At 34.7% G+C, this 288,358-nt stretch overlaps 4 protein-coding genes across 4 annotated transcripts; all 4 read left to right on the forward strand.

The window, feature by feature from the left end:
* The first annotated feature begins 20,260 nt into the window (after nucleotides 1-20,260).
* On the forward strand, nucleotides 20,261-119,295 carry LOC149537321 (BAT2 domain protein). The gene is made up of 9 exons (XM_089802832.1): nucleotides 20,261-20,499; nucleotides 60,946-61,140; nucleotides 61,503-61,600; nucleotides 80,138-80,228; nucleotides 80,317-80,520; nucleotides 80,603-80,859; nucleotides 80,947-81,037; nucleotides 81,189-81,405; nucleotides 118,768-119,295. Exons 1-9 carry the CDS (start codon nucleotides 20,368-20,370, stop codon nucleotides 118,986-118,988), a joined length of 1,506 nt encoding a protein of 501 aa, XP_089658958.1. The 5' UTR covers nucleotides 20,261-20,367; the 3' UTR covers nucleotides 118,989-119,295.
* A 112,624-nt stretch (nucleotides 119,296-231,919) lies between these two features.
* LOC149537322 (uncharacterized) lies at nucleotides 231,920-232,369 on the forward strand. Its single transcript, XM_089800351.1, has one exon. It carries the CDS (start codon nucleotides 231,920-231,922, stop codon nucleotides 232,367-232,369), a length of 450 nt encoding a protein of 149 aa, XP_089656477.1.
* Nucleotides 232,370-250,782: 18,413 nt separating this feature from the next.
* Nucleotides 250,783-261,981, forward strand: LOC149537323 (thylakoidal processing peptidase 1, chloroplastic-like). Its single transcript, XM_089802833.1, has 6 exons — nucleotides 250,783-251,851; nucleotides 252,776-252,844; nucleotides 252,957-253,025; nucleotides 257,556-257,642; nucleotides 260,664-260,731; nucleotides 260,992-261,981. Exons 1-6 carry the CDS (start codon nucleotides 251,105-251,107, stop codon nucleotides 261,161-261,163), a joined length of 1,212 nt encoding a protein of 403 aa, XP_089658959.1. The 5' UTR covers nucleotides 250,783-251,104; the 3' UTR covers nucleotides 261,164-261,981.
* Nucleotides 261,982-275,462: 13,481 nt separating this feature from the next.
* Nucleotides 275,463-275,999, forward strand: LOC149537324 (uncharacterized). The gene has a single exon (XM_089800355.1). It carries the CDS (start codon nucleotides 275,463-275,465, stop codon nucleotides 275,997-275,999), a length of 537 nt encoding a protein of 178 aa, XP_089656481.1.
* Nucleotides 276,000-288,358: the final 12,359 nt, after the last annotated feature.

Consider the following 288,358-nt stretch of genomic DNA (forward strand, 5'->3'; position numbering starts at 1 on the left):
AATACAACTCACATATACGAAATAAAAGACATTACAATGAGGTTTGAATTTTTTCCACTGATTCAACCTTGGCTATGTCATGTTTGTAGTAGTTTGAGCCTTAATTCCCCTTTAAACCCATGGTCAAATTCCTGCACACTAAATTCAAGCATCAGTGGTCCAAGAAAATCATGTAAACAATAAGTACCTAAGTGAAATAATCTTTATCTCATTCAACATTAGACTTGCATATATTTCATCATCTCAAATTAACTTTCCCTTTCTTAATCATTTCAAATATAACCTTCAAAATATTAAAATATCAAACTTACATATCACATTCGACATTTGAGTTCCATACTTCATTCTTTTTAATTAAATTACTTTTTCTAATAATTTCCATGTAAAATGCTCAAAATACTATATCATCAAACTTTACTTATCATAACATGGTCAATTTAATATTATGAATAGCTTCATAGTCTATTTTTATCATTGTGACAAGATGTTGAATCCACAAGTATTGAATTCCTAGGTATGCGGGTTAGGTCTCAATGCATAACAAAATTTATTTATTTTTTAACTCTAATTTCCACTTAAACATTACATTCTTACATTACAAGCATTTCTACCATTCAATTTCTATTAAAGAAATGCCAATAGCTTAAAACATGAATAGAATCATTAAATGCATCCATTAGGTCATAATATGTAGAAGTAATTGTGGATCATCAAAATGCAGATAACATAACCCTACAGTCTTAGAAGTGTATCAATACATAGGATTAAAAATCACCGTAATACAATTATCTCATTGGTACTATGACGGATTGGGCGAGGCCTCACAAACTTGATAATTCTAAGCACAACAACAATCAAATAGCAAAAAAAAATTTAAAATGAAAAATTGTTGCAATCAAATAGAAAGATAACAATTTCAAATGAAAACTTACGCTTGATCTAGTGAAGTAAAAACAATGCAACCCAAAAGAAAGGGGATCAGTGCTGGCTATTTGCCTTCTTTAGCACAAAGAGAAAGAGCTTCCCTAATCACATCCATTAGTGTTTCTTTTAGAGAGATGAATATACAAAGAGGCCCAATGTTATGCACAACAATCACTAACTAGCAATTTAGAAGAATTTGTTTTAATGGAAACATATAAATATTTTTGGTCAAATGTGGAGGAATTTCTAGATAAGAACAACAATTTCTATGAACTTATATGAAACTAACAATTTCTATGTTCAGTGTTTACATAAATTATATGTAACTATCTCTTAAAAATTAGAAAGTTTCTATCACAAGATTAAAGATTGTTTTTTAGAAATTTCTTAAAATTTATGTGTCAAAAAATCCACCAAAAATTTCTAAAACCCTTGGGGCTGACAATAGTAGAAATTTGTAAACTATGGGAGCAAAGCTCCCATGTATAAACCTATCGACTTAAAAAATAAATAAATTTTTCAACATTAGAAAGTTTCTAATTGTAGTTATAAAAAGTAATTGTGATTACAACTGAAAACATTAATTCCCTTCCTATGTATAAACATAGACTAATAATACTTTAACAATAATCTTATAGAAATTATTAAGTATAGAAAGTATTAAATAATACTTAAAAAATAATCTTATAGAAAGTATTAAGTATAAAAAGTATTAAATAAGGTAATATCTTGACGCCATCCAAAAATGATATCTTCATTCTTCCCTTCGAGAATGAGTTTGATTATGCCCTTTATTAGTTCCCATTGGAAGGCAGGAATACTTATGGAATTGTTCAATTCCATATTTTCTTGTTTGACTAGATTGACCAACCAATAATAATAAAGTATTAAATTATTTTGAACGAAAATTGTATCATTAAAATAAATATTCATTTTCAATAATTTAAAAATTTGACTTTTCTTATTTTTAATTGGCTAGACCAATGAAAAAAAATCATATTTCCTAAAACAAAATAGGAAAATCTCAACATCATACAAGGAAAAAAAAACTTTATAAATAAGACTCTAGAAATTACAAAAATTTATGGAAGTTTCTCCCTGGTTCTTTCTGTAAGATAAGCTTACACAGGAAATGTTGCCCCTTAATATCAGCAAAATATTGCTTAGAACACTGAGAAACACAAGCATACATATCTGGATATGTCTGGAGTTTCCAATATAACTAGAAATAGTGGATTTTTTTAATTTTAATTTTCAATTGGGAGAGAAGCTATCAAAGCCAACTTTAATTCTCTGGTAACTTGAGAACAATGTACAAAATTTATGTAAAGAGAAAAACCCAACATTAATGTAGATGCATTGCATGCCAAATATAATCAGAGTACAATGTTAGAGCTATAGAGGGCCATTCGAGAAGCTATTTCCTATTGCATGTAGTCCAATCAAACTGAGGGCCCGTTTGTTTGCTGGAATTAACCTGGAATAGGAAAACGGGAATAGGAAAATTGGAATAAATCTATTCCAATTTTGGCCCAAAATGAGAATAAATCGAATTCCAATTTTTTTAGGAATTAGATTTATTCTTGCATTGGACCAAAATTGGAATAGATTTATTCCAATTTTCCTATTCCCGTTTCCCTATTCCAGGTTAATTCGAGCAAACAAACAGGCCCTGATGGTATGTATGTTGTGACAGAACATGCTATTTCCTACTTGATTGCCTACCTTGCCAATCTCCACTCAAACTGCTATCACCAACTGTGTTAAATCTCCCAGCTAAATTGGGCTGCTTCTTTTTGGGGATTCCTAATTTTCCTAATACCTACACTAAACACCCCTTCTCACCATCTTCTCAACGTCAACAATACATCTTACATCATCGAAATGGAGGGCATTAAGGTCGAAAACAAGCTGCTACCCTCTTAGACAAGAAACTGTGCAGCAGAATAGAGCACATGCCATTTTTGTTCTTCAATCTCCACAATCTATTCTTTCATTTGATCAAAGGTGGTCATATTTTGTGCTTGAAGATCCACAATCAATTCTTGTTAGTAGCCCTAAAAATGGTAACACAAGTGAACCAAGCAACCAAAGAAGACTGGGAATTCCACAAGGTTGTACCTTGACACCATCAAAATAGACATTACTAACTAGGGTTTTTTGAAAAAAATCTATCTGGGTAAATGGTTGCAAAGGTTTGTATTTTGGTTGTGAAGATATTAAGTATACAAATCATTGTTACACTTTGATGATGATTCCATTTAGCAGCTTGTTAAAAGAAAATTACAATTATGTCCTACTGTGGAGTATTATGTTTTTGATATCTAAGGGTTGAGCTACTTGAAGACCTAATTTGTTGAAAAAGCTCCTACTAAACCCTCATTTCCCAAGATTTTATTTGTGAGGCCTTATTAAGTTCAGATTTATTTGCTCTGTCTATGGCTTAACACACTCTATTGATCTTTTATTCCTCCTATCTATCCTTGTATAAATAGGTTTCATCATGTAAGAAAATCATCATAGATTAAGTTAAACTCTATTGACCTATATTCCTCTATTCACCTCTACCGAGGGCTTTCTATCTCTTCACCAATCAATACCATCAATTTTCATGACAATTTGACTATTTCACTTCTCAATGGGTATTTCAGTTTCTCCATTTTAAAACTCTTTTTCCCCTACGTACTTGATATTTCTATTAAAACCTTAATAAAAAAACATATAAGTGCAAGAGTAAAAGATGATTCAAAGAGCCTAAAAACATATCACTCCATGGAATTGCAGAAGATGTATCCTCATAGACAAAATAGCTCATCTCCTACTCATCCACATTTTCTCCATCAAAATTAAGGCGTCCCCAAAGTTTTTGGTAGATGTAAAAATGTTTTGGCATACCAAGAGCATCATGACCTTTTTGTAGCTAAGATCAATTTTTTTAGTTGTAGAAAGGAAATACGATAATCTAGCTTAACTTCTATAGATTTGGCAAAGTTAAATTTACACCACTAACCAAAGAAATTGTACCTGGAGGACTTCCTAAAACATATCTTATCTTGAGTTGAAGAAAAATGGATTGACAAAATAAATAATAAACATCAATTATGTAGGTTCCAATTTATTATACAAAAAGGAGAATATAAAAAGAGAGCACTCCTATTAAAAACATAAAGAAAGAATATTTATTCCAACAGAATTGGATTCCATCGCTGTAATGGATTGAAGGTTAAGTATGCAAGTTAAAGCAACAAATTAATTGGGCATAAACAAGTATTACAATCGTAGAGCCAAATAATATGAAGATGGCATAATTAGAGCATGAATCGTATCAATGACATGTGGATGCGTGGGAGAGTAACCACAATTAATTTATACTTTATAATGGGGCTTCTTTATTAAAAAAGTTAACTGAATTGTTTGTGGGCTACTCAAATGTCTACAACAAATTTAAAGATCCATTAATATAAAGTTGAAATTAGTCAGAGTAAAATTTTAGTTAAATAATACAATGTTTGAATGGTAAAAATTAAATTGGAATTCATGTCTACTATAATATTTATTCATTTTTAAAATTTAATTAATTTATATTTATTTCATTTTTATATTATCTAAAATATATAACAGATTTTCAATGTTTATGTTATGTTGTTTGTCTACACTTGTGAGAAAAATATTTGATTAAAACATTTTTTAAAAAGGATTTTTTTATTTACCTTTTTTTAAATATATATATATATATATATATATATATATATATATATATATATATATATATAAATATATATATAAAATAGAGAGTTCAAAAAGAGATAAGTACAAAGATCAAAAATACCCCAGAAGGCGAGGCCTCACACTAGGTGTATCGATTGACCATCAAGTATTTAAATACATCAAGAATAAAACAAAATCACAGTCCATCATAAACAACTAAGGAATATACAGAGACGAAGAAAGAGGAAAGCAAAGTAAAACTAGTGCAATAGATGAGCATAAGGTTGAGCCCAAGTAGTCCACCATTTTAGGCCTTCTATCTAAATTATATTCATTCTATCCTAAATCTAATCTAACAAAAGAATCCTCTCATCTGAAGTGTTTTTGTCTTCTTGATCTCTTGGTTCAGCAAAGCCACTGCATAATCAAAGGCGGAGAGGTTGTCCATGGTTCTCCTCCAATCATAGTCATTCTTCATCTTGAACATTGTGGCATGCCCAACTCTGAGGAATCTTTTCATTTTAGTCTTTCCATTATTGTATCCATTTACAATAGCACAAGTATGCATTTTTTACTTCTAACTTACTAAAATGTTGATTTGTTTCTTTTTAATTGTTGGAGGGGATTTGGATTTGTATATGGAGTACATAAAATTGAAAAGAATGTTGTTAAAAGGTTTGATTTTTAAAAAATTAAAAAATTATATAAAATATATTTTAATAATTATAAAAAATGTCATTTATAAAGTCCTATTAGCTTATAGCACAAAAAAATCATTTGAATTTTTTTTTTGTACAACTCATTAACTATTGTACATCGTACATTAATAACTATTATGCATCATGTATATCATCACATACATGAAAAAATAAAATATTCAAAAGTACACATTGATAATAATTAAAATGTGTTCCATACAAAGTAGCTATATTAAATAGTTATAGACATATGTTTTAAAAATCACAAATTATAAGAAATTCATACGCTTTTTATTTCGTTAGGCTTTAATTTTAATTATGTTAACTAAATTTTTTTATGATATAATTTTTTTGTAAATAAAATTTTATTTGTCATTTTAATTTTATAATTTCATGTTAATGTGTACTTATGCAATATATATATATATATATATATATATATATATATATATATATAACATTATTTTATTAAGAAAAAAATTGTTTAATTTAATTTTTTTTAGTAGAAGTTAGAATTATTCTATTTGTATTTTTAAATTTAGCTTGACTATCAAATGACATTTCTATAAATAATATTTTTTTGAAAATACAATAATAAAATTTTTAAGTATTACACACTTTATAATAATAACTAAGTTACAATTTAATTTCTCATCACTATAATAATAAGAAATTTCAAAAAATCAAGATTTATCATTTATACATTTAATTCTAATTTGAAAAATAATTTATATAAGAAATTATCATTTAGAATGTTATTATAATGTTTATATGAAATGTTATTCTTATTTAAGAAAAATATTTTGCATTTGATTATTCATATATTTTATTTTAAGAATATTGTTTAGAAATTAAGGTAAAAGAGATTGTAAAGGCTCTCCCTTGTTCCATAGTAGGGAATAATTGTAATAGAATAGTGGGGGGTCAAGTTCCCATACAACTATAATAGTTAGTTAAGCATGCTTGCTATCACGTCTATAATCTGACCCTCCTGCTCCTATTATTCTATAGCCAATTATGAGTTTTAATTTCTTCTGTACCTTTGTAATTTTTAATAATTTTTATAACTATTTGTCTAATTTCTAACTATCCTTATTAATGGTTGATGACATAGTTAAGTATGCGGTTCTCTTACACAATATGCTGAAATATGACAATATTTTCTTATAGTCAAAATGACCTTCAAAGTATATTGTTAGCATCATCACCATAACATATTGCCTACTCCAAACCATGACACTAAAGGCAGAAACTTTAACACTTACACCCCTTGTTAATATCATGACCTAAAGATCCAACCTCTTAGGCTTGTAAATGAAGTAAATAAAATTCATCATCAGATGTTGCTACATGGTTTCATAAAATAAAACAAGGGGCACATGCGCCAAAGTTCCTGCCTTCATATTTTTATGGTTGACTGAAGTAGCTTTTGCAATGATCTCTATCTTGTCAATGCCTCTGTGTTTTACTGATAGAAACTTATAGCTCAAGATTAGTTTTTTGTGTTTAGTGAAGAACTAATGGAAAATGTTGAAGTGTCTTTTAAAATGGAAACGTTCATAACATTTTTCTGTATATATACAACTAAGCTAGTGTTGATATCAAGGATGCCTATGGCCCATAGGATATAATGTTATATAAAGAGAGAGCTAAAAGAGAGAATGATATGTTATTATAAGAACAAGTAAAGGTAGAATAATAGAGAGAGTTGAAGAGAATTTGAAAAATATTAATAATTTTATTATTTTAAGAAATATATAAATAACAATAAAAATTATATTACGTGAATGAACTACTCATTTCTACCAATTCAATTATAAGTTGAAATATTTAATTAAAAAAAAATGTTTATTACTTAAATCAAAGTACCCAAATATGTGGTAAGTTTGAGGGGTAGTATTAATGGTATAAAAAAATTGAACAAAATTGTAAAATAGTAGAAGATAATAAATGTGTTTAAAATAAGAAATATATTTAACTCTATATTTGATTAAAATATCTATATTTGAATAACATTTTTAAAATTACAAAAATAAACATTAATGTAAAACTAGTAATAAATATATTTAAAATAAGAAATATAAAACATTAAAATCTATATTTGAACTTGGTAAGGAAGATAGATATGAATAAGTAATATTGATTAGACATATTTGTGAGGTGGAAGATAAAAATGATTGTTTTTTTTTAAGTTTATCCACTTATCACAAATGTGGAAAAGATAAAATTGCAATTAATGCATTCATTAATAGAGGTGTTAGAAAAATGATTGTTTTCTTTTAAAGTTTATCCACTTGTTACAAATGTGGAAAGGATAAAGTTGCAATTAGTGCATTCATTAATAGAGGTGTTACAAAAAATATTTGTATGTTTGTTGAAGAAAATTAAAAATTTTCATTGCCTTTTTCATCATGAGCTAATACAATTTTTTAAAAACTGTATTTTTCAATTCCAAAAAAACATGCAAATTAATATAGCTTTTCCAAACATTAGTATAACTTGAAAATTTTTAATTATGTAACTAATATGGAACCTCATGATTCTATTAGTTTCCTGTCTTTTGTCTAATTTCTAACTATCCTTATTAATGGTTGATGACATAGTTAAGTATGTGATTCTCTTACACACAACTATTATTTCTCTTACACAATTTGCTGAAATATGACAATATTTTCTTACAGTCAAAATGAACTTCAAAGCATATTGTTAGCATCATCACCATAACATAATGCCTACTCCAAACCACCACACTAAAGGCAAGAACTTTAACGCTTATGCCCCTTGTTAATATCACGACCTAAAGATCCAACCTCTTAGGCTTGTAAATGAAGTAAATAAAATTCATCCTCAGATGTTGCCACATGGTTTCATAAAATAAAACAAGGGGTGCATGCGCAAAAGTTCCTGCCTTCATGTTTTTATGGTTGACTGAAGTAACTTTTGCAATGATCTCTATCTTCTCAACGCCTTTGTGTTTTACTGATGGAAACTTATGGTTCAAGATTAGTTTTTTGTGTTTAGTGAGGAACTAATGAAAAATGTTGAAGTGTCTTTTAAAATGGAAACATTCATAACATTTTTATGTATATATACAACTAAGCTAGTGTTGATATCAAGGATGCCTATGACCCATAGGATATAATGTTATACAAAGAGAGCTAAAAGAGAGAATGATATGTTATTATAAGGACAAGTAAATGTAGAATAATAGAGAGAGTTGAAGAGAATTTGAAAAATATTAATAATTTTATTATTTTAATAAATATATAAATAACAAAAAAATATATATTATATGAATGAACTACACATTTTTACCAATTCAATTATAAGTTGAAATATTTAATTTAAAAAAATTTATTTATTACTTAAATCAAAGTACCAAAATATGTAGTAAGTTTGAGGGATAGTATTAATAGTATTAAAAAAATTGAGCAAAATTGTAAAATAGTATAAGATAATAAATGTGTTTAAAATAAGAAATATATTTAACTCTATATTTTATTAAAATATCTATATTTGAATAACATTTTACAAATTACAAAAATAAATATCAATGTAAAACTAGTAATAAATATATTTAAAATAAATATTTAATATAATAACTACTTTGAGCTCGCAAAAAATGGTAGGAAAAGAGCAAAATGTGAATGTGGCAAAAAAGCAGAGATATCAAATCAAATTAAATCCTGCGGATTTGAAATAGCATTACAAAGCACGAAATACAGGACAACAATTGGCAGTTGCAAATAATTCAAACCTTAACAATAGAGCAGAAAACCATAGAGACTAAGTAAACACTAATCATATTAATCATAGAAATATGCAAGGGCACGATGAAATAAGAGTTAATGGGAATCGCATCAATACATTCAATCAATTTGAAATTTTATTAGACAATAAGGCTCGTCGAATTAACTCTTTCAAGGAGATTGTGGAAGCATATGAAAACAGAAGGCTTGAGATCTTAAACAAGGAAAAAGATAAAGAATATCCATCGAAGGCAGAGGAAGGATGGAAAATTGTTCAAAGAGAGAAGAAGATATCAAAACAATGCCTGAACCACCAATCGATGCAGAAAAAGCAAAATTGGCGAAATCAGAAAAAAGACCTAAGATTTGAGATCCAAAACAGACAAGATGGAGACTGCACAAAATGTAAAAAGCAAAAGGAGGGTAATACAATATCACCATCACTTTATATATCTAAAGCTAACCGTATGGTAATAGGGCCGCGACAAATTTTGAAGGAAAAAATGGATCATGGACCTTTGACAAACAAAAAATTGTATATCCCTCCACATAAGAGAAATATGGAATCTTCGAAACAAACAAACACAGAGGAAAATCAGTTGTCAGATAATAGCTTTGCTGATACACTGATTATTAGTGACATGTTCACAGAAGAACACAGGAAAGAATGCAAAGAAAGGGGGCTTTACGCAGTATAGAATGGCCCTAGCAAATATATCCCAAATCTAAAAAGGAGAATTGAAAAATACTGTCAGGACCAAGTAAGTATAAGTTTCTTTGCAAAAAGCTCATTATTTATTCTCTGTAAATCAATGCAAACTAGGAATTTATTAGCCAAAATGGCAAACTATTTTTATAAAGGATTTTTAGTTAAATTTTTACTATGGGAACCTAATTGGTTTGAAGGTAAACCTAACAAAACTGCCTACTGGTTAAAATGTAAAAATTTCCCTCCAAAAATTAAACATTTTAAAACCCTCACAAGAATTGGAAATTTTTTAGGTAAGTTAATTGGTATAGAATCTGATTATTACAAAGAAAGCACTATCAAATTGTTGATAGAATCAGATTGTAAACCAACAAAACCTAGAATTAAAAAATTAATTACAAATAGATCAATTTATAACCTAGAATTTAAAGACATGCTCAGCTTCGTCGATCAGAGAAAAGGATCTAATAATGAAGTAATAGATGAGAAATTATATAAAAAATCAAAAATAGAAGAACATTGCATAGAGGAGCCAAGGAACTCTCAGGAAAGGATAACTAATGACAATCTCGAAGAACACGAGGTAATAGATTGAGATATTTTACCAGCTATAAATCAATGCACTAAATGCAGAAATAATGTTGAGGAATTGGAGACTAATAAGAATAAACTCAAGGCACTAAATTATGAAATTGCAATCACTCAAAGCAATATTCAAGACTTGTTAGTCATCTCAGAAAAAATGCACAAAGAACATTGCACTACTGGGGAGGATACTCAGAGTTTAAACCCCTTAAATCAAAAAGAGGACAGTCAGGAACCATTGGATATTGAGGACATGCAAGCAGAAATAGAAGAATATAGAGAATCTCTAAAAAGTACAGATACCCCTATTCAGAATTCAACTAAAATCCCAACAGCGGATGATGAACAATGGGACAATATAACAATTTGCAAAAAGAACAAGAAAAAGAGTTATAAATTCTGGCAAACTCCAATGGATGGCTCAGATATATTTGAAGAATTGGGGAAAAGTCAGACAACGGGCATTGAAATGCAAACGACAATGCAATTACCTAAAATAACTGAGATTTTAAAAGAAGCAGGCCTATTAGAAAGAGAGGTAAATGAAATAAAAAAGGGACTTAAACCCAATACACCAGTGAAGGAAGGAATGGATAATACAGAAACAAATCATACTCCTATTCTGGTAGGAAAAGAAGAAATAGAAGAAGGATATTGGAACACTGAAAAAAAGGAGGATGATTTAACTAATTTTCTCATTAATGACCTACTAATGGATGAACCAGAAAGCAATGAAGATGAAAACAAACAGATAACTTCAGAGTTTCTGGGAATAGCTACCAATGAAGAAGGTTGTAAACACCCTAAATGTGGCAAAATTAAAACCAGAAGGGGGAGGAAGTCTCTTAAAGAATTAAGAGAAGTAGTAGGACAAGCTAGAGAATAGCAAAAAATCAATGATTTATTAAATGCAGGGAAGGGGAAGAGCCTTCCCAATGAGCAATGAAGATCACTTCCTGGAATGCTAGAGGGCTAAATGCCCCTAGCAAAAAAAGGCTATTAAAATAGAATTTAATAGCTTTTGAGTCAAAAATTATAATCATTCAGGAAACTAAATTAGATATTGCAGAAAGCATTAAACTGGGGAAAAGATTAAAACAATGGCAGTCAGACCTCAAAGAATCTATGGGAGCATCAGGAGGCCTAGGAATAATTTGGAATCCTCGGAAGGTCAATCTCACTATAATAAATAAAAATTCTAATTGGATGAGTAGCAGAGTGACAAGCCTCAAAAACAATGTTAAATTTATACTAATTAATATCTATGGTCCCATTCCCTCTAGGGACAAAGTTACAGTATGGCAAGAGATCGGTGGCTTTCTCTCTAATCATCAAGATATGATAATATTTCTAGGAGGAGACTTCAATGCAATCATGGAAAAGGAAGAAAAGTATGGTGGAAAGCAAATGTTATCATAGATAAACAGGGACTTTAAAAGCTGGGCAGGAAAAAATTTGCTGACAGATATACCAACAAAAAATGGAATATTCACATGGAATAACAGAAGAAAAGATTTCAATTACATTGCAGAGAGATTAGACAGATTCCTAGTTAAAGGAGATTTAAGCAGCTTTGGAATGGATATTATGGTAGAAATTCTCCCAATATCAAGATCTGATCATTTTCCTATTACTCTTAATATCTTAGAACCCAACAAACCAATAAGAAATGCCTTTAAATGTGAAAAAAAGTGGTTCCTAGATCCAACATTTATGATTCAAATTAAGAAATGGTGGAAAACAGATAAGCCGCAAGGATAAAAAAAAGTTCTGCTTGATAACAAAAATGAAAAACCTAAAAAATAAAATAAAAGAATGGAATAAAGAGCACTTCAAAAATATTTTATTAACAAAACTTGAAATAGAAGAAGAACTAAAAAACCTCAATAATGAAGTAATTAGGGAAGGCATGGATAATAACAAATACATAAAAGAAAAAGAATTAATGTTTAAACAAGAAGAAATATTAGCAAAAGAAGAAATCTTCTGGTGCCAGAAATCAAGAGAAAAATGGCTAGAAGAAGGAGATAGAAATACAAAATACTTTCATAGCAGTACTCTCCATAACCGTAATCTTAGACTCATAACTCATATAAAAAACTCTGAAGGAAACCTAACCTCGGAACCTCTTAAGATCTCTAAGGAAATAATCAAGTATTTTCAAGACTGTCTCAATAATTATGAAACATCTCACATTACTCCCCAGCAGGAAATGCTCAGTAATATCCCCAAAATTATCTCAGATAATGACAACAAGTTCCTAAATAAACCATTCACTTTGGAGGAAATTAGGACAACCCTCTTCAGCATGAACCCGGATAAATCTCTTGACCCGGATGGTTTCCAAGCCTTTTTTTATCAAAAATGTTGGGATATTATTGGGGAAGAGCTACGGGCTACCATAGAAGCTACTAGAAATGGGGGACACATACTCAAAGAAATTAATCATACTTTCTTGACACTAATACCAAAAAATAGTAATACTGAAACCCTTAGAGACTACAGATCTATATCTCTCTGTAATACTATATACAAAATCCTATCAAAAGCCCTTGCCGCCTGGCTCAAGACTCTTTTATCTAAAATTATATCGAAAGAAAAAATCGGCTTTATGCCTGGAAAATCCATAATTGATGGAATATCTATTATACAGGAAATAATTCACTTAGCAAAGACAAACAGAGAAACATGCATGTTCCTCAAACTAGATATTCAAAAAGCATACGATAAAGTAGACTGGCGATTCTTATGTAAGACTATGGAGAAATTTGGATTCTCAAAAAGATGGATAAACCTCATCTACCAATGTATAGCTACACCAAAATTTTCAATACTCATCAATGGAACCCCTGAAGGTTTCTTCAGTGCTTCAAGAGACATACGACAGGGTGACCCAATTTCACCCTTTCTTTTTATTATAATGGCTGAAACCTTGGGTAGAACAATCAAACAAGCTTAAATCCAATCCAAAATTCAAGGTATCCCAGTAACATAAAATGTTGAAAACATAACTCATGAGCAATTTGCAGACGATATTATTATGGCTGGTCTTAGCACTATCAGTGAAGCAAGAAATTACAAAACCATCATAGATAATTACACCAAAGCATCAGGACAAAAAATTAATGCAGAAAAATCAGAAATTTTCTTTCTGAACACAGGAAATAATCAGGAAGATCAAATATGCAATTTACTAGGGTATAAAAAAGGAAAATTTCCATGTAAATACCTTGGGATATACATAGGAGATGAACAAAAACAAAATTTGGGTTGGCAAGACGTCCTCTCCAAAATTAACAAACACACAGACAGCTGGAATGGGAGAATGTTAACAAAAGTCGGTAGAACTACCAAAATTAAAGCAGTCTATCAACACTTCCAATATATCAGCTATCATGTCTACAAATCCCTAAAAATACCATCAGAAAAATTGAAGCCAAACTTAGAAACTTCTTTTGGAACGGGACTGAAAATAAAAAGAAAACAACCTTAATTAAATGGGAAAATATATGTCGACCAAAGAAGATGGGAGGATTAGGTATAAAAAACCTAGAATGGGAAAACGAAGCATTAGGGGCTAAATTGGCATGGCGCATGTTTCAGGACAAGGATAGTAAGTGGTCTAGAATCCTATACAATAAATACCTAAATCCTAATGATCCAACCTCCTTATTTAGAATTAAAAACCCTCCCCGAGGATCAATTCTTTGGAATTTTCTGACAAAATGGCGTCATATCATTTCAAAACATGCAACTTGGGACATTGGAAATGGCAATAAAGTCCTCTTTTGGGAAGATTCGTGGAATGGGCTTCCTCGTATTGAAATGTATAACATTTCCAATCAAATTGTAAACCTCCTCAAAGAGAGATGGGGGACCAAAGTAAGAGACTATGTGGAGCATGATCCATCAAATGAGGATACTCCATGGAAATGGAAACCCCTATCCAAAACTAACATATCTTTAATTGACCAATCCAAGCTAGAAGGTATCCTCCAAGATCGAAAAATCCATCTTTCTAATAGAGAAGACAACTTAAGATGGGCTCTATCTAATGACGGAACATATAAAGTTAAAGAAGGATACAATGCAATCCTCAACTCTCAAAGATGGGAGGAAATCAATATCCCTATGAATCTCTGTTGGGATCTTGCCATTTTGCCCAAAGTAGGAATCTTCCTGTGGGCAGCTTTCCAAAATCGTATTCTCGCTACTGATAGAATAATCAAAATGGGATTCCAAGGTCCCTCTAGATGCTCTCTATGCAACAACAACAATGAACCAGTTAATCATATACTTTACCAATGCAGCTTCTCCAATGAATGCTGGCATAGGATCAAGAGAAAACTTAGCTGAACATCGCCCCTACCTGAGAATTGGAAGGATCGTATCAATGGATGGCCTAAAAGCAAAGAGATAAACATTTATGATAAAATTTGGAATGTCACTCCTGCAATTGTAACATGGGAATTATGGAAAGAGAGAAATATAAGAATATTCAATAATACTGAAATAACAATCTCTCAATTAGTCAATAAAATGGAAATAGCCATAACTGAAGTCTTAAATAATTACCTCAGAATTACTCCTAAACAGGAAGGCATTTTTACAACTTGGGATGCAGAAATTTAAAAACATTGGCCTCAGCTAATCAATCCTTCGTTATATTACAATTCTAAGAACACCTTAGCACGCACAAAATGAAAATGGGAACCACCCCCTCAAGGGTGGAAAAAACTTAATTTTGATGGAGCATCCTGCGAAAATCGAGGGGTATCTGGAATAGGGTTGATCCTAAGAGATCACCTGGGACAATGGCTTGTCAAAAAAGAAAAACCCCTAGGTATTACAACCAATAATTTGGCAAAGCTAGAAGCAGTAAATGAAGGAATTTCATACTGTAATAAACATAAAATCAAAAAATTAATAATTGAAGGAGATTCACAAATCATTCTAAATGCCCTAAGGAAAAAATTTACTCTGAATTGGAAAATCAACTCTAAATTAGAAGAAGTAAATAAAAAATTAGACAAAATAGAAGAAGTTATTATTCAACATATTTACCGTGAAGGAAATTATGAGGCTGATAAGTTGGCTAATGAAGGAGTGAATGGCAATGACATCTATTTACTTAATCAAATTATAAACTAACAAATTAATATTTTAAAGAACCCTAATAGAAATACTCAAGTTCCATGTACTTCAGGACATATAAGCATAGATTCATATAAGGTAATTATATATAGATAAATTATGATTTTTATGTATAGCAGGCTATATAAAAATATAAATATGGTCTGAAGTACATAGAACCTCACGCCCCTTACGTTAAAGCACTTAAACCATAGAGTAGTCCTTACTCGCTAAAATAATAACTTTAAATGGAAGGGATGGCGTATTGTATTCAGAACAAATAAATTCAAGAATAAATATTCGTATAAGGTTATTTGATTTTAACCCTTCAAATAACATTGAACATTTGGAACTTCTTAAATAGAGCAAAACTAGGCATTCGAATTCTTAGGAAGCTTGAATGGAACCTTCTAGAACTTCTAAAAGCTCCTCAAATTTTCTAGAACCATCGGCCCTCTATACTTAGCTGAATCTTCATCCCCTATTTTTTTCCACCTCACCTCAACCGAAATAATGGAAGCATTCATCAACTTGTATCATGCAAATGAAAATCGAACTATGGCTTTCAGGGGGAATATAAATCCAGAACGAAGGACTTGGATCCTTAATCCAGTTGATGACATGACAAGAGTTGCAATTAGTGGGGCAATTGGAGAAGGCATTTTCAGGTATGAATATACATGGAGAACAAATAGTGATATTATAGGATCGTTCATAGGCTGCATGATAAGGGCCAAAATTGATAAATGGGACACTATTCATCTCTGTTACAATATTTTCAATCCTGTATGGCTAATAGGGTTGGAAGAGGCAATAATGAGTATTGATAACAAAAATCGCATTCCTCTCCCTAAACTTTACATGGCCCTACCCCCAGGAATTCTTGACACCACTTTACATCCCACTCGCCCTGTTATCCTTATCTGTGACCCTCCCACCTTCAACAAGGAGTGGGCAAACATGGAGGCAAGCATCCACTTTCTGTTGCGATGGAGAGGAATCCTTGAAGACAATAGCTAGGAATGGCTTCTTAATTATCTCACGTCCACCAGAGCTTACATAGAACCAGGTTCAGATTTTGATAATCTTCCTTCACTCTCCTTTTGCACTCCCAATTTGGACAAATCTAGTAAAGCCAAAACAACATATGTGTTCCCCCCCAACTTCCAGCTAGAGGATCCAATGGATATTTTAGAAGTTATCATGGTGTTCACAGAGAAAACTGTAGAAACAGAGTAATTTTGTTTGCTCTCGTAATTTGAGTCTCTTAGAACAGGTTAGATAAGAGCAAATTTTGATTAAATGCAGTAGGTTTTCCATAAGTAACAACTCTTTAAAACTCTGTAGAACAAAGGCTGATGGAAATAGGGTTTAAATATATGAATATGGATAAATATGTACAGGTTAATAGTATATGCAGGAGCTGGTAAACTCATAGAAAACTTCTCTTTGTGGCAACTTTCTCTACTCCATATTATAGAAAAACTATCTTATGGGATAAATATAACACAATATGTTTAATTGACTCTAATATTATGTCTTTATCAGAACCAATGAGGCATATGATGACTAAGTTGCTAATCCTCTTGTTTCCTGCATAAGTTTTTTTCACTCCCTATTTTACTTTCATGCTGTTAGTAATTGCAGGAAGATTTCTATGTAGACATAATGCTATGTCTGTGAAAAATCACTCTTAGCTTATATTAGCCCTTCCTTGTCTTTATTTGTTATTACCATCTAGCCTTTCTCTCAGTACTTAGTCGTTATTTGATATGGTTTTCAATGTATAACATATTGGTAAGGATTTGGTAATAACTTTGCAGTCTATAAAAGAGGAACATATGTAATTATATGCGGGGCATTGATATATACATGTCAGTATGAGTAAGCATGTATATATGAGTGTCAACATAGATAAACAGATGTTCTGCTAAATATAGGATGTGAAGTAATTACAAATTTCCAATATAAATTGGTACCTCTTTCTCTGATACAATAACATCTAATGGATCTCAATTTGAAGCCTGGATGATTAATTAATTCATACAAAAATAATAAACATAAAATGTCCCAAAATCGAATGATTGTGATATTATCATGAGGAATTAACCAAAACATTATATTGAGTACTAACAATACTAATTCCCTCTCTTTGGAAGCATCTCTTGTTTGGTTTTGTGTTGAAGCAAACAGGTAAAAGGCAAGTTAAGCAGCAATTGTCAAAGATAATCTTCTTGGTACTCGCCCTTTTATAACAACGACTTATGAAATCCCTTGGAAACTACCACATTTGTAAATTATATGATAAATGGTTTAAATTGACAATTGTAAAAGGAACAATATCCTGAGAAGGATTAAAGCATGATGTAATTGTTGGGGTATGCCCCTAAGAAACATGTAAAATAAAGGACATTGTCCCGGGCAAGACTAGAAGTTTTCTTCCTCGTTCTTTCCTACCAGTGCCCGTTTGAACGGTGGATATGTAAAAAACTTATATTAATAAATAAAATCAAGGCTTTTGCCGTTTATTGATTAAAAAAAAAAATTAAAAAAAAAAAATTAAAAATAAGAAATATAAAACATTGAAGTCTATATTTGAACTTGGTAAGGAAAATAGATAGGAATAATTAATATTGATTAGACATATTTGTGAGGTGGAACATAAAAATGATTTTTTTATTTTAAAGTTTGTCCACTTGTCACAAATGTGGAAAAGATAAAATTGCAATTAATGCATTCATTAATAGAGGTGTTAGAAAAATGATTGTTTTCTTTTAAAGTTTGTCCACTTGTTACAAATGTGAAAAGGGTAAATTAATGCATTCATTAATAGAGGTGTTACAAAAAATATTTGTATTTTTGTTGAAGAAAATTAAAATTTTCATTGCCTTTTTCATCATGAGCCAATACAATTTTTTAAAAACTGTATTTTTCAATTCCAAAAAAAATGCAAATTAATATAGCTTTTGCAAACATTAGTATATCTTGAAGTTTTTAGATTATGTAACTAATATGGAACCTCATGGTTCTATTAGTTTCCTGTCTTTTGTCTAATTTCTAACTATCCTTATTAATTGTTGATGACATAGTTAAGTATGCGGTTCTCTTACACACAACTACTGTTTCTCTTACACAATTTGCTGAAATATGACAATATTTTCTTATAGTCAAAATGACCTCCAAAGTATATTGTTAGCATCATCAACATAACATAATGCCTACTCCAAACCACCACACTAAAGGCAAGAACTTTAGCGCTTATGCCCCTTGTTAATAGCACGACCTAAAGATCCAACCTCTCAAGCTTGTAAATGAAGTAAATAAAATTCATCCTCAACTATTGCCACATGGTTTCATAAAATAAAACAAGAGGCGCATGAGCCAAAGCTCCTACCTTCATATTTTTATGGTTGACTGAAGTAGCTTTTGCAATGATCTCTATCTTGTCAACGCCTCTATGTTTTACTGATGGAAACTTATGGCTCAAGATTAGTTTTTTGTGTTTAGTGAGGAACTAATGGAAAATGTTGAAGTGTCTTTTAAAATGGAAACGTTCATAACATTTATCTGTATATATACAACTAAGTTAGTGTTGATATCAAGGATGCCTATGACCCATAGGATATAATGTTATACAAAGAGAGAGCTAAAAGAGAGAATGATATGTTATTATAAGGAGAAGTAAAAGTAGAATAATAGAGAGAGTTGAAGAGAATTTAAAAAATATTAATAATTTTGTTATTTTAAGAAATATAAAAATAAAAATAAAAATAATATTATATGAATGAAATACTCATTTCTACCAATTCAATTATTAGTTGAAATATTTAATTTAAAAAAAAAATTATTACTTAAATCAAAGTATCAAAATATGTAGTAAGTTTGAGGGGTTGTATTAATGGTATAAAAAAAATTGGGCAAAATTGTAAAATAGTCAAAGATAATAAATGTGTTTAAAATAAGAAATATATTTAACTCTATATTTTATTAAAATATCTATATTTGAATAACATTTTACAAATTACAAAAATAAACATCAATGTAAAACTAGTAATAAATATATTTAAAATAAGAAATATAAAACATTGAAGTCTATATTTGAACTTGGTAAGGAAAATAGATAGGAATAATTAATATTGATTAGACATTTGTGAGGTGGAAGATATAAATGATTGTTTTTAAAAAAATTTATCCATTTGTCACAAATGTGGAAAAATACAATTGCCATTAATGCATTTATTAATAGAGGTGTTACAAAAAATATTTGTATTTTTGTATTTTTGTGGAAGAAAATTGAATTTTTCCATTATCTTTTTCATCATGAGCCAATACAATTTTTAAAAAATTGTATTTTTTAATTCTAAGAAAACATACAAATTAATATAGATTTTGCAAACATTAGCATATTTTGAATTTTTTAGATTATGTAACTAATATGAACCTCATGATTCCATTAGTTTAGTTTAGGAACTAATAATAATAACATAACATTAAGCAGCTCCTTTTTCACGCTACCATGTCTAAAGTTAATATTTTTCTTTTTCAATTTTAGTCGAGGTGGATGATAAATTGCACGCCATCACGTCTTCCTCTAAACCAGAGGTTTTCGAGACTGCGGCTCACACTGACTAAATTGTGCAATTGCCAACCGTTACTTGTCACTCCACGGTCGCGGCAAATATCTTTTAATGAGTCCAAGAAATAAACCAAACAACACGACATTATATGCCACCTGAAAAATGATACATCCGCCCATAGAGCGATGATATGATAACCCTCTTGTTTCTAGGGATCGGATAGCTAGCAGATTAATTACAAGATAGTATCGGATTGTGGCGTACAAGGGACTCGATCCAGCGACATGGCAGATTCATCTTCAGCCAACGAGGGACCTGCACCTGCCCCGTCCAAAGGATGGGGAGGATGGGGTTTCTCCGTTCTGTCAGAGCTCCAAAAGGCTGCAGCCCAAGCAGCCGACGAAATCTCTCGTAATGTAATTCTCCCTCTGCCTTTTATTTTTCCCTTAAATTTATCAAATGGTTTTAGCTGCCTGCAAAAGCTTAGAATCAGGGTATTGGAATCAAGCTAGCATTGTATACAACTTTCCCTAAGTTTTAGTTACTTTGAAATTTCAACCAAATCGTGCATGTAAGTTTCCATGAGCTACACTTAGTTTAAATCTGGTGAACTTCAATGTTGAGTTCGCATTTGTGTTGAATTTCCTCTAGCTTTAAATACTGTGATACATATAATCAAATCGCGCTTTAATGAAACTGTCTCTAGCTTTAAATCTGGTGAATCTTGTAGTCTGAGATGATATCTTGTGCATCAGGCAATGGACTCACAGTCTGTGCCGTGTAATGACTGCAAGTCTTGAGACAGATAAATATTTAGTTAGGGCTGACCCTTGGTCTAACTTTGCTCCTACTAGAAACGATAAGAATGAAACTGCGACGAACATTTTCGGGATTTTGTGTTTTCGTTTTCTAAGGTAAACATCATCTCTTTGGCTTTTTTCCTGGATTCCATCAGAATACCTTTGAAGCAGTGCCGGGATTGTTTGCAGACTGGGATTGCGCAAATTGAAAATGAGTGCTACTGCCTGCTAATTACTAAACCGATGATTGTATGGGCTCTTTTTTTTCCCTATTAGCTCATTCGTGTAAAATTCCAGTGGAAGTAGTCCAAAGTAGAATGTCAATAAAAGAACAAACATTTTCGGGATTTTGTGTTTTCGTTTTCTAAGGTAAACATCATCTCTTTGGCTTTTTTCCTGAATTCCATCAGAATACCTTTGAAGCAGTGCCGGGATTGTTTGCAGACTGGGATTGCGCAAATTGAAAATGAGTGCTACTGCCTGCTAATTACTAAACCGATGATTGTATGGGCTCTTTTTTTTCCCTATTAGCTCATTCGTGTAAAATTCCAGTGGAAGTAGTCCAAAGTAGAATGTCAATAAATTCTTCCGTCGTTTAATAATAAAAGAACAAAATATTCTGGAAATTTTGTGTTTTTATTGTTCCTCTTAGTATTCCAATAAATATTGTTTACCCTTGGTTCTAAAAATTGCATAGAGTTACAAAACTTGTGAGTAATTTTTAAGCCAGAAGTGGCTAGTAGTTATACGCGGGCACTAGCTTTTACCAAAAACACGTCACCAAGCATAAATTGTTGTCTTCTCTCCTTTTATTCTGGATTCCTTTTTTTAATTTATTTGTCCTTCCTACGAATTTGGACAAGTTTTCAACAATTTTCCTCTTTAGTTTATAATCTTTGAGCCAAACCTCTCTTGTGTGTTAAATATTAATTTATGGTAGTTTCCCCCCCTTTTCAAGGTTTTTGTTCAGTCCTCTGTTGGATTTGAACAATTTATTTGACAGTCAAACATTTCGGAGTCTTGAGCCAGATGTAATTATTGGTGTACCAGAGTTTTTTCTTAGTCCAAGTTTTAAAGTTTTCCAAGTAGTTTCATTTATGTCAAACTGTTCATCTTTGGTATTACTATGAACTGAAACCACTTGAGCTAGAGTAACAGGTCGACTGAGAGTTATAGAGATATCAATTGGGATTTCAATGCATTCTGTTCACAGAAGAGGTATTTTTCAAATGACATATAAATTTATAATAATTCAATCTAGGTAAGGTGTCCGATGAAAGACTGCTTAACCTGGTGGCCTAAACATTTCTCAGACAACTTTCAGACACCAAACAGAAACAATAACAAATCACGTGTGTTTAAATGGCAGTCTGCCTTCAAATGCTTATAGATATTCCTAGAGAACCCCAAGTATAACAGAATACAGGCAAATGGCATAGAGCTGTTCTTCATGCAAAATGGATGATATTTGCCAGGCTCCTCCATTTGGCTGTAAACTGTTTTTTTTTTCAACGTATCCTGATATTTTATCTTTTTCTTGCCTGAATATTCCCCACTGCTTTAAATTCAGATTTAGGGCATGTTTCAGATCAAGACTGACTTGCCTGTGTTTCTTATTACACATGCTTGAATCCGCTGGTGTTTTTGGTCTTAATTCATTGGCCCTAAATGTCACATCACAATTTGGGACAATAAAGGCAGGCTTTAACTCTGCTTGGCGAACTCATAGTCTATATAACACCTCTCTGTTCTTGTTGGACCATTTTATCTAAGATGTACTGCTGTCTAAAGTTTTCCATCCGCTATGCCTAATTATGGGCAAAATCATGATAAAGCTTTAACAATTGCCATGTATTTGATAAAGTTCTTGTGGGAAAATACTTTCAAGAAAATTTTGTGACACTTTTTGATAGTTACAGAGTTAAAAGAAGTCGAGTTGGATAGAAGGCAATGCTAGGTGTCCTCTAGGATCCTTATTACTGCTCCGTGCTTTGTCATGCTTCAGATCTTTTGTGTGTTTCGGTCAAGTAACACTCTTCATCTACTTGAGCAATATGATTCTCAGAACCACTTTTCTGCTGTTGTTCAACGGTGTCTGTGAGCACTCAAATGCTCAATGAGCTGCTTCTTCTTATCTATAATGTGTGCAAATGAATCCTCCATGTCCTCCTCTTAGCATTGAAATCTCTTCTTATCTAAGTTTCCATTCTTGGTACTAGTTCAGGTTTGGGCTCACTGGTTTGGTTTGTGGATTTATTTATTTATTTTTTGGTTTGGTTTGTGTTGGGTTCATTCATATATTTATTGATATAATATTAAATAATGTTAAAACAATCTATATAAGTTCTATTAGTGTATAAATAATATATATGTCAATATTTATAATTTAATATGATTATTATCTACATATTTATATAAATGTAGTATATGTTAACATTAACATAATTATAGGCAAGAGCTTACAACACAATGGTAAATTGTGAGCCTCTTATGTGGGAGGTCTTGGGTTCAACTCTACGTGCACTTAATAAATAATAATAATTAATCACAACACATAATAAATAAACTTGCCATTGGCCTCTTACCGATAAGAAAAAAAACATTAACATAATTATAACTTGTATTAATATTTATAATTGTATCAATATATCTTAAAACTAGTTATCTTTAATTATAAATGACTTGAATTCATATCCTTGCCCTAATTCATTTTAAGTTTCTAGTGATTCTTTAGCAGTATCATTAAACTTGCCATGTTAAACTTACTATATGACTAAAATAAAATATATAACTGCTCCATTAGGCCATTTCACATGAGCTATATTAAATTAAAATCTGGTGAACTTCAATGTTGAGTTAGCATTGTTATTGAATTTTGTTAAGCTTTAATCGCTGTGATACATACAATCGAATCGTGCCTTATTGAACTGTCTCTAGCTTTCAATCTGGTGAATCTTGTAGCCTGAGATAACATTCTTGTGTATCAGGTAATGGAGTCATGATCTATGCCATGTAATGACTGCAACTCTTGAAATAATTATAGGTTTTACTTAGGGTTGAACCCTGATCTAACTTCGTCCGAACTAGAAAAAATAGGAAGGAAACTGCAACAATCATTTTAGGGATTTCCGTCAGAGTGACATTGAAGCAGCGCTGGGATCATTTGCTGGACTGGGAATGTGCAACTTGGAAAAGAGTGCTACTGCCTGCTGATTACTAAATCTATAGTTTTATTGGCTGTTTTTTTATTAGCTAATTTATGAAAGATTTCAGTGGAAGTAGTCCAAAGTATAATTTTCTAATGAATACTTTCTACTGTTGTTTAAAAAATAAAAGAACAAAATATTTTCGATTTATTTTTAGGGGCGGTAATCGCTTTTGACTAGAACTACGAACCAATGAGGCCACATTTTATAGGGACCTTATCCTCAGAAATTGTTGGTCATTAACACCCTTATATTGCCTACCAAGCACAGGTGACCAGAATTGAGCCTGATCTCTCTAAAGCCCTTATAGCTTCCTGAATCTGCTTATCACTTCATTGTCATCACCAAACACCACCTTATCGCTCCATGGTGCTGCTGGTCAATCGCTGGTCCTACCATGTACTGGCATCCTTATATCCTGGTAGCATTCTTTCCTCTGCTAGCATGGACAGTCCTCAGTGTGCATGTGCAGGCTTGGTCAACAAGTCCTCAGCGGTCAGCATGCGGTATATGATGTGGGTGAGAATTGAAACATCAATCACCATATCAACACGGTGTTGCAGCAACCACTGCTCTGCGGGGGAATCTGTAATATTTTCAAGTCTGTTTGGAACAAAAAGAGTAAATATTGCATAGTATTAAAATATCTTCAAAAGTCTGTTTGGAACAAGAGGAGTAATTATGGCATAGTAGTTTTTATACTACCTATTAGTATTCTTTTTTAGTATTTTTCCGCTTGGTTCTAAATATTGCATAAAGTTGCAAAAGTTGTAACTAATCATGAGCCAGAAGTGGCCAGTAGGTTTACATGAGCACTAGTTTGTACCAAAAACGTGTCAGCCAGCGAAAATTGCTTTTCCCTTTTACTTTGTATTTCTTTCTTTTTTAATTTATTTTTCCTTCCTATAAATTTGGGTGAGTTTTCAACAATTTTCTTATTTAGTTTATAATCTTTTTGATAAACTCATTTATTTGAATTAAATTTTAATTTATGAATTTACATGTATTTTTAGTTTCCTCCTTTTTGAAGGTTTTTGCTCAGACCTCAGTTGGATTTGAACAAAAATTTGATAGTTAAATTTTTTTCTGACTCTTCGGTCGGATTTAGTTTTTTCCGAATCCAAGTTTTAAAGTTATTTTTTAAAAGTAATTTTATTCATGCAAAACTGTTCATCCGTGGTTTTGCCATGAACTGAGACTACTTGAGCTCGAGTAACAGGTAAACAGAGAAATGTGGAGATGTCATTAGGAATTTCATTGCATTCTGTTCACAGAAGAGTATTTTTTTAACGACATATAATGATTCAATCTAGGCAAGGTGTCCAACAAAAGTCTACTTAACCTAGCGACCTAATAATTTCTCAGACAACATTCAAACACCAAACAGAAACAATAACAAATCACTTAATTTGTGTTTATTTTGGTAATCTGCCTTCAAATGCTTATAGACATGCTGAGAAAACCCTAAGTATAACAGAATACAGGAAAATGACATATAAGAGTTCATGCAAATTTGGATGATATTCCCATCCATTTGGTTGTACACTGTTTTTCCCCAGTTTTCCTATCTCTTTGCTCCAGATGATCAGCTTTTTCTTTTTCTCAGCATACCCTGATTTTTGACCTTTTTCTTGCCTGAATATTCCCTTCTGCTTCTGATTCGGAATTAGGGCATGTTACTGGTAAGGAATGACTTGCCTGTGTTTCTTATTCCGCATCCTTAAATCTGCAGGTATTTTTGGTTTCAATTAATTGGCCCTGAATGCCACATCACAGTTTGGGATGATAAACTCAATCTTTAACTCTGCTTGGCAACTACTGTAACGCCTCTCTATTCTGGTTGGAGCATTTTATCTAAGTGCTGTTGTCTAAAGCTCTCCATCTGCTTTGCCTAATTGTGGGCAAAATCATGATAAATCTTTAACAATTGCCATGTATTTGACAATGTTATTGTGGGAAAATAATTTTAAGAAAATTGTGTGACACATTTAAATAATTAGAGGCTTAAAAAAAGTCAAATTGGATCAAAGACGATACTAGGTGTCCCCTTGGATCCACATCACTACTATGTGCTTTTCCATGCTTCAAATCTTTTGCGTGTTTTGGTGAAGTAACACTTGTTATCCACTTGAGCAATATGATTCCCAGAGCCACTTTATTTGCTACTGTTTAACTTTGCTTGTGAGCACTCAAATGCTCAATGAGCTGCTTCTTCCCATCTATAACATGTGCAAATGAATCGTCTACCTCTTCTTCTAACATTGAAGTCTCTTCTTATCAAAGTTTCTGTTCTTGGTACTATTTGGGGTTTGGGCTCACTGATTCGGTTTGTGGGTTTGTTCAAATGTTTCTTTTGAGTTGGGTTTGTCCATATATATATTTATAAAATATTAATATATATAAGTTATATTAGTATGTAAATATTGCATATGTCAATATTAATAATTCTATATGATTATTATATATATAATTGTAATATATGTTAGCATTAATATAGTCACAACTTTTATTTAATATTTATTATTGTTTCAAGATATTTAGAAACTAATAAACATTAATTACTAATAACTTCAATTAATATTCATTATATTCTTGCCCTAGTTTGTTTTATTAAAGTTAGTAGTGATTCTTTAGCATAATCTTTTTTGATCAACAATTTATATAATTTTATTGATAATCAAAAGCTGGTACATCTGATCATGCATGTCCTCCATCTAGAAACTGAAATACTACATCTACCTTCGAGCTATACATCCTATAATCAGTACTGTCTAATTCAATATTGCATTTTCTGATATACAAAATCGTCCATGATCAAAATGGACCCACCTTCCTTCAGGTCTGACATCACATAATTTTTTTATTAACATACAAAATTAAGGAACGCTTTAACACTAGGGATGCAACCTAGACATAACCTGCATCCTCTTTCCCTTGCCCGCACCTCTTCTCTGCTCTCCTTGTTTCAGCTGCTAATGTCAACTCCTCATGTACGAGAATCCTCCCCACAGCTTGCTTCTTGGCTGTCTGAAGTGGTGTGGGCATAGAGCCCATTGCCTTCCCCATCACTTGTCTTCGATCTCTTTCTGCCTCCTCTGCCTCCTTCTTCCTTTTAAATTCCTGCAGCAGGTTCCATCCACCCTTGGCCCTTAGGGTTCTCTGGGAAAAAAATCTAAGTTACCATGGTACCTATTCCCCCCCGGACTAGAGAAAGTTCGAACTGGTCCGTGGTTTTGGTAAGGTTTGAACTTGGTTTGGGTAAGGTTTTTTTTTTGCCCTGCGGGTACAATTGGGTTTGAACTCAGGCAAACTAACACCAAAAAGTTTGGACCTGCAGCGAGCTGGGCCCCGCAGACGGCTGGAAAGTGCTTTTTTGGGCAAAATTGAAATATTTTTTGGCGTCCACAACCCTAAAAGTTGTTATGAATTGCTTTTGGTGGCCTCTCATTGTTATTTTATGTTTCCAAACAGGTTATTTTGTCTTAAGGAAGAGCACATAACTTAGAATATTAATAGTTTTTCTGATTTTCATTCTGTTAGTTGAATGTGAAACAATAATACTTGAACTTGATATTTGTAATGTTTTGAACCTTTGATGTTGAAGTTGATTGAACTACATGATGGTATGATCACTATGATTTCAAGTTTAACTGTTTATGGTGTTTTTGTTATTTAAATGTGTTTATGCGATTATGCTACTTTCTAATTTCAACTCATGCTTCATATATATATATATATACACATTTTATAATTTCTACATGTTTTTGTACTAATGAACCTAAAGGAACCCAAACCCCTTTCCAAAATTTTGACGAACTTGTGAAATGGTTTTCGAACTTCGAACCAGACCCGAACCAGCAACTTAGAAAAAAAAAGAATATGGATTGAAGCTAGCAGTGTTGTTGATATTTAAATGCAATGAGGGCACTTAATTTGTACTTAAGCAAAACAATCATAGATAAAGCCCAATTGATTTTCAACCTATTTAGGCATAGCATTAGAAGGGCACACAATTCACATTCATAGGATGTTATTAGAACCAAAGACCTATACAATTCTTAAATTTTTTTTGTAGGTTTTGGGAAAGGCTTGCAATTTTCTTGTTACGTTCATTATAGGTTTGTTTGGGTTCTTACAAGATGAACTGACAGTCATTTAGGTGCATCACAAGAAAATCCCTTGCAAATTGGTACTTATTTTGAACTGGCTATGAAGTGGACTTGAATGTGGGAATGGTAGTGGGTGAATCAGTAACATAACTTCTTATTGATGGTTACTCCTTGTGTTTGGACAAGAATTGTTGCTTTGAGAAGTGCTTACTTCTCCATCATACGTGTCTTACCCTCTAATGATGCTTGCTTACTCTCTTCCTTCCGAGAAACTTCCTCTTTCTCTTGAGTTATTTTGTTGTCTACTAGACAATTTCTCTTATGCTTTCAAAGTCTATTGGAATGACTCCATGAAATCAACTCTTAGTGTGCTCTTCTTGTCTTTGAATAATTTGAGTCTCAACCCACTCATATATTATGCCTAACTTTTGATTATCCATTTTACATTGTCTTGATATAATCACAACCTTGTAAAATTTCTTAATGTAGTTCATCACACTCCTTTCCTTTTGTCTTAGGCTTTAGAGCTTCTTTATTGGCCCTTGTTATCTCCAAGATGAAAATTTTTCTTACTTGTGCAACTCTCTAGTTCTACCAAGTGATTCTCACTATTACGAAAGTAATTGGAAAATATTTGCTTGTTATTAACAGAGACCAAGAGATCAATTTATACAAAAGAATGAAATGATGTTTCCTTAGGAAACGATCGTAAAGAATAGAAACTTTCTATTCTAGCTAGGAGAAAACTAACAATTATCTACAACTAACTAAAGAATAGAAACATTCTATTCTAGAAACATAAAACTAAATATTAGAAACATTCTAATATTTATAGAAGATTCCAATAGATAACCATTAGATACTAAATAGAGATAATAAAGACCATGTATTATCATAATACCCTCCCTTAATGGTTAATCTATCCAGAGCACGAAGTTGTCAAAAAGTGTAAAAGGTAGATTTTGTCTGCTCAAGGTGCTCTGCACTGTTCACGGTGGGCTGCTAACCAAATTGCTTAGATAGGGCAGCTAAGCGCTTTCAACATTCAACCTTCATGTGACCAAACTTGTGACAATATTTGCATTGAATGTTCTTCTATGAGCCTTTTGAATCTGGAGCAGAGGATGTCTGCTAAGAAGACTGCTGATGGTACTTTGGATAATGCGCCAAAACAAACTGCAAAAAGTCATGATTTTTAGGAGAAAATCGAAAAAATCAAACACAATTTAGGGGTGAAAAAGCAATCAAAATCCAACATGATTTTGGTGAAAAAAATCAAAACTTGACATTACAAAGCTTCGTTTTTTAGGAAAAACGGTAAAACCCAATAGATAATTTTTGAGGGAAAAATTACAAACCCACAAAAGAATCTTACACAACTTTGCAAATTACAGAATCAGAAATTTTTAAGCGAAACTTTATAGAAACCCATAATAAATGTTTTTAGGGAAAAAAATATGAAAACCCATAAGAAATTTTTTTTGAGGGAAAAAATAATGAAAACCCACAAGAATTTTTAAGGGAGGCAAAAACACTAGCCTTTGCATGGTCATGCAAGTACATGCAACAAACATGCAAGTACATGCAACCCTAAAAAAGTAGAGACTTTTGCTGCGAAAAACCACAAAAATGGCAAAAATGTGCATAAAAAACAAATGGATTTGGACAAAAATGAGTTGCAGAACCGAACCAGAAGTTGGCAGATTTAGATCTCTCAGAACGGAAACCCTTGTTAGAATATAGAGAGAGTTGGAAGCAAATATGCATGTAAATAATTTCAAAAATAAAAGACAGATAATTTCAACCAAAAAATTATAGTTATTTTCAAAAAAATTTAGGGTATTGGCTTTGATACCATATTACGGAAGTAATTGGAATTTTTTTGCTTGTTATTAATAGAAATCAAGAGATCAATTTATACAAAAGAATGGAACAATGTTTCCTTAGGAAACGATCGTAAAGAATAGAAACTTTATATTATAGCTATAAGAGAAAACTAACAGTTATCTATAACTAACTAAAGAATAGAAACATTCTATTCTAGAAACAAAAAACTAAATATTAGAAACATTCTAATATTTACAGAAGATTACAATAGATAACCATTAGATACTAAACAGAGATAATAGAAATTATCTATTATTGTAATACTCACTTGGTCATCACTTTGTCTCTCTTCAACACTTTTCTTGAAAGGGTTGCTTGAGTTTGATCTAGGCCATCTTCACCCTTTGTGGATCTTGGATATTCTCAGACTTGAAAATATTTTTCTCACTCACTAATTAGTCATTTAGTTCTAAATTCAATGCATTTGAAATTTTAGGCCTTCCATATTGCTTCCTCTACTAATCTTCATTTGATCCCTTTGGAATTGGTCTACATCATCTAGAGGTTCCTTTTCTTTATTCCTTTCTTCCATTTTGTCTTCACAACTATTGTATCTTATTTTTTAAAAGTTTTTGTTTGGTGGTCAATTACTAGAGCAGCCATCTCATTTTGAAGTTGCTCAAACATCTTCTCAACTCTATCTAGAGACCTAGACAAGATACCACACCTAAATATTTCCTTAGAAAACTAAGCTTTCTATAATACTAGTGTATGCCTTATCCCATCTTTTTGTAAGTATAGGAATCTCACACTTGCAATAACTTAGTTGGGATCTTACAATACACATCCCTGTAAGAAAGCCTTTCTTTGATACCATTTGATACAATCTAGGCAAAGGGGTCCAATGAAAGATTACCCAATCCAATGGCCTAAACACTTCTTAGACCACATTCAAGAACCAATGGGGAATAACACCAAAATCACTAGTGTTAGGTAATCTACCTTCAAGTCTTACAAACATGCCTAAAAACCCTAAACTATAATAGAATCAAGAAAAGTGGTATAGGATTGTCCTACACTTAAGATGGACAATATTTTTATCCACTAGTTATTTGTTTTTCTCTTATTTGGCATTCCCTCTTTTCTAGATGGTCCACCTCTCTCTTTCTTGATCTACCTTGTTTTGGCCTTTTTTGCTAGAATTCTCTCTTTTGCTCACAATTTAGGACACACTTAATGCAAAAAATTACTATCTTGGGATTCTCTTTCTATGTCATCAATTATGTTAGGATTTTGCTGTCGATTCATTGGCTCTAAATGCCAATTTGGGAGAATATTCAGTTATGAACTTTGGTTAGCTGCTTACTTTAATGGCTTTGTATTGTTGCTTGACTATTTTATTTGAAATATGCTACTTTTTAAAACTCTACTTTAGATTTCGCCCAATTTCATGTAAAAGCATGATGTTAAAATTTGTGTTAAATGTTTAATGAAATGCCTGCAATAACACAATACCCAACCAAGAAAATCGTGCAACCTTTTTTGACCATTGGAAGTTAATTTGGATTGAAGACAATGTCAAGTACCTTTTGGGATCCACTTATCACCAAAATTATCTTTGCTGAAATCTATGATGCTTTGCTATTAAAGTTGCTCCAGTTGCTACTTGTGTTAAACTGTTGCTGCATATGCTTCCATTGAAGATGATAATGTCGGTGAAGATGCTACAAGTTCTTGCCAAAGATGCACCATGTTTTTGTTGCAACCAATGTTAGTTTTCAGTGTTCCTTTGACCTCATTGAATCATCCAAAATGTTGTTACTATAGCTGCATACGCTACCATTGAAGATGATAGTGCTGTTGAAGATTTTATAAATTGTTAGTGAAGCTAGACGAGGTGTTGCCAAAGATGCACCTTGTATTTGTTACAACCCAAGTTAGTTTGAATGTTCCTTTGATCTCATTGATCCATGCAAACATGCCATTTTTTCAAAAACCTACACATAAAAACCAAATCATTTCATAGCCTTCCTTTGTTTTGTTTTTGGGTAGTGCAAAATTGCTTGTAGATCAAGACACTTTTACATCAAATAGATTTTAAAATGATGATACTAGATGGAAATGATTTCCTCGAGTTTATGTTGAGCATGTTGTGTGGTAGGGTGGGTTGAGTGGTATAATGATTAGTGACTTGGGTTTGATCCTCTCTAGCTGCAACTCACAAACAAATTTGAACAATGCTAGGGTGCGTCACAAGAAAACCTATTGTAATAGAAATCTTGTTGCTGTAATAAGGTGATGTAGTACCTTATTAGAGTTAAATTTCTCTATTTGTGTATCTCTTCCGTAGATTTACTTCTATTTCTAATGGTCATTCCTCTTCTATGTTAACATATTCTCTCTGTTCAATATGGAAACTTTCTCTTCTCTTTTCAGAATGTTTTTCTTTTTCTTTCTTTGTTCATTATAGAAACATTCTTGTGTATGCTTATATATAATATATATAGATCATTTATGATCTCTATTTAATAACACATTCATTATTTTACCATAATATAGTATCAAATCTAATTTTTTGAAAAATAATAATTCCATTATTCAAATTTTCAGAGTTAGTTGAAATAGATTTTGAAAATCTTTAATTTCTTCATAAAATTTTAGACTCAAGATTTTCAACATCCTTTGCCTAGGTGTGTTCAAAAATTTGTTTGCAGGGATATTTTCTAAAATCCATTTAGGGTTTTTGTAAATATATTTTTCTCTGGGTGGCTTTTCTCCTGCAACTCATGTGTCATCTGCCTTTCCCATGCTTGCACGACCAACTTCCTTTGAAAAACAACTAGCCTTTTGGCGCTTTTAGGCCTGTATTTGACATTTTTTTGTGAGCCTATTTTTCTTTAAATTCTCGGCCTTTTTTTGGGCATTTTTGACCTATCTTTTTTTCGCACATTTTTTTGCAAATGGTGACATCTAGGGTGTTTTAGACCCTTTGTCTTTGATTTTTGTCCAACAGTGTTTGTTTTTCCACCACTTTTACAATCAAACCTGCACTTTCTTGTTTTTTCCAAAAACGGCTAGGGTTTCCTGCGAAACTCTCAGATTATTTATTGTTTTGAACAAAAATTGTAGATTCTTGGTGGGTTTTTGTAGATCTCAACTAGGTTGGTCTTCGTTTTTTTGGGTGCATCTTTGTTTGTGCCTTAATTTTCAAGCTAGCGGATTCAAAATCTAATTTCCAATTCTTTCTAGGTTTTTTGACCTCTCTTTTGGGTGTCCTTTCACTTTATTTGGGTCTTCTATCAATCTGCCCGGAAGTTCATGCTTTTTTTTAGATATTCATGTTTTTTGCATTAAAAACGTGTCATTGCATCTCTCACCAATCTTCTCTTGGAAGTTAGTCAACGATTCAACAAAAACAACTACTACACCTGGAAGCAGAGAATGATGACGATTTTCAAGTACCGTCGACTTGAGGCGCTTGTTCTGGGTATTGATACTCATCCTACCACAGTCAATGCTACCATAGACCAATATTGCATAACATACAGAGCGGATTCCCTTGGAATTTTTTGTTTTTGAAGTTAAATTGACCGTTAAGGGAGGGTATTAGAAGTAAATCTCTCTATTTTTGTCTCTCTTCCTTAGATTTGCTTCTATTTGTAATGGTCACTCTTCTTCTATGTTTCCATATTCTCTCTCTGTTCAATATGAAAACTTTCTTTGTCTCTCTTCAGAATGTTTCTATTTCTCTCTCTCTCTCTTTGTTTGTTATAGAAACATTCTTGTGTATACTTGTATATATAGATCATTTATGATCTCTGTTTAATAACACATTCATTATTTTACCGTAATATATCTCAACAACCATTTAGCAAGGTAGTGTTGTAATGATCATGTGTACAATGTCCCATGTTTAGTAGTGTACGTTCTAGCGTGAGACAAGATTGAAATCTTAAAAGTGTAGCCCGAGTTTATACAATATTTCCTCAATGCTTAAAAGCTAATCATAAGACCAATGTAGGATCCATGACTAAGAGATACAAATGTACAATCTATTCAGCACTGGATAATAGTAGATATTTTCATGTGCAAAACTTTTCCACCATATATGGAAGTACATTTACCGTGAATAAACTTAGTATGCTAGGCATTAATAAAAAACCACAAAAGGAAAGTGGTCTAGTAATGGACACATTCACACCAATGCACTAGTACGAAGTAATTGGAAAATATTTGCTTGTTATTAATAGAGATCGAGAGGTCAATTTATACAAGAGGCTGAATGATGTTTTTGTTGGAATTGTAAGAGAGTCATGAGAAGGGAGGGGTGAATCAGTTACCACAAAAACAAATCCTTGTCCCTTAGATGTCAATACAAATTTTCACTGATTATGCAATCTGAATAGCTTGGTTAACACTATAATATTACTGATGCTCGTTTAACAAAGCAATCTTAAGATTTATTAATCTATTTTATCCTTTAGTAACTTAATTGCAGAAATATAAAGCATAAGCAAATAGCATGAACACATATGATACCAAGATTTAATGTGGAAACCCAATTTGGGAAAAACCTCCTTGCAACTAGTTACAATAATTTTCACTCTTCTAAAGTGAGCCCTGTTAAGGAGCCAACCCTGTTAAAGGTTACAAAACATACTGTTAAGTATGACCTTGTCAGAGGATTTGGATCACCTTGTTAGGAGTGGCCTGGTTAGAGGTTTTCAAACACTTCAATCTTGAAATGACACCTTGTTAGAGGATTTACAAAATGACTGTTAAGGCAACTCTGTTGAGAGATTTCTTTACTGCTACAATGGTTAGAAAGCAACAACAATTTTGACTTAATTTATGAAGCAACTTTCTTTGTAGATTCAGATCTGTGTTCTGGCTTCACCTTTAGATCCTTCCGGATCAAATGTTCTTTGTAGTTTATCTTCCACACTTTCTTGCTCTGCCTTTTGTCTTCGCTCACATATCCATCTTTTTCTTATTCCACTTCTTGCTTTTTGTCTTTTCAACTTGACCTTTCTTATATATCATAAGCTGGGAAAAGTCAGCTTGAATACCCTTCCAAAACATCAATAAACATCCAAATAGTTGGCCTCAATTAATAAAATATTTGATAATACATTCTACTGCCACTCGGTCAATACTAGGACTGAACACTTGGTTGACACTATGACTCCTTCAATGCCCGACCACTTGGTCAATATTGCACACCTTTGATGCCCGACCACTCGGTCAATACTGCAAGTAGGAATCCATTTATTAACCAACTGCTTGGTTAATATTGGAAAGTCTTTATTACTCGATTGCTCGGTTAATACCTTGAGATATACAAGGTTAATATTGCAAACTCTACATTGCTCGATTAATACTAACATTTGTGTAAACATCAATGACAATATTTAATTGAAGAATTGTTTCCAACAATTTCCTTAGGAAACAATCATAAAGAATAAAAATATTATATTTTAGAAACAAAAAACTAAATATTAGAAACATTCTAATATTTACAAAAGATTACAATAGATAACCATTAGATACTAAATAGAGATAATAGAAACTATCTCGTAATACCCTTCCTTAATGGTTAATCTATCCAGAGCATGAAGTTGTCAAAAAGCGTAAAAGGCAGATTTTGTCTGCTCAAGGGGCTTCACGTTGTTCGCTGTGAGCTACAAACTGGATTGCTTAGATAGGGCAGCTAAGTGCCTTTGACACTCAACCTTCATGTGCCCATACTTGTGGCAATAGTTGCATTTAATGTTCTTTTTCTAAGAGCCTTTTGAATATGGAGCAGAGGATGTCTGCTGAGAAGACTATTAATGGTACTTTGGATAATGCTTTAAAACTTTGTAGATGAGCATAATGCTCCAAAGAAAACGACAAAAAGCCATGACTTTTAGGAGAAAGTCGAAAAAACCTAATACGATCTTTGGGGTGAAAAATCAATCAAAACCCAACATGATCTTTGAGGTGAAAAATCAATCAAAACCCAACTTGATTTTTGTGGTGAAAAATCAATCAAAACCCAACATGATTTTTGAGGTGAAAAAACAATTAAAACCTGACAATACAAAGCTTCATTTTTTAAAGAAAAACGGTAAAACTCAATAGATAATATTTGAGGAAAAATTTACAAACCCACAAAGGAATCCCACACAACTTTGTAAATTACATAAACATAAATTTTTAAGAGAAAATTTATAGAAACCCATTAGAATTTTTTTTTTTGGGAAAAAATTGAAAACCCGTTATATTTTTTTGTTTTTTGAGGAAAGAATTTATGAAAACCCCCTAGAATTTTTAAGGGAGGCAAAACAGGAGACTTTGCATGGTAAAGCAACACATGCAAACAACATGCAAATACATGCAACCCTCAAAAAGTAGAGACCTAAAAAAATTGATGGGTGACCTAAAAGAGAGCTCGAATAACCCAGAAAGAATATGTTGTTGGTTTCTAGATCAACTGGCTTGAAAATGGAGGCACGAAAATTGAGGCACCCAGAAAAAAAACACAACCCAGTTGAGATCTCAAAAAACCCACCAAGAATCTATATGTATTTTTTTGATCAAGTACAAAAAAATAAGGGATTTGAACAAAAGTGACCTTGATGCAAAAAAAACCCAAAAAAAATGGCAGAAAATGTGCAGAAAAACAGACGGATCTTGACAAAAAAGGGTTGTAGAATAGAACCACAAGTCGGCTGGTTCAGATCTCTCATAATAGAAACCCTAGTCAATTTATAGAGAGAGTTGGAAGCAAATATGCATGTAAATAATTTCGAAAATAAAAGGCAGATAATTTCAACCAAGAAATTATAATTATTTTCGAAATTTTTTATAGTATTGGCTCTGATACCAGATTATGAAGTAATTGGAAAATATTTGCTTGTTATTAACAAAGACTGAGAGGTCAATTTATACAAGAGGCTAAACGATGTTTCTGTAGGAAACAATCGTAAAGAATAGAAACATTCTATTCTAGAAACAAAAAACTAAATATTAGAAACATTCTAATATTTACAAAAGATTACAATAGATAACCATTAGATACTAAACAGAGATAATAGAAACTATCTATTATCGTAATATGCACACCCCCACCCCCTTAAGGTCCAACTTAGGGATGTGAGAAAAGAGAGGAGAAAAAGATTAAAAGATGATTTCTAGCAATTGGACTTGATGAAGTACTCATGTGCAAAATGATCTCTTATAAATAGAGAAAAGAAAAGAAAAGTCATAGGGAAGATTTCTTTGTAAAAGAGAGGAAACGATAACTCTTTTTATGGAGGAGGGATTTAAGATGACCTCCTATAACATCTTAATTCACCCAAGCATTGATCGTTACTAAGGATGACAAGGCGATGATGAAGATTTAGTGAAGATTTGCTTCGTTGTAGGAAGATACTCCTACCTCAAAAACACCAACTTGAAGGAGCTGCAAAAGAAAGTACATGTAAATCTCGACGCATTTTTGTTTGTCAATGTTCCATTGGTTCGTGAGAAATGTGTATTGCACGTTGATTGTCATGCCAAAGTACACTGCAATGATCACATGGAAAATTGAACCTTGTCATCAATTTTCCCAAATAGCCTCCCAGCTAGCTAGAACCATGCTTGGATTCTTGACCTTTGTGGATGATAAAGTTATAATAGATTGCTTCTTGCAAGACCATGCAATAGGACCAAAACCAAGACATAAAAAAATTGGAGGTAGACTTTTGATTATCAACATCACTAGCCCAATTTGAGTTAATGAAGCCCACAATTATAGCTTTGAGGTTGCTTTCTAGTGATTATATGGACGGGCCTAATTGCAAGGGAAATTTTAGGATATTGATTGGTCAATTACAAAAGGATGCCAACCAAATGTCAATACAATGTAGCTTCAAACTTGGGTGTATTATAGTTGGAAAACAATGCGACACTTGGTTAAAATTGAATTCGGACAGCTTCATAGTTAGGCATGCCAAAATGATGAAGCAAATAAGCATGCTTTTGTTGTTAAATAGAGATTCCCTCCAAAGATTGGAGAGCTTGAAGATTGAGGAGATATTGTAGGAGCTTGATATTGGTCATATCAAATAGCTTTATTGTTGCTCTAGAAAAGCTCTTGATCTTGGATGAGTAATTACTCCTGAGAATCAAATCATCAACATTAAAAATAAGTATCGAGAGATAATTTCCATACTTGAGTGTAAATTGAGGAGTCCAAATGGCAGTGAGTGAAACCAAAAGGAAACAAATGTTGTGTACTTGTCAATGGAACCATCAACTATATATTTGGTCCGCAGACTCACAATGAATGAACTCTTCTTTTTTTAATAAGAGGTACAGGCTTTCATGTGTAATTGTGGTTCTTCATTAAAGAATAATATTCCTCACACACAATAGTGCCCCACTTTGGTATGTTTGCCACATTTGCAAACATTCAGATAAAGACTACACCATATATCCATGAAAAAGTATGCCAAGAATTGGTGGGGTTACTCACCAAAATTCCAAACTCCTCAAGAGTATTTAGAGCACAAGGAAAGTAAGGCAGAAGCTATTGATATACAATCCATTAGAGTGTAGTGCTTATCAAATTAGACATTCCATCGAAACAAGACAACATGAGAAACATTACTAAATAAACTTTAGATCTTTGCATCCTTACAATTGCTAACAAAAATTAGTGGTTGATTTTTTTCTCCATAGCATTACATTGACCTTGCATGTTGAATGCCCAAGCCTTCCTACCATAGACTTTAAATGAAGAAATGTAGGACTTGACATGGGTCCAAGCATCCTTGAGATTCATGTTTTGCATGGTCTTGCAGAATGCAGGGTTTTGAATGTAGTTGGAATAATTGATTGACTTAGCCCCCAAAACAGGTGCCATATTCTAAGATTGAATTTTGCAATTGTCCTCCTCTTAAGGCCCTGTTCTTTCTCTCAACAATATTTTGTTGAGGTTTGTAGAGAATTGAATGCTGATGCTAAATGCCATGATCTTTGCATAAATGGATGGATGCCTAATTCACATATTCATTCTCATTGATTGTTTGTTTCTTCTTGATGGATAGACCAGATTGCTTCTCAACCAAGGTTGCCAATAGATCGGTACTCATATGGCAGATTGGTTTGTAGATGCCAATTTTTGTAATATAATTTGATAATTAATTAAATTTCCTTTAAACCTGAAAATGTCAAGTGCTTGAACTTTCAAAACAAAAGTACTGGTGAAGTTTATGAATGAATTAGTATGTTTTTATTTTATTAACAAACAATTTTTTATTTATTTAAAAAAAATGCTAATTGTTTTTTAACTTGATTTTTTTAACACAATTGATAAATATTGATTTTGGTCTCTAAAAGCGATAAAGGAACAAATTCCTGTTGTAATGTTTCTTTACCAATGGAGACGTCGTATTGATATGATAAAGCAGTTTCGAGTGAAATATAAAAAGTATTTAGGATAATGATTCAATTATTATTATATACTTACTCTCATAGGTCAAGCTGTCTTGCAAGGTTGTTGGTTTTGTATTTTTTGAAGGCGAAAGTAATTGTTGCAAATTTCTTTTAGAATGTGTGGATTGTGTAGGAGTTACCCATTTATTGTAAGGCAGTTTTAATGTCTTCTCATTCCAATGTAAATTAGAATTATAAGGATACGTGAAACAGGAAAGAAAGATTTATGTAAGCGGCTAGGTTGCCTACAAGAATGAAGATAAAAGTGAGAGGAAAGGTGAAAGCTCATATATGTTGGAGAAAACTATTGGATATCCTTGTTTTCTTGGAAAAATGCAACTGCCAGATGAAAATAGACTTCCATGACAGAAATTGTGGGAAATAAGCTCACATGATTTGGTAAATAAGGGCAAAAATGATACCATGTGCTGCAATTTAGGGGTTTTCCTATTTTTTTTTGTTTTATATGCCTCACATGCTAGCTTTAGGTTTTTTTTCGACTAGAGACTTAAGGAAGCATGAAAAGAATGTTTCTTAGCTTTTGAGACATCTGCATACCTGCTTTTGGTATGGTAAATGTTTCCAAGTGTGTTGGAGGTGCATCTCCAAACAATGCTAGGAAAGTTTACAAGTGGAAAAAAGTTCACTCATGTACTTAAGAAAGTAAACCAATGTGTATTGTGAGAGGCTAAGTTACAAGGTTTGATTTCGAGTTTGAGTTTGGCAACTATAAAATTCGGATGAAGTTCAACATGAATAAAAAGTAAAAAAGAAGTCAGATTAAATTCGCCTTATATAATTATTTTTATTTTTAAATGTAATTAATATATCCAATAAATTTTCAAAATATTTTATCACACTTAAATAGATTTTTTTAATATTAAGTATAGGTAGATCAAAAACAAAAAAGATCCTCCGAGAGTATAAAAAAAAAAGAGGCCCAGCCTCACTACGAACTCAAAGCATCATATAAACAACAAGACAGCAGAAGAGGAGGAGGCAAGGATCATCTAATGTAAGACATCATAATATGTATCAACCCAAGCAATCCACCCAAGAGGGCCCTCCATCCAAACTATGTTCTTACGCTTTTGGATCTGAGTCAGCATAAAAAGCTCTTCTTCTTGGGCTTAACGTTCTTCCTGATTTCTTGGTTCAGCATTTTGCAAGTTTGTTCAAATATTTGGAGGTCATCAATGGTTCTCCTCCACTCATACCCATGTTTCAGCTCATAGAAGAAAAAAGTGGCATGCCCATCCTTAAGGAATCTTCTTAGCTTATCTTTTTCTATCATCATAGTCGTATGGACCTTTAGAAGGATTTTAAAATGTGTGAGTTTTCGAAAAAACTCAGTAAGCACTCTAGGGTTACCTTGATACCTTTCCTCATTCCTGCACTTCTAGATCTGCCAAAGGATGTTAGAAGACAACATATTCCAAAATAAATTTGCATCTTTGTGAAGACCATCAATATGCCCAGTAACAATTTCTAACATATTCACCTTAATAGGGTAAAAGATACCAAACATGTTCCATATTTCTTTAGCAAAAATGCAATAAAAAAGAATGTCTTCCAGTTTTAGGAAGCCTGCAGAGATTACAAATATCAGTCCTATGACCATCTTTTTTAATAGGGAGTCTATCCAGCAGAGTTAACCATTTAAAACATTTGATTTTGGGTTCAACAAGGCCTTTCCAGAGAACATCGAAATACTTCTTCCAAGAGCCAGCATCAAGAATACCAAACAGAATCAATGTGATTAGTAATATCTTCATTATGATTAATGATTCTATAAATGTTCTTGGCTTTGAGGCTAGCCATAATGACCCCATTCGGCCACTTGCACTTTAAGTGTCTATGGGAGTCCACATCACAAAGAGAGGGAAGGTCTTTAGTAGCTTGGACGATCATATGACAAGTTTTTTTTTGAGAGGCAGGAATATTATACTTGTCCTTGAGCTCATCCCACTGAATGAGTTTATTATGTTCAAACAGGTCAATAAGTTGGGATATCCTCAACTTAGCCCATAACCTGGCAGAGCATCCTTGGGAGAGGGCTAGGGGTTTACCATTCAGGTGCAAATTCCACCAAATGGATCTTTCAATATGGAGCTGTTTATCATCATAAAAATCCTTATTAGTGATGTTATTCCTGACATGGTCCCAGGCTCTCCAAATGGATTTAAAAATAGTTGAGCCTTGGACAATGACCGGGAATTTGCCAACAATAAGATCACAAAAGGGGAGATTTTTCCAAGTTCTGGCTTTTTTAGGAAAGTCTCTTTCAATATTGTGCCTAACCAACACTTTCCAAGGATTTTTGCCCTCCAAGGAATGAAAGATCCATTTGGCGGATAAAGCAATACCTTGAGTTTTAAGGTCTTTAAGCTCAAGTCACCCAAGGAGTTTTTTAGTATGACACTAGTCCCATTTGACTGCATGCATTTTCCTGTTGCCTTTACCATCAGACCAAAGGAAATTCCTTATAGCCTTTTGAATTTGTAAAATTTGTTAGTTATTAAACATCCAGGCAGAGGAATAGTATATGCTATAAGAGGATAACATCTTCTGACAGACCTGAATTCTGCCAGCAAGAGATAAGGATCAGTTATGCCATTTATTAAGCTTCTTATCAATTTTAACCTTAATCAAAGACCACATATCTTTAAGAGAGGGCTCAATAGAAAATGGAATACCAAGATATTTGACAATCTTACTAGGCCCAACCCACTAAAAATTATATTGAGAGAACCAGCAAGGAGGCTGCTCTTCCCACCCCAGGCAAATGGATTTGGTTTGGGAAATATGAGCACCAAAAATAGAGTAGAATAGCTCAAGTTTGGCTTGCTGGGTTTTAAAATTCTTATCGGAAAGCTCAAAAAATAAAGCAGTATCATCAGCAAATTGACAATTAATAAGCTCATCATTATTAGGAAGATAGAGGCCTCTAACGTCTGGGGACAACGAGTTGTCTCTAAGGATATAATAATGGGCTTCTGAAGCTATAACAAATTTTCATTCAACCCTATTGTAGGCTTTCTCGAAATCCAAGAGTAACATAGCAGAGTTCTGATGGGAGCACTTAGCCCAATCCATGGCTTCCCAACTAGTAATATACTAATATGTAATTAATTAAATATAACATTTTAAATTTTTGATATACAAGCATTATAATATAATGCACTTTTTAGTTTATGAATTCTATAAAATATATTAATAAATAAAATATGAAAAGTTCTAAAGTATAAACTAATAAAAAATATAAAATTTAATGTGACTTTTTGTTTATAAATTTTATAAAGAACAGTAATAAATAAGAACTACGAAGTATAAATAAAAATTATTAAGTATAAATAGAAACTACATTGTAAACTATACTGAGTTTTTAAAAAACCCCCAAAAAACCAAATAAAAATTAATTGAACATGAGAAAATAATCTTCACAGGAATTCTGTAGCGGTAGCAGAAGGATCACCAGCCTCAGTGGCAGTTCGCTTAGTTCTGCTATAATTCTCAGCAGCCCAATTTTGCCCTACTTTCTTTGCAAACAGTAGAATACTTTTTTGCAGACTAATTGTGAGTGTATGTTTACAGGCCAGAGAGCCACGTTAAAAAAAACATTTATTGGAAAACTCAGAAAATATCTGGAACCCTGAAAACATTATTTATTAAGTTTCCAAGGCAATGGAAAAATGTGCAATGTTATTTCATACAAATATTATGCTGAACTTCAATGAATTTCAAACAAATATTTTATATTTTTCAAAATTTGAATTTTGTATGATATGTTTCTGGATTCGATTGTGTTAAGATTTTTACCATCAATGTTTCGAATCACACTATGTGATTCATCATCAGAATGAAGAGCAAGAGATGCAAAACGAACTACTTCGTTTTGCATCTCTCGCTCTTCATTCTGATGATCGTTCGTTTTGCATCTCTTGCTCTTTATTTTGATGATGAATCACGTAGTGTCATTCGAAACGTTGATGGTTAACTTCGTTTTGCATCTCTTGCTCTTCATTCTGATGATGAATCACATAGTGTGATTCGAAACACTGATGGTAAAAATCTTAACACAATCGAATCCAGAAACATATCAGTACAATACAATGGATTGTGGAAATTTGATCTCTTTAAAATTTGAATTTCACAAATGAAATTCGTCAAATATTGTAGCTTACATGAGAAGTCATTAATAAAGTTGAGCATGTACTTGGCACTTGAAAAAGGAGAGTTTAAAATTACATGAGATCCTTGGGTATCAACTCAATGGGTGCCATGACACATGAGACCTTATCCTTGGAAAAGCACCCTAATGATTTGCCAAAATCATTATATTGGAGTATATTTGATTCTATAGTACAAATGACATTTTAACTTGCACCAAATACAAGGTGGTGAAATCATTTGGTGTTGGGGAGTATTTGATTCTAGAATAATACCAAAAGAACCTTCAAACCTGAATTTGATGTCTTTCTCAATTATTATAATTATCTAGATCATCTTAGAATGCAAGAGAAGAGCATATTTATTTCAAAGCATGAACTTTCTGTCTCAGATCTTATAACATGCTAAATTTTGAAATTGATAAAATGACAAAATAACATTTCCTTTCAAAGTTCCACGAAATACAATTATAACGACCTTATTATCATCTTTGCATGATTATTGTTTCATTTCAATTTATACATAGTCAAGTAAAGAAATAACCGATTTAACTAGCTTCTTAATCCAATGAAAGAGAAACTAATCTTAACCATAATATCCATCTACAGTACATAATTGAAAATGCAGGTAAATAAATATAAAGTACCTGACTTTCAGATGTCTTGCATATATATCTTATCCTTGAGTTGTTTAAGCCTTGGCTTCTCGAGGAGAGGAGAAGAATTGCCAAGGGCTTAACCTCCCAACTGTGGACCCTTAAGTATCCCCACAAAACCTCTATTGAGAAGGGCCCTCTCTAACATGGGATTAGGCTTGGGACACCACTGTCCAACCACTAAGCATCCTAGAGTGTTGGCTAAACAACCAACTAGGCTTAGGATACCTTACATACACCTATCTGCCAACTACTAACTACCCTGACCTCTAGTGATCACAACAAGAAGCATGCAATTAACTTATCTTGGCCAAGGATTTGTGAGGGTACTAAGTGCTCGATCACCCACCGCTCGACTTGACAACAATACAATGGACTACCATGAGCTGACACGGATTGTAAACATCTTTTATTACTTTCTTACAGTACCGATTGTTCTTTTCTTTATCTTGTAGGAATAAACCATAGTTCAATGATTTCCATTTCACACCCTTCATCTCGACCGTGCTGATCTTCTTGGATGAATCACTTGGTGGATGTATAAGCATCTATAATTGCAGCCATTGCATTGAGATGAACCTCCTTATAGCAATATCGTGAGAATGCTCGAAATAACAGAATACAAAGTGATAGCAGAACTCAGAATGAATCTACTGATCGCAGGCCACTTCGAGGGGGTAACCTCCTTTGAGCAAGCTCAATACAATAAATTCGTTCGTGCCCATCAAGGGCCTCAACCTATTCTTATATACTGGGTACGATCTAGAAAAGTAATACTACCTATGCATGTGGGATAATAAAATATACTCGCGGGACGACTTACAAAGCATATGCGTCCAACAACACTACTCTAACAAAATAAACAGAAGGAACACACAGGTTCCTAACATCCCCTCTCCCTTAGAAAAAAGCTTTGTCCTCAAAGCTTAAGGTGTGGAAATTGTTGTTGAATCTGAAGAAGGGGTTCCCAGGTAGCATCCTCTGGTTGCATGCCATGCCACTGAATCAAGACCTCAGAGATGGAGCGAGAGCGAAGCTGGCGAGTGCGCTGGTCAATGATTGCCACCGGCTCCAGGATAATGGATCCTTCCGTATCCATTTCAGGGAGAGTAGTTTGTGCTCTGACAGTGGTACCCAGAACTTTCTTTAGACAAGAAACATGAAAGACTGGATGAATGCGGGAAGAAGGAGGAAGTTCCAGTTTATAAGCAACTGAACCAATCTTCTGCAGAACCTTATAAGGCCCATAAAATTTTGGGGCCAGCTTATGACGCCCTTTCAGCTTTAGGGAGGATTGTTTGTATGGTTGTAGACGAAGAAAAACCATATCCCCAACTTGAAATGAGCGCTCAGAACGGTGTTGATCTGCTTGCTGTTTCATCCGATTACGGGCCATGTGAAGATTATCCTGTAAGGTACGAAGAATCTGATCCCTGCTGCGGAGAACTATGTCAACTGCCTGGACTGGTGAGCTGTTGGGAGTGTAGGGAAGGAGCACTGGAGGTGCCTGACCATAGACTGCTTCATATGGAGTCATTTTAGAGGTAGTGTGGTAAGAGGTATTGTACCACCATTCAGCTAAAGGGAGCCACTTGGCCCACTGATGTTGCTGTTCGGAAGTGAAGCAACGAAGATAAGTTTCCAAGCATTTATTGACAATTTCAGTTTGACCATCAGTTTGTGGGTGATAGCCCGAACTCATCTTCAGTTTGGTGCCAGTTTTCTGAAACAGTTCAGTCCAAAAATGACTGGTAAAAGTTGCATCACGATCAGAGACAATGGAAGAAGGGAGTCCATGAAGACGAAATATCTGGTCCATGAAGATTTGTGCAACAGAGGAGGCAGTATAGGGGTGGCTGAGGGCACAAAAATGACTATATTTCGAGAGACTATCAACCACAACCAAGATCACTGTCTTGCCACCGGATTTAGGAAGCCCTTCAATGAAATCCATAGAAATATCAGTCCAAATCCGTGTAGGGATGGGCAATGGTTCGAGCAAGCCAGGAAGGAGGGTCGTTTCACCCTTGTGGCGTTGGCAAGTATCACATTCAGCCACCATCTGTTGAATCGTCTGTTTCATCCCTTTCCAAAAGAAGTTTCTCCTTGCTCGCTCATAAGTTTTGAGGAAGCCTGAGTGCCCTGCTGAAGGAGAAGCATGGAGTTCATAAAAAATAGCCTGATGTAGAGCTGGGTTCTGAGGAAGCACTAGCCGACCCTTGTATCGAAGAGAAGCACCATCCCAAGAGTAATGTGGTATAGCAGAAGGATTATTGGCTAGCTGGTGAATGATTTGAGATAAAGAAGAGTCACTGTCATAGCCCTGCTGAACAGACGCTAACCAATTGGGAATGGGCATAGAAATAGCGGAAAGGGAAGCTTGATTATCAAATGTGCGAGAAAGAGCATCTGCCACAATATTCTCCTTACCCTTCTTGTAGGTGATCTCATAATCATACCCCATGAGTTTGCTGACCCATTTCTGTTGTGTAGGAGAGGATACCCGTTGTTCCAGGAAGTATTTCAGACTTTGGTGATCGGTTCTGATGCAAAAATGACTCCCTAAGAGGTATGGCCGCCACTTCTGTACAGCATGCAAAATAGCCATCATTTCTTTTTCATAAGTAGAGAGGGCTAGATTCTTACCAGAGAGGGCTTTGCTAGTGAACGCAATAGGATGGTCATCTTGCAGGAGAACAGCACCCAATCCATTGCCGCAAGCATCACTCTCAATAGTGAAGGGTTTGGAAAAATCTGGCATCGCGAGAACAGGTGTACTGCACATAGCCTGTTTCAGTTGTTCAAATGCAGTCTCAGCAACAGGGGTCCAGGAGAAGGCATCCTTTTTTAACAGAGCTGTCAATGGTGCTGCAATTTTCTCGTAATCTTTGACAAACTTGCGGTAGTAGCCAGTCAACCCCAAAAAACCCCGAAGGCTCTTGAGAGTTTTAGGATGCGGCCAAGTTTTCATGGCATCTATTTTTGTAGGATCCACCCGCACTCCATGGTGTGCAACAATATGCCCGAGATACTCCACTTCCTCCTGGCCAAACACACATTTAGATAGTTTTGCACAGAGTTGATGATCAGAGAGAAGTTGCAAGACAAGCTCCAGATGATGGAGATGCTCAGCCCAAGTTTTGCTATATATGAGGATATCATCAAAGAAGACCAGAATGAATTTCCGGAGGTATGGTCGAAATATGTTATTCATCACTGCCTGAAATGTTGAAGGAGCATTCGTGAGGCCAAAGGGCATGACTAAAAATTCATAGTGACCATCATGTGTGCGGAAGGCAGTTTTAGGTATATCCTCCTCATTAACCCGAATTTGATGATACCCAGAACGAAGATCTAACTTGGAGAAAAAATGAGCCCCATGAAGTTCATCAAGAAGTTCATCAACAACTGGAATGGGAAACTTGTCCTTTATAGTGAGATGATTAAGTGCGCGGAAATCAATGCAGAGTCGCCATGACCCATCTTTTTTGCGAACAAGCAGAACTGGAGAAGAAAAAGAACTGGTACTAGGGCGAATAATACCTTGCTTCAGTAAGTCACGGACAAGTATCTCGATTTCGGTCTTCTGATGAAATGGGTAGCGGTAGGGCCTGATGTTGGGCGGAACACTGCCAGGAAGGAGCTGAATACGGTGGTCCTCTGGACGAGAAGGAGGTAATCCCACAGGTTCAGCAAATATACCAGAATACTTGTCCAAAATGTGTTGGAGATCGGCAGGAGTGCTAGAGACTGCTGATGGCTGCATCTGAATGGAATGGAGCTGAGCGATGACACCATGTGAATTCTTCTTAAGAAGTTTTTCCATACGGTGTGAACTGATGATGCTGAGAGACCCTGGTTGTAAGCCTTTCAAAGTGTGTTGGTGCCCCTCGGCTGAAAACTGCATCCAAAGTTCAGCAAAATCCCAGAGAATGGGGCCAAGAGTGCGTAACCATTGGGCACCCAAAACCACATCACAGCCCCCTAAGGGTAAGGCAAACATGTCAGAGCGCATGTTATAATCTCCAATAGAGAGACGCACATTGCGACATTTCCCTTTACAAGGTAAAGTGCCCCCATTGGCAATCATGACTTCAAAGCTAGAGCAGGGATGGATAAAGCAATCAGCCTGTTTGGCTATTCGTGGATCAATGAAGTTATGAGTGCTACCAGAATCAATGAGTATAGTAAGAGGGATCTTCTTGAAGAAACCCTGGACCCGCATGGTTTGTGGAGTAGTGACTCCTGCCAAAGCATGGACAGATATCTCTGGTGGAGCTTCTGGTGAAGGAGGTTCAGGCTGGTGAGGCTCAACCTCATCATCCACTGTTTCCTGAGCATCTACATATTCTTCCAGTTCCGGTGGAGAATCCACATCCAAGAGATAGAGCTTTTGCTGAACACATCTATGGCCCCGAGACCATTTCTCATCACAATTATAACAAAGCCCTTTGTCTCGCCTGACTCGCATCTCTGTTTCAGACAAGTGCTTGATCGGAGTAGTTCTGGGAGCTGGTATGACTGGAGGGTTGTGAGAACCTGTATTTCTGAATGGAACAAAATTAGATCTGGAGCGTTGTAGAGCACTAATCTTGTCTTCCGCTAACTTAGCCAACCCAAGGGCTTCCATCATTGTAGTAGGTCGAAACATTTTGACTTCTGAGCGAAGTGCATCCTTCAGACCACTGACAAAACAACTACGGAAGAATTCATCAGACAAGCCCTCTGTGTGATTAGCTAATTTTTCAAACTCTGTCTGGTATTCTCTTACAGTGCCTGTTTGACGCAGTTTAGTGAGTGCTCCTGTGAAATCATCAAAGGAACTAGGGCCAAAGCGCGCCAAAATGAGGGTGCACAATTCTCCCCACGTTGGGCCTACATTAGCCTTGATGTACCAACGGAACCATTGAAGAGCTTCATGTTCCAAATGAAAAGATGCAAGGGGGACTTTGTGGTTATCCAAAGTATTATGCAAGCTGAAATACTGCTCTGCCCTATAGATCCATCCAGTCGGATCAGAACCATCGAAGCGCGGAAAATCAAGCTTTGGTCCACGGAAATTGCCAGAAGAGGACCCAGTATCTCCTGAATGGTTTCGGCTCATGGCTGACTGCTGAAAGTTAAGACCCAGAATTTTGTCATCCAGATCTTGAAGTTTGGTTTTGATTGTCATCCAGATCTTGAAGTTTGGTTTTGAGGGATGCAATTTCCTCTTCCATGATTTTTGCTCCTGTACGCGTAACAACCATAAAACAAGGTTTGTTTTTTTTTTTTTTTTTGGGAATGGGTAGAAGATGAGAAACAAAAACTTTTTTAGTTACGGCAAACTTGGATTTGGGTAAAACTCATATAGGAAATGGGTGTTCGACGGGTGGTGGGAGACTATCTGGGGACAAGGGAAAAAGAAAAATGAGGGTTTCAAGGGTAGGGAGGCGAAATGAGGCGAACAGTCCAAGAGGGATAAGGGAGCAAAATGAGGAATTGAATCTTGTGGCTCAGTTTGGTGGCGATTGGATGAGAGGTGAAAAAGATAGGGCAAACCCTAAAATTAGATAAATGAGGGATTTAGGGCTTTGATATGGAAAATTTGGGGTTGGGTCGCCAAGGAAGGAAGTATGCGAAATGATATTGCAAACGTTCTGCGGAAGTATGAGCAGAAACAGAAAGCAAACAAGGAAGCGACGACTAAAAAACAGAAAAATTTTTACTCTTTTTTTTTTTTTTTTTGTGGAACAGTCGACTTAGAAAAATTCACTCACAGACAAAACAACTGAAAAGAGTTATTGCAATAACAAGAGATATTAGAAGTGAGAGGAACCTGAAGGCCACGACAGAAAAAAAATTTGATGTAATTTCCACCCAGTGAGCCCAAGAGAGTGCTCTGATACCATATGAGATGAACCTCCTTATAGCAATATCGTGAGAATGCTCGAAATAACAGAATACAAAGTGATAGCAGAACTCAGAATGAATCTACTGATCGCAGGCCACTTCGAGGGGGTAACCTCCTTTGAGCAAGCTCAATACAATAAATTCGTCTGTGCCCATCAAGGGCCTCAACCTATTCTTATATACTGGGTACGATCTAGAAAAGTAATACTACCTATGCATGTGGGATAATAAAATATACTCGCGGGACGACTTACAAAGCATATGCGTCCAACAACACTACTCTAACAAAATAAACAGAAGGAACACACAGGTTCCTAACATGCATCTGCTCGACCTGGGCAATGTCATTGTAAAAGATAAATAATTCTCGAAATCTATGCTTGATTCATAATTGTGCAATCTCTTATCTCAAAGAATATAGTTCAGATATCTCTATATAAGTTCACACTTCAGTTATCTATGATTCTAAAAGGTAATTACTTATATGAAGAATGCCATAGTCCTACTCGATTTGGAGCAATCTTACTATATTTTATATAAAGAAAGAAGACATTAGATCATATCTTGATCAAGCTCCAACAACATTCATATTGCTTTCAATCTAGGCTTTAACTATGGCCTTACTATATCAAATTAAAAACATAAAGTTCAGCAGAGGTATTTTCATGACTTGATCATGGTCACTAGTTGCTATGTGAAATGCAAGGATAGTAATAATCGACTGCTTCCGCCTGGTGTAGGAAGCTCAACACCAAAATAATAAATATGAGCAAAAGCAACGCTTGAATAAGGCGGAAGCACTATCCAATGCAAAGTGGAAATGGCAAATGGTATGCATTTATTGAAGAATCGTCTAGAACTTGCACAGAAAGAATGTGAAGCAAGAATAGAATGAATATATTTCAGATCGTAGGTGATGGTATTCACTCTGCCAAAGATAAGAATGTTGTTTCAAAATGAGCTATTGCTCCATAAATCTTTGCCTTCTTGGTTGCGTGCTCAGTTACAAGCAAGAAATGTGAAGGTGGTGAGGAGATACAATACAAAAGGCCATCGTCACAAGTATTTGGTAATATTATTAAATTGGCCACAGATCATCATAAGGGTCAATGAAAAAATATAATAGAGATATGGCCGCCCAAACAAAATAATGAAACTATGGCCAAGGAGTAAAAATAACTCAATTAATGTCTCAATATAATATTATCATCCACCCAAACTTGTGTATGTACATGCACATTATATACATATGCATGATAATCCAACGTATCAAAGTATAGACCATATATATAATAAGTGGGCATATATGTACATCTCATTCAGATATATATGTATATATGTACATATATATATATATGTATATATGTACATATATATATGTATATATGTACATATCTATATATATATGTACATATATACATATCTACATACATACATACATACATACATATATATGTAGGTATTATGGTATTATTATGTTAAGACAATTATTACAATAATAGATAAGTCGTCTATTATTAGTTAATGGTTATCTATTGTAAATATCTAGTTAGCTTTTACTTTTTTAGCTTTATCTGTTAAAATAGAATATTTCTATTCTTTTTGATAGTTTCCTAAGGAAACATTGCTTTATTCTTTTGTATAAATTGACCTCTTGGTCTCTGTTAATAACAAGCAAGTATTTTACCAATTACTTTCGTAATATGGTATTAGAGCTAATACTTGAAGTTTTTTCAAAAATTCTATAATTTCTTTTTTGAAATTATTTGCTTCAAAATTTTCGGAATTTTTTTTGCAATTTCTCAAAAACCCGTCTAGGGTTTTCCATTTTTTGAAGAATTTGTGTGTTCACTGTCATTTTTCAGCTGCTGAAAATCACAGATCTGGAGGTTGTTTTTCTGCAACTTGGATCCTCATCATATTTGAAAATCGTGAGCTAGGGTTTCAATTTTGGCATCTGCTTTTCTGCAGTCAAGGAACAACGTTTTTGAGGGTGAAATCACAGTTTTTTATGCTAAAATCTCTTTGCCTATGCTGTCTCAGGCAAAAACGCCCCTGTTTTGATCAAAATCGTCTTTTTTAGACTTGCAAACACCATTTTCCTGTTAATTTGACCTTCAAATCCGCTGACTAGTTTTTTGGCTCGAAACCCTAATTTTTGGGGTAAGAAACTTTTTTTGTTTGCAGATTCTTGGTGGGTTTTTCGAGAGCTCAATTGGGTTGTCGTCCATTTTTTTTTTGGTGCCTCGTTTTTCATGCCTCAATTTTCGAGCCAGTGGATTCAGAAAACAACATATTCCTTTTGGGTTTTTCGAGCTCTCTTCTGGGTCACTCTTTGATTCTTCTGGGTCTTCCATATTTTTGCCTCGAACAACATGCCTTCGCAAATTTTCATTGAAAGACGTACGATGGCATCGCTGACAAATATTTTGCTCAAGCATAACTCCAAATTCAATGGTCGCAATTATGGAACTTGGAAGCGGCACATCATCACAATCTTTGAATACCGAAACACTGATCAACTTGTTTTGGGTGTTACAAAGCGTCTGACTTCTTCGGGTCCTGATCAAGATACATGGGATCTGAATAACCGAGAGGCAGTAATACTTTTCAAGTTATCCATGGCTGATGATCAGTTTTTTCAGATTCCATTCGACAAGACAGCTGCCAAAATTTGGACACACCTCAAAGGTCTTCATGAGACTTTTGACAAGAGCAGAGCCTTCTTTCTGAAAAACACTCTGTTTTCTATTGTCATGGATGAGCGGACCACGCTCCAAGCACACCTAAATCGGATTTAGGAAATCCGTGATCAGCTACTTGCCATTGGTCGCAAGATGGAGGAAGAGGATATTGTGGTAATCACTCTTCGAAGTTTACCAAAATCCTATGAGCATTTTATCGAGACTCTCAACATCACATCTACTGGTGTTGATCTAAAGTTCACTGATCTCTGCACCTTGCTGCTTGAGCAAGATCGATGGAAACAACAGTTCGGTAGCAGCTCCAATTCCACCTCCACTGAGCAAGCCTTTGCTGTGAAATCCTTTCAGAAGGATAAGGGCAAGTTTCAGCAACCATCTCAGCAAAAGTCTTTTGCTCCAGCATCCGATGGTACCAAAAAGAAGAACATTCAATGCAACTATTGTCACAAGTTTGGTCACATGAAGGTTGAATGTCGGAAACATTAGCTGCCCAGTCTAAGCAATCCGGTTCGCAACCCAAAGTGAACAGCGCAGAGCACACTGAGCAGGCATAATTTGTCTTTTACGCCTTTATGGCTAAGAGACCTGCAGATCATGTGAAGTCGTCTACTTGGTACATTGATTCAGGTGCCTCTCGACATTTCACTCACTGTAGAGACTGGTTTACTGACTACCAGCCTTATTCAGATTTTGTTATTTTTGGTGGCGGAGAAGAGTACACAGTTGTCAGTAAAGGCAACATTCAGATTCAGTCTATTGGGAGGAATCTCATATTCCTTGATGTGTACTAAGTTCCAGGGATGGAACTAAATCTACTCTCAGTCAGTTAGTTGCTGCGACGTTCTCCACACTTGGCAGTCACCTTCAGTTCACATTAGTGCACCATCACTGATCGGGCGACTAAGTTTACTGTTGCAGTTGGTCTTGAGGATCATGGTCTTTTCAGACTTATTGATTCTGGTGATTCTCAGGACTTAGCTATGGCTGCTCGGCGATCTTCCATAAGCACACTTTGGCATCAGCGATATGGGCACTTAAATGTGCATTATCTCTCACAACTTGCTCGGGATGAGCTTGTTCTTGGTTTGCCAGAGATTCAAACTCAACACCTTGGAGTTTGTGACGCATGTCAGGCTAGGAAGCAACATTGCACACCTTTCCCCAGTGGCGATTCTTGGCAAGCTTCTCAGGTAGTTCAGCTTGTTCATGCTGATATCTGCGGCCCGATGGCCACTCCTTCTGTTCTTGGGTACAAGTATTTTCTGTTGTTTGTAGATGATTTCAGTAGCAAAATGTGGGTGTATTTCCTTAAAAAGAAATCCGATGCATTTACTGTATTTCAGAAGTTTAAACCCTTAGTTGAAAAAGAGTTTGGGAAATCTATTATTACTCTTAGATCAGACAATGGGGGGGAATTTTGTTCTAATGTTTTCTCCAGCTTCTTGGATACACATGGCATCCAACGCCAGTTCACCACACCCCACATGCCACAACATAACAGTGTAGTTGAACGTCGAAACAGGACAATCATTGAGATGGCTCGTTCCATGCTCGAACACAGACATGTTTTGAAGCAGTTTTGGGCAGAAGCAATTAACATTGTAGTTTATTTGTTGAATCGGTCACCCACAGTGGCGGTCAAAGGTAAAACTCTGGAAGAGGCCTGGTCAGGTCGCAAGCCCAGAATCAGTCTCCAGAAGGTTTTTGGCTCTCTTTCTTTTGTTTGGATCCTTGATGCTTCAAGCACCAAGTTGGATGCCAAGAGTCAGAAATTGATGCTTGCTGGATATAGTAGTCTTCACAAAGCTTACCACCTGATTGATGTTGAGACATCTCATCTTATATACAGCCGTGATGTAGTCTTTGATGAGCAGTGAGGACCATTCATGCCTATTTCTCCTGTTCCTGATCCAACAAACCAGCCTATGCAGCTCATGATTTGGGAGTTCGGCTTCCATTAGGTTCACCTGATGGGAGGGCTCCAGTAGCTCCTGCAGCTCCAGTTATTCCAGTGATACCTGTACAGACTCCTCCGGCTTCTCCTACAAGATCACCTCATTTTGAAGATGCTTCACCTGAGTTTGATCCAGCTTCTTCTGATGTGGATCCTGCTGATCAAGCATCTCCTAGTACTACTGTTGGTCCTTCTCCTATCCGGCCTAAGTGGTGGGCTAAGACACTTGCTAATCTTCATGATGATGAGCTCGTAGATGGGAGAACTGCTCAGAAAAAGAGCAATACTACAGATTCTGTTAACTTTGCTCTTATGGCCAACATTCACAGTGTGTTTGAACCTCAAACATATTCTGAGGCTAAAGGAATTCCAGAGTGGGAACAGGCCATGACATCTGAACACCAAAGCCTGCTGAAGAACAACACTTGGGTCCTTTCTGATCTTCCACCAGGGAAGAAAACCATTGGCTGCAAATGGGTCTACAAAATCAAATATAAATCAGATGGTACTTTGGATAAGTACAAAGCTCGTTTAGTGGCAAAGGACTTTTCTCAGCGTTAAGGCATTGATTATGAGGAGACCTTTGCTCCTACTGCAAAGATGAGCACCATCAGATTAGTCCTAGCCATGGCAGCACAGTTTGGTTGGAAGGTCCATCAGATGGACGTAAAGAGTGCTTTCCTGAATGGTGATCTCCATGAAGAGGTCCACATGATGTAGCCTCTTGGTTTCAAGGTTGCTGGTAAAGACCATCAGGTTCTCAAATTAGTAAAAGCTCTCTATGGTTTGAAGCAGGCCCCTCGGGCATGGTACATCAAGATTGATAAGTACCTCAGTGATCAAGGCTTCAAGAGGAGTTCTTCAGACTCAAATCTGTACATCAAGACTACCGATAGTGACATCATCCTTCTGGTTATCTATGTGGATGATCTGATCATCACTGGCAGTTCGGCATCTTTGATTCAGGGAATCCAACAGAACTTATGCCATTCTTTTGATATGACTGACCTTGGGCTCATGCATTATTGCCTAGGTGTTGAAGTTTGGCAACAATCTTCTGGTATATTCATCTCTCAGTCCAAATATGCCAGGGCCTTGTTAGACAAATTCCGAATGCAGGATTGCAAACCTGCATCTACACCTATGGAGAAAGGTCTCAAGTTATCAGCAAAGTCTGATTCTCCTTCCGTTGATGATACTACATACAGGCAACTAGTAGGTAGCCTTATCTACCTCTCTGCTACTAGGCCTGATATTAGCTTCGCAGTCAGCTATATTTCACGCTTTATGACAGCTCGTAAGGCTGATCATTGGATGGCAGCAAAGCGTGTGCTTCGTTATGTGAAGGGCACTTCAGATTATGGACTTCTGTACTTTCGAAGTTCTAATCCTAAACTCAATGGGTTCACAGATTTAGATTGGGCAGGCTTTGTTGATGATAAAAAGTCAACATCTGGTTATGTGTTCAGTTTGGGATCCGGTGTAGTCACATGGACCAGCAAGAAGCAACAAGCAGTTTCTCTCTCTTCTACAGATGTTGAATACAGAGGGACTGTTAAGGCAGGATGTGAAGTTTGTTTGGCTTCGTCGGATGCTTGGGGATATGTAGATGTCACCAGCAGGACCGACTACTCTGTTTGTTGATAACGAAGGCGTTATCAAGTTAGCACAGAATCCAGTCTTCCATGAATGAACCAAGCGTGTGGATGTTCATTGTCATTACATACGACAGTTGGTTGAAGACGGGACTATTGATCTGTAGTATGTTCCTACAACAAATCAGACTGCAGACATTCTCACCAAGCCTGTTGGTCCTGATAAGTTTGTCAAATTCAGAGGACAATTTGGTGTTCTAGATAGATTAACCATTAAGGGAGGGTATTACAATAATAGATCAATCGTCTATTATTAGTTAATGGTTATCTATTGTAAATATCTAGTTAGCTCTAGTTAGCTTTCATTTTTTTAGCTTTATCTGTTAGAATAGAATATTTCTATTCTTTTTGATAGTTTCTTAAAGAAACATCGCTTTATTCTTTTGTATAAATTGACCTCTTGGTCTCTGTTAATAACAAGCACGTATTTTACCAATTACTTCCGTAATAATAACAACATCACAGAAGCTTTGAGATCGTTCAATTATATAAGGTAACACATTTTAATTCAATGCATAGTGATCTTTTTAACAATGCATATTTATTTACTGGGTAGCTCATGGTAATTCGTAGTATACTCTTGCTTGCCTAGCCGTTTACCCCTTAGCCTTGGTGGTTAGAATTCATACTTGTCAACCTATAGGCAGATTGGTATCCCTTACCCAGTTCCTCTCTGGCAATGCTTCCCCTTTTTGATGTGCTTCTACAAAAAGGAAATTGTCCACGATAATAACATATTCCTCAAAATAAATCAAAATTACTATAACAAGTTATTATTCATTAAACATCATAACGGCTAACCACCATTTCACATCCCATTAATTTATAATGAATAACCAACTTTCCATGATTTCAAGATAACAATAATTATAATTGCATCACAATGATTCACATGTCATCTTCACATGAAATTATAACGAATAACTATCTTACTATTTCACATGATGATAACTAATTTTACCTTTCAACTGACTTCACATGAAACCTCAACGACTGTATGAACATTTTTAAATTAGGCAAAATTTGGGATGCAACACTAAAGATGAAGTTATTGTAGTCAATCTTTTATCTAATACCATGTATAAATAAAAGTTAGCTACCCAAGATCAAAATCATAGTAGACCAATATTCTATACAATGACAGAAGACCAATACTCCATACAATGAATGCAAAATGCAATACAAGGGATACACAAGAGATGCTGAAATGAGATCTAGAGGTTGGTATGTATAGGATATATATCATCATGACACAAATGTACAATCAACATTGGGATAAGAGGAGATGCGATCACTTGTGTAGTACGTCTCCATCAAACAAGGTACGTAGAAAGACCCTAAGTAATTGTGTCAGGTGTGAATAGGACACAACAAGAAATCAGTCTGGTAAAATAAATGCTCATGTCAACAAAGGTTATGTGTCGAGCTTTCCTCAATTTGTGTGAAAGGCAAGTCTTAGTCTTACCATGAAAAATATTCTCTGTGTTTCCTAAGATTTTGAAGGCAGCATGTTTTAAAGCTCACCATTTTGGGAACTTCACTTGTTTCCTCATATGTGACATATTGCTGAAACCATTTAGATTGATCTCTGTTAAGAATTGTAATATGGAGATGATATATCTGAATTATTTACTGCATGCAAATCAGTTTGTAATATATGGTATTTGACACGTTGCTATTCCTAATTTTTCATTTTCTTGACACTTACATGTTTTTCTCTTCTGGCATTCTTAAAGTTTTGTGCCTAATCATCATGAGAAGAATGCATTTGCCAACCTCAATGCCATGGCATCTTGTACTTCCTGAAATTAGTTACATTGATGGTGTAGGCTTATTGTAATTTTTTCAATTCTTTCATTGGCATTATGTTATATTCAACTACGAGTTTTTAGAAGTGCGTGGGTTTCTGTATCTATAAAGTGGTCATCTTAATTAGTTACAGGCTATAATAAATAGATACTAGGAGATGAAGTACAGTTTCTCAGCATTGCTTTTTTAGGTTCTTGGCTAGGTTTGCAATTGTCATCATAATTAGTTATAGGCTGTAATAAATAGATATTAATACTCCCTGCAGTTTGAAATGCCTAATCTAAAGACATATCCCTTGTTGAGGTTGCAACTTCTTTACCAGTGCTCGGAAGTTGAAACCTAATATATGTCAACAAGTTGAATTTCACTAAATTTTTCATAACTTTCGGAAATTAGATTTTCTGTGTAATAACCCCAGCTGGCTATATCCTTAACAATCATCAATATTCCTTTGCTAATCAATAGTCTTAACATTTCCTCAAACAGTTGGCAGTCTTTATTGTTATTGTTGCAAATTTGATAATGTGATTTTCAAAATTGCACTAGAGAATGCAATTGGGCACTTACAATTTCAGATCAATTTAATACTAAGAAGTTTGTATGAATGCCAACATTAATCATAATTCTGCCCTACAAATTGTGCAATTATATAATTATGAAAGACAAAGGATCATTACAATAATGTTTCAAACAAACAGTTGCAGCAGTAATATATTAAAATGCCAAGAACTTGGAAATATAGATTGACTTTGACTTTTAATTTGCAGCCCCAATAATATATATTGCAGGCCATATAGATTGAACGTAGCTCTTAAAAATTGTAACATGGCCCCTTAGAAATGTCACACAAACTCTCCTTATGTGAACATGACTCTGCAATTGATAAACTGCTGCCCTATAGTGAAACAACAGCCCTCTAACACTCAGATTGAACTCCCAGCCAAGACGTATAAGCATAAAATTAATAATTAAGCCTTCAATTCGTTCTCCAGAATCCAGTCTTCAGCTCTTATTCAATCAACATCTCAATAACAATAGATACAGTAGAGAAGCAATTACAATTTGCTTTACTTCAGCAGCAGATTGCAAGATAAACTTAAAGTCTAACCCTTATACTTCAGCAAGGGCACAAACTACAGACTCAGAATTGTCACAAAGACAATAAGCAAAGAGATAAACAAACAATTGGATGCTTTACTCAACAAATGGGCTCAAATTTATAATCTCCAAATGGCACAAAGTTTCCCAAACAAACTTCACTTAAGAAGCTTCCCACACAACATTAAAATATAATAACGTGCTATTATAATCAAATTTATTTATTGTTTTTGGCTCCAAAAATGACCTTTTCCACCATAACTTAATATTATGACACGTAAGGCCATTGTTTCTTGTTCCCACGATATAAAACTTTTTGTCTTGGTTCCAACGAGCTATGATATTGAGGTGACCAACAAACAACATCTACAAAAATAACAACCTCAATGTATCTAGATGAATAATTATAATAATTCACCCGTCTTGCGAAAACAGTTGAAGAAGCATCATAATCGAAATTTGACAACACCAAAGTGATCTTGATGATGAAAGACGATGAATGAACTTGATGGAGTGACTTACTATAAATAGACGCTCCCTCCAAGATTCTTAGAGCCCAAACTAGAAGCCTGAAATAAAAACTAAGAGCATCAGTCAACTCTTCTAACTCAATTGAGCTCATTAGAACCAACAGATGACTCACTATAAATAGTAAGTCCCTCAAATGGAGCCAAAACACACCATAGGCTGTTGGAAAGTCTATAACCACACAACAAAGATCCTCAAATCCCACTGTCAGCCCATGAGGGTCGCGATGGTGAACTGACCTAGCCAAGTGTAGGAACCTGCTAAAAATGGGGACATTACATTTTGAATAATGATCTAAAGGGCTCTGAAAATGCAAAATACCAAAATAGTATCAAGAATCGTGGCCTATTGATGTACTTGTAAGTTATACCCCAGCTGCCTGTTTTTGTCTAGGGAACCATTATAAATTTATAATAACTCCTTTTTTATTATTTTGAAGAATGGAGGCTAATGTATATGGTTTGGAGTTTATCTTCTTTAGTATCACCCTCTCTTGTTTTTTACTTTTCTTTATTACTTTGTATTAGTAATTATTTATTTATTTTTCATAATCTGGGACACTTGAACTGTATTCAGTGCCAATAACCTTTATGCACACTTGTGGATGTTAGAATAGTTATACTTCATACCTCATAGATTTAGTTTTCAGTAGCACAAGCTTTAATTACATTGGTTACATATATATTTAGCATTATGTTATGTTGGAGCAGTTGCATTTGAGATTAATTGTGTTAGGGTAACAGCTATTCATTCAAAACAGGACATGTAGTCATACAAGAACATTAGAGGACCTTTCTCCTGTACCTTTTTAAACGGTTGATTGCTTGGTCACTGTCTTGGGCTGAAGAAATATTATAGCATTGATGAATTTTGTTGGCTTATATGATTTGCTACTGTTTTATTTATGCATCTCCATTCTTCCTTTGGGTGTAGGTGAACTTACTGAGTGATCTCTAATAGTTTGAAAATCATTTTTACATCTTATACAGGCCTCTGTAGTTGCTAGAAATGTTGTTTCAGATTTACAAACTGGAGCTGAGCCATCATCAGAGTCTGTTAGTGAAGATGGAATGGCTGCAGAAGATGTAGATAGTCAACTTGAACCTGAAAATGAAGAGGAAAAGCGCAAGAAAGCTGCATTGGACCGACTGGAGAAGGCTAGCCAAGAATCTTTACTGGGGCAGGTATGTTTCATTCATTTGTTGGCACCGTCTTTACACATCTATTACAATATAGGGAACTGTCAAATCATAATTCTTTGCGGCTAACCATGGTAGATATTACCATCAAATTGGAAAAGTAAAATAGTGAAGTACATTATATTATTTTAATAATGCTTTAAGTCGTAGGAATAACGTAAATTTTGGAGAGAGTCAGCCAATGTCTTTCCCTCTCTAACCTTATCAATGTATTTTCTGCTTTTAAAGCTAGCAAATATTTTATTTGAAGTTATTCTTAGATTATATGTTATTGATGTTAGCTTGAAAAAAGTTCAATATATGTCTATTATGCTTGTAAGCATTACTGTATTCTTATCTCATTACAGGGCCTCAAGGCTTTTGACACCTCAGTGGAGAATATTGCTTCTGGGGCCTGGCAAGCTTTTGGCAGTGCCTGGAAAGGAGGCAGCAAATGGGTTGAGAAGTGAGTCAAACTGAGACAAATTTTTGCCCTGGCTGCTTTTTCTTTTCGATATCAAGTTCTTAATGTCTTGGTTAGTCTGTCTTCTCTGTATTATGTCTAATTAAGTATACTTATGAAGAAGAGGAAATTCTGTTAGTACCCGTAATCTTTCTAGTGGCTGCTGTTAAAATATCTCGAATGCATAAATATATTTAAGTAGAATGATTGCCACTAGAATACCTAACATACAAATATAAACGATGTGCACATCTTTTCGTTTGCATTGTAGCCTATAGATTACATTGCTTCAAATAGGTAGCCTATTTGGGATAATTACTTCTTAGACATGTAGTGTACTACTAGGTACACACAGTAAATATGGACAATATTAATGTACTGAAATATAAAATAGAATGTACAATCTGATAGTTCTGAATGAATGGATGGTTGATTAATATGTTTATATGCCTGATCAAATGGCATGCTTGATAGGGCATCTTCTTGTTAAGCTCACAGGTCTCATCTCTTGATAATTACAATTAATAACTAGTCAGGATGAATTCAGAATTATGTTTACTGTTAGTCACATACCCTCGTGTTGGGAAAGCATAGAGCTAGAAGCACCATGGAAATATAAGAAACACCAGGACTTGGATAAATTTTGAGAGTATCAACAAATAGAATCAATCTTGACTGATCCTAGAACAATCTTTGAAGCATAATGCATCTTTCTGAACCAACAATTGTTAATTCTGTAACTTCGAAATCATCCTGGTCTGATGGTACAGATCATACAGGTCTGATCATGCATAAAATACCTTTGTAATAAAGGGCCTAAATATAATTGTTAGTCTTCAGTTATGATCGGTGTCTCACTTGGTAATGATGTTTAAGATTAATCTTGAACAACTTACTTAGTATAATCACTAAGTCTATTCCTTTATAGGTGCCGAATTTGGAGAAACAATTAATGGCCGACCTAGAAGAGTCATGTCCTTTATAAGGGCATGTCTCTTGGGTGCAGTATAAACATAAGGTAAGTGTGAGGATAGAGAACACACAAAAGATACATTAAAAGTCTGCTTCTCTATAACACTGCCTTATGCAATTTATTGCAGGAAACAAAACATTGGAAATTCAGAATAGTTATCATACTTCTAGTTACACTTCATATACAGATCGGTATATTAAAGATCATCTTCAGCAACACAAACAAGCAATATCTCACTCTGATTTATTACAGATTTGTAGAAAACTTTACATGGTATCAGAGCTTTGGTAGTCAAACCTAGGCTCTGCAAATTGACAATCAGACTTTAATATCCAGCAACATCCTTCTATCTTCAATGGCAAGCACAATCAGACCCGAGGACAGGTTTGATGGAAAAAAACACTTCGTTGCTTGGAAATTCAGAATTATGATGATTCTTGAAGACAATGATGTCAAACAATTTGTTGATTCAGCATCCAAGCAACCTGATGTTGAACCTAATAAAACTATCTCAAGTAAAGGAAATAGGAAAGCCATGCAGATCGTATTAGATGGAGTGAAAAATGAAATAGTACCTATGCTAATGAATCATCAAATAGTATTTCATATGATGAATACATTATTAAATGCATATGAGGTTAACAATGCAACTAAAACCCTTGCACTAAAAAGACAACTAAATCATATACAGATAAAGAAGGGAGAATCTATGAACTCTTACTTCCTAAGGGTGGCTAGTCCAAGAGACGAACTGGCAAGTATAGGGACCATAATTGAAGACAAGGAACTATACAGATAAAGAAGGGAGAATCTATGAACTCTTACTTCCTAAGGGTGGCTAGTCCAAGAGATGAACTTGCAAGTATAGGGACCATAATTGAAGACAAGGAACTAACACGTATGGCTATAGATGGGTTACCAGATTCATGGGAAACATTCTCACAAGGAGTAAGCCCTAGAGACAATCTTCCATGCTTTAATAGACTTAAAGGAGATTGCCTACAAGAAGAATCTAGGAAACTTTAAAAAGGAGGAAGATTGAAAATTGAAAATGAAGAACTTCATGTTCTCAATACAAATTCTTATAAAGGTAAGAAAAAACACTTAAAGAAGAAGAAGGGTAATCAAATAAATGACAAACCTAAGAAAAATCTATCCAAAATAAAATGTTTCAAATGTGAAAAATTTGGACACTATAGATTTAATTGCCCTAAGAATACAAAGCAGCAAGTAAACTATACAAACATTACTAGGAAAGAAGACAACTATGGTCCTGAGAATCGTGTATTGTATTCTGCACTATCAAATGAAGTATAAGAAAAACATGGGTAATCGATAGTGGATCATCTTGACACATTACAGGATACAAAGAAGCATTGAATTCTATATCTGAAGAAGTTGACGACGAAGTTACCATCGATGATAATTCTGCCCATTCAGTTAAAGGAATTGGGAATTGCACCTTGAAACTGAAGTCGGGTAGTTCTCTTTATCTCAAAGGAGTACTCTATGTACCAGGAATAAAAAGGAATCAAATCTCTGTTACAACACTTGAAGATGATGGACATAATTTTGCATTCATGGACTATAAAGTAATGACCTGGTCTAAGAACTCTTCATTTAAGAAATCAAATTTGATTGGTCAAAGAGAGGGATACTTGTATGAATTTAAAACAAAACCTTTTCAACCTATTCAAGCCTTAATTCATGAAGTTGCTGATATTAGTGAAATATGGCACAAAAGGTTAGGACATCTAAATTTCAAAACTACTTTATTGACTATGGAAAAGATGGTAGTTGGTTTACCTAAGTTGAATAAAGATCATTCAAACATATGCAAAGGATGCACTCTGGGTAAGAATACCAAAAGTCCATTTCATGATAGCACTAGAAAAACTAACAATGTTTTGGAATTGGTCCAGTCAGATTTGTGTGGACCTATGTCTGTTCCTTCTTTTGGAGGATTTTGGTACCATATACTTTTTATACATGACTTCTCTAGGAAAACTAGGATTTACTTCTTAAAATCTAAAGAATCAGAAGAAATCCTTAAGAGATTTAAAAAATTCAAAACCTTAATTGAAAACTTATCAGGACACAAAATTAAAACTCTTAGGACTGATAATGGAGGGGAATATACTTCAGATTTGTTTAAAGAGTTTTGTAAAGAAGAAGGAATTAAGAGGGAGTATACTGTTCCTTATAACCCGCAGCAAAACGAGGTAGTAGAAAGGAAGAATAGAACAATTATAGAAGCAACAAGAGCTATGATATTTAATCAAAATTTAGAATATTATCTTTGGGCAGAAGCCTCTTGTACTGCTGTATATATTCAAAACTGAAGTCTTTACTCCCATCTTCGAGATAAAACTCTTGAGGAAGTCTTTACTAAGGTTACACCTAATATAAGCCATCTTAGGATATTTGGGTGCGTAGTATATATACATCTTCCAAAAGAAAAGAGAACTAAGTTAGAACCCTTCGGGAGGAAAGGTATTTTTGTCAGGTATAGTGAAACATCTAAAGCATTTAGAATTTTCATACCTGTTTAGAAAAACATTGAACTTACTAGCGATGTAATATTTGAAGAAGATTTAGCATTCAAAAGAGCCCTAAGTTTTGAAGATACCTCTCCTTTACTTGGTTTTGAGGAAAATACTGAATTTGAGTTTCAGAGGGAGAACATTGAAGAAATTGAAGATAAAATTCAAAATCTTAATATTGAGGAAACTCAAAATTATAAGAAAAGACCACTTTGGGCTATTACGACTGTAGAGGAAGCACAAGACTTTGCTGAAGTATTTAGAATCTTCAGAGAAAGCAAAAGACTCAAAAGATTTTATAGTTATGCAACAAACATGAGTGATTTATCTAAATCAGAACCAAACAATGTTTCAGATGCTATTAAACATACAACTTGGAAGGATGCTATGACAGAAGAATATCAATCCATTATTAAGAATGATGTTTAGGAAATTGCCCCTAGACCTGAAGGAAAATTTGTTGTTTCCTCAAAGTGGATATTCAAAATCAAGCATGTTGCTGATGGTAGCATTGAAAAATATAAAGCCAAATTCATAGCCAGAGTATTCTCTCAAAAAGAGGGAATTGATTATAAAGCAACTTTTGCTCCAGTTGCTAGATACACCTTTGTAAGAGTAGTTCTAGTCATTGCAGCATCAAAGGGATGGAAAGTACATCAAATGCATGTCAAAACAACATTTCTGAATGGAAAGATTATAGAAGAGGTATATTTGGAGCAATCTGAAGGATTTGAAACTCATAACCCTAAGATTTTTGTTTGCAAGCTCAATAAAGTGCTTTGTGGGCTTAAACAAGCTCCAAGGGCATGGTATGAAAGAATTGATAAGTATCTCACCAGTTTAGGTTTCTCAAAGAATGAAGTTGATCCAAATCTCTATTTTAAAAGAGATAAAGATGATATGATAATTTTGATACTATATGTTGATGATTTACTAATAACAAGTGATGATCGTCTTATAGATCAATGCGAGAAAGATCTAATCAGAGAATTTGAAATGAAATATTTATGACTCCTTCATTACTTCTTAGGACAGGAAGTATGGTAGAATTCTGACAGCATCATACTTAATCAAGGAAAGTATACACTAGACATCTTGAAGAGATTTGGAATGTGGAATTGTAGGCCTAATTCTTTTGCTATGGAGACTAATCCACACAATTTTAAGGAGGTAGCAACAGAATCACCCTCCATAGATTCTACTCTTTACAGACAGATGACTGGTCCCTTATGTACTTGGTAAATACAAGACCTAATATTTGCTATGCTGTTAATGCCTTAAGTCAATTTATGTGTGAGCCCAAGGAGATTCACCTAGTTGTAGTTAAACACATTATGAGATACTTACAAGGCACTCTTAACCTTGGGCTCAAATATGAGAAAGTTGACTTGGACTTGCACGGATTCACAGACTCAGATTGGGGTGGAAGTGTTAATGATAGAAAAAACACTACAGGATGCTGTTTCGGTTTAGGATTAGCAATGATATCATAGATATGCAGAAAGCAGTCATCAATAGCACAGAGTTCCACAAAAGCTGAATTCATTGCAGCAACAATGGCCTCTAGGGAAGTAGTTTGGCTTAGAAAGTTACTTGTGGAATTATTTGGTCAACCCATGAATCCTACTATTATTTATTGTGATAATTAGAGTTCCATCAAGCTTTCTATGAATCCAGTTTTTCATGACAGGTCCAAGCATATTGAAATTCCTTACCATTATGTAAGAGATATGGTAGACAGGAATACTGTAAAGTTAGAATACATTTGCATTGCAGATCAGACAACAGATATTCTTACCGAACTTCTCTCACGAGTGAAGATAGATCGCTTCAGGAAAATACTTGGTATGGTTGAATTATAATACATTTGTATTCTTTAAATTATTAATAAAAATATTTTTATTGTCAGGCTATTGACTTTTATGGGCTCCACCATTTGTATTCATTATTTAAGAGGTGACGATTTCTGAGATAATGAACACTTGTATAAAAGACATTATGAGAGATGACAATCTCTTAGATAATGTGCTGAACAATAGAGAACTACTGTTAGATCTGGATGAGTTCAAGATCACATTGTGATATAGACATTTCTATGCCTATAAGTCACAACTTGGATAAAAGGAAGAATTTAATCATTCTCCAGATTTTATCCTGTGAATTGGTAGATCATAACTCAGGATCATATTGTGATATAGGCCTGCTAGTACCTATGAGTCACAACTTGGATAAAGGAAGAATTTTTCCAGATTTTATCCTGTATATTGCATTCCATGCAATATAAAATTATAACTAGTATGAGTGATAAGTCATATCATAGGTATAGTAATATGACATAGTATCATGTGTTCAAATAATATATCATGCTTAAAAGATTCAGATAGATATAGAGTATCAATCTATGGTAACCATCTTTCATTGATGATGCTAGATATCTTATCTCTCAGTATGATTATCAAGTTAAGAGGGAGTACTAATTCTGTAACTTCGAAATCATCCTGGTCTGATGATACAGATCATACAGATCTGATCATGCATAAAATACCTTTGTAATAAAGGGCCTAAATATAATTGATAGTCTTCAGTTATGATCAACGTCTCACTTGGTAATGATGTTTAAGTTTAATCTTGAACACCTTAGTTTATCACTAACTAAGTCTATTCCTTATTAGGCACCGATTTTGGAGAAACAATTAAGGGCCGACCTAGAAGAGTCATGTCCTTTGTAAGGACATGTCTCTTGGGTGCAGTATAAACATAAGGTAAGTGTGAGGATAGAGAACACACAAAACATACATTAAAAGTTTGCTTCTCTATACATTGCCTTATACGATTTATTGTAGGAAACAAAACATTGGAAATTCAGAATAGTTATCATACTTCTAGTTACACTTCATATACAGATCGGTATATTAAGGATCATCTTCAGCAACACAAAGAAGTAGTATCTCAGTCTGATTTATTACAGATCTTTAGAAAACTTTACAACGATTGACATGTTTAAAATCTTTTACGTGAGGGCTGTTGGCACAAACTCCAAGAGTGTCTTTAGAATTTGGATTATACAAAGGTAAATTTATTAATGTCCAACAAGTGACTATTATGGTAAAATAATGAATGTGTTATTAAATAGAGATCATAAATGATTTATATATACAAGTATACGTAAGAATGTTTCTAGAACGAACAAAGAGAGAGAAACAGAAACATTCTTACGACTGGAAGAGAAAGTTTCCATATTGAAGAGAGAGAGAATATGGAAACATAAAAGAGGAGTGACCATTAGAAATATAAGTAAATCTATGGAAGAGAGAGAAACAAAAATAGAGAAATTTAACTCTAGTACCCTCCCGTAATGGTCAATCTGACTTCACAAACAAAGAAAACTAACAAAAATTTCCTTAGCTGTTTTTAAAAAATATGATTCATACAAGATAGAAACGTTGGAGCATTTGTCAGTCCAAAAGGCATGACTAAAAATTCATAGTGACCATAATGACAACGGAAAGTAGTTTTATGAATATCTTGTTCCCTTATCTTAATCTGATGATATGTTGACCTCAAATCAATTTTAGGAAAATACACAACACCATGTAATTCATCTAACAATTTACTGATTTGGGGAATCAAATACCTATTTTTTATGGCTTTTTAATTGAGGGCATGGTAATCTATACACATGTGTTGGGTTCCATCTTTCTTTTTGGCCATTACTATTGATGAAGCAAAGGTACTTGAACTAGGTTTGATATGTCCCATATCTAGCAACTCCTTAATAGCCTTTTCTATCTCATCTCTGAATGCCTTAGGGTGTCTGTATGGAGTAGTGATGATTGGTTTTGCTCCTTCCAATTCAATCGTATGTTCAAAACATCTATTCGGAGGTACTCTTGGGGGTATATTATTAAAAACCACAATACGTGAATCTAAAATCTGCAACAATTCATCTTTGATAATATTTAGATTCAAAACCGGTTACCTTGGTGGAAATAAAACATTGTGCTGACTAGGCAATATCACCATGACGGAAGATAGCCTCCATCTTGTTAGCAGAGATGACCCTGGGTCCACCATTTGACATTCCCCAAAGAATTACCTTTTTCCCATCAATTTTGAAAGAAAACTCCATGCACTTGAAACTCTGTGAGTATTAATCCAAGGTAACCAACCACTGAATGCCCAACATAACATTAGAGTTAGCCAAATCAACCACATAAAAATCATCTATTACTGTATAATTACCAAGAGTAATACTTAGTTGAGGAACCTTATGTGTGCTTACTAAAGTAGTACCACCTATTACTCGGGCACCAAATCCTTCATTTTTTTTGTATGTAAGTCAATTTTTTTAACAAGAGAACTATCAATGAAATTATGCATAGCACCACTATCTATCATAACAATAACTCGTTGTCCTTGTAAAACCCCTCTTACTTTGAAAATATCGTAGTGCAGAGTTCTTGTCATAGATGCTATTTCACCTTTCCCTGGTGTATTTTCCTGAGCTTGTTTTGCAGTTTTATAACCTTGTTCCCTATTTGGATCTATGTTTTCCTCATCTTCACTATTTGATACTACCTCGATGTAATGAATTTTCCCTTTTCCCAAACATCTATGACCTGGTGCCCATCCCTCTTTACAATTGAAACACAACTTTTTCCTTCTGCGTTCATCACATTATTCTTTATCTATCCTGGCTCTAGGACGCATGTCTTTATTAAAAGGTTTCTTGTTGTTATCAGGTTTTGGTGGTGGTCCTTTAAAGGTTTTCCCTTTTGAAGATGGTTCCAATGGCTGTCTGTAAAGGAGGATTTAGGGATTTGACCCAACCTTTGAGAGCATCAGATAACCGATCTATGAATATCACAATTTTTTGTCTCCTTGTAATCTTACTTACTAGGACTGCAATTATTTCAAACTCAGAAATATATTGTTCCACTGTCCCTGTTTGTTTAAGCTGGGTTAAATCCTTAAGATGAAGTTCAAGATCTTTAGAATCAAACCTGTCTACGTGTCTCTCAGTGAAGGTAGCATTTGTGCCGATCTGATCATGACCCAATTTTATTTTCCCATGGTGCCACCACTCATGTGACACCCCCTCTAAATGTAAGGCTGCATATTTGATTGCTTCATCTTCCATCATGGGGTCTAGTTGGAAATATGTGTTAAGTTTTTGTACCCAACCTCTCGTTGTTGTTTTTCCCAATCCATCAAAATAAGGGATAGACATCTTAACCAATTTTTTCTGCAATTCATTGTTGTAACCCGCTGCCCCTTAGGCCTAGGTTTCATCTTGACATCCAAGTATTCCCTGAAAGTCATTGATGCTCTAAATTCATCCCTTGACTGTAAGCAATTGTGATATATTTCTTCTTGTAATTCTATAATGGAAGACTCTCTTTCAGGCTGAGGATTCCTAGGGTTCAATCTAGGCATGGATAGCCTTGAGGTTGTAGAACCCTCAGGCTGGTTATTTACTGAATTATCCTCCCTTCCACCATTTCTCCCTGCATTATTCTGATTTTGATTAAGATTGAGTCATAAATTGAGTCACCATATTAGTCATATGATTAATATTGTTCTACATATCTTGTTGGCTCCTAAGTAAGGCTGCAATGAGATTCCTAGTATCATCTGCTTCCCCCATGTTATTGTTTTGTTCAAAGATCATTTTTTCCTCTGTCTCAGTATGACTATCTTCAATGTCAGCATGTATGGAAGAACTAGATGACTCCATTGAGGTGTTAGGCTCCCTATTTTGTCTGACTTGGGTATTACGGAAATTAGAATTTTCTTTTTGCATATGTCTGTATTATGTGATTGTTCCCATAGGCTGGCAGGACTGATTGCTCTGATACCAATGTAAGATTCCAGGTTCCTGGAATTTTTTTCTGAATACAAATCTAAATTTTAAACAAGAAAGGATACCAGATTTCTGGTGAATTTAGAATACAAGCTCTCAATATTATTTGAATTACATTCTCTGTATTACAGGATGTAAATTCATGTAATGTACTGAATAGTAAATTACATTCTGTTCTGGATTGCAAATTCATATAAATATACTGAATAGCAAATTACATTCTGATCTATCCAGGTTCTGAGAATGGTAAGTTTTAGAACAGCACCTGATATAGATTTCAAAATATGGAAATCACGTCTATGTTCAACTTACGAATTTTTTGTCTCTATTTGTATTTACAGCAATCTCTGCCTGCATAAAAGGATGGACAAGTCTGACAAAATCCAAAGAGTTTGAATGAATAGGAATTGCGGACACAGATTGTTCCTTGTCACGATTACCTGTGGCACCCCGCTGTCAGTCAGAGACGACAAAGCTTTTCTATCTTTCCAAGTATACTTGCTGCTGAGTGTAGATGGTTGTTTTCCACCAATCACGAACTGTCTCCGCTACAGATAGAATAATCCTTGCCAACACACAAACTACGTGATAATTATTCAGCCCAAATACCGCTTCCCAATCTTTGAACAATTAATAATATCTGTTTGCTAATCTTTCCAATCTCTCCATTCCTGACAAAATTTTGTCTTCATTTGATCTACTGTCATAACCATGTGAATACTGTGTAACATTCGCTGCCATGAAATTAATCACTGATCCTCACTACCGATTCCACTAAGAACAGTCTGATGAAAGGAATTATATTATTGTTCTTCCTGCAATTCACAGTTTGTCTTCTATTGCCCCCTTCAGACGGCACATATTTAGTATGGAGTAATCGGGTAGCATTCCCGTGAACGATTGAAACTGTCTCCAAGTTTATTATTTTAACTATTGTTTGTTTCCCTTATTAATTAATTTATATTAGTTCAAAAATATGAAAAGTGAAACCAATATAAAGTAATTAATATATTATATATGCTTTAATTTATCTTCATTCATATAGTCTTGGAGGGACATTACAGCAGACTTGGTTGATTATTATTATTTTTTTAACAAAAGGCCCGGAGCCTATACGAAATATATTAAAATAAAGATTTTTAAACAAAGGCATGGAAGCCTGGAACAGAGAAATGAAACAAAGAAAAAGGAGGTCTTTAGTAGAAGAAGAATGACTGCCCTGTGGGTATATTTCACCAGAGATTATAGCTGATTATGCAAAACTTGTGCGATCTTCATTTATGGTTTGCATGATATCTGGGAAGTTGAAAATCTGTGGCATTGGCCCTTCAAAATGTACTGTTCTACCATCACAGCCGTGGTTTGAGTTTGTCAGCCAATTTATTTCTGTCACGGTATGTGTGAGTGATGCGAATAGATGGGAAGATTAGCCTAATACTCCAGATTTGGCTCATGATATATTTGATGCGCCAGTTGGAGCACTTCTGGTATTTGATGCCCTCCACAATAAGTGTAGAGTCTCCCTCAATGTGAATCTTTGTGCAGCCTGTCCTTAGGGTGTGTTGAAAGCAAGTTAACAATGCCATTGCTTCAACTTGGTTATTGGTCACTTGGGGAATTGGCATTTCATGCATCATAATGGGATCACCAAAGTGATTTTAGATTACAAATCCAATACCTGACTGTCCTGGGTTGCCTCTCGAGGCTCCATCAAAATTTAGCTTAACATATGGAGGTAGAGGCAATCTCCATCTAATCTCCTTCTTGTTCACCTTTTGCTTATTGGTGGTAAATTGTGACCCTGGAAATGGAAGCTTTATACCTGACCAATCTTTTAATATCTTGCTGTCCCAGGATGAAAACATTGAGGATTGGTTTTTGCTTATGTAGACATATGTCGAGATGGCTTCCTCAATAGAATTGTCTAACTTGTTCAAGAACTTCACAGTTGTGGAGGATGTGTGTTTGAAGATTCTCAGATTTCCTTCCCACCATATTGACCATACTTTTATTGCAGGAATAAGGATCCAGATGCATAAAAAGAATGAACCTTTAAACAAGATAGGCCATACCAGAAACAAATCCGCAAGTGTGTTAGGAAGAGGCATTTGATAACTCAGTTTTGAAAGGACATGTGACCAGCAATCCAGGGCAAACTCACATGATAGAAAGAGATGATCTGTTGTTGTTTCTGCTGTCTTGTTGCACATTGTACATTGGAATTGATTTGCAATATCCAATCTCGCCAATCTGTCACTCGTAAGGGCTCTATAACTAATAGGCAACCATGCAAAGCAACCAGCTTTAGGGGGAACCAATATTTGACCAACATAATATGTATGGTTTGATAAGTTTTTTGACATTCTTGTATTTTTTTGATTGTAGAATAGCCAGCTCTTACCAAGTAGATACCATTGGAAGCAGGAGCCCATATGATTCTATCATTGTTACCATTTAGGAATACTACACTCCTGTGTAATGCATTTTCTATCAATTGCTGATAAAGAATTGGGATAGGCAAAGTTGATGGATCTTTCCCAATCACCCGACTGGAGCCCATTTCCACGGCATCAACATAATTTATAAGTGCTACACCCCAGAGCTGTGAAATCAAGGGATAGATGAAGTTGAGATCAGGATTGCTTATCAAAGGTGGATTTCTTCCCCAAGAATCAGTCCAAAACTTTACTTGTTCCCCATTGTTAACTTCCCAAGTAACAAATTTTGTGATAATTTCTCTAGATTGAATCAGAAAGTTCCACATTGCAGATCCCACTGGAGGATTGGCTGCTGTAAAAATTCTAGTGTTGAGATGAGAGTCAAGATATTTTGCTTGCATAATTTGTACCCAATATGCATGAGGCTTTGCATACATGTTCCATGCTAGTTTGGCTCCAAATGCTAGATTGCTTATATGAATGTCATGTAAACCGACTCCTCCTTCAACTTTCTGTCTGGACATATTTTTGATGGAAACTAGTGGGACCTTTTTTTAGTCAGTCATATTTTCTCTCCAAATGAAGTTAGCTATAATTTGCTCCATCTTTTTAATGACTGTAGCAGGGGCTTTGAGGACAGCAATAAAATAATTTGGGATAGCAGCAAGGCACAATTGATTATTGATATTTAATAACTTCATATTTGGGATTGGTTTGATGTAATCGACCTTTTGATACCTTACCATCCATTTGAGTTTCTTTAGTATTATTAAACTCTTTACAAGAATGAAGGTTTGTTTACAATCATATTGCTTTTCTTTGTGCAGCAACATCTTTTTCTTCTTCTTCTTTCCAACTCCTAAATTTGTCAAGAGTTTGATTATGGTTATGAAGGTTCAAAAGCTCTCTATCTTTTTTCAGTCTTTTAATTTACTTTTTAGTAGTGCAATTTCATTTGTAAGTTTTTGTTGAAGTCACCATAAGGATTCAAAGGAGCAAGGATCATTTGCAACAGCAAATAATCTTTTCACATGAGAGAAGCAGTGAAAGTGCTATAATGCCAATATAACACAATATGCACAATGCAATGGAGTGAAATTTGCATGTCCCTTGTATATACAAGCAAGGGTGAGACATAGGCAACATGCATTTGTTATGATCACATGACTTGAGATACAATGTAAAAGCCCTACCTAAATTTTACTAATTAGGTGTACAAAATACCCGAAAGAGAAATTGTTTAGGGAGTAGATCCGGTAACAGCACCATCCCTCTTAAGTGCAACTTCGGAAGGAAAAGAAAGGAGAAAAAAATGTGTAGATATACAAAAGATCTCTTATAAATGGAGGAAAGGACAAAGATTGTAACAAAAAAATTCCTCCATAAGAAAGAAAATGAGAAAAGTAAACACGAACAATTGAAGAAAGGAGAACTCAAGGTGACCTCCCAAGTACAATTTCCTTCACCCAAGCATGGCAACAAGGTTTGTGTAGTTACTAATGCACAAAAGATCTCACAAATGGAGAAAAGCTTGAATAAAAGTTTCCTTCCTTAAAAAGAGAAGATGAGAAGAAAACATGTATAATTGGAGGATGGAGGACAAAAGATGAGTTTCCAAGGACAATTTGTGCACTTAAACAATCAATTTCTAGTGAAAATAACAAGTTCATGCCAAAGGCTTAGTGAAATATCCATAACCTTTTCTGACTCCTTATTAGGCAAATGCTTCAAGTTGAGAATGCCATATGGATGAGTTGTTGAATTAAGTGCACATGGATCTCTTGATTTTTTGTGAGGTTGTGTGAAATGTGTATAGTCCCTTGATTGACATGCCAATGAGCAGGGATTTGATCATGAGAAAAGTCAAACTTTTATCAATTGGCAAAGCCAAAGAACCTCCTAGCTAGCAAGAATTGACACCTCAATATTTACCCTTCATAGATGAAAGTGTATTTGCTTCTTACAAGACAGTGCAATTGAACTAGAACCAAGTTAGTATACAAAACTAGATGCAGGCTTTCAATCATTAACATCATCAATCTAATTGGTGTTAGTGAAGCCCACAATCCAGAAAGCTATTGATGTATAGCAAATGCTAAAATGTGAAGTGCCCTAGATATGTCTGAAGACATGTTTGGGCTGCTTCCCAATGGCTCTCATAAGGATCCTAAGAGAAATGACAGACAAGACAAACCACAAAGGAAATATCATGACGACTACATGTCAATTACAAAAGATTATCAGCCAATGTGAATACATGTAGAATAAACTTTGGGCAAAGTGCATTTGGGAGATAATGTGACACCTGACTTGGACTTGTGCTAGTGTATGATGCCTTGTGTTGGCTGGTTCAAAATTGATAGTTGCAAAAAAAACCCTGCCATACCAACAGGTGAAATAATCTCTTTTTACCATTGTTAGTGAAGATTTGACATAAGATGATGCAAAATATTTTGTGATGGTACAATGACTTCCTAGGGACTGTACAAAATAGTTAAAAGTGAAGATGCCCTTCAAAAAAATTGAAGTAACCAATAGGACTTTAGCAAGTATCATTTGGAAATGCAAGTAACCTCCAATGCATAAGAGTAGTGAAAATGCTATAATGTCAACGTTAGTAAAATGGTATGCATTTCGATCAAATGGAATGCACATAGATAAGCCTTGAATAAACAGGCAATGGTGAGATATGGGACAATATGTGATTATGGCAGCTACCATGATTATATGACTTAAAGCACAAAAAGTATATGCTATTAGTAAACTAACTAGCCTTGTTTTCGGGACCTGAAAGGGAATTCAGTTAGGAAATAGACCTGTTGAAACGAAGAATTATCTCTTAATTCGACCAGAGTTCTAAAAATATATTATCAATTTTATTCCATTTTGTTTTTGATAGATTAAAGATGGAGCCTATGGGGAACCAATGAACGTGAACATAATATACATAACAAGGAAAGTTGGCATACCAGCCAAACACTTATTGGCAGAAACAGGGAAGGCCATCTATTTGGCCGCCAAAAAACTTTGAGAACTTACCTAGCAACATAGAACCAACAAAATGTCAGGCAAGAGAAAAACACACCCATTTGCAATGAAAATATCAAGAAAAACATGCTAGAGTCCTCAAATCCTGGTTAAGCTTGGAATCTCCCTAGCTGACACTTGCGGAATCCTCAACTCTGAAAGAAAATTTTTCTCAGTCACATTCATGACTACCTGACCCTTAGTTGAAGGATAGGGACTTTTAAGATGCTTAGCAAATGGCTGAAACTTGACACTGAATAACCTCCATTCTTTGAGTTGCCTTGCAGAATCTTACAAATGACTTGTTTGAATTCATGCCAACTACGTACTATGGGTTGCTTTAGTTTTTTCACAGTTTACAATATAATTCTTAAATTATACAGGAGCTTACCATTCCATTGGAGTCATGCAAATGAAATTATTTATGCTTCTTGTAATTTATGAACAATAAATAGTTCTCTTACTCTACAAGAGCATATACTGTTCTATTTGAGGCATGCAAATGAAATTAATTGTGCTTTATCTACTTTATGAAAAGTAGAATAACTGTAGTTGTTTAATCCATGAACCTAATGATCCTATATTACCTGCCTTCCTAAATTCTTTATTTCTGTTAAATTCTAGTTTCTATTTTGAAACGACTATCATCTTTTTCTCTCAATTTCATATGGCTCTGCCAAGAATCCATCTGTACTTCTAGCTTCTTCCTCTTCTTCCCCAATACCAACTTTCTGGGTAAGGGCTTTTAACAAGTCTCCTGGGGAACATTGATCATGACATTTTTTGGTTATTTCTGTTAAAGTGTAGCTTCAGTTGAAGTGAAGTACACATTATATTTGGTATATGAATTCATGGTTATCACACACATGCACACACACACATCTACATAGTTACTGATTATGCATTTCAGTATTATTTCATATACTTAATTGATTGTCTCAGAACTTATTATGCATTTCAGTATTATTTCATATACTTAAGTGATTGTCTTGGAACTTATACACACACACACACAATAAAAAGGGCTATTGACACTCCCGATTTGGTTTTAGTTAAACTAAATTATAATTACTAATGATATGTCCCCGAAGGGACATGACCTCTCTCTCTCTCTATATATATAGACACACACACACACACACACACACACACACACACACACACACACACACACATAATAAAAAGGGCTATCGAGACCCCAATTTGGTCTGAGTTAAACTAAATTATAATTACTAAAGATATGTTCCCGAAGGGACATGACCTCTCTGGCACTTATATATAAATGCCGATCACTGACTGAAAGAGATATCAATTACAAAGGCAATATCTTCTCTTGAGCAGTCATCTGTGTTCAAACTTTGAACTATAATTTAAGACTTCAGAATATTCATTGATATTAGAGTACATACAAAATACAGAAGAAAAGATATATCAGAATAATATATAAATAGATATATTCAGAAATCTATATCAACTTCTATATCAGAACTATTTTAAGTACAGGTCTGTATAGTTATAAATAAAATCAGTATTACCTATCTCTATAAGGGATCCTCTTACAATTTTACAATTTTACAATTTTGCTTGGCATGTGCACTTCTTGTTGGTCCAAACATTGTCGGTTCTCCATCATTTGCTTCATGTAGCTTTCTAAAGCTTCATTTAATCCTTCTGTAGTCCTATGGTCACCGTTGCATACAAAACCTTAATAAACACGCGAGGATTATCCTGCTCTGATACCAAAATGATGTGTGAACTCTTGAACTCTTAGAATTCAAGATTCATATAAGTTAACTCTGCTTCTACTTGATCGAATCAAATGGAGGTCATTGAGAGGTAGCAATATTGTGAGCACTAACAATTTAATGTTGCAAAAGTAGTTTTTGAAACTTACAGGTTTTTATCCTGGAAACCATATGATGGGAAAAAATAGAATGAGTGGAAGTGCCAAATGCCTTGCTACCTTGTTTTATTACTTTGGAAGAAACAAAAGTAGTGTGTGTAGCCAGAACTGCTCTCTAATTTCTGTAAATCTCCTTTTAATTACTGAATATTGAATAATAGAATTTCCTCACTTTTTACTATATTTTTGAAATACTCAATGATCTGAGCACTTACTTCAACCTCCTTTAATGGATTTTTTTCAAGTTGCTGGAAGGTTCTCTAGCTGTAGAAGAAATCTTGGTATTGTTTGAGATCATAGTTATGAAACTGGGACTTGCCTTGCACTTGGAAATCTCAGTGTAGAGTTTGAAAATTGAGAAATTCAAGAAATTCAGAGATTTTTAAGGATTTAACACTTGTTACATTAAACCTTTAGTAAATGAACCCTAAATACACGATAACCTCATCAAATAGAAGCTACTTTGATTGCATACACAAGTATACATCGATTACATGATGATAACTATACATGCAAATTTTAGCTAAAGGAAATAACACATATAGATATATACATATTATAAAATGTATAGAAGTTTCATGGGATTTGAAATTCTTGTGATCAAAATAAATGTCAGAACTGAACATATTAATGCATGGCATAGAGGAGCCTGCATTTGTTATCCCAACATTATGGCAAATCCTGCTTTGGCATTTAAGATAGGTCTTGCATCATTGACTGGTGTGTATATCCAAGTGAGGAATTTATCAATTGCTTAGACTTATAGTTTGGTGGGGGTATTGAGGCAACACCCCAAAGGGGTCTGGGAGTGGCATCCCTCTTAGGGGTGCAGGGGCACAGTTTTGTACCCAAATGAAGACTTCAAAACCACACAGACCTTTATGGTGCTCACTATTTTTATTTTTTGTGAAAATTTTTGATGGGTATGTCACAAACCAAACAAGCATTGAAAGGTTGCAAGTTTATTTATTTATTTTAAAACAGTTCTTGAACTAGCAAGTCTACCCTGCTAGACTCACTGGCGAGTCTGGTAAATACTTGGCAACCAAGTTCCCCAGATGTTCTGAGGGTCAGTCGCCTAATGACTCGCAAAGACTTGGCAAGTTTTATTTCTCTGCTTGAGAAAAACGGTGTCCAAACATTTCACTTTATGAATTTACAAGCAGGGATTACTGCCACAGTTATGGATCCGACCTGGACACCACTGTGGTTGCACTACTGACAGACACTGCCATGGTCGCAGTCCTGTTCTTCTGGTCTGTTATTCTGATTCCCATGCCATCCTTTCTTTGAGCTCCAAAACCATTATTGTTCAAGTTTTTGTTCATGAGATCCTTCTGGACCAACACCTTTCAACTTACAACATTGTGTGCAAACAAAAGCATTTTAGTTTTTGGTTTTACATATCAAACTGAATATCCTAAAATACAAATCTATTATACTTTGAAGTTGAACTAAGATACCTGAAACACAATTATTGATCAATTTTAGTTTAAAATGGTTTAAAACTACCCAAAACCAGTTGTATCCATCTAATCTCAGTGTAATCTCGGTTGCTTGGTTATTAGCAGCAAGTTATTTCTCTCTCCAAAATCTGTAATTAATTCTCAATGTTAAAAGAAGTTCTGAATTTGCAAAGGATGCTCACAAGATTGAGATTTCTTTTAGTTATATTTTTTGTCCCTGTCAATTGTTTGTCTAGATTGATTTTCTTTGAATCAGACAACTATATCTTCATCATGCTTAATAGTTGGACATTTTGCAATGGTGTGCCAATGGTTCTTCGTTTTCAGGATTGAACATTCTGCTGTTAATCTTGCTGATTCTCTTCAGCAAAATGGCCTACCTATTGACGCCAGCTCGTTTGCTCCAACTTTGTTAGAGGTGGGTTACATTCATTTTCAAACATTATGAAAGTTTTCTAATGCTCAGCAGGCACATGTTAAATGAATGTGTGTTTTGGTTCTGTCAGGGTGGAAAGGCACTCACAGCCAAAGGAATACAAGCTCTTGAATTTGTTGGTAAGGAGACTATAGATCTGCTGGCCACAGAGACTGGAATTGATATCGAGAAAGATGAAAGGGAGATTGAGCAAGGTGAGGCTGATGAAGAATTCTCAGAAGAAGCCACTTTTGATCGATGCTTCTACATATATGGAGGTCCTGAGCAACTGGAGGTAATTTCCTGCCATAATGTATTTTTCAAAAAATACAATTGAGTACTGTGAAAGGGTCTGTGAAACCTCAATTTATTTGCAGGAGCTGGAAGCTTTGTCAGATCATTATGCATTACTATGCAATAGAACAAGAACTAAACTACCCGGAGAAGATAAAGCTGATTTTGATAGAATGCTCAAGCATATCCAACAGATATTTACATTAAGCAATGAAAGTGATGTAGGTAATTTTGAATTGGACAAGGGTAAAAATGTTGAAAGTGGAGAAACAGGCAACGGAAATGAGATAAAAATTCTTTGCGAGGCAAGTGTCAACAAAGCAGCTGAGATGGCAGCAGGGTAAGCACTTGACTATGTTGCATTTGTATTCTAAGGTCTCTCTATGGTCTGAAGACCTTAAATATGAACAAATGTTGAATTTTACAGCTTTACAGCCACACTTGGGGGACTTGCTCTCAATGAAATAGTCCAGAAAACAGCTGATCGTCTTGAGGCTATTAGATCTGAAGGAGTGCATGTAAGGGCAAATACACAGTGAATCTGTACTAAAAGATGAATGACCAGCATAAAAGTTTGTGAATTTTATTATAAATTTAGTGGCACTCTTGAAGTCTACATTAAGAGTCTGTTGCTGTATTTGAAATAACTTTCATGCTTCATTCTGGCAGAGGCTTTCAGAGTTGTGCTGTCTTGGAATATCTCAGCTCCTTCTGCTTGGCAAATCAGTGTTGTTAGCAAACTCAAATGCACCAGGTGACAAAGCAATGGAGGGTTCTCTTAGAATTGAATGGCCAGACGATTATACTTCAAAGGCAAAGCTTATCAGATCCAAGGCACAGTCCATGACTAGTGATATTGAGGCTGTTTCAAACAGTTTTATTACAGGTATGCTGGAGTACATTAGGAAACTGTTTGTTGCTCAGTGAAAATGCATTTAAGAAAAAACTCTCAATAACTCCAGTTTATCAGTTTTTGCAATGCATATATGTGATATTCCATGTGATCTCTCTTGCAATTATTGTATATGTGTACCACTGGAATTATTTGGTAAGTGGTTCCCAAGGCATTCTCCAGGTGTTCTGTTTTTTAGCCGGAGGTTAATACAAAGAAACTCAACTGCCTATCTCTGAAGACAATGCCTGCCCCTGGATGTTATAATTTTTAAAGGTTGAACAGATGTGAGTGTGCTGGTACAGAATAGTTAACGAGCATAGGTTGGTCACATTGTTGGTGTATATTATGTGTCCATCTGTAGATGTGCATTTGTAGTTTACGTCGATCCGGTGCTCGAGGATAGACATAGAAACACTTGCATATTTGTTTTTGTGTCCCTAGATTTGTAAACAGTTAACGTGGAGACATATGTACACATGCATTCATAGGTTTATGAACAAATTTAACTTATAGACACTCTGTCAGATTAATAGACAAAATTGTTTATAAACTTGTCCTATGCATGCACAATTTCACATGATGCCAAACACTCAAATGAACCATCCACAACTAGCAAGCATAGCTCAAGATTTGAGTCCATAGAGAGACAATATAAAGCAAATGCATTAAAAAATTGAGCAACACCTCTCAGATGATTAATTGTTGAGTAGACCAAGAGTGGAAATCGGATTGCTTCTCTAGGATACACCAAGCCACGATGACTCTCCCCTAGAACTATCTTTTTAACAGGTCCATCATGAATTCATGTCTATATCTAGGTGGGGACTTCTTGGACTTTTTGTCAAAACCTTTAAAGAGTAACCATCTCAACAAATGCCTGACCCAAGTTTCTACGAATCCATGGTCATTTGAAACTGATCAATCCATGCTAAACTCTAAATGCGACATTGCACTCTCATGAAGCTTTTAAGAAAATGGTCAATGCACTCAATCCCGAGATAACTATCCACATCATTTTTAAATCTTGAACCACACGCATGCAGAATCAAGAACATATAATGAGATGAACAGTATCATGCCAATACTCTAATGCACAATCAAGAGTCCACCATAGCGCACCATGAAAACATCCTCTCAGACAAGGATCTCCTGTCAAAACAAACAAGCTGTAAACTTGATGCCTCAACCAAAAAATGCAAGAATCCTCCATGGCTAACCAAGGTGTCAACATCTCCAATCACTAAATATTACCATCTCTTATCAATGAGATTATAAATGTCAAAGAACTGTCACTGTACCGAATAGGGTCAGAGAGATCGTCCAGGACATCAATTACTATAGATGATAATCCATCATCAAATGATGAATGCACATCAACGCTCCCATTGAACCTTGGTACAATGCTTGCCATGGCATTTTGATAAGAATCTGCTCAATCAAGATCACCCACGATCGACATGCACTCAATTGCAATCCCAAAATCTCCATGCCAAGAAGATGCAAAAGCCCTAAAAAAATTATAGCGAAAAGATTTCACCGAAAAGTGTAACCAAGCTACCCTAACATTGTGATGAATAACATCGTACAAGTCCTAGTAACCAATTATCCAATCACCCTGACAACCCATCCTCTCATTCCAATTCAACATACCAATGCACAAATGCCAATAGACAATGTCAATTCAATTTGCAACAACACTTAAAGACCAGTGGATATAGAAAATCCACAACTAGGTTGTTACTGTTTCAGGAAAAAAATGAATGTATCAAATGAATGATCAAACAATCATTTATAGAGGTTAGAAAGACGATGTTTCTATAAGGAAACAATCATAAATTAGAAAGTATCTAATATTTACATGAGTTACAATATTAACCATTATATAAGAAATAATAAAGATGTTATTCTAATGCCCTCCCTTAATGGTCAATCTATCAAATACACCAAGTTGTCCCCTGAATTTTACAAACTTGTCTGAGCTCAGAGATTTAGTGAGATTATCTGTTGTCTGATCTGCAGTTGTAAAATACAACTACTGAACTGATCCGCCTTAAACCAACAGCTGAATGAAATGACATTGAAGATCAACATTTTTGATTTGATTGATCAAAAGTATCAAACTACCAGCAATAATCAGCCCATCAAAATAGAGAAGAAGAACACGAAATATCACCACCAATGTTTTTGACGTACAAATCAGGATCAGATGGGCTGTTGTGAAAGCCATTATCCATGGTTACGGGGAGACCCGTCTCCCCCCTAAAAGTCACGTCTTGGAGACCGAGATGCATCTTAGAGACTTTTCGCGTCTCCAGAGACCTCAAAAAAGGTTGGAGACTTTGTGACGAAGTCTCTTGAAGTCTCCCAAGTCTCCGAATCCAAAAAGTGAAGTCTCCTGGAAGTCTCCTGATAAAATATAAACACAAAATATAATATTAAATAATTTTATATATTTTAGTCCTCTTTTAAATGTTTTCAATGCAAAAATTAAGACCAATGAGATACAATATTGTGATTGTGTGAGTTTTTAAATATTTGACTCTATATTAATGTGACATTACTATTATTATTTACTTTAGTCTTTTAGTTTTACAATATTACTATTTTCAAAATTTGTATTTAGTATTAGACTTTTTAAACTATTAAAAAAAAAAAATTGCCGTCTCCAAGTACCCTAGTCTCCTATTTTTGAAAAATTGCCGTACCGGTACTAGTACCAGTACCAAAGACCTCCAAGTTTCCTTGTCTCCCGATGACCTTGCCATTATCTATAAGGTACTTGTCAAGTTTGATGTACCAAGCCCAAGGAGCCTGGTTTAGGCCATAGAGTGCTTTTACCATTCTGCACACTTGATGTCTTTTCCATCATCCTTCAAACCTAGAGGTTGCTTCATGTAGATTTCTTTTCTGCAACTCACATTGAGAAAGGCACTCTTAAGATCTATCTGACGGACTGTCCAACCAAACTAAGCTGCTAAGGCATGGATGAGCTATATTATCTTCCTTTTGGGTATAGGAGCAAAGGTTTCCTCTTAGTCAAGACTCAGTACCTTCTTTCAGTGAGAACCCCATAGCAATGAGACAAGCTTTGTACTTGTCGAGGGTTTGTCAACATTTTACTTGACTTTATAGACCCATTTGCAATTAATGGGCTTCTTCCCTGGAGAAAGATCAAAAAGGATCCAAGAGTGTTTCCTCAAAAGACTATGATGTTCAACTTCCATGGCGTTTTCCCACTCAAGAATCCTGTTAGCCTTGGTATATTTTTGAATACTATTAATGTTGGCCATGGGAGCAAAGTTGACTGTATTTTGTTGCTTACTCTTGCTTCTTCGAGCTCATGATGATGAAGATTACTTATGGTCTTAGCCCATCATTTAGGCCGAAGAGTAGAAGAGCCAATAACAGATGCATGGGGAATAACTGGAATAGGTCCAACAAGAGGAGTATCATCAATTCATGTAGTGCATCATCAATTCAGAGTCTGCATGATCCCTCCCAGTACCCAAATCAACAACCTTTAAAGACTGATCCTTAGAATGCTGCACAAACGAGGAAAGCTCAAAAGGTCTTCATTTGTAATGTCCCCTTTTCTGATTATATGGACAGTACGTGAAGTTTCCGAATTCCTTCCTTAATTGTCTATTTTTTTATACAATGTGATGGAGATGTGTTAATGCTGTAGCTTCAGTCGGATTGAATGGACCTAGAGATGATCTTTCTATGGTCATTGGTTAATCATCAAGTAGACAAACTCTCCTATATATATATATATATATATATATATGTTACATATAATTATGTTTATATATTATTATTAATATATTGTCTAATGATGATTAACTTATAATTTACCATATAGAGACATGTCTCCTCTTCTCATATTTGTATGACATTCAAATCTGCATTTGTATTACACAGAAATAAATGGTAGTATTATTGGATTTGCAGAAAATGATCCAATAAAACTTAACATGATATCAGAGCTAAACTGTAAATGTAGAAAAGGAGATGAAAATGACAAAAATCACATAGTGACATCTTTCATGGGGACAAGTTGTAGTGCAAGAGACGAAGGAAATCAAGATATACCGATATGGAGGAAGGTTGAAGGCAAAGAGTAAAATAAGTTCCTGTGATAACATAACAAATCGATATTGGAACATTGACAGGATGCTGCGCAAATAGAAAAGGGACAAAAGATGGCCATGGTATAATACAAAGACCAAAAACCTAGTCAGAAGACTGCGATGCATTATGCTGCAGGCAACTACCCCTGGCAGAAGCAAACGATTTTGACTTCATATTGGCAAGGCAATGCGAATATATATATGCAACCCAATATAATATTTAAATAGACGATGATGGTAATAAGTAGTTGTCTTATGTTACAACGCCTAATGCAGGGCAACGTAGAGACACTACTAACTTAAGATTAAATTGAATAAATACTATTGAGAAAGGCTTTACAGTAGACCACGTGCGTAGAAGGATTAAAATATATCAAACCTAAACTATATCATCATACCAAAGGATTATCGAGGCATAAGAAAAGAAAAGAACATAGCAACCAGAGGTAGACAAATTATCTTACATTGAGAAGAGGATATGAGGACTACAAGTGGAGAAAAACACTGAATGGAATGCAAGGAAATTTGCAGAGGATTATCGCAGTAAAAGAATTGATTCCCATCTTTACGAAGAGATGGAAAAAAAATGTCCAACAAGCAGCAAGATACAGATGAATACTCAGCAATGAGAATAACTATAAAGCTCAGAGACGATTGGTGGAAGGTATCCAGGCACCTCAATCAAAGAATAATGTTCCAGTACGCAGCAAAAGCATTACCATCTATTAAGCACCTGAATCAGCTCATCGAGATCTAGTCAGCACTAAAAGACATCATCGAACAATACTTCCTTGGCTTGTTATCCCATCTTATAGATAGAAACTCAATGAAGCATGTTATAATTGGAAGACCATGGCAAAATCATAGATAGATGAAAAGGGTGACAAGAATGGATGGAATAGTAGATATAGACAAATAGCAACCATTAACTCAGAATAAGTATTTTCTACAGAGAAAGAGTGAAAGATAAGCAACGCTAATTAGCATTGCCAACAAAGAATATATCTGGCAGATCGATACGTGACCAGAGAGTACACCGAGCCAACAACATAACATCCTCTGGATAAAGAAGATTGACACAAAACTGATTTGGTAGATTTGCATATGCGGATTGAGTTGTAGAAGTTAGGGGACAAATAGAAAGTAGAAAAGAAGAGCAACATAATATAGACAACTCCCGATTCTTCCACATCATCAACATTTGTTTGTATCTTTTACTTCCTCCATATTTAAAGAAATCATTTGCACATATAGATATTTGAACCACGTAAGAGGGGTGATATACAATATTAATATTACTGAAGGATGACATTGAACCCCAACGTCATAAGGAACATTTTAAGTAAAAGAAGGATAAATGGTCAATAACAAGAAGACAAGTGTGCATCCAAGGACTTGTTACTACAGTGCACCTATAGAAGAGAAATCTGTAGGCAAATTTCTATACATAGTTCAAGAAGTTTTGTCACTGCGTTTGGTCATAGTGGCCAACAATCTGCATATGATAGATATTAACTTGATGAAAGAGATAGAGACCCCATCGATTAGTATTGGAGAATAATGGATTAGAGATTAAGAGAATATTAAATATATAAGAGATTGCACTATATATATATATATATTAATTGCATATATTATTCTCAAGTGAAGATAGCAAAACAATATCAAACTTGGTTCCATTAATTCAACCGCAACCATCAAATAGTGAAAATAATATAAGTTGAAGAGCTTAGAGATATCCCTAATCAAAGGGACATTACAACATCAGGACAGGAGTAAAAGTAATATGCACATGTTCAAAGGATTTGTCATGGACTTTGATGAAACCTTAAAATGAATAAAATATATGAAATGGAGGGATTGAAAAAATAAATAAATCGATAAATAAATAAATTTTGTACATTTGGGTAGATGATCTAAGTGATGGACAATAAACATGACTTATCAAGTTCTGAGATCTATTAAACAAAAAGAAGTCTTCCATATTTGATGAGATGCAAAAATCATATAAACGATATAAGAGTGGGGACTTTACATTATGGGGGGGAATAAAAATCAATGTTACATTCCCACTTGAACCACCCTTAGAAGGGGGATGTTCCATTTTCTGATTTCATGCATATGGACCTTCATTGGAGTAACTTGTGCAAATAAGTGTTATTATCCTTGAGTATTACGTTTATCTACCTATTGTAGTGTCTCTCTTTTATTTGAAATTCTGTAAAGAGCTATTTGCCTTGATCTTTCTTCTTGCAAGAAAAAAAGATAGGCACTTTATACATGCTACCAAATATTTTGAAGAACTCAATCTTATGATAAAGAAGTTTTGATCTAAAATTCATTGGTTATCTGTTGATCACGCTGGATAAAGTGAGGCTCTTGAAACAAATATCCTTGATGATTGAGATTGTGAAGTATTCTCCTATATTGAGAGGGAGTCTAACAGCTAATCAAAGACAACCTTGTACGAGGAGGTCAGAAGGTTGATATCAGATTTAGAGGGAGTTTGACACTTCATCGGCGATAACCTTGTACGAGGAGGTTAGAAGGTTGATATCAGTTTCGGAGGGAGTTTGACATTACCTAAGAAGCAACTTTAGACCTAAAAAAGTCTATAGATTGAGAGGGAGAAGTTCGAGGTGAAATCCTTGTAACAAATTCTTCTCTGTGAGAGAGAAGTTTGAGGTGAAAACCCTTGTTTCCACTCTTTGACTTGGTTCATGGTGGATGTTATGTGAGTTACTACATGACTTTGTTGGAAAACATCATGAAAGGTGACGATCTTTCATTGATGTATTTGTGAGGTTGCTTTTGTAGGGTGATGATCTTAACAATGGCTTGACCTGTTATCATAATTGACTACATTAAGTTGTTGTCCTGGAGTGTCGAATATCATGATAACGAATGTATCATGATAGACTACATTAAGTTGCTGTCCTGGAGTGTCGGAGATCATGATACTTGTCATGATAGAGATCCTGACATTTTGATTACTTGTTATTTGATAGACTACATTCAATTGCTGCCCCTTAGTGTGCCAGAAATCAGATAACTCATATTCTTCTAGGATATAACATATTCCTTTGGTAGGCATCATGAACATGATGCTAGTGTACATATCATGAACATGATGCTAGTGTACATACCAAGAGAATGTAAGTGTGATTGATATTTCTTGTTGAATCATACTTCGGTTGATATCGAAAGATAACATCTAGCTTGATGGATATATGTTGATATCCTTAAATGTGCCATTCCAAGAATATTGGATTGAGATGATATCTCTCTCTATATGTTTGAGAGCATAATGTGTTCTATAACAATCCTCCTTAGCTAAGAGGGAGTGTTAATGTTGTAGCTTCAGTCAGATTGAATAGACCTAGAGATAATCCTTCTATGGTCATTGGTTAATCATCAATTAGAATAACTCTCCTATATCTACTTAAATTACATATAATTATGTTTATATATTATAATCAAAGTAACGAGAATCATAATTGTATCAGAATCGGCAAGGCCGAATAGAATTGTGAATTGGTGATGAATCGGCAAATTTGAAAAAACCTTTTACATTTCGAGATTTTAACAATTTAAAACTTATTTCATGCACCCTTTATTGAATATAACTTAAACACACTATAACATCATCAAATAGAAGTTAAAACTTAACATACATAAACATGGAAGTTTGTGTTTACCGCATGGGGTAAAGAGTTTTTATAAGACAACTGCCTTAGTTATTATAAGACAGCTTCACGTCCAATACCTACTCCAAGTGCTTCAAAGCGTATCACCCCTCTCGAAAGGCTTGCTCTATTGTTCTCTCCACCACAGACACTCCATGCCTGCAGCAGCTCCAGGTCTCATCAATTGGTCAGACTTCCCATGACTAATAAACGCAGCGACTGGGGGTCTAGGGGGCAACGCCCCTAGCGGGGTCAAGGGGCAGCGCCCCTGCGAGGTCTTGGGGCAGTGCCCCAGGAGCGCTCCCTGCCGTGATACAGGGTGGGGTCAAGGGGCAACACTCCTGCCGCCAAGACCAAATTAGCACTCTAAGACCCACACAAAATTGCATGGAACATAGTATTTTGTGATTTTCTTCTGATCCCACACTCTTTCTAGCAAACGCTAATGTTTTACTACCTGATTATGTCTTTCCCTTCCCTTGGGCATCATCTGTTATGCATTCTGAACATTTCTTATTTGTCGTCTTTTTTTTTTATTTTTTATTTTTTTTTAACTCTTGCTTCCTCAATATATTTCTTGTGTATAGATACAACATTTGCTTGCTGAATTACTATGCCGCCAAGATGATGCAAATTAACTTCCTAGCTGCCGCGGCCAATTCACAGCAAAGATTCTAGCAATTAATAATTTTCAAGTCAACTTCCTAGCTGCCGTGGCCGATTCACCTAAAAAATCGGCTCCAGCGATTTCCGATTCACAAAAAATCAGCACGGATGAATCTTATCGCAAAATCGGCGATTTGGGTGATTCTGGGAACTATGATTATTATTAATATATTGTCTGATAATGATTAACTTATAATTTGCCATTTAGAGATATGTCTCTTCATGAGACATGTCTCCTCTTGTCATATTTATGTGACATCCAAATCTGCATTTGTAATACACAGAAACAAATGGTAGTGTTATTACATTTGCAGAAAACGATCCTATAAAACTTAACAAAATGCAGATATATGAATTATTTATAATTATGAATGCAACAATAGAGAAATGTGAATACAATGATAATGAACTATATATGACTAGTAATCCCAAATGCTACAATAATGGGATATGAATACAATAATGAATAGTATGTATGCTTGATAATTCCAAATGCAATGACAGTGCAATAACAATGTGATAATACAAATGCAATCATAATGAATTATATCAGAATGTACATATGACTGGTAATTCCAAATGCACTGATTAATCCTCTCAATACGAGTGATGGATAATTCCAAGCAATGGCTTTTTCTGATCTTACAATATATTATATGCACGATATCCTGTAGAACTGTCTCTGATATTCAAATGTATTATATGCTACAAGTTATAGGGTGATAAGTAATCTCAGCAGAGATATGCCATCTCTGATCTTCAAAATTGTATATGAAATCTTCTTAGTCACACGAGCTGTCTCAGATGTATACTTATTGATATATGCTCTTTTATGATGCCATCACTGATATACAATTATGATGCCGGCACCAGCGGTTGCGATTGCAACCTTTCTATGCTCTATATACGAGCGATTCCACAAAGGGAAAATGTAAATAGTAATATCAAATCTTCTTCTCTTCATTTGGAAAGCTGATTGGCTAATATAAATGTGCAGAAGAGGCATAATAGAATGACTCCAATCTTCAAAACCAGGAATTGTTATGTCATTAGTCATAATAATCATAAGTAATTAGAGAATTCGAGCCCGAGAAGACTGTTGACTGCAGTGTACCATTGCTCTGTCAGCTGTATAATATGCTAGCCTGGAAGACCGTCAGCTAGGAAGTGTATAGTCTAAGTTCATGAGTCGGAAGTGATGCTACCCCATGGGACAACAGCCTCGATGATGCAGAGATGTATATATGAATATGATGCTTAATATGGGTGCATCTATGCATGGTATGCTGTTCCCTGTACGTGCCAATGTGCATGGAACATTGTATCATGGATGGATGTATTCATGTGATATGATGTATATGATGGAATATCATGCATGTTTGTGTATGGATATGCAAAAAGTGTTTCTGGATCATGGGGGAGATCTCCTGAACTATTTTACTATTATGCAAAGTGCAGAGAATGTATGATAATGTACAAGGCATGTTTTACTTCTCCTTGCCCTATTTACATGTTTGTTGCTTTGATTAGAATTACTGGATATTACATTCTCCCCTCCCTAAAAAATGCTTGCTCACAAGTATTTGGTATTTCTACTCTTATGAGTTTCTTCTTATAATTAATGCAGATCCTGGATGTCCATCACTCTTTGTGACTACCTCGATCATTGAATGAATTTTTCTTCTTGAGATTTGTAGGAATTTCTTGCGTTTATAAGGATGTGGTTGAGTGATTATAGGAGGTGTGATTGCCTTGGTTTGGAGTCCACAAAGGACGTATCTTCTTTTCTTTTTCCTGAATGCAATTGTTTGTTTGTTGGTATCTTGCTTACACAGTCCTATGCTTTTCATCCATGGTAATCCCAAAATGAGATCAGTATTCCCTAACTCCAAGATGCAGAATTGAGCCGAGTAGTGTAATCTTGATGTTGCAATTTCAGGGTGAGAGTTATGGTGTTGCAAAACATGGTTGTTCCACTGGCCAATTTAATTTTAATCTTGTTGCATAGGAGTTTTGGTGTGTTATATTTTTGAATCCAAGCCTGATGGATAAAGTTGTGAGTAGATCCACTATCCTAAAGTACTTTGATGCTTCTTCCATCAGTTTGTCCCTAAATTTGAAAGGTGGTCAGTGTGGGTCCTCCTAGGTTGGTTAAGGTGCCTCCTTTTGGTTCCTCAGGAGGTTTGTCTTCAGAGTCAGCATCACTAGTCAAATTTTCTTCGTCTTTGCTGGGCCTTGCCCCAATGTAATGAATTTGTCCCTTCCCTTTCCATTGGTGTCCTGAAATGCATAGTTCTTTGTAGGTGTAACATAGTTTTTGCCATCAGAGCTCTTGATGAGTTTCCAAATCTAATACGGGTCTGGGGTTTGTTTCCTTGTTAAAAGGAGTGGGATTTTCCTTAGCTAGTAAGGGTTCTTTATGGAGTATTTTTCTCTTAGTGGATGTGAAATCCATATCCCTTGCCTTCTTGATGGCTTATGGTGGAGAAAGGGAATTTAATGCCTTGACTCAACCTCAAAAGGGGTCATATAATCTGTCCATGAAGAGTACAATCAATATTCTCCTAGAGATATATGCTACTAGGACTGATATTCTTTGGAATCCTGTGATACTGTCTTCTATATTCCCTCGGTGTTTGACTTGAGTCAGTCCTTCAAAATGTAGTTTGGGATCCTTATTATCAAACCTTCCGATAATCCTTTTGGTGAATTCAAGATAGGAAGTGATCCTGGGATGTCCCATCGTTATCATTTAATGGTGCTACCATTCATGGACCACTCCATCTAAATGTAGGGCTGCATATTTTATGGCCTCCTCCTCTGCCATAGTGTTTAGTTGGAAATAAGTATCGAGTTTTGCACTCGTGGTCTTGCAGACATCTTTGCAGTCCCATCAGCATATGGTATACTCAACTTCCCCACTTTCCTCTTAACTCTAAAAATCCTTCCTTACTCCCTCTTTGTGGCATATTTTTCATCCTTAATTCGAGATACACCTTAAATGGCATCTTGTTTTGTAGATCACCCACCTCTAAATCCCGTCTGATTTGTTCTTGAATTTGAGCAAAAGATGGTTCTCCTCCCATTAGTTCTTTTGGTGTTGTGAAATTGGGTAGCCTTGGTCGTGATCTTCGTCTTTTGGGTGTTATTCTTCCTATCTAGCATAGTTTCTATGATTCTTAGGGGTGTGAATTAGTGTGGACTGATTTAAAATGTCAATTAGTTATGTCAACTGTTCTGCAATTCCCTTTGTTTATCACTTGATCTACCTTGTTTCCCATGTTTCCTTCCTCCCATGCCTGTTTGTCTTTGCCCTTTCTTCCTTCTGCTATAGACTATTAATGGTTTTCTCGTTCACCTTTGGTCAGGACATGTGGCTCTGATACCAATTGTAATGTCCCTCCTTTTGATTATATGGACATCACGTGAAGTTACTGAATTCCTTCCTCAATTGTCTATTTTATAAAATGTGATGGAAGTGTGGGTATATGAATTACTTATTATTATGAATGCAATAACAAAGAAATGTGAATACAAAGACAATGAACTATATATGACAGGTAATTCGAAATGCAATAATGGGATATGAATGCAATAATGACGAGTATGAATGACTGATAGTTCCAAATACAATGACAATGCAATAACAATGTGATAATATGAATGCAATGATAATGAAATATATCATAATGTACATCAGACTGGTAATTCCAAATTCACTGATGAATCATCTCAATATGGGTGATGGATAATTCCAAGCAATGTTGCTTATGAATGATGGCTGTTTTTGATCTTACAATATATTATACACACAATATTCTGTAGATTTGTCTCTGATATTCGAATGTATTATATGCTGCAAGTTACAAGGTGATAAGTAATCTTGGCAGAGATATGTTGTCTGTGATATTCATAATTATATTTGTAATTATCTCTATTGCATGAGTTGTCTTAGATATATAATTATTGATATATGCTCTTTTATTACTGCTATCTCTGATATACAATTATGATGCTTGCACCTATAGTTGCAATCACAACCTTTCTATGCTCTTTCTATGCTCTATACACAAGTGATTCCACAAAATATCAAATCTTCTTTTCTGCATTTCGAGAGACAATCAACTAATATAAATGTGCTTAAGAGGTATGATAGAAAGATGGCAATCTTCATAACTAGTAATTGTTATTCATTCAAAATAATAATTTGTGATTATTATGAGTAATCAAATGTGATTAGTTATAATATTCATACGTAATTTGTAATGCCCCCTTTTTGGGATAGTCGTGATTGATACTTATATATTGCATAGTTGCATGGGTAGGGGGCTTTGGGTAAGGGATTGGGTACGGGTATTACAGTTTTCCATAACAGGGGACAGGGTTATGGATACGCCAAATTTTTTTATTATAATTTTAATATTTTATAGAAAACCTGAAAATATGAGTACATTTAGACTTTTCAAGAACAGTGATATGCTTGCAGATGTGTAAGTTTCACTGTTTCAGTTTCAAATTTGCAATATGTTTGAAAGAATATATAAGCTATATGAAAATAAAAAAATCGAAAATCCTCTATGTTTTGAATCTCAATGCATAACATAGAAGGAAGACTTTATATATGAACAAGAAGATTATAAATCATATAACAACATATTGCAAATGATAAGTATTAAATTCTAACCTGAATAGTGATAAAGTTTAGCAGTTTACTGTTCAGTGTTAATCAATTGACAATATTGTATCAAAGTTTCGAACTGATTACTATTACAATTTTACATTATGCTTCATAAACAACAAGCTATTACACAAACAAAAATCCAACATGGAAATTATATTACTGTTTTGCCTCCAAAAAAATCAACAAGCGCTAATGTGGCATTTTCCCTGCAGGTTATGTACCTCAAGGAGTACCCGGTACGGGAAATGTGTCCCAAAACCCAGTATGCATCCCAGGGGTATGGGTATGCGTACCTGTGCAACTATGTTGTATAGTCAATATGTCAGATAATGATATTTGCTGGAAATTACTTTTAAATTTAAGAAGGAAACTTCAGGTGTAATCAAGTTGCTTAAACACCAAATCCCCAATAGGTGTTCCCTCAAAGTTTTTAGGTCCAAGTTCGTTTCACAAAGATTTACGGAATGTTGCCTCCACCCTCTATTGGGATATATCCGATTGGTTGGAATTTACTCAAGCCTCTCCTTGATTACATCCTATACTCCCCGCTCAAATACAAGATAATAATAATACTACAAATAAATAGTCATCCATAATGATGATAACAATATTTATAACTAATAATATTAATCCCATTCTAAAAAATAACATAAAGATTTAACTTTATTCATATAAGTGCTCGATATTATTATTATTCATTTAAATATATAATATTATTATCAATATGTAATACGAACATCGATATATAACTTGATTTTAGGCATTAATTATATGCTCCTTACACCTCTTTTAGTCCTCCACGGTCAAATTAACCACCACACCCGCACCCCCCCCTCCCCCCCAACAACACACTTGTTATTGTTTAAATGAAATTGTTCCATATAGGTTGCCCTTTGAATGGGTTCTTTTTTGTGTAATTATTTCCTTTTTGCCAATTGGGGGTGGGGATATTCTTATTAATTGCTTTTTGATTTTCTCTTTCTATATATTCTTCCATATATTAAGTGGGATGGCCCAATAATGGTTCGACTCTTTTTTCTTCTACTTTTCATTATATCCCCTAGTCTTATTACCAAGACAATACTTATAAGGCAATGACCGGGTATTATCCCCTCATTACGACACTTTGGGTCTATAGTGTTGTTTGATGTCATTGTAGACTTTATAACTTTATAATAATAGTTCTATAGTTTATCATTATTGATTTATAAAACTTTGTAATTATACTTGTTTGGTCATTGATAATTGTAATAATTAACTATTATTTTAATTGTATCAACATTTGCTAATATTATCTTGATAAGCAATATGCTTAATCAAATAACATATTGATTCATATATATTATTGAATAATTTGTTATATTTAATCATATGTTTATTACTAATATGATAATGATTAATTATTATAGATTCATGTCTTTATTGGTGTAAGGAATTTAAGCATATTTATATATTTTGAGGAGCTTGTATTTATTACGAAGTAATTGGAAAATATTTGCTTGATATTAACAAAGATCAAGAGATCAATTTATACAAGAGATTGAACTATGTTTCGTTAAGAAACAATCATAAAGAATAGAATCTATTCTAGAAACAAGAAACTAGGTATTAGAAATATTCTAATATTTACAGGAGATTACAACAGATAACCATTAGATACTAAACAAAGATAATAGAAACTATCTATTATCGTAATACCCTCCCTTAATGGTTAATCTATCCAGAGCACAAAGTCGTCAAAAGGCGTAAAAGACAAATTCTATCTCTTTAGTGTGCTTTGCACTGTTCACTATGGGTTGTGAACCAGATTGCTTAGATAGGGCAGCTAAGTGCTTCCGAATTCAACCTTCATGTGCCCATACATGTGGCAATAGTTGCATTGAATGCTCATTTTCTTAGAGCCTTCTCAAGCTGGAGTAGAGGACCTCTGTTGAGAAGATTGCTGTGAACCAGAACCACCTTATCGCTATTGTGATACTCAAAGATGGTTAGTATCCATTGTTTCCATGTGCCATAATTGCGACCATTGAACTTTTGATTTCCCTTGAGCAAAATATTAGTTAGAGATGCCATAGCACATTTTTCTATTTAAAAACGTGAAAATCCGTGAAGGCATGTAGTTCGAGGCAAAAATAGAAGACCCAAAAAATGAAGAGGTACCTAGAAGAGAGCTCGAAAAACCTAGAAGGAATATATTGTCAGATTCTAGATTTGCTAGCTCGAAAATTGAGGCATATAAATCGGGGTAGCCAGGAAAAATGGATGGCAACCTATTTGAGCTATCGAAAAACCCACCAAGAATTTATAAGTTTTTTTTTGATCCGGTACATAAATTTGTGGTTTCGAACAAAAATGGCCTTGGCTGCAAAAAAACTTAAAAAAAGCTTATAAAAATGGTGGATTTGCAGAGAAACTTGCAAAATCTGGGTGTGAATAAATAACATAGGTTTGTAAAAAACCTAGACGCCTTCAAAATGCAAAATACGATCACTATTTATAAAAAATATGGAAAAAATGGGACACAAAATAAACACTCGATTTTCAGTGAGATATGGACACAAGTGGTAGAAAAATTTGGGCATTAGTTGCAAAGAGATGGTGCTCAACAGATCTCCATGTAAACAACAGAGAATAACCCTCAATTTTCAAAGGATTTATTTGTGCTAGTTGGAGATAGAAAGGCGCGAGTTTTCAGACCGGAAAAAATCGTAGGAGTTACAGACAAATTGACGTGATTAGTCTAAAATCCCTAGTCGAACCAAAGGTTTTGGAAGCAAATATGCATGAAAATAATTTCTAAAATAAAAGGTAGATAATTTCAACCAAGAAATTATAAATATTTTCAAATATTTTTAGAGTATTGACTCTAATACCATATTACGAAGTAATTGGAAAATATTTGCTTGATATTAACAGAGATGAAGACATCAATTTATACAAGAGACTGAATGATGCTTCCTTGAGAAACAATTGTAAAGAATAGAAACATTCTATTCTAGAAACAAGAAACCAAATATTAGAAATATTCTAATATTTACAGGAGTTTACAATAGATAACCATTAGATACTAAACAGAGATAATAGAAACTATCTATTATCGTAATAGTATTGGAACAAATTTATTTTGCACAAACAATGATTATGGCTCATGACAGTCCACACCTTCCAAATTTGCTTGTCCTCAAGCAATCACAACTTTTATTTCATTTGTTAGTGTTGAAGTTTGTAGCTGCAATAGAGATCTTCATCACTGATTTTTTGACATAGAAATATGTTTGTTATGACCGTTATGGTCATCTTCAGCTGAAGGAGATATTTTTGATTATACTCAAGTTAATATTATGCAAAAGACGTGTCATACGTCATGTGAAGAAGCATGTGTATGGAAATGTGAAGTGTTAAATATGAAGGGTTTTATGTTTGGGACTCCAAGAGACATTTGTGTGAAAAATGAAGAGTCTTATGCAATCTATATAAGTGATTGATAACCATTATCAAGTGGAAAGCCATGTAGTTGAATATTTTATGATCAATAAAACATATTTTGTTGGTGTGGTTGGGTTTTTTTTCGCTTCAAGTGGAAGGGTTTTCCCAGGATAAATATTTTGAGTTTTTTGTGTATTGTTTTTACTCTTTTTGTTGTTTATCTATTATTTGGGTTAAAACCTTAACATGGTTTAGAGCCTTGTTAATAACAACAACAAAGGGATACATGAACGATGTAAAGAAGCTCAGAGATGTGTTATTTTTCATTATTGTGGCCCTTGTGTTCACTTGCTTGCTGAGAATGGTGACAAAGATGATACCAACTACGATGTTCTCTCTATCATTATCACAAAAACTTCTTTATTGTAACTGAAGGCCATTCTTGTGCCATAGGAATGCAAAGATGGAGTAGTAGATTTTATCGTCACTTGGAATTCTTGTGCAATAGAAGTCTAGCATGGGTGGACTTTGTGGTAGAGCTCAAATGTGAGCATCATGAATGCTTGATAGGAGTGTGCTCACAGACACAAATCGGGCAACACAAATCATTTATAGTCTACTGGCTATCAGATTTCGATAACAAACATCTACAGTAACCCCAAATCCTAGGCTAATGGAGTCGCTGGGTGATATTTTTCTTTCACTATGTCTTGTTGTTAAGAAGGTCATCCCCTTTTCTTTGCATATTTTGATCTCTTGCATTTGTTGGGCATCAAGAGAAGCTTTGTCTGTGTATTTGTGCTTGAGGTTTTTCCGCTAAAAGAATAAAGTGTTGAATCATGACATATCTTGGGGCTTTCGATTCCTTGGTAAGATTGGTTACCATGCCACTCTCTTCATTTTTCCTTTTGGTCCATGCATGCTCGATTGGAAAGTTTATCGTGCATCTTTAGTGGTGATGAAAGCTTGCCTTTCATTGTTTGTGTGAAGGCTTATTATTATTTTATGTTCGTTCTTGTAGCATTTTCTTTGTCTCACCATCTTGAAGTTCATGTATTCTACGCAATCTATATTGTTTGTTGTCTTCATCATATGTGTATGTGGTTTGTAGTTGGAGATGTTTTGTTATCATGTTTTATTTATTGGTCAGCTAGAAGAGTCGTCGTATTTTTCATGATCATGTTTTTAATTATCGTTTATTATTTTCGGTTCGAAGGGATGAAGAATCCTCTTCACTTTCACTTTTTTTTTGTAACCGCCTTCGTTCTTTGTTTTCTAAAGGCATTCTATCTTTGGTCTTATGAGATGCATGTGTTATTCCATTTGTAGTCTCCAGAGAGAGTTTTGGCATAGTAGCCTCGATATTGTTTGATTTTATTATGTCAACTTTGTTATGATGTTTGGATATTCGAGTTGTAGTAGCATTGTGTCAAGCAGAGATCCTCAAACTCACAAGATTTGTTTGATCTAGAACTCAAATATGAGCATCGCAGTCTATGCTCGTATCTTTTGTGTGAAGTTTCATGGCAAAGAACGCATGTTCGAATGCTCTTGTTGATAGAAGTAACTTATGATATTCTTTGATTATTATTGGCAAAGAGCTTTCTATTACAACCATCGACTCTTTCTTGATTACGTTTGGAACAGTTGGACACCGTTTCATTTGTTCTTTGTCTATTCTTTGGAAAGAAGTATTCCCTTTGGATGTTTTCTTTTTGTGTGGTCTTCTTTAGCAGGAGACGTATTTATTTATTTATTCTCGTTCTGGTGCTTCTATGGGCAATTCAATATAATAATATTATTATCTTTTAACATGTGGTAGTAGTAGTTATGAGATTTATTTATTCTCCTGTCTACGTCTATGATATTTGTGTTGATTTTGCTATTCTCCAGTAAGAAGTTTGTTTTCGATTCTATCATCTTTCAGTTCAAAGATTTAACAAAGGGTGTATCGTTTTCTTGAGATTGATGTGCTATTCTCCACTTTGGGTCTTCAGATATTAGTTGTGACTGATTCCTTGGCTGTGTATCATCTTTGAAGGAAGTCGTTCATTTTCAACATAAAGGGGAGTGTGATTACTGAACTTTGTTTTGGTGTTGGAGACCAAGTGGTGACTTGGTGCAGTGAAGGAAATGCTCAGAGCTGAAGGTTGAGTATTCAATGTTGCTCATGAGCTGCTTGGAAATTCACGTGTTGATGACTCTTGACAAGAGTTCAATGGGAATTTGATTCAAGCTTCAATTAGAGAAGTTTTGCTTTATTAACTTTTCTAAGTACTCTATATTTTTTAATATAGATCTTGTATTTGTTAGTTTAATGGGAATAATATATAGCACTAATTGATTTGATGAATCTATCTTGATCAAGAGGCATCAGGATAAAGTTACACAATGCTGGTTGCGGTCTTGGACTGATTTGTTATCTTTGTAAAAGTAGGAAGATCATATATAGTTGGAGATATTTCATTTTTTGAGGGAGACTAGTTAGCTTCAAAGGGAGTTGTTTAATCTTTTGCAAACTTATTAAAATCTGCCATCTTATTGTGTTGTTTAAAGTTGTCCCTGTTGAGAGGGAGTCTTTGTTAAGAGAAAATCTCAGTTATTACAAGTTGTCCTTGCTGAGAGGTAATCCCCGTTAAGAGAAAATCTTAGTTATTAATGCATTCTTTTTTGGGAGAAGTTTGAGCCTTTGAGGTGAAAGCCCTCGTTCCACCCTTTGCAAGTAGGTACAATGAACCACCCTTTATGAGTAGGCATGGTGAGAATGCATTTTTCTCTGGGAGAAGTCTGAGGTGAGAGCCCCCATTCCACCCTCTGCGAGTAGGTACGATGGACCACCCTTTGCGAGTAGGCATGGTGGAAACGTATTCTTCTCTAGGAAAAGTTTGAGGTGAAAGCCCTCGTTCCACCCTTAGCGAGTATGCTTGGTGGAAATATATCCTTCTCTAAAAGAAGTTTTGAGAAATAAAAAATATCTCCATTCTACCCTCTGTGAGCAGGCCTGGTAAAAGTCATGTGTATGACTTCATTTTATGTGCTTATGAAGTAACTATGGTGGATCATGTTATGATGATATATGTGAACTTATCATCTTTGATTGCAGGTATGTGTGCATGCGTGACTAACAATTTCACTCTCTTGCTAAGAGGGAGTGTTGAAGTTTGTAGCTACGATAGAGATCTTCACATCTGATTTTTTGAGATAGAAATATGTTTGTTATGACCGTTATGGTCATCTTCTGCTGAAAGGGATACTTGTGATTATATTTAAGTTAATATTATGCAAAAAGATGTTGCATACGTCATGCGTATGGAAATGTGGAGTGTTAAACATGTGGAAATATGAAGGTCTTATTTTTGGGACTCAAAGAGACATTTGTGTGAAAGATAAAGAGTCTTATGCAATCTATATAAGTGATTGCTTGGTATATTGTAAATTATCAAGTGGAAAGCCATGTACTTGAATATTTAATGATCAATAAAATATATTTTGCTGGTATGGCTGGGTTTTTCCCCCTCAAGTGGAAGGGTTTTCTTAGGATAAATATTTAGAGTCTTTTATGTATTGTTTTTAGTCTTCTTTTTTGTTGTTTATCTATTATTTGGGTTAAAACCTTAACAATTGGTTCTCAACAAAGCCTTTATACAAATTTGTTTAGTTTGCTCAGTTTGGATTCAACAATATAACCAACAATTATGAAGACAAATTGATAAGTGCATATTGCAAGTAGCTGTCTTTGGTTATAAGCATATAAGATTGACTGAGCATGATCGGTGATGGATCTATCAATTGATTCATGTTTGAGGATTGATTGACATATAATGACAAATTGTATATAGATATTGTAATGTCTAGGTTGGAGTAATTGGTGAGCAACCCAAATGATTCCAAGCTAGTATGATTCAATGTCTTCTTTTTATAGTTGATAATTTGTTTAATGGTTTCCTTGATGGTTGTCTCTTATATGAAGTTTGTTTTCTTTCATGGATTAATATACATCACTATGCATATAAAATGAAATTATTTTAAGAGGATGATGAATATTCTATATAATAAATAATGTCGAAATAAATGAATAAAATAAATAATGTAGAAATATAATATCTATAGTATAAACAATGAGATATTATCTATATAATAAATAATGTAGAAATAAATTAACAAAATAAGGAGAATTGAATAATTGAATTAGTAATAATATCAAATTCTTAGTATTATTATGAATCATTCACAAAATGCAATTATCAATTTATTGTTACATCCCAACTTTTGTTCTAATTTTAAATTTGCTCATAGCTGTTAGATTGAACAGATCTTTCTTTCATAATCATGTGAAGTAGGTAGTTATTTATATCCGTTTGTATTAACTGTTAATGAAGATGGTCATTATCCATTATTTGTCATGTGATTTTGGAATTATGGTTAATAATTAAATTCTTTTAAATATTTATATGAAGATTATTATGGAACTTGTTATTAATGTGGAAGAAAAGGCTATGAGATTTTTGTAGTGAGAGTTGAAGATATGAAAAATCTTATAAACACCACTTATGGAGATGACTACATTTTTGAAGATGGGGAAATCAAAGAAAAATTAAAGGAATCTTTTGAAGAAAAATATCCCTACCTATTGAATTATTAGGATGTGTTTCCCGAAGAACTCCTCGGTCTACCTCCATCCCAAGTCTTTGATTTTACCATAGATTTGTTAGCAAGAGCAGAACCCATTTCCCAGGGACCATATCGAATGACCACCACCGAATTAATGGAGTTGCGAATACAATTACAAGATATGTTAAACAAGAAATTGATTCAGCCCAGTGTATCACCATAGGGAGCCCCAGTATTGTTTTTTAGGAAGGACAGAACCATGAGATTATGCATAGATTACAAAATGCTCAATAAGGTTACTATCAAGATTCGGTATCCACTTCTTAGAATTGATGACCTCTTTGATCAAATGAAAGGTGCAACAGTATTTTTAAAAATTGATTTGAGGTCAGGATATCACCAGCTTCGTATTAAAGACAAAGATATTCACAAAACTGCATTCAGAATTAGGTATGGACATTATGAATTCATAGTGTTACCTTTTAGATTAACCAATGCTCCAGCAGCTTTTATGAACTTAATGAATAGTATATTCCAAGATTGCTTAGATAAGTTTGTATTGGTCTTTATAGATGATATTCTAATTTGTTCAAAGAACGAGGAAGAACATCAAGAACAACTGGAAAAAGTCTTACAATGGTTACGAGAACATAAATTATATGGAAAATTGTCAAAATGCGCTTTTTATCAAAAGGAAATTTAGTATTTAGGACACATTATATCAGCTCAAGGAATAGCCGTAGATCCGTCAAAAATCAAAGCAATTAAGGAATGACCTATACTTAAAAATGTGACAGAAGTAAGAAGTTTCATGGGATTGGCAGGGTTCTATAGGAAGTTTGTCATGAATTTCTCCAAGATAGCCTACCCGATCACATCACTTTAGAGAAAGGGAAGGAAGTTTGTATGGACAAAAAAATGCCAATCAGCTTTTGAATGCTTGAAGGAAAAGTTAACCACAACGCCCATATTAAGAGTACCTGACCCACAAAAGAAATTCGTTGTTATAACTGATGCTTTAGGAGGAGTAGGAGGTGTGCTAATGCAGGATGAGCAGCTAATTGCATACGAATCTAGGAAATTGAAGAATTAAGAGTAGAATTACACCCCTCATGATTTGGAATTAGCAGCTATTGTTCATGCTCTTCAAATGTGGAGACATTATTTGATTGGGAAACCTTTTGATCTATGATTCGACCATCACGGCCTAAAATATATTTTTACTCAACCAAATCTTAATGCTAGACAAAGAAGTTGGCTAGAATTTTTAGCAGACTATGAATTTGACATAAGGTACATCAAAGGCAAGAAAAACAAAGTGTTAGATGCCTTAAGTAGGAGGAGACACATTTCTACAATGGCTACTATAAATTTCAGATTAAAGGACTAGATTTTACATCTAGAGCATGATGAATTTTATGGAGAGATCAACCTATCTCTCATTAGAGACCCACAAGACCCCAAGTATTCAAAATTTAGGATAGAAGAGGATGGATTGTTAAAGTATCATAATAGGATTTATATACCTAACAAAAATGAACTTCGGAGAATGATTTTGGAAGAATCTCATTCTGCTCCATATTCAGGACACCCTGGAGTAACTAAAATGTTGTTAGATATAAAACCTCTATATTTTTGGAAAGGAATGAAAATGGAGATCATAGAATTTGTGGCAGGATGCTTGGAATGCCAAAGAGTAAAAACAGAACATCGATACCCAGCCGGTCTTTTGCACCCAAATGAGATATTAGAATGGAAATGGCAGGTAATTTCCATGGATTTTGTACAAGGATTCCCTATGACATGGAATAGACACAATACCATTTTGGTAGTAATAGATAGGTTGACAAAAGTTGCTCATTTTATACCAGGAAATCTAACTGATGGAGCACCAAAAATCACTCATAAATTTATAAAGAAAATTTTCAGATTGCATGGAATTCGAGAGAAAATTATCTCGAATAGGGATGCTGGGATAACTTCCAGATTTTGGCAAACATTATTTTCAGCATTAGGGACTAAATTAAACATCAGTTTAGCTTATCATCCTGAGACAAATGATCAAACAGAAAGAGTAAACCAGGTATTAGAAGATCTTTTGAGAATTTACAATATTGATCGGCAATATCAGTGGGAAACGTATTTACCCTTGGTAGAATTTTCTTATAACAATTCCTACCAATCCATCATTAAAATGGCCCCCTTTGAGGCTCTATATGGCTGCAAATGTAGAACTCCTGTCAACTAGAATTAATTGGAAGATAGAATTATTATTGGGTTTGAAATGCTTAAGGAAATGGAAGAACATATAATCAAAATTCGTCAGAGATTGAAAGAAGCCAATGACAGATAGAAAAGTTATGCAAATGCAAAAAGAACACCTAAGGAATTCTCAGTGGGAGAAAATGTGTTAGTAAGAGTAAAACCTCAGAAGAGTACTGTCAAGTTTGGTAAGAATGCCAAGTTAGCCCCAAGGTATGTGGGACTCTTTGAATAGTGGAAGTTATGAACCTAGTGGCCTACAAAATTGCCTTACCACCAGCCCTTGCAAGGATGCATGATGTCTTCCATGTGTCATACCTTAAGAAATACATTACTCATCATGATCACATAATTGATTGGAACCTATTATAGGTGTGAGAACTAGGTGATGCAAGGACATCCTACAATTGAAATTATTTCATAGATTCGAGACTTTTCACATCTTCAAGATGATGTAGACATTATCAAGATTTATTTTATAATATGTCAGGTGAAGTCTTAAGTATTTTGATTTAATAAATGTGTTAGTAATATGTTTACTCTTCGGTCATGAAGAACCGTAAGAGGAATTAGAGTGAGTCAATTGTGGGTAGTTGGAAATTAGTTTTGGGGAAATCTTTATTATATTCTGTCATTCGATGAAAGGAAGTAGTAGGAGGGTAGAATAGGGCAGAGTAGGAGGAATGAATGAGAATCGATGAATGGAGAATGTAATTTGAAATGGAATAATGAAAAGAAGAATTAAGTTTCCAGTTCATATCTTGTGGTTTCTTCATTTTCACAGCTATAATTCTCTGTTTGTGATTCTCTGTATTGTTACGAACTGAGTATATTAGAAAGCTCTATCATTTACATTTCCCTTCTGCTGTGCACTCTGCATCAGATTGGTATCAGAGCACAGCAAAAGGTCTGGGAAGAAGATCTAGGATTTGGCAGGTTGAAGGTCCCTTGTTGATGCTTGGAGTTGAACTATCCTCTGAGAGTGTTCCAAGGTGGTGGCTGGATATCTAACGAACCCTAGATTGGATTGAGTGCCAAGAAGGATGGCATAGGGAAGATGAATTGAAGAAGGTCTCAAGGATGATAGGGGCCTTAAGGGATGAAGAGTTCAAACTCTTGGAAATAGAGATGGTGAAGAATGCCACAAGTTGGGACATGAAGATGACAAGAAAGATTGTTTGGCCCATTAAGAGGCTGACTGAGAAGAGGAAGTTGCTGAGGGAACCTACTAAGATAAAGGTTCTAGAGAATGATTGTGAGGTAAAACATTGTGTTGAAAATGGTGGAGCAGCAAGTCTACAAGGACTTGATAAAAAGACAGATTTTTGGGATGAGTTGGATGCCATAGTTGAAGAATGGAAAATGAAGGGTGGTGTAGTGGAAGAGTGCCTAGGACAGGGGCATGAGGATGGTCATGGAGAGACCTTGGAATCATATTTCTCTACAAGGAAAAAAATCTCACAAGGAGTGCGTGAGGAGGAGGATGAAGTAGTGAATCTAATGGAGGGAGCAATTTGCCAAACATATGTTTTGGTGCATAAGAAAACCTTGTTTATTTTTGTTTCTAACACTTATGTGACAGGATTTCCGGAGTTTGATAGTGTTCACCATGCAAGTGCTGCTTTTGCACACATCTATGGGAATATAAACATGAAGACTAACAGATTTAATGCTTGGCATGAGCACATAATGTTTGATTTCAGGGACATGGAACACATGAACATGGGATACTCTTTTGTTGCAGGTCCTCAAAAAGAAGTGGACAGAGATTGGAGGAAACGGAAGAAACTCCCAATCCAAGGGACTTGGATTGATTTGATCCTTGGGGGTATGGTGCAGGGCACCCTGACAAAGTCATGGAAAAACTTTGAAGTCCTAAAGTCTAGAAAGTTATTTAAATAAGTTTTAAAATTTAAATATTTGAAAAGTAACGGTCAAATAAGGATTAGTTGCTTTGTTAGAGGATCCAACTACTTTGGATCGGTTAAGGGAGTTATTGTAAGTATATGTAAGCCTCAAAAGACATGAGGGTACAGTGGTGGAAGTTGGAGTTTTAGATTGTATGGACTGTGTCCATATTGGAATTAATAACAGTTGCTTTCTTACAAATTTGAAGTCTTTTGATGTTGTATTGACCTATTGATTTGGAGATAGATGTGTAATGATTTTTTAAATTCCATTAGATCTAGTTCCAAGTGATTTTTAATACTGATTCAATCATTAAGATTGACTGTTCTGTAGAAATCTCTAATTTTTGTTTTAGTGCCAGTCATGGATTCATGAGATGTAATCGATCATGTTGAGTTGGTTAAAGTAAGGGAAGTTAGAAATAAGTTATGAGAGTTAGTTGTTGGGTAGTTTTGAGGAAAAGTCTCTTTATCTCTGCAGTGTAATGGAGAATGGGGAGGAGAGTAGAATAGCATAGAAGAAGAGTGGAGAATCGGTAGAGGAAGAAACAATGTGATGGAAACAAATAATAAAAGAAAAATTGAATTTTCCATTCTATATACTCGGTTCTTCACTTTCCATTTGTAATTCCCTGTTCTTAAATTCATGATTTATTATGTGAATGCAAATTGGTTGTTGGTGAGTTGGATTAGTAATTTGATGTTGTTGATATTCTTATCATTGAGATATCAAAAGACTATGAATTTCTATTATACAATGAATTATGTTTGATTTCTTGAAGGAGATATTTGACTTTGATATTAGATTGGACTCATCCACCCTTCTGCTATGCGCTCTGCATCACTAGGGGTGGTGGAAATAGAACCACTTAGAATACTCGAGGTTGGTAAGCTACGCTTATGAAATCGAGAGGTGACTCAATGCAAGGTCCAGTGGGATCAGTACGCAGAAGATAATGCCACCTGGGAAGGTTATCACGAAATCTTTCAAAAATACCCTCATCTTTTCTCTAAGGCTAGAACTTGAACCTTTGCTTTCTTGAAATAATTTGAATAGATATTGTTTAAGTTTTGTTGTGATATTCATTGGGGATGATGAAAAATTTAAGGGTGAGGGTATGTTACATCCCAATTTTTGACCTAATTTTAAATTTGCTCATAGCCGTTAGATTGAACGGATCTTTCTTTCATAATCATGTGAAGGAGGTAGGTATTTATATCCGTTGTATTAACTGTTAATGAAGATGGTCGTTATCCATTATTTTTCATGTGATTTTGGAATTATTGTTAATAATTAAATTTTTAAAAATATTTATATGAAAATTATTACGGAGCTTATCATTGTGGAAGTATTTCACGGGTGATTGTAGGAGAAGATGAAGGGGGGAAGCATTGCTAAACGGGATCAACGGAATGGGATACTAACTTAGTCCAGTAATCAGGATTGACAAGTATGATCTTAAATTGCCTTGGTAAGGACCTAGTGACATGAACTTCAAGATACAATTGAAAGACCCACATGAGCTATTAAATAAATAATTTAAAACACAAAATGATTTAATTAAAATATAATACGTACCTCAGGATTTTGAATAATCTTTCTCCATATTATTTTAATATATATACCTATGTACGTACACATTGATGTAAATATAAAGTGACACCATAATATTATTTTCTTTGTAATATAATGATGCCACTTCACAAATATATCTACGTGTACATAGATAGATATAAACCATATTATTTTCGATTTTTAATCTTCAAATCTTCTTCCATCCTTTTATTCTTTTCTTGCTTATAACTGATTGAACACTTGGCACATTTGTTTGGCATCCAAGGGCCGAGACATTCTTTTATGTTATGGCTTCTTGGAAACCAAAGAGTCCTTTACCCTTTTATATATTTCATAAGGTCGAGAGAGATGGGGATATACAAAAAAATCACATACCCGACTTCCTTTTATTATTCACAATTTCCTTGTTCATTCCGGCTACCATCTACAACCCGATACTCTGCAAATACCATCCGAATTTCTGCAAATTCTATTCGAAACCTCTGCATTTTATAGTAGTGCCATTCTCGTTACAATCTGCCTTATATTAATCTTTCCTTGCTGAAATTGTGATTGTTCTTACACACTGTGGTTACGCTTGGGAAGCAAATTGAAGAAGAGCTGATACATAGGCGTCTAGCAAGACTCCAAACTTTTCCAGAATTATATCAAGTTATGTGGTCCATCAACCTCCAGTATTGTTATGAAATTTATTAACAACTACTACTGTATACCGAACTCCTTAGTAGTAGGCAGCGGTTGTAGAATCATCATGCTTAAGTAACAGCAATTGTCCCTCTTAAGAAAGAGTTATTATCAAATTAGTAATAAAGTATCCATGACATAGAATTGTATTTTACATATGCCATTGATAATCAAAACCAAATGATATTTTCTACAAGTCTTAAAGAACATTTTCCATCAAATCACAAAATGGGAAAAGCTGAAAACGTAGGATATTCATGATATAGTTGAGAGTCAACAGACAAAGCCGAATCGCTTTGAGATTCCAAGCACCTAGGTTTCACCGACTGTGTAGCCATGGAAAAGGTGAAGAGGTGAGATGGAATCTGCAATGACATGGAAGTGAAATCAGATATGATATAATAAGTCTAATATAATTTTTACTTAATAGCTCATGCTTGTCCCTATTGTCAAGTCGAGTGGTGGTGATTGGGTCATTAAACCCATTAGAAAAACCTTGGCCAAGGTCGTCTAAAGGCATGTTTGCCATTTAAGATCACTTGATGTCAGTGGTGCCAGTTATTCAGACATGTCCGTCCATAATTGTGCGGACATTTTAAACACTAGTTTGCTCAGGTGGCTGGACCAAAAGTATCCCAAGCCCGATCTTGGGGTAGCAAGGGCCTTTCTACTTCAATAGACTGTGTGGGGATAAGTACGGTCTGTGGTTGGGAGGTTAAGCCTAAGTCAATGCTTCTCCTCTTACCAAAAGTCGAGGCTTGCACAACCAATTAAAGACTCATCGGATAATACTTGTATGTTTCCTTTTCTTCTTTTCATATTAAGCATTTACTCTACTTGTATATAGAAAAAGATAGTTAATTGTTATTATAGTTATAATTAGATTTAGTTATTTCAGTTAATCGTTATTCTAGATATTTCAGTTGATCATTGATACAATTATTTTTAGTTAATCGTTAATATGGTTATTATAGTCAATCATTGTTTCAGTTGATCATTGATATAGTTATCTCAGTTGAACATGGTTATTTTAGTTATTCATTGATAGTTAAAACAGTTAATGTCCTATGAAAAGGAATTCAGTTATTTGCTCAATAATTTGTTGAGAAGAACTCTATATAAATTGTCTTTGTTTTGTTATGAAAATTCGTTTGTTACATTTATCATGCAAACTCTTGGTTATATTTTCAATTTCAATCTGGAAATTGGACAAGTTGTAAGGGTTTGTTAAGATCTAACAAATTAAATGAAAATCATAATTGCTTGAGGTCAATCAATTTCGAGAGGATGGCACTCTAATATCCCCTTTAATATGAAACTCAATATTAAATCATAATAATCGATATCTCTATTTGAAATAATCATGTAATTGATTAAAGAATAGAATGGCTAATTGATTATGGAATAATCAATAATTTATGTCTTAAATAAATAAATAAGTATAAACTAACGAATAAACATCAATCTATAATTTCATAAGTCCTACCTTAATTATACCTTAATATAGTATAATTATAATAATCCGAATCAATTAACAAACACAACTGAATAAGCATGAAAAATAGGTATGATGGTATTTTCATGTCCCTTAAGTATGGGAGATATAAATAAATGTACAATCCAATCATACATGACCACCAAAAAAGATATATGAAAAATCATTTAAAAAAAGGGCGACTCCTCATTCTGGTTAAGCCCATTATTACATGGGGCATAACGATAGATAAAAACAAAGTTAAATAAAAACGATGAAACCTTAAATTCACCCTCCCAATACAAAGACGTGCACTATGTTGAAAATAAAAAAATACTCTATGCCATCAAGTGATTTTAAAAGGAAAATAAAAACAAGAAAATGTAAACGACAAACCCTATACATTTGATCTAGTCATATAAGATGAGAGTATTACGCAAGTAATTGGTAAGTTATTTGATGTATTCATAACGAGCAAAGACACTCAATAAATAAGTTTACAATATGTACAAAATAAGCAAGTTTCTCAAAAGAAGCTATAGATGAGATCAGAGACAATCCTATCACCTAAAATTACAATACAGTAATGATTGAGCATTAAATAAATAATAAAACATTATTTTAATACCCTCCCTTAGTGCTCAATCTATCAACAACACCAATAGAGTCCTTGAAGTTTACAAACTTATATGGATTGAGCGACTTGGTGAGGATATCTATTGTTTGATCCATTGTTGGAACTTACAACAACTGAATGGATCCGTCTTCACCAAGCTGCCAAATGAAGTGGCAATGAGTTTCCACACTACTAGATTCTTGGCAAATTTGAGAACTCCCTGATTATCACAAAACAAAGGAGTTGGACCTGCCTGAGATATCTGCATATCTGCAAGCATTTGTCGAAGCCAAACTGCCTCACATGCTACTTCAACAGCTCCACGGTACTTAACTTTTGTCGAGGAGAGACTGCCTCACAAGCTACTTTAACAGCTCCATATTCTTAATAGTCCATGTGACTGCACCAAATCCCAAACTGAACACATACCCAAATCTTGATTTTATGCCATCAACTAAACTTGCCCAATCAGTATCTATGTAACGAATAAGCCAAGGATCTTGACTCTGAGTTTACAAGAGTCCAAAATCAGAAATGCCCTTCACATAATACAACACACTTCGCTTCTACCCAATGGTTAGCCTCGGGGGCTGTCATGAAGCGTGAAATGTAGCTCACTACATAATTGGGGTCAAGTCTATTGGCAATGCGATAGATGAGACTACCCACTAGTTGCCAGAACAATGATTCATCTACTACAAGTGAATTTAATTTAGCTAACAACTTGAGCCCCTTTTCCATGGGCGTGGAGGCAAGTTTGCAATCTTGCATTCAAAACTTATCTAGAAGACTTTGAGCATACTTGGACTAGGAGATGAAGATATTGCTCTCTGTCTGCCAAATGTCAACACCTAAACAATAATGGAGAACTCCCAAATCTGTCATGTCAAATGAGAAACACAAACTTTGTTTGAGCTCACCAATCAACTGTTTAGAGCTGCCAGCAATGATCAGGTCATCAACATAGACATATATATAGTTACACACACACACACACACACACACACACACACACACACACATCAAATATACATACATACATATAATGGTGAAGGATAGATATCAAATGTTTAAGGCCAATAGTTTATTCAAACATTTGATTTCATCGATTGGAATCTTTCGATCGAAGCTACAATCATTAACACTCCCTCTTAGCTAGGGAGAATGATTTCTTTAAAAAAAACAACACAGTGTACAATTGCATCAGGATTATGGTATGCCCAAGAATATCAACCATATGATATTCATCATACTCGTATATTTTCTTGGTATTTGCATTGACATCACGTCACATGATCTTCGCCAAAGAAGATATCTGCCCATCATTTAGATGTTAGTATGGTATATACAAAATTATCATCCATATGATATTCATTGCACCTATATCTTCCTCGGTATGTGCACTGGCATCAAGTCTGATGATGCCTACCGAGGAAAATATCTACACATGGTGTCTCCATACACTAAATCTCATAGTATACACCATGCTATATCTCAGTAACTACTAACTCAATTACATGAGATATGAACTATTATGATCTCCATGGACATCAACCAAATGATACCCATCATGATAGCAGGTTAATCTATTGTTAAGATCGTCTCCTTAAAATAGTAACCAAAAGTAAACTTATTGAAAGATCATCACCTCTCAAGAAGTTTTCGCAAGATCATATAATAACTCACATGAAATCCACCATAAATCATATTAGAGGGTGGGTCTACCATGAATATTCCTAGAGGGTGGAACTAGGGTTTTCACCTCAAACTTTGCTCACATAGAGAAGCATGCATTAAGATACATCCTATGAAATTATTGATGTTGAGTTTTCGTCTTAGTAAGGGGTCCGATCCATAACTCCGAGCTTGTCTTCAAAAGTGTGCAAACTTCACTTTGGTTGAAGGATTTGGAGAAAATAGTCGTTGTCAGATCTTCAGTGATAATGTACTCTTTACGAATAGCATTCTAGGTATTCATCTATAGTTTAGGCATTCACATAAAAGCCTTTCAGTTTACACATATGGAACTTCATCTCATGAATCATAGCCCTTTGATTGTTATAGTGACATGGTCTACTCCCTTTGAATCAATATGACCAAGATCTTCAAAAGTCAACTCCAACATATCCACTATTTGCTCCCTATGTCACAAAAGCATACCTTGATTCATAGTGACATGAGTGAACGTACTACAATGTGGATTTATCCTTAGGCTTGGGAAGATCGTGTATTAACATAATGTGGTTCTCTTAAGTACATGCATCAACACCTAAACAATAATGGAGAAGTCCTATATCTGTCATGTCAAATGAGAAACACAAACTCTATTTGAGCTCACCAATCAATTGTTTAGAGCTGCCAGCAATGATCAAGTCATCAACATAGACATAGACATACATACATACATACATACATACATACATACATACATACATACATATATATATATATATATATATATATATATATATATATATATAGAGTCACACACACACACATATCTACATATATGTATACACACGCACACATATATCAAATATACATACATACATATAATAGTGAATGATAGATATCAAATGGTTAAGGCCAATAGGTTATTCAAACATTTGATTTCATCGATTGGAATCTTTTGATCAAAGCTACAATCATTAACACTCCCTCTTAGCTAGGGAGAATGATTTCTATCTAAAAAAAACAACACAATGTACAATTGCATCAGGATTATGGTATGCCTAAGAATATCAACCATATGATATTCATCATACTCATATATTTTCTTGGTATTCGTATTGACATCACGTCACATGATCTCTGCCAGAGAAGATATCTGCCCATCATTTAGATGTTAGTATGGTATATACAAGAATATCATCCATATGATATTCATTGTACTTGTATCTTCCTTGGTATGTGCACTGGCATCAAGTCTCATGATGCCTACCGAGGAAAATATCTACACATGGTGTCTCCATACACTAAATCTCATAGTATACACCATGCTATATCTCAGTAACTACTAACTCAATTACATGAGATATGCACTATCATGATCTCCATGTACATCAACCAAACGATATCCATCATGATAGCAAGTTAATCTATTGTTAAGATCGTCTCCTTACAATAGTAACCAAAAGTAAACTTATTGAAAGATCGTCACCTCTCAAGAAGTTTTCGCAAGATCATATAATAACTCACATAAAATCCACCATGAATCATATTAGAGGGTGGGTCTGCCATGAATATTCCTAGAGGGTGGAACTAGGGTTTTCACCTCAAACTTTTCTCACACAGAGAAGGATGCATTAAGATACATCCTATGTAATTATTGATGTTGAGTTTCCCTCTTAGTAAGGGGTCCAATCCATAACTCCAAGCTTGTCTTCAAAAGTGTGCAAACTTCACTTCAGTTGAAGGATTTGGAGAAAATATTGGTTGTCGGATCTTCAGTGATAATGTACTCTTTACGAATAGCATTCTAGGTATTCATCTATGGTTTAGGCATTCGCATAAAGGCCTTTTAGTTTACACATATGGAACTTCATCTCATGAATCATAGTCCTTTGATTTCTACAATATCTTGACGTGGTTTACTCCCTTGGAATCAATATGATCAAGATCCTCAAAAGTCAACTCCAACATATCCTCTATCTGCTCCTCTTGTCACGAAAGCATACCTTGATTCGTAGTGACATGAGTGAACGTACTACAATGTGGATTTATCCTTAGGCTTGGGAAGATCGTATATTAACATAATGGATTCTCTTAAGTACATGTATCAACCTCTTGATCTCTTCATTCAGGGTTGCCTCTAAAGGACACAATTTAAAGTCATCATGTAAAGATTAGTGTCAAGCCATAAAAAAACATTTGCATTACATTTGCATTAGCTACAAATATATGCCACTAAAATTACTCAGTAGAGTGCTCACACTTGGACTTCTCCCTGGCAAAAACCCAGACACTGAAGGTTTCCTTAAAGATCCTCAGATTTTAAACATTTTTCACTCCGGTAAGTGGGCACAAATAAATAGGATAAATGTGTCACATCCTATCCCCACAAATACATGTTCATAACGGACTGGGCATACCCCAACAGTTCAGACAACTGATAAATGACTGTTCCAAAACCAATTCCCAGTTCCCTGTTTCCTGCAAATAGCAAGATATAGCAATTGGTTTTTGAAAATCCAAATGGTCATAAAAAATGACAGAGGAGCATCGCTACCGGTGAAAATCGAAAAATTAACAATGCCCCTCTAATCTACCAATCAGACTTGATAAGTTCATAAAGCAGAGACGGAGTGCACTGTTACTAATACAGTTCAATGTCTTCTCGATCTAGATACTGGGTTGATATAAGTACACAGAACAACAAAAAGTAGCATTGTTTATGATAAAATTAATATTTCAAGAGCCCCCCTCCAAGCTTATTCACAATCATAAACTCTTTCCTTCATACAAAACTAACAGACATCATATACTATATAGCATACCATACGTAAAGTTTTCAACTTGACAGGCTTGTCTTGCATTATAAGAAGCGCTGTGCTGCCCTCAAATTGTAATCTCTACTTTGGTTGATACATATTGCTGACAGTGAAAATAAGATCACATTCCCATGAGTGCATTTTTCTAGGGCTTGAAATCCTTCTTAATCTACCCGTTTGTAGGGAAAGACAAATCTCCTCCCAGGCTTTGCTCTGATAGCATGTTAAGTTCGAAAAGATGTCTCTGCTGTAACTGGTAATAGCACTTATTGATTTCTGTGTGTTTCAAGTTACCTTCTCAATGAATATGTATACGAGATTAAGAGACATTTCTCCCATAGAGACATGTCTCTTGTTAATATCTTAATTCACATTAGTTATCACAAATTTGTTTGTAATGATCCCATCTTTTGGCCTTCACATTCTCCAAAGTCTAAGTGGAGGATAAGAAAAAATTAAATTAATTTCTTATAAAGTCATTCAATTAAAGGTGACTTTGTATTTAATTAATTTAGCTATTTACAAGGGAGTAGCTTCTAGGATATGTATTAATTATCCTCTCGTGATTTAATTAATTATTGCCAGGAGCAATTTCTAGAGAATGCATTAATTATTGGAAGGAGGAAGCTTCTAGCTCTTGCAATTAATTAATATTTTAGTTCCTTCCAGAAGGATGAAGAAAAGGATAAATAGGGCTGAAAGTCTTATTGTTGAGCATCAGATTATTGTATCAGAGGATTATGACTTGCATTTGATAAGAGCTTGGATGTGTGAATCACACTCCTTTTTTTGGCAATAGAGGACGTTTATTCTCTGTTGTAACATTCTAGACGTCATTCCCTTAGGGTTTGGCCTTTGGAATACATCTCTTTGTAATTGATTGCAACATTTTCAGCATTAATATAATTTCAGCCTTGGTTCAGCTTTTGGGCATTTCCTGGGTGTCCATTACATTGTTCAAGGAATTATCATGATATATATATATATATATATATATATATATATATATATATATATATATATATATATATCAACAACACCAATGCTCCATGATAATAATAGTGAAGGATAGAAATCAAATGTTTGAATGGCTGATCGATAGGCCATTCAAATATTTGATTTCATTGATTGGAATCATCCAATTGAAGCTATAATCATTAACAAACCTAGCCTCCAAAAATGTCCACTCAATGTGTGATTCAGCAACAAAAGCATCCTTACAAAGTCTCCATAAATATTTCTGAAACATCAAACTCCTCTGATGCATCATCCATTTGTCAAAGCATTTATCCGCACATTCCATGCCATGCTTCACACATGCACTCTTTAAAATAGAGCTCAATACAACCATAGCTAAGCTAAACAAGGAACCTAGTCAATTAGCCATCCTCAACTGCTAAACTTGTGCTCACTATTATAGAATCAAATTCACACAAAACAACTAAGTGTAAGGTAAAACCATGTATATTAAAACTGAGTATACAAAATCATTGACTTTTTGGTGCTGAGTTTCCGAAACTTTTTTTTTTTTCATGTGACGTATAAATGGTACATACAAATTTAACAAGTGGACCTAAATAAATGAATAATTTGACTTAACACATCACTTAAGATGCACCACAAGTAAATATTTGTTCTGCATGATTATAATAATTCATTGTTGTGCAATGTGTAAAACACCCTATTCCTAACATATCATACATGCCTAGTGAAATGTTGAAACCCATTGTAGATAGTAGTTGTAGTTCTCAAATTGTTTTAGGAGGTTTGAGCATTGTAAATCCCTTAGTTGATGACCATTGGGTGAATGCTATGGTACCTAAGTTTGAGAAATAAACCGCTTCTTTTACAGAACCATGGAATTCTCGTGATGATACACCCAGCATGTGTTTGGAAAACTACAACAAAACTCTTTGGGCATGTGCGTATATAAGTACTATCATTCTGAATGTGGGAGCAATTTTAGTGGAGATCCAGTCATTCATGGTGGGGAGAGTTGGTCAAAGGCCATGTAGTCAAAGCCACTAACAATTTTCTATTGAATTTAGTCTAGTAAAAGATTTTTGTGCTAATGTAGTAGTGGGTTAGGAATTATCTGGAAGGGTTTTAATGGTCAAATTCCTCCCCTGATGGTCCAGGGCTGCAAAGTTAAATGACATAAATTAATGACAAAATGCCTCTGGTGCTTGAATGGGGTTTTCTTGACAGCATATATAATGTGATAAATTCAAGATTCATTATGCTTTTACAATATTAGCTCTATGGGGTTTCCTTGACGGCATATTTAATGCTAAAAAACCTAGATGCCTCCAAATAGGCAAAAAAGCGACCACATTCTATATTTTAAAAAAAAGGGAAAAACGGCCCACAAAACAAACTTGCGATTTTCAAGAAATTTGGACGTGAGTGGCAGAAAAATCTGGGCGTGAGTTGCAGAGAAATTGTGCCCAACAGACCATGTGAACAGCAGAGAATAACCCTTGATTTTCAGAGGATTCAATCGTGCTAGTTGCAGATAGAAGGGCACAAGTTTGCAGACTGGAAAAAAGTGCAGGAGTTACAGACAAAATGGTGAGATGTTTTGGTAAAAAACCCTAGTCAAACCAAAGGTTTTGGAAGCAAATGTGCATAAAAATAATTTCAAAAATAAAAGGCGGATAATTTCAACCAAGATGAAGAAATTATAATTATTTTTGAATTGTTTTAGAGTATTGGCTCTGATAACATATTAGGAAAATAATTGGAAAATATTTGCTTGTTATTAACAATGATCAAGAGATCAATTTATACAAGAGACTGAATGACATTTCCTTAGGAAACAATTGTAAAGAATAGAAACATTCTATTCTAGAAATAGGAAACTAAATATTAGGAACTTTCTAATATTTACAGGAGATTACAATAGATAACCATTAGATATTAAACATAGATAATAGAAACTATCTATTATCGTAATACAAAGCTGGCTCAAGTATTTACTGTATTTGTTTATTACTGTGATAGCTTGTTCAGTTTATGATTCCCGTAGCTTTTCTGTTGTTGTCTGATGTTATATATGTCATCTGTCCAGTTGTAATTTAGAAACTGTTTTTTCATGCTGTTCATCATCCATGGCTGATGGTTGTTGACTTTGTTATTTTACAGGTATATCAGATATTATTGCAGCTTTTCAGGAAGCTATTAAACATGCATCAAAAGCTGGACAAGAGGCAAGGCAGGAAATTTTGCAAGAGAGCTCCATTAAAGACAAGGCACAAACTCTTACCAGTGACATTGAGAATGATGGAAGCATAGCCATTGAAAAGATTCAGGATGGCCTTCATCATTTGGTTTATGTAGTTTTCTCAACCACGCTGAAGAATTGAAGTTTCAATTAACATATTGCTGAATTCAGCTGACCTGAATGTCTGAACTGGTAGTGATGTGCAATATTTGTAAGAAACATCATGATTAATCTTGCTCATTGTGTGATTATTTCTTTAGAAGTTTGAATGATTTGTATAAATATCATTTCATCTTATTGAACAGATTCTTTTGTACATATTCAATTGTTTGATATTGAATCTGCTCTGTAAAGGGTTATCTTTTTGGACTCGAGAACATTTCCAATTGATGCCACTATCTGCTGTCAGTTCACTCATTTTAGACATAAATCTTTTCTTTTTTATCCAATGCATTATTACATCGTGTCATTTAATATGGGTTCTGACAATCTCCTTTTGGAGCCTTGTCATAGAATTTTTCTTCATTTAGATGAATCATCAAGGAGAATAATCTAAATTTTCATATTGCTAATTTTTGTTCTTTGACAATTTTATTCTTGCATACAATTCAGGCCTAATGATGATTTCTGATCCTTGTGTTTTATGGACTTTGCTCCATGTGGACATATTTTTAAGCTTAGTTACTTCGCAAAAGGGGAGCTCGTGCCTTTCAGGTCATTATAAATTGAAACTCAGAATACATAATTTGTTAGGTATTCTTATCTGTTTTTGTATGTTACGTTATCCATGTATATGGAAGCTTGTGCCTTTTACACGTGGTGCATTTTACATAGTAGAATGCTGTGTCATTTTTCATGCAAGACGTACTGTTGGCTGTTTTTGTATGTTACGTTATCCATGTATATGGAAGCTTGTGCCTTTTACATGTGGTGCGTGTTACATAGTAGAATGCTGTGTAATTTTTCATGCAAGACAATCCATGCACTTTACTCATTTTCCCAACCAAAATGCATTCTAGCTTGGGGCTAGATGCAGTAAGACATTATTTCCTGAATTGATGTATTATGTGTTGGGTGAATATTTTGCAATCAACAGAAATTGACCAATTGCTTATATAGTTTCAGAAGCAAAGATGGAATAAACGTGCAACTCAAAGTCTCCAACATACACCACATCTTAATCGTACAAACATAGAGGATAAAAGTAGCTCAAAGACTACAAGTTATCTTCATCTTGGGTGTATAATACTGGCTTCAAACACGATAAGCAGCTTAAAGAGTATAAGATCGAGTTTGAGAATATAACATTAACTCTAGGCAGTTTTTAATAGAAATCAGCATGCATCCAAAGTGTTTGATAATATTTCTTGGATATAAGTTCTTCATTTTACACCTATATCATCAAGGGGTATTTTACTGTGAACCATATCTTTCGAATTCAGCCCCATTTATAAATCTTGGGCCCATGTCTTGTTCTCATCTCATGTAGTCAAATGATATGAATTAAAATTATTCAACCACTCTCATTAACAAAAAAAACAGTAAACTTCATCTTTATACACTTTGAACATTATAACATATATGTGTTTATAAGATATCTTAATCTTGAGTCCTTAGAAATACACAAGTCTTTTGGTAAGAAAAAACACTTTTCTTTCAGTCTCAGGCCACTCTCCATGCTCTACTTGTAATAGGTCTGTAACTTTATATTTTACTGGTTCGAAATTTACTTTCCTTTCCACTCTTTCTATTAAATTTGTATCCATTGAACCTTTCTCTATGTTCCATGGTGGTGTCTAAATGGAATAGTAATTGTAGGTTGCGGTATTTTATATTTCTCTTCACCTTATATTATTTTGATTTCCCTTGTTTCCCCGAATTTGTTCATGTAAACCAAAGTTGCAGACTTGTATAGGCTCAGCCAAATTCACCCCTACAAGTATGTTTCATGTATAATCATAATATTACTAACAATTTTTTTATATCCCTTAAATCTGTGGATGCCAAATGTCCTTATGAGTTTATTGTGGTGACCCACGAGAGTAGAAATGTAATTGGTTTGAAGTAATATATGGAATATCTCATTCCATGAATCTACGTGGAAATGTATCGATCAATTGAATTAGGTCAGTTGAACTAGGCATTTTCCAATCTACGTGGGGTACCCCATGCAACGTATATATATGGTGTACGCACAAATGAAGATGTGTCTAATGGATACTTGCTTTCTCTGTTCAAGAAGTGGCTAAATATGAGTATCGTGCATCTCTATTTGGGTGAAATAAATAAAGTGGTTCGATGTTATGCATTTGATGGTGTTTGCAACATTAGAGGCTATATTATAAGAGGCAGTTCATATCCATCAGAACTTCATCCTGTAAGTGGCAGAGGAGCTCAAGTGCAGAAGGATACTGCACCATTATTTAGATTCTTATTGCCCATTTCGACCTCTCGTTATTACTTTCAATAGGGAACTATTTCTATTTGACTGACCACCAACCACCACGATCTCAAGAATTTGGAAGCTTCTCTCCAAAGGGCACAACGCTCGTCTGCATCCAATTGTAAGCTTTCATTCAAGATCTTGATTTTTTCGTCACATGCAAATCATCCATGTATCGTGATTGATTTCTACTTGCCGAAACCTTGCTTTGCCTTCCCCATTGGAGTGATTTGTCTATATACATTCATCCATATTCAATTTGACTCTAGATCATAACTTGTTGTACTTGTCTTGGAATGCCGAGGATACCATTTAGTTTAACAAAATGGCTGGCTTGGCTCGTGTTGAGGGGTGTTATTTTATTGTTTCAAATCCCACGTCTTCATGGGAAAGGGTCCCTCCACGTATGATTTTATTTTCGGAGATAGATTCATTCTTCCAACTGAATAATCCAAGTCAAAAAAATTCTGCGAATGTAGAATCATGGTCATTGTTATTGATGATGTCCAAATGTAGATTTGAATCTCATATAAATATGAGAGGAGGAGACGTGTCTCTGTGGATATATATTTTTAACATGGATAAGTATATTTAGGAAATGATGATTACCAATAACAATAATGTATATCAGATTGAATCAATCTGCCTGAAGCTACAACTTTATCAGTCCTATGATAAGATCTAATTAAAATCTTCACTTTACATGTTATTTGTCAAACTGAGTTACATAATGCATGCTTGGAAATAAACAATGTCTGGAGACAACTTATTTTCAACACTCATCTCCAACGGATTCTTCATGTCTTCGCTTGGTAGCCCATTCTTTGTAGTCTTTTAAGTCTCAATTGTGGATGATGGCATCCGAAATGGACGTGCAACAATGATTTTAGAAGATATTTTAGGTGGGAGAAATCCATGACAAGAACCATGCAAAGATGGAGGAAAAACTTGAAAGGGTCAAAATTGATGAACTCTGAGAGAAGCTGAGATGTGAGTTTCAAAAATTGAATTCCAAGTATAAATGTAAAGGGTTTTCCATGGTTTTAGAACCTTAATTACATATTGGTCAACATTCCCTTGCAATAGTGTTTCAAAAACTTGATTGGAAGTAGAGGGGTGACTTGGTATGCAATCTAATTTTAGAATCTCGATTGCATATGGCACGTAATGATTAAACATGTTGGTTGGGTTTTAAAATCGATCTAGTGCTGAGTCATGGTGGACCCATCATCGAGTTCTAAGAACCTAATAACAATTGAGATGCAGGACACATGTAAGTCAGGTGTCAAAGTGTGATCTACAAGTATGTAGTGCGAAAATACATCAACATTTTTAATGCAAGGTAAGCTTGCAACCAAGGTTCAAAACATTTATTGTATTTTGTTAATGCAAACAAGAAGGGTTTAGTACTCGGATTACATCTTTGTTAGCGTAAGGATATCTTGTGCAGTTGGGTTTTAGAAACCTAATTGTACATGAGATGCAGTGGGATGATGGTGCACAACTTTTAGTTGGGGTTTAGAAACCTGGCTTCATTATATCAATACAAAGTCAAGTGTAGCATGCCATCATGTTTCAAAAATCTGATTGCATGTGAGCAATGCAATAGTATGACTCATAGTGTCAGGGTTAAACCAAACTTTGCAAGTGCCAAAGATTTTCTAAATCCTAGAACGCAATTTGTGAAATGGAAAGAATAAGATGATCACCCAAACGAACAAAGTTTCCCAGTGTGGAGAACAAAAAATTATTGATCTTAAGACTGATTAAACTCAGATTAATTGCCCCTTGCTTCATCTCACTTCAACTAGTGCTTTGGTTGGTTAGGCAATCAAAAGAACTATGTAATAAATAAAATAAATCAAGTAAGACAAATACATACAAGAAATTGAAATAACCATAATTGTTAACAAATAATGATATTTTGACTATTGAAAATTAAAGTGCAAACTACAAAAAACTACTATAGAAACTTGTGAGTTCACTACTTCAAACACCACTATAGGTGAAGGATAACTTCGCGAGTGCAGGATGTCAATGCGTCACATGTTTGCTTGGTACAAAGAGGGCAAGGAAGAGATCCAAAAACTAAGATGTGTAGAATAAAGCACATTGATAACAAAAAATACTAGAATCAATTTAACTATGCAAGTGACAAAGAAAAATAACAAAGGACGGTAGAAATACGTACAACCCAAAGAAAACCAAAGAGATATTGATGGGACACCCTAGATGCTTCTCGCTTTGATGAATTTGCACACACGAAAACAAGGAAAATAGTTGTTGGCTATATACGAGCTTTCTGTAGTCAAACCCTTGTTTTGGTGTTTCCTCCTCCACAGATAATGAAATAGGTAATTGGTGATACATAACTAAAATAGACAACAATGAGTAAAAACAAATGACAAAAGTGTGATAAAAACAATGACATGCTTAATGAAATACAAGGGTGGGAGGATGCAAGACACCACTTCAAAACCTCAAAGCGAGTACGACACCATGCTATGAGGATGGAGGAATCAAACATAAGTTGTTCCAATACAATAAGAAAACTAAAGTAGGACATCAGTCATAGAGCTCAAACACGTATACATAAGTGAAATGTAGCTAAGAAAGAGTGATGATGACCAAAAAAAACCTAGACAATGGGATTATAATGCAAATGGGTCAAATCTTGGTGTCAATGGGTGTTGATAAGATGCATTACATTGACTTTTGGTAGTTGACCCTTCAATGACTCATTGCACATATGTAGATTTGTAGGCGTGTGTGTCTCACTAATATCTCCATGACACACAAATATCCTAAGCAAGCCACACTGCATGACCAATAAACTATGACAATGACAACAAGGTTAGGTGGAGGCTTGCATGGAATTTTGTGTTTTAACTAAGGTGGGGACATCGCGTAATGGTAAATTACACAAGGGTGTTACATTTTGGCCCAACTTTAGCAAGCATATCATAATAGCAAATGTGAGTTAAAGTAAAATAAACTTACCAGACTTACTTGAGACTCTTTCATATGCATAAGGGTGTAGTCACATGTAGGGGGCTTCCTTAAAAAATTCAGTAGGTACTCTAGAGATTTTTTAGGATTATTTTAAAATGAGAGATCCCATGAATTTTGTAGTGGAGTTATTCTTAAAAAGTTAAGTCCCATAATTTATGGAAGCATGTGGTCTTATGATTTTTTAAAATTTTAACATATTTAATTCACTTACTAAATAAATAAACATGTTAAAAAAATTTATTGATAAAAATTAGAAATTGGTATATGATTGATAGTGACACAAGAAACGCTTGAGCTATTGGGGAAATTTCTAGCCCCCCACCTTTTCCACTCGCTTAAATTTGCACCCTAAAAAGTAGGTGCTACTATTTTTGAGGAGAAGATTCCAATTAATCCCTCGGCAAACTATTTTTTGGTTTCATGGGACCACCAACTCCATAGAAATAGATCCTACGTCCTTGCTCATGGGACCGCACCCTAAGGATGCCCTTAACAAGAAAGCCTTGATGTGTTGCTAAATCGACCCAAGACACAAGTTGACAATGAGCATGCTAGATGATGAAGACAAATTGTTAGAAAAATACCATCAATAGTACATGGGTATGGGTAGCAAGTAGTGTTGTACTAAATAGCACTTAGATAAGGCAATTTTGATAGTGCACCAATGTGAGACACAAAAGCTAGATAGTTGCATAATAGGGTAGTTTTAGATGTGCATCAATACAAGTAGAAAGAAGCTAAATAGTCACATGATACGGTGGCTTTAGACATGTAGTAAAAGCTAGATAGTTTGTGTGCCACTTGATCACACCACCATGATTAGTGAATGCTAAACGATTGTATAATAGGGTGAGAGATTTGATTAGGCACAACAAAAGTAGTTAGTAAATAATTTTATTTTAAAATTCCAAAAAATGGTGTAGAGTAGAGACAATGAGACAATTAGATGACAAGATGTAACAAATATAATAACCCCTCTTTAGAATAGACCATGCTACTTAGAGGGGAGCACAAAATATTCTAAGGAGAGATAAAGTCATTTTGGCATGTCACATATGTTATGTATCCATGGAATGTCACCTCATAACATGTGACACATAATATACACAACATCCAAATAGAGATAGGGGATCCAATGAGTCAGTGTTAGAACCCAAAAGATGGATAAGTTGTATTTATGATATAAACCCTCTCAGGGGTATTTCATTTGGATGAATTAGTTCAGATTTGAAGAAGAGCACACAAAGACATAAAAATAAACATTTAGATCAACATGGAAGTGAAGCCATAATGTCTCCAACACTTTGCATTGTCTCTATAAGTTGAAAAGAAAAAGTACCAAAAACAAAAGAATAAGATGACAAATAATAGGTGTATAACAACCAAGCCTTTATTTTTTAGTACCACTAAAGTACAAGGGTCCTTTAGAGGGGGAAAACATTAATAGATAAGGACCAAGGAACACAAACAAGCACACTCTAATGTACATATGTAGAAGCAAGAATTACTTTCAATAAACATTGACCAACAAAGTAATCATCCTCCTAATCTTGATTATATGAGAAGGGAGCTTGAGACTGCAATGGTATTATAGAAGCCCCATGCACCCCATCAACAACCAAATTCAAGGATGGGGCTAATTTAATGACATTATTTAAGTTGTCAATTGAGACACAAGAGATTGTGTGGAGATCACTGCCAATGTCAAAAATATGCTCAAGAGAATCAAGCACAAATGATTCATAGGTCATAGGTGACTCATGTTGAGTTAAAGTTGAAGGTGTTAGCATTAAGCAACATTGAGAGTAGGGGGTGAATCAGTGTTGCAACACCTTCACACCAATTTATAAATTTGAAACTTAACAATAAACATTTGCATAAAGCAATACAATAAAGTAAACTATAAGGTAATAAAGAACTCATAACACCATAATTTGTTTATGAAGAAACCTTGGCCAAGGGAAAACCTCGACGGGGATGACACCCACAACTATACTAATATAAAAATGCTCTGTTAGAAGTTTTGACCCTGTTAGGATTCATTACATACATTTAGTACACTAGTCATTACTAGAGGTCTCAACCCTGTTAGGAGTTGTACTACAAATAAAAAGCTCACTGTTTAATGAGGAGTCATTCTCCACTAACAAATATAGTAATTACAATACCAAAAATAACTATATTGACATCACATTACTTGATTAGACTGCAATGTAGCTCACATATGATTTGCTCCAAAATCAAGGCTTGCATATAACCGTCAGAATATCAATATATCATTAATACCCATGCTTGCATACGAAATCCAACTTTCCTTTATGCCTTGCTCAATTAATTATTCAGTCGACTAGCATAATGTCTTCACAAAACATGTGACACTATCTCCAAAAATAAGTATCAAGCAATGCTATCGAAGGGTTGACATCTAGGATTCCATCCCTTCAATGCCAAGTAATCAAATTGGCAAAATAATTCATTTCCTTAGGCCAAATTGTCTAATATTCAAGAATTGCTCTTAGATAATTGTACACTACAAATTTAGCCTTTTCAAACCAAAACATGTGCAAAATAATATCTCAATGCAGGGGACCTTATCTAAAGTATATATAAACCTTATATTGCTAAATTCCAAAATTATGGCTATGTATTATCAATATCCTATGCTCGTTGATCAAACTCTCATATTATACATTGTCTTCATGCATTATACTTAGGCATTTTTATTGAATGCTTACGACGAAAATTGATCATTAGGTCAAGAAACCTTACCAATTGATCGTGTTTCCATCAATGACACCATTAATACCTTTAGTATTGATCACTTGCCAACAATCTCCCCCTTGGGCATTAATGACAACACTTAGCGAAAAATGACCAAGTGTCAATGTCAAATCAAAGCTTGCTCAAAAATATCTAAATGTACTTGCTCTAAGCAATACTCCTCCTTTATACTATACTATATAACTCCTCATTTTAAACCATGCTACTCCCACATTGGCCTCAATGGAAAAGTCGTGATACAAAATGCTACGAACAAGTCAAATTTTTGATCAATCATACAGTAAACAAATCTTAATACATCTACAAAATTTACGTTCAAGACTTCAAAATTCGTGTCCCATGAATTCTTCAAGATCTCTGCTTCCTGAATCTGCCCACACAAGGCATAAGATGCTATATTAGTTGCTCCGAAATCTGGAGGGTTGAGTAAAGCAGATGATTGTTTGGATGATTTCAATGGTCCTAATTCTTTATGCATTATTTCCATCTTAGGAGTCAACAAACTTCTTAGAAGTGCAAATCTCTAAATTTCCTTGTCCTTTTCTCTCTATAAGATATTTATCTTTCCTATAGCCTTTTCTCTCTATAAGATATTTATCTTTCCTGTAGCCTTTCTTACAATTGTGTCAAATCAGTAATAGTCTATTTAGACCTAAAAAATGACTAATATCTTATCTAAGATTTCTTCTTCTTTTATACATTTATCTACATCATTTACATTTCTGGATGACCTTGTATAATGAATATACATTTCCCTCCCTTCATCAATACATGCCTTTATATCCTTAATGTGCTCATCTATCAACTTAACATCATTTATAGTAGAAGCACATACCTTATTGAACTTTCAGCTTTGAAGTCTGTCAAAAATTGCCTAAAGGAAAAATTCACCCAGGAACTAAGAACTCAAACACAAGCACAACTGTAGACTAGAAAGAGAAGAGTATGATCAGAATGATGATATATTCATTCAATATGCATTTTGAAAGTACACTAGGAGTGCCTGTATATAAAGGCCTTTGAGATACATCTAGACTGCCTTGTAATCAGCTACATGATATGTCAACAACTAGGCACATGTCCAACATATATGGGTTATCCTCCATTAAGCACATAAGTAAGTGCGGTGACGAGAGGATAAGCCTACAAGGGTGTGACACGCAAATTAGTGTTGTAGACACCATGTGCTAAAATAGAGTTGCATACTCCTATGTTGTCAACATGACAACTCAAAAAGGTGCACAAAATCCTAAGTGTTTCATAAATAAAATAATAAAATAATTTATTAACCTAAGTAAACTTAAGTAAGTGTAAATAGTGAATACTTATTTGCACCAACACTCCCCCCCTTAAGTGCAACTTAGGGGAATACCCTTAAGCTTACAAAAACTAGGATGAAGTGTAGGATGGGTCCCGACTACTAGGCCATGTTAGGTACCCATGTACATAATGAAAATGCAATCTCTCATAAAGCAGAGAAAGAGGGAAAACCTCATGGGAAAAACCTTCTCCCAAAAAGAGAGATAAATATGGATGCATGGATGGATGGAGTAATCAAGACCGCCCCATTACAACATACATCTAGTATATACATAAGAGAAGAAGGAGAAGAACTACAACCTCATAATAGGAAAAAGTCCACCCCATAAGAAAGAAGAGGAAGAGAGACAAGGTAGTCCCCCCCCTCCACCCCCAAAAGAAGAATGCTTGTCAGTGAAAGCTGCTCTTATGAAGAAGTTGGTCCAAGAGTGCTGAATGATGTTCCTCCCCTTAGGAAGAAACAAAGGAAAAGGTAAAATCCTGAAGATGTATGCTACCCCTGAAACCTACTCAAGTATCCTTGTGTTGATGCTGATGTTTGCCCCTTCCAACTGTGCCAAAAAGAACGAATACAGACCTGGCAAGGATGTCTGTTGAACCTGTTCCAATGAACCATCTGTCTCCTCAACTGTCAAAAAGATCTTCTCCAATTGTTGTACATAAGGATCCACAATCACGCCAACTTGTAAAGATTGATCATGTAGAGAATGGACATGAGGGTCAAAGTGAGCCCTCACAACAACTGTAGAAGGATCACCTTCATTGAAGAAAAGATGTAAGTCCTCAAGGTTGTCTCCCAAGTCAACTGAAGCTGGAGTTGGAAGACAAGATGTACCATGATGTGCTAGACCTTTCACTATGGCAATGTAAGCATGTGGACTAGACTGATGATGTGACCTCTCACTGCAACTGTTGATAGAACCCCATGTGTCTGAATCTGTTGAAGCACTATCGTTGGTGTCACTATCAATTTTCACTGTGTATGAAGTGCGGAGAGGATTAGAGGATAAGTTGGGTGAACTTTTCTCGTGAGTATCTAGATCCATAAGTCTATAAGCTTTACCATTATCTTCATAACCAATGAAGGTACAAGGCCTAGGTACCGGTGCCTTGCATCCCCTGAAAGATAGGTTAGCCCATGTCGGACAATCGAAGACTCTGAAGTGACTCACAACCAGTTTTCTACCACACCATGCCTCAAAAGGAGTCTTCCCATCTAAGGCATTATAAGGAGACCCGTTAAGTATGTGAGTAGCATTGTTAATGGCTTCAACTTCAAGTGTAGGATCAAGAGACTTGACCTTTATCATGCAACTTGCCATGATTTTGAGAGTCTTAATCCTCATAGCTGCAACATCTGTCTTGTGTGGACTGAATGCTGGTGGATTCTGAAGATCAATCCCCTCAATTCTACAAAAGTCCTTAAGTCTTCTATTTACATATTTGTTCTCATTGTCCACCCTTAGTACCTTGATGGCTTTCCTTGACTTGTGTTCAACATGAGTCTTGAAGTCTTGAAGCTTATGAACCACTTCACTCTTGTGATGAAGGAAGTAGACCCAAGTGAATCTCGAAAAGTCATCAAAAAATGTGAGGATGTAGTGGCCTTGGCTAATTGAAGTCACGGCAAATGGTCCTACTAAAACCATGTGTGAACCAATTGAAGAACAATTGGAGCTCGTGAAGACTTCCCTTTATCATACTTCTCTTCGAGATGCATATCCATTGAACATGATGAACACTCTCCCTTAGAAAAGTTGATATTATGTAGACCTTTGACCATGTGTTTTGAGAAAAGTTGCTGAAGATGGTAGAAGTCAAGGTAACCAAACCACTCATGCCATAAAGTGATTTGTAAAGTAGAGTGAGTCAACAAGGCTTGAGAAGGAGACTTAGGCACAAAGTGGGAGAAGGAATAAAGCCTCTTGTCATCATTGAATTTCCCCATTGCAACCAATGAATCATCTTTAAGACTTTCGCACCATCACTGAATCTGGAGGGAACTCAACTTTATGACCATCTCCAAGGTGAGTGATTTGGTAAACTGATAGGAGATTGGAGCTAAAGTTTGGAACGTAGAGAACATCCTTGAATTCCCCATTTTTCATTTCCACATGTCCTTTTCCTTCAACTTCCATTTTAGTATCATCTCCCATGAAGATGTGTGGTACCTTTGATGGCTTCAATGAAGGAAAGTCTCCCTTTGAAGAACCCATATGATAAGAGGCACTTGAGTCAAGTATTCATTCTAAAGAAGAACTTGTGTTTGCCATAACTGCTTGACCTTTACCCTTTGAAGGGGTTGGAATTGAATCCTTGGAAGTACCTGGCACTTGAATTATGTTCTTCTTGAGTAGGTTTTCTAACTCATCGATTCTTTTAGTCTTTTAGTGATGCTCGTCATGATTTGACTTTTTGCAGTATGCACAAAAAAGTTTCCTTCTTTTCATTACTTCCTTTCTTGTTTGAAGAAGAACTGCCTTGTTGTGAGGAGGATTATTGTGTCTTAAATTGTGTTTTCTGCTTCCACTGCTTCTCCTTGTTGTTGCTTTTCCCCCCTTGACTTGATTGGTACTCATCACTAGCCACCAAGTTGTAGAGCCGGGATCTAACAGCCCAGTTCTGCAAACAAATTTTTTTCTCTATTGGGTGCCAAAAGGGCAAATTTTTTTTTTATAATTTTGATGAAAAATTACAGAGAGAAATGACAGATTCGAATTAAAATTAAATTACAGATCTACAAAAAATGACCATACCCAAACTGCAAATCGGGGCCTCTAGGTTTCGATTTGCAAAAGATTTTTGCCTCACGGTCGACTTTGGGCCAAGATAGCCGAGTTTATGGTAGATTTTCACTGATTCAACATTTCGAATGCAATGGCAAGGTTAAATCTAGCTTTAGACGCTCCCAATTTCTGCAGTACTCTAAATTCAGGCTGAGGTGTTGAAGCATCAAGTGGTCTCAAATGGCTATGTGATGAGAAAATCTCCAAGTTCTGATGCCATGTAAGAATTTTTCTAAGGGAAAAATTCACCTAGGAACTAAGAACTCAAACACAAGCACAACTGTAGACCAGAAAGAGAGAGTATGATCATAATGACAATATATTCATTCAAAATGCATTGTGAAAGTACACTAGGAGTGCCTGTATATAAAGGCCTCTGAGATACATCTAGAATGCCTCGTAATCAGCTACATGATATGTCAACAACTAGGCACATGTCCACCAGATATGGGTTATCCTCCATTAAGCACGAAAGTAAGTGCGGTGATGAGAGGATAAGCCAAGGGTGTGACATGCAAATCTGTGTTGTAGACACCATGTGCTAAAATAGAGTTGTGTACTCCTGTGTTGTCAAGATGACAACTCAAAAAGGTGCAGAAACTCCTAAGTGTCTCACAAAATAAAATAATGCATTAACCTAATTAAACTTAAGTAAGTGTAAATAGTGAATACTTATTTACACCAACAAAGTCCTTCTCTACCTTATCTTTGGTTGCTTGCTAAAATGATGAAAAGTGAGCATCGAATTCATTAAGTAATGAATCCAAATAAACTACAACATCATTACCTTCAAATGCTATTGGAATAGATAGTACTTTGTTTACTTTTCCCAAGTCTCAACTAAGTACTCTTTCCTTCTCAGACATATTTTTATATATTTATTTTTCCTTAGCAAGGACCATCATGGGTATCTTCTTTGGTGAATCCTCATCATAGGACTCTAAGTCTTCTTCCTTGTCCATACTAGCAACTAGTGCTTTGATCAAATCACTTGCCAACAATGTTGCTTCCCTTGATGTAGTAGGAGTCTCATTAATACTTTCTACTTTTCTCATTGTCATCTCTGAACTCATAGAAATGTTATCCTTATTAGTAGGATGAACAAGACTAATTATTACTTGTGGAGAATGAAGTTTTGATGGAGTGGTGCTCTACTCGACTAGATGAATGGTGACTAACGAAGGTTCACCTTCATTTATCACCCTTTCAAACTCCACTTTTGTCATAATTCCATCCTTTTCTTTCTTCTCCTTCTCCTAGTCCTTATTTTCAATCATTTCTTTTGCTTCATCTTGATTTTCAAACATAATCTCATGTATTTCATTGTTAGAGATTAAATTGCCCATGAAGTCTAATTTTTCTTTCTCCTTTTCCTCCTGTGCGGGATCTAATGAAATAGGTATTCCAGGACAAAGAAATCAAACTATTGAATGTAGTGCTAAAAAACTTATTGACATACTTTGCTTCCTCTAATGGATTAATTGTCTACTCCTTGTTTGTTGTGCCTTTTCCTTTAGGCACAAATACACTTTTATAATCAATCTCATCAAGTAATTTTGAAATTGCTTTCTTAGTTTCCTCGGACATTTATTCATACAATCCTACCTTAATCTTTATTATTCTCATCTTAGTCCTTATCTTGATTATGGCTTTGTTCAAACTGTTCTAATTCATTTCTTCTACTTTCACTAGTATACAAATATTATCCAATGCCTTCTTCCTTATCCTTTGATCTTCTTCAAGTATTAATTGTCTTCTCATGTGTACTTTTTTCATAAAGTTCATCCGGTATACCACTCTTAAGTTCTAACAAGTTTCTCTTAACAAAAAAAATCTAATAACTGAATCTTCCAGGAATTTATGATCTTATTCCTCGTACCTTCTATAATACTTTTTCAACTAATTATTTTTACCTTCCTTTTCAATTCTACTTGTGATCTTCATCTTAGGTTTCCACTTCTTCTTTTCATCCTCTTTCATTTCTTCTTGTGTTGGCTACTCAATTGCCATTGGTTTATCCTTCTCCTTTTTTACTGCCTTAGTCTTTGTGACCTTAGATTTATTTGGACTAGGCCCTTGAGCTTTGTAGGTTTACTAGGTTTTTCTATCTTTACTGGTGGTGTAATGTAATGTCCCCATCTTTTTAGCATCTTAGTGGAGTTCTTAGCCTTTACATTCTCCAAAGGTTAAGTGAAGAAATAAGAAGAAATTGATTAAATTAATTTCTTATAAAGTCATTAAAAAAATTAAAATTAAAAGGTGACTTTATATTTAATTAATTTAATTTTCTAGAAGCATGATTAATTATTGTATTACAAGGGAGAAGCTTCTAGAGAGTGCATTTTCTAGAAATACAATTAATTATTGTATTGGAAAGGGGGAAGCTTCTAGAGAACGTAATTAAATAATATTGTATTTCCTTCTAGAAGGGTGAAGGAAAAAAATAACTAGAGGGGAGAGCTTCATTGTTAATCATTTGATTATTGTGAATTGCATTTGATATAAACTTGGGAGAAGAAACTAAGGTTTCTAATTTCGATCGGCCATTGGAGAATGTCAACTCTTTAGTGTTGCAACCATTTGAGGTGGTTAAATATCCATTGAATTTGGTATTCAAGAGAGCTTCATTTTGGAGCTCTATTTATGCTTAAATTGGAGAATACATTTTGGTTGCTACAATACGCATGCACGATGTCGCGCTACAATATTTATGTTTGATTCATTTCCATTCTTGGGCATCACTATTATCAGATTCCTCTTGCAACTATTATTAGTTAGCATTGTAATTTTTAGGCATATGATTTTGTTGTGATAATTCACAATTACATTTTGGCATTACTATAGTCATTATTGTAAGCCCATAGAAACATTATACATGAGAATGAATTGAATAAAGGAGATACGTGTTGCATACCATTTGTTTGACAAAATATCCATCTAATAGCACATATGATCCACATAATAGTTGTAAGTTAATTGTTTGTCAAAATGTCAGTTGGTTCTAGGTATGCATTCCATATCTAGTTTCCATGTATATGCATTGAACATACCAAAAGAACTGCACTTGCATATTAGTTCATTGTAAGAGGCATTGTAATACCATTTGAGAACATTCTAAATGTCTTGGCATTGAAAGGCAACATACAAGTTTTTGACAATATTCCTTGAGTTAAAATTAGTTAGTTTGGGCAAGGGATATTACATTGGTATTAGAGTCAGGTTCCTACCAACCTAAGGGTTTAGTAATCACAAGCCATATGTGGTTGGCTCTCACAAAATTTTCACTATTAGGCAAGCTTTGGCACCATGGGTGACAGGCAAGAGTGTGGCCTACCAAGAGACAATAGGAATGAGGATCATGAAACAAGGGAGTTTTTCAGAGCAATGGTTACACGACAAGAGCGAATGTCTCAAGCTTTGCGGGCACTCACCACCATGGTTGAGCACATTAACCCACAAGAGTGACATAATTTGGAACAAGGGGATAACAAGAGTGTAGTGGGATCACCTAGAACTCATAGAACTCTTTCTAGAACATTAGACAGGCCCATACGTCCTACTTTTGTTAGAGAGGAACCAGTACAGGAACCAATAGAGGAAGTTGAGGATGAGACATTTGTAGATATCCTTATGGCTGCAAATGATAAATGGGAATAATTGGCACCACAGGTTCGTGAGAGGATGACCTTTGAACGCTTTGTAAATCAGAGGAGAGAACATTACAGGTCACTCAGACAGGTGAGGAGGCCTAGGGGTCAAAAGAGTGAGTTGAAGAGGGCGACAGGCAAGCTTACTATGCCCACATTTGATGGGAGTGGTAAGATGACAGCTCAAGCTTGGATTCATAAGCTTGAGACATTCTTGGCACTGAGGGAAATGATAGAGGTTGAAGCTATGAAATATGCCACTTTGCATTTGGAGGGACTAGCACATGATTGGTGGTACCATGGTATGGTAACACTTCAACATAATCAGGTAACAGAGTACTAGGACTTCATGGATAGGTTGGTTGAAAGATTTGACAAGAAAGATCTAGAGGTTTACTTTCAGGAATTAGCACAACTAAAACAAACAGGCAACTTGGAGCATTTCATTGGTGAATTTCAGCAATTGGCATTCATGGTGCCAAACATTTCAGAGCATAGATTGATAGTTCTTTTCATTGAGGGCCTATCTAAACCATTGAGAGGTTGGATGGAGGCATTTGATCTCATTTATTTATAGGAAGCTGTGAAAAAGGCAAGAAGTATGGAGCATGTAGTCCCAACAAACAAATTTTTGTCCAAAGGAGCATCTTCTAGTAATGATAACAAACCATTTTATAAAAAACCAGAGAGGACTAATTTTAAAAATGATTCTAAAGATAAAACTCAAATACTTTTTGATAGGGAAACATTAAATGATTTGAGGAAGAAAAAATTATGTTTCTATTGTAAGGGACCCTATCATGCAAACCATGACTGTCCTCTTAGACCAAAGGGAAAAATTAATAGAATTATGTGGCATACTATGAGTAATCAGAATTAGATAATTTAGATCAAGAGTTTAATATAGAGGAAATAGATGGTGAAAAAAAGGAAGACAAGGCTGAAAACTTGTTTAAAATGGAGTCCACAGATGGGGAAGAAGAGAGGCAACTTAGTGAAGCTCGTCTCACTAGTATTAAGCAGGAAGGATCATTTCAAATGAGAGGAGTACTTGCTGGACAATGAGTTATAACTTTGGTTGATATCAGTGCCACTCATAATTTTATTGATGCTAGGTTGGTGGAGAAGTGTGGCATACAAACAAAGAAGTTTGGGGGAATTAGAGTGAGGGCAGTTGATGGCTATGTCCTCAATTGTGATTGTAAGATCACTGGACTCCCATTGGAAATTAATAATTATGTCTTTAAGGCAAATTTTTATGTTGTGCCTATGGGAGATACATATATAGTCCTTGGGATGAGTTGGTTACATGATATTGATGAGTTCACTCTGTAAGAATTTTCCTTAGGGCAAAATCACCCAAGATCAAGGAGCTCAAGCACAAGCATAGAATGGACCAACAAAGTATGATTAGAATAACAATATGAAATTGTATTCATGTAATGTCATGTACATACACACTAGGAGTGCCTATATATAAAGGCCTCTAAGATGCATCTAGAATGTCTCTAGAATGAGCTAGGAGATAAGCATTACAACTAAGCATACAACCACCGGAAGTGGATTATCCTCCATTGTGCATGATATACGTGCATCAATGAGAGGATAAGTATGACAAGGTGTATCTCATATAGAGATGTTTTAGACACCATGTGCTTAAATTAGATGCTAACTCCTGTGTTGTAGACACCATGTGCATAAATTAGAGTGCTAACTCATGTGTTGTCAACAAGACAACTCATAAGAGTATGCATACTCCTAGGTTTCAAACTAATAAATAATAAAATAATGCATTTACCTCAGTAAACTTAAATAAAGTGTAAATAGTGAATACTTATTTACACCAACACACCCCTTAAGTGTAACTTAGGGAAATGCACTTAAGCTTACACAAGCTAGTATGAAAATGCATGATAGGTCCTAGCTGCTAAGTCATCTTAGGTACCCTTGTACAAAAGCAATGCAATCTCTCATAAAGTGGAGAAAGGGGGAAAACTTCATGGGAAAAACTCTCCCCCAAAAAGAGAGATGAAAAGACAAGATGCATGGATGGATGTTATAATTAAGACCCACCATGCTGCCCAAGAAGAAGTAGAAAGGAGACAAGGTAGTCCCCCCGCCCCCCCCCCCCCACCAAATGTAGAATGTCAATAAGTGATAGTTGCTCTAATGTAGAAGCTAATCCATGACTGCTAAATAATGTTCTCCCCTTTGGAAGAAACAATATCATAGGTACATATGAGATGCTTCCCCAATGTGTAGAAAGAATCCCAAAGATGAATGGTGTCTCTGAAGCTCACTCAATGGGCCCTGTATCGATACTGACTGTCGCCCCTTCCAATACTACTGAAAAGAAAAATGACAGATCTAGCAAGGATAGATGTAGAACGTATTCCAAAGAACCATGTGTCTCCTCAAATGATAAAGAGACCTCCTGCAACTGCTATACATAAGGATCCACAATCATATCAACTTGGTAAGACTAATCATGTAGAGAATGGACAAGAGAGTCAGAGTGAGCCCTCGTAATAGCTAAAGAAGGATCTTCTTCATCAAAGAGAAGTTGTATATCATCTATAATGTCTCCCAAATCTGCTATGTGTGATTCCACAAACAAACCTGAAATGTTTGTGAAGAAGTCATCCCTTGATGCTGGAACTGGAAGATGAGGTGTACTTGCCTATGTTGGATTACGTGGACCTATCATTGTAGCAATGTATGCATGTGGAATGTGCTAATGTTGTGACCTCTTCCTGTATCTGTCAATAGGATCCCACATACCTGAATCTATTGAATCACTATCACTATTGTCACTATCAGTTTCCACAATGTATGAAGTATGGAGAGGACTAGAGGATAAGCTTGGTGAACATTCCTCTCTATGAAAATCTCATGAGTCTCAGGATCCATAAGTCTATATGCCTCAACACTATCTTCATATCCAATGAAAGTACAAGGCCTTGGTGGTGGTGCCCTACATTCTCTAGAAGATATGTTTGCCCATGTTGGACAACCAAAAACTCTAAAGTGTTTTGCAACTAGTTTTCTACCACACCATGCCTCAAAAGGAGTTTTTCCATCTAAGACATAATAAGGAGACCTATTAAGTATGTGATTGGCACTACTTATAGCTTCGACTTCAAGTGATGGATCAAGAGACTTGGCTTGAATCATGCAACTTGTCATTGACTTAAGAGTTCTAATCCTCATCGCTGCAACATTTTTCTTTTGTGGACTGAATGCTATCGGATTCTAAAGATGAATACCCTCAAGTTCACAAAAGTCTCTAAGTCTTGAGTTCAAATATCTACTTTCTTTGTCCATGCAAAGAACCTTGATGGCTTTCCTTGATTGCTTTTCAACATGACTCTTAAAGGCTAGAAACTTATCAAACACTGCATTCTTGTGATTAAGAAAGTAGACCCATGTGTAGCATGAAAAATCATCAATGAAAATGAGGATGTAGCAACCCTGGGTAACTGATGTCACTGCAAAAGGACCTAGTAGAATCAACTCAAGAACAACTGATGCTCTCAAAGACTTCCCTTTGTCATACTTTTCTTCTAGATGCATATCCATTGAACAAGTTGAACATTCACCCTTAGAAAAGTTGATCGTGGGTAGACCTTTGACCATATTGTTTGAGCTAAGTTGATGAAGATAACAGAAGGCAAGATGTCCATACTATTCATGCCATAATTTACTTTGTGGTTGAGATTGTCTCAACAAGGCATGTGAAGGAGACTCGGGCACAAAGTGGGAGAAGGAATAAAGCCTTTTGTCATGATTGACTTTACCCACTAAAACCAATGAATCATCTTTAAAATTGCACACCATTATTGAATTAGGAAGGAACTCAACTTTATTGCCATCTCCATAGTGAGTGATTTGGTAAATTGAAAGGAGATTAGAGCTAAGGTTAGGAATGTAGAGAACATCTTTGAATTCTCCATTTTCCATCTCAACTTGTCCTTTCCCTTCAACTTCCATTTTTGTATCATCCCCTACAAAGATGTGAGGTACCTTAGATTGCTTCAATGAAGAAAAGTACCCTTTTGAAGAACCCATATGATATGAGGCACCTAAGTCAAGAATCCATTCCCCTGAAGAACTTGGACTGGCCATAAGTGCTTGCCCTTTTTCCTTTGAAGTGGATGGAGTTGAATCCTTGGAAGCATTTGGCACATTGATTTTTTTCTTCTTAAGTAAGTTTTCCAACTCATTGATTCTCTTAGTCTTGCAATGATGCTCATCATGATTTGGTTTCTTGCAATATGCACAAAATAGTTTATCCTTCTTATCATTGTTTCCCTTCTTTTTGGAAGAAGAATTGCCTTGCTATGAGGAGGAAGATTGTTGTGTCTTTGATTGTGATTTTTGCTTCCACTACTTTTTCTTGTTGTTGGTAGAAATTTTTCCACTTTGATTTGATTGGTTCTCATTAGTAACCACCAATGCTTTGGTCTTTGATGACTTGAGAATTCCCATATCTATCAACTTGGATTGTTCCAACATCAACATTTTCACAAATGCATCAAATGAAGGCTTAGTGAAGGCACTTTGCATGGTCAACCTATGAGTGTTGTAACTCAAAATAAAAGATGCATACTTTGAAGGTAGCCTCTTCAAGATGTGATGAATCAATCGATCATCCTTCATGGGATTACCACAATATTTAAGTAGTGCTCTCAATTCATTGGCCTTTTTGACATAGTCTTGAATTATGTCAAAATTCTTAGGATCCATTAGAAGTAGATCATCCTCAATTTGGAATACTTTTTCCTCACCCACCTTACCATACAACCCTTCAAGTTTGTCCCAAGCACCCTTGGCTTCCTTAAAGTTAGAAATGTGGAAGAAGAGATCTCTATGAACACAACTCAGAATAATTCTTAAAGCCTGATTGTCTTTAATTTTCCAATCAACTAGAGCTGTGGGATTAGTGGGTTTTGTAATTGTACCATCAACATATAGATTTAAACCTTTTTCCATTAATCTACTCCATACAATACCTTTCCATGTAGTATAATTGTGTGAAGTTAGAAGTGGAGTTTTAGGTGAACCCATGATGCAGAATTAAAAGAGCACATGAGAGAAAGAGAGACACAAAATACAAGACACACCCTCCCCTATTCACTCAATCAAAGAACCCCCCCAAAAATGATGCTTTTGACACTTTATATGTAGTGCATTTACAAAGGCCACTTGTCAAAATGGACAAGAGTGGGTTTTTGATTTTGCTATTTACAACTATCTTTTGAGGTTCAAGTCTGGTACTTAGCACTGTATCTTAGATGTACAACAATTTTGAAGAGTAATCAAAGTAATATAATGTAGAAAATGACCTAATTCTGAAAGTGATATTTTTTTCCACACAACCCTATAATCTAATTGCAGATCTAGAAAGTAGACAAAAAATTAAGCCCTTTCAAAAAATAGAACCTCAAAATGTGTTTAGATGAGCTCGTACAGAGCGTTTGAAGTTGCAAAATACAAGATTGGACAAGTACAGTTGCCAAAAATATTCAATTTCTAACAAATCCATGCACCAAAACCAAAAAATAACAATACCACTAAAAAGTTTAATTTTTTTACCCAAAATAAAGAAAATTGCACTTGATTTGGAGTCTGAATGACTTAAGTTATGGCCTCCCAAAGTTAGACTGTCAAATCAAAAGTGAATCTGGAGAGGGGGTCTGGGCAGAAAAATACTGGGTTAAATTTGACGTCCAAATAGTTGTCGCAACAGTGTAATTTGGCCTATAGATGATGGTCAAATGATTATCAAATTTAATGTTGTGAAAAGCTAACGTTAGCAAAAAATCCTACAATTGACATGGTAGTACAGACAGATTATTTCAGTGTACAAATATCTAACATGGTAGTAGGCGTGGCAGGTTGAATTAGTGTATAGAATTTGGTGACATGTACTGTACGAACATGTATGATTGCTTATGTGTCCACTAATGTCACTAGGTGAGCTGGTGTTGACTATATTCTACTTGCGTGGCAGTCCGATGTGGTGGGGGCTTCATCAGATGCCATGTGTGCAATGCTGGGTAGAAGCGTCGAGTTTTGCAATGTTGCCAAAAAGTCTTCAAAGCGTGAGCCGGGAGGAGACAGTTCAACGTTCGAAAGGTGAGTTTAAATGGCCAAAAGTTGAAGACGGGTGGTGGCTTTTGAAATGGTTGGTGAAGATTGATGCTACCGGAGTTGACAGAATCGACTTCGGGAGGGTGTACCATAGTGGCTGAAAAAGGTGCAGTCATTGATGTGGTCATGTGGCATCAGAGAGTAGGTAATTTGTGGTGATCGGCAAAATCTGTAGGTTGCCAAAAAATTTAAAGGTCGACAATGTATTGAAAATAATCCCATATGCAATGGGTGAACAATTTTGAATGTGTTTAAAAAACACAATGCTTGCTAGTTTAAATAATGAGCAAACTACCTAGGTTGGCCACTAAGAATGTGGAATTAGTCAAATTTAACTGATGTCATCGGGGTTTAATGAACTCTCCAGGTCTTGCCTTGCCGGAAGTATGTGTGGTTGTCGGAACAGTGAAGGAATATTCCAAAATTAAAGTGAGTATTCCTTGCGGGGGCCGAGTTTCACCACCCAATTCCTACAAAAACATTTTCTCTGCAGGCCTAATGGCCAATTGCAAAATAATCTGAAAAATGCAGAATTTTTTTGGCATTGAAAATAAATATCGATCTAAAATTAAATTAAATAGATTTGAAAAAAGATCATACGAAATTTGCAAATCGGGCCTTTGGGTGCTGGTTTGGAAAATTTTTTTGCCTCAAATTTGACTATGGCCTAGGCTAGGCAAATTTATAGTCAAATTTCACCGAATTGATGCTTTGGATGCAATGGCAAGGTCTGCTTTAATGGCAAGGTCTGCTTTGGCTCTAAATGCTCTCAATGACTGCGATACTCCAAATCTGAGTCGAGGTCCTCCAAGAGGTGAAGCAAGAAAATGGTCTCCAATGGCTATGTGAAGAGAAATTCCCTAAGCTTTGATACCATGTAAGAATTTTCCTTAGGGAAAAATCACAAGGAACTCAAGCATAAGCACAGAATGAACCAACAAAGTATGATCAGAATAACAATATGAAATTGTATTCATGTAATGTCATGTACATACACACTAGGAGTGCATGTATATAAAGGCCTCTAAGATGCATCTAGAATGTCTCTAGAATGAGCTAGGAGATAAGCATTGCAACTAAGCATACATCCACCAAAAGTGGATTATCCTCCATTGTGCATGAATATACATGCATCAATGAGAGGATAAGTATGATAAGGTGTATCTGATATAGACATGTTGTAGATAGCATGTGCTTAAATTAGATTCTAATTCCTATGTTGTAGACACCATGTGTATAAATTAGAGTGCTAACTCCTATGTTGTCAACAAGACAACTCATAAGAGTATGCATACTCCTAGGTGTCAAACTAATAAATAATAAAATAATGCATTGACCTAAGTAAACTTAAGTAAAGTGTAAATAGTGAATACTTATTTACACCAACACACTCTTAATCTCAAGGACATGGAGATGAGGTTTAAAGTGAATGGGAAGACATAGATTCTTAAGGCAATCAGGGATAGTGATTTCAAAATGGTCTCTTTCTGGAGGATGACTAGATTGATTCAACATAATTAGGTAGAGTGGGCAGCAAACTGCATGTTAATGCCATCATAGGCAGGACAATAGAAGACTGAATATCCTCCTAATATTTAGGAGCTTAGATTTAAACACTCTAAGGTGTTCATTGACATTCCACCAAGTAGAACACCAGACAGGGGTATTGAGCACATCATTGAGTTAGAGGAGGGGGCTAAGCCCATCATGATTACACCTTATAGGCATCTGAAGAGGTTGAAGGATGAAATTGAAAAAACCATAAAGTAGTTACTTGTTATGGGCCACATTAGACCAAGTAAATATCCTTTCACTTCTTTAGTGGTGTTTGTAAAGAAGAAGGATGAGACATTGAGGATGTGCATTGATTATAGGGTGCTTAATAGGAAAACAATATAACATAGGTACGCCATTCTTAGAATCAATGCGTTGATAGATGAGCTTCATGGAGCTTGCTTTTTCTCAAAGATAGATTTGAGATCAGGTTATCACTAGATCAAAGTTAGAGAGTAGAACATCAAGAAGACAACCTTTAGATGTCATTGTGGCCATTTTGAGTTTGTAGTTATGTCATTTGGGCTAATTAATGCACCTACTACTTTTCAGGCAACAATGAATAGGGTTTTCCATTCAAGGTTGAGGAAATTTGTACTTGTCTTCTTCGATGATGTTTTGTTGTACAATAGATCTTGGGAGGAGCACTTGGTTCACCTTGACATGGTGTTGGATATATTGGGCAGAGAGTCCTTGTATGCAAAGGATTCAAAATGTGATTTGGGTATGACAACGTTGTTGTATTTGGTTCACATCATCAGTGCAAAAGGTGTATGTATGGATCCTAAAAAGATTCGTGCCATTGTGGAGTGGCCTTCACTGGTGAACCTTACATAGTTAAGGGGCTTTCTGAGATTATGTGGTTTTATAGGAGGTTTATGGATGGATATTCTAGGCATGCAACACCCTTGATAGATTTGATGAGAAAGGGAGCTTTCTTGTGGACTCCTGAGGCATAGGAGTGTTTTGAGAAATTTAAGGAGTTGACGAATTCTTGTCTAGTGTTTGTGTTACTAGATTTTAGCAAATCTTTTGAGCTACACTATGTTGCTTTCGGAGAGGGCATTGGAGTGGTGCTTATGCAAGAGAAGCACCCTATTGCTTATGAGAGTAGGAAATTAAAAGGGCCAGAGCAGAGCTTCAACCTATATGATAAGGAGATGTTAGCCATTATGCATGCTTTGGCTAAATTCAAGAAATATTTGGTAGGTAGCAAATTTTGTATCAAAAGCAACCATAATAGCCTAAAACACTTTTTGGGGCAGCGAGATCTCAATGATAGGCAATAGAAGTGGGTGAGCAAGTTACAATCTTATGACTTTGATATTACATATTTTAAGGGGACACAGAATGTAGTTGCTAATGCTTTATCACGTAGGCCCCATTTGAGATAATTGACAAATATATCAGAGGATTGGAGAAACTTGATCCTTGCAAAGTATTCAAAGGATGCATGGACAACCAGATTCACAGATGGAGCTATTCAGGATAGTAGATACACCCTTGTAAATGAGCTCATCATTTACAAAGGGCGAATATTTTTGGTTACAAGCTCAACAGTGAGGATGGTTCTAAATTTTTTTCATGATTCACTTATGGTAGGACATCCCAGTTTCTACAATACATACCGATAGATTAGAGAGCACTTCACATGGAAAGGGCTCAAAGCAGAGGTACTTCAGTATGTTAGGGAGTGTCCCACCTGCTAGCAGAATAAGAAAGAACACTCCTATTCAGCCAATTTACTTCAACCACTTCTAATTCCTGATAGGAAGTGGGAGTGTTTATCTATGGAATTCATCACAGGACTACCTAAAGCCCAAGGTAGAGACTACATATATGTGATTGTGGATCGCCTTATGAAGTTTACACACTTCTTTCCGATCACTGCTACATACACTGCTATATAGGTGGCAGAGTTGTTCTAAAAGGAGATATTCAGATTACATTTCTTACCTCAGAGCATTGTGAGTGACAAAGACAACATGTTTATGAGTCACTTTTGGCAGGAGCTATTCAAGTTGTGTGCGACAGAGATCACTCTGAGTACTAGCTACCAACCTCAGATAGATGGTTAGATGGAGATAGTGAATAAATGGGTGGAGGGATATCTCATAAATTATATAGCAGGGCAATAGAAGGCATGGGTAAGGTAGATTTATCTCTATGAGTATTTCTACAATACCACTTATCACATGTTTGTTCAGATGCCACCCTTTATGGCCCTGTATGGGTATGCAACACCCAATTTTATGGATCTACTTTTGAGTGACAGTAGAGTGCCCAGTGGAGGTGACTTGTTACGGGAGAGTCATGCCATTGTTAAGACTCTCAAGGATAATATAACCAAGGCACATAATTAGCAGAAGTAGTATGCAAACCAGAAGAGGATTGAGCAGACTTTTGAGGTTGGAGATATGGTGTATCTTATGTTGCATCCTTATCGTTAATCCACTCTCAAGAAGAGTGGTGCTGAGAAACTTAAGCCATGATACTATGGTCCATTCAGGATTGTTAGGAAAGTGGGATAGGTGGCTTATGAGTTAGATTTGTCGGCAGAGAGCAAGGTGCACAATTTTTTTCATGCATCACGCCTCAAGAAGGCACTATTAATCATATTGTTCCTTCTACAGTGCTTCCACCCTTGAATGATGAGGGAAAATTGGTATTGGTGCCAAAGCCTATCGTTGATTTCAGGGAAAAAAACTTGAGGCGGCATACTATAAGGGAGTATTTGGTGAAATAGAAAGACCTTCTAGCAGAGGATGCAACATGGGAGAATGAGGAAATTTTGCAGCATCTAAACTTGAAGTTGCTTGAGGACAAGCAATTTCAAGGAGGACGGATTGTAATGTCCCCATCTTTTTAGCATCTCAGTGGAGTTCTTAGCCTTTACATTCTCCAAAGGATAAATGAAGAAATAAGGAGAAATTGATTAAATTAATTTCTTATAAAGTCATTAAAAAAATTAAAATTAAAAAGGTGACTTCATATTTAATTGATTTAATTTTCTAGAAGCATAGTTAATTATTGTATTGCAAGGGAGAAGCTTCTAGAGAGTACAGTTTCTAGAAATACAATTAATTATTGTATTGGAAAGGGGGAAGATTTTAGAGAATGAAATTAAATAATATTTTATTTCCTTCTAGAAGGGTGAAGGAAAAGAATAAATAGAGGGGAGAGCTTCATTGTTAATCATCCGATTATTGTGAATTGCATTTGATAAACTTTGGAGAAGAAACTAAGGTTTCTAATTTTAGTCAGCCATTGGAGAATGTCAACTCTTCAGTGTTGTAACCATTTGAGGTGGTGAAATACCCACTAAATTTGGTATTCAGGAGAGCTTCATTCTAGAGTTGTATTTGTGCTTAAATTGGATAATACATTTTAGCTGCTACAATGCGCATGCACGATGCTGCGCTATAGTATTTATGTTTGATTAATTTTCCATTCTTGGGCATCATTATTATTAGGTTCCTCTCACAATACAATAATTAATTGTGCTTTTAGAAAATTAAATTAATTAAATATAAAGTCACCTTTTAATTTTAATTTTTTAAATGATTTTATAAGAATTTTTTAAAATCAATTTCTCCTTATTTTTTCACTTAGCCTTCAGAGAATGTAAAGGCTAAGAACTCCACTAAGATGCTAAAAAGATGGGGACATTACATGTAATCCTTGAGGATTTCCTTATATCCCTTTTAGGTACAAGTGTGACCCCAATCTCGGTGACCACTTTAGTTGGTACATTTGGGACCTCAAGTGTTTGCACATCTTTTGGATTGTCTTCTACCATCTTATTAGTGCTAGGCCCACCAATTTGCACCTTCTTAGCTTCTCTGCTTTCCTTTCTTAGAGTGGCCATCTGCTCCATAGAAATACCTTCTTTTTCTACAATATTGTCATCCATTTTTTCATTTTTTCTTTTCCTTGAACTTTTGTAAAGTTCTTCTCTGACTTGACTATACATTTCTTCGTATGTTCCCCATCTGTCTCCATTAGGGTCTTTCGCATATGCTAAAATTACTTTATTAAATTTCTCAACCATGTCACATTCAACCTCACAACACATGAGATGACCCCATTGCAATCTTGGCTCAATTTATTTCATGCTAGTATAATTTATTTCAACCATGAAACATATATTATCTCCATACTTATCAATAATTTATGTAGGGATTCTTACTCTTTAATTCATCTCTCTTTAAAAACATTTGAATAAGCTAAATAGATCATTGTCAATCATATTTCTGTGTTGCATCTTACAATTATTTGTGATCAAATATGCAATAGGTATATCATCTCTCCATGCATGTGGGTACATATATGAGAATTTGTGAATGATGTGGAAGAATAAGTGCAAAATCAATGATGCACATTTGAATACTGGAGACTTGTCATGTTTAATTGTTCTTATGTTTTCTAGTATCATCTTATAGGCTATTTGTATCACCCCTGCTAAAATTGAATTGTGTCTACTGTTGTAATGTATCTTTTAGCCAATAATCTTAGAAATCAGTCTCACAACATGTTGTCTATTGTCAGTGAGGGTCATATCTCAATTGTCCCACTTCAAACTAGTGTTAGTTTCAACTTCCTTCTTAACCATCTTCATCGGAACATGTATTAGACCAACATTATCAAGTCTAGTTACCAAATGTACCATTTCCTTAGTTATCTTAATTGGTTGATCACCAAGCTAGAATAATTCATCATGAATCTTGCTAAGTACTCTCTTAATCCATTTGGTCTCCTCAAACTCCTCAAAGCCCATTATATGCACTATGTTCAAGTTTTTAAAATTTTTGAATTTATCTTTCATTGACCTATCATTGTTATAAACCTTTCACAAATCTCCTCAAATGTCCAAGTTTCTAGTAACCTCATACTTGCAGTGCTTGTAAGCTCTAATATCTTCAACATGTAAGACTTTGTCAGGAGTTTGCAAAAATTGTCCCTTTGGGTCATCCTCCATATACTTCAAGGGGTGTTTCTTAGATTGGTACCTAGGTCTCTCATTGATATCATAAATATGTGGTTTATTCATGTCTTGCAAATTGAATTCAACTTCAAATACTTCCAAACAAAGCTCACATAGAAGTTGAATACCTTTTAATAGTGTCAAGGTAGGGTTTACAAAAAATTACTTGGAATCTTTGTTCAAACTCGTAAACCATCTTTTACACTCCTTCTAGCTATGGCAACTCAAATGGTGTGGAACAAATTGATTTTATCTATTAAATGCTTGCAAAAACAATATGTCATTAATGTGTTAGGTCACATTGTCCAAAAAGTTGATACATAGGTAGAACATGCACAAACTTACAATGATCTCACATATTACCATATAAACATCTTCAAACAACAATATTGAATCTCTCAATTTTGATACTCAGTCTAAGCTCACATAGCTTAACTTTGCGAATTTGAGGCCTCAATATTTTCTACTTAAATTGGTCCCCCCTAAGGCTATGGTAGCCAATTAGGTTGATGAAGGTGGTTCAATTCTTGACATTGGTTATCCTTTGTCCAATGTAACACTATATTCCTATTCTTCTCAAACCTTGCAATTTGCACTTTTTCTTTCCTTTACAAATGCCTTGTTTATATTCTCATATTGTGATATTGCTATCAGGATTTAACTGTGTAGTTTTTGAATCAAACTCATTGACCCATGTTTCATGAGTAGAAATTCACACAAATCCATTTCTCATGAGAAAATGGAACACATATCACTCATTTGATCTAGGTAATGCTCATAGAGGTGAAACATCAGAACTTCTTGGGAGGTCACCCATCCCATTACTACTCCAGCTTGAGTATGCTTAACTATGAAGTTTCCTCCATGGTTAAATCCACTCTTCTTGCAACCCCATTTGCAAAACCTTCACCAAGTGTTGTGCCTTATGAACCATTCATTAGAAATCCCCTTAAGCTCATCAATTGATAAGTAGGAGATATTTTCCACAACAATTAAAATTGTGATATTATATTAGGATTTAACTATGTAGTTTTGAAGTCAAATTCATTGACCCATGTTTCATGAATACTGATTCACACGAATCCATATCTCATGAGAATAAATGGAACATGTAGCACTCATTGGATCTAGGTGATGCTCATAAAGGTGAAGTATCGAGACTTCTTGGGAGGTCACTCATCCTAGTTTTACTCTAGCTTGAGTGCATTTAACTAAAAAGTTTCCTCCATGTTTAAACCCACTCTACTTACAACCCCATTTGCAAAACCTTCACCAAGCATTGTTCCTAATGAACCATTCATTAGAAATCCTCATAAGGTCATCAATTGATAAGTAGGAGATATTTTCCACAAGTCAAATTGTGATATTGTTATCAAGATTTAACTATGTAGTTTTTGAGTTGAACTCATTGACCCATATTTCATGAGTAGTGATTTACATGAATCCATCTCTCATGAGAATAAATGGAACATATAGCACTCATTAGATCTAGGTGATGCTCATAGAGGTGAAGTACCAAGACTTTCCAAGAGGTTACCCATCCTAGTTTACTCCAACTTCAGCATGTTTAACTAAAAAGTTTTCTCCATGGTTAAACCCACTCTACTTGCAATCCCATTTGCAAAACCTTCACCAAGTGTTGTGTCTTAAGGAGCTTTCTAATGAATTGTTGAATCCATTCTAAAAATAACAATATGACTTTGAACACCACCCCCCAACTCACATTCCTACCTAGAGGAATGAACCTAAGAGAGGAGGAAGGGGTAGAGAAACCCATGACTAGTACTATAGAGATTGTAAGAGCATATTCAACTCTATAGCCTCATATTAGAGAAGTGGTATCATTCAGAGAATGTTATGAAGATAAATGAAGGGAGATAATGAGAAGGATTGAAAATGAATAACTCAAACATAAAATAAAATAAAATAAAATCCAATTTTTGATGGATCAAAAAAGATTACAACACATCAATGGTTAATTAGAAAAACTAAACATTTTTTTAATTCTAAATCCAATGATGGAAGAAGACACCCTCTAATTTTCCACAATCCATGTAGAAGGAGAAATACATGATTGATGTACCCATGGAAGTATCTCATTAGGACATAAAGATGTAAAATCCTATGAAGAATTCTCTCAAAATCTCATGAACAAATTTGATGATAAGGACATCGAATGGTATTTCCAAGAACTAACTCAAATCGGATAAATTGGAATACTTGAAGAATTCCCTCACAAATTCCAAGGGTTATTAGTCATGGTTCTAGACCTTTCCCAAAATAGATACTCATATGTTTATAGATGGATTGAAAGACTCAACTAGACACTATAAAACCAATTGAACCTCAAAACTTAGAAGAAGCCATTAGAAAATAAAGTATGGTAGAATCAAATCCTTCGAAAGAAAGATCTATGAATTTTTTAAGAAAGATAGAACGTAAGCATGGAAACTCAAAGAAGGATCATTGAGGAAAAAAATGTTATGTATCTAATGAAAAATGGAGTACATAACATCAATGTCAAGTGAGAGATGAATTAATGAGGGAGATTTTATGTTTTAAATGTAACGAACCATGGAAACATAATCATCAATGCAAAAGAGGACAAATAAATAAGGCAGAATTAGAACCTCATAATAAAAAAACACCCAACAAGAGATCATGGCATTCTTAGTGAATGCCAAAGGCAATCTTAGTGAGTGTCAAAGATTTAAGGCATTCTTAATGAGTGCCAAGGACATTATTAGTGAGTGTTAGAGAGTCCAGGTGTTCTTAATGAATGCTAAAGACATTCTTAGTGAGTGTTAGAGGTTCAAGGAGTTCTTAGTGATTTCCAAGGACATTCTTAGTGAGTGTCAAAGATTCAAGGCATTCTTGGTGAATTCCAAAGAGACACTTAGTGAGTATCAGAGATTGAAGACATTCCTAGTGAGTGTTGGACATTTAATGGCATTCTTAGTGAGTTCCAAAGACATTCTTATTGTCAAGATTGGATCAAGAGCCTTCACAATTAATATAGTGGTTTTTTGAAAGGAATTGAGACAAAGACTATAGATATATCTGAAGGCTTAATCATTTGGGAATAAAGAAACACCCAACAAAGGAGATAAAAAATTCTACTATAAAATAAGATAAGTTCTAGCTTTGAATTATCCTTATGCATCTTTAATTTGAATATTGTGATAAAACATCTTTAAATTTAATAAATTTATATATGATCATTCTAACCTCATGTTGAGATTATGTTTAAGGATCATTGTATCTGATATTGGTGTGATATTAAAAGTTTTCATTGCTTGAGGACAAGCAATTTTGGGAATGGGTGGATTTTAATGTCCCCCTTTTCTAGAACATAATCTACTAAAAAAAAATTTGTTAACTTCTAGAATTTGCACCCGGTACTGAACTGAATGAGTTCATTAATTCTTATATAACATGGGTCACTTCTATGTCAGACATGTAATTGAAGTGAGACCTTTGGTTTCCAGGCCAATTCCTATTAGATGTTTCACTAAAACTCATGAACTTTCTGAGGGAAAAAGGAAAAGGGAAGAAGCCGACATAAAATTAAAACTAAGATATGTTGATCCGCCCAAAGTTTCAAATGATGATATTCAAATAAACTTTAATACTTAGAACCCAAAAATATCATAATAGATTCACACAACTTGCCTCTATGATGCATGCACATCAGTATTTTGCAGAAAAGTTTAAATGCATACTTGCTCAATAAAGGAAAATAGAACTTTCACAATATTGAACCTATGACATTCATGTAACATAATCTACAACTTGCACATTACACTTTTACAGAATAGGTATAATAGTGAGATAAAACTAAAGGAAAAGAAGAATTTCACTAACAATCTGATCCAATCACATTAATACACAACTCCATAATTAGCAAGAAGGTGATAAAACTCATCCAAAAATGGTCTCCAAGGTGATTTTTGCAAATATCATCAACTGAGTTACAAAATAATACAACAAAAAATGCTCAAAGGATCCAAAAGAAGTCACAAAGAGCCCAAAACTACATAACTGAGAACTCCTCATTTAAAAATGAAAAGTATATAACAACGTCCAAACTCAACAACATGCCCATAAAATTAGGAAGTGTAGGTCAGCTAGAATTAGAAACCCTTGAAAATAGGCCTTTTAACCACTCCAAAAAACCTCCAATCAATATCAAACTGTAACTCCATAATAGCCACATGGTGACAAGTCAAATGGAACTCCAAGATCTCCACATATTTCTCCAAAAATGACTCAAAAAGTCCCTAATCAAGACTCAAAATGCAACACAACTTCTAAAACACAAGGAAACAATAGAAGCTCTCCCTTTACAGTTTTGAAATTGACTCCAACCTTTCAAGACTTCGCAACTAGTAACACCAACTCTCTTACTGCAATTTAGACTTTGACAATTATTTTATAAGTTCCAACTATCAAGCTTTAAAATTCTTAAATTTTACAAATGTATATGGTCACAATAAAAATTTATAACAACATTATTGTTTTAAATTATTATTTATAAATTTATTTTATTAAATGATATTGATAATTCACTTAATAGACATAATTTTAAATGATGTCTTATTAGATAAATATATCAATATTATCAATTAAAATAAATAAAAGAAAATATTTAAAACCTTATTATTATTATGAATTTTATTTCCAAATAACCAATAACATGTAAAAAAATAAAATTAGAAAGTGAGCATGATGGACCCGAAATCTCTGTCAAATTGAAAACAATATGTAAAGGCCAAAAGGAGAAGCTAAAATACATTTGCTCATTTCTATTTGCTTGATCGATGAAAATGGTTTCCAAGGGTTAGAAAACCATAGCCACAGTTTGTGAAGAAAATTTGGAATTCAATGGCTGAAAGCATGAGTTGAATCTGCTATTTTTGTTGCTACTATCATGACACCTTGACATCGAGTTTGCTTGCGGTTTATTCAACGTCTTCAAGATGCATATTTGGCTTGACTTCTAGCCGACATATGTGGAGAAACGTGGGCCTTTGCTATAGTGATTTCAATGTTGCCTGATTTTGCTACGAACTTAACACCATTTTGGAGTTTGCTAAATCTTACTTGATTGAATCTCTTTCTGAAACAAAATGTGACCTTGCATCCTAGGTATCTTCAATGCCATTCTACAGACTTTAATGCTATGACTGTGGCTTATCAACTTCTATACATAAATTGTGTCCTCTTGCTTTGAGAAGCAAAAGCTTCATTTTACACATTTAATGGGTACACTGCATCTACATTTTTCCACTCTCTTATAGGCACACTTTTATGGAAAGAACTCCTAATTGTTTATGACTTTCTATGGATTTTATGTGAACTCCCCGTTTGTGCACCACATATATATATATGTAGCTTGCTCTTGCATTACCTCTGAGTTATCAATAGATAACACATTTCTCATGGTTCTGATTAATAGTCGTTGTTCTGCTTATTTATGTTCACTTTGCCTTTACAAACACCATACCTTTACCATTGAAGCCTCTGTCTTACGTTTTCTCTATACCTACCTGACTTGATTCTCTTTTCCCTCATCTTTTTTGGGCATTTTGTAGATAATAACTCTGTTGTTAGATTTGTTCTTTCACTTGCACATATTCTTTGTAGTTTCCTAATCATCTTCTTACATATGATCACGTTTCATACGTGTCTCAATGGTGCAGTGGCACCCATGAAAGAATTAATTTACCATTATTATGGTTTAATATTATGCACAAATGTAAGCAAGAAATGTGACATGGGTGGAAATGTGACATGGGTGAAGCATCCCGAGATAATTAATATCTTATCATTATTATTTAAGTTGATGCACAAGTTTAATTCAATGGGTAATGTATCTTATAAAGAATCCTCAAACAAAAGGATTTTACACTATTTTGTAACTGAATGAGAATCAAATGAATTATTTTGGGTAGTTGTAAACGGTTTGTAAACTGTTCAGATAGTCTTTAAAAGACATCTCATAATGTACTGGAAAGGGATAGAGAAGAGAATCAATAAGAGGGGAAAAGACAATAGGTTTGAAGAAGAGTGAATTGAGAAGAAACTCTCATGGTTCTCTGGTGGTAGCCACCAGAGAGCCATACGTTTGTAATCTATCATTAGTATATAATGGAAGTGTGTTTTAATTTTAATAATGTTTCAGTCTTCTCTATATAGATCTTTTGTACTCTGAAGCATTCAGTTACAATTCATTGGTTCATTGAACAATTTGGTTCAGGTTCCAAGTTAAGAACACTCAGTTTCATATTACCATTATTTTATTGTCATTATTGTGATTTCTCCTCATCAGATTGGTATCAGAGCTCAGAAGATTCTGAGCATGTAGATGGAAGATGATCTACATCAGGCAGTGTTGGGTTGTTTTGGATTCTTGTTTTGAGGTTTGTGGTTTCAGAATGGTGTCGGTTCGCTCAGCTGCAATGGGTGGACAGAAGAGGTCTACCAAAGGATCATAGGAGATGATGTAGGGCTAGAGAGGATGGTCCTTTGTGTGTCGCCAATAGACTGGGGAGAGAGGCATGACGTGACTCCTAGGCGAGGGACATGAGGTTGTGATGCGGCAAGGACGAGTGGATTGTGCAATGGCTAAAGCACCATTGGAGGTGACCATCATAACTCCATTGATAGGAGTCAGTTAAAAGAGATAAAAAAAGCAGAGGAGGCATTGAAGCAATGATGGTGAAGAGGAGTAGATTCTCATCAATGCATTTCCATGAGGTCATGGAAAAATTTGAAGTTCGGGAGTATGGTGCAGGGACACCTCCCTCTATTAATTTTAAATTGTTTAAATTCATCTCTGAAATGATTTATTTATTAAGCCATTGGAACCATAATGTGAAATGGTTTATTTATTATGTTATTTTAATCGAGATCATATGAAATTTGTAATGAAAATCCGAATATGGATAGGAAGGGACATGGGAAGGTAAACGGTTGTAACCGTTTCAGGTTGTCTTTAAAAGAAAGACATTATTGTAATAGCAAAGAGAGATCGACAGAGTGGTTAGAGGAATAAAGAATAGGTTGTGAGAGGAAACTGGGCTCTCCGGTTTTAACCAAAGAGCCATTGATGTTTTGTTGACTTTGACATTAAATGAAATGTATTTTTATTAAGTCTTTATGTTTCCTTCTGTCGGCTTTTGATCTCTCTCAGGAAGGTTATAACAGTGAACATAAATTGGCTTCTCTATATTGTTATTTGCAAGAAATGTAAATGATTTGTTGTCATGACAGTCTGAAGAAATGGTAATGGAAATGGTTTTATATAAAAAGATAATGAGATAAATAGATTTGAAGATTACTTGATGCCCTCTCCTCATCACTCAAACCCCATGTGTAGTTTTCATGAGCAATGTTGAGATATCTTTGAAACAAGGGGGACTTTGTGATTATTTCTCCTTTGTTGAAATTCATTTTTTTAGCAAGATACTTCTTTGGATTTGATAAAAATGCATAGAACTGTACCATTTATGAGGAGAATTTGGGGATTAATATGAATAATGACATTTTGTTGCAGATTTTCAGAAAACTCTGCCCTCTTTATTGATTTGTTTTCCATTTTGAGAAACCTCCAGACATCTAAGAATTTGCAAGGAAACACCTATGAACTGCTTCAAATATCAGCAAAACTACTTTTATTTCCTTCATTCAGCTAACCCACCTGTCAGCATTCTTTCTTTGTTTACTCTGTAGAATTGGTGTGCAAAATGTTGCAAATTCAGCAGAGGAATAATACCTCTCCTGTAGTATTCTTCCTCACTTAGTTTCCTAGAACACTTGTCATACATTCTTATGCGTATTTCATCGTATTTAGCTGTAGATTTCACTCTCTTGTTGCTTTCCCTAAAAATGATTCCTTTTTGTTGCTAGTGTGATCATGTTGTTCTATTATCAATAATTCACTGTTTTGTTATTTCAGCATATTTTGTGAATATATTGCTGCTGTCATTCAGTAATGCATTCATGAACCTGAAGCTCTATCTAATTGTTTGTACTTGGACATAATGTAATGAGAGAGATATTTCATTTTCCTTTCTATGCAAGTGTAATGATGTGATAGTAAAGTAAACAATAAATGAGATTACCTCCATTGCTTAGATTCTTTTGATCTAGCCCATTCTACATGCTTGCGAGACACAGTCGATGAATCAACTCAATGTAGCAACAAGAGATCTGAATCAGAAAAAGAAGATAACCAGTCATTACATCAGGCAATGGCTGGTTCCCCTTGACTCTCTACATCTTTGTTTTCTTTTCCTTTGATGTCTTGGCATTTGCATAGATATGAAGCATTAGTATCAATAGGCTACTCTTACAGCCAATTGTGTGAGAGACTTTTACTTTCAGCATTTGTATATATCAGTTGTATCTATCTTGATGAATAATACAAGGGCATTCTTGTATGAAATGAGTGGCATTCATGCACTTTCTTTGTCTTCATACTTAAATTTTACACATTGTACAAAATTTCAGTAACAAAAAAATATAAATATAAATTAAATATCAAAATAATTAACAGTAAATTGTGATATAATTTATCAAATTAACTAAAATATAATAATTGAAAAATGACACTATAACATAATCGATTGAATATAAACATTGAAAATTGCAATATAAAGTTAATCAAATATAAAATGATTTAATTCATCAAATAAGTTAATTGATCATTTATAAACTAAGATTTATCCATTTAATCAATAATATTTAATACTTCATTGTTGACTTAATAAGACCTATCAAAATCTGGTAAGTTTATGGCTTTAATAAAGCCGATGATATGAACTTTGTTATGAGTGAGATACGTGATCTTAAATACATACAAATTGAGGAGATACGTGTGGAGAAGAACAATAAAAGTCTATGGTCATAATTCCTTTCCCTCATATTGTTGTACCTTGCTAAGCATTGAGTTCACCCAAACTCAGAAAGTATTATGTGGAGGAAGAAGCCGAAGTCTACAAACCATAATAGTTAATACGATTAAGTGAAACCCATAAAAATATTGATTATCAAAGGCTTAGGTACAACGGTTGAAATGGGGTAGAGTTGCGATCATTTATTCTCCCATGAAAAGGGAAGTAAATAGATACTAGGGATATATAAATCAGTCAGCACCAAATACTAATGAACATTGAAGCCAACAAATTCATAGTTGCATTTAGACCAAGTCAACACTCAATCATACTAATCCAGTCAGTACATCGATATCCAGAGAACACAAAAACATAGCAGCAGGAAGGGTCAATTATAAATAAATAAACAATTTACATTCAATTGATATCCAACATCTCCAGGTACAAAGAGAGAAGAAAATAGATATATTCCATTGATACTTGGAGTGACTATATACTGGTAGAAATACCGTATACTTACGACATTCTGTAGGCAGATTGTTGCCCTATTATAATTTTGGGAGCTAGTCTTACCTAGCAGCAATAGTGCGGGCTACACTTACGTGCAAGAATAAATTACCTAATGAAAGACAACACATTGTAATATAAGGTACATTATATATTATTTGAAGAATTAAATAGTAACATTCGTCATTCACAATAGGCCAGAACGTTATTGATCATTGCATATTGAGGAAGACTAAATTGAATACAATATTTTCAACATTACAACAATGCTAAAATTATATTCATTTTTCGACGCTCATGGTCAATTTTTCTATGCTCATTGGTGGATGTTTCTACAAAAGGCCTTGTCATAAAATTTTGGTCGATTGATTGATGACCAACTTGTGCGTCGAAATTTTGACACATCTTGGCATCAAAAAGAGTCAAATGCTTGTAAAACATGGCATTAAAAATATGATTTTCGATGGTGGCTTACGTCATACTTCAACGAGGATGCTATGACATCAACAAGGTCCTCATCAAAAGTTTTGTCGATGTTGGAGTCAACTAGACTCATTTTTAGTGAGATCAATGTCGAATTTGTCCATTAAGTATCAAAATTTTGACCATTTTGGCATTGAAAAAGAGGTGACATGTAATGCCTACCTCTGGTTGACTTTTCTTGTTAGATTGTTGAATTCTTTCAAATCAGTTTTATGATTAGCTGTACTTGGTTACCAAATTTGATTAGATGTTATCTCATATTCAGTTGATATTTTGATGAGCTACTTGATACTCAGTTATTTCATGCATTCATGATTATGCTTTCGATGATGATACATGTATGTTCATATAGTAATTTCAGTTATTTCATGATGTTAGCTAGATGAGTGAATTATATGCAGTTTTCTATGGTTACTTGCCCCATACTTGTAAGTGTATGGTATACTTGTATGTTTTACTTTATGATTAGTGTTTCTGATGTGGTTAAAGAAGGAAGTCATAGTCACCTACTAGTCAAGATCTACACGATGCACCACTTCTCGTTATTGCATGTTAAGTTTAGATTATATGTGTATGTACATGCTCAGATTTTATGCATATTGCAAGTACTGGGTATCGACTTCCCTGAATTGCCAAGATGAGTGTCCTATCACAGTATCTCAATAGTAAAAGAGGGGAGAAAATTCTTGAGTCCAAATCTTAACCCTAAATTCATAATTGTGACCCTTGAGTTTGATTTAGTGCTATGTTCTTTATTTGGATTTCCGTATTTAGTTTTGTGGGTCTGGTGTGAAAATTAGTGATAATTAAATCAAATTGAAAGATAGTTTAACAATTTAATTTAATGAATTTTTTATAAAAAAAATTCAATATTTAATTATATTTAATTAATTGAGAAATTAATTTTTATAATAAACTCTAAATAATATTATTAGTTAAATTAATAAATATCTTATTAAAAATGTCTCAAGAATTAATAAAAGAGAGAAAGGAATTGGTTTAATAAAGTTATTTTAATTAAATTGCAAAATTTTGTACATGAAAATTAAAATATAATAAAATAATTAAGAAAAAGGTTTCGTGTGATTGCAAAATCAAAACCCTAATTTGGAGAAAGCTTTTTATTAGAAAATTAGAGCTCATTTCTCCATACCAAGATTTAGAGGAGCCAATTTTTGGAAAGAAAGTTTTCACAAGAAGGGGAATTGCTTACAAGCTTCGTGCATTCGTTGATTTAGCATCAGATCCAGGTAGGATTTTGTGGATTTTGTGCAGTAGTTTTTGTTCTTTGATTTCTCTATATTCTCCTTGTTTGTTGTGGATTGTTTTCATAATTTATTTGGGTTGAAACCCTTGTTTGTGAATTTATTGTTCTTCATTTCAGAAACATCTATGAATAAATTTAGTGTTGAAACTCTTTTTTGATTGATTGAAAATCGAGACGAGGGTTTGGAAAAGAGATCGAAATTTGATATGCAAAATTCAATTGGTTGTTTGTGTTTTCCCTATCAGATCTATCATGATATATATATATATATATATATATATATATATATATATATATATATATATATATATATATATATATATATATATATATATATATATATATATATAATAAGAATTACCACAGTAAATAATTTATTGTGATAATTTTTATCACATATTAATTTTGTTGGTAATCAATTTTATTTTATTTTTTTAATTTTTTTTTTGGGGTGGGGGGGAGGAGGATAGTTTTATGTTTTTTATTTATAAAAAAACATATTAAAAATATATATGTTGAAAGAGGGAATCGAGGCAATAACCTCCATGCCCCCCTTCTCGTACTACTATGAAGTTAGCCAGGGCTACGACAGCCAAGGCTACCTAAGCAGCTAGCACTGTCGTTAGCAGCAAGGGCCTATGTGCCTTTGTAAATAGGATGTTTGTGATTGTTTTTATTTATTAATATTTTAATTAATTAAAAATGCTAATGTTGGTTTCAAAATGGTTTTGACATTTGAGTGTCAACACACTTAACCAAATTCTTAGTCAATGCCAAGTGTAATACAGAAGCCGAGCTACAGTGTATGCTGAGCCAAAGAATTCAACAGGTGTTGAGCAAAGTATAGGTGTCATGTGAAGAGCAAAGTATAGGTGCCACGTGAAGTTCATGTGTTGAGTGATGTATAGATGCTGAGAAAAGTATAGGTGCCGAGTCACTATAGATGCCCAGTGAAATAGAATTGTTATAGGAGCCAAGTTAGCCAGTTTTTCTATATGTGATGAGCATCAACAACTAGTATGTACTGAGTAACATAGAAATCAACATATGATTTTGTGCCTTCACAAACTCAGATGTAAACCGTTTTTGGAGCCGACATGGATGAATCTCGAAGGATCTTGAAGATAAGATCGAATCTTTCACATTATCTATGCAATCAGCATGCAACCAATAAGAAAAATGGAGAAGGCATGCAACCAATGAGAAAAGTGCAAGGAATGAGTGGGAAATGAAGATTTAATATTAATCGTAGATTCATACCTAATCCTAAGTTTTCAAAATCTTTAAAAGGAGGACGAAGCCCTATTATGCAAGAGAGAGGATGCGATGGAGAAGTGTATGGGTCAAGTATAGCGAAGTGCAGAAGGGTAAAAGACTTAGTGAAGAATAGAGTAGCATTGCAGAATCCAGTTATTGAAGAATAGATTATCAGAGCCACATAGAGTGACTTATCAGATCAAGCAAGGATCAAATTAGCAAGAGCAGAGCAAGGATCTGGAATCAACAATTGAAGATTGCAAGGCTATCAGGTCAAAAACTTTCTAATACTCTCTAGCAATTGTATTACATATGAAAATCCTATGGACTTAGGTTGGCCTAACAGCCATTTGTAAATCCTTTAACAGGGTGGCATTCCAAATGAATGTACAAAAGTCCTTTAAACAAGCCTACTTTTAGCAGAGTAGTGAAATCCTTTAACTTGGTCACTTTTAACAGAGTGTAAAGTCTTTAACAGAACATGCCTTTCATAGGGCAGACCATTGGAAGTGGTCAAATATTGTAACCTTGAACAGTTACACATTGTTGCAGTGATATTTTGTGGGTTTCATCCCCACCCCAGTTTTACCTTCTCATTTTGGAGGGTTTCTGGGTTACCAAATTTGTGTGTTGTTTATTCCCATGCATGTCTTTACTTTCATGTTTATTAGATAGACTTGATGCATGTGAATGGTTTCAGTTAAGTGAATTTGAAAAGGTTAAAGTTAGTTTCTTCTGATTCACCCCCCTCTCGGAAGTAAATCTTCCCACTTGTTAATTCCAACAGTTAATATAGTTTCTTAATTATTATTCTTAAAAAAATTTATTATATATCAAATGTTGTTTATAAGTTTTAGTAAATTTTAAAATATTAATTAGTATTAAATATTAATTGTAATAAAGATTATAATTAATATTATTATATTAGTTAATTTAATAATTATTATTAATAATAAATAATATTATATATATGATTTTATTAGTAATTTAATAATTATTAGTATTAATAATTTAATAATACTTAATAAATTTTAATAATAGTATTAAATTATAAAGTGTTATAGTTGTAAAAAAATTATATTAAATAATTAGAATAAACATGTTTTCGGTTTGTTAGAATTTCCATTTGAGATTTGGAGATGTTATTTCTAAAAGATGGATTCAATTTATACAAAATTGATTTTTATTTCTTTTAGGAACGTAAAAGAAAACTTTATCAATTATGATTAATTTTGGAAGAACGAAAACATGAACCTTGGTTGTAATCGAAAAAACCTATCAAAATGTAATACTTGAAAACAAAAATGAAAATTTGAAAACCTATAGTGAAAATTGAACTTTTGTGTTTTAAAAACCTAATGAGTTATGAAAGTTACATTGTTTTATACTTTATGTGATGTGGTTTTCGGGTTTAACTTAGTTCATTGACTAAACAGGATGTTATACCAGAGGCTTGGGGAGTTTTGTTCTGTGATGATGTTATCTATATGATATTTTATACTCGACCATAGTGATGTGTCACATATTTTCTATGACAACTTTTTTCAGATGTTTGTGGTGCTTTCTAGTTTATTGTGTAGAATTGAGGTGAATGGTGTGACTTTTTAGGTGTAACCTTTGAGTCTTCGATGAGTTATATTTTGATGCTTTCTAGTTGCTTGTATAGGACTAAGGTGATTATCTTGATTTTTCTTTGGGTGCTTTCTAGTTGCTTGCATATAAGTGAGGTGATTATTGTGATTGGTCTTTAGGTCCTTACTCTTCTCATTATCTTCTTCTTCCTTCTTTTTAGTTGCATCAGTAACTTATCCAACTTTGTCTTCACCTCTTCCAAGGCTACTTCAAGGAGCCTATTTTTTTCCTTTTTCTCATCACACTTCCTTAGCTAGCTTTGCATTAGTCACCATGCTTGACTCACCCACTGACTCTCCAATAGCTATAGACATACACCTCCTTCTCAAGTCTTTAACTTGCTTTAATACCACTATGATGTGACAACCAATTTTGCTTCTGCCCTAGCTTTCCTTAGGGACACATTAGGTCTTCCATTTGACCTAATAGGGTTGCTAATTACCCTAATATCCTTAGGAACCTAACCGTTTGGTCCTAGGCCATTCAACTAGTGCACACCAATTAGTAAGGTTAACAACTCTTCAATACTACAACCAACTCTAGATGCTCAAATTACACCCCAATGGTTGAATGGTCACCTAAAAAGGCATTTGGACTCCTCTCAAGGTTCACAACCACCAAAAAACTTGAAACCCTAATTGAGTTCCAAAAATCATGCAAGACTTCACCAAAATGCTTGAAACAAGGCTACAAGCAATTAGCCCTCCTAATGAAGAAAATCCTAAATATGTTGAAAAAATCTTTAAGGGGTTAAATAAACCACTGATCTAGAGACCCTTTTCAAAGACCTTAAGGATTTTGGTGGTCTAGGGTTCTCAACTTGTCTATACAGTACGGGCAAAAATTTAGCCTTAAAACAAGGGTTTTAAGGGTTTAGCAGACAGTCTAGTGAAAAGATGGTTTTGCCTCCCATAGAACTTCACTCAACTTCTCTCACTGTAGTTGGGGCTTCACCACAACATCCTCCAACATATTGTAAGCTTTGGTTGAAGTATCACCAACATTCAACCGCTCTAAACACCTCTGCACTTGACTGTGATCCCTAGCCATACATGACTACCTCGCCTAGGGCATCACCACAAAAATGCTCCCTCAACTTTCCAGGGCCCCTCCTTCTCTATACAATATTTACAAGGAGTCATATCCCAAATCTCAAGAGGCCATATAGATCCTACAGTGGGAGAGGGTGTTATGGCTCCATTTTGTTCAAGCACTTAGTTCAGAACAACAAGATAATAGAAACCAAATTTTTTTATTTAAGCAACACAAACTCCACAAAAATACAAACTAGAATTGTACAAAATCCAAATCAAACTCCTCTAACTATTCAAGCAATAATAGTTCCTAATCTAATCCATTAAAATGCCCATAATCCTCAAAAGCATAAAATTGTGATTATAATGTGTTCAGTCTGTAGATCCATAATTTAATCCAAGCTCCAACCCTACCAAAAGGTCGAGGATGGCCTTATAAAAACATCCCTACACAGATCCCAACTACTTCAGCCAGTTACCAAGCCCCAACTAAAAGGTTTCTTGATTGCAACAACAACTTTTACATCTTTTGGAGTTTGACTCAAACTTGCTCCAAATGATGTGGATTTTGTTTATGTGTTACATTTAATATTAATAAAACTTGTACGTGTGATTCAACACCATGGAACCCTTAAGAGATGTAATCTATTTATGATGGTTGTATGTATGTGAGTTATTTCTTTCGCTATATTATTTGTTGTTGTTTATTATATTTATATTAAAAAAAAAAGTTTAGCAAACTTAGTGAAACTTTAGGTTAATTTCTTTTGGGTTCCCTGGCAGGGCGTTACATGAAATGTTTTAAAATGTGGCATTGAAAGATTTGAATTTTTATGTTGGCTCACATCATAGCTCAATGAAGATATTATGTACATGATGACGTCCTTGTCAAAAAGTTTAGCAAACTTAGTGAAACTTTAGGTTAATTTCTTTTGGGTTCCCTAGAGGGGTGTTATATGAAATGTTTTAAAATGTGGCATTGAAAGATTTGACTTTTTATGTTGGCTCACATCATAGCTCAATGAGGATATTATGTACATGACGAGGTCCTTGTCAAAAATTTTGTTGATCTTGGAGTCAAGAAAACTCATTTTCGATGAGAACAACTTCGAAAGTGTCTAAAGAGAGTCAAAATCTTGATGACATTATTTTATTTAAAAAAAAAAAAAAAAAAAACTTTTGGTATGCAATTTTGAGATGCCAATTTTGGTATGCAATTATATATTTTTGTGTATCAACTTGTTGTTTATCAAGAGTTCAAATAATATGTAATCAATTTGAAACTTTGATATAATATTGATTAACAGTAAACTTTATCACTATCCAAGTTAGAAGTTTATCATTTTAAATATGTCATTGTTATATGATTTATTATCTTCTTGATCATGTTTAAAGTTTTTCTTCTCTATTATTCATCTAAACATTTATCATATATTGTTAATTACAAACATATAGCGAATCTGAAATAGAAAACACCACATTAAATTTGCAAATTTTATCATTATTTGTTTTAAAAACCATTTTAATGACTTAATTTAAGATTTCCTATAAATATTAAATTATAATTTTAAAAAAAATTGAAATACAAGTCATACCCACGGCATATTCTACATTGAGATTATAAAAACATTCAGCCTTGGGTTACTATTGGCAAAAAACTAGACATAATTAAATGACAAAAGTTTTCAATATCCTAAGTAAGCATAAAGAAGACATAATGCAAAACAAGGGTTGATACTCCTAATAAAATCATCAAACAACTTGTCAATCAATTGAGCTTCCAAAACCACCATCCATACAAGGAGCTGCTTCCCAACCCCTTCCTAGGAGCACTGCAGATTTTGGCCTTGTAACCTATAGATAGATCACTTCAACTTGTAAGATGATGCATAGTCAAAGAACTTGTCTATAAAATAATTCATGTAATAACACAATGTGGCTATCTAATTCTAGACATAATTAACTTAGAGGTTTTGCAAATTTAAACCTTTTGTTTTTAAATGTATATTGGTGGGACAAACTACTACATCTTTTTTTTTGTTATGCAGGGTCCTTGTCCTGTAGATACACCTACTCTTTTGCATAGAGTCTTTGATGATTCAAATGTCTTTCTAGTTCACTTTGAATAATGAATTCTACCTAAAAAACTAGAGGCATTTTGATATGGGTCCATTAGCCTCTAGTTGTTCAGACATAAGGCACTATCAGTTTGAAACTTTGATACAATACCAATGCTCCTTAACCTCTTGGAAATATAGTTCTAAATATTTCATGAGAGGACTCAAATATTTCCTTGGATGTATTATAGTAACAAAACTCCTCTTGTAAAGAAGTCTGCATTAAGACATTGTAGCTGCCACTTCCAGTGTCTTCTCTCCTAATAGAGCAACCCTGCTTGGAAAAAAAAACCCACCTAATATCAACTCACCATAATCATTACTATACAAAAAAATAAAATTTTGGACTATATGTGACACTACTTTTATAAGAGAAAATCCATGGATACTGACCATTTACACTAAGTGAGAACTCATTGGGATCAATTGTTTTGAAGTCTTCATGTGAATCTCACGTGAAAGCTCCTTCTCCCTTGTTTTCACTAGGTTTTGTATAGTTTCTTCTAGGAAACCTTTGGACCATACCTACACAAATCATGAAATCCTTGATAAACATCAGTTGATTTTGATTCTTATGGCTATAAAAGTTACCGATCCTCTTATCAGAGCCAAAAAGGATATACACAATACAACACACTCTTGATAGATCTATAATAATTATGAAAAAAAATCTTAGATCTAACATATGAGTTAATTTTGATTGTGAAATATTTGAATACATCTTATACCATCAAAAAGATCTGAAAAATAACACTTGATAGATCTAACATATAAGTTGATTTGAATTGAGACCAGCTTGAAAACATTTTACACCATCATAAATATCTGAAAAGGAAACATGAAAGATATAACATATAAGTGAAATTCAATTGAGAAAAAACCAAGAAAATCTTAATTACTTCAACCCATGACTATGAAATCTTGAATACCATAAAATTAGGAAAACAATTTGTCGATATAAAAATCCTCGGTTCTAGTTGTTTCAAGAGGGTGTTGACAAGTGTAAGAAGGATGAGCTCCATGCCTCCACACTATATTATTTTAAACTCCCCATTAATATTCACATGAAATGGGTATATTCTTTCCTCAATCCCATACTTGCTACTTTCTCCACCAAGTTTTCTACCAAGGACATTAGATTCAACATAAAATTTAAAGCCTAAAGCAATTATACTAATGAGCAATTGTCTAAAAAATGTATTATGGATCTTGGTGTGATTTTTCAGAGGAACATATAAAGGCATTCAAACAAAAGATAGGAGTATTGGTATGGAAACCCTAGTCATAAAATGATAACATTAAAGTTATCTTTGGAGCACTTCATATTGGACTAACTACTTTTGCAGAGTTTTTAAACCCTTGGAGGAGGTTGAATGAATGTAGGAGCACAAGAAAATTATTCTAATTATCTTTTTGGTGGTTGATACCAAAATCATGATGGAAAATAGTGCCTTGTAACATTGGAAAATGGGTTGTAGTAATTTTGAGGAGTTGATGATATAACTACAACACTTCAAGTATCTGCAATTGACATGATTAAAGGTATTATTTGAGATGAACTATCCATGATAGATTAACCAATTTGAGAACTAGTTATACTTTGGTTAATTAGATTTTTTGAGATTCCAAATTTTGATTGAGTACCCCAATCTGGATGAGGAACTAGCTTGCACTAACATGTAGTATAACATAGTTTAAGAGGATGAAAACATTATCCGAGAGACTATAATATGAGTTTGAGGTTGTGGAGTTGTGTTAGGTCCAACTAATAGTTTCTCAAGCTAGATTTTAGAAACATAAGACCCAAGAGGAAGCTTAACTCCTTTTGTCAAAAGGATCACTAAATACTTCAAGGGGTCTTGGAATTTTTATGATGTCGTAGGAGATTGTGTGATACACAAATGGATATATGTGTTCATTGGGATTGGTTTATGATTCTTCTACCCGAGGAAGGAATGGGTTGATAGAAGGTTCTGCTAGTTGGTTTCTAGTTTTTGATATGTGATTACTCTACAATCAATGGTATGCAATGGTAGATCCACCTTTATATTAATTTAAAAGATTAAGGAGAAGTAATCTAAGATAAACACAAGGGATAAGCTTTTTCTAACTACCTCTAACTTCTATTTAGAAAAAGGTCATTTTAAGGACTAAAATTTGACTTTTTCTTGATCTAAAAATGATGACAATGAGGTATGGTGTGACTCTTGTCTTAGATGAGGTGTTAGTCTAATGTAACTTTTCAAATTATCTAGTCAAAACTAAATGGGTAGGTGTTGATTGGTTTAGTTTGAGCTTCACTTAGTTTCAAGAATACTTTAATATTCTCACTCTAAATTTGCCATTAACATCTAATTACATATTTCACTCATTCATCCATCCATTTATGAACTATAACATTCAATCATTATAATCACATAACATTCATTAACATGACATAAAATTTATTAATATATAACATTCATTAATAATTCATTAACACATCAATCATTATAATCACATAACATTCATAAGCATGACATAAAATTCATTAATATGCAACATTCATCAATAATTCATCAACAAATTATTTAACTCAATGTTCTTGCATTATCAAACAAGGTTTATAACAATAATTTATTTTTTGGTTTTTTCTTTGATTTTTTAAGGTAAATTATAATAGGAACATCAATATATTCGACATTCTCCTCCTCTTGTGGTTCTGATTTTATGATATGATGGCTCCTCATCTTTTTTGGAGCATGAGGGTTCTACAAAAAGGGGGGGTCCATTGCAATGACGAATAAATAGGTTAAATTCACAACATTTTTTTATTAATGTTACAAGTATTTAATTAATCAATAGAATGTAACATGGATTTTTGTTTACCTCATAGTGTCACATCATCTACAATCACATTTTGTTCAACCCCAACCTTAACATGTTGAACACTAAAATCATGCTCCACTCCATCAACATGACATTTTGCATGCTCTAAAATATCCACAAAAAGGTTACACCAATTGTAATTAAGATGTTAAATTATATTTATAAATTAAATTAATTTTCAATAGAAAATGAATAACTCCATCACTATGATGCACATTAGGACCTTCTTCATCTGTAGGTTATGTGCCAAGATTAGAAGACTGCAGTGAAATGTCATGCACATTGTTATCATTGTTTGCTTTATAAAAATAATACTCAAATTTGTTCTAAGTTAATAATAAATAGATTATCACCCAAGTACTCAATTTGAATTATTTTTCATTGGGCGTATTTACCTATGTGTGAACTGGTGCACCAAAATCTTTTCTTTGGCGACATGATTCCATACGATAGCATGCAACCACAACTTTATAGCCTTTCTTGAAGGAAAATTGGTTTTGTGTTCTTCTGTGGGTGCAACATTAAATCAAAGCCCTATATTTTTGTCTTAATATTGTCAATGTTGCATGTATTAGTTGATTAAACATTTTTTTTTGCAATTTTATATTAAAATTTTGATTCAAAATTTCATTTATTGCTACTTGCAAGTCATGTGTAAAGTTTCATATATCCACTAGAGCCAAGATGGTGTTGGCCAAACTTATCTTTTTTGGTTTGTGTAGCCTTTGATGTTTCCTATAGTATATATGTGAAAATTTTGAAATATGTTAGATTATATAAATATAAAGATCACTAATTAGTTCATAATTACATTAATACTATCACATACCTATTTTTGCCCTTTGATGGTTGAATTCCTTTATCTTTGAGCCTTTTCTCTTTTACATCTTCAACGATTTCATTCCACTCCATCTCTAGAATTATAGGAGAATTGTTCATACTATGGGTTGAGGTTTAGAACTCTTTTGTATTGGTCCCTCACATACTTTGAATGTTTGCAAGCTTTCTGAAGAATCCAACTTTGTTAGATTAAAAAAATAGTTGAAGCTATGTACCTTGAATATAGTACAATAAATGGAGAAAAGGAAAATATTGTAACAATGATATGAAGCTACGTATCTTTTATGTATGGTGGGCCTAAATAGCTTCAATGTCATTTCATAAAGAGTTTCATAAAAAAAATCATGGGATCATCAGTCCAAAATGAGTTATGAATAAGTAAACTACAATTACACTATAAATAATAATAATTTTAAAGTACCTGGAAGCTTAGGTACTTTTAAGGGAATCATATCTTTTTTGGCCAACAACAATGATGCTTGCAACAATCTTGTACTATCAACATGGGTTGATCTAGGAAATGATGGTAAATTATCACTAGTCCTAGTCTTTGTTCTATCCTAAGGAGGTGTATTTGTCATTGCACAAAGTTAATCAATGACTATGATCAAGTACACCCAAGATAGTACAAATCAAATCATTATTAATACATAACAAAATATAGAAAAATAAGGATTTACCAACTCTAGTCGGAGTGGATGTGTATGTTTGCATGCTTCTTATTGTCAACCCTGCAATCAACGTTCTCAAAGTGGCAGTTGTCCTAGATAGAAGAATTTCCACTTCATCATGACCTAAAAAACAATCATATATATAATGTCTTGTCTTTTTTTTAATATAGAACTAATCAATATACATAGTGGATTATTGAATTTGATAAAAAAAAATGTTATAGTCAAACACAAAAATAATCATATATACATTATCTTAAACTTTTTAAATATGGAGCTAATCAATACATACAATTGATTATTGAGTTTGATCAAAAATATTATAGTCAAACACAAAAATAATCATCCATACCATGTATGTCTTTTCAAAAACATACAAATAATAATACTATTAGTCAATCTCAAAAGGGTTGACTACAGAGAAAATTGAAAGGTTCAAGAGACAAATGAGTCAAAAAGAACTTGTCTAAATGAACTTATAGGTTGCAAGGTTTTCCAAAAAAAAAAAAAATCAAATGAGAAAAGATAATATTTATTTCACATGTTAGGAGGCTTGGATACTTGATCATATTTGTGGACTTAAAAAGATATATTGTATCCAAGTGGTGATGAGGGCAAATATAGAAATGAGACTGGTGCCATGACTCATGAGGAATAAACTAAAACTACAACTTTGAATGCACTTGTAACTAGACATGATGATTGTAAAAAGAATAATAATTTATAATCGATTAAGTTTGATGATGTGGAGAAATAGTCAATTGCTATATGTGAGGGGTATTCAAAACTTTATATTGGTGATTTGCATATAATTATTGATAAAACATGCGAGGAGAAAAATATTATGTGATGATGAATGCATATATGATCATAATTTTGTCCGATTAGTGTCATGTGAAGAGTGTATGCCATCATATAACATTAAGAGTGCATGAGATCATCTAGAGAGGTAATTTAGTTCCATGGTCCATAACAAAATACCTTGCAGCCTTGTGACATTGTTTGAAGAAGAATAATTTGAGACACCATGAACTCTAATGACATGGGAAGGACATTAGATGAGTTCATATTTGGTAATTTTTGATGATTTCAAGGGAAGAAAAGAGGAATATTGAAAAAGTCTAAGTTGGAACAGTGATAGTCTACATCCTCCTATTGTTATTGTAGATCTTACACTAAGGAATACACATGAAGACAATGTTACAAGTGTTGATAAAAAAAATTTCAATGATGATGCACTTGGAGGAGGCAAAAAAATGACTCAAACACATGACAATAATTCTCATTTGAATGATAGAAGTTTTACTTATTTTCCTCATCAAGAGGAAACAACTTTGTTATGTGGGGGTGGATAGTGTTAATGACTCTTTCTATGATGGTACTTAAATTATGTGTGACTATGAGGAATATAAGGTGGATTCAAGCCACAATGTTATGGAAATTCTACATTATTCCAAGGGAGATATCATAGGAAAGGACACAAGAGTTGAAACAATTTTAACTTTCAGTTTAACAACAATAGTAATATACTTCATCTTTCTTATAAAATTGTCAATAATAATCATGAAGAAAATAATGGTGCAATTTGTATTATTAATGGACTACAGTAGAGAAGCATGGTATATGGTGATTTTGATGATGTCCCTTATCTTTGGGCTTATTTTATACATTTTGTTACAACTCATGTATGAAATTTCCAATTTTTGAAAGAAGAATCACTAGAGAGACTTAAACAAACTAATATTGTGGCTCAACAAGACAAGCTTCAACTTCAACATATTTTTGATATTCTCCATCCTTTTGATGATGAGAGACATGAGTTGCCTAATCTAGAATTTCTGATTGAGATATTTGATCACTCTTATTATAGTGGTTTGGTCGATGACTCTCTTAGTGGGTCAACCACTCAAGAGTTATTTTTGTTGAGTAGTGATGGCATACACACTTTTTTTTGAGTTTTTTACCTATTTCTCTTGATATGATAGTCTAATCCTTGTTAATTGGAGACTTCATATTCTTTGATTCCTTATGGATTAGTGGTTTACTAGTTGGAATTAGATAGACCTTTCTGATTTTGCATTGATTACAAGCACTTCAACAATAGGGGAACATAAGGGGTATTCATTTTGGATAGAAATGGAGTGTGGAGTTATTTTCTTTGATTGACATTATTTTGATGACATGTTTGATATCACCTATGTTACTGATCAGAGTTATGACATCAAGGTTTTGTGGTCATGTTGTTGGTTTATAGGCATATGGGAGCTCATCTTCACATTGTCTTGATGCCCTACCTGCATGGATGGATACTTCGGGGTGATTGGTTGACAAACTTCTTCATCTATTACAAAATGTTCTACATTTTGATATGGAAGGATATGATCTCTAAAAGTAATAGTTGTTCCTACTACCTCTTCTTTTAGATTTCATAGAAGTCCATTTTAATTCTTACAAATGAATTGGAGAGAGAGATTATGAAAAAGACTTGGTTTACTACCAATTTGGTGATGCTTAGAAGCATATTTCTAGCCAATGGTATAATTAGAAGCATATTTGTAGCCAATTTAGTGGTTCTTAGAAGCATATTTCTAGCCAATTTGGTTATTGCTTACATTCAACTTGCGCTTGTATTGGGATATGAAATTAAATTATATAAAACAATTTCTATGAAAGAGCACAAGTAGTTGGTAATTGTCAACATGCTTTTAGCACCCGAGTTTTAAAATTCTAAAACTAATTTCATGAAAAATATTTCTAAATTCTCTCATACTATGTAGTGAATTTTGTTAATAATGTTTTTGTAAAATGATGTTTTGTAAAAGGATAATGTAGTAAGGAGTTATTGAAATTGAACGTTGAACCTCAAAGTTCATAATTCAAGCTCAAGTTTCAAGTTCATTGGTTCAAAAGTGTACAGTCAAGGGATCAAGTATGCAGATCTAGGTTCACTACTAAATTTTAGTGATTATGAATTCAATATTGGCCATCATTCCAAGGACCACCATTCCAATTCAAGCTTGAAGTTCAAGTTTATTGATTTGAGCTCATAGGTTCAATGTATAGGCCCACAATAAGAATTTAACAGTTCAAAGTTCAAAGATCTAATCAAGTTTAGAATTTAAAAATTCAAATTCAAAGTGATTAAAGAACTAAACGTTGATACCATATCTTAGATGGTGGATTATTTAAAGTGACTAATAAACTTGGTGGATCTCTAAGTTTGATTCCCATCGATTCATCTTACTATTGGAAATGAAAAACCTAAAGCATGAGCTGAGTCATGGTCATGGGAAGATTCATTCTATTTTCAAAGTAGTCAAATCAGCCCACAGGGATTATAAAATAAATCTAGTAGATTAAACAACAAAATATTAGGAAGATCCAGAGGAAAATATTTGGCACATTGTTAATCTTGTTATTGGCCAAGGTGTCTTTGCTACTTCAACCCAAAGAATTCTAGTGGAGAAAGTTATCTTGTAGAATGAAAATGCACCCCAATATTGACAACAATGGACAACACTTTGGAGAAATTAATATAGTTATGAGAAGAGTGTAGATATGCATGTAAATTGTTTGACATAATGTTTCCCCAAGCATGGCAATGGTTGGCACATTCTTAAGGGTATACATGGCACATATAAATGGAATGAAAATGGTAACCACTTTTGTTATGTCCAACCCATATGATTATCGGGATTTCATGACAACAACAAGATATAAGTCTTTAAAGAGCCTACATGGAGAGTTGCAAAGGATGTGAAAGTGGTTGGAAACTACATTTTTCCAATTTTGATTTTATAAAATTCATATCTACCCACACTTGGTAGCTTGTATATTTTGATTCGATGATTATTTTTCTAATCGCTCCAATCAGGATTTTAAAAACTAGGATTGGGAAAACATATTTGAAAATGAGGTTGATCCAATGGTGGACAAAAAGATATGCCCCCCAAAATGTGACCCATTTTTACTGGCAAAAGTATTCTTCTGTCTTCCCAGAAAAATAAATATTTAGATTTAGATTTAACATATTTAAATGCCATTTGTTCAAATATGATTCAAATATGTTAATAAATAATCTTATAAATTTTAAAATAAATAGTTTATAAGTATATGAGATTTCAAAAGAGAAAAGAAAGGAAATGTTACAAAGAAGCTATACTGGTTAAAATGAATACCATTTCAAGAATCAGTTATTGAAACCGAAAGAGGTTGTCAGGCATAGGAAAGATAAATATGTCAATGTAGGGAGGTCAGGGGTTCTTCTTTCGACAGTCTTAAGGATACAGAAGGGGAATACATTTTCAAATGTTATTGTAATAGAGGAATATAAAAATATTATTTTTATTTTCTACAATCTTATTGTAATGGAAGGGACAAAGTAATCTTATGGTCAATTTGTTATGTTTTGGACATGAAAAGGAATGAATATAAATATGTAAGTATGTAAGTAAGTAAGTAAGTAAGTATGTATGTATGTATGTATGTATGTATGTATGTCAAATCCTAAGGTTTGAATATTTAATTTCCTGATTGAACAAGATCTTATGGTCTTTTCTCTCCTATTTCAAATATGAGTTTGCGTTATTATCTTTTGCGAAATGAGATTCTTGATTCTTTCTATTTCCTTTGTAATGTGAAAGGCTCAATGAGTGGTCTTATGGTTATCTATTGTTCTTTTCTTCATTATCCAATTTTAAATCTATTAATCACATTCATTTTGTGTTGATGGATGAGTGTTAGTATGCCTTCTTGTCTTCTGGTTAAAGAAATACCAAGTTCTTCCATTCATCGTAAATATGAAGAAGGGAGTTGATCCTTCGTATTAAAACTTAGAGAGTACTTGCACATACAATTGCAAGTGACTCAATTGTTAGTTTAGTTTGTCTTCTTGTTTTGGGCATTTAAGGGTCATTTGCAAAGTTGTTTCTGAGAAGACAAATCTTTTTACCATTAATAATGATAGAGATATTCGTTTTAGATTTAGTCAATTTTACCCTCTTTCCAAATTAGTGCCAATAATATCAAGAAGCTAGTTACAAATAAGATTTAAAAAAATACATACCAAGTGAAATAGATACCATTTATGTCAAACAAAAAAAGTTAAAGGCCATATTAGTGATGATTGAAAATGGAAATCATATAACTAAAGGAATTGCAATAGTACCCTCATCATGTCGAGCAACCCATTTAGGTCTCAAAAAATCCTATAAGACCACATACATATTTTAGTTCATGATGTTGGATACAATTGTTCCAATTGTGTGTTGTCTTTGGTGTCACAAAAATGTCACATCAATCATTAGATAGTGTCTACTAAGCTCAAAAGGTCAGCAAGGCAAAGGATAGTGTCTACCGAGCTCAGAAGGTCAGCAAGGCAAAGGATAGTGTCTACTGAGCTTAGAAGGTCAGCAAGGCAAAGGACAGTGTTTACTGAGCTTCCAAGGTAATCAAAGAATTTTAGTTCTTACCAAGATCACTCGGTAATCAAAGAAAATATGACAATAATAGTTCTTACCGAGTTCACTTGATCATCAAAGGAAATTCGGAAGATTTAGTTCTTACCAAGCTAACTCAGCAGCCAAAGGATTTTAAGGATATTTTAATGTTAACCGAGTCAAGAAGGTTAACTCTGGAAATTCCTAGAAGCAGTACTTACCGAGCAGGGTCGGCCAGTAAAGGATTTTATTGTCTTATGAAATAACATTTATTTTATTAAGAGTAATATCTGTAGCTGATTGATAAATGGATTATTGATAAATGTAACATGTAAATGGGCTGACTTGACAATCTAAATGGTATAAGTAAGAAGTCAATTTGCAAATTCAAAGTAGCATGATGTGGAGGTATGAGAAGTTAATATGATATGAAGACTGATTATTGTGGAAGCAAATTTGAAGGATGATCAGAGATCATTGAGGAGTAGCAGAGTCATATTTGATCAAGGAGGATCTAATGATGTTGAACAGAGACGTGTATCCAACAAATTCAGTTGCATCTTGTTCAGGTCAATTCATTGTTGCTTTCTAACTATTGTAGTAGTGATTTCAAATCTGTTAACAGAGTTGGTTTAATAGCCATTTTGTAAATCCTCTAACAAGGTGACAGTTCAGTTGAATTGTTCTAAATACCTCTAGCAAGGCCACTCCTAGCAAGGTGATTAAATCCTCTAATAGGGTCACACCTAACAGTGTGTATTGTAACCTTTAAGAGGGTTGGGTCCTAATAGGGCTCACTTTAGAAGAGTGAAAAATTGGTGACTAGTTACTTGGTGGTTTTTCCCATATTGGGTTTCCACGTTAATCTGGTGTCTCTTGTGTTCACTTTATTTTCAGTTACATGCATGAATGCTTAAAAAGAAAGTAATAGTTTAATTTACCGAGTTACAATAGTTGTTTACTGAGTAAAAGCAGTAACTAGATCATTAAGACATCTAAGGGATTTGTGGATTAATTTTTGTGAGTAACTGATTCACCCCCCTCTCATTTACTCTATCTTTAATTCCAACACATGATCCATAGAATAGTATAAAATATAAAAATTTATTGAACTTTTGTTATATCTAAAGATTCATTGCTGCTTACTTCCAAACAACGTGCTCTCAGCATCAATTCATTTTGCACTGCCTCTATCTCCTCAGTTGGATTTAGATTTGTCACAATGGAAAGAATTTGTAAATTAATTTTTTTAGGCTCTTTCTGACCATGCTTATGGGGTTAGTGGTATATACGATGTCATCATCACATAATATTGTTGCCTCCATATCAAAAACTAATTTCTATTTTGGTCAAAGACATCAATTTTCCACAATCCATCATGTAGCAACTATTTTTGGAAATGATTATGTTAGAGTTTTTGCATCAACATTTCATATCACACTCTATGATCCATCAACAGGACAAAAAGAGTTGAAGTATCACATGACATAGAGTGTAATCCTTCAACTCTTTTTGTCCAGATGATAGACCAGAGAGTGTAATCCCAATGAAAATAATATAATAATATAACATTTTTTACAATTAATTACACTATTTTTTACACTAAAGTTTACCTTTTCTAAAGAAGGGATGGAAGGAACATCCCAACCTTTGTCATATGATGGATCCATGTCTTCCTATGACATAGATTAAATATAAAAACATTAACATAATGAAAGAAATAGATGACATAACAAAAAATCTTATTAATAAAATGGTATTATTGTATATTGGACTTATTAATTGGAGATAATCAATTTAAATGTTATATATATAGTACTTACCAGTCTCATGATACTAAATTTCTTTGTATATATGTGATTCAAATTGTAATCTATTAGTAGCTCTTCCCCTGCACCTATTGATTTTATCACACATATAAAAACATGATTTCCCTCATGCACCTCAAAAATGCAATTGGGTCACTTATTAGTTAACCTAGGACACTTACTATTTATAAAACCTACAATGTTCCCTATTGCTTTTCGCCTTCCGTCAATGTACATAACAATTCTTTTACTTTGATCATTTTATTTCCATTGTAGGTAGTTTTCTGACAGTGCATACTTTTTTTTATATTGAACTATCTGCATCCAATTACTGTGATTGTAACTAGGTCCCACATACTCCATCAATTTAATGACTTTGTTATAATTGACCTTTATGCCATCCATGGAAAATAGGCCCAAACCATGTAATGATGATGGAGCTATGTGATATATCCTCTTGTTAACACAAAAATAGTGTTAATTGGAGGTAATTCCTTGGGTACCCATTCTTTCTGAAGATGTGTGTACCTCAAAAAAACCTTGATGTCACCTTTTGTCTCATCATCAATAGAACATGACCCCCCTTTAGCAAAGAAATTTTGCATGCATTTAATGAATTTTCTTTTAATCTTTTTGCCTCTATTTGATCTCCCTATTGCAGACCTACTACAGGTCTCACTTTCATCTTCTATTCTTACATTTCCCTCACTCTAGGAAGACAGATCTAATAAATACCTATTTGGTGGTACCTACAACCCATCAAATGAGAGATATGATTGAAGGATTGACATATTTTTCTAAATGAGGGTAATATTGTGTTGGTTAATAGTTTGTCCTCCTATTAGATTTTATAACCAGACTCTTTGATACCAAATGTTTTGGAGAGACAAGGATTTTTACCAACAAATGGGTCGCTGTATGTATTTTATCATTGTCCTGTAAATTACTAGGAACAACCCCCTTATGATTTGCAATGATATGCAAAGAATGCATTTTTATTGTTAGAGTAATTATTTGTTATGCTTATTAATTAGATCATCTTGATTTATTTAATTAAATTATTTATTACTCTAGTTACTTAAGATTTCTCTTAGGTGCATATAATTAATATTTTATATTAATTATAATGCACAAACCTAGTTTTCTTACCCTTTAGGGTTTCATTCACCTTTAAGGTTGAACGTTTATACTTTTTGTTTTCATAACTTGGAATACAATTTTTCTCTCACACCATTGAGATTTTCCAAGCTCTACTTTTTCATTTTCTGATTTCTCTTCAGTACAAGTTATTTGCATGCAAGTGTTCTTGGCGATCTATGAATTTGGTTTTCACAACTTCTACATGGTATCAAAGCATCCTTGTTGCTTCCTAGTTTGAAGAGTTTGAAGTCGCAATTCAAAGTAAAAAACCCTAGCTTTTTAAAGATTTTTTTCTTCAATCAAGAGGACATTTTTCAGCTCACTTTGGGCCCAAATGGACACTGCCATTATGCTCAAAAGGCCTTACAGTCAAAATCTATATAATTTTTTTGTTTTTCAGCTACTATAGTGTTAGGCAAGTTTTTTTGCCTCCTCGAAGGCTGTATAGACACATTTATTGCAAAAAATCAAAAAATTAAAAAAAGTTTAAAAAATGGCCACATAGCCTACTCCACCCAGTGACCACCCACTAGCCACCCTACCACTGCCAGAGTGTAGCCTGCACTCAACCGACATCGGTCACGCAGTCGTGGTGCCACCCGCTCCCAGTCGTTGCCAATAGGCTGCCCTCCAGCCACCTCTCCTCAACCTTCTACCACCGACACTAGTGGCACCACCCAAATCTGCCACCACCATTGCAACCTCTGCCAACAACACCACTGATAACCCCTGCACAAGCATGACATCACTTTCAGATTGGATTATGTCAACATCCTAGCTGATTATGTCATCTTTCTGGTGAGCCACATCATTTTTTGGTGCCAATTTTTTGACCTTGCTGACATCATCATTTTTTTTGTTGATGTCATCATTTCAAAAGCTAGTTTTTTTTAGTGATTTCTAGTTCATGACTGTACAGTTGTCAAAAAAAAATTCGTGTTTGTAATTTTCCAGTGAGCTTGTCTTTTGGAGTAGTAGTTGGTTTTTTGGCCATAACTTGAGGAAACATAGGTCTTTTTTCGATCTGAAAGAAGTGATGGAAAGCTAGTTCTGAGATAGAGACAATGATGTTGGTTTCATTTCATTCCATGTCTATTTGAGCTCCCATTTTTGGCATTGAAGAATAGACTTTAGTTTCCTCTCACTCTACATCCTAAATTCAAGTTCTTTTCTCAGTTTTTGTGCTTTCAATAGAAGTTGCTTTGGTTTTTGAGGGAAATATTTATCCATTGTGCGGGGAGCATTTTATTTTCTATAATTTACTTCAAAATTGGCCCTTCTACTTTCATCTTCTTCTCTTAATGTCAGACACCTCTATGGCCTGACTAACGTCGCTCAACTATCACAATTGGAAAGCACACATGACTTGGCTTCTTATGTCACCTGGCTTATGGTCATGTCTAGATGAGAATCAACCTATCTTGCAATGCCCTTTTGAGGTTCTTTAGCATAGGACCAAAATGGATGAAGCCATGGGATTGATTGCACTGAACATCTCTGATAGTCTACTATTTCACCTAGATGGTTTAACCACTCCTCGAGCTATTTGTACCAAGTTTCACAATTTGTTTGGCATAGTGAATGAGTTTTGGGTACTACAGCTTGATACAGAGTTGACTTCTTTGACACCTACTAGCTTCCCCGCTATTGAGGACTTCTTAATGAAGTTCAAATCTCTACATACAGTTTTGTAGGGATGTGGAAAAAATAAAATAGATGATGAGTGTATTTTTTTTTATACTCTCAAAGTTGCAAGGATAGTATCAGATCTTTTCTTCCACTTTCTACTCTACTATGGATGCCTTGGGTAACAGACATTAGATGCCTTCTTTTGAGACATTTTGTGATTGGTTGACACATGAACCAACAAAGATCCAAAAGGTGGATGCCTTTGGCTCTTCTAGCCAAGAATTGGTTGCTCAGACTTCTCAAGGGAAACCTAAACAGAAAGCCAAACCAAAGAAAGATACACCAAAAACTAATGCCAAACCTTTAGCTAACCAGGTTCTAAAGGTAAATCTACTTCAAAGTCTATTGAGTCTACCTCCTAGACTAAGAAGAAATTAGCTAAGGCATGTAGTTTTTATGGAAAGGATGGACATCCCATTTCTAGGTGTTGGAAATGTTTAGAGGCTTTAGAAGAAGCCATGCAGGAGCATCACATTTCAACTCCTAAGTGCTGCAATGACAGAGAAGAGAAACGCTATAGGAGGCAACATTGTTGAAAATGTAATAGGGAATTTAATGTTATGTTTTAAATGCTTTTAGTTTTTGAAGTTTGTAATAACGTCCTACATGTGGTGGCATACCTAGAGTAGCAGTTCGATAAGCTCTCCAGATATAGCCACCTAGGACCAGGTGTATGGATCTTAAATTAGAATTTTTTTTTTTTTAGTTCGTAGGTGGAGTGTTTAATGATTTTTAGAATCTAATAATAGGTAGTAGGCAATTTTTGGAATATTCATGACTTAGAAAACGACTGTCTAATATTGGTAGAAAAACGTTTCAGATTTTTATTCTTTTTTTGGATAGAAGACATTCTTCTTTTCTAAAATAAGAAGAAAACGTTTCACATCCTTTAATAGGAAAAAGAAAATTAGTTTTAAAAGAGAGCCAGTCAGCCGATATGGAACGTTTTTTTATTTTGTCTTTGTGCAAGTTTTCGATGGTCTGAATTTTGAACGAATTTTTCTTATCTTTTCACTGGAAACAAGTTGATAGTTTGCAGAAGATTAAAAAGTTTTAGTTTTGGGTCGGATTTGGTATGTTTCCATAAAATTAGTCTCAGTGCATAGGTAATATCTCCCAAATGCACCGTTGGATTTTCATGAGCTTTGGATATGTTATTATAGGCCTAATTACGCCCATCTTCACTAGAGGGATTGAAGAGTTTTGATCTGGTTCAAGAGTTATTCATGTCTGAGTGCAGGCCTATCTAGAGATAGCAAGAAGTAATGTTTTGCAGAAAAATGTACTTTGATGCGTGGTCAATATCTCAAGTTTGAACCGTTGGATCTCTCTAAAATTTTTATATGTTGTTTGAAACCTAGTTATGCAAAATCTCAATGGTTGGATTGAGTAAATATTTTTTGGTTTGAAAGTTATTCATGTCTGAGTGCAGGTATTTTCGGAGGCAGCAAGAAGAAATTTTTGGGGGGATTTATTTTCAAAGTTTTGTTTATTGAATCTAGTGAACAGTTGGTTCAAATCACAATGGGTGGTTATAATATATCGTGTGTGATCCTGAAGGTTGTAGATGCCCCTTGAAGCAACTCAATTGAGTGTTTGATTCCTCTTGAGTTTTTCAAGGTGTGGCTCTGCATCACTAAGTCTTCATCCACCTGCAAGGAAAGGTCACACTCTTACTACACGAGCTATGACTTCTGGGCCTACTTGGATTCTTGATTCTGATGCCTCTCACCATATGAAAAACATTCGGCAGTTGGTCACCTCACTTGCTCCTTGTGCTACTTCACAAATTGCTATTGGAAACTCATCACATCTTTCATTCGTGGGTTCTGGTTCTATTGCATTAGTCGGGGGTTCTCTTTAGGATGTTCTTTTTGTCCTTGACATATCAATGAACCTATTGTCTATATATCAGATTTGTCACTCTGGCTCTAGTAAGACAGTTGAGTTCTCACCACATGATGTGGTTATTTGGGACTTACTTAATTCTAAGTTGATTATGGCTACTGGGAGTGTTGATTTTGCATCTCACCTCTACAGATTTGATGGATTTGATTCTTCTCATGACACAGGTTCTTCTCTTATAGCACATGCAAATTCTATAAGCATACTTTGGCATGAGCATTTTGACCATGTCAATTATAGATATCTTCATCAGGATGAGCACACATGCATTTGTTCTTGGGCTTCCCCAGATTTCCTGCACAAATGGTGTTTTTCAGGGTTATGCTCTTAGAAAACAACATAGGGATCCTTTTCCACATGGATGAGCCACTCATGCTTTGGCACCATTGGAGTTGATTCATAGTGACCTCATGTCATTTCTCACTCCTTTTTCAGGTGCTAGATATGGGCTTACTTTCATTGATGACTTCTCTAGACATACATCGGTGCACTTTTTGAAGTACAAGTCTGATGGCTTTGATTCATTTCAAGTCTTTAAGACATTTGTTGAGAAGCAGTCTAGTCTTTCTATTCAGTGGATATGCACAGATAATGGGGGCGAGTATGTGAACCAAGCTTTTAGGGATTTTTTCTCTAAACATGGTCTTCGGCATTAGTTTTTAGTGCCCTACACCCCTTAGCAAAATGGTGTGACTGAGAGAAAGAATAGAACCCTTTGAGAGATGGCTAATTATATGATTCAGTCCAGGTCCATGGATTTGTGTTTTTAGGCAAAGGTAGTCAATTGTGCCAACTATATTCAAAATTGGATGCCTCACATGGTAGTTTGACATATGACTCCTAAGGAGGCTTGGTCTCATGTCAAGCCTGATGTATCTTCATTCTGAGTTTTTGGTAGTGAAGCATGGGCATTTATACTAGATGCTCAAAGGAGAACAATGGAGTGAAAGAGTTGACACCTCATTTTTGTTGGCTACTACGAGGATGTTAAGGCCTATAGGTTGTTTGATCCTGATTCTAGAGAGGTCCTATTTCGATGGGATGTCTAGTTTGATGAGTGCCTTCCTATAGTAGATACCTTATCTCCAGAATCTACTTCACTTACCATTACTCCCTCATCCTTTCCATTATCTTTTTCAGATGATGAGGATGATGATCTTGGTGATCCCCATTTACCTCCACCACAGGATCCTCCCTAGATGCCTAAATGGGCTTGAGCTATAGTTGAGGCTATAGGATCTCTAGTTGGTGACCCTTTCACTTCCCATCGCACCTATTCTCATACAATGGGTTCTAGTCTTCTCAATCATGTTATTTGTGATGATCCTCAGACATTTGCAGCAACAATAGGACATTTTGAGTGGGATAGTGCAGTGGAGGAGGAGTATTCTTCTTTGATGAAGAATCATACTTGGGATCTTTGTTCTCTTCCTAAGGGAGGAAAGTTAGTGTGATGCAAATGGCTATATCATACTAAGTTTTTTGTTGATGGTTCCATTGATAAGCACAAGGCATGTCTTGTTGTGAAGGGTTTTTCACAAGTTGAGGATATTGATTACACTGAGACATTTTCCCTTGTCACCAAGATAAATTCTATTTGCCTTGTATTATCCCTCATAGCTTCTTAGGGATGGCCCATTTTTTATATGGATGTGAAGAGTGCATTCTTGCACGGTGATCTTACTAAGGAGATTTACATGGAGTAGAATTAGGGATTTGTGTAGGATTCCTCCTTGGTTTACAGACTTTGATGCTCATTGTATGCTCTTAAACAGGCCCCTTGGGCTTGGTATGAGAAGATGGACTCTTTTTTGCTTTCTACAGGCTTCACATATTGTCATTCTGATCCTACATCTACATTCAGCATCTTGAGGTTGAGGTTTTGATCCTTGTACTATATATTGATGATCTTCTTCTCATAGGTAGCTCGTCCTCTATGATTATAGATGTTCAAAGAGCATTGATGGGACAGTTTGAGATGACTGATCTTGGTCTGCTACACTATTTTCTTGGTCTCCATATTGTTTAGTCCTCTACTGGAATTTTTGTTTATTAGCAAAAGTATGCTCTTGACATGCTTCACCCCTTTGACATGCTTGATTGCAAGCTTGCTCCAACACCTTTTCAGTCAAGTGTTACCTTGTCTACCTCTTTCTCTTCACCTTTAATGGATCCTACATTATACTGGCAGCCGGTTGGTAGCTTGTTGTACCTAACACACACTCATCCTAATCTCTACTTTGTAGTGGGTCTTGTCTCTCGATTTTCACATGAGCCTTATGAGAGTCATTGGCAAGCTTCCAAGCATATTTTGAGATACATTTAGGGCACACTAATGTATGGAATTCATTACACATCAGGGACTCCTCACATTGTTGGCTACATTGACTCAGATTGGGCTAGTGATGTTAATGATCAGAAGTCTACTTCTAGCCTTGTTTTTTTGTCTTGGCTCTAGTCCTATCTCATGGTTGTGCAAGAAGCAGCATGCTCATGCACTTTCATGTGCAAAGGCTGAGTATTGAGCATCAATACTTGCTAGTCAGGAGATTTTATGGCTTCAGCAGTTGATGACTGATTTTGGTTTTCCTCCTGATCGTCCCACTGTTTTGAAGTTTGATGATCAGAGTGCTATTCATATTTCTCGCAACCCAGTGGAGTATTAACACACTAAACACATTGAGCTTCATATGCATTTCATTTGTCATTTGATTTAGGATGGTGTTCTCTCTTTGGATTATATTCCCATTGATGCCTAGGTTGCCGACATCTTCACCAAGTCATTTGCATTGCCTCGCTATCTTCAGTTGTGGTCTATGCTTGGGGTTATGGAAGTTGTCCTTAGGAGGTCTTCTTGAGGCCTTTCTTCCTTCATGTTTTTTCAACATGTTTGTTCTATCTCTTTTTGGAGAGGGGTTTTTCCCACTGGGTTTTCCCCTTTATCTTTGATTTACAGAGATTTCCTTGTTTTGGGTACCTGATCAGGCCTTGTTGTCGGGACCCATTTTCCTACTTTCATAGCTTTGCTAGGTTAGCTTCCTCCTAAGCTTTGCTTAAGGGGGGATTTTAGAGTAATTATTATTTATGCTTATTAATTAGATCATCTTGATTTAGTTAATTAAGTTTTTTATTACTCTAGTTACTTAAGCTTTCTCTTAGGTGCATATAATTAATATTTTATATTAATTATAATTCACAAACCTAGTTTTCTTACCCTTTAGGGTTTTGTTCACCTTTAAGGTTGAACTTTTTAAATTTTTGTTTTCATAACTTGGAATACAATTTTTCTCTCACACCATTGAGATTTTTCAAGCTTTACTTTTTCCTTTTCTGGTTTCTCTTCGGTACAAGTTATTTGCATGCAGGTGTTCTTAGTGATCAATGAAGTTGGTTTTCACAACTTCTACATTTATCAGATTAGAATTTTTGACATTATAAGCTCTTAACCCAAGAGTAGTAAAGGATAACCCAATTGTTTTTAGACACAAACAATTTAGGAAAAATATATTTGAATAACCTGTCACACCCAATAGAATGACTGTAATAGATTATCTTGAGATTTCTGACTCTTCTATTCTAAATGCAGATTAACCATCTAAATTTAGATGAGGAATGAAGACAAGTGGAATTTTTTAAAACTATCAACCTTGAATAAAATGGAATCCAACAAGTAACTAATAGATTCATACATATTTATCTTTCACTTCCCAATGAAACTATCTAACATGTTATGAAACCAACAAGAGAGGAAACAAAACCATATATAATAAAAGTAAATAGAATCACCTTCACTGTAATTACCAAAATGAAATGGAATCCATATAATTATCATAGAATCACGTATGATTGTCTTTCAACTCTTAATGTAGAACTAATCTATGCATGGGCAACAAAACATGACAAGAAAATAGAGTAAATAAAATTACAAACCAATTCACCATCAAGTTTGTCAACCTTTGTATTATCAAAAGAAAATACATTTATAGTTTTCTATCATCCCTTAGTTCTGGTAGAGTAACAGTCACAAAATAAAAAAGAAAATATGAATAATACACGAAAAATATATAATCTTCAACATGATATAGATGTGTGACACCATTCCTAACAATGTCTTGATCACATGGAACCTCTAAAAACACTTGGAAACCATTCATCTTCATGCGGCTTCAGAAAACCTTGTTAAACTCTTCATTTCCTTCATATTGTATTATTTTGTGCCAAGTCTTTATAATTCATAATACAATGGTCACTGTAGTTTTGAATTTCTATTGTTGATCTCAAATCAATAATCAAGATTAAATCATTATAAATATTTTTGTCTCTTCATTTACATTTTCCTTCTTGAGTCTCTTTGTGCACACATGTTGAACTATCATTATGTCACTATAATTAATAGTCAAGCAACTTTCTCTAGCAACACAATAATAAGTGTTGATTTCTTTTTTATCTGATAGTGGTGATAAAATATTTAAGTATTTGTTTTTCTCTGCACTGTGGATCCATTTTCCAACTATGCACATCATGGCGAACAGGTGGCACTATTTCATTGCTTGGAGAATTTGACATTGACCTACTTTGCTTCATGGCACTTCATGAATAGGTTTTGAATGTATCTTGTGGAATGTAATGGCACACAGGGACACATGTTGTTCTATCATTAAGTCACTATAATTAACACTTGAGCAACTTTCCATAATGACAAAGCGACAGTCATAGATCTTGTGTGCTAGAAAATGTGACCTATTGGGAGCACGAATCAACAAGAAAACATTAGTTTAAAACTCAAATATGCATCAAAGACTCAATAAAATGAAGAAACATTGACTAACTAATGCTTTCTTGAGTTTTGCAACTCTAAGCATCCAAAAAAACCAATCTTCTAGCCACCTCTACAGCTCAACAAAGGCACCCATAAGAGGCCTTGTTGGTGTGTTAAGATGGGGGGTATGTTTGGTGTGCTCTCCCAAACACAACAAAATGATGAATCTCTTGAGTGAATGTGAAAATGTGAGTGAGGATGCAATATGATCCCAAACTACATGAAATGAAAAATACTTCAAGAAATGGCTATGGAGAAAGCCATACTTGAAAGCACTCAATGGTGAAAATATGAAATTTAACAAAGAAACTAACTAGATATACAAACTAAACTAAGATGTAAATGAAATGGAGATGAGAAAATGCATGTAAACTAGAACCAGCTACCAAATGGTTAGTATTCACTTAGAAATCTCTATGAAAATTCAAACTACAATGAAAAACCCTAGCATGAAAACTCAAGACTCAAAATGGCATGGTAACAATGCAATAATGGGAGATGCAAATGCTTGATACAAGGCCTCTATTTATAGGTTCAAGAGAGGGCTTGGTGAGGTGGCATCCATGTAGATGCCACATAAGGTGACATGCAAGCCATGCAAATGGTCAAGAATTCAAAGTTTGCTCACACATTTGTGAGCAAACTTGAGAAGAAGAGTGGGAGACAAGAGTGCAAAGGGGAGTTTGTAGGCATGCCATCTCACACATGTGTGAACACACTCTTATGAGGGGGATTAGGGAGATGATTAGGAATGATTAAGTGGGATTAGAGAAGAAGTAGGCTTAAGAGGATGACAATTATGGTTATAGGCTAGGCTCTAGGTTAGGTTTAAGATTAAATTAAATGAAATTTAATTTAATCATGAGTTTAGAGGAATTAATGGGATGTGAGGGTTTAAATAAATAAAATGTATTTAAAAATGGGGAAACATGGAGGATCATGTGTTAAATTAATTTAACACATTAAGACTAGAAGTATTTAAATTAGATTTAAATACTTAAGAGAATGAACTCATTAAATTAATTAATTTAATTATATAAATAGAAGAATGTGAGCAATATAATTAATTACGATGTCACGTGCAATATTAAAATTAATTAATATAGTGTTTAGGGACGATTTTAAGCGTCTACAAATCTATCTTGAGATCAATGATCCATATTATGTTTCTTGATTACTACACATGACTAAAAGGAGGTCCCACCTATTCCACATGTCACACCATCATTATGTCACTTTGGTTATTCTTTGCACAACTCTTTATAGTGACATAGCAACAAGCATAGATCCTTTAAGATCTGACAGCCATGGAAAAGGTCTTATTTGCAAGGTGACTTGACTATTCAAACTGATGACATGGATGTTCAGATGTGTTTTGAACTATCGATTCAATTTCAATTTAGTTTTTGCCACCTTTGATCGTGTTCTTTGCCATTTCTACATTGAATTCAATTGCTATTGTTTCTGGCTTGTTCTCATGATCTACATATCATCTTTTAGCCTTAGTCTTTGATGTTCTCTAGTACTGTTTACTCTTAATATGCCTGTGATGTCTTTTAAATGTATCATTCCTTTAGATAGAGACCTTTGACCATGAAGTTACAAATTCTCAAAGAATTATAACTACTTCCTTCTCATCTCAGAATGGATTGATACTTACCCTCCCACCTAAATCACCAAGCAAGACTTGAATGCACTTTAACTTGATTGATTCCCACCAATATAAACTTAGGAAAGAGATGAGAGAAGAAGCCCTAAATGGATAACTAGAACCAAACAAGACCCTAACCCTTGACTTGATATCAACCTTAAAATTTTAAGAATAGGGAATTGAAATCATGGCAACAACTAGCTCTGACAGGGGAACTAGGTATGTTAGTGCCTAGGTAGGAACCTAGCAATCTCTTATTTCACAAAAAGCTTGGCTAAAACACTCACATCAATAAACTACTTGCTTCCTTTATTATGCAAAAAACCAAATAGAAAATATTAGTACCTATTCCATTGGGTTGTTGAGTCTAAAGTAGCACAGGGAGATGTTATGCATTTGGGTGGTAGGGAAGTAGGGCAGCCAAAACATAGGAAAAGAAAACACACAAAAAAAATAAAAGCAAGGAAAGACAACTACACTAAACACACACCTAACCTAACATATTTACAGAGGTGAGATGAATCTCACCTTATGAAACTAGTAGCAAAAGATACTCAAGTGAATCCACTTACTAATTGACTGAAGTAGGATCCCCTCCTCCAGCATTGATTTTGATCTCTAAGTAGGATCCCTACATGTAGCAACAACAACAACATGGAAAATCCACATGTTTATTTGATTACATGCACTAGCTAGCTATACATCCATTTAGGTTTGAACAACCATACTTGGTCATATACTTCATTATCTCCCTTTGCATTTTTCATGTCATTCTCCTGATGGTCTTCTGTTGTGCCAAAGACATACACCTCTTTTAAGAAAATGAACTCATTCTTGTAGTGGTTTGAACTTTCTTCATGAGCCTAAGAATAGGAAGATGTCACCTCTACCATGGAATCCACTAGTTGATGATCAGTCACCTCATTACTTTGAAAAACTAAATCAATTTCATCCCTTCTCTCTTTCAGCATATTATCACTACCTTCACAATTTGAATGTATAGAAAGAGAATCAGAAGCCAATGACCCTTCGTCAAGTTTTAGTTTCATAGTTGGGTCATCTTGAGAGGGTTCATCCATTTGGAAGGGTGAAAAGAAACCAAAAACAATCATTTCTTCCTCACTATAATGGAAAGTTGTGTCTACCAATGGAACTAATTCTTCTACAAACTGACAGTTGGTCTCAAGACTCTTTTCTTCAATCACATATTTATCAAGGATAAGAGTCTTACCAGTGGGTTCGTAAAGTTCCTCCTCATGCTGACACAACCATTCTTCAGGATGAACTTCATTGTTTCTTTCTTCAAATGGAGTCAGATTTGTGACTATTGGTAGATCACAAGTGGAATGAGTATTTTCACCTTGATTTGTAACATTAGGAATAGCCTCTCGTCTACCAAAGACTGCAATAATATGAGAACTAGAATAGTGTGACATTACCATGGGAGTTTCATAATCAAGTGTAGATGTTATCTTCAACTTTAGCTCCTTTCTCTTGTCCTTTTGTTGGTCCTTCAACTGGTGGAATCGGTTGTAAAGGTGATCCCATATCTTCCTTTCTTTGGGTTCATCTCCTTTGTTGAGACTCTTTGCAAGATTTAACAAAATCTTCTAAAAGACCTTGTCCTTAGTTGTATGGAATTCTTCAAGAGTAGGCTCAGGCCTTAGCCTTTCCTTAGTGCACACATTAGGAATATTTACCTTCTCTTTAAACATCTAAAAACCATATGGAATAGATTTAGGTGACCTTACCAAGGGTTTTTCATGTTTAACTATATGTACTTGTTTTAGCTTCCTTCTTTCACTTTCTTGTAGTTCATTGAGTCTTCTGAAATGGGCACATATGTTATTCAAAAATATCTTTGCATATGATCATCTTTTATGCTAATGTTTTCTTAGGCTGCATAGGATATGCTTACTCTATACTATTCAAAAATATCATAAAGAACCTTGTTATTTTTGGTGTGAAGTTCTTCAAGAGTAGGAATGAGCTTCAACCTTGCTTGCTTCGACCTTAGCTCCTCTCTTTGCATGTCTTTCAGCTTGTAGAATCTAGAGCACACACATTTCTGAAGGGATGCAAAAACATGATCATCTTTAAAGCTAATATTCTTTTGGATAGCATTGGATATTCTTTCTTTATATAGAAGTACAAGCTCTTGCAGTAGCTTGTCAACAATCTCATTAAGTTCTTGGAGAGTGGGTTTAGGCCTTGGCCTTTTCCCAATCTTTGAATTTGGCATGGCCATTGAGTTACACTGGACCTTCTTAGACTAAAGGGAACAGGTCCTTCATATAGAGTTTCTAGTCTTCAGTATAGGGAAGACACCTTTATATTTCTGAGAATGAGAAACCAAACACTAGGCTTAGATTCCAATTCCCTAGCAGAGTCACCAAAAACTATTGGTTAACAATTTGTCCTCCTATTAGATTTTATAACCTAAATCTTTGATACCCAATGTTTTGGAGAGACAAAAGGATGTTTACCAACAAATGGGTTGATGTATGTATTCTATCATTGCCCTTTGAATTACTAGGTACAAGTCCCTTATGATTTGCAATGAATGTATTTTTATGAGATCAGAAGTTTTGACATTATAAGCTCTTAGCCTGAGAGCAATAAAGGATAACCAAATTATTTGTAGACACAAAAAATTTAGGCAAAATATATTTGAATTATCTATCACACCTAATGGAATGACTGTAATAGATTATCTTAAGATTTTTGACTCTTACTTCTATTCTAAATGCAGATTAACCATCTAAATGCAGAAGAGGAATGGAAGAAGAAATGCATATGAAGACAAGTGGAATTATTTTTAACTATCAACCTTGAATGAAATGGAATGCAATAAGTAACTAAAAGATTCATACACATTTATCTTTCACTTCCCAATGAAACTATCTAACATGTTATGAAACCAACTAGAGAGGAAACAAAACCATATATAAAGAAAGTAAATGGAATCACCTCCACTGTAATTACCAAAATGAAATGGAATCCATATGATTATCACAGAATCATATATGATTGTCTTTCAACTCTTAATGCATAACTAATCTATGCATGGACAACAAAACATGACAAGAAAATAGGGTACATGGAATTACAGACCAATTCACCATCAAGTTTATTGACCTTTGTATTATTAAAAGAAATTGCATTTATAGTTTTTTGTCATCCCTTAGTTCTGGTAGAGAAACAATCACAAAATAGAAAGAAAATATGAATAATACATGAAAAATATCTAATCTTCAATATGATATAGACGTGTGACATAATTCCCAACGATGTCCTAATCCCATGGCACCTCTAAGAACACTTAGAAACCATTTAGCTTCATGCAACTTCAGAAAACCCTGTTAAACTCTTTGTTTCCTACATATTCTATTGTTTCATGATGAGTTTGTATAATTCATAATACAATGGCCATTGTAGTTTTGAATTTCCATTGTTGATCTCATATCAATGGTCAAGATTAAATCATTTTAAAACCTTTTGTCTCTTTCTTTACATTTTCCTCTATGGATCCATTTGAGCACACATGTTGAACTATCATTATGTCGCTATAATTAACGGTCGAGCAACTTTCCATAGTGACATAACAACAAGTGTTGATTTCTTTTTGATTTGACAGTGGTAATAAAATACATTAAGTCTTTGTTTTTCTCAACATTGTGGGTCCATTTTCCAACTATCAAATTGTGTTGAATAGGTGGCACTACTCCATTGCTTGGAGAACCTAACATTAACCTGCTTTGCTTCATGGCACTTCGTGACTAGGTTCTAACTATATCTCATGGAATGTAATGGCCCACAAGGACACATATTATTTTTTCGTTATGTCGCTATAATTAATACCCAAGCAACTTTCCATAACAATAAAGTGACAACCATAGATCTGTCTTGAGATCAAGGATCCTCATTATGTTTCTTAATTATTGTGCATGACTAAAAGGAGGTCCCACCTGTTCCACATATCACACTATCATTATGTCACTTTGCTTATTCTTCATACAACTCTTTATAGTGACATAGCAACAAGCATAGATCCTTTAAGATCTGACAATCGTAGAAAAGGTCTTATTTCCAAGGTGACTTGACTATTCAACTTGATGAAATGGATGTTAAGATGTGTTTTAGAATATCAATTCAATTTTAACTTATTTTTTGCCACCTTTGACCGTGTTCTTCACCATTTCTGCATTGAATTCTATTGCTATTATTTCTAGCTTGTTCTCATGATTTGCATATCATCTTTTAGCCTCGGTCTTTGATGTTATCCACTGCCATTTTCTCTGAATATGCCTATGATCTCTTTTAAATATATCCTTCCTTTGGATAGAGACCTTGGACTATGAAGTTAGAAATTCTCAAAGAATTAGAACTACTTCCCTCTCATCTAAGAATGGATTGATACTTACCCTCCCACCTAAATCACCTAGAAGGACTTGAATGCACTTTAACTTGATTGATTCCCACCAATATAAACTTAGGAAAGAGATGAAAGAAGAAGCCCTAAATGAAAAAACTAGAACCAAACAAGACCCTGACCCTTGACATGATATCAACCTTAGAAGTTTAAGAATAGGGGAATGAAATGATGGCAACATATTGATGAAGACAGTCTAAAGTTGACATTGAGGGTAAAGAGAAAGAAAGAAATTAATAAATTATTTCTATAGGGTGTATTTATTTATACATATTGATCCATGCCACTATGTAGGATCCTCATCAAAGGGGTTAAATTTCTTGCATATTTAAGTCATTTATCTTAATTTAGTTAAAAATTACATGATATGTATGCTAAAAATTGCATTGAACATAACATGAACAATATGCATACATCATAATCAGTTGTATTTTTTAATTTGTTACCTCTACTTTATGTGTGCTAGTTATGCAAGATCCTCAACAGAATAGGTGACGATGTCAACAGTCCTTTGCTTGTTTTAAAAAATGGTGACAATCATGCCATTTTTATATATATAAGTAATCAACACCAAAAATTGAGCATCATAACACATATTTGAAACATGTGTATCATAAATCACCTATATTTTTATCATTAGAATTGAACACAATGAATTAATTATACCATGCCATTAGACTTCAACATGAATAACAAGTTAATCATACAATCAAGGCATTATGATAGAAATTTATGTTGATTGTGATATATAATATGATCATCAGGACATGCATGTATTGTTTGATACTCCACTCCAATATCTTTCATAATGGAAGATAATTCTCAATACAAGTGAGGTAGAATGTTTGATGGTGGAAACAAACATTCACCTATCAACCTATGGAAAAAATTAAAATTTGTTAATATAAAGAATATGAATGGTACACTAACATAGAAGATGACAAAAATGGCATACCTTAGCATATGTGAGAATTCTACATTGGATAAACTATTCATAACCTTGAAGTTCACCAACAATAATGCAACAAAGAGAAGAGTTGTTTGGGAGCCTTGGTACAGGGGCTTGTATTTCTTTTCAAGCATAGGTATATCAAGGTTATCTTTATCATCATGATTAGATGTGCTAGTATCATCATCTTCGTCATCTTGATCATCTATGCTAGTACCATCTTCTTCAATCCTATTCTTTAGCACATGATCAACAACACCAATACCAACATCTCCAATTGTGTTATCTTACACAAGATTATCTTATTCCATAATACCATTACCTTTTTCTTTGAGATTTACACCTCCATGTTCCTCTGTTGGGAATCCACATTCACTAATGGACGAAAATCATTTCCTCCTTCAATGTGACCATGTTGCCTATAATGTCTATCAACTATTGTGATTAGAATGTTGAGAGATTGTTGGAAGCATGAATGTTGATGATATTCCTATGGGGGAGTATTGTAGATATGTTACTATGATTATATATTACATTCATGAGTGAGTTTGTCATTGATGTCAACATAGCAGTCTTCTATGGTATTTGACAGAAGAATAGTGGAAAGATCAAGTTGGTACGGACGACCAGTTGAGTATTCTAACTATCCAAGGTTATGGGAGATACTTCTAAGCATCTAGTAAATGCAATTAATGTGAAAAGAAGAAATGATAAGTCTAGAAGAAGTTATGTAAGTTTTGGTGACATTTGATCTGAGATAGAGTTAACAAAGGCATGTTCTAGTAAACTTGTTATATCTCTTAATAGAGTTGTTATTCTATGAATTGAGCTTGAGGATGTGAAGAAGACATGTTAGTGATGATGTGGCTAATTTTTCTCATCATGATATTACGTGTACGAAAATATAATCAAGTTGCAAGACGGAAGATTAATGTTATCGCTAAGTGTAACATGTTCTTAGTGTGGTCCTATAATGATTAGTTGAGAAGGTCTAACAACTAACTCAGGGAATTATTTTATGGAATTGGTATAAAGGAAGGACATTTTCCTTTACTATGAAGAAGAGAGATATGACATGAAGAATTGATTGTCATTAGCAGAGATAGAGGAATGCAAAGTTAAGCAGAGTAGAGCAAAAGTGAAGGAAACTTCATTGCTGAGTGATCTGAGGTTTGATATTTGGATATGAGGTTTGTGACTTGATCTACAAGGTCTAACAGTGACTAGTTCAGCTGATAGAACAAAGGAAAGAAGAACATAACAATAAATTACATGTTTGAGCAGTGAGCTCTTCTTGTAGTTGAAATTACATATTGGGCAGGGGGCCCTTCTTGTATACATTGTACTACAACTCCTAATAGGGTTGGCATAACTCCTAATAGAGTTGGAACCACCTAACATGGATTCAAAGTCTTCTAACATGGACTCATATGTACTGAATGTTGTAAAAAACTCCTAACAAGGTCCATCCTCTAACAAGGAACTTATATATCAGTATATCATCTTGTGAGCATCATTCCCACTGAGGTTTTCCCTCTAATCAAGGGTTTCCCTAGTTAACATATCTGGTATAATTGTCTATGTGCATCTTATTATGGTTGTTTACTTTGGTTAAATGGTTAAAGAAGATAAATGTTTTAATTTTTGGATAACTTATTTAAGCCTCTCCCCCTAGTTATCTTGGTGGACTATTGTTTCTAACAATTGGTATCAGATCCTCAGGTCCTTGAAGATAAAGTTTAAAAACTTTGGGAGATCCATTGAGAACATGTTCAGGAAAGATAGTCTAAAGTTTGATGGAAAAAATTATGATAGCTAGAAGGAAAATATGAAGACACATCTATTGTGTATGGGTCCGAGATATTGGATCTTGAAAAAATTAGCAAAGACAATCATTGATGAAAAGGATTTGGAAACTTGTACCAAGCCAAAAAGAGATCTTTTTATGTGTGACATGAGAGCTAGAGAAGCCATATTGATTGCACTTCCTAAAATTGAATACAATCAATTAAAGTCGCTACTTCACATTTGACTTGGAAAACTTTGGAAACTAGTTTTGAAGGTGATGCACATTCTAAGAAATTGAGATTACAAAGTTGGATTTGCGCATTTCAAGATGCTAAAATGATAGAAGATCAATATGTAAGAAAAATTTGTAGGCAGAATATTAGAAATTACTGCAGGCATTAGATCTCAAGGAGGAACCAAAGAAGATGATGAGGTTATACGGAAGATATTGAAGAGCTTAACACCACCATTTAAGCCATCAGTTCAAATGATACAGTTGTTGATATCTTGTACCAAATATTTCATAAAGGAGACATTGCTTGGAAGACTTGAAGTAGTAAAGAATGTGCTTAGACAATCTAAAGAATTAACTAGAACAGAGACAACTTGTAGTGCCTTAAATATTCAACCTACTGTATCAAGGAGCACAAGTGCTAGAGGATATTTTGCTAGCAACAACAGATCTGAGGAAGAAAAGAAAATTGAAGGAGTGGCCCTTCTAGTAAGAAGAGAAAAAGGAGGTAAGAAAATCTTTAAATGTTGGACTTGTGATGAATATGGTCATTATGCATCTAAGTGTCCTAAAAGAGAGAAAAAGTATAAAGGAAATTACAAACCTAGAAAAGATAGAGAGTGTCTATATGCGAATGAAAAAAAATATTCTGATGAACATGCAGTAAGTGCTAGTGATGTTGAAATTAGATTTGTGGCAATTAAAAAAGAAAGTCTAGAGAAGGTAGCTTTGGTGTCACAGGTTGAAAAGAAATCTAATTGGATAATTGACATTGGTTGTTCACATCATATGACTGGTGATATGAAAAAGTTTGTTGACTTCAAAAATTAGGATGGAGGCATTGTTAGAGTTGGAAACAATGTAGCATGCCAAGTTAAAGGTATTGAATCTATAACTCTTGATGATAAAACTAACATTGAGCATGTATATTTTGTTGATAGTTTAAAGCACAATATTTTGAGTGTTGGACAACTAGTGGACAAAGGTTATCAATTACAATTCACAGAGAAGACATGCATGATCAAAGACAAAGATGGAAAGGTAATTGGAATAGGAACTGGATCTAGAGGTAATGAATTTCAGTTGAATCCTACTGAAATGACATATTTGGTTGCAAAGGTAGATGATAGTTGGTTATGGCACAAGAGATTTTTTCATATAAACTTTGACAGTATTGTGAAGACTAGTAGTATGTTTGCAATTAGAGATTTGCCTAAGATTGTGAAGCCAACTAACACAATTTGCAAAGAATGTGTGTTGGAAAAGAATAAAAGAAATTCTTTTCCCTATAAGAAGTTTACTACTACAACAAAATTGAAGATTGTACACAGATCTCAGTGGTCCTATGAAGACTAAAGGATTCTATGGAGAAAGGTATTTTATGATTCTAGTTGATGACTTTTCTAGAATGATGTGAGTTACATTTCTTAAAGAAAAATATGAGGCATTTGATAAGTTCAAGATATTCAAGAATAGAGTTGAGAATGAATTTGGTATGAAGATTAAATGTTTAAGATTAGATAGAGGAGGAGAATTTATTTCAAATGAGTTTAACATGTTTTGTGAAGAAAATGTAATCAAAAGATAGTTATCAGCTCTAAGAACCCCTGAACAGAATGGCATTGCAGAGAGAAGGAACGGGTCAATTATAGAAGTAGCAAGAGCTATGCTAGCAGAGAATGATGTATCCAAGATGTTTTGGAGAGAAGTTGTGAATACAATAGTCTACTCTATGGATAGTGTGCAAGCTAGGAAAGACACAAACAAGACTCGTTATGAACTATGGTTTGGTCACTCACCTATAGTTAATTATTTTAGAATTTTTGGGAGTAAGTGTTATATCAAAAGAGATGATGATATTGGTAAGTTTGATGCTAGAAGTGATGAAGTTATGTTTCTTGGTTACTCATTGAAAAGTAAGGCTTATAGATGTTATAATATGAGAATTAAGACTATTATGGAAAGTGCAAATGTGAGAATTGATGATAAATTCAAGATACAAGAGAGAATAGTTGATTACAATTCAGATCATGATTTTGTTACTAAGCCAAGGAATGATGAAGTATTTCTTGAGACTATCAATGATTTGCAAAATGAAGGAGATTCGAGGAACGAACAAAGCTTGGAACCTCTAGTAGAGCCAAGAGTTGAGATAGCAACTCCTACTTTAGGAAAGAATATGATAAAGAATCACTCATTTGACCAGATCATCAGAAGAAAAGATAACGGTGTGATGACGAGGAGCAGAGTCAATGAAGAAATATGTTTGATATCTCAAGTTGAACCTAACAATTCAAATGAAGCGTGTAGATATGACTTTTGGAAACAAGTTATGAATGAGGAACTTAATTAGATAGTAAAGAATGAGACATGGGAATTGGTCCCCAAACCAGTAGATAAGAATGTGATAGGAATTAAATGGGTATTCAAGAACAAGATGAATGAGCAAAGTGAAGTTGTAAGGAACAAGGCAAGATTGTTATGTAAGGGTTACTCACAAAAAGAAGGAATAGACTATGATAATAACTATACTCCAATGGATAGAATAGAAATAGTAAGATTATTCTTAGCCTATGCAACACAAAAGAAATTCAATGTGTATTAGATGGATGTCAAGCCAGCATATTTGAATGCATAACTTGAAGAAGAAGTGTACATTGAGCAGCCTGAAGGTTGTCCTTTGACAGATGATAAGGACATAGTATGCAAACTAAAGAAAGCATTGTATAGCTTGAAGGAAGCACCCAAAACCTGGTATGCAAGGTTGGACAAGCATTTGACAAAGCTTGGATATAGAAAAGGTATGGAAGATAGGAATCTCTATTGGAAAGAAATTGATGATGGTTTGATGATTTTGGTAATATTTATTGATGATATCATATTTGGAAGAAATGACGAGGAAAGTGAGAAGTTTTTAGAAGAGATGAAGAAAGAATTTGAAATGAGTATGATAGGAGAAATGAAATGTTTTCTAGGATTATAGATTGTATAGAATAAAAAAGAAATCTTTATTTCTCAAACTAATTATTTGAAGGATTTACTAAAAAAAATTGGTTTAGAAACGTGTAAACCCGTTGGAACACCTATCATAACTAGACATAAGTTATCTTCAAAGGATTAGATGCCTACTTTTGAGCAGAAGAAGTATAGATCTATGATTGGAGGTTTGCAATATCTGACTCACACAAGATCGAATATAACAAATGTAGTTGGAATTGTTGCAAGATTTCAAGTTGATCCCAGAGAAACACATTATGCAGCAGTGAACAGGATATTTAGATATATGAAAGAAACATCAGAGTTTAGATTGCGGTATGACAAATCTAATGATTTCACTTTATGTGCTTTTATTGATGTTGATTGGGCAGGTAGTATGGATGATATAAAGAACACCAATGGTGTAGCCTTCTTTCTTGGAGGAAGATTAGTTTCTTGCTTAAGAAATAAGTAGGATTGTACATCACAACGTACAATAGAAGTAGAATATGTTGTAGCAGGAAACAATTGCAATCAATTTATTTGGATGAAGCATATGTTGAAGGATTAAAAGATAGAAATCAATGAGCCTGTTGTCATACATTGTGACAACACAAGTACAATAAATATGTCTAAGAATCCAATGTTGCATTCAAAGACCAAGCACATTTCTATTAAGTATCACATGTTGAGAGAGAAAGTTACAGAAAGGGAAATTAGATTGGAGTATGTGAGCACTAAAGAGAAGATTGTAGATATATTCACTAAGCCTCTTCCCAAAGAGACTTTTGAGTATTTGTGAGGTATGTTAGGGGTTATGCCCATTCCTACATCAGAATAGATGATGCAAGAGTGCATCAATCCAGTGTAATAGAGCATCATTATTTTTCTAGATTCAATGCTAATGTTTTCTGTATGAGGAAGTATTTGTGATAGACAGAGTCATCTAGGACTCTTGTTGGATGTAGTTTTTGAACAATGTCTTTGGACACTTGAGCTAAGTAAGAATTAGTTGTTGCAGATTTTGATGCAGTAAAGTTGGTTGTTGAAACCTTTGACATTGATGTCAATGGGGGAGAATTTTAGCATAACAAACATCATGAGGAAAAGACAAGCAAGAACAAGTACAATATGTATGGAAGAAGTACAACATGGAATGACAATTTGATAAGAACCACATTGAGGTATATCAATGGGGTGAATGATTGATGAAGAGGATTTGAAAAGAAAAGATGAACAAAATTTTGTTGGTATTCTTGGAACTAGATGTTTTTCATCTATGTTGCTATCAATGCCAAAGGGGGAGATTGTTGGAACCATGAATGTTGATGATATTCCTATGGGGGATTATTGTAGATATGTTACTATGATGATATGTTACATTCATGATTGAGTTTATCATTGATGTCAACATAGCAGTCTTCTATGGTATCTGATAGAAGAACAATGGAAAGATCAAGATGGTATAGATAGCTAGTTGAGTATTCTAACTATTGGAGGTTATGGGAGATACTTCTAAATATCTAGTATATGTAATTAACATCAAAAGAATAAATGATAAGTCTGGAATAAGTTATGTAAGTTTTGGTGATGTATAATCTGAGATAGAGTTTACAGAAGCATGTTCTGGTAAACTTGTTATATCTCTTAGCAGAGTTGTTATTCTAAGAATTGAGGTTGAGGATGTGAAGAAGACATGTTGGTGATGATGTGGCTAAGTTTTCTCATCATGATATTACATGAAGGAAAAGATATTCAAGTTGGAAGGTGGAAGGTTAATGTTATTGCTAAGTGTAACACGTTCTTAATGTGGTCCTATAATGATTAATTGAGAAGGTCTAACAACTGACTTAGGGAATTATTTTATGGACACAGTATAAAGAAATGACATTTTCCTTTACCATGAAGAAGAGAGATATGACATGAAGAAGTGATTGTGAGTAGCCAGAGAGAGTGGAATGTGAAGTTGAGAAAAGTAGAGTGATAGTGAAGGAAACTTCATTACCGAGGTTTTGTTGAATGATCTAAGGTTTGATATTTGGATCCAAGGTTTGTGACTTGGTCTTCAAGGTCTAACAGTGATTGGTTCAGTTGATAGAACAAAGGAAAGAAGAACATGTAATGTCCCCTCTTTAGTTCAACATGGCATTGATCATGGATTTGCCTATTCCATACTCTCGTAGGCAAATGGTGTGGAAAGAGAGTCAATTCTGCGGATCAGATAGTCATATCTTGCTCTTGAAGAAGTGTTAAGAGGTTATATTTTATCATTATGTGATATTGGGGCCCACATGTTATAATTTTAATTTGAGTTGCACTTTTTATTTTATAAACTTACTTTATTATAAAAAAAGTGCATTATAATGAGAAATTATAAAGGATGTTTCTAGAAGTTCTAGCAACTTCTTAGAAAAGTGAATAAATAGAGGGCTGGGCCTCTCATTTGGACATGCTTGGATTGGAGAACTCTTCTACTTCTTCATTGTGAAGACATTTGTGGACTTTGGATCTGCAAATTATTCGATCTTTGGGAACGAATCACTCCCTTGGATTGGTGACTTTGAGGGTGTGAAATATCACTTGAATTGTTGCATAATTGGAGTTGGTATTCAGCCATCTCATTGGAGCTTATTGAAAATTCATTGTTAGGGTTTGTTTTTTGGTTGGAATAAAGATTTCAGATTTGCCCTATCATTGGAGAAGCATTTGACAAGAGTTTGAAGACAGAATAAGTGCATTTTCAGAATTGGCAAAGCAGGGTTCGGAACCACATAATTGCTCATATCTCCTCAACCCCTTGGAGTTATTTTTTATGGTTTTACAGGGTTACTACCTAACCCTAGGTGCCCATTTTTCTTGCATTTGGGGGTCCCAAAACCCTAATATTATTTTATTTCAGCAACCGTACAGGTACGGCCTGGTACGGCCCTGCTAGTTTGGGCAGTAGCAGCAAATTAAGGATAGTTTGGGGGTGCAGTTGGAGGTCTTCATCAACGATCTGCAGCAAAAACGTGGTGTTCTTCCATAGTTCTTCAAACCAGGTTCTTGCATTCTGAAATATATGTCAATTTTTGGGTAAATTTGCTGTCATACAATTATTGTAATAATCAGTCCAGAATTGGTAATAAAAATAATTCCATAATTTATTGCATTGTAATTGAAATATAGTTCAATGGCTTTATATATATTGTAATTCTGTGATTATATTCTGAAAGTATCAAATCTGAAATTACCATATTCTGAATATTGTTACTGTTACACGCCAAGTGTTTGATAAAATTCCTAAGTCTAGTTTGAGGGTTTCTGTGGCCTTTATAGAGAGGGTCACTACAGTGGTATCAGAGCTATAAGTCCTGCCATCTTGTGGAGGTCTTATAGGGAATTTGGAACAGCTGGATAGGAGGGAAAGTGTTTGACGAAATGTCAAAACACTAAAATCAAAGCATGCGACAAAGGCCTTATAATTTCCGCAATACCAAAGCAAGACAAGATAGGATTTCTGACCTGCAGAGCAAACATTCTAGCTCATCTATCTAGGTGGACATAGAATCCAGTCATACAAACATAGGGGAGGTATTTTTTGATCAAGACTACGACTACAATATGGATAGAGGCGGGAATGCCGGTCCAGATCCGCAAGAGGAAAGATTTTTACAGTTATTAGACACCCTGGCACAGGGATAGCGATTAGCTGAACAAAGAGCACAAGAACAGAATCAGAGAATGGAGCTTATGATGCAGATGATGGCTCGAAAAATGGGGTTGAACGCTAACATAGGTGGAGGAAATAATCAGAATGGTCACAATCAGAATGGGAATAATCAGGATGAGAGACATAATGGAGGCGAACAAATTGGGAACAATTTCGGTCATGCCCCCCAGCAAGCTCGGACAGTAAGTTCGAGGCCTATGATTCCTACGTTCCTTCCTAGAGCTCCAGAGCAGCCGGTACCAGAACCCCAGATCACTGACATACAGGATCAGCTGAGGAGAGATTGGGAAGCAGGAGGACCAGATTGTACAGCTGCAATCACCTTTAGAGAGTATATGGATGTGCGGATGAAGCATATGTCTCGTAGACAAGACAGGACTCAGAACTATGAGCTACGAAACAAAGTAGGAAAACTACAGTTACCATATTATGATGGCTCGAGGAAGTCTACAGCAAGAGCTTGGGTTCAAAATCTTGACACATACTTTCAATTGAATCCTATGTCTGAGGAAGAAGCTATTAAGTATGCAGCAATTCACCTGGATGGGTTAGCACACGAATGGTGGCATCATGGTATGATCACTATGGGTCATGCACACATTACCTCATATGTGGAGTTTACAAAGAGACTGATTGAACGTTTTGATAAGAAAGATCCAGAACTCCATTTCAAGGAATTAGCCCAGCTTAAACAGTGGGGCTCATTGGAAACATACATTTCAGAGTTTCAGAAACTTGCGGTGTTAGTAACAGATGTATCTGAACGAAGGCTATTGGTTTTATTTATGGATGGGTTAGTTGATCCGTTGAGAGGGTGGATTAAAGCTCTCAACCCTTCCACTTTGCAGGAAGCCATTAAGAAAGCTCGTGACATGGATTCCTCTTCAGCTTCTAAAAATAAATTTCAGGCAAAGAGTTTCCCTTCAGGAAAAGATAAGGACAGGAAACCCTTTCATAGAGAGGCACAGCTACCTAAGGAAGAAAGTAAGAGGCTGGACAAGGAGACACTTAATGACTTGCGTAGGAAGAAGCTATGCTTCTATTGCAAAGGCCCGAATGAGTACGGCCATGATTGTCCTATGAGGCCAAAAGGGAAGGCCAACCGGGCAATGTGGGCTTATTACGAAGGCTCAAATTCAGATGGTTCAGAACATCATGATGAGGATCCTGGAGAGCAGAGAAAAGCAGCTTCGTAGAAGGGTGATCAGAGAATACTTGGTTAAGTGGAAAGATTTACCTGTTGAGGATGCTACTTGGGAGGGGGAGGCTATTTTGCAGCACCCGGCGTTGAGATTGCTTGAGGCCAAGCAATTTCAGGAGGGGCGGACTGTAATGTCCCCTCTTTAGTTTGACATGGCATTGATCATGGATTTGCCTATTCTAGACTCTCGTAGGCAAATGGTGTGGAAAGAGAGTCAATTCTGTGGATCAGATAGTCATATCTTGCTCTTGAAGAAGTGTTAAGAGGTTATATTTTATCATTATGTGATATTGGGGCCCACATGTTATAATTTTAATTTGAGTTGCACTTTTTATTTTATAAACTTACTTTATTATAAAAAAGTGCATTATAATGAGAAATTATAAAGGATGTTTCTAGAAGTTCTAGCAACTTCTTAGAAAAGTGAATAAATAGAGGGCTGGGCCTCTCATTTGGACATGCTTGGATTGGAGAACTCTTCTACTTCTTCATTGTGAAGACATTTGTGGACTTTGGATCTGCAAATTATTCGATCTTTGGGAACGAATCACTCCCTTGGATTGGCGACTTTGAGGGTGTGAAATATCACCTGAATTGTTGCATAATTGGAGTTGGTATTCAGCCATCTCATTGGAGCTTATTGAAAATTCGTTGTTAGGGTTTTTTTTTTTGGTTGGAATAAGGATTTCAGATTTGCCCTATCATTGGAGAAGCATTTGACAAGAGTTTGAAGACAGAATAAGTGCATTTTCAGAATTGGCAAAGCAGGGTTCGGAACCACATAATTGCTCATATCTCCTCAACCCCTTGGAGTTATTTTTTATGGTTTTACAGGGTTACTACCTAACCCTAGGCACCCATTTTTCTTGCATTTGGGGGTCCCAAAACCCTAATATTATTTTATTTCAGCAGTCGTACAGGTACGGCCTGGTACGGCCCTGCTAGTTTGGGCAGCAGCAGCAAATTAAGGACAGTTTGGGGGTGCGGTTGGAGGTCTTCATCAACGATCTGCAGCAAAAACGTGGTGTTCTTCCATAGTTCTTCAAACCAGGTTCTTGCATTCTGAAATATATGTCAATTTTTGGGTAAATTTGCTATCATACAATTATTGTAATAATCAGTCCAGAATTGGTAATAAAAATAATTCCAGAATTTATTGCATTGTAATTGAAATATAGTTCAATGGCTTTATATATATTGTAATTCTGTGATTATATTCTGAAAGTATCAAATCTAAAATTACCATATTCTGAATATTGTTACTGTTACACGCCAAGTGTTTGACAAAATTCTTAAGTCCAGTTTGAGGGTTTCTGTGGCCTTTATAGAGAGGGTCACTACAGAACATAACAAAAAATTACATGTTTGAGTAGTAAGCTCTTCTTATAGTTGAAATTGCATGTTTGGGCATTGGGCTCTTCTTGCATACATTGTACTACAACTCCTAATAGGGTTGGCACAACTCCTAATAGAGTTGAAATATCCTAATAGGGATTCAAAGTCTCCTAACAGGGGCCCATATGTATTTAATGTTGTAAAAAACTCCTAATAGGGTCCATCCTTTAACAAGGAACTTATATATCGGTATATCATCTTTGGGGCATCATTCCCACCAAGGTTTTCCCTCTGATCAAGGGTCTCCCTATTGGAAATTTGATTGAAAATATCATTGTTGAAGAGTGAAGAAGATTGATTGCAAAGAGGGAGATTGTTGTTAAAGAATGTTTTCAATCATTATTTTGTCATTGATGTCAAACCTGCTATTTGCTGGAATGACAATTGCTTATAAGATCCAAGTACTATCACTTCGTTGATCGATGAAGAGGATGTAATCAACAAGATGTAACAAAAGCACCTAAGGGAAAGGTTGAGTTATGGTTTTGTAATGAAGTGCAAGGATCAGTTAAGACAATGGTTAAATGATGTATTGATAATATACTTGAAGATATAGAGGTTGTCCATACTTAGAAACATTGGAGGAATAAGTTACAACAAGGTTGATTGCAAAGCTTAACTAAGTTCATTAGTGAGTGTTAAGCAAGCTAGTGCTAGCCAAGCAAATTTTCTAGTTGGAGCCGAGTGATACAGAAGGAGCCAAGCATGTTTTAGGTGCTGAGCAAAGTAATAGGTGCCAAGCATCAAAAAATCTTAGTGGATGCCGAGTGAATCCACAGTAGGTGCCGAGCATTAGTAAAACATAGCTGATGCTAAGTAACATAGTATGTGTTGAGCACTAGAATTTCAATAGTGCCGAGTTGCTACATTATTGAAAAAGTCAAAGATTCACCAAATCTGAACCGACAAGTTTATTACCTTGAATTTTCTGAACTAGATGGAGGATAAGGATGATGAGCTGGAGGCACAAAAATTTAGACAAACCATTTTTGAGTGAATTCAAAAGGATTCTTCATGATGTTTCTAGAAGGAACAAGATGTGGGTTAGATTCATTGAATCCTATCTAATCCATTCGAACTAAAATTAAAGGAGGGAAGAATTGAGTAGGAAAAATAATTCTAGACTTCTATTTAAGGAGTCACAAGCCAAGAAGCACGAGTTGTTGGTGTGCCAAATTGTGAAGAGGTTGAAGGGTGTCAAGAAGAAGGCATTTAGGAGAAGGAAGAACAGAGCATAGAGACTCTACTTCAACAAGTGGTCATAGAGGAGATTGCACTGGTATATCGAGCATGGAGACTCAAGGAGACAAAGCTTGAAAGGAGGACAAGCTATTAGAGCTACAAAGACTGAAAGCCAAGAAAATTGTGAAGAGTTGAACAAAGATTTGAAATCTGCAAGATAAGTTGTGAATTGTAATCAGGTCAAAACCCCTTATTGTTACTATCTAGCAATTGTATTAGTTAGGGTAAAATCCTATGGACTTAGGTTGGTTTAACAACCATTTGTAAATCCTTTAACAGGGTGACATTCCAAGTGAATATTCTAAAGTCCTCTAACTAGGCCCACTTCTAACAAGGTGATTAAATCCTTTAATTGGGTCACATTTAACAGTGTGTTGTAGCCTTTAATAGGGCAGGCCTTTCACAAGGCATCACTTCAAAAGAGTGAGAATTGAGTAGCATGTTACTGGTGGTTTTTCCCAAATTGGGTTTTCACGTAAATCACTGTGTTATGTGTTGATCTTTCATGTGTTATGCTTGCATGTTGATTTACAGTAACTTGCTAAGTAGGAAAGTTTAAGCTTGGATGAATGAACAGTTTAATAGGCTCATCTTACTTGATGAAAAAGTTTTAATTGGACATTTGGACCTTGAATAACTAATTCACCCCACCTCTTAGTTATTCTAAAGCATTTCTAACACTCTCTAGTTAACATATCTGGTGTAATTGTCTATGTGCATCTTATTATGGTTGTTTAATTTGGTTGAATGGTTAAGTTTGTTTAAAGAAGATAAATGTTTTAATTGTTGGATAATTGATTCACCCCCCTCCTCTCAGTTATCTTGACCTGGACTATTATTTTTAACATAGAATTCTTTGATTCTTTAAGACCTTATAATTTTTGCAGGGACAATAACATTTTCCATCACCTTTTTTTTTTAGCTAAGACCTCAATCTAGCAATTGTCTCCTTATTTTGTTTTGGGTTCCTATTGTCAAGCATGGTCTTTCTTCGTAGACAAATATTTAGGCTATAAAATTATATCAAATATAAACATACAAGAATTATTGACATCTTGTATATATTAAAAAATAATTAAATTGCACATTTAAAGCATGAATACTCTTGTATCTTACTTTACAAAAAAAATTCAACAACAATAGTAGGGGTTTCCCTTAGTTTGGAAAACTAATCTTATGATTTCTCTTTTTAAGAGTGGTAAGATCAACATTATCCCTCAAATATTAGGGCCAATATGATAAATCCTTTGTTTCTAGGGTTATTTTAAAGTATGATAGAAAATTGAATTATCAAGTGCATGGGAAAAAGGGAAAAGCATGCTAAAAGGTAAGCAAATTTTAGATCTAAGTATTTCACAATTATCTGAAATAAATTATCGTCTGTAATTTTTGTCTATAATTTAAACTTTCTTCCTAGTTTAGTATTAATTTGTACTCCTTTTTGTGGGATCCTATCATTTTGTTGTAGTATCCCAGATCAAAGTTCATCTGGGATGTTAGGAAAGAAGATACGAATATGTAGTAATTAGAAGTTATTCATATTATTATCATGATGATGATGATGTGTGACAGGGTGGACCAAGAACATTAATCAATGAAGTTCCTACACACTTTTATATCACAAGCATTTTTATTAATAATAATGGACTCTGAAAATATCACACCATAAATAGTTTCTCGATTGAATGCCCTAAGCATGTATTACTTGAATAAATATACCATGACATAATCTTTTAGATTTTGTGGTCATCATAATAAAGGGAAGATATGGGTTGGTTGAATTGGTAGTTAAGGGAGTTTTCATTGGTTCCTAGGAAGGGAAAATCTCTATAAAAATGTGTGTTGATCCAAAATAGGGGGTGGTGGTCTAATATCCAACTTCGATTTGGGAACTATAAACACTTGTTTTAATGATATCAGAAGTTATAATGTGTAGATCTAGGAACTAAATTCAATGCATGATTTTTTTCTAAAATGAAAGTGAAATAAATGCCAGGAAATCTCAGTTCAAAGTTTGAGATAAGTTGTTTTAGTAATCAATTAAATGACAAAAAATTGTTGTAAGACTCTTAGCAATAACAATTTTTCCATGAGTTTAACCATAGATGATCTATATTCAATGACCATTTGTAATTGAGAAGAGGGGTCTAATTTAATATCATTATTAGGAATTAAATGCTAATGTAACTACCATTTGACGGAAAACTTCAAACTATCCCTATATAAATTGAGTTGCGTAGTAATTTAGAGGTCATTTTCATCACAAACAAATGTAAAATGGAAGCTAACATTTGAATTCCAAGTGGAAATCAAAAGAATTTTTTCTATGATTAGCACCTACAGTAGGGGTCTAATCCACATTTTTTATGTACATCTACAATATGATTAGCACCTACATTAGGGGTCTGATCCACATTTTTTATGCACATCTGCAATAGAGGGCCAACATAAAAACACATTTCACTCTTTTAATACTCAACTATAGACAACCTTCATCAAGGAGACTTCATTTCAAAGCATTCAAATTCTAGTTTTGATCTCTAAGACCCTTCAAATAGGGAATTTAACTTTTTTGCACGTATGATAATTTTAAAAATTCTACAAAATAATACCTAGTTCAGGCTTAGGGTGGACATCACATCATTCTAATCATATAAAAGGTTTTAAATTTTTAGAAGGGGAGGTGTTCTTGTTTTCATTAATTTTATCATCCATAGAAGACTCGATTTTACACTTTTATCAAACCCTCTTGAGAAAGTTTGGTAAAAAGTTAAGGTTAACATTACTAACAGTAGGACTCCTAGCATTAAAGCAAGTTAGTTTGTAAAATATTTTAAGTCATCAGGAGTCAAGATCAGTCTATTTCTATGTCTGATATAAATAGCATAAACTTCTGATTTGGTGACTTGTGCTAAGTATCAGATTTGATTAAGGTAAGATGCAACCCTAATTTTGTTGGTTGTCACTAGCTAAGCATGGAAGAAGGAATTGAAAGAGTTCCAATGATGATACCTCAAGCCAAGATGAGAGGTCACTAGGAAATAGCTAGCCCAAATGCAAGGAAGATGTTTCCAAGATGGATATGAGCACTAGGCACATGACTAAGATCAAATGCCATGAAAGCCAAGAAGATCAAAAGTGTCCCTAGTCATCGAGAAGAAGATGATATGAAGTGAAGGATGAGATTCAACTCTCCTGATTTAATCTATGACAAAATACTGTCTCCTTGATTCAATGTAGGGTCCAATTGACATTATCTAATTTATTAAACTCTAATTCTTTCAATTCAAGGTCTTTGTCCACATCGTTCCCTAATGCCTATTAACAAGTCCAATCTATGATAACAATGTTCAATATCCTTTTCTTTTACAAATGACAGTAATATATTTCTCTGAGTAGTCAACCTACTACCCTATCTTGGATACACAACCATGTCCCACCATGTGATAATATTCCATGCCTTCCTATCTCTTTAACATAACAATTACAATACCCCTACTCAACTTGTATGGACAAAGACCAAACCAATTTTTCTCATTACTCTTTTGTCAGCATAGAGACAACCTATTGGCACCTTTCCTTGGTCAAATCAGATGCTTGATCTTGGGTGAAGACCTAAATAATTTGGAAAATATATAATACATCATCCCTTATCATTATACCAAATTTTGGGTTGTACTACATGTGTAAGAAGTAAAATTATATTTTAATAGTGCATGCTTACCCTAAATAAGGGTTTGGATAGCTTTGGTTCAAAATAAAATTTATTTTACAATATGAGACCAAATAAAGCTCTACAAGAACTACAATGCTCTAGATTTAGAGTATTATCATGTCCAATTTGATATGCTTAGTCTAGGATTCATGGTGAAGGGTATTTAGCAAAACTTTGGAATATGAACGAGGAACATGTTGTCATGTGAATATTGATATGCACTTGTTGCTAAGAAACGTTAGGCATTAGAGTATTTGGAGAAAAGTGGCTATGAGTTTTGAGTGACCATAGAAGGTCTTTTTACTACATGATGTATGAGCGATTGAGGGAACCTTGATATTCTTCCTATTGTGGGAAGTTGGTTAGTGTTTTGAGCAGGCTTATTTGATGTGAGAAGTTGCCAATTGATAGGACTTTGGATTAGCCCACTGAACTTTGCATCATTAAAGACAAAATTCCATAAACTTTTATGTTTAATAAGTATTGAAACTAATCCACTTCAATCTTGAATAATTCACTTATATTTTTTTTTGAGGGAGTGTCATTTATATAAAGAAACTTTAGTTGTTTACTACCAGAGAAAATATGGAAGGTCATTTGCTCAAATTCTCAACAAATACAATGTTTGGTGCAATATTAGTACACACATTTACTTTACCATTCAATATTTTACTAATGAAAACCATTATTAAACACATTGACAAAAAAAGGAGTTGTGTTTTGTACCAAGAATCAAATTATAGAAGTTGATGGATCACTAAGGACTAATACACATGCATAAACAAGGCTAAATTAAACCATGTGCTTAGAGGAAAAATGGATATGTCAAAATGGTTATAAGATTATAACATTATATGAACAACCATAAATATAAACAGAATTGAAATTCCAAATATATGTAAAAATTCTTACTAGTTTTACTGCATCCCTTGCTCCCATGGAAATCATATTGGCACAAAATACAACTCTAGGGCACATAAGAAAATGAATACAAAAGAATTTAGAAGTTTGGAAGGCCATCCATATATTCATTTAGTATGTTTGTTGACCTTGATTTTTGGGGTTTTTATTTATAAAGATAGATGGGATTTGATGAGAAATAGCTAGGATTTGATAAGAAATAAGTGGGACTTGATGTAAAATTCCCTGACTAGTTTTCCCATTCATTCATTCATTTAAGATTCAAGAGTGAATATTTTTTTTTTCTCTTGTTATGCCCTTGTCATCCATGTCTCTACAAAAATCTTTTTTAGTGAGATTCAACCATTAGAATCATAAAATTTCAGCTTATTAGAGTGTAGCCCAAATATTTGAGTGTGTGATCATCATGGGATTGGAATGCAAGGGTGTAGAAAGGTGTGAAGTGACTAAAGGTTGGTGTTGGGCTTCTTTGAATGTAGCTGTTTTAATTTTTATACATAGAATTTTTTTGAAAAGGTCAAAATGCCAAGTTCACTAATTTTATAGGAACAATTCACCTCAATTACCTACTAGTCTTTAAAGATAAAATGAGATAGAGTATTAGAACACATTTTTAGGTGAGTAGTGTGGAATTTTAAGAGTTGTGACAATTAATCTACCATTATGGAACTTGCCTTATTTGTTTCTTGTGTATAATAAATTTTTGGAAGTCTACATTGTCTTTCCATATTTGGGAGGACATTTTTCTCATCTAGTTGACGGTAGTAACTATAGTGTTTCAAATTTAACCTTGTGCATTTATAACAATAGAGCTTACTAAATGCTTGTACATCTGGACCCATATTTGTAAACTAGATAGGATTCTATGTGTCTTTTTTATCTTTGGGAATCTCTCAAAGTCTAAGAGACTAATGGGATACTAAAAGATGTTGCATCATCAAATTGGTATGTAACAAACATGTCTGATGGTTTTATGACTATCGTTGTCCCTTCTCCTAAGAAGGTTAAATATATTTATGGTTAAGAATTTAATAATAATTCTTTGAAACTACTCACTAAGTTCTCTTGATTCAGAACAATTCTTATAAATCTTAAATACTAGAAGAAATAAGCTCACATTTAATCAACCTAGCACAAATATATGACCTTCTCAAGTAGACCTTCCACAAGAACCTAAAACCACAAGTATGTAATCAAGTGGCTATAATCCTAATGAGCATATTTGGATTGCACCTATTATGATCTCACTTAGGGATTTGCTACACACTTCCCTAGTGTACCTAAAGATCATATTGCCCTCTTTTTCAAGATCAGTGGATGTGATTGCATTGGCGGTGAATATGCAAAATAGTATGTTCTATCCACATGAACTCTCATATCTAAATAAGGAATGTTGTTGCCCTAGGAAATCCAAATAATCCTTATTTTTCGTAGCTTTTCTTGTGCTCTGTTCTAGCTCGATGATCGTAGTTCTGCATTCAATTACTTTCTACCATTAGTAGCATTCGCTTCCTTTGTACAGTGGTTAACAACAAAAATACAGAGACTTACCACTGTTTGGATGTATGTCGTATCTCAATCCCTTCCTCATATTCATGATTTGGATTTAAAAAATGAAGTGAGTTTCACTTTTTTTTTATATCCCAATTTTGTCAAAATTTAGACATTTGACTTAAGTGACGTCAAACTTTTGACCTTTTCGGGGCATAAACAAAAAAATTGAAAATCAAAATCCAAATGACATTTGCTAAAAAATGAAGGGAAAATGTACTAGTGCAAGAGTCAAATATCTTACCAGGGGATCAAAAAGGTTATATTCTACCATTAATTTGATAGATTTCAAGGAAGATCTATATGCACATCCATCATCATTGCAGAGGGATATTTTTATATCAAATACAAAATATGACTACTAGCTGCATTATAACACAACCTCATAATTACACATTTTTTATAATTTGTGTATATTGATAAGTCATAATATAAACATATCTCACATCACATGGTTATAAACTCCTACGCAGTTGTTATTAGAAAAAGTTATAAGAATCCATAATTATTTTCCATCCCTTGCTTGATAAACATCTAATTAAGATAGTTAGTGAAATATTATCCCATACAATCCTCATTTTCTAGAAATAGAAAAAGAGGGGACATTACAATGAATTGTTATCCTTCTCTTCCTTAGATGGTTTTAAGGTGATAGGTACACCAATTATAAACAAATCGGGCTATTGGATTGTACTAAAGAATTCACATCATCTCTATCATCCTTACTCTTCTCTATAGTAGTCACTATTGTATCTCTAATTATGATACCTTTAGGTTGTGTTGCAGGTGCTAACACTCCCTTTAATAAATATACACTAGTACTTGAGAGAGATCTCTCTCAATATCTTCTCCAATATCTCCATATTTGTGTATTTTCAACCTAATAATTATCCCCTTATCTTTGGCCTTATTTCATATTATGTGCATCTCCTCATATGTGATCAAAGCACAAAGATCATGTAGAGTCTTCTTTCTTATCTTCTACTATTGTTCCAAAGCTTTTTGTACCTTTATGTCAAGTATCTCAAATAGTTCATCAGAAATACTTCCCTAAATCTCAATTAGTTTTCTTTTGAAGCTTAAAAACTTTGTAATAAAAAAATCTTCTAATAATTTTTTATCATAAAACTCGGACCTATTGATGGGCCTCCAAAAGCCCATTGTTTTAAGTCCTTTTTATCTTGTTTTCAAGCATTTATCTTGTAAAAACAATCAAACTTTATGGTTTTAAGCAGATGAACTTATGTTTTTATGTCTATGCTATATATATGTTAAGACATGAAGTAGAAGTATGGATAGTTTACATATACTATAATTGCTTGAATTGATGTACAAAAATGGTATACTAAAGTAATGTTGCATGCTAATAAATGTTTCCTCATTCATACTATGTCTGGGGTAGTTTTCCTCCTGTAGCCATAGGATTTGCAAGAGTGATAATTTGAACTTTGCACTTTTTCTCTAATATTGATGATGAAATAAATATATGTATGTGGAAGTTGTGTGTGTATTGAATGTTTTTTGGCTACTTTCCACAAAGATTCAAAGATCAAACACCTCTATGCTAAAGTCAAAGCCAACTAGATTGCTAAACCATCACAAGTGGAACAAAGTCATTAATATATGCTTTCTGTTGGTACAACACATGAATATGGAAGCCCACAACTTGCTATATTCCTGGAGGATTTATTCATGGTTAATGGCAATTATATTTCAAACTTTATGGCTCTGTAATTGATCCTCATTAATGGAGTGATCATAGAGTTAGGAAGTAGCTATAGTTTCCTTTAAATAACGACTGTTGTAGCTTTGTGTGTAATTTTTGAGAAGAATAGGATAAGTTGATTTTCATAACAATAGTGTGATATAGTTTTTAATCAAATATAATTCTTTCACCATGAATGAATAGAATGATTAGTTAAAGTTTATTTCCCTTATCTTGATTGTCTTCTATGTTCACTCACCCAAGGGGGGTCACTTGGTGAGTGAATTGTTCCGTCAGAATAGATTTCATTTTTCCTTGTTTGTTTCTTTGTAAGATAGAATTTTGTTGCTCTTGCATCCATTTATAACAAAATCAATGAACCGTTCCTATAGCATAGGTGCACAAATAGGTTTACTATTTACAACATTACTTTGAGCTTTGAGTTAAGTTGCTGTTTCAGTTGCTAGCATAAATTTCCTTTAGCATTGCCTTTGCTTTAGTTGTAATGACTTAAAGAAGAATTAGAGCATATACTTTGCAGTGACCATATCAAGTTTATGCTCCTAGGTTGACAAATTAAATGAAGTTAGTATACTATTTTAGGAAAAACACATGAAGTTGTCTAACCATAGAATTACTATGAAAGGATTCCCAATTCTTTGTTACTAAGGTATTAAGCTAACTAGACACCTATCATAATACTTGTTCAAATGACTTATTAATCCTCTTAATTCTCTATTCTTTTTGTGATCTTCTTCATATTGGGTTTTCGCTTGTTTTTTTTCATCTATCTTGACTTTGGTCTGTATTTTTATCTCAATTCGCTTCTTCGGCCCAATCACCTTTGTCTTCTTAGGAATAGGTCCCCAAGCCTTATCCTTGGGTCTAGGAGTCCTAGAAGGCCTAAATAATGGTGCAATAATAGGATCTTCCTTTTCCTTAACTTCCTCAATCTTTTTAAACAGATTTCTTCTTGTAGACTTCCTTGTAGCTTGTTGAGGTGCAAGGTTACCTTAGGCTCCATGACCACTACTAGTGGTGCATTTGACACTTTTAGTGGTTGTTCCTAAACTCTTTCATCTTCTTCTATCTTCATAGGTGTAAAGGCTTCAAATTTTTCTTGCTTTACAAGTTCACTCTCCTTCCTTAATGTTGTCATTTTTTATTTTGTAATTTCTTCCTTTTTTGCTATTTTGTCAACCAATTTTTCTATCTTTCTTTTCTTTGAACCTCTAATGAGTTCTTCTCTCACTTTACTATAATTTTCCTCATCTTTTCCACATCACTCTACTTTGGGATCTTTCTCAAATGCAAGGATGGCTTCCATATGTTGGACAACAATGAAAGGATCTACCTCATATTCCATAGGCGGAATCCATTGTACCTTGGTTGTACTACTTCTATGCATGTATAATTTGTTTCTACCATGAAGCATAGTCTCAACATACTTTTTTGTAGTTTTATTAGGAATTCTTACCCTCTATTTCATCTCCCTTTGGAATCCCTTGAATATTCCAAACAAATTATTGTCCATTTGGTTTCTATCTTGCATTCTATAATATTTTGTGATCTAAAATGCAGTGGGTACATCACTTATCCATGCACAAGGATGCATGTTTGGAAACTTAAGGATGATATAGAAGAATAAGTGAACCAAATATAAATACCTATGAATTATCATGCTTGATTCTTCTGATCTCCTTGAGTAATTATTGTTCAATGATCTCACAAACGTCAAATTCTCATGCTCAACAACCATCTTGTATGTTGTGTTAATAATCCTTGTTGAACCAAGTTATACCTACTACTATAATTCATCTTGTAGCCAATTATCTTGGAGACACGTCTCACATACTTCTGTCTAATATCTGTAAGGGTCATGTATCTCTTATCCCACTTAGAACATCCAACTCATGATAGTTAGATCTTGAATATTTAAGTTATAACTTTACTTCTCCAAGATGAGTATTGAAATCATGGCATTCTTTTGATTTCCTCTTTAGATTTGCTTCAATTTTGTCCTTATACTCTTTTCCATCTTCAATCTCTTTGGCCATCTGAAGAGTACTAATCTCAAATTCACATTGAAGTGATCCTATTTCCTTTAGAAGTTTCTAAATTGGATCTAGTTCCATCTCATCTATCTTAGTACATACTATGGTTTGTAGACACATAAAATTGTCCAAAACCCATTTCCTGACCAATTAAATAAATATTTATTATTTATTTAATCCCCCTACCCTTAATTAAATAAATGGAGGGGAACACTAGTTCTCAACCTCCTAACATATAGCTACAAGAAACAGAAGCTGAAACAGAGCGAAAAAAATAAAACGGGAAGGCCCTACCTGGTAGCGAAAAGGGCAGAAACCAAAACCCACACAATAAAATAAATTACCCAATAGCAAAGCATGAACTCCCTAAGCTGAATCCAACAAGACCAACCTCGCGCAAATCCCACACTCACAGCTCCCAGAATGAACAAAACAAGAATCCTTAAGAAGAGGATTTCCAAATTTTCTCTCCAAATTATATTTCTAAAATGTGAGAAGTGAATAATGAATTCACTTTTCCAACACTTATTCACTTTTTGAGTGAATAGTCGATTATGGAAAATAGCCAAATATAGTAGCTAAAATCTAAATCAACCCAAATGAAAATAGGTTATTATCCATAATGGAAATTCACCTAAGGCAAAGCTACCAAAAATTAAATCTGAAAAGATTTAAAACCCGAAAATCAAAAATCACATAAAATCACTTAACACTTTTGCGACAAAAGCAAACTTCTAAATGCACAAACATGCTCACTAGTCTAATCACATAATGTAGATGAGTTCGAATTTACTAATCACTAAAAGATTTTAATTTAAACAATTAAATAAGGGTACGTCGACCATACAAGGACGACATTGGTAATTATGAATAACTGAATCACTAACTCCATGTGCCACTGCCAAGGATATAATTATTGCACACTAAAACACACGATTAAGTGCAATTGCATATAATATCATAATCAAAGAAACATGTATTAAAATACCTATTTAATCCATTTACATCACTCACATTCACAAAAAGCATAAAGATACAAGAATGAAGTAAATAACCATAGCATAAAATTCATCTGATGACATAATCAACAAATATGTCCAATAAGCCACATAACCAAATATCATCATAGATCTATTGTCATCTCAAAATAGCATCAACATGCAAAATGATAAACTGAACAACATAGCAATAAAGCATCTATGGTACTAAATCCAAGATAACATCCAAACCTCAGGTCAACCTAAGGTACAAAATAAAAGTATCAAGTATCTCTCGAATCAAAATAGACAAGGTACAGACTGCAAACACGAGAGGCACTACAAGGCTCCCTTTGGGTGAATCTAAGGAAGAGAATGTTGATCATCTCTTCCTCCTCTTCCCTTACTCTTCCTTGTGTTGGTAGTGGTTATGCTCTCAACTAGACTTGTTTGTGGCTTTCCCTAGTTCCATCACTAGTATGCTCTTGTCTTGGTCCCTCTTAAGATCAAGCAATATCTTTCATAACCTTTGGATCTCCTCCCCTTCCATAGTTCTTTGGGAAATTTTGAAGGATATGAATTGAATAATTGGTCAAGACAAATAGATGAATGTTAAACAACTTATAAATAAGATAGAAATCTCAATCATTGAATTATCAAATAGCATGTTGCTTAATTCAAACATCAAGTTAGCCAGGATGTCTTATTGGGATGAGAAGATGTGCAGTCGATGGAATCACTACAATATTTGGGGTCAAATTACGAAGGCAAATTGCAATGAAAATGTGATTTGTTTGTGAATTTTTTTTGCAAGTGTCCTTGATGTCATTGTTATACTAATGTTGGCATCATAATTACAATGACAACGTGATTATAAATAAAAAGAAAAAAGAAAACACGACATTAATCATTCTCCATTTGATCAATTGTGGAGAGCTGTGTGAAAGAGTGTGGAGAGATCCAAATGAGGGTGGAGAGCTCTAAATGAGGGTGGTGAGCAGGTGTGAACAAGTGTGGATCTAGGATTTTGTTGTCATGTAGTGCCCTTGCTCTACATTTCATTGTCGTGTCGTGCCCTTGCTCTACGATTTCATTTCCATGTTGTGCCCTTGTGATCTTTGTGCCCTTGCTATACATTCTCCCTACACAAAAGATTGAGGAGTCTCTAACTAGTAGGTGTATCTGCATTCTCCCTACACAAAACATTAACAGTTTGCAAAACCATGCAATTCTAGAGTGAAGCTTTCGGGTTCAAGTGGGGATGTAATTTACATATAGTAAACAACACAATAATATGTGAGAATATAATGATATTTTTGTTGGAGATTCCTTTTACTAAATGCACATATACATTCTAATTGAACCCTAAGTTGAGAAAATAATATACTTAATGCAAGTCATTATGAGATTTGTTTTATTTTATCCGCCTTAGTGAATTGTGGTTGGATTCAATGCATTTAAAAAATGTTATTTTGTTTCAGGTCAACCAGAGCCACAATGCCAAGTATGAGATAGGATCTACTTTTATCTTTGATGCATGACAACAATAGCTTAGTTATCTTATAAATTAGCATAACAATGCCTTGCATCCATTTTTTAGTTTGCTTGAATATTAAGCTCCCGTATTTTGTTGCATTGAATGAATTGTTAGTATCAACTCCGAGCAATGCAAGACTGATTATGTAGAGCTGACTCCAAATATTAGAAAAGGGACAATAATTTGTTAAATCTATTTCAGGAATCATCCATGTTTGAGCAATTTATCGTGAAGCTTGCATAGACAACCCATCCTTGAGCTTTGTTGAGCACCTCAAATAAGTTCACTTTTGTTTAGTTGGTAAGATTTTTTGAAGCCACTAATTTTTTATATGACACAACATATAGAAGGCTGAAGTCATGCTTGTTTGCTTTGTGTCTATGTTGATATGTGTAAATTAAGGATGTGTGTGTGTATTAAATGTTTGATGATTAAATAGAGGCAAGTTGTTGAGGTATAATTTTTTTCTATTTAGAACATGCATCAAATAATGAGAGAGGCTACATACGTGACAAATAATGAAGCACATCACCCAACTCATTTTTATAGGTTATTGCTACTAGAATTCAATCATTTTCCTAAGATCTATACTTCATGTTAAATAATTTCAAATTTATTCTAAATATAACCTCCAAAACATTTAGTCATTTGTTTAATTAGATCCAACCCTCTAGAAAAAAAAATACTTAACTACATATTTGAAACACAAGTGACACTTCTATTTGTTACTTATACTAACCCATTTTATGGTGGATTTTAAATAATTTTATGAATAAAACTAACTTCACTAATCCAAAACCAATAGCATCTCAATATCATGACAACAAAGGTACAACCACATGATTCAGAAACTTGTAACTAAACCTAAATATCTCATCTTCAATACTCTAGTGACTTAGATTTATTCTCATCAAAATATCAATGCTTTGAATATTATACTGGCACACCCAAGAGAATATATCACCACATACAACTCACTAGAATACTTTATGAGTTATGTAGTTAATTTTATATTGACATATTATTCCTTCAAAGGGTTTCATCTACAATTCATCTTAAAAGATATTCATAATAATAATTTGAAGCTCTTAAAACATAGAATATGATTTCTAGCTACAATTCAACTATTTTCCTTAGCACATGGTGATGCTAATTCAACTTCATTATCTCTTACCATACTAATTTATCTCTCCAAAGAAAAAACTCTAGACTTTCAATTAATCTTCAAGTTCAATGGTGTTCTACATTTGGAATGCATGCATCCATTGTAGCAATGTACTTAGCCAATACTTGTAACTAACACTTTAAATTGGTACTGATTATAATGAATCCAGTCTAGATGTAACATCAAACCATTAATGCACATTTGAAATTATCAAATTTTGAATGATCACACACTAGTAATCTCCTACGCATTCAATACCAAAATTATCACACAAGTTGATCCTAGAGGTGATTTCCTTGGCAATTTACCCCCACATCAACCAACAATAATACCACTCATCTCATGCATCTAATAAATGTCTTTCACCTCTTCTCTAAGAATATGAAACTTTGGCTCTAATATCAAACCATAGGGAGATAGAGCATGGAGAATAGATTAAGTAGATAAAATATAAATAGTGTTTCCTTCAAAATATTTTCATTGCACTTACTTCTAATTTGTTGATAATATTTGGTTTGATACATAATATTTTGTTTTAGCCACTCGCATGCTATGACAAAGGGTAATATCATCTTTATTGAGTCATAACCAAAAACATAACAATGTGGAGATAAAAAGAAGAGAGAATATTTTACAAAGCATACATTAATACTTGGAAAACCTTACAAATTATCCAAAATGAGAGAACTCTAACTTCTTACAATATGAGAAAGCTTCCAATATAAGATCTTAGTAAATGAAATGGTCATTTTCTCTTTTTTTCCCTTCCATTTTTTGTCACTTTATTTGCATCATATTGTTACTTAGTCTATCTATGCCTCTCCTACTTAGGCTGACAATGACTAAATATAACTAATTTAGAAAAAAAACATATTTGTTTTAGGTACTAAAATCTCTCTAGTTAATCCTATTTAAATCTTACTATGATTCAGTCCTAGAATCTCACAAGTGTATAACAAGATAAATTCATTACAACCAACTATATCCATCTAGATCCATGACTCGTCCTCTCTAGAAATTATTTATCAACATAGAGAACACAATTATTTACATCAAGAAATTAGAATTCCTCATAAATACCAAGACTACATTTTTAGAGCTTTTCCCTCCAATAGATTGATGACTTGGAATGGATAAGCTTATATAAATTGAAGTCAAATTGTTTTTTACAAATGCATATAAAGATTGAATTTTAGAAAGAAAGTAGAATATCATTTCTCTTTTATACTTTTAATTAATGTTAGGGGATTTTAGAAATATGATTTAAAACTTGATTTAATTAAATTTAATATAAATACATGCATGCATATATACATACAAACATACATACATACATACATATAATACATACATACATACATGTACACACACACATGTATACATGCATACACATATATATGTATGTATGTATATATACAGATAGATCTTTTTTAAGGTGCTTATTACATCTTAAAGAACAATAGAAAAATTGATCGAAATGCATACATATTCCAAAATCCAAATAATAAAACAATATAACTCACTCAACCTGTGCTAAGTGACTTACCTCAAGATCTTGCATAGAAATAATGAAGACCTGGAAAAATGGGCAGAGTTCACAAGAAATTTTTCAAAACATAGCATAGTACATATTTTTAGAAAGAAACAAGCCATAACGTAGTTAAATTGGTCTAGTTGTTGATTAGTTGGGTTGATTAAAAATACATGTAGAATTGTCATCATATTAGGTACAATAAAAGGAACAATCAGTTGTTCCCAACTAGTAGGATCAAATACAATTTTTCAAGGTGATAAAATTGCATGCACAAATGCATCACTTACATGCAAGACATGAAGCACATTCCCCAATTTATAATGAATGGTTGGATATAAAGGCTCCATACGCTGGCCCAACAATGGAAGCCAATGATGTAACCATGCATATATTGATATAGTATCCCTGCGAGGATCCCAAGTATCTACTATTATTGTTAATTTGGGTATCACATGATCCAAAATGTTATTAAGTATTGAAGCCGGTAGTAACTTTTCCCATGTCTCCAAAAATGTAGCATAGGTTCAAGGTCCCTTAGCTCCTAGGAATTTGTAGCAACTATTCTCATTGTTTGAAGAATAACTTCAATGAAGAGTTGAGTGTAACGAGTTGAAGAAGCAAGTTTTGCTTATGTGTAAATGCCATAATCATGAGGCCCATTCCCTTGCAAGAGCCTCTGCCACAATGACATTACCTCTAAACCATGCAAAGGATGTTGAAGTGGTTCCTAACCTTGAAAAACTCTTATAAGCAATGGAAAATAAAATGCATATGACATGATAAATTGCACAATTTGTAGTCCTAATATTTGGACTATAAATTCTCAAAAGAAACTTGCAAGTGATTTCAATGTCATAGTACCTACCCCAACACTTTCCTAGATTCTATCTAGTGCTCCCATAATATCCTCTATGTTGTCTAGTTGTTTCTATTGTGCAGTCTCTTTCTGAAGCTACTCTTTCTCCTTCTGGTATATTGCCACAGACTCTCTCTCATGCCTTAAATTCTGATCAAAATTCTAAAAATCTGCCTTTACCATATGTAAAATCAACTTCACATTGTGTTGTAACTCTAGCATAGGTGTTTGATCCTCAATGGCTTTCATTTTAGCATTCAAGTTTTCAAGATTGGTCAAAAACCTCACTTGCGGACCTCTCATGTCAAGCACTTTATGAGGGAAATCAACTCCATGTTCTTGCTTCTGAACTAATAGTTCTTCAGGTGCATTTTCTTGTAAAACATTAAATTTGTTAAACAATTGTAAACTCTTATAAGAAAGTGCATTGTTATTTTCTATTAGTATTGACGGGCTTCCCTTGAACAAAATCAAAATGAAGAGGCATAAATGAAACACAAATTATGAAATTTCCTTCATTGCACCCATATCTTCTCTTTATGTCCCTAAGCTAGACAATAATGTCTATTGGTTCTCATCAACAACTAAGATAATTAGATCTTTGCCACTATCAGAACTTATCAATGGGAGAAAGATAGTCCAAAAAAGTAATTAATATGAAATGGGAGTTGTGTTGATGTGGTAGATGGAGATATAAATGGAGCATATTTATAGGGGTGAGATGGGTCAATCATTGTGTGAGAAATGTGATGAATAGGGATGAAATGCAAAGGTGGGATGTTGAAAAGGAATAATGGTGAACTTGATTTTGTGTCAGCTATTGATCCAATGGTTGCATTACAAAAGGTCCTTCATGCACTATCAAGAGTGTTAACTCAATTGGCATCAATTCAACCTCAGAATCCACAAATACAAAAAAGAGAGGATGAGTTGTTGTACCTAGTTGAGACTTATATAAGTATTAATGTAGTTTTTAATTATAAGAAAAGTTCAATAATGGTTTTTATAGTATACTCTTTTATTTATGTCATTAAATAAAATGCATATGTGTTATTTTTATAGAGGATGCCAAATAGGTTAAAGGACCATGCCCCAGATGGTGATACTTTAGGTGGTTCAAGTACATCAAATGTTCTATCCTACACTTGTGTTTTTCTCAAACAATTTTTTTTTAATAGCTCTAACAATCTTGTTTTTTGTGCTCTAACAATCTTATTTTTCAACTCCTAGCATTTATCCTATGTTCACTATGTCACCTACTACAAGGAACATAACTGAAGAGGTAATGCTAATTGTAATGTTGGCAACATGAAGCATGGCCACAAATGCAATGGAAATGCCTATTGGTAAGTAGATTCCTCTTTTTCTCTCTCATTTTTCATGTGTTTATTTTACTTGAACAATTATTTCTTAGGGGGCATTTGTAATATTGGATTCATTTTATGCAAGAGGCAATAAGGACATTCTTGAGTGTACTTGTGTTAGATGTACATGAACACTAAATAAATGTGATTAATTTTTGATGAGAAATGAAGATGGACTTCCCCTAAGAGTAGCCCAACTTCCAGGTACTTTAAATATTGATCCTTTCTTAAAGATTTTAGATGTTAACAAGGAATTTAGATGTTGGAGGGGTTGGGGCCAAATGAGCTTCCATCTTCACATGGTTGGTCGTGATTAATAGAGAATATTAAACTATTCTTAGAACCAAGGAAATCTCAAAATTAACCTATGATTGTAAGACAACTAACTGTGTGAATCTCTTTGTTTTAGGAAATGAAAAAGGAGGCCATAGTTCAATATGCAATCTCAATTCATATACATACAACATCAAGCAGAGCTGAAAATGCAACATGTTTATATTTTTGTTCAAGGTCTTTAATTAGGCATTTAAAGTTATAGACCATCACGAACATTGTAACTTTGGCTCTTATAGGCAAGGGTAATGTCCTTAACATGCAAGCAAATCAAGACTTTCTATGTGTTGGCTTGTTGAGAACATTCTCTCGGCCATAGCAGCTAGAGTTCTAATGTTCATGATGGTCTATAATTTTAAAAGATTAATAGACCTATTAAATAAATGTAAACATGGTGCATTTTTTTAGCTCCACCTATTGTCCATGCATATAGAACGCACCAGCACATGCATTATCAATTCATAGTGGTAGAATCTTATTTTGGATGCAACAAAAAAATGACATACACCAAAAGATGGGAAAATGATGTCACTTTTTCAGGTTTGGAACCTTTTTTTGCTATATTTTGTCACATGTATTCATATGAATATGAATATTTTGTCACACATATAATGTAAGAACATTCTTTTCTTCATATTTCAAGTTGAAATAGGTGTACTTTTTTCCATTGATAATCTTATACTCCCTAGATAGCTAAGGTAGCCCGCTTCACCAAAGAACATGTGTTACAAGGTACATGTTCAAGAGTATGTTTTTTTCATGGATGATGTAGGAATTCTTAGACATGTATGTTCTAGAAGAACCAACTTATCAATGTTGTATTATTTGGTTTCTTTTTTCATGTATAATTTCATCATTTGATTTGATATGGGAAAGACAAACAATCTCTAGATACACATAATTTATTTTCATAATTTTAAAATGATTGTAGGCATAAAAAGGTAAATGGGTTCTATTAGAGAGAAGGTACCATTCAAATGGCCCTCAAATAAATATTTATATGTAGGAAAAAGTGGGATCTCTGAGGGACATGTGTTAATTACCCAAATGAATATTTATGTGAAAGAAAATGTGGGAGTTTTGAGGGATTGTCCATGGACTATCCATGGAAGATCACAAATCTACTCATTTTATGTTTTCAGCCTCCTAATGAATTTACTATTTTTATCTTGGACTATGTGATTTGTAGGAAGATTTGAAACTAATGAAGGACATGGGCTTGGATGCATATATGTTTTCCATATCCTAGTCATGGATATTACCATGTGAGCCAATTTTTTAACCCTTAAATAAAAGTGACTAGCAATAAGTAGTGCCTTTCTTTAAAAAAATAAAAATAAATTGGTGAGAACATATGGCACAATCAAAGGTGGAATTGACAAAGTTGGAGTGGCCTACTACAACAACCTTATCAATGAACTCTTAAAACATCATAAAAATTAATCATGTTTTCTATTATGGACATAGAAATCTCTATAACTTTATGCAAGCCATAACCCAATCATGTTTGCAAATATTAAGCCTTTTGTGACTCTATTTCATTGGGACCTTCCACAAGCTTTGGAGGATAGTTATGGAGGCTTTCTCAATGAACAAATTGTGTATGAAACCCTTCCAAGTCATGAAATCCTTTTTGCATCTATGCCCGTATAGTATAGTATACTTCTTGATCTCATTCATTGATTACTCATTTTATGAGAATAAGGAGACTAGTATTTTAAATTTATAGGAAAGATTCTAGATCTTACAGTGATTCATGCTTTGAAGAGTTTGGGGATCGAGTGAAGCACTGGATAACTCTAGATGAGCCTCATTCCTATGCCATTGGAGGATATGAGATTGGTACATTGGCACCAGAAAACCTTCCCTCTTCTCATGGAAATTCAAGCATAGGAAATTTAGGATGAAAGCCTTACATTGTGGCCCATAATCTTCTTTTTTCCCATGCAGCTGTTGTGGGTGTTTACAAGACCAAATATCAGGTGATTCATTTTTTCCCAAAAAAAAATCTTGTTCTATATACAATTGTTGTTTTTTTAAAGATTTATTATTATTATTATGTGTTAAGTTCAATTAGACTTGAATCCAAGACCTCCAAATGAGAGGGTCGCAATTTACCATTATATTGTAGGTTGCCTAAAAGATTATAATTTTCTTTTGGTATAAAAAGAAATACATAAATAAAATAAAACGAAGTCTTACATAAATGGTATACTCATCAGATAAGTGGTAAGACTCACAAAACTCATTTAAAAAACAAAAAATAACTATTTAATTAAATGAAATAAAGAACATTAAAATATAAGTTCTAGATGGCGAGTGAGAGAGGGGAGAGTTTGCATGGGAATCGGAATTTGAATTCCTTTGTACGTAGTTCTGAGGATTCCCCTGTCGAATCTGGGGATGTTGATGATGGCGGGATTTTGGCAAACTCGGGAGGGGGGCCCAAGTAGATTAAAAAATGGTCTAGTCTATTTGGGGTACGACCTACTGGAAAGTCTGCTTTCCCACCGGTTAAAGATATCTCTATGAAGGATATAGGTGAGTTCTCAATCAAAATCCTTGATCAAATTATTGATAGAAATATTTCCTGCATGGACTCTACTTTGGTTGGGCGTTTCATTGGACCTAGACCCAATATTGAAGATGTGTGAGCTTTTGTTCAAAAAAAATGGTGTTTGAAGGGCCAAGTTGATATCTCTACGATGGCTAAAGGTTGTCTTTCCTCTTGTTTTTCTTGTGAGGAGGATAAATGAGATATCCTCTGTAGTAGTCCTTGGGTTATGGGGAGATATACCTTGCTGCTACAGAAATGGACCCCCAACCTTTACTCTCTGGATGATTTTGATATTCAAGCCCCTATATGGGTAAAACTTCATGACCTCCCTCTTGAGTTCTGGGTGGAAGATGTGTTCAAGGGCATTGCTAATACTTTCAGGGAACTCCTCTCGTTAGATCATGTGACTATTTTTAGGAGGAGACTGAACTATGCCATATTTTGTGTTGGGGTTTCTCATGGTGTGGATCTACTTGAATCTATCTCTTTGAAATCTAAACTTGGTATTTGGGACCAAAGGATTAAGTATGAATCTATCCCTTTTGCATGCTTCTATTGCAAGAAAGTTGGTCATTAGGCTAAGATATGTCCTTTTCTGAAAGGAAAGGCTAAGAAGATTAAGAAAGTTTGGGTGAAGAAAGATCTGTCTAAGGGTGTGGGGGCAAATGTTGTGTTGGTTCCTGTTGGGTGATGCGACGCGCTCCCCTGCCCACAGGTGGTTAATTATATGGTGTTCCATGTTCACTAACAGTCATGGCTTTTGGTGCAACGGAAAATGGGCCCAACAATTGGTATCAGAGCCTGGTTTTGGCCTGGTCATGGGTTCAAATCTCCCCGGTGCCTTCCCGACCCGTGTAAGCACCTGGTATGCGCGTCGAGGGGGAGATTTTTGGGTGATGCGATGCGCTCCCCTGCCCATAGGTGGTTAATTATATGGTGTTCCATGTTCACTAACAGTGCAGGATTAGTTCCTGGTTTGGTTTGGATCTTCATATAGGAGATGGATTTTATGATGCCATAAGTGACTTGGTACCACGGTTGAGTGGGAGTTGTTGGCATTGATATATTTATTGAGTATTTGCAAATGTCGAAGGTTTGTCTTAGATCCTGTTGCTGCAAAAGCGTCTTTGACATTTGCATGGTGCACTTGTTATCTTCATGGTGTGTGAAGATGGTTAGATCTTGAGGACTCATGGAGTTCTTGGTTATCTTCATGGTGTGTGGAGATGGTTCTTCCTGATATGTGCAGATGGTTTTCTTCATGGTGTATAGAGATGGTTGCATCTTGAGGACTCACAGGGTTCTTGGCAAAGGTGTGGTTTATATATTTTATTTGGCATGTTATCCTTGGTATGAGGATGGTTTCATTATTATGTCATGGTATACTCTTGATACGCGTTTAGAGTTGTGACATGTTATGATGTGTTCATATGGAGCATGTTATCTCTTTAGTTGAGATGGTAAGATCATGTTGTCATGTTTATGTTCCTAAGGCCATGGTTGGAACTTTGACATTGATCTTGGTTTAGTTTCTTGGTATTGAGTGCACTGATCATAAGCTGGATACTTCATGATATTGCTATGTTGCATTTGGAGTTGGAATGGATTGATTGGTTACAGGTGCTCATGGGTACTTAGAGACGGTGGTGACGCTGATTTCTCTTGGATTAGAGAAGTATTTGTTGGGATGGTTGATGGTTTCAGCAGGAAGTTTGAGGGGCAGTCACCTGATATGGACTTGAGAGGAGATTGTTCTTAGATGAGTCTTGGTTGGAGACTTGGGTATCTTGATGAGCATTCTCATTCCTCACTCTTGGTCTACTCGGTGGTTTGCTACTTGAGAGGTATAGCCCATTGTTTCTCTTAGTTGCATTATATTTATGCTTGTCTTTCATGGATATGGATCTAGAGCTATGGTTTTATTATTGTAACCCTAGATTGAATCCATGGGAATGCATGAGAGTTGTTCTTGTAGGATATTAGTTTATGTATTGTGGATGTCCTTGATACTATATGGATTCACTTCTTTGAGATGTTGTGAGTGGATTGGTTATAGATTTGACATTATCTTTTGCAGTGGGAGCTTCTTGGTATATATGTGGTAGGTATTGCTCTTGAGGCTTGTGATTGCAGGTTGTAGATTGGATATGTCAGTGATATGAGATTCACTTGTTATACCTTTTGAGGTATGCATAGTTGGATGGGTTTGGCACTTGATGTGGGTGTTATTTCAGCTATGGATATTTTGACAACTACGGATACATGTGATTACCTTTTGGATCAGGTTTTTTTTGTGCTCAAAATTTTAGTTGGTATAGGATTTTATGATCTTCTAATGTGACAGGTTGGGTGGCTTTCTCTTTGGATGGCTTCTATGTATGTCCAGTGGGAGTGGCATACTAGGAGGTGAGATCATTCATGTTTGAGATACCGGATACTTTGATTTTGTTGCAGGTACCAGGATAGAGCACTTGGTGTATTTTGATCCATGATGGTGGATGTGCTGGGAGGGATTGTTCCCTTGTTCATTTATGTGGCTATGGATTGACCCTATGCAATGTATACAACAAGTGGGAGATTGTTGAGATAATGGGTGTTGCACACATTGCATAATATTGTTATTTTATTATTTTATTTTTTATTATGTAATGTTGTACCTAGATGGACGTGCAACATGTAAAGATTCCCATGGAATATTCTTGATGAGTTGTATTGTAACATTGTGATAATATTTGATGTAATTATTTAATATTGGGGGAAAGAATTAAATGCCCAATATTAAATGTGGGGTTAGTGGGTTAGGTAGCACATGGTTTATATAATACCACTTAGTGGTTTTGTGGGACTTACTACTATATAAGAAGCCACAAGGGTAGTTGTTGTATAAAGAGAAAAAGAGTGACAAGAAGATAAAAGGCAAGAGTCAAGCGGGACAAGGCTTGATAGGTTAGCCAAGGGAGCATTTGTGAAGGTTGAAAGCATGGCATGGGATAAGTGGATTCATGCTTGTTCACATAGTTTGCTCGGTTGTGGCTATGGCCATGAAGGCTTCCATGGATGTATGGCAATGGTATTTTTGCTGAATAATACATGATGATGGATGCTTTTGGAGGCTGGGTTTTTTCCCTCAATGAGGGTTTCCCAGGGTATATCTTGTGTCACAATTTTATGGGTATGTTGTCTATTCTCTTGCATGTGGATTTTAATTCCGTGTTTATTTTAGATCTATTATGGGTTATGTGGAAACGGTTATATTCTTTATTGCCAAGTGGCCTGGTCATGGGTTCAAATCTCCCCGGTGCCTTCCCGACCCGTGTAAGCACCTAGTATGCGCGTCGAGGGGGAGATTGTTGGGTGATGCGACGCACTCCCCTGCCCACAGGTGGTTAATTATATGGTGTTCCATGTTCACTAACAGTCATGGCTTTTGGTGCAACGGCAAATGGGCCCAAAAGTTCCCTCAAAGGACCAATCTAAGTGCTCTAAGGATGATGAGGTGAGCAATGTTCCTATGGACATTTCTAGTGAACCTCCTGAGTTCAATGCTCCCCTTCAAGATCTTGGTGTAGTCTCACCTTTGGAGAAGGAGTCTAGTGTGATCACCTCTACCCGGGTCCTACCGAAGATTCCTAATAGTGATAGCTTGTAGAGGAATTAGGAAGATATGGTGAACATTTCTAAGGAGGATAGGGTTTCTATTAAAGAAGGATCTCAAAAGGAGATATGTTTGCCTTTGCCTTTGGTACAAAAAGCCCTAGATCCTATAATGAAGGATGGTAACTTTGTTAGTGGTGAAGTCAAGGACCTTCTTATTGTTTCTTAGGTTGAGGAAGTAGTTTGGGAAGAGGATAGTTCTAAGGCCAATTGGAATGTAGTTAGAAAATAGTTGAAAGGTAGGAAGAAAGGTAGTAAAAAAGATGAAGACTCTGCTCCAGTGAAAAATAATAAGAAAGGAACCAAAGTCGATTCCAAAAATGGGGATTCAAAACCTTCTAAGGGTAAACTTGGTTCTTTGTCGAAGAATGGTGGAGCTAATTTCAAAAATGGTGATGTTGGCTCTTCTCCATCTTTAGTTGGAAGACCTTCTAATTTGCACAAAAGAACAACTGAGGCTAATAGGAGCATTGCTTATGGTAGTCAGAGAACCATCCTTGAATCAAAAAAATTTCTTAAATTATGAAGATAATTTCTTGGAATATTTGAGGGCTTAATAACCCTCATAAACATGACATTGTAAAAAATATGAATAGGGATAATAGGCCAAAAAAATTTGTTATTCAAGAAACTAAGATGCTCAAGGATAAGGTGGAATGCCTTTCTATTTTTAAGGGAGGAAAGATTATTGGTAGTGATTCTAATGGAGCATCAGGTGGTATGGCAGTTTTTTGGATTAGCAAATGGATTCAACAGGAACTCATTTCTCAAAGCAGAAATATGATGAATGTTCATTTTTCTAATTCAAAAGATAATTTTAGTTGGGTCCTTACTAATGTTTATGCCCCTTATTCCAAATGGGGAAGGAAGGCTTTGCGGGAAGAAATTTCTAATTAGAGAAAGCTTTTTGTTGAGGATAATTGGTTGATTATAGGGGACTTCAATACCCCTTTAAAGGATTCTAAAAAATGGGGAGGTAATCAGACCAATCTGGATAATAGATTAGATCTAATGAACTTTCTTGATCTTCGTCTTCTCCATGACCTTGATTTACATGGGATTAAGTACACATGGATGAATAGAATAGCTGGTAAGGATCTTATTCAAGTTAGGCTAGATCGTGCTCTTATTAGTAATGATTGGTTTCTAAATTACAAATGTGCACTCAATGCTCAAGTTCGTGTAGGATCTGATCACTACCCTATTTTCTTTGTTGCTGAAAAAATTAATTTTCATAAGAATTTTCCGTTTAGATTTGAAAAAATATGGACTCTTCATCCTAATTTGGAAAGCCTCATTAAGGAGTGGTGGGATATCAAAGTTGAGGGTACATCTATGTTTAGAGTGGCTACCAAATTGAAAAATGTTAAGAAGAATATTAAGATATGGAATAAAAATACCTTTGGCAACATTTTTTAGAAAAAAAAAAAGATTTTGGAGGAGCTTAAAGACATTCAAGATAGGATTCAGGATGATGGTTATGAGGAGGTCTCTAGGGAAGAGGAAAGCAACAAACTGGTTGAACTTCATGATCTTATTACCAAGGAGGAGAAGTTTTGGAGAAAGCATTCTCAAAAGGTCTTTTTGAAGGAAGGAGATCGAAACACCAAGTTCTTTCATTTGACAACCTTAAAGCATAGGATGGCTAATAGGATTTCCAATCTCAATACAAATGAAGGTTTGACTGATAGTGAAGAGGTTGTCAAAAGGGAGGTTGTGGAGTTCTTTGGTAGATTGCTGCAATGTGACCCTAATTTGAACTTAGATAAGCAAAAAATGTTCCTGGAGAGCATTCCTTCCTGCATCTCAAAGGCCAAGAACTTATCCCTTACTTCCATTCCTTCTTCGGATGAGATTTCTAAGGTTGTTTTCTCCTTTGAGGGTGATAAAGCCCCTAGTCTGGATGGGTTTCCCCTTTAATTCTTGCATTAATATTGGCATACCATTGGGACTGATGTTTGTAATGGTGTGAAGGAATTTTTTGGCACCAGAAATATCCTAAGAGAATTAAATGAGACCTTTATTGCCCTTATTCTTAAGAAGCTAGGTGCTAATAGTATGGATCAATTTAGGCCTATCAGTTTGTATAATTCTTTTTATAAGATTATATCTAAAGTTCTTACTCTTAGAATTCTTTCCTTTCTTCTGTCTATCATCTCAAGGTAGCAAAACAGGTTTGTTTCGGGTAGATAGATCTTGGACTCCATCATCTTCAATCATGAAAATATACATTCTCTTGTGGTGTCTAAGAAGGAAGGGTTTCTTCTTAAGCTTGATCTCTCTAAAGCCTATGATAGAGTGGATTGAAATTTCCTTCTCAGGGGCTTGGAAGCGTTTGGCTTTAATAAAAGATTCAAGGACCTTATCTTCATGTTAGTTTCCTCGGCTTCTTTCTTGATGCTTGTTAATGGTTCCCCTACTTCCTTCTTTAAGGCTTCTAGGGGTCTTAGATAGGGGAACCCAATCTCTTCTATTCTTTTTGTCATCTTGGTTGAATGCTTGGGGAGATTTATGAATAATATGGTGGTGAAAGGGGACTTTGTGGACCTCAACCCTTCTTCCTCTTCTCTTGTGTGTTCACACCAACAGTTTTTTGATGATTCGATTGTCATGGGGGAGACTTCGGTGAGGAATGCTAGGAACATAAAGAAGGCATTAACTGATTATGGTATGGCTATTGGTCAAACTATTAGCTGGAGTAAAAGTGTGATTTACTTTATCAATGTTAGTGAGGCAAGACAAATAAAGATTAAAAGGATTATTGGTTGGGAGAGTGGATCCTTGCCAAGAACCTATTTGGGTTTACCTTTGGGCTTATCTCCTCCTGACAGCTTTTGGAACTTGCTGATTGATAAAATACATTTGAAACTTGCTGGTTGGAAGGGTTCTCTCCTCAGTCAGGCTGGGAAGGTTATTGTTTTGAAATCTATCCTTCAAAGTGTCCTGCTTTATACTTTGAGTGTTTTTTAAATTTCAAGAAAGTTTGCCCTTGCTATTGAGAAAATTTAGAAGACTTTCTTGTGGACTGGTATGGAGACTAAAAAAAGACTTCCTCTTATTGCTTGGGAGAATGTGTGTATTCCTAGGGGGAAGGGAGGGCTTGGCTTGCGTAGGATTTAAACAAATAATGAACTCTTACTGGCTAAATTACTCTGGATATGGCACAAGGAAGAGGGGGGATGGAGGAATATTTGGGTTGATAAATATAATAGGGACCACTTTGATTTTCAACACTTCCTTTCTTTTGATGCTGATCAAGGGGGTTCTCTGATCTGGAAGAACGCTCAGAAATTTAAACATATTTTAAGAAGAGGGGTTAAATGGAAGCTGGGAAATGGAAGGAAAGTTATTTTGTGGGAAGACATTTGGATCCTAGATTACCCTCTTTGTGATGATCCAAGGTGGAACGGGTATATGGAGTAGTGCAAGAATCAGTATGGTACTTTTGTGAGTGATTATTGGAAGGATGATTTGTGGGTGAATCTTCTTAGGGTGGATCAAAATTTGGCTAAGCTTGCTAAGTGCTTGAATGCTTGCTTTCTTAACAATGAAGAGGATGTTCTGATCTAGAAAATTGATCCCAGTGGCATGTACTCTATTGCCTCAGCCTTTGCTAAATCTTTTGATGATCATGATGAACCTTGCTGGGCTAGGGCATGGGTGAAAGGTTTGACTCCCAAATTTAACATCTTCCTTTAGATTCTTTTGCAAAATAAAATATTAACTCTTGACAATCTTAAGAAGAGAGGCTTCATCATTGTTAATCGATGTGTTCTTTGCAAGAATGATGGGGAATTGGTGGATCATATTATGCTACATTGTCCCTTTACAAAGAAGGTTTGGGATAAATTCTGGAGTTTACTGAATGTGGATTGGGTTTCCCATGCAACCATCCAACTATTCTTTTCTAGTTGGAAGGCTCCTTCCAAGAATGTTTTGATCATTAAATTGTGGGACTTTATCCTTCCTTCCCTGTGTTGGGGTATCTAGAAGGAGCGCAATGATAGGATCTTTAGAGGGGTGGATTCCAATCCTGCTCAAGTTTTCCACAAAGTTAAGGTCCTTTTGATTGAAAACATTAAAATTTGTGGTTCTAGATAGCAACCTTGTAATGAGTGGGAAGATGGGATGCTTAATAACTGGAATAGAAGGAGTTTCAGTATGAGTATAAAGGATTCTAACCAAAGGGATAATGCTAGATGGGATTGTCCTCCACTGAATTGGTTTAAGATTAACTTTGACGGGGCCTCAAAAGGAAACCCGGTCACTGCAGGATCCAGAGTTGTTATTAGAAATTCTAATGGTGACTTTATTGGCGGTATGGCTATACCTTTAGGGAGTCAAACTAATCATGTTGCTGAAGCTTCTATTTCTCTTCATGGTCTTATTTATGCTAAAGGTATGAATTTGAAGAATATATGGATTGAAGGTGACTCCCTCAACATAATTAATTGTTTAAATAAAATTAATCCACCTTTGTGGACTATTAGTAATATTATTTCCAAGGCTTTTAACATTATTAATTCATTCCAAAACTGCATTATATCTCATAACTATAGAGAAGCCAATGGTTTAGCTAATTGGACTTCAAATGTGGTATGTTTAAATGATCATATTATCATTTGGGAGTCATATGATACCTTACCTCCAGATGGCCGCAATCATGTCAATCAAGATAAATGGAGATCTCAGCAAAAAATCTTTAATTATGATGTTGTTAGTGAATTATGAGATTTAGGTTATATTTTTTAGAAAGGTGGGCATTTCTCACGGATTCTAGGTTGTTTCTTCCTTCCCTCTTTTCGATAGTGGTGTTCGCAGAGAGTTTTGGGGTTTTTAGAGAGAGAATACCAGTGAATTCGGCTCAGAGATTATGGGGGGAAAGAGGAAAGGGTGGAGCTGCCTAGCTGCACAAAGTGGAAGAACAAGCCAGAGGTGTGGGACATTCTAAGGCATGGCAACTTCACTAGTTACATGGAAAGGCTCAAAGGAAATAACCCTACAATAACACACCAGTTTGTTAAATCATAGAAGGATGGCTCTGTGATGGTTAGGAACCAGTGTATGGATGTCATCGAAGAGGTCATTGCAAAGGCTATAGAGTTGGATATGGATGGGATAAATTTTTATAGGGAAAGGAAGCTCTCGGATAAGGCTATTGATGACTTTATTGAGACAAAATAGGAGAGAAATTGGTTGGTTAAAATAAGTAACTCGTATTATAACCTGGCCTCTGTTTCTTGTCCTTGGCATTTTGTTCTCTTTGTGATTATGGAATACTTGAATTTGGATGGGAGATTCACAAAATTGTATGGTTATCACTTTATGTTGGCAAATCATTTCCGACATGATTTTAGGATCAATTTTCCTTTTTATCTTCTGCAGTCTCTTAGTGTTTCTACCTAGGCCATTCAAAATGACCCAAATGGAGAGCATGTTTGCCATGTGAGTCTTATGGTTTTGATTATGAATTTGTTAAAATCCAAAAAAAAATTAAAACCTAGGACTTTGAAAGGGGCTAATTAGGATATGGAAGGGAGTATTAAGGAAAAGGGCTATGATTCTGAGACACAAGATGAAGCTGAAGAGGGTATGGCAAGCTCAAAAAAGGGCTTGGGTGGAAGCTCAAAAAAGAAGAAAAATACTATTGAGGATGTTGATTCTGACCATGACTGGGAAAGTGGCTTTGTGGAGGAAATTGTCAAAGACCATTACAATAAGAGGAGTGGTGGCAAAGGAAAGGGAAAAGGCCGTCAAGATGAGTGGGTCTCTCCTCCTTCTAATAATGAACCTCTGGATCAATGGTTGGAGAGGAAAAGAAAATCCTTAAGGTGACATGAGGATATGTATAATACAAAGAAGAATGGGGAATCCGACAATGAGGATGACGGAGAACAGGGGCATATGTTAGATTTGGGTGATAAAGCTAAAGGTGGGAGAGGGTCTTCTAAGGGTTTATTTGGCAACCCAGGTTCTATTCTAAAGGAGATTGGTATCCTCAAGCAGCAAATGCAATTGTTGGGTAAGGAAATGGAACAATTGAGCAAAACTTCCAAAGGGGAGCAAACTTTAGGCCAGCATATTGACAAGCTCTTGGAGGTTATAGGGAATGCTAAAGAAGTGAAAAATCTCATGCATAAGGTTCCAATGATCAAAGCTAAACAAAGGGTCATGGATAAGGATATTAGCAACATTTAGGGGAAGTTGTCCAAACTGGAAACTAGGATGGGTAATATGGAGAAATTGGTCAAACAACTGGTGGACAATGTGATTATTCTCTTGAAGAGGAATGAGCTTGATAAATGCCAAGATTCCCCTCCAGAGGTTGATACTCAAGGACCAAGTAAACGTACCCATGCTTACTCTAAGAAGAATGAGGAGATTAGTAAGAAGGATGAGGTGAAGGTTGTTGCTAAAAACATGCAAACTCTGGTGGATCAAGTTGTTGACCTAATAAATACTTCTTAGCTGGTCGGTTGTTGTTCCTTTGTTGTACTTTTGCTATTTTTTCCAGCTCTGTCTTTTGTGACCTCTTGGATGTTTTTGTTGGAGGTCTATCTCATGTTGCTTTAGGATACTTTTCTTTGTTGTTCTGTTCTCATGATTTTCTTTAGACTTCTGTTGATGTAAAGGTTTCAGGTCCTCTAAAACCTATTTTTACTTAATCAAAACTATTTAATTAAATGAGTAAAAATATTATTGAAGTTCGTGGTTGCTAACATTGATTTTTTTCAATTGATGGGACAACATGCAACATCAGACTAGCTCTACATATATCCACGTGGAATAGGAGAGCTATTAAACTACATTAGGCACAAAGAATGGTAAGACATTTTATATGATTGAATATATAAAAAAACATTATGGGGGATTTGCATTAATGGAAGCAATATTTAATGATGTTTGTTGCCAAGTTTAAATTGTATAGATTAATGTTTAATTTGTGCAGAAGGTTTATTTGAAATTGGATTAATGTTTTTATATGAATTCATATGAACCATTATAACAAATTAAAATTTCTAATATATATTTTTTATGATGGATTATAGGATTCCAAATCTAGACCAGATTTGAGTCATGCCTATATCTAGCTAGGTTTCAACTTTCAAAAAAGCCTCTTTATTCCTCTTATAAAATGAAACAACCTAGAGAAGATTTCTAATTTTCATTCACAATCTGATACGAACAACTGAAAAAAAAAGTTCAAATCATTAAGTCTTCAATCCATTATAGGAAATAATGAACTAGTTAAACTCAAAGAATGCAATTCTTAACAAACCAATCACAAAGGTACAAAGAAATTGAATATTCTGTTTAATTGATTTTGGCTACTACATGACATGATTTCATCCAATTTGATCCAAAGCTTCTTTCTTTGAATCATCGAGTGTGACAATTGATCTATGAAGCTTACAATATTGTAACAATCACAACCTTTATCTTAATTGGGCCAATAGCGATACTTTTTGTACTACATATTTTCAATAGCAGAATGATGATGAGTTGCTTGACAATGATGATTTGCTTGATGTTCCATGATGATATTTTTTCAATGATGGTTGATTATCAATGTTGATATTATTATTTTTTAACTAAAATATTGACATGGTGGTGTATTTTGCTATGTTGCTATAATATTAGCATAGTGGTGTATGAACTTATGTACTAATGCATCTATGTTATCTATATACCAATGGAATATATAAAATCTTTCATAAACAAAATAAAAGGATTATGTATGTGCCCATATTTAGTTTGACATGATGTTCGATCTATTCTTCTTTATAATGGAGATATTGAAGAATAAGAGTCTACTCTAGATCGCAGTCGAAAGACTATTTATTCTATTATGAATAATTCTATGTTTTTAAATTTTTGTATTTCCTCTTTACATTTTCTTTAATGATCTTCTGTATAAGTCGTCAGTTCCTTTAAATAAAAAATAAATTTGATGCTTTTTTTTTCATTTAAAACTAGTATTAGATCGTAGGGACAATATGAGCGAGAAAACATATAAGAGTTTTCTAATTGTATAGGGCTATACGGGCTTGAACCGTAGACCTTCTTAGTATAAAAGATCAAATTTCTTATTACCAAAATGATTTGGACTATTCTAAGAACCTAACATGCATTTTTATTGCATTAGGCTCTTTCATTAATTGATGGAAAAATCAATTAGTCTGCCATTCTTTTCCAGAATAGATAATAAGATGGCTCCGTTTGCTTGAAACAAATAATTTTTCAAAAGCAATCCCAAAGTGCTTCAAAAGATTCCCTTGACGTATATAGGTCTGCCATGCTTAGACATAGATTCTCCAAATGGAGTCTCTCTCACCCCAAAATAAGAATATGAGACTTCATACACCTAAAAGTTCATAGAGCAAAAATTTATGTTTTTTTGAGATCCTCATATGTATTATACTCATTATGTTTGACATTGAATGTCCCTGAGATTGACCATATCAACTAGATCTATAGTTTGAATAATACAATGAATTTCATCTTTGTCATGTTATTGTTCTCCTAATTCATAGAGTAAGACTCAAATATATTTTATGAACCGAATGAACCAATAAACTCTTCTAAAAACCATTGGCACACGTGTAAATGAGGTGCTCTACCTAGCTGAGCTATAGCCCTTGACAGTTTAGTCTTAAAAATATACTAATAAAATAGATCACTTTCTATCGAGATGATATTTGATTTAATCATTCTTAAGGGCATATCGTCTAATTATGCCTAGAATTTAGGTATGACTCAATAAAGAACCTACTTAACTCAGTGGTTAGAGTATCACTTTCATACACCTAGAGTCATTGGTTCAAATCCAATAGTAGGTAAAACTTATTTGCTACGATTTATTACTCAACTCAATCAAAGAAAATAAGTTTTTCTCTATTTTGAATAAAATAAATTCGTTAATAAAAAAGAAAAATTCATTCCATTTTAAATAATGATGATGAATCCATTTTGAGATCATTATCGAAGTTGAACTTTACAAAGAAAGAGATTACTAAGTAAATTGAAGTTAGAATTCCAAAATGATTATTGACTGATCAACTCATTACAGAGCATTTGTGCTTTTTTAGGTTTTTTTTTTGCTAACAATTAGCAATTGGAATCAATATCCTATTTATTATTTATGAGAACCAAACCCAAAGAAATTAGTGTGAATCTTGAACCTGAATCCAAACTGACAACTTAGCCAAATTGCTTGACCTCAAGGAATTTCAAACTAGGATGCTAAAAACTCTCCACCCCTTCCCACATTGCATCCTCATGTGAAAGATTATTCCATTTCACAAGACACTCCAAAAGAATCTTGTTCCTCGACCTCTTTTCCCTTGCACCCAACACCATTCCAAGTTCTACGATCTATTTTCCTTCATCATCCACAAATGGAAGCACTTGTGAAGGGGCATTTTTTTGTTTGAGGGCTTTCTTCAAATAGGAAATATGTAGAATATTATGAACTTTGTTGTTAGCTGGAAGATCAAGCTCATAAACTACCTCACCAATCTCTTCCTTAATACATTGTAGGGTCCATTAAATTGTAGATTTGGGTACTCAAATCGATTCCCTTTGATGGAACACCTTATATGTGGTGTAGTCTCAAGAACACCATGTCTACAACCTCAAAAAATCTCTTTTCTAAGTGCTTATCAACATATATCTTTTGTTGGGTTTAAGCAATTTTCTAAGTTTTCAAGATATCTGTACTATGTTATGTCACATCCTTTGCTCTTGGGACTCTACAATCCGTAAAGAACAAATCTGAATATGAAGTAGCATCATGAAAATTAACCATAAACAATATTAAAGGAAACACAAGCTTTCCCATGCAGCAAGTATGATCTAAAAACAAGCAACTTTTTGTGTCATGGCTATCCATTGGTCTTGCAATGGCACAAAAGCTATATATATATATATATATATATAATTTGACAAGCTGTCCCAATTGTGACAATCTGTTCCATCAACTAGCCATCCCTTATACAACACAATTGTTGCAACAATGTCATAACTATGATGACAAGATCTGATAGATAATCGTCACTTGTACAATAATAGTGTCGCATACATGGCATAATCGTGATTGTTGACTGGAAGTTGAAACCATCACAATTATGATAATGTACTGTCGCAATTACAACATTGTAAACATGAACTCTTGTCCCTACCTTCTTCTAAGTTATGATAGTGTCACTCATTTCCATTATGATAGATGCCCTCGCTATCACAATTTGCGACAGCAAAAGTTTGACGACTATTCAACAAGAGCCAATTCATGGTTCTTTCGCTAGGGTGATGGGTAGACCTCGCAATTGCAATGGCCTGCCATCAAAAAACATGTCAAAATGTAGTAGTGAATGGTTTAAAGATCCCTCCCTTCTTGGGAAGAGGGAAAACCTAGGAACATCCAAAAGGGATGAATGTGTTTGGCAGGTTCTGAAGAAGGGATGGTTCAAGCTCAATTTTGATGGAGCTTTAAGGGGGAACCCAGGTAAATTAGGGATAGGATTTTGCATTCACAATGATTAGGGGGAAGAAATAGCAAAAATAGTGAAATATGTAGGGGAGACTACAAACAACTACGCAAAAATGTCAACTCTAGTGGAAGGACTCTCTTTATGTAAAGTGCTTGAATTGACTAAGTTGGAAATAGAAGGAGACTCTACTGTTATAATAAACGCTTTAAGAAAAGGCTCTCTCTACAATTGGAGGTTAGATGTGAAGCTATCAAAAGCATTAGAACTTTGTAAATATTTGAACATATAATTATTTAACTATAATTATATGGAGGGGAATATGAGGGCAGATAAGCTAGCAAATTTGGGGATTGATAATTCCCTTGCAATCGATTAAGAAATATCAATAATCCAAACTTTGGTCTTTTAGTGGCATACTATTATCTCTAGGGATAACTTTAAGAAACCCCCATTAGGAAAAAAGTATAAAATCATGGCAAAACCAACATTAATTTAGGGGTAAAAAATTAATTTCTATTGGTGATTTTTTTTCAAACTAGGAAAATAATTAATTTTATTGGCGGTTTTATTTCCGTCGCATGAAATTTTTGTAAAAATTGTGGTGAATTTTTAATTATTGAAGAAACTCACGACCAAAAGTGCAAATACCTAGAAACCATAATTTTATATCATCTAAACAAAATAACCCTATTTAATAGCTGTCAAATGATGCTCAATCAATGGTATAAATCATATTTCAGGCCAAAATATTTAAGGAGAACAAGTTTTAAAGAAAGTATCTAGAATAATGACACCTATCCACAACCAAACCTATTTTGGGCCAAACATTAAAAGGATAAAACCTTACTTGATATGTCTCTGGAATAGCGACACATGTCAAGTATATGTACTTAAAATATAAACTAACTTAAAGATTTACTACATATTGGTTAATGTGTCCATCGAATAAGACAAACCTCAAAAATTGTAGGCAAAAATATTTGATTTATCATGTGGAAAGATTAAATTCCATTAGCAAAGTCACCAAAATAAAAATAATTATGTATCATTATTGGCGATTGGTCTAAGCATGGGACCCAATTTTTATAAATTGCATATGACATGAGCACCCTAAAAGTGCAAAATTTTCCCCCAAATTTAGGGTCCCCAATGAGTGAAATTTTCCGCTAAAGTTATCCCTGATTATCTCTAAAAGTTATAAAGTAAGTATAGGGTAACATAGATTTCCATATCTTTATTAAAATAAATCTAGATCTCTTTTATCCATGTAAGATCCCTTTCGCACACACTTAAATCTTCTTAGTGGAGGGAAAGTGTAATGTCCCTTTACTGATTTTGTATGATATTTCAAGCCTCTAATCAGATCTTTAAGATCAAACAACCAATCTTTCAAAGATTCACCAATTTCTCAATAAACCCCAAATCGGGTATGCCGGAAATAGTGCCAAAAACTTCAAAGCTTCACATATTATTAGTAAATCTGAAAGTGGAAATTTTTATAGAAATTTCAGCAGCATAACAGACTACAAAATGATATTTTCAGATCTGTATAACATTTACACAATAGCTCCCAAACGGAGGATAAAAACAATGCTCATTGGGCTCCCGAAAACAACATAGAATAGCTCGGAAACACCACAAAAACACTAATAATCTATCACAGAAGTATAATCACGAAAAAATACATATATTCAGCTCTATTTTAATATCTAAAAGTCTGAAATACAGAAGCAACCCAAACTGATATGAAATACTCAACCGGAAACACCAAACTCTTACAAAAAACACACCCGAAAAACCACAAATCTGCACTGTTCAGCACAAAGGAAAACTCTGCATGAGAATTCACATGGAATGGATTCAAACGCCCATCCTTAGCTTTCCTAGAAACCTACAAACTCTCCTTCTTGGGTCTCCTTCTCCACAGGTTTGGCAACCTCTAAAGAATAACAAAGAAATGAGCAAAAATCAAGTTCTGGAATGAGCCCAAAATGCCTCCAAACTCCTTAAAAGAGGGCATAACCCTAACTCATGTCCAAGAGGGGTTAATAAAACATATTTTAATAATAATTTTCATTTATTAGTCCATTAGCTTCCAAAGATTATCCCTTTTTTCCGAAACTTCACCTTTTTGGGCCTGCCTACCTTAGAAAAGATTATTATTTTTAATTATTTGAAAAGGGGACATGACAAGTCCTCCCCTTCCAAATATTGTTTGTCCTCAAGCAATGGCTGAACAATAAACCAATCAATCCACCTGGATCCCAAATGTAGTCATGAACTATACTATTGTCAATTAACACAGGCTCCTGCAATATCCTCTGCAATATAACCAAGAGTAATCCATAATCAAACAGACAATTACTGCTCAACCAAACTCCAAAGTCACAACTTCCACAGTCAGAGACCCACGAGACACAAACTCTTAGGATATCAAAACCCAAGTAAATTGGACAAATCAAACTACCAACATAGTAAATACCATCAACGCATCCCACTGGCCTATACGAAATGTACAATCCAACTCTGCAACAATGGTGAATGCTCCCGAATGAAACTGTACCAAGTATGGAGAATCCACACACTGTACAACTCCTGTAGTCAACACAACTCTGCAGATCACCGGCCACTGTCTCATAACCATAACTCCCATGCACCCCATGAACAAGTGATACAACCCACTATGATTGATCACCAGCTAAGTCAGGAGATGTCATAGCCAAAGGAGTAGAATCAATAACAACACCCGCTGAAGCATCACTCCAAAACTCCTGTTCTAAGTCATGTATTATCAAGCTATAAATTATAGAACCTATCACCATGTCGTGCCCATCACGACTCTCATCTTGAGGCATCAAACTATCCCATAACTGATGATAAGCACTAGGAACCAAAGTACATCTCTGTATCATCATCTCATCAACATGGTCATCAAAGGTAAATTGATGAACATACCTCACAATGTAATGCCGATAGAATGCGCCAATCTTAGTCAGTGGCTTAGACTACAATCTAGATGTAACTAATTGCAATCGATCACTAACCAAGTTGGAACTGACTACTACCTCTGAAGACATCACCAAGGGAGTAGTATTACTAGCAGGAACCATGCCAACTGACAGCTCACCAACATCACACATGGTCTTTGATACAACATCTCTAGTCTCCGTGCCATTAGTACTAGAGGTCACCACCATGTCAGGCATACCACAACAATCTGCTGCAACACCCAACTCAACTGAACCTAACTCTAGTGGGGACAAACCCGATATGGCAATATTAGTATCAAGGATGGATGCATCCCCATCTCCACTATCTTTGACAATCTCGACCATGGACATCCTCGGATCTCCAGACACCATAGCTTGTGACTGTACATAATCTAGTAAAGACTGTAGTTGCTCTAACTCCATGGTTACCTTAGCCAAATTAAACTGTGACTCCTTGAAAGCCAACTGTGTACTCTCAAGAATCTCAGAAGTCACCTCAAGCTACTGAGTAAGCTCACTCACCTCATCTTCCTTGGCCAACAATGCATCGTATGCTGTACTACCCCACTCCATAAGATAATCTCTGTCGGCTACCAACTGCATATAATCCTGTCTCAAAATTTGGGTAGCCTCCCATAAAGAGTGGAACTCTGTCAAGGAAAGATAACTGCCTCCCTACTCATCACTAGTAGGAGAACCCCATCCATAAACTGCTAACAATTGATGAGTAGCATTGAAATGTTGGCAAGCGATAGCAATGTCTCGCTCACTAACTCTCAGCTGACTAGACACATGATGGCACTGGCTAGACTGTATCCTACAAACCTCCTCCAACACACTGTCTAAAGGAGCATCCTCAAGGTTACTGGTCTCTAGAGTATTACCATCCATATCATGCGAATCAACTCCAAAGCTCATATCAACATACAGAGTATCAAAAACTGTAGCACTACTATCCAACTCCTCTGTACCAAAAGAAACCACCAAGGAAACTAAGTCTTCAAAACTGCCCACTGCATCCTCTTGGATGTCATCGATGCCAATATGATCTTGGGACTCATCTGTACACACTACCAAATATGAAAGATCATCAACAAATTTTAGCAAGTATGGTCGACTGGATATATGAACAAAGCCCAACACCAGTGTATAAAAACTAATACCAGCATCAGACAAGCTGTTGGCACAAGAAAAGACAACACCGTGCAATCTACTAATCAAATCCATGATAGCACCCAAACAATCACTGCTACCAAAAAGTGTTAAAGATTTCCAGTCAACTGAATCCCAAATGCCAATATAACAATCTCGAGTCCATATCTGTAAACTATAATCAACTGGTAACTCGAGCAAACTCCTCACCTGAGTAATATGACCAATACCAACTAATTCCACATACCTGTCTGACATTGTCCCTATATCCTGGATGTGAATGCAAGATGAACTCACAACATTATCAATGTCCACATATGATCTACCATTCGTAGAAAGCTGAGTATTAGGAGTGCAAGATGAAGCTAAACTCAATTCCATGCCATGCTTATCCCCATGTCTCTCCCAGTCTTGTAATGCCAATGGAGTATTCACCAAAGAAACTCGAGTGTCCTCAAGCTGAGAAAGCCTGTCAACTTCCTCCTCCTTCCTGCTCAAGGCACCTGAATAGTCTCTGACAAGGCTAAGAAGATGGTCACGATCTGATAGAAGATGTAAATAACTTAACTTCATCGTTCCCATTCCTTCCCTAATCGCTTGTAAGTCACAACAAGGAGACTTTGCCTGAACTCCCTTATGTCTACCCTGTAACTGAATCATCTGAATGTGATCCTCTATCATATCTTGCATCTTGTCATGATGAGATAATGAAGTCACAATACTATCTTTGTTCACCTTCAGCTGGCTAGACAAATCATGTGAAGTACTACCTGCCTCAACCTCATGTGATGAAGCATCTAACTGTGCCTGGTACTCTTTCTCAACAAAGTCATGAATGGTCAATGTCTGCTCATCTCTACCAGGTATCTCACCATCATGCACAACAACATTCTCATAATCATCATCTAAACCCACTACCTCCTGTAGCAGAGTAGAATCTGAGACCTCTGCTTGGCTATAAGCTAGTTTCTCAAACTCCTCATGCAAATTCTTAGTAATTGTGTCATCTGCCCTATGAGAAAATTTGCCAAATAGAAATCCAATCAACTTATCCACCTTAGCTGGGTCGGACAACATGTCATTCATCATACGATGGTGCTCAACCAACTATTCAGACATGTCATGGCTTATTTTCCTAAGTTTATCTCAAATGTCTAAATAACCATCCTTTCTACTGTTCTAACTCTGGATATCAATTGTCCAAGATCGTGTCCTCTGAGACTCTGTACTATAATTGTCCATTCTGAATAAAGTAGAGTGCAACCCCAATAGGTTATAACTTCTTCAAACACCAAGAACTAACATGCAACTGATTAGAAGTAGCATGCAACCATAGATTTTGACATGCAACTGATTAGAAGCAACATGCAACTACCAAATTCACCAAGAACTAACATGCAAATGATTAGAAGTAGCATGCAACCATAGATTTTGACATGCAGCTAATTAGAAGCAACATGCAACCACCAAATTCACCAAGAACTAACATGAAAATGATTAGAAGTAGCATGCAACCATAAATTTTGACATGCAACTGATTAGAAGCAACATGCAACCATAAATTATGTCATGCAAGATTAGGATAGTTGTCAAAACTGACATGCAAACTTCTACAAACCCTCAGGCTGGCAAGATCATAGCTCTGATACCACTGTAATGTCCCTTTACTGATTTTGTATGATATTTCAAGCCTCTAATTAGATCTTTAAGATCAAACAACCAATCTTTCAAAGATCCACCAATTTCTCAATAAACCCCAAATCGGGTATTGCCGGAAATAGTGCCAAAAACTTCACAGCTTCACATATTATTAGTAAATCTGAAAGTGGACATTTTTATAGAAATTTCAGCAGAATAACAGCCTACAAAATGATATTTTCAGATCTGTATAACATTTACACAACAGCTCCCAAACGGAGGATAAAAACAATGCTCATTGGGCTCCCGAAAACAACATAGAATAGCTCGAAAACACCACAAAAACACTAATAATCTATCACAGAAGTATAATCATGACCAAATACATATATTCAGCTCTATTTTAACATCTAAAAGTCTGAAATACAGCAGCAACCCAAACTGATATGAAATACTCAACCGGAAACACCAAAATCTTACAAAGAACACACTCGAAAAACCACAAATCTGCACTATTTAGCACAAAGGCAAACTCTGCATGAGCATGCACATGGAGTGGATTCAAACTCCCATCCTTAACCTTCCTGGAAACCTGCAAACTCCCGTTCTTGGGTCTCCTTCTCCACAGGTTTGGCAACCTCTGAAGAATAACAAAGAAATGAGCAAAAATCAAGTTCTGGAATGAGCCCAAAATGCCTCCAAACTCCTTAAAAGAGAGCATAACCCTAACTCACGTCCAAGAGGGGTTAATAAAACATATTTTAATAATAATTTTCATTTATTAGTCCATTAGCTTCCAAAGATTATCCCTTTTTTCTGAAACTTCACCTTTTTGGGCCTGCCTGCCTTAGAAAAGATTATTATTTTTAATTATTTGAAAAGGGGACATGATAGAAAGTATTGCCCGTATGATGACATTAAAATCTATCTTTATTAGGTATCAAGAGATAGCCAACATGACTCATAAGATGAATACCATCATTAAATTAAAAGGCCCTCCCTCTCAAATTTCCTTTGACGAACCCATAACATGTATTCATCTTAGAGAAGTCCTCCTAAACACACATGTTCTAGTGGTCTAGGATTTCTTTAGGATTTTGGAAAATAATTTATTATGAACACAAATTGGTATAGGGTTCATAGTGATATCCCAATGATGTTCCTTGTTATGACCAGTTTGATTGACATTAATAAAAGGAAGTTTGAATATGATGGTTAAGCATTTTTTCAAGCCATAATACTTAAGGAACTTGGATAAATTTTTGGCCAACATGAGAGAAGACCTCCTAATTTGTAGACCTTATCTCTATGACATTCCCCAACATGGACAACAACTAGTTTTGCTTTATCCGATTGCTTCTTCTTTTGATTTGACTAGAGTAATTGAATGGTTTTCTATTATTCATAGGAATGTTTATTTCCTCCTCTACTTTTTCTAGGTCAAGAGGACTCAGGTTAGAAATTGGATGGAGAAGTATGTGGCAGAAGAGTAGATTAGAGCATAGGAAAACAAAACAGAGGCGAGCTTAGAATGTTTGGAATTTTGACCACTAGAGGAAGAGGAGGTTTCAGAAGTGGAGGACTCACCATCCTCCTCTCATATGCCTGTAAACTAATCTTCCACCCCTATGTTCAAATGAGTACTTCAATCTAATGTCTTTAAAAATACTTGGGCCTATTGAATGGATGGAATAGGAGCGTTCAAGCCCAATATTACTATTTTTTTTGTAATCAAACATAATGTTTTTATCAGGTTGTTCTAAGCTCTTTTCTTTATTAACAGTGTGTTTTATTCTGGTGTTATTGTCTATATCTATTGTTTTATGTTTTCTTACCCTAGCTCTCTTAATTTATGATTTCTTTTTCTAAATTAGTATACATTTCCTTAAGTATCTTTATGACATATAATTGTTATCTATAGAACCTCTAACCACCTAACAAGTAGTATAAAGTATTGGTTGGTGGATGGATCTGTGTTTTTTTTAGGTAGCTCTAGAAGAAAGGCACATCATGTTAGAATAATTTAGAATAACTAAGGGGGGTGGGGTAAATTAGTTATCCAAGGTCCAAATGTATAGATAAAACTTTTTAGTACTCAACAAATATATGTGCATGCATTGGTTAGAACATCCAATATCTCAAACCTTTGTATATTATTGTCCTAGTTCAAATGAACTTTGCAAAAATGTAAACATGAAATATCACAAATTCAATCACACAATTTGACATAAGGATTTAACGTGAAAACCCAATTTGGGAAAAATGACAAGTGAGCTATGTAAGGAGCCAACCTTGTTAAAGGTTACAATGCACAATGTTAAATGTGACTTTGATTAAATAATTTCAATCACCCTATTAAAAGTGAGCCTTGTTAGAGGACTTTAGAACATTCCATTAGAATGTCACCTGATTAAAGGATTTACTCATGACTGTTAGGTCAACCTTAGTCCAAAGGATTTATCCATACTAATATGATTGATAAAAATTAATAGTAGGACTTGATCTGATAACAAAACAACTCACTTGCAAATTTTAGATCTCTCATTCAACTCTCCATTCTACTTGGCATTCATTCCCCTTCATCTTTGATTGCTTGTTCACCCTTCAAGCCTTCTTGCTTAGTATGCCAACTACAGGTTCATTCCTTCGACCACCATATGAAGCAACACCTCCATATTCCTTCTCTTTCTTGCTCAGACTTTGCTTTTGGCCTTGTATCTCCTTAAATAGAGAATTTTGATCTTTTGTTGCTTAATCACAATCATCCTTCTTAGGGTTAGGTTAGATTCATTGAATCATCCCTTCTTTCATTATGTTCCCTCTAGAAACTTCTCTTACAATCCTCATCAAATTTGTCTTCAAACAATTTATCCTGAATTATGTACCACCAGCGCATCAAGCTTATCATCAACACAATTCACATAATTCAAGAAATCAACTTATGTCGGCTCAGATTTGTCAAATCTTCATTCAAAAATTTTATGCTGTCACTCGACAATAATTGACATCTAATGCTCGGTCAACACTAGGTTGCTCGACATAAACTAAATCTTGCTCGATCAATACTGCCATTTTTTGACACTCGACACATACTGAATTTTGCTTTGCTTGGTAATAACCATCTTTTTTGCTTAGCTTGAACTAAATGCTCAGCTTACACTGTTTGTTCGGTCAAGCTTTGCAAACACATTCTTTTTGTATAGTCTTCTTCTTGTCTTTGCTTTAGTATCCTTTCATTGTAGCCTTAAGTAGATAAACAATACACTATATCATCAAAGTCTCACTTGGTCTTAGTGCTCCTTTTATACACCATATAACTCAACCTTTCTCTAAGTACTCTTGTTATCCTTTCTTTTCAAATCCTCTTTATCAATCAATCAAATGATAACATTCTGATCAAAGTTACCAATTGTCTTACTAGTACGTAATAGGTTTGACATTAGTGACAAAATAATAATTGTTCCCATGATAGGTTTCTATACTTCAACAATCTTCTTTTTCAACACATCGTTCATGAGAGGATTATATGTATTATCCCCCGAAGTTCTTAATCTTAATATTTTTATTGTAATTCATTAGATATTTGGCTTTGTAAAGAGAAATATTGAAGGACTATCACCCAACTCTCTCCTCTCAATGCCCCTCGTGTTGGGTTGTATATATTCTATTCAACTTAATTAATTGGCTTCAACCTTTTATTTGTCAAAAAGGAAACCATAAGTTCGTTTTTGAAGAAAAAATATCAAATTGCTTACAAATTTTTATATTGAAGTAAAATTCTAAAATCTTTTTATTTTATAATGTATTATAATATATCATATAATAGTACATATCTTAAAATTATGTTTAAAAATCAAATTATAAATAAGATAATGCACTTTTTAATTCTTAATCATCATTTAAGTAATATAATATTATTAAATAAAAATTAATACCTCTTGACTTATTATATATATATTATTAGTGATATATAGTAATATATTAATTGAAAATAAATAAAATTTAATTAATTGTAAAAATCTAATATTTAATTATTAGACTTAATAAATTTAATTTTAATAAATATAATCTTAAAATTTTTAATAGAAAATAGTGTAAATTTTTCATAACTTTTCAATTATACCTTAATATTAATTGATCTTAATTATAATTTTAATTAAACATATACCTATTTAAACTTAATTGTGAATATAGTAAACTACAAATAAATTGTAACACTAATTGAATCATAATTAAATAGCAACTCTAATTATAATTAAACCCTTACTGGTACCTATAAATCGTAATGAGTGTCTAGAACCTCAATATTAACAATAAAATTTGGGTAATGACTAGTAATCATTTTTTTCATATATTTATTATAGTTTTTTAATATGCATCGAAATCTCCTAAATTTTCTGGCTATACATGGAACTAATCAAGCATTCTTTGTCCGAAATGAAAGGGATTTAATGATATCCACTAGATATTAACAAATAGGTAAATGTAAAAATCTCATGAATTTTCTCACATACATGAAATTAATTAAAGCATCTTTCTCGAGCAAATTTTAATGATGAGATCAAATAAATAATTTTATTTACCTCCACCAAACCAAATGCCATCTATAACTTAAAATAAAGAACTTTTTAATAATGTCTTTGAACCAAACGAAAGTGATTAGAAGCTTTTTGATTTTTTATTGTAAACAATTTTAACTATAACATTTGGATCAGACTTCATGATCCATCAACTAGATCAACTAATGAATAAATAAGAAAAAATAAATCTTGATAACAAACGTCAATTGTTAAAATTGTTTATATAATCACAACGATCAGCTACTAACAATTGACACACCTAACAAATTTCCTATATCAACTTTAGCACAAATTAAATTAGGGAGAATATTGACCGGGTACCTGAAAATATTTTAATGGAAACGATATTGAGATGAAGCTTCTTAGAAAAGAAACAAAATAAATTCAAGTACAAGAAACAACGATAATAGAAAACTATGAAATTGGGTGGAAGTTGGAATTAAGCGAAAGGACGTCGAATTAATGTAAAATGAACTGAAATGCAATTTGCAGCTAATGCCTTTAAAAATCCGAATTCAACTCCTTGACGGTTCATTATAATTTTGCTCGAGTCGAAGGGATAAGAGAGCTGTGGCTGCTCTGAATCTCTGCAGAACTTTCTCGTCGCGGAGAGTTTTGCTAAAATTTTGATACCTATTGCCTTTTTAGCGGAAATCTAATTCATTTATTGATCAAATTCGTAAGAGGGCGCTCTGACCAGAAGAACAAGGAGACCCAATTCACAGATTTAGAAAAGGATTTGGTGAGAAATTATTTATCAATGGCGTGCTAAACTGCGGCTACACTGGCACTTCATTGCTAGGCCCAAACAGAACACTGTATCGATTGTTCAACTTGATTTCCAAATACACAGGTATGGCCGTTCAATTGACTATTACTTGCCCTGCTGCCTGGGTCGCTGCCTCTTTATCGGGGGCATGCGGATTCCAGCAGAAGGGCGGGGCTAATTTATCCTATTCCCGTGACAAAAGGTGCAATTCATACAAATGCTTCTGGACAAGGAAAGTAGCGGCGGTTCTGAGGGAGTGCAAGCTCCAATACTGCCCTTCATGGAAGTCAGAATTACAGAATATAGGGGCTTCTCTTGTTCAGGGGCAGCTAAAATCCCCCTCAAATTACTGCAGCAAAATGGGGGTTTCAAGGGTTTTTCCATCAGACTCGAGGACTTCTATGGTGGGAGTTTGTGGAATTTCTTCGATTGGAGGAGCCTCTATGTTCAGGGTCAACACCTCCCCCATGTTGCCATTTCTGCAGGGCATGAAATGGCTTCCCTGCAGCGAATTTTTTCAGGGTCCTTTAAGAAAATGGAATACTGCAAGGAATAGCCTCAGTAATGAGGATCACGGAGGTGGAGACTTAGATACCGATCCTCAGCTGGAAAACGAAGCACCCAAGCTTTCAAAAAATGCAAAGAGAAGTAGTGGTGAGAAAATCAGTTGGCTGCCTGAGTGGGCACAGTTCAGTGCTGACGATGCCAAGACTGTTGTAGCAGCAGTTGTTATCTCGGTGGTTTTCAGGTCGTTTATAGCAGAGCCCAGATTCATTCCTTCGTTGTCAATGTATCCCACCTTCGATGTCGGAGACCGGATTGTTGCAGAAAAGGTACTTTTTAACTAGTGGGTTATTAATATATGGGAACTATTCATTTAATGGTATACTTGTAAAGCATCGGGCACTCTCTAGTTTTATAAAATGCTTGTTACATGTATTAATTTTGAGTGTGTATTTTTAGCTGTTGTATGTTAATATGTTTTTTACATCGTGGATTTTTTCAGAAGTCAGGTGCTGCATTGCTTGGTAAACCTGCGTTATTAGTCGCAATTAACATTTACCGGTAGTTGCTTGGTTTAGCTTCTTAAGGGTTGTTTTGGGTAGGCTTGAATTACATCTCAAGTTGGATTTGAGTAGGCACGAGTATTTCTCTAAGGTTTGTTGTCTGCAGGTTTGGTTAAGGTTCTTAAGGTTTCTTTTGGGTAAGCCTGTATTATCATGCCCTTCACGATTGTTGACTAGGATTGGATCACCTCCTTTACACATTTGTAAGGTTTCTTTTGGATAGGTTTGAATCAATTTATAAAATTTTGTTTTTAAGCCTTCGAGCACTTGTTTTGTATAAGACTCGAATCTCGTTCTTAAGATTTGTTTATGTAAGCATTGAACCAGGTTAATTCTACCGGTTGTGCTGTGGGTTGTAAGCTCCAAATTGAGATTAAGAATTAAACAAACACTCCACTCATAAGTGCCTTAAATAATAATTGAATGCCAGATAGCCCATGCCTTTGGACATCACAAATACTTTGTAGGTCCTTTAAACTTTTTAGTTGTCAAACGTGGTTGAATTTAGAGGAAGGGTAAAGCAAAATTTATTGTACTTCTACCGTGTTCAACATCTGGTAAATTTATTTTGTCTTATGTTAAAGAGAACAAAGGCAATCATTTCCTGTTTTCTACTTCTCTGAGCATTAAAATGGTATTAGAAGACTATCGCTAATTATTACAATTTTTGCTGTATCTTTAATTTTGCAGCTCTCTTATTATTTTAGAAAGCCACAGGTGGCTGATATAGTGATCTTCAAGGCTCCCCCAGCTTTGCAGGTAATATCTTGTTTTCTTTGGAGGTCTTTGATTACCATATGTAGTTTGTGAGTTTGAGTAATTCCTTGATTGAATACATTAGTTCTCTTTGTGATTTGTATTCTCTCTGCAGGAAAAAGGATACACTTCAGGAGATGTTTTTATTAAAAGAATTGTAGCGAAATCAGGAGATATTGTTGAAGTAAGTCTATTAGCGTTTTTTCAAATTAAAAAAAACTAATCATGCATTATCTTTATATTTGTTTGATATTCTTATGGTTCTTGTTTTGGCACTAGTTTGTTTGCAACTTTGCGTAGCTCATATATTGTAACATCTCAAGCTTTTATTATTTGCTTAAAATTATGCAATAGCTTTCTTATTATTAAGATTGGAATTAATGAGAAAAGATTTTCACAGTCCATGATAATTTTCTCTAAGAATTTTCGGATTCGATTGTGTGTAGTTTTTTGCTTCGATGTTTCGAATTACACTTTGTGATCCATCATTTTTTCTTATGCTCTTCCCATGCTTTGGTTCATTCCGATGATGATCACAGAGTGCAATTTGAAATGTTGATGCAAAAAGCTATACACAATCGAATCCAGAAATTGTTACAGATAAGATTGTAATTCTCTGCATATTCTAGGGTGATGAAGAAAGAAGAACTCAGATCTTATTTTGTCTTTTTTGTAACCTGAGTACTATGCTCTTGAACTTAGCAAGGTGGTGGCACCCTTAGTTCTCTCTCATCTTCCTACTTTCAGTCTTGTAGAATTTCTTATATCATTGAAACCTTAGTGTGTAATAAATATAATAGAAATGAGAAAGCATTCACTGATATTCTTTTGTATTAATTAATAGGAGATTAGACCTTGTACCTGGTGTCAAAAGGAAATCTATTGAAGCTGTTGACAGAAAAAACTTGACTGGAGTCTAAGGTTATGTTATATGTAGTAAATCTTAGTGTGATGTAATAAAAAAGGAGAATATATAAATGCAACAGGTATAATCAATGTGCAATAGATTACATTCATTCATATATATGCATTCATAACATTATATTTGTATATTTTGATGTCTTACACGTCTTATAATTCATTTATCATTCTTCAATGTTCATCCATATAAATATATATCACATATATCTTGTATGCCTCCTATCACATATTTACTTCATATCATTTCACACATGTTTCGACACTATTCCACACTCTTATTCTCACTTTTCTATATAGCCTCCTTATGCCTTTTCATAATGCCTTTCCATCATATCCATCCAATAACTCTTAATATTCTTTATTCTTATGACATACTCTTTTATTCTATAATACTATTCTGAATTTTCTTTTATAGCTTGTTTAAGCACGTTATAGTTTTTTTAAGACTAAAGTGGTATATAATGGATGCATTTTTCTAGAAATGAGCCCAATGACATTTGTGGTGCCTCACAGCCCTATATCCTGCTAATATTTTCCTCAGGCCTAAAAACAGTGTCTTGTCCTCAAGACAACTTAGCAAAAACACTTCTTAGTACCAATCCTCTTTGTTTTTGTGACAGGTTTGCCTTGTAGTTTACCCTTATTGTACCTCTTCTTTTTAGCAGCATCCACCTATGAACGCTCTATCTCTAATCAAACATTAAAAATTTTCTGGAATGCTGTCATTTATTACATATGAATATTTATGCTTATAACACCTCTTAATTTTTTCGGGAATGCTGTCATTTTTTACAGATGAATATTTATGCTTAGAACACCTCTTAAACATATATGTTATTTTTTTCTAATTAGAATTGTGAATCCATTCACAGTTTGTATACATTGCTTCTTGCAATTTCCATTTCAATGCATTTTCTCAAAAATGAATCTTCGTCCCCAAGGATGAAGATTCTAGATTCTAATGCATTTCTTTACCATGTCCTTTTCTCAATAAATGACAACATTGTATTTCTTGAACAGATTTGTTAGAACTCGTTGTACTTATAACATCATCTTCTTTCCATTTTAAGGTACTTCATTTATTGTTCTCACACTTAGATTCAATAGGCTTTTTATGAATTGCTGTTATACATCCTATTCTTCCCACTGTCTTAATATCAGCATTCTTTGGAGAACAGAACTATCAAATCTTCTAGATTCAAAATCATAATTTTTTGCCACCTTCAACTTTTCATCAAGGAAGCTTAAGCCGTATCACATTTCTTAAATGGTTCATTAAGTGAAGAATACAAATTGTTAGTATCACACAAGACATTACACAATGTAGGCTTAGGCATTGATTTTCCTTTTGACACGTTGCAAGCAATTGTTCCAAATGATTATTTCTTCTTTCGATATTCATGTAAGTTACGGGATTTGTACCTACAAGCCCCAAACCGAGTTTTGAGATGCACCTGGTATAGGTGCATTTATGTGTACTTGAAAATTTGAAATGACTTATTTGAATATTTTTCAACTATCAATTGACACTTATATTCAAACGTTAGCATTTGACATTGATCGATGATCAAGTATCATTCTATGAAACAATTTAGTTTTACAGTTCTTTGTATTTCTCCAATTTTTTAATGTACAATACATATATATTCATACACCTATTCATACGCACCCAAACCCCCTTTTTCCACGTACCCATGTACCCACATAGTGCACCTCTCCCCAGACCTGAATGGATAACTCAGATTAAATGACACCATAGTTTTGTAAATGGTTTCCCTTTGACTGGAGTCTTAAGGTTTAACATTCTGTTGTATTTACTATTTAGTAAATCTTGACATGATGCTATAAAATAGAGAACTTCTAATTGTTCTAGGTACAAATCAATTTATTAGATATATAAACTTTATGACTATCATATATTCATATATGATAATGTCTTACATGATTTTTCATCCACCTACATATATATCACATATATCTTTTACACTAACTTATTCTCACATATATTTATTTAATATTATTGTACACATGTTTCTACACTACTCCACACTCTTATCTCTGGCTCCACACTTTTATCTCTGGCTTTCTTTCTTTATATAGCCTTTTTATGCCTTTTGATAATGCCTTTTCATTGTATACTTTCATAATAACTCTTAATTATCTTATTGCCATGAATTTGCATTCAATTTCATAATGTTTTACTCTTTTGTAGCTTATGTAGATATTTGGAAACCATTTAAGTAGTATATAATAGATATATGGGTGTAGAAATCACCCAAATGATATTTATGGTACCTCACAGCCCTATATCCTTCCAACAATAGCTGTTTCTGATTTCTTAAATCTGTTCTTCTAGGTGTCTTATTTTCTGTTGATATTCTTAATCTGAGCCTTATCTTGGTATTGCAATTTCACTTACTGCCTTATTATAATAGAACTGATATATGAGTTTAATCAATATAATAAATTTAACTATGACAATAAAGTACATTATCATGGTGATATGGTATAAGACATACTTTTCTATCATTTTCCAATGCTTAGCTAGTTGCATTCTTTCTGCAGTGGCTGTTCCGCTGTTTCTGTCATAACTGTTGTTACTGTTGTGGTTAGCTCTAGCATCTCAAACTTGAGTGCAACTCACATAAAAGAACTTGTCCAAGTAATTAAATATCTTGCGCATGATTTTTACTTTACATTTAATTAGTGAAGCAAGTAGCTCTGCAAGTTAAGGCAGCTGAACATAAACTGATACTTCGGGGAAATGCAACAGGTGAAGAATTGTAATCCATCAATTAAAGTGTGTTAATGTTACAGTGATCATCATTTGAAGTTTTTGCATTGAAAGACATGATTATTAGGATAACATGACAAATTTAATAAAGCAAAAATAGATCTACCCTAAAATAAAGCCAAAAAATCTCCCTGTTGATGTATGCCATAATCTTTTTGAGTGTCTGGAAATAATTTAGTTGATAATTTCTGTTGACGTGCAGTCTAGCTATAGGTTCGATAAATTAAAAATTCCATCTGCTTATAAGTTCAAAAACTGCCTGGTTCATGAACGTTAGTACAAAATACTTGATCGTGGTTGGTGGGAAACATTTTTGATAGAAGGCTCTGGGTTGCTGCAACCTGTCAAAATACTGAAAAATTTAATGTCATTTGGGAAATTTGAGTTATATTTCGAAGTTGAAAAAGCAGTACCTTCGGGGAGTATGAGTGGCTTTTTAATTGAGAAAGGAATTTTAAAGAGGCAAATTTCCCCCGTAAGATAATCCAATGCTCTAATTGTTTATCGTCTCATGAAAAGGTATTCATGAGAGGCTTGTACAAGGAAGGAGCATTCAAATATCCAAGGAGATGAGAATGGAAGGCCCTTTCGTAGAATTACGGTGTCCTTTTTTGATGGCCTGGAAACAATTTAGGTAGTTCTTTGATTTAGTTATATAAATTTCTGACTATGTTTAGTTTTATTGTTCTATGAATTTCTGAATATGTTATCCTTTTTGGCTTTTATAAAACTAAGCAATGTTGATGTTCTCACCCCTTACGTTAAATCTGAAAGGCCAAAGTGTGTCAAAAGATTGCAACTACTTGTGCCCAAAATCTTTTCAACGTCATCGGTAACTCCTAAATAAAAATTAATGCAACTTTATTGCTTGTTTGACCATTTTCCCATGATATGCATCTTATAAAGATATGTTATTATGTTGAAACTTGCAACACTCTTTTGTTTTGACACTGAGTTATTATTCACATATTGCTCTTTTTTATCAAATTTCCAACGCAGGTTCACAATGGCAAGCTAGTCGTCAATGGTGTTGTCCAAAATGAAGACTTTATTCTTGAGCCACCTGCATACGAGATGAATCGAGTGGTATTGTCTTTTGGCTATCTCACTTTTCATTTCTAAACTTTGAAGGGAAAGGAAAAATGTTCCAAGCTGAGTGGAGGCAATTGTGGATGATTTTTTTCCTTCGTTTGCTCTCAGACTGTGATCCTTCTTTTGGAAAGTGGAAAGTTTAATTGATTGTTATTTTTTCATAAAATTCCATAGTGCGTTGTGTCTGTCACTGTTTTCTGGAGTTTCAAAAGTCACAGTTCCTAAACAATGGACTGGGACAGTTTTTCGAGGAACCTGAATTTTGATTTACAGAGAGCACTTTTAATATTGCTGAGAAGCTGCACCCGTACATTTTTTTGTTTGTGGCATACTTCTTGTTAGGATTAAACCACGGACAGAAATAACAATTACATGCAAATATAAACAATATTAGAAAATAATAGATCACACAGAAAAGAACACAAGACACTAAGATTTAATGTGGTTCACCCAATCCCTGGGCTATGTCCACCAAACAGCAAGTTTGATATTATTACGATCCAGTGATTACAACCTGATTACAATCTGTAATGCCTTACAGCTCAATACCGCCGCAAGAACCAATTTTCGCATCACAACACTGAAACAATCCCTAACCCTAAGCCCTTTTTATACAAGTATTTTTACCGTTTTAGGGTTATAATGAATAATTACATGTCGGCTCAAAATCCTGATAAAATAGGGCCCAAATTTTTTTTTCAAAGAATTTATTAAGTATGTACTGTACTTTCCTAATCAGTCACCACAAACTAACACTTCTAAAATGCCACATGATGCTTTATGATGCAGGGAATCTATGTTTCACCATTCATTTATGCTGCAGATTTAACACTAAAAACCAGGGGTAAATAGTTACATGGCACCGTGACCATGAATCCATCTTTGGAGGATTTTGTTTTCATTGGGTAAAATGTTATTGATAACTAAGTTGAACAGATGGATCGTTGAGAAATAGTTCACCTATGGCTCTTGCTCCTCTCTTATTTGACTATTCCTTGGTGACATTTGTGTAGCATTTACAAATGGTTTGAAAATAGCTATTGAATTATGATAATATTATTTGGATTTCTTTTTATAGTTCTTGAGTTATATGCATTGGTCTATGTTTCATGACTTGTGTTTCACAAGAGCCCATCTTTCATGCAAATGAATGGTACACTTAGCACTCACTGTATCTAGACGATATTCACAAAGATGAAGCATTGGGCCTTTTCAGGGGTCACCCATCCACACCATTGAGTTTCCTCCAAGGTTTAGTCCACTTAGTTCACTACGTGCCTTATGAAACACTCATTATAGAGCCTTATGAAACACTCATTATAGAGCCTCTTTAGCTCATCAATTGATAAGTAGGAGATTTCTTCCAAAACAATTCAAATCATGACATTGATGTTAGGATGTGCCAAACTCATCGACCTTATTTCATGAGTGGTGGTTTACAAGAACAACTCTCTCATGAGAATGAATGGCACACTTAGGTTGGGATCCCATGGAGGAGTTCTTAAAAATAGAGTTGGAGCTGCGAGCATTTTTAATAGTATTTTGAAGTTGGTGGTGCCATGAATTTTGTAGTGTAGTTCAGCTTAAAAAGTGTAAGCTTCTAAATTTAGAGAAGCTGATGGTCTCATGAATTTTTCTTCTATGCCTAATCAAGGTGAAATTTTATCCGTCTTTGTAGTGTGAAAATTTGGCAGGACTCATCTCTTTTTGCTGGGAACCTAAATATAGATGATTGACAAGTAGCAACTGATATCCCTAAGCTGGTGGGGCACTTTCCAGCACCACTCTTCTTCACTTGCTCAAATGTGCAGGCCTAAACGATAGGAGCTCTAATTTTCCAAGTAATCTTGCCGCTGAAATAAACACTCTTCATGAAACCTATTCGTTGAAAATAAAAGCTTAAGCCTTCCATAAAACCCTAACCTTGCCTGTCATGCTTTACTGTTCCTTAACGACATTTCTGTAATATTCATATAAAGTTTGAAAGCCGCTATTGAATTATGAAGCCTCAGTGCTGGTCATGATTGACTATTCCTTGACGACTTTTGCATAGCATTTTCAAAATTCTAAAACAGCAGTTGAATTATGAAATGTCGTACTGGTCATGGAAGGATTCACTGGCTTTGTAGTCATTCATATGTACAGTGTCAACTTATCTGGGTCAGTGTCAACTCATCTGGAGACCCAGTCAAGGGAATAATTCTTAGAGTGGGCCTGTCTAAACCTTAAGCGCTATGAAGATTTTGAATTCTAGCTTAGTATGCCTTTTGGGAATGTCTTTAAGTTCGATTAAATGGGAAACATAAGTCTTATATTTACTTTCAAAGGATATTTGAATTGGAGCCTAGATATAGTCTTTACTGTGAAGTTGCGCATACTTGTAATTTTTGGTAGCAGCCTTTCTCGTCATTACCACTTTGATGATAGTTTTGTCCTACTTATTAGTTAAATAAATAATTGACAACAAGAGCCATGGACATCTTTCCTTAGAAATGTTGTTTCTGGGCGATGGCTACCTGGGTCAAACTCCTTAACATGCATACAGGACTCTGATTACCTTTGTTTTATAATCTAGAACATGTGCATTTGATTCTATTTTAAGGGAGGAGTTAATTATATCCAAATTGTAGGCATTTATGTGCTTGTATTGTGGAGGGTGATTCAATTCGAAATGGGCGAGCTGCTGAAGTTCCTTATTTCTTCATCAATATAATATTTTGAAGTTGATTTTGAGCTCATTATCGGCAACTCGTTATGCTTAATGATGTACATATTTTTATTTGTAGATATTTTACTTTTAAATTGAAATGAGATGGTCCGGGAGATTGATTTGTGTGGCAACAATATCATTTGTTTGCAGTCTTTGATTTCTTTTTAAACTAGCTATTCTTTGCATTTAGTACCACTTTGACTAAGAAACTTTTCTGCAATGTTGTCTAGAATAGTTGCAAATAAGCACAACTAATGCAAATTTGTGATGATATGTTGCTAAAGAAGTTAAATCTGTTTATGCAGATTGTCCCTGAAGGCTATGTTTTTGTAATGGGTGACAACCGCAACAACAGCTACGACTCTCATGTTTGGTATGTTCTCATGTTATATATGTTTATCTCAGCTCATTAATCTAATTAATTAATTTTTCTACGAGAAGGTGCCATTATTTGTCAATCTGTATCGTGCCATATCCCTTATTTTAATATTCATGAAATATAGTGCTAGAAGTTTCAACAACTTGCAATTTTTGTTGTTAGTTACAATTGTCATTCATTACTTCTTTTTCGTTGAGGATCGGGGCATATGTCTCCAAACTGTTTTTTCAATATTATTTCCTTTTATCTTTCAGGGGGCCACTTCCTGTGAAGAATATTTTGGGAAGATCTGTTCTCCGCTACTGGCCTCCAACTAGAATTGGAAGCACTGTTTATGAAGCAGGGACAACTGCATTGTCAGATGAGAGGGTAGCAATGACAATTGCACTATCAGATGGCAGAGTAGCTGTTAATTCTGCAAAATAATATTTTTCATAGATTTTACTTGAAGACTTGAAGTCTTTCTGAATCGTGCTCAACTGGAAAAAAGAATCAGCAGATGATGTTGAAGTATAAAGTTTTGACGAAACACAAAATTGCATGGTCTACATGGCGCTGATCAAAAGCGGCATTACCTTATGTGGCTGACTTCACTGGGTGTGAAGGTATTTAATTTAAGCGTTCCATGCGGATCTGCAGTATATGGTGGATGGCAAGTTGGATTATTTTGTTAAGGAATCAACCTGAAATACCCCTCTGCGACTCTGAATAAAGTGGGAGTAGATCTTTACATGTGTTGTCAATTGCCAAATTTTGAAATTTGTAAAGAACATATTGCTGAATTAAGGTAACCAAATTTTTTTGTGGCTGCTGTTTGGCCAAAACACATCAAAGCAGATGCAAACAAATTTTGATGGTGATTGACGCTGAAAGATGATGCTTTTTATTAGCTGATTGTTTTGCTTATTTACAGTGAAACATCTTGATATTTCTGTGGTGTCGCTATCCAGAATTGTTTCACCAAAACCGTTGTTGATCACATTGACTGCAGTCAAGTATTGGATTTGAGCAACATATTTTGCTTAAGTGGACCAAGTTCAGGTGGAACTACTTTTCTGCTTCTGTGATTAGTTGCAGATCTTTATTTGTATGTGGCTTTTTCTTGCCATCCAAATTAAGCAAGTGCTTTTGAACACAACAATATTTCATTATTGGATGAGAATATTGAAAAAAACTTGAATTATTATTTACCGAACATGTAAATGGTGAAAATCTTGGGCTGCTAAGAAATTCAGTTTGGTAAATGTCTAGCTATTTTGTGTCTTTCTGTGCTTTTTGTTGGCTGAATTGGTAGTTTTACTCACTTCAGGAGAACCATCTTGATATTTCTATGGCAGGAAGAGTAATTATTTCACCTGAAACTGGCTGCATTTGGGTAGGTAATATTTTCTGATTTCGGTATGGATGTCCACAATTTATGAACAAATTTTTGTAAACCACATTAGTTGTATCAATGGTTCTAGCAAGCTGCCTTGCTGTTTCCCTGTCTCCTTTTCTTTATTAGATTCTGCCTTTGACAGAAAACTAAAAATACAAAAATTTGAAGATATACTAATGTTTGCAGAAGTTATATTAATTTGCATGCTTTTTTAAAATTGAAAAATACAATTTTTTGAAAATTGCATTGGTCCATGATAAAAAAGGCAATGAAAAAATTCAATTTTCTTAAAACAAAAATACAATTTTTTTATAATAACTCTATTAATGAATGCATTGATTACAACTTTATCTTTTTCACATTTGTGACTAGTAGAATTGATAAAAAAAATAAAAATTTATCTTCCACCTCACAAATGAATGTCTAATCAATATTAATAATCCCTATTTATTGATGTTTAGTTTTTATAATTTGTAAAATGTTATTCAAATATAGATATTTTAATCAAATATAGAGTTAAATGTTTTATATTTCTTATTTTAAATACATTTATTATTTAAGATAGTTTATGAAAAAGAAATCATATGAATTTATAGAAATGAATATTTTTAAAGTTGTATAATTTAGATATTTTAATGAATGAATGTCTAATCAATATTAATTATCACAATTTCAAATATAAAGTTAAATATTTTATATTTCTTATTTTAAATATATTTATTAGTTTTACATTGATTTTTTTTTGCCAATTGTAAAATGTTATTTCTTTGAATTTATACTATGCTTTACTAGCTACTATTTTACAATCTTGCTCTAATACTACCTTTCAAACTTACTAGAGATTTTGGTAGTTTGAATAAATTAATCAACAATTTTTTTTTTAAATTAAATATTTCAACTTATAATTGAATTGGTTCATATAACATAATTTCTATTGTTATTTATATCCCTTTTTATTTTTCTTACTAAGTTCAAGTATATAGTTAAATGTTTGATATTCTTATTTTAAATATATTTATTATTAGTTTTACATTGATCTTTATTTTTGTAAATTGTAAAATGTTATTCAAATATAGAGTTAAATGTTTTATATTTTTTATTTTAAATATATTTATTATTAATTTTACATTGATGTTTATATATATTTCTTATTAGTTTTACATTGATGTTTATTTTTGACAATTGTAAAATGTTATTTTTTAAAAGCTTACACTATGTTTTACTAGCTACTATTTTACAATTGTGCTCAATTTTTTCATACCATTAATACTACCCTTCAAACTTACTACTTATTTTGGTACTTTGATTTAAGTAATCAACAATTTTTTTATTTTATAAAATTAAATATTTCAACTTATAATTGAATTGGTAGAAATGAGTAGTTCATTCATATAGTATAATTTTTATTGTTATTTATATATTTTTTAAAATAATAAAATTATTAATATTTTTCAAATTCTCTTCAACTTTCTCTATTATTCTACCTTTACTTGTCCTTATAATAACATATCATTCTCTCGTTTAGCTCTTTCCGTATAACATTATATCCTATGGGCCATACGCATCCTTGATATCAACACTAGCTTAGTTGTATATATACAAAAAAATGTTATGAACGTTTCCATTTTAAAAGACACTTCAACATTTTCCATTAGTTCCTCACTAAACACAAAAAACTAATCTTAAGCCATAAGTTTCCATTAGTAAAACATAGAGGCATTGACAAGATAGAGATCATTGCAAAATACTTTAGTCAACCATAAAAACATGAAAGTAGGAACTTTGGCGCATGCGCCCCTTGTTTATATGGGGCTCTCGTATTTCTTCTCAAATAAAGGAATAGACTATTGGATGTTAATATTTAACAACTTTAGAACAAATTATAATGAACTTTGAGCGGTTTTTGTCCACATAATAAATATGTCGAAATTGTATTGTTTGTAATTTGGAGCTACTATACTCAACTAAAATGCCCTCCAAGAAAGGTGTAAAGGATACATAATATGCCTAGGCCAATCTTTTTGAAAATCCAAAGTTTGGCGTAAAATGTATCTGTTTTTATTTCTTAAATTATATGCTCTAATTTTTTGCTTTTGTTCTTTATTTGTTTTGAGTAGGGAAGAGAGGACTCGTTCTTTCAAATACTTAACTTCGACTTAACTTTGTGTTTATTAAAATTTTACATGACACTAATAATTTTTATAGCAACTTACTTGGCAAAGTGTTTGCTTATAATTTAGGTTTGAAGCCCACATCATCAATTATGATGCACCATCAGAGCATTTTTTTGTCAAGTTGTCCGAAACAGACCAAATAAAAATTGGACCAATGATTATGCAAAAAAAGTACTCATACTTGTTTAGTTGATGTGGCATCATACTATTGGTCACTTTCTAGTATTCTACAAGTAAAGATGCATTTCATTCAATAATGGGTCGTCATCATTGTACTAACAACTTTAAATTTAGAATTATTAGTGCAATATCGTCAAACAAATTGGACATTAAGACAATAAGTATGGATATTAAATTGATAAGTGTGGATATCAAATGAAAAAACTCCCATCACCACCATTAGAGCATGTGTAAGTTTTGTCATGCCCTAAAATTTACAGGGTAAAACACCACTTCTTCTTTTTCTGAATTAGGTCAAATTCACACAAGACAAGTTGTGGTTAGGGTTTACGAATTAGTAGTCCAATAAGGTGCCTTACCCATGTTCAAACTAGGTGATCATATCGGGTCTCACTCATCACACTTAATATCCTTATCCAAGTCGAAGGTGATACCGTAATGGTTCAAAAAGAAAGTTTAACGTTACTTCAAGGCTCAACCTAACGAGTGCCTTAATTGGCGCAACACTGCTAGCACTAGAATGCTTTGCAACAACACCTTGATCAGATCCTATTTCGATAATAAAATTACTACTGGGGTAATCCTTCCCTATCATGAACAACATTCTTAGGTCTAAGTTATGTTGGCATAATTTTAATTCTTTTAGGTTGGCCATGGTGATCATTCTTTCAAGGTATGTTGGGTAGCATGTGATATTAAAAGAAGTTGAGATCATTGTAACATTCCATGCAAGTTCCTAATCGATGTGATTCAAGTCATATAGGTGAATTAATAGATGACCTATTGACATGAAAATCTTTCTTTCAAATCGATGAATTAAAGTGGTCCTAAGACACAATGACAATACTAGATGGGTATACAAGAAAAGAGGGAAACACAGTTGAATTATATATGGTTTGGTACCCTTAAAGGATTTACCACATTTAAAGATGTTAAGTTCTGAGTACAGAACATATTAAAAATCGTGTAATGAAGAATAAGATAGATATGTAGAAACCCTTATTAGCGTCTAAGCAGAAATATCCTACAATACATATTATATCATCGTTACATTAGCTTTATACCTTTGAGTGAATTGATTTTGGGTCATGATACGTATTAATTGTAATCTAATAAATTTTAATAATAAATTAAGTACATTAAAAATTATAAAGCACTTCAATTATAACATATAATATATATAGATACATAACATCTTATAAATTCCCCACCAACTAAACATTTACTAACCACTAACTAATAACCAAAAAAACTTAACATCTATGCTTTCCACTAACAATGAATAATACTAAACACATTATTAATTCCTAACCACATCCCAAAACAACCTTCCTAACCACACTTCATATTAATCCCTTTTACCTTTACCCAATACTAGCTCCTTTCTTACATGTTTTTCTAACACATAACCTTATTAATTATAACACTCATCTTATCCTAAATAAATAATAAAACACTCCACTCATCCTAACATTACAACCTACACTCATTACCAACCCATACTCTACTCTATTATTTATTTAACTAAAAGAAAGTATTATGTTTCAACCTGTCTATTAACTTCCCCCCCACCTTCCCAAAGCATAGTCCCTCCTCCAAACTTCATGTGGAACTTGAGAGGAGGCGCCTTTTTCCATGTGGCCTACCCTAGGCGCTTACTTGCATGTCCCAAGACAAAGGTGGTCCAGTTTAGTTTGTTTAGTCTTCTCCCCCCCAAAAACACTTTGTACCGTATTTTAAACTCCCTAGGACATGCTTTTGGAGGAAAAGGGCAAATTCCAAAGAGGCAAAAGCCTTGACACATTGGGGAAGAGGGTGATAGGTATTGTGGTCTAGGGTGGTTGGCTAGGTAAGTTTTTTGTTTGTTTGTTTGTTAAGTGTTGAATGTATAGTATTATAGTATAGGGTCTTTTTTCTAAGGTGGGTCATATCCCATCACATTTTATCTTATCTTATATATATATATATATATATATATATATATATATATATATATATATATATATATATATATATATATATATATATATATATATATAATGTGACTCCTGTACCAAACTTGGGTCAGGTTCATTATAGGCTATTCTTTTCTTTTATTTATTTATTTATTGTTGTCTTTGACCAATACTTTTAGCTTATTGTTTATCTATATTCACAAGATTCTAAAGGATATTCTTTTGATTATTTTAATGGTCTGTATTAGGCAATGGAATTATTTTCAGCTCTCCATACAAATTCCAGAGAGCAAAAGTTCACCTACAACCTACTTTCTCTTATGAATTTTTAAACTATGACATATGAGGAGTTATTCTCTTCTATGACATCAAGGTAGTTTGTTGGTGATAAATTAATGTGATTTCTTGCATCCATGTAGTCTAGGGATTCATTGGTTCAGAATACTCAAAAAATTATACATTGTCTATATTCCATTAATCAGTTATAAATCTTCTAAAGATGAATACACTCACAAGGAGATTATTAATATTATTTTTAAAAACATGTTGAATCACTATCTATGCATACATATGAACTATTCAAAACATAATATTTCCTTTGCATCAAAATGCATAACAGAGAAACATAATATTTAAATCACTCAAGTCTTCATTGAATCATTACAATTACACCCCTTACATAAATATTCCATTAGGTTTATTTATGAATTAAATACAAGAATCTAGGGAAGGACAAGGAGCTAAAATACATAACTTCAATATGGTTTCCACAATATTAGATCTTCTCTTACATGAAATGATCCTTTTTCTTCTTACCCAACTATGACAAGGACACAATCTTACTTTTGCAAAGACAACTATCTACAAATCTCAAATTTCACCTTACACATCTGCAACAATTTACGATAGGAAGGAAATCCCCTTTCACATTTCAACAACACAACAATGAAAAAAAATACATTATGAGATGACATGGAAAAGATTTATCTCTTCACAAAACACTTGGTTCTTCAACATCGTCAAAGAGTGAAACCCTAATCTCTTCATAAGGTCTGCTTTCTCAAAGACCTGCAAAAAAACATAAGACTTTAAACCATGGAGGCTCACCTCCCATCCTTGGCTTCTATGAAGCCACCCACCAAGCAGGGGAAACAAGACTCAGACGGTTTACACTCAAACATGTCACAATGCATGCAAAACTCAATTTCACAATACATTTGCAAAACCCTCCAAGGTTTTAACACAATGATTCACCATTGGAATCATGAAACAATGGGTGAAGGTGGGCTCTCCAAAGAGGAGAATGCCATATCCATATACACATATACATTTGCAATAACATAATGCCTCTTCAAGGCTATCAAATACATCCTCCTCATCACATCAATACACTTATACCTCTCATAGTAAAAATGCCTCTTCAAGGCTATCAAACAAGCCATATGGCTTCAATGGAGCCCATACTCCATGAACAACAAATCCCTCTCCAAGAGGAAAATTGCTCAACTTCAATGTTGAGCCCAACTAACCCCTTCACCCAAAGCTTATCTTCCCTCCTAAGGGTGAGTGAAGCCTTTACACCCATAAACAAATTCAACATTCAAAACAAAACAAAGAGATTAAGGAAGAAAACCAAGAAAATGCATGAAACTCATTGGACAATCACAACACAGCACAAAGATTACCATAACAATCCATGATTCCAAAACAACATTCCATACTTGCAGGTTCATTATGCAATAATAAAATAAAATGGTCATGGTTTGAGAACCTACCTTGCTCTAAGCTAATGGTAATGATAGTTGATGAAGAGCTCCCTTAGCCTCTCTCCAAAACCCTAACTGTCTCTAAACTTAGAGAGTGGGTGAAAACCCCAGTAGTTTATCCAAGACTCTCTAAAAAGGCATTCCCACTAACTATTTTAGCAAAAACACCAAGCCACTTCCTCTTACAAACTTGTCTCCCCCTAAGTTTTCTATTTTTGACTTAGTGGAAACATGGGAAAGATCTCATGTGACAACTCCATTTTCGAATTGATGGAAGAATGCATTGGTAAAAGGCCCCCCTAGGCTATCTAGACATTAATATGGTCAAAATTAGGCCTCTAACATGTTATAATATCATATGGGTAGCTTATTTTCACACAAAGGGCACTTTGGGACCACCTAATGACCCTTCAAACCCTTGGTCAAGTCTAAATTCGAATTTTCTTGTGATAGTGACCCATCCTACCCCTTGTCAAGTGGATTTATTTAATCATTAACAAGGTAATTAGTCTTAGGGTAAAATGCCACCATAACCAAAACCCTAGATGACATGTCATTAACACACAAGATCCACAAGTGTCAAGTGACACATAAAAGCACATTCCACATCATCATGACATGTCCCTAATGCATCTTTGTGATTAAAAATTTCACACACAAGCAAGCTTACATTTACAAAATAAAATACATCACAATGAGGCTTTTGAATCTTCTGAAGATCCGCCTTGGCTAGTCGTGTTCACATAAGTTTGGAACTTGTTTCCCCCAAAGATTTCCATGGTTCCACTTCCTGCACACTAAACTCAAGCGTCAATAGTCCAAGGAGGTCATATAAAATACATATCATAAATGCATATGAATTTAAATGTTACGTAATCCATATTAACATAATTCAATGAAAATTATTTACTTAGTCGTTTCAAATAAGACATTCAAAATGTTAAAATATCAAAATCTGCACATCACATTTAATCATAAATCATCATAATCAATTTAACATTTCACATCACATCATAATCCATTCCTATCATAATGACAAAATGGTGAATCTATATTGCTAAATTAGCCAACATGAAAATTAGTCCTAATTACATACTTTAGATCAAAACCACCAAAATGTAATCATTACGACTAGTATACTTGATTCAATTAAATATAGTTTGATTACTAACACTATCTTGTTATCATTATGAGATATTACATGATAAGAAACATGCCTCTAAAATCACTAATGTCAGGAAATCAAGGTGTATTCAAAATCATGTCTGCATAGGTTCAAAATTGGTCATTAGGTAAACCCGTCATATCTGTTAGTCAATATATTATATTTTCATCCTAATCATCATTTACTGTAGCCTATCCACCTAATACTACTTGTATAACAATTGTCTTATATTATTTACATTATGCCGAGCTCTACCGAGTAGGCGTTTATCTAAAGTGATAACAATTTCTGTCTATAATTATTATTAGTACTCACAACAACTATCCTAGTAGATCATAACATACTATGAACCCATTGCCATAGTTTTCTAAGTTATAACATCTCGAGTCTTTATTTCATAGGGTCTTAGCTTACCAACCTAATAAAATTTTGAATACGATACTTATGACAATAATGACTACAATTTATATCGGTCTTAATAAGATCTCAAGTCCAATATTACTGAGAAGGATGCCAATCATAACATGCATAAATCCGAAAACCTACTTATTATCATTCTATCATAAGATGTATGGTAACAATCCATAATTCACATACCATGCATGAGAGACAAAGACATGACCTCTCACCTCCTTATGCTTCCTAGTTCTAACCGTATTCGTGTTATTTAGGGTTTATAATATGGTATTGGGGAAGGGGCATTACAATTCCACTATTGGGCCCTTTCCCCTAGATATATTTTTTATACAACTATGAATGTATAAATAATGTGATTTTTATTTATAATCATTTTTATACATCACTAGTATAATAACATTTTTATACGTCACTTGTCTCTGCAACTTTTTTCTTGTTTTCTCACTCGAGAGATATTTTGAATTTTGGATGAGCATGGATGCTCCCGAGGGGCCAGGCCTAGCGTCGGATCCATGTCTGGACCTGCTTCTCATTTTGACTGTGACTGGGGTTACCTAGGGGAATGTCAACGACGTTCGTCTTGTTGGGGGGATGCCGGTGGAGTCAATGGCTTTGCCAATGGGCCAGGAGATTCAAACAAGCCATAACAAGGCTCTGGCTTGGAAGGAAGTGGCCCTTGGTGAGAAGGAGGCTCTCATCCCGATGCAAGCTCCCAAAGTAATTAACAGTGATGAGTGAATGGAAATTGCGGTTCTAGATAGCTTGGTCTACAACATGTCTACTAATCTACAACTCTACCTTATTGGTAGATTTGTTTCCTTCCACCCATCGATTGAGATGGTCCAGAAGTAGGTGAGTCAGAGATGGAAGTTGAAGGGAAGTGTTAGGTCTCAACCATGTCAGCAGGCCTATTCTATTTTAAATTCAAGGTAGCGAAGGATATGACAATGTTGATGGTAGGCTCTTAGTCATACAGAAAGCATAGCTTGGTGGTGATTAAATGGAATCCGAAGTTAGATCTGACAAAAGAACTAAATAAGATGGCTCTAGTCTGGGTTAGGTTACTAGGCCTTCCTCTTGAGTTTTGGGATGAAAGGATCTTGAAATCCATTGGGGATTCCTTTGAGCACTTTGTGGCAACAGATTTGGTTACTTTGCAGAGATCCCAACTTGTCTTTGTGAGGTTCAGTGTTAATGTGGCAGTGGGTACTTCGTTACTAGAGTCTATCATTCTGAGCTTGAAATGGGGTAAGAAGATTCAACCCATTTTTTATGAGAACGCAAGTGTGTTTTGTCAGAAATGCTTGTCTTTCGAGCATTTTTTTGTCAATTGTAAGAAGTCAGATAGAATGGCTAAGGAGAAAATTGAGGGAGATCTTGTATCAAGAGCCCCTCCTCCTCCTACGAACTCAAGCGCGGTGGATAGGCCTCTTGAGGGTGACAAGGAGATGACTCTCTCTCTAAGGAGGGAACTTGAAGAAATGAATCCTCAAGAGGATAAGGATAAGGAGTGGACTCCCCCCTCTAGGAGGGTGTTGAATGATAATCCTCAAGTTGGGATAGGGAGGCTAAGAATGAAGGAGCTAGAGGGGATGTCTAGCTCAGTCCAGGGTTCAGAGTTACTCTGCACACAAGAAGGGGAGATAGAGGGTTTGGAGGAAGGAGAAATTGTTTCTTTCCCCTTTTTACAAGGTATTGAGGAGCTTCTTAGTACCCCTTTGAGGAACCTGGTGATTGAGGAGGTCTTTCGACGGGGCAATGACAAGGCTATGGAGAAGGGAGAGGTGAATGACGGGGTAGAAGGAGAGGTTGCCAGTGTACTTTTTTGGAATGAGGAGGAGTTGCCAAATAAGATGGTGGATCTGGCCCAGCTAGACAATAAAGAAGAGAAGTGGCAAACACAGAGAATACAAACAAGGGTTTCAAGGAAACCTAAAGTGATTGTGGAGTTGAAGTTGGATGTAGGAAAGTCATTTAAACAAACTAAGAAAGCCAAGCAGTTGGCTAGGGAGGTGGCAAGTGGCAGGCATGCCACTTTGGAATCCTTAACAAAAGGTAGGAAATGATTTTTCTATCTTGGAATATGAGGGGATTGAACAACCCTCATAAGCAGTTTGCCCTCAAACAGCAGTTGGCAAGGTTAAAATGTCTATGGTTAACTTGGTGAATATGGAAAGTTTTGTTTGGCCTAGGGAAAAATCTCGTTATAGTTAAGTAGAAGGTGCTTCAGGAGGGGTGATAACCTTTTGGAACCCAGATGTTGGTAATGGTAGTCTTGTCTGTAGCTCAAAGTTCTATCTTATTACTAAGCATAGGATAGGTGATAGGAAATGGAATATTATTAATGTTTATGCCCCTAACATGAGAAATGATAGACATAGCTTATGGGAGGAGTTGTCAGTTTTTATTTCTCAAAACAAGAATACCTTTTGTATGGGAGATTTCAACTCGCCCCTGTACCCTTCGGAGAAAATTGGAGGAATGATTGATTTTACTAGTAGCATGAAGGATCTGGCCGACTTTATAAATAATAATGATCTTTTGGATATGGAGATGCGTGGTGTGAAGTTTACATGGTCAAATAATAGAAAAGGGGTTGACTTGATCCAAGTAAGATTGGATATACTTTTGCTCCTGTTAGGGTGGGAAGGATTAACTTCTTCCTCTCTTATGGGACTACCCAAGACAGTTTTAGATCATGCCCCAATCATTTTTAATTGGAAAGAAGATTCCTTGGGGGTCCCAAGACCTTTTAGATATGAAATTATGTGGCAATCCCATCCTGATTTCAGCTCTAGAGTGGCTGAGTGGTGGGGGATAAGAATAGAAGGGACAACGATGTATAGACTCTCTGTTAAACTAGACAATGTAAGGAGAAATGTGGTTCCCTAGAAAAAAGGGTATTTCAAGGACATTTTTAACACCAAGGTGGAGGTGGAAGGGAAGTTAGTTGAACTCCATAAAGCTATGGGGGAAGGCATACCAATGGATAACATGATCCAGGAAGAGGGGAATTATAAGAAAGTTTGGAAGGAAACTTTGAGTAGAGAGGAGATTTACTGGAAATAGAGATCAAGGGAGTTATGGCTTAAAGTGGGGGATAGGAAAACTATGTTTTTTCATAGATCCTCTTCAATCCACAAATGGAGAAACACTATTGATGGAATTAAAGATGACAATAATGTGAAGCAGAACAAACCTAAAGAGATAGGGAACTAGGCAATGGCTTACTTCAGTATTTCCTTTAAGGAAGAGCAAAGGGACTTCAGAGAGGAGGATCGGTAGTGGTTGATTAAGACTATGCCCTTGGTGATCTCAGCTAAAGAGAATGAAGAGCTTATGCAGTTGGTGACTGAGGAGGAAGTCCATAGAGCTATGTTTTCCATGAAAGCTTATAAATCCCTGGGTCCTAATGGTTTCCCACCGGTGTTCTTTCAACACTTTTGGGAGATTATCAAGTTAGATCTCCTTTGGGTGGCCCGCGACTTCTTTAGGACTAGGAAGCTTCTCAAATAGCTCAATAAAACTTTCATCGCTCTAATTCCCAAGGTGAAAGACCTGAAAGTTCTCTCTAACTTTAGACTGATAAGCTTTTGTAACACCACCTACAAGATTTTCTCTAAAATTTTGGTGAATAGGTTGAAGCTGCTACTACATAAGTTTATTGGGAAAATCTAGAATGGGTTTGTCCTAGGATAACAAATCCTGGATGCATCAATAATGGTGCATGAAGTTTTGCACTCTATGGAGAAAAGTGGTAATCCCGGTATGGCCTTGAATTCTAAAGCTTATGATAGGATTAATTGGACCTTCATGGATAAAGTTATGGAAAGGATTGGCCTAAGTTATAAGGTTGTTAGAATGGTAATATCAATGGTGGAAACTATTAACTATTCTGTGATGGTTAATGGGTCATCTTGGGGAAACTTTGTGGGGGGGGGAGAGGTCTTAGGCATGGTGACCCTATCTCTCCCTACCTGTTTATTATGGTGGCTGAAGTTTTGGGGAGAGCATTCATGAGGAAGTGGGAGGGGGGATAATCAAAGGGATTAAACCTATGTCCACTTTACCTCTTGAAGTGATCCAACAATTTGTGGATGACACCTTCCTTAGTGGGGAGTCCTTGGTGGGTGAAGCAAGAGCTTCGAAGTCGGTGCTAGAGATATATGCTATGAATGTGGGACAGAAGATCAATTTTTGCAAAAGAAAAGTGTTCTTCTTTAATACCCCTCCAGACCTTCAACAAAGGATTGTTGATATTCTAGCTTGTAATGTTGTTGAGTTACCAGATACTTATTTGGGTCTTCTTTTAATTGTGAAAGAGGTTAGTATTAACTTCTGGAATAGAATTTTGGAAAGAATGGAGAAAAAATTGATTGGATGGAAAGGCAAAACTCTGAGTAGTGCAGGTAAACTGCAATTTCTGATCTCCTCTCTCCAAGGATTACCAGTGCACTTCCTATCCTTATCCAAAATTACTCAATGTATGGCTAATAAATTGGATAAAATTAAATGTAACTTCCTTTGGTCTGGGGGAAGCAAGAAGATAATATTAAACTTGGTTAGTTGGGATACAATCTATAAACCTAAGTATAGGGGAGGATTGGGAGTGAGGAAGATGACTGATCTGAAAAATGTGCTTCTCACAAAGATGGGGTGGAATCTGATGAAGGGAGATTCTTTTTGGTATAATATTATAAAAGCTAAGTACCTTGGTAATCTTAATCTCTCTCACTGTACCTAGAGAAATGATCTTCCGATGGGCTCTAAAATCTAGGGTAACATCATGAAAAATAGAACCCTTCTGAAGGAGGGAGTAAGGTGGCTTGTGGAGAATGGTAACCAGATCAATTTTTGGGAGGATCCATGGCTTATAGATAAACCTTTGTCAAAATCAAAGTTTGGGTCTCTCCGATATAACCTCCAAGACATGGGGGTAGAATGGTTGCAGATTATATTGGCTCGACAAGAAAATGGAAGAAGATGAGGTTGCAATGGAATGCTTTGATAGTAAGGGACCTAACTGATGAGTTAAATTCTTTGCTGGAAGAGTACAAGATCCTGAGAAGAGATAGGACTAATGAGTTCATTTGGAGGGCCAGCTCGGCTGGAGAATACTCAGTTAAATCTACCTACTAGCTAATGTTCAATAAATCTCTTGAACCTAATGAGTGGGGAAATGTTTGGTTTAACCATTTAATCCTAAAAATCAACATTTTTTGGTGGACCACTATCCATGGGAAAATTCTCACTATTGACAACTTGAGGAAGAGGGGGTTCCAAATACCTAATAGATGTTGTATGTGTAAGAGGGAGGAAGAGAGCATCAACCACCTATTCTTACATTGCAACTTTGCGTCTAAGGTGTGGGGGAAAATTCTCTAGAAGTTAGAGGTGAATTGGGTGTTCAATGAGGATATGGGGCATTTGGTGAACTGGTAGGGCCCCTTCACCCATCCTCTACTTATCAATTTGTGGAATATTATACCCCCCAGGTGTGCTGGGGTATTTGGAAGGAGCGAAATAACAGGGTGTTAAGAAATGAGGAAAGGGAGGTGAAGGTCATGGTTGATATGGTCTTCAAATTGATAGTTGATAACATTAGATGTAGCAATTGGAGAAAACCAATGTTCCCCCCTTCTACCTTGGAGGTTAGAATTGTGAAGTGCTAGTCATTGATGGATGGGATTATGGAGATTGACAACTCTAATCTTATGGCTAGAAAGAGAACTCGATGGAAACCTCTACCTGCTAATTGGGTCAAACTTAATTTTGATGGTGTTGCTAGAAAGGAGGGATCGACGGGGGGAGGGATTGTCAGGGACTATAAGGGAAGGATGTTGTTGGCTTATGCTGGTCCGTTAGGGAAAGTTTCAAATAATTTTTCCAAAGTGATGGCTCTATACTGGGGTATAAAGTTTTTCTTGAGTGTGGGATGGCTGGATGTGCAAGTTGAAGGTGATTCTAAAGTCATTATTGAGACTGTTAAAGGCAATATGCAGGAGGGATGGGCTATCAAAAGTATTATTGATGATATCAAGTACCTATTATCCACCCTCAATAGGTTTGATTTGAATCAATTTTTTTTAGAGGGAAATAGTGTGGCTGATGGTATGGCCATGATTGGCTTAAAGCTGGAAAGACTAAGAGGTTGGAGGAATTTGAACGCTCTGCCAAATTTAGTGAGGGAGTTAGTGAATAAAGAAATAAATAATGATGAATTCTAGTTGGTTACTTTGTATAATGTTGTTGAGCTGGTGAGGATGAAATGTACTTGATGCTTATGTGGTAAGGAGAAAAGGCTTGGGTACAAGCAATAATTATAACTCATGGCCTGAAAATTGGAAGTTTGAAATGGGGGATTTTTAATTCATTTCCCATTATGGATCATCATACATTGTGCAGAAAAAAGATTTATTTTTTATAGATTTTTGGTGTGTTGGGAATGATGGAAACAATTGGGGGAAAGATCATGGCGACTGACTTGTGATCTTTCTCACCAGTTTGGTAAGTTCCATTATTACTTTTAATTGTAATTATCATCTCTGTTTAAGGGTTTATCTTTCGAAGAGTGAAGTATTTTTAGGGACTGGGATTTGAATAGAGAGAGAGAGAGAGAGAGAGAGAGAGAGAGAGAGAGAGAGAGAGAGAGAGAGAGAGAGAGAGAGACGAGAGAAAAAAATTATAGAGATGGGAGGTGATTTGATGTGCATTGAATCGGCTATGATCAATGATAGTGTGAGGAAGCCCTTGGTTTGGTACATACTAAAGAAGGGCGATTTTGTCCCATTCATGGAGACTCTCAATGGTCACAATGAGAATTGTTCCATGTAGTTTGTTAACTCATGGGAGAATCACAAAGTGACAATTAATGGTATCTTGTTTCACATTTCAAAGGAGGTGATTGCTATGGCGATGGGCATGGCGATGAGGGGAAGAAAATGGTAGAAGGTGATAGGGGTGACTAATGAAACAAGTCTGCAACGTTTCTTTGTGGAGGGTGAGGAACCGGTTCAGCACAGAGGGGGTTTCATGAGGGAGAAATTGCCTGACCTATGGAACAAGTTTTGTCTAATTTTGATGAAATATCTTACCCTGGAAGGAAGGTATGGAATTTTCTACTACTACCATTTTCCTCTTCTTAATCATTTCCAACACCATGATTTTCTTTCACTTCCCTTCTTCCTGCTACATGATCTTGAGGATATTGTTGTTGATGTGAAAGATAAAATGAGAAGGGGGGTTAATTTTACTATTCTACACTAGGGTTTAATTTTTTAGGTTGTACCAATTTCACCTTGCCTTGGTCCCCCCTAGGATTGTGGAAGTTGATATTCCTATTCACTTGAACCCCAAGCCACAAATGGTCCCGCTTAGGATTACGGCTGATAGAGCCCCTACCCCTTAGCCCTCTCCCAATATGTCCCCAGTGAATCCCTCCCCCAGGGGGAAAAAAGGAAAAGGTAAGGAGAAAATGTAGACGGAGTCAGAGGATGAGGGGAGAGGGGGAAAGAGGAGGTCAGGGAGGTTGGCTAAGTCTCAACCTAAGAGGAAGTTAAGGGAGGGAGCCTCGCAAGAGGAGGAATTAGATTCTGAGGATTTGGGCTACCACAAAAGAAGAATGAATGAGAAAATTGTTAAATTTGGTGTGGGAGGTACGAAGGAGGTTGAAGAGGAGATTTCTGATTCCTCCAGGTTGAACTCAAGTAATGGCAAGGAGAATAAGGAGGTGTCGCATGTCTCGATGATGATTGTGCCCGAGTGTGTGGACCTAAAAAAAGATCAATTCCCCAAAATGGTGGATAGGATGCCTTCCCCCATTACGATATCCTCCCTTGTTAAGGCAGGTTCTAAAAAAACCACTAACCCCCTTATTGTGCAGGATACTCAGGCTGGTAGGGACGAACATCTGTGTGATTCGGATAAGGCTGGTAATGAGTTGCGAGAGAGAATCCAAGAATTGGAGGAAAGAATGGGATTGTTAACCAAGTTTACAGTTAAAGTCACTCATGCAACAACTACCACTCTATGCCTATTGAAGGATGCCGAAGGGGACCTGCCCAAGGAGGACTCCAAGCTACTTTTTGACTTCCTAGCTAAAGACTAGGTGAATCTCCTTCTAGGGAAGAAGAAGGTCAAGAAATCTTAAGGGATGCCCCCTTCTTTTATTTTTGCATGTTGTTAATTTGCTAGTTTATAGACTTTTTCGATTTTAAGGTTGTTATGCCTTTGTTTTTGTTAAGTGACTTCAACTTGTTAATAAACATTTTGTTTAAAGCCTGTAGTTACTTGTATAATTGTAGTATAAACTTTTAAAAAAAAAAAAAACAGCATTAGGCGTTAGTTATGCTCTAATGGTTATCTATTGGTAGTTGTCCAACTAGTTTGTAATGGGCTAGCCCCCTTGTTTTGGCTACTTTTATTTCAAAAACATTCATAATTTCAAAACAAATTGTAATTCATTTTCAAACTTTGGATCCACTCTTATTTGTTTGTTTTGTTTTTGTGTTAGTTTAAATGATGAAACATGCTACTTGCATATTCAGTGTTGTCCTTCAGGGTCAATCTTATAAGCTTATGGAATGAGTTGCATTTATTTTAGGAGATATTGCTTTTTTTGTTGTCTTGGATCAATGTTCAAAACTAACTTGCTAATCTTATTAGATTTAAGATATGAGAGGAATTATCTCACATGTGTAAAGTCTTGATAGTAAAATGAATGTTTTTAGGTAGGTTCTAAAAGTGAGGCAAATATGTTTAATAAGTTTTGTACAAAAGAATAGAAATTGTGATCATAAGATCAATTCTATATTAGGTTTAAGATATGGGAGGAATTTTCTAATATGTAAAGTCTTGATGGCATAGTCATTGTAGGATTTAAAAGTGAGACTTACATGTTTAATAAATTTGCACAAGAGAATCAAAATTCTTATCATAAAATTAAATTTTATAGTTAAGTTGGGCAAATTTGCATATTTAGTAATGACAAAGTTCTTTGTAGATCTTTATGCACTTGATTGATAGATCATAATTTGATGATGTGAGTGATGGTTCTTTTATTTGATAGTATTTTATTAAAAACTTAAAAAGTAATATAGTAGTTTTGGTTGCAACCCCTCTTTGTCTGATAAGACTCAAAGCTTTTGTTCTACATTAAGTGGTACCATAGTGAGCATCATTGTGCTTAGAAGAATACCTACAAGCAACATGGCCTAGGGAGGATGGGGCCCAAGAAGAAAAATAACCATAAGTGAGGAGCCTGAGCTTGCACTAAGAAATCAAAGGTCATTGAATGGATGTTGTGTAACTAATCAAAGAACATGAGACTGCATATAGGATATTAGTCACAATGAGGAACAACAAGTCATTGAGGAAGATGAAGAGTTACAAAAATCTAGCTTGGATCTCAAAGAGGAAAGCTTCATCAAACCCTCACTAAGTTGAACACTAAGCTTTAGCTCAATCCTCCAATTCGTAAAGGGGATTCTACGTTGAAGAATTGTTGGATTGGATAAGTGGAATGGATAAATATGTTGAGTTTGAGATCATTGATGAGGAGAAAAAGGTTAAGTTTTCCTGCACCAAGTAATGCAGTCACCCAGTTTGAGGGACCTAAAAGAGATTTGTCCAATCATGTGACAAGACTAAACACAATAAAAACAAGTATACAAAGAGAAAAAAGTGAGATAAGATAAGATAATATAATTTATTAATGTCCAATAGGAAACCACAAATGGGTCTAAGGGACTGAGAATACAAACAAGATTTGGAGGGTAGACAAACCACCAAAAGGTGTCAGAGTACGACAAAACAAAATGGAAACAAGCTGACCAAGAAGTAAAGAAAGAGGAATAACAACAAAAGGGGGGTTAGAAAACTACAAAACTAGTGGTTCAGAAACGTGGAAAAGTAGCTCAAAACAAAAGGATAGCTAGTTGTGTGTAGAGAAGTATGAGCCTGATGTTGGGTAGAGGAGGTACATTGTTGTTGGTGGTGCAAGTGATCTCTATGTGGTCTCTTCAATTTGTTGAGAGTATCCATGGATGAGCACTGAGGCCGCTTGGTTCCCCTAGGAGAGGTAACTAGAGTGAAAAAGAAAGTGATAAGAAGATGCAAAGATGCAAACCTAGGGGTGGACAATTCTCGAAGGGTGAAATCCTAAAGATGGAAATCCTCCTATAGAAAAAGAGCAAGGCATCGCAAGTCATCATACCTAAAAAGGGAGGAAAAGGACCTACACTTTCTAAATAATCAATAGAACCTACCTCTAATCTCATAGTATATGGGACAATAGAATATAAAGTGTATCTCATTCTCGACCACATCCATGCCACAAAATTGACAAATCCTCTCAACTATGTTGGTTTGATGATCTGTTTGAATACAGAGCCGGTGAGAACCCACTATGAAAGAGCCCAAATAGATACATAGGGCATGTGGCCATCTTCAAGAAGAGTAGTAGGGATGTACAATGATACCATCATGAATGTCAATAAATTTCTTCAAATAGAAGGCCATACGAGGATGGAGACCCCCCAGTGGGTTGACTTAAGTCACTTGAATATACCTCCTATAGATGTCCATTCCAATAATCTCGTTCAACTCTGACCAAGAAGGAAGGAGATGAATGAGAGCATCCAACGAATGCTAAAAAGGGGGAAGGTGATCAATATCAATACCAATAGTGTTGAGGAGCCTAGAAACTTGAGCATACCAGCAACGAGCACGACCAGTCAAATTTGAGGTAGAAATCAAAGCCGAGGAACAATAGGCTAAGTAAGAATAACGATATCTACCATCAAAAGAGTCTAAAAAACCCTTGAGTCTGTGAAGTAACTAAACTAGATCAAATATCATGCAAAGTCTAAAGGGATGGGCACCAAACTTAGCCAAAATAATACTGGTAGGGGTAGTCGGCTGACAATAGATGAGGCACTACAGAAGAAGAGTCTGAACTCTCTCCACCGAGGCCTAGTTGATGATCAAGAGGGAGGGACCCCAAATGGTTGAACCATAAAGGATAGTAGGTCTAACTAGGGAATCTAAGATAGGTATCTTAGATGTAGTATCTTGGAAATGGTGTCTAAAGCACTATCGCTCAACCAAGGCTAGTGAACCTAGCCCCTTGTTTACCCATGATGTCATGGTTGGTCTCAAACTTAACCATGGTCATGAAAAAAAAATGCCCAAATAGGTGTAGCTAGAGGTCCTCTCAACCTTAGTCCCACTAAAAAAGAATTAGTGATCAGAGGTTTTCGAGCTATTGAAAACCATAACTCGGGTCTTACCCAAGTTGACCACAAACTGTTGAGAATCAAAAAAAGAGGCCAAACCAACCAAAAGATGTTGTAACCCATTAGGAGGGGAGGACAGGAGCATCACATCATCCAAAAAGAAAAGGGTGGACACCCAAACCCCATGAAGATAAAACCCATCCTTAGGATGTGAAGAACCTCTCAGGAAAATCTCAAGCTCATCAATGTAGATGTAGAAAAGCATAGGGGAAAGAGGGTAGCCCTACTTAACATTGATATACGTCTAAATGAAGTTAGATAAGCCCTATAGAGTCCTAATATGTCCAACAACACTCTAGTAAAGTCTCATGATGGTAAATAGAAGAATCTTAGAAACCCTAATATCTCTGAGTCACTGAAATAACACTGCATGGGGGACTAAATAAAAAGCTTTGCAAAAGTCCACAAAGCAACAATAGACTTTCATAGAGTGGTGTCAAGCCTCCTCAATAATGGCCCTAAGGGTGAGAATATGGTTGGTAGTCTAAAAATATACTTTGAAACCAACTTGACCTCTAGCCCTGCAACCCAAACTGTCCAACTGTCTCATGAGAGCAATATGCAACACTATGGCTAGAGTTTGGAAAATGTATGCCTGATCATAATAGTCCTGTAGTTATCCAGATCAAACATCTGACCAACCTTATGGATTGGGTAGATAATATCATGAAACCAAGAAGGTGAAAAACTAGTGCAAACCACTCTGTTGAAAAGAACACAAAGAGATGACCCAAGGATCGAGATCCCCATCTTAAAGAGCTCTGCCTAAAATCCTTCCTCATAATCAACCTTACTATAACTCATTGTTCTAACAACCTTAGAATTGGTAGAGACAGTAAAGATGTGGTAGTGGAGGGGGAGAGTGACACAAAGAGTGGGCTAGTTAGGGATGTCATAAAGGGTGATGATGTGGGAAAGGAGGGAGCCAAAGTCAAGGTTCATGATAAGAGCGAGGGGGCGAGGAAAGAACATACGTCAAAAGTGTTTCGGGGAGACCCAAAGGGAGGAGTTGAGAGACCTGCATTGCTCAAGGTAGAAGAGACGCTTCTTCCAGTGAAGAAAGATACAATAAGAGAGCCTGACTAGGGGAAAGAAGGGATCTAGAGCAGTGTGCATGGAATGGAGCAGGTAGTGGAAAGACTTGTAGTCATCATCAAACCATTGATTCTGAGAACATGAACTAGGGTGGGAGGGATGAGCAGTGAGAGTGACAGAGGAGTTAGGGAGGGAGAAGGTGGTCAAATCATGGATCATCATGGAGATAAGGTCAAACATGCTAGAGGCACACATCATGTTGGTGAGGGAAGAAATCAGAAGGAGGAACCAAAGGTGTGTGAGCAAGAGGTCAAGATCAATATCGATGAAGGAGAAAGTAGTGCTAGTGGGTGAGGTAAGAGTCAAAGGGAAAAGGGGGTATGGGTGTGGGTGTATGGTGGGAGAGGAAAGTGGGTTGAGTAGAGGGGAATGAAGGGTGAGACAAAGGAGGGAGTGGTCTACCAACAGAAGGTGGAAAAAAAAGAAGTGACTAACAAGGGGGATGAAGGAGGTACAAACAATGACGTAGTCAACAACACTAGCCCCACCACAATGAGGACTACAAGTGAAGTAACCTGGGTCAGGGAAGCAAGAGATCCCATTAAGAACCACAAGAGAGGAAGATTCATAGAGCTAAAGAAGGTGTTGACCATACCATGTCAGTGGGCCCTCAGTGTCCTTGGATGAATGATGTAGATTAAGATCATCCCTATCAAACTCATAAGTGCACATAGAGTCTATCCACTGATCATGAAAATTGGCCTGAAGAGCCCTGGTACGGGCATTGAAGTCCCCTAAAATGATAAAGTTCCCTAGGGCAAAAAACCTATCAATCCAGCTACGAAGATCACCATAAGTGTCCCCCTTGGGATCATGGACCACATAAGGAGAGGTAGCCGGAGGGAAATAACAAACTACAATAAAAGGATCTCTAACCAACATGCCTCTAATACAGACCCACATGAACCTGGCAAGGTTGTCGAAATGCATAACGGTCGTTCTACTAACAAGATAGTCACAGATGAGGTAGGCAACCCCACCAGCTCCCTTGACACCTCTAGAAACCCTAACCTCATTACAATAAGTAGATAGCTAGTGAAATCTAGGAATCCCAAGAAGAGGGCAAGTAGGTCTCTATAACAAGAATAATATCTGCATTACCAGTGACATCCATAAAAAGACCAGGAAGAGACCAACGAATACCATTACCATTTCAATAGTGGACAATCAAAGAGTCCCTACACTCCTTCCTTTCTTGCACCTGCCATTGTCATTTAGTCTTGGGGGTTGACCCAAAAACCCAACCAGGAGGAAGACTATTTCTAATAATTGCCTTAAGGTTATGGATAACCACCCATTTACCCTCTAGGTGGGCTACTGCAACTAGTGTTTGGGTGTGTTTGAGTTTAGTAACCTGTGCTTAGTGAGATCTTAATCAAGGTTGATTTTTGAAGGCAATAGAAAGAGTTTTCTATAGGCCCTTAGGATGTGTAACATGTCTAATGTGTTGTGGAATCTGATGAAGAGTGTGGAATTGTACCCTATCCAAGACCTATCAATGAGAATCTTGGGGATCTCTAAATAATCATGAAGAAAGGTATAGGCCTTATCCACTGGGTCTGCAGTGGAAGGTGGGAGGCCACGAACCTTAAGGTTAAGTTCCCTAGCCCGCTGAGTCCGTTCATCCAAGAGCTTGAACTAAACAAGCTCCACAACACCTTCAATGGAGGTTGAATTTGATGTTGTTTTTGTTTTTGTTTTAGTCATTTAGTGTTGCTTTTCAACATGTTATGGCAGTGTAGGAGTTCATCTTGCATGTCCTTAATGTCTTTGATCTAGGCAGACTAGATGGGGATCTCCTCAACGTGTTGCTTCCACTGTAATTCAAAGATAGAGGTATTGTACTAAAGGATTTTAGTTTGGAGCTCTAAGTTCTTTGTTTGAAGAGCATCCATTCTCTATTTGAGTATTTTATTGTCATCTTCTAGTTTCTCTAAACTTCTAGCCTTAGAATCAAGTGCAAACACCTACTTGATTACCATGTGAGAGAGGTGGGAGAGAGAGCTGATAGTAGCTGTCAGATATTTATTTTTGATTTATGTAGCTTCTAACTGGTCAACTATCTATTGGAGACCACCATAATAAAAAAAATGAGGATTCATTCTATCAAATAGTTAGTGTGATACGCCTCAACTCGCTGTGAATTTCACACTATAAATTTCCCCCTGATAACCACTGTAGGCCCTTGGGATAACTACTTAGATATCACATGCCATATTTTATCAAACAATGCACCATTCTAAGCAATGGATCAATTCCTTTGACAGAGGTGTTCTATCAAACAATTGAAAAGTAATAGTAGATTGTTGTTGAGGTTGTTGGACTTCTAAGGGACCACTGCCTACTTTAGCATTATGTCAAATAGTTCACACGTCCTGTTAAATTTTTTGAGTTCTATAAATGCTGAGGTCTCAGCTCACTAGCCAATGATAGGAAATTTTTTTAATATGTAATGCTTGTTCATAGGGGAAATAGGTATGCCAAAAGTCTTGAGGATGAATGCAGGTGAGCACATAGTGGGTGACAAGTAAAGATGTTTGGTAGTAAACTTTCTTATATCCATGCTTGATTAAAATATTTTGTTAGATACCTTACAAGCCAATTTTAGTGAACAACTAATAAATTCTATCGAATTTTCAATCAACCTCTCACAATAGATATACTACATTACAATATAAAGGCATCGCTACACATAAGTCGACCTCAAGATCCACAACATTCCTCAAGAATAGAAAACATGTTACAAAAAATAGGCTAGTCCCAAACCATAAGGAACCATTTGAAAACTTGTGTCTCTAGATCTAGATCCACACATTATCCAAGAACATAGGTAGAAGTGCCACCAAAGATCCACGATTGTAGATTTCCATCACAAGATCAAAATCCACTAATGGTTATGAAAAAAAAACACTACCTAAGAGAAAACAATCTCAACTTGAGAAATATAGATCCAAATAAGATGCAAACCTTGCAACATGAACAAGAATATGTCCAAATCATAGTCCGAACATCAAGAATGTCGACTCAAAAAAATCAAGGATTATTGAAACAATCAACAAACTAAAATAAAAGGAAAATTGGAAACACCATATTTTTGGTTGATATAAGATTCCTTAGAACCTAAGATGTTCCTAATCAGACACCAAGGGATGATAAGAAAATGATTCTCTCACTTGGATGCCTAAGAAGAATAAAAGTGATCCAACTCCTAAGAAATCCATGAAGAATCTTCAACTAATATGTCCTTCAACTTGATCATATGCTTTTTATATTCTTTACCTTTAGTTCCTTCCAATTTTGTTATTCAATACTTTCTCTATCCTATCCAACTTATTCTTAGGCCATTGTTACTTCACATCTAAATCATCATCTAAACTTCCTTCAACTTCATGATAGTAATAAGGTTCCAAGAGGTGAAAAATAAATTTTCAAGCAAAATTCAATTTTCAAATCTCCTCACCAATACCAAACTTTGATAGCAAGAGCTTTGTCAAAACTAGAGGAAATGTTTATGAGCATTAGCCACAATTGGAAGATTATTAAGAAGGTTGTGTAGACAAGAGAGAAGTTCAAAAGACAAATTGGATGAGATTGACAATAGATTATATTAGAGCCTTTAGCTTACAATAACTGATTTCTAAAGATTAAATAGATGATGGCTCTATTATTATTGATAAAGTATATTAGAATATATCCCTTAGCTCTCTTGGCCAATTCTGATGGTCTAACAAAGATGTTATAGATATTCAAGCTAAGACATCTACTATCGTAGAAAGTATAATGAGATGGATTAAAAAAAAAAAAAAAAAACTTGCCAATTCTTCTTCAACCAAGGGGACTCTGAGCAATGAGAAATCACATCTCAAAGATTCCAACTAACTCAAGGTCCACAACACAAATAGTTTATTCTCAGTCTGGAGGAGATGGGGAATAACATGTAGACAATAGAAGGTTGAATCATTTTTGTGTAGAGGATGTATCAACGCAGATTAGAGGATAAGAAATCTAAGGAATTGATGCTTATATCTCCCCACTAATAAGATAAGATAAGATAATATTAATTTCCAACAAGAGACCACAACAGGGCTCTATGGGATTGGGACCTTACAACTAAGAAGATAGCACCAAATGGAACACCAAATGGTACTGATAAAAGAGAAAGCACAAAACCTAAAATAAAAGATGAAGAAGAGAGTCAGAGTCACCCTGAACAAGATTAAGGTTTAGGGATCCTTCCTCAAAGAGAAGAAGGACAAAAATGGATGAGAAGGATAGGGGTGACCAGGGGCTATGTTCTATCATTGAGTGTTGCAAGAGGAGTGTCGCTGGTGGAGATGAACACTATGAGGCTTCACTAAAATGGAGTTACCGGTGTTATGAAAACTATACTATCACTTCATACCCTAGGCAAAAGAATAGGGAGAGAAGAAGGATGTGATAAGTTGTACCTAGGTCTAACCTATGGGAAAAGTTATCTGCAAAGTGTGGTCACGAAGTTGTATGGATTCACGAAGATAGAGTGCAAGGAAAAATTGATATATGTACCTAAAGAAGTTTGAGAGGGACTTTCACTCTCTAAATAGACAATAGAATCTCTCTTTGATCTCACAGTATATGGTGCATATAAAAAGGAAATGGGTTTTAGATTCCGCTTCTACCATGGTACAAAGTCTACAAACTCAATCCTCTCTATCTATATGGTGGTCGATATGAATTTGGAGTCAATGAGAGCCCACCTTGAAGGAGCCAAGAGAGATATGTAGGGCATGGGCCCATTGTCTATGTAAGAAGGCTGGGCACCAAATGATCTTGTCTCAAATATCCAAGAAGTGTTCGGCATAGAATGCCATCCTTGGGCATAAACCCCCTAGAGGATCAACCGAGGTACAAATAATACATTGTTTGTAGATGTCAAGTCTGATATATCTATTCAGCTCCTACTAAGAGGGGAGGAGGTGAGATGGATCATCTAGTGAGAATTGGTAGGGAGGGAGATGGTTGACATCTATCCCGACTGATCTTAGTAGGATAGTAGCATGAGTGCACCAACAATGGGCCCTAGATGAAAGTTTAGAGTTTGTAATAGAAACTGAAGAGAAATATGCCAAGTGAGGGTATTCATGCTAGCCTTCAGCAGAGTCTACAAAGTGACTAAGGTTGTGGAGGAGCTAGATGAAGTCAAAAATGGCCACCAGTCTGAAAGGGTGGGCACCAAACTCAGCCAAAATAATACTATGGGGGGTGGATCTTTGGCATTTGATAATCTAATTGAGGAGAAAAATTTTGATGCACTTTATTGAGGCCCAATCTAAGTCTAAAAGGGAAGCCCCCCAAACCACCAAACCATAGAGAACTGTGGGTCTGAACTTAGTCGAGGTGTCTTGGAAATGATGTGTAAAGCACTATCTGTCAAGCATGGCAAGGGAACCCAATGTTTTTCAAATCTTAGACTAAATGGTTGGTCACAAGATGAAGCGAGGTCCAAAAAAATTAACCCCAAGGTATGTGTAAGATGAAGAAATCTCAACTTCTTGACCCTAGAGATGGAAGTGGATATGCGAGGTCTTCAAACCGTTGAAGACCATAACACAGATCTTCTCCAGGTTCACAACCACTTGTCTCAAGTCACAAAAAGATGCAAGTCCATCAAGGATCCTTTGAAGCCCCTTAGGAGAAGAAGCTAAAAGAGCCACATCATCAACAGAAAGGAGGACGAAGATCAATACCTGGTGTAGATGGTTATTGTCACCCAAGGGAGAGGAGTCACTAAGAAAGCTCTCAAGCTCATCAATGTAGATCCCAAACAAGGTGGGTGAGAATGGGCAACCCCACTTCACCCCAATGGTGCTCTAGATAGGATCAAAGAGGCCCTAGGGGGTCCTAAGTCTACTGACCACCTTCTCATATAACCTCATGATTGTTGTCAATAGAAACTGAGAAATACCAATATCTCTAAGCCTCTGAAAAAGGGTCGCACGAGGGATGGTGTCAAAATCCTTACAAAAGTCCACAAATCAGTAGTAGACTTTCATCTTGTGGTGGTGGGCCTCCTCAATAATAGCTTGCAGTGTGAAAATATGGTCCATGGTCTAGTAGTCTGCTCGAAGGAATTTTTCTAACTCTTTCTGATATCAATCTTGATAAAAATTCTCGTATCTTCAACCAAATTGGTCGAGATAATATTTCAAATTATTGTT

Source organism: Cupressus sempervirens, chromosome 9 (assembly GCF_028749045.1).
Source record: "Cupressus sempervirens isolate cs-2001-9-10 chromosome 9, ASM2874904v1, whole genome shotgun sequence".
NCBI lineage: Eukaryota > Viridiplantae > Streptophyta > Pinopsida > Cupressales > Cupressaceae > Cupressus > Cupressus sempervirens.

Coding starts and splice junctions, on each gene's coding strand:
- LOC149537321 (XM_089802832.1), top strand. CDS start 20,368: ATGGCAGATTCATCTTCAGCCAACGAGGGACCTGCACCTGCCCCGTCC. Junction 20,500..60,945: donor CCGACGAAATCTCTCGTAAT/GTAATTCTCCCT, acceptor CATCTTATACAG/GCCTCTGTAGTTGCTAGAAA. Junction 80,860..80,946: donor GCAGCTGAGATGGCAGCAGG/GTAAGCACTTGA, acceptor TGAATTTTACAG/CTTTACAGCCACACTTGGGG.
- LOC149537322 (XM_089800351.1), top strand. CDS start 231,920: ATGGTGGTGAAAGGGGACTTTGTGGACCTCAACCCTTCTTCCTCTTCT.
- LOC149537323 (XM_089802833.1), top strand. CDS start 251,105: ATGGCCGTTCAATTGACTATTACTTGCCCTGCTGCCTGGGTCGCTGCC. Junction 257,643..260,663: donor CATACGAGATGAATCGAGTG/GTATTGTCTTTT, acceptor CTGTTTATGCAG/ATTGTCCCTGAAGGCTATGT. Junction 260,732..260,991: donor AGCTACGACTCTCATGTTTG/GTATGTTCTCAT, acceptor TTTATCTTTCAG/GGGGCCACTTCCTGTGAAGA.
- LOC149537324 (XM_089800355.1), top strand. CDS start 275,463: ATGGAGATTGACAACTCTAATCTTATGGCTAGAAAGAGAACTCGATGG.